General features: G+C 45.7%; 3 protein-coding genes across 8 annotated transcripts; 1 reads left to right on the forward strand and 2 right to left on the reverse strand.

The window, feature by feature from the left end:
- Positions 1-66890: 66890 nt before the first annotated feature.
- Positions 66891-69528, reverse strand: LOC142576551 (uncharacterized). Its single transcript, XM_075686717.1, has one exon. The coding sequence runs from the start codon at positions 69526-69528 to the stop codon at positions 68059-68061; it is 1470 nt and encodes a 489-aa protein (XP_075542832.1). The 3' UTR covers positions 66891-68058.
- A 117-nt stretch (positions 69529-69645) lies between these two features.
- On the reverse strand, positions 69646-109783 carry LOC142576552 (uncharacterized). The gene is made up of 7 exons (XM_075686718.1): positions 109661-109783; positions 73294-73454; positions 70889-70975; positions 70727-70804; positions 70563-70640; positions 70302-70445; positions 69646-70179 (listed from the first exon to the last, which is right to left on the reverse strand). Exons 3-7 carry the CDS (start codon positions 70947-70949, stop codon positions 69656-69658), a joined length of 885 nt encoding a protein of 294 aa, XP_075542833.1. The 5' UTR covers positions 70950-70975; positions 73294-73454; positions 109661-109783; the 3' UTR covers positions 69646-69655.
- LOC142576553 (uncharacterized) lies at positions 108526-193687 on the forward strand. 6 transcript variants are annotated; one of them, XM_075686724.1, is made up of 8 exons: positions 108586-108665; positions 116337-116427; positions 153209-153306; positions 163807-163929; positions 181495-181632; positions 186891-186988; positions 192577-192657; positions 193532-193687. In XM_075686724.1, exons 1-4 carry the CDS (start codon positions 108607-108609, stop codon positions 163847-163849), a joined length of 291 nt encoding a protein of 96 aa, XP_075542839.1. In that variant the 5' UTR covers positions 108586-108606; the 3' UTR covers positions 163850-163929; positions 181495-181632; positions 186891-186988; positions 192577-192657; positions 193532-193687. The 6 variants fall into 6 exon arrangements, with proteins under 6 accessions (XP_075542835.1, XP_075542839.1, XP_075542834.1 ...); XM_075686720.1 differs by lacking the exon at positions 116337-116427 and having other exon boundaries at positions 108526-108665; XM_075686719.1 differs by lacking the exons at positions 108586-108665; positions 116337-116427 and adding an exon at positions 136457-136558.
- Positions 193688-252946: the final 59259 nt, after the last annotated feature.

Raw genomic sequence — 252946 nt, forward strand, 5'->3', positions numbered from 1 at the left:
TCTTGCAGTGGCTGCGTTCGCACTTAGAAAAAGTTCGGTGTTTCTTGACCCGATTTTTCAGAAAGCTTTCCATATATAAGCTCAGTTCGGAATGAAAATAAAAAAAGAATTTACCCATAGAAACCATCCGTGTACTTATACGGCTGCTAACACGTTCTTTTAAAAAAATTTTCTTTTCGGTATTTTTTAATCGCAGCCCGTCGCGGCAGCTTCACGTGCATGCTCGCGCGAGCAAACGCCGCTGGCACGTAGCGAAGCATAGACGGAAACGCGCGCAGTAATAAATTTTGGTGACCGGACTTCGAGCGTAGCTTCCACAGCGATGCACCTGAGGTATCAAATGGAGTGTAGGCTTGCCTAGTGACATTCGACGTACGGTTCAGTTATCGTGTTTACCACACGGCGGTGCTAAAACTGCCTAATATCTTTATGTCAACACTAGCATGGAGCACGCATACCGATTCTTGATCGAGCCACACTCGCAAAGTCGTCGAACCATAGTATGAATATTGCACATATAATACCTCTGGTCATCTCTGCATGTGTATGATAAGCAACTTCCATGACTGTACCTCACAGCACTGCATGTGCGCGCTTTGAAACGCGGCACTTATGTTCGCGATCGTGTATCAACGCTGAAAAAACCACGGGACTTTAGACAAGCAGCGGCAAGGTGCTTGACATCGCGGAATTGCACCCGTGTAAATCTAATGAGAAGTTAGTGCTTCGGCATTCTTCCAGCAGCATGTTCCCAGTTACACTTTAGCGCATTTTTTTCCCGTCATTGCAACGTGCAGCTACATGAAAAAAAAAGAAACATACGTACGAGCTAAGATTTCCAGCGCGCGAGAAGGTGCACACATCGCTCTCGCTGTTGGCACACTCAATATCGTCGTTGACTCTGTTGCCGCCATCGTTTTCCGTATCGGCTGTGGGTTCAAACATGTACGGGGACAATACAAGCTGTCGGAGACAGCGAGAACGTTCCATCTTGCAACTCAGCTATGAAGCCAGAACAGCAGAACCGCGTGCTACCAGAGAGAAAGGAATGGTGCCACGCATTGAAACGGAGACATGCGGCGGCGCCGACCGGCGACTACCGCCAACGACGTCACAGCGGCCCCGACCAATCACGGGCAACAGCGGCGTTCGCGCGATGCCCTGAGGCGCTGGTGCGCGTTTTCTTGGAAAAACAGCCGCTTGCGTTTGTTTTCGCCCTTTTTGAACCAGATATTCGTGTTCAGGGGACTCAAAACTGTAGAATGCAGCAGAGAACTCATTTTTTTCGAAAAGTGTTTCAGCTTCCCTTTAAGAGGAAGCTTTAGCTCGGGCCCAACTCCGACGCGGCCTATTCAAATACATGTAAAACTCAAAAACGTTTTTATGAGATAACCCCTGGACCGATTTTGATGAAATTTGTCGCATTTGAAAGAGAAAGTTAAATTCTAGTGACTGTTGGAAGCGCAATTTCGATTTAGGGCTCGAATTTTCTTAAAACGATTTTCAAATATTTGACCGTTTGAAAAAAATAGAAGCACGAAGTTTATAAATTCATAGCTCTGCATCAAGAACAGATATCGCGGTTCTGTAAGCGGCATCCATTAGATCATTCAAAGCGGACAAATTCAGTATGTCATTTTACATCTTACGTGAATTTGTTACGTTGGTTAGGGCGGTTTTGCAAAAGTTGTATTTGTCTATGATTAAATTTTTTTATATTCATGTGTAACATATAAATTTTGTCCGCTTTAGATATACTATTAGATGCAATTCACAGAATCGTATTATAATTTTTATTGGTTAAGTTACAGAGTTGTAAACTTGATAGTTTCGTTTTTTGAAAATTTTCGATTTTTGCCAATTTTTAATAAAATATGCACAATCTAACTCAAAAATTCAAAACCAACAGTCACTAGATATTACGTTTGCCTTTTAAATGCAACAAACCTCGTCAAATTTGGCGCAGTGGTTGCCGAGAAAAACGAATTCTCCTTTTACATGTATTTAGATAGGAGCACTTGAGCTAAAGCTTCCTCTTAAGGTCCTCGCGAATTTTATCCCCCATCATATTCTCCACGTAGGAAGATAGCACGTCTGGCCTTATCTCAGAAGATTCATTACCGCAGTGCTTAACTTAAGGAACAGTTACTTTCCCATCCTTTACTCATATCGTCACGTACAGACCATCGCTAGAAATAGTCTCTTACTCGTTATAGTACGATTCAGCGATTTCGTTCTTTCGTTCTTCAAACGCGCACTGATTGAAACCGCTTGCCCAATTCTATTGGACCTATTACTAATGCGATAGAAGTTACATAAACAAGGATGAAATGCCTCTGAAAGGGTGGCCAACTTTCGATAAGTGGGCCCTGCAGCTTCGTCACAGGCGGCCTCACCATTCTCGGCCTTTGCGCTTTCGAATGCGCTCGGAGAGAATCTTGTGACCCGAGATGCGTACTTGGGTTTGTGATCTGTGATGTCTCCATTCTCTTATGTAACGCCCTGCTGCCGCCGAAGGTAGTGAAATAAGTAAATAAATAAATAAATAAATGGACGTGCGCACGCCAAGTTTCATCCTAGACGCCAGCGCTCGTTTCTCCCCTGGCGGCACGATTTAATCTCCAACGGGTCTAGGTTTCCGCCGCCGCTTCCGTTCACGATCGCGACCGCGTTCAGTTAGCGCTGCGCGCGACACGTCTCTTGTTTGCGACGGCGCTTCTTCGGACAACCGGAAATTATTATTGCGTTGTTAACTCTCACGACAGCAATGTAAACACAAAATGGTTGATGCCACAAGTGAAATTCTGCCGATACACAAGAAAATGGTACGAAAAAAGCAGACGACAGACATGGATTAGTGCGGTGTGCCGAGCGAAGTAAACAACTGGCAAACGAAGCGAGCTCGTTCATTGATCACTCCTGAGTGTATGATGGTTTTTTATGTATACCAAATGAATTTAATAATTACTCGGTATGTAATTCTTTTATTCACATAAACCTTTCAGTTGTTCGACCAGCGCTTTCGTGTCTTCTTTCTCCTTTCTTTTGTGGGTGCTCTGCCCAAGAATGGAAACCACTTCTGTTGTTGAATAGAAATAGAAATCGAATATGGGAACGATGCATTGAACATGACCGGAGTTCATTCCTGCATTACCACTGCACTCATCGATCGAGTTACACTACGATACACGCCCGCGTCTTGGTCGCGCCGGCATTGCTGAAGCAGACATGATTACTAATACTTTCAACTTCCACCTCTTGAGCACTGTTAAAAGATGGCCAAGCTATTTACATTGCTGCCTCTATTCTATAATGTAGGGGACGCACTAGTTAAAAGTATGTGCGCATGTCGTACCTATGGTGCTATGCAGCGATATATTTTGTTTATTTCTGCACAATGTCGATGGAAGTCCATTGTCCCATCAGAGACAACACAGATTTGTAGCAAACATTTTGTGAGAAACTGCAAAAATGACTTTAGCTCGTATGTGCCGTATGTATGTGCCGCATCGTACGTGCCGACGATTTTTCTGGCGGCACATACGATGTTGTTTCCAATTACCTGCTCAGCGTCACTTACATGGCTAAGCAGACGCTGCCCTTTCGCCGCATTGCAGCCACAAAAATAAACGTCAAGCGCACCGATCTTCTGGAAGGCAAATAGAAGCGTGTACAGTCTGTTTCAGACTTTGGGGAGAAATCGGAACGTATTTTATCGCGATGCGGCAGGCAATGGAGTCGTGCGGCGGCAGCAGCTTGAGCAGGTGCAGACGCTCGAAGGGCGGAGTCGTGATCTGCGTCGTCTTCTAAGGCGGCGCGCGCTGTCCGCATTGTCAGGAAGCGTGCTACTGTCAGGGGCAGTGCACCGATTTCATCGGTACTACGGGAACTGAGCTGATATTCTTTACTAAACGTTGTGCGTCGCCAAACTCTGGGCCATCATTGGCGCTAATGGAATTCCACAAACTTCTTTTGACAGCATGCTTCATTTGTTCGTTTGAAAGGCCGGGGCACTGGGCACGTGCACGTATATTTCTTCACTGTGTGTGCTACCGTAATAAGCAGCGACAAGACGCACCAAGATGTGTGCGCAGCGTGCTCACTCTTTATTTCACTCGAAAGGAAAACAAAGCACACAACAATGATAACTATGGGGGTCGAACACGATGGAATGAACGGATACGATTAAAGGAATGCTTTAGGTTACGACAATGAGCTGGAAGTGATTTTTCTCGACAATCATTCACTGCACCAGACAGACCCTGCCCGCCGGCGGGGAATCGGACATGTCACGCTCTGAACTTCAGTTAGTATCTCGTCATGTCCCCAGCGGCAGCGATGACAGCGCTTATGCTGGAAGGCAGTCAAGTGTAGAGTGACTTGATCAGGGATGTGTTCATTCGGAGCACGTCTCAGCCGCTGACGAGGGTGGATCGAAGTCTATCCTCGGGCGACTGATAGAGGGCATGGTGCGCCAGCGATACTTTCAACGAACCCCTGACATTTTAAATGGTGCTGGCGCCCGGGGATTGAGGCGGCCACTCCAAGAGTCTGACGGCGCGCTCTTCCAGCAGTTCTTGCACAACAGAAGCAGTGAGGATCGGTGGCCTATCGTGTTAGAAAGTATTGTCGCCTTCCGGGAACAGGCCGTCATGAATGTATGGAATCAGTACGCCGTCTATGACTTCCCTGCACCTTTCAGCGATGAACTTAGCTTCGAGGCGTATCAGTGGGCGTCGCACAACGCTTAATAAAGAAGACCGGCTCATTTCATGCAGTATCGATGAGATCCGCGCACTGCAACTGACAGTAGAACTTGCCAAGGTTGACGACTGGGCGTGTTGGTATAGCATATTAGTGGGTGGATTGCGCAACATTTTCGCGAACACAGAGCGCTACTTGCAACCGCAGTTGCAATAGCGCTGTGTGTTTCTCTTCTGTGTCTCTCGTCAAAATGTTGCGCAAACCAACCTCTAAAACTGACAGTAGAACGCTTCCCGACAATGCGGCCAGCGCGCGCCGCCGTAGCAGACGACGTCGTTCAGGACCCCGCCCCTCGAGCACCTGCGCAAGCTGCTGCCGCCGCCTGAGTAAAGCGCTCGCCGCATCGCGATGCAATGTGCTCCGAGTTTTCCCCTAAGTGTGAAACAGACTTTACATCGTCCTTCGAACAGAACGTCCACGCACACATACGTAGGCACACACCGCGCGCGGTACGAAACGGGCCCTAGCACGCGCAGTGCAAGAGGTAATCAAGGCGGTGCGAACGTGAGATGGTAGAGACGTACTACCCGCTAGTTGAATTTCGCCCCGCATGCGGCGCTCTCAACGCCGGCGCAGCAGCGCTGCTCGCGGTGCTGTTCTTGTCTATAAATAAATAAATAAATAAATAAATAAGTAAATAAATAAATAAATAAATGGTACGTGCCATTGCTAGGGTGCCCCAATAGACAAATTCAACCAGTGTCCATAAGTGAACAGTTCGGGGAGCAGTGCAGCTTGCAGTTGAGAAAAAGCGAAGAAAATAAAATTAAACGAGAGGGTGCATTGAGTGAGAAGCGTTGACCTGCATGGAACGTAAGAACCAGAAGTGAAGACAATTAGAGATACGTGAGAAATTCGCTTATCATGAATTCCCGCATACGCGTGGGATACCCTCATTTTTTTTCTAATCAACACCTGTAGGCATTGTGCAGAACCCACGGCATGAGGGTCAGCTAGCCAACGAAAGTCAAGAAAGGGCGCAAGACACCTCCATTCCGCAGTGGCCGCTCGGCTGGGTTCGTCGTGTCTTCAACACGGCTCAGCTCGACGTATCAACTCTCCGATGCCCCACACCACGCCAATCACGTCTTGTTGCCAGACGCTCTACGAAGATCGATCAAGTTTAACCCCAGCAATTTCTTTTATGCATTCACACGGTTTAGCAACCTGAAATATAATAATTGGTTTGTCCAAGCAATAAAGCCGTACAAGCAACACTTTTGGGGATATAATTGTTCTCGTGCTACTACTTTATCTCAATATAAGAAAATTGTTTATTATACTTACAAGTTGCCTCTTACTTTCCAACAGGCGGGGTTTTATCTCGGCTGCAGTGATGCTAGCGGCAAACCTTACGCAACCGGTAAGGGTTGTGTGCTTTACGTCTATGGTGTAAGTTTCAATTCTATCTTGTTTGGCCTAAAAACCGGATTCATATATCATTTTGTGTCTTTCCTCGCATAACCTTGGAACACCCAAGCAGAAATGGGACATACCCCCCACACACAACTGTACACACACACAAGCACACACATACACACACACACGCACGCACACACACACATTCACACACACACACACACACACACATTCACACACACGCACACACACACACACACACACTTTCACACACACACACACACGCAAGCACGCACACACACACATTCACACACACACATACACACACACACGCGCGCGCGCACCAAGCACGCAGGCTCGTGCAGTGTTGCGGCCAAAGTATACTGCACGGTAGTAGCTCGAAAGTACAAGTACAGCGAATATACCCAACGTTCTGAAATCGCGAACAATTAGTCCCGCGGAATTATAGAGTTTTGCAGTAGTTTTGACTAAAGTGCTGTACCTAGAACTGGTACGGGAAACAGCCATGCATGTCAGGTCACGTCATCATCATCATCATCATCAGCCTGGTTACGCCCGCTGCAGGGCAAAGGCCTCTCCCATACTTCTCCAACAACCCCGGTCATGTACTAATTGTGGCCATGTCATGCCTGCAGACTTCTTAATCTCATCCGCCCACCTAACTTTCTGCCGCCCCCTGCTACGCTTCCCTTCCCTTGGGATCCAGTCCGTAACCCTTAATGACCATCGGTTATCTTCCCTCCTCATTACATGTCCTGCCCATGCCCATTTCTTTTTCTTGATTTCAACTAAGATGTCATTAACTCGCGTCAGGTCACGTATTTAAAACAAATTTCTCGAAACTGCTTTTAAGCCATAATATTTAGCCAACGCTGTGCTATCAGCACCGGCTCAGCTTCCTTTTGCAATTGAGACAATACACCCAAAGACTATAAGAAAAAGTTAATGAGAAAAACATTATTGTTAACACTATTAGAGCAGCACATCATTTGAATTCCTCAGCCTTGCTTTCTTTTAGACAAATGAGTAAGCACTTGTCTCAGCAGGATGGCGAGTATAAATCTATACTTCTTATGTAGATGATACCTCTACCATCGGAATGAGTCATTATACGAAAGTGGAACCCGTATTCGAAGCAGTGGCCGCTCAGCTTCAGATTCCTAAAGAAGAGTTCGTATGTATGTGCAGTCTTTTACTAATTACATTTTCGCTCGAACGGCAAACCAATGACAGCGTAGCGAGCACGCGAGACGAGTGCCGCTACTTTCATCCATTCGCCAGCGAGATTGAGCCGCGATCTTCAGTTCCCTTGGCGCCCTGTTGGGTAATGCGCAGTTGCTGCCGGAGAACAACTCCACCCCCCCCCTCCCTCCCGTCCTTCTACGGGTTTCGCGCAACGGAACACGGAGGACGCCAGATTGAGCCGCCATTGTCGGCTCACCTCGTGTGCTTTCAGTCGCACGTACAGCATACGCCGCGCAGCGACAGTTCTATCGCCCATGGACCTCATACAAAACATCAAGGCGGCGCCGACGCCATAAATACATGTAGATTGTCTTCGTAGTTCCTATCGCATTACAAAAGTTGGAAGTCAGTGCTTTTTGTCGTCTTTATCCCAGTGTGCATTGTAATTCCACGTAATTTGGATACTAGAATGTGCAGCATATTTAGTATTCATCGTGGAAAGGCCTTCTTTCTCTGTACGCTCCAGGCGATGTTATTTAGAGCCGGTTTGAACTTATTGAACAACACATACATATACTGAATATTTCAAATTTTGCTTTACAGGCCCGTAGCGATAAGCATACATCGCTGCTTCGTAGCTGCGTAGTTGGAAAGTGCATGAACGGAAGATGCATACATGATGGTGGCGCCCGTTGCGGCATATACTAAGATTCCCTGCCGAACGGCTGAAAATAAAATATCGTTTATAACCTAATTGAAAACATGACATGTGATGCGAATATTGTTCATTTACCGTTAACATATAATATATTGCCTTTGTCAACGACGTGGGAAGCCTGGTTAGTTGGTATTCCCTGACCCAACTTTTTTGGATAGCAGAAATCATGGCTATTAAAAAGATAACACTGGTACAGAAGCGTGTGCTTGTCCGATTCCTTTTCTGTGTATATCTTCTACCACTAAAAAGTTTTCCATACCAACTACTCGTGGTTGCGATGCTGTAAGCACACACCCATATTCTAAGCAACCAATTTATTACCTCGATTTCTTCGCCTATCCTCAGAGCACTTACCTCAAGACTGGACACTCCTATACGGCTACAAGTGATGTGGAACGCTACTAATGCTCTTATAGCTGTGTTGTGTCAATGATGTGCATATGCGCAGCTGTAGTGATCTGGCATTCGTCGAAACCGTGTTTATGGGTTACCGTTGAGGCCTCTTATGGGTTACCCTTGAGGTCCCTGTTTCCAGGGCTGCCTCATGCGTGTACTTTGCAAAAGCGCCTTCATGCACTTCACTTGGGCCGAAGAGCTCATCGTAATGACACTTTTTAGGAAAAAGAATTTATTTCTTTTACGTCTATTCGTATTGCCTTAACCGTGTTATTTACGGTTAACGATAAATCGCGGTGCTATGCGCACAATCACAACACAGCCCCGCATCACTCCGATACCAACCATACAAGAACATGCCCAGCTCAACACAATTGCTGAGCTAATTTTGCAACGTGAAAAAGCAAGTGAAATAAAAAAAAGCAACTTATTCCGGCTGTCGCTGCGTTGCATGCTCATATTCAACGCGGTTTTCGGATTGATAATCAGCCCTATCTAATGCCTCCCTGGGTATTCACCAGCATCGCAACTAATAAGCCAACGAAGTTACGACGCATCGATACAACAGGTACTATTGACGAACACATTATCGTCGATGCATCATGCGCTAACATCTGCAAAGTCTATACGGATGCTGCCATTCTCTCAGACGGCGGAAGGACATCATTCCTGAGTACTACGCATAATTTCATCAGCGGCCACCAATGCTACTAATCTACGGAAGTCAGAGCTCTAGTAATAGAACTTCAAGCCATCCACGACGCTGTCCAAGATGCGACATCTAAGCTGCCTACCATCAAGCAACTAGATATCTTCACTGATTCTTTAGCGGCTATTCAGGAACTCAAGAAGGTTGATAAGGCGACGGAAATCTGCGAGACAATACCCACTATGAATAGTAAAACAGCTACTTGCGTCAAGGTACACTGGATTCAAGGCCATTCATTGAACCCTCACAACATTGCTGCTTGACCAGCAGGCACACTGCCCTCTTAATCCTGATCTTCCACCTATTCCCCTCCCACCTCAACCCCTTTACTCGCTCCGAGCCCGTAAAAATTTTTTTTCCAGCAGGACACACGCGCTCTTATCCCACCGTGTGTCTGCTCCCTCCCCCTTCACTTTACTAGGGCGGAGGAAGTTGTGCTTAGGAGGCTTGGGGCCGGGTTGGCCCTTACACCGGCTGTTATCTCAAGGTGGAACTGGTCGCATTTACCACTGAGTGCTACGTGTCCATACTGCTCCGTTCCTGTGATGGAAGCAGATACATACCACCTAATATGGAGATGTACTGGTTTAAAATCGGAACGCTCGCGTCTCCTACTGCAAGCCGGCCTACGCTACAGTGTGACAACCAGCTATGACAGCTGGATAGATGACAACAGATTCCACAAAACACTGCTTCAATTCATACACAACACAGGCCTCACAGCACACATAAAATACACATATACGCACCAAGAATTATGCCTAAAGGGCAAGTCTTTATCGCAATAAAAAAAAGTATGAAGGAACCAACATTTGCTTTTTTCCCACCATAAATGTGGTGTAAAGAAATGTGTTTACTATACAGCGTCGTGCGAGTGCCAGAAGTGTCACACAAGTTGTATCTTTCATTATTATTTAAGTGATTTCTCCAACTATAGCAACAGTGCCTTTTTTGTTCCTCGCTAGAAGAAAGCAGACACGATGGCCTGGTTGTTGAGCATCGCCTTTTGTATGCGGGGCACGTACTGAATTCGAAACCCTTTGCTGCCAGGAATCGGAGAGCTGTCTGATGAGTACAGATCTGCCCTCGCCTGCTGCTTCTTTGGGGGGGGGGGGGGTTCGGATCTGGAAAAAAGGCCGATGGAAACGTCTAGGTGTGGCTTCTGGACGCTGCTGGTCCAACCACTGATATTCACGGTGCAGAGAATCACCCGCACCTATTGGATGTTGACTAGATCTTGCTACCGGTACTTCGCTGGTAAGTAGGTACAAGCTTGCTGCAGGCTTGGTGATCGGTTATCACGGGACCCCAAAGCATGAAAAGGGGTGTTTCTCACTAACCAGAGGGCATCAACTTCCTCCTTTTTTTCTTCGGAAAGGAAACATATCGGCCTCCATCTCACGGTTTCTTCTTTCTGCTGTTCAACATTTTATTTCTTGCTTCATGACAATGTGCCCAGCTTTTAGAAATTTAGGCATGACAGATACCGCTTAACTACTACTAGTACGATTATTGTTACACTGACGACAACGTAGCGTCCCGAATGTAGCGCAGCTCGACTCACTAACACATGTACCCTCGCACATCGTCTCTGGCGATACTCGCACGTATCACTTCACGCGTACATGCACAAAAAGTTTATACTGCCCAAAATATGTGCAACAAAATGTCGGAATTGTGTTGATGGAATACACAAGACTTCAGTACTAAAAACTGTAGCATCACTCCTTAACTAGCAGTTTCGGGGGGACGACGTTCCTATGAAACACGTGCACAGGACAGTGATTGTTATTGGATGTTGTAGGGGCTAATAGGGGTATATTTGAGTATATTTGGACTTTTTAATTTGCAGTACTCATGAGATAATGCATCAAAAAGTAGCCTAAAATAGCCAACTAGCCTACCCGACAGTTTTTCCGCGAGGGCCTTCCCCACCAAACTGGTACAAAGTAGCGAAACCTTGAAACCCAGTGACCGCGATGGTGATCACCGTGGGCAAAGGCCAAGGCGTCCGCTTTGAGACGGGGCAGTGACAAACAGACACCTAGCCTGCTTAAGTTAAGCAGGTGCGCTACACATACTTTTTATTTTATTTTATATGCATCTCCGCAATTTCTCTTTCTTTTCGTCAGAACTTCCTCAAAACTGTTCCTCAGTCCCTTTGTGGACCGTGGAATAGGGAACTCTTTCGCGGCGGGAATTTTCTCTGGGACCAGTGGGATGCCAGTTGCAATGACGACATGTCAAAGAAGGGTTCTCTAACGATGGCCGAAGTTACATTTCTTGGAGTTGACCTGTAGACCGGCCTTGCGAAAAACGGCAAGTATAGCTGAAAGGTGCTCAATGTGCGTGGTGAATCAGGGTGAGAACACAATAACATCATCTAGGCAGCAGAGACAAGTCGACCACTTGAATCCTTGGAGGTATGAGTCCATCATACGCTCAAAGGTAGCCGGAGCGTTGCATGGCCCAAAAGGCATCACCTTGAAGTGGTATAGACCATCCGGCGTTATAAAAGCGGTTTTTTCACGATCTAGATCATCGACAGCGATTTGCCACTATCCGGACCGTAGGTCGATGGACGAAAATACTGTGCACCGTATAGGCAATCGAGGGCGTCATCGATACGAGGTAGTGGGCAGACTTCCTTCTTCGTGATGCGCTTTAGGTGGCGCACTATGGTACCTGCGACGCACTATGCACAATGCTACTCCGGGTGTAAAGTGCCTCGCTTACAAAACTCTAGTCAGACCGATAATCGAATTTGCTAAACCTATATGGGATCCTCATACAGCAACTACTTGTCACAAGCTAGATAGAATTCAGCGACTCGCAGTGAGGTTTATGTTTAATAAATACCGCCGAAACCATTCTTCAACAGATCTCTGCCAACATGCCCAACCACGTATGCTAGAAACCAGAACCAGATATGAATGACTAAAACTCTTTACCTCATTATCAATATTTATCTTAAAATAAATAATCAGATTACTTTGAGATCAAAACTAATGAAACATCGAGGCATCGTCACAATAAGCTTATCCCATTACCGACTATAAAACATAATGGTTTCAAGTTTAGGCATTTTCCCATAGTCAGCGCATAATCTCCATGAGGCATCCTTCTTTTGACCAGCAATATTCACACTATGGTTCGACGACTTTGCGATTGTGACTCGATCAAGAATCGGTATCCGTGCTGCATGCTATTGTTGACATAAAGATATCAGGCAGTTTTAGCACCGCCGTACCCTACCATGGATGCGTACTACTTCCCGTTATCGTATCTTCGCCATAAATCGCCAGGACGGCTCCTTTTCTCTTCCAGGGCCATCTCAATGAATAACAGCTTGACAATCTCTCCTGCGGTTATCCACCGAGGAGTGAGAGGGCGCACGAAATGGCGCTGCAGATGGCGCTTGCGTTCACCTGGGTCTGCTCAGCTGCTCTGCGCTGGACCCTACGTGGCTGTGCCTACGGCTTCCTAGTAACCGTAAAAAAAACCAGCAGCGTTACCAATATTATCGCAAAACAGGAACAATTAGCAGATGAATCCTTAAAAAGTGAATAAAAAAGGAAATCACAGAAAATACGACACTGTAACAAGAAAATAGAGGCAAATCCAACAAAGGTTTGCGAAACTGCGGAACTGCTAGATGTTGTGCAGCAGGAGAAAGACAGACACGGCAAAAAATTGCTGTATTAGAAAGAGGGAACCAGGCTAGTGGTAGGACAATGAAACAAAGCACGCTATAGAAGAGCGTAAACCGGTGTCTATGCATCATTGCGAAGCCAAGAAGTTGAAATTACACAAAGCAAAGGTGCTCCTTAGATGGAACAAGCACCGAGAAAAGAAAACAGTGGTGACTTAGCTCATGCCAGAAAAAGAAAAACGCACAAGTAAAATATGGGTGCATAACATTCGCAAAAGCGACAGAGGCGCACCAAAATCATTCTGCAACCATGTAATAACACGTGGAGCTCCAACCAGAAATTCGTCAACGCTTACAAGGGATGCAGTCGGTAACATCTTCGAAAGTGGCTGTGCTCAGTGGCACAGTCGCACGTCAACGATGTCAATACCGATAACGTCGGCAAGAGACAACGCGCAAACCCTGATCAATCAGATCCAGGAATGACGGAGAACTCTCATAGATAAAAGCTTATCCTAGGAAACCTTAACTGGAACGAAGCAAATGAAAATGTCCCTAACAATACGGCTCCAGGGCACGTTGAAGTGCCAATACTTCTAATTAAGCAGCTGCGCTGAAAGAGCGAGACACTGCTTAACAGCGCCATAGAGGAAGAAAGTAAAACAAAAAAATCAGTTAGATAGGCGATGCCTATGCAGTGCTGACTAACGCCCAGGACCTCTGCTATAGAGGAATCCCAGATAAGAAGCAGTAGGATTCCAAATCCATTAGGGCATAGCGGGCATGACTGGCGAATACTACAGCATCATAGAGAGGGTAGCAGCAGCGGTAACCAAACCATAAGAGGTACTGAATAAAGGTAGTACAAGCTTGCCCTCCAACATCTAGTCATGATAATAATGAATTACATAGGTTTTATGATGATGTTGTATAAGCGATGAGAAAAGTGCAAACTTCATTATTTCTTCCCTTTCCTTTCCCCTGTTTTCTCTTTTTTTTCAGCCCGCGTGTCAGTGGCGGTTGACACGTGGTTGACAGACGGGGGTGGGGGGGTTGCCTTGGCCTTGTGCACAGCATTCCTTAACACTCAATTCGACACGCTAACACACCTTCCCTCGTTGCCGCACCCTCCCGCCTTACACCGTCTCCCCTTTAGAAGAACCCCACCTATTTATACTGTGGCGAGGAGAGCATATGTCGCCTTGAAGAAGACAAGTCCACTTGTCGAAACGTTGGCTCCTGCTTTCACCTTGTTCTCGTTTTGCTCATCGTCTTGAATTTCCATCTCCCGCATTCCCCGTGTTTTCCCTGGATTTCTACCCACGGAAGATGAAGGAACAAGGTGAGCGCGCTCTACTTTCCTTGTCACACGTAGCACTAATTGGAGACAGTCAATACAAGTACATGCACGAACACTTCCCACTAGGCGGACACTCACCACACATTAGCTTTAAGAACGACGCCAGAACACACACCATCCGAGATCTCATTGCTGAAGCACCACAGCACATCACACACTTCGTCATTCACTGCGGGACTAATGACCTTAACCACGACACCGGTGACAACACAGTTGAGGCCATGAAAACGCTCATAAACGATTTGAACACCAACAAACCAAACGCAGAAATCACCCTGACAACAGTACTTCCAAGGATCGCAGACAAACACAGGCCACTTATTCAACAATAAGTGACACTCCTAGCTCACGCACTACGGACACGTAAGCTCAATGATTTTCTTCTTGACATTGGAAACCACACGAAAACGTCGATGTCATCCACCATGCTAAAATACACCAGGACTCCGACATTCTGATCACCCGGCGCGGACTGCGCCCCAATCTTGTTGGCGTCAAGGTAATGGCTACCAACATCAAGTACAGGCTCAGGAACTCTTTTAAATCGACACAACATGCAACGCCAATAAATCAAGCGTCCCTGTTAGCTTCCACACAGAAACACACGCCGCAAATTTTTAACACCAGCTCTCACGCACGTTCCACCAAAGCTAGAACCCAAGAAGCATCTACACAGACGGTGGACGCGGAACCAACACCAACCTTACAACACCCGCGAAGCCTTCACGCAAACAGCTACATACACTAAGAAGCAAACAGATACGCAGACAGATACACATACAGGCATCGGTGCAGGCCTCGACAAGAAAATTAAGCGTAAAAAGACACCACCTGCCGATTTTTGGCACCAGTGGTCTGCCCGAACCAAGCAGAAATGACTACCACGCACTAGGGATACCACAGGCAACAACAAATTTTGCCCTTTCCTCCAATCCGGCAAACTCGTCGCCAAAGAAACAAATTACATATTTCACCTAAAAACTTACACTAGCTGCATTAAACAAGAAAATCCCAAAAGGTCTCAGAATTAAGGTTAGATGCGCCCTCGGTTCTTTACCCTCCAGGCTATTATTAAAGTGAAATAGTGTTCTAGAAAATGCATCGCTCTCCCTTATTGACATTCTCGAAGAGCACTGCAAGCAACAACTTATGATAATTGCTGATCAACTCGACAGCATAAAGTTATCTGAACCGGAAAGAAGAGAACTTAAACAATTCGTCCAAACTAAGGAGGAAAAATTACTGGATAAATACCAGCGCAAATGCATTAGAGCTGCAGATCCACGAAAAGAAAATAATGTAACCCCTGCAGCAGGTAGCTCCACCAACAGTCCTACAGGCCAGCATCCGAGCACTGCAGTAATGTAGTAGACGTATCCCAGAGTCTAAGCCCCGAAGAAGTTGATCTCCTGAAACGTGGTCTAACGTTCTGTCCGACGAACAACACCGTAAACGAATGCGAACCCCACAAAGATATAACAGAGTTTTCACGACGCATGCGCATCAAGGAGTTCTTTTTCGATAGACCAGATGTAGGAAAAGAAGAAAGAGACTCTCTTAGACCACCTAGCACGTGGACAACGGAAACCGAACAGAGTCCAGACCTGGATTTACACATAAAACTGATATAAAAGGAAATTCTAGAGTCAGCGCAGCATTGCCGGAAACGCAAGAATTTGACCCCCGTTCAACACCAAATCTTTAAAGAACTTGCGAAAAGGAACGATATTCTAATAAAACCAGCAGACAAAGGCGGCACTATCGTAATCTGGCCTGTAGAAAAGTACAAGAATGAGGCCTCTAAACAACTGAGCTACCACACGCAATACAGAAAACTCGACTCTAACCCAACTTCAGATTACAGCGATATTGTGATAAACACAATAGCGGAGCTCCTGTCCAGGGAACTAATCACGCAATCTGACTATTGCTTCATGATGCACAAGAACAAAAAAGCAAGCCGCTTTTATCTTCTTCCTAAAATACATAAAATTTCGGTCGAAGAAATATTTACAACAGAAATCCTAGCTCGGCCTATTGTGTCTAATAACAACACACCTGCTGAGTCACTATCTAAATGCTTAAATCACCGCCTGTCAAACATACCCACCACCCTCCCATCTTTCGTTCAAGACACGCCGCACTTCCTTCGAATTATCGATGGCAATGTTATTCACTGCGTGCTTGGAAGATGTATGCAATCTATTAAAGTGGGAAGGCTCAGGAGAGAGGATCAACGGCGAATGTATCAGCAACCTTCTGTTTCCATATGACATTGCCCTCTTCTGTAACACTGTAGACGAGTTAGGACAAATGATGGAGGACTTTGACAGAGATATTGTAAGAGTGGGGTTGAAGTTTAATATGTAGAAGACAAAGATAATGAGTAATAGCCGGCCAAGGGAACAATAGTTCAGGATCACCGGTAAATTTCGAGAGTCAGTGAAGGAGTATGTTTTCCTAGCTGAAGGACGCACAGGGATCGCTGATGAATAAAAGTAAATTTACAGAATAAAAATGGATTAGATCGCATACGGCCGACATTGTCAGCTCCCGGCTGGATAAATTCCATTATCATTGAAAAGGAAGGCGTTCAATCAGTGTATTTTTCCGGTGCTGACTTGTGGGGTAGAAACTTAGAGCCTGACAAAGAAGCATGAAAACAGGTTAAGGGAACGGGCAAAAAGCGACGAAACGAAGAATTGTAGGCATAACGTTAACAGACACAAACGGAGCAGTTTAGATCAGAGAGAAACGGGCATAGGAGATATTCTTATTGGCATTACCGGAAAAATTACAACCATTCTACTCTATGAAGATGGAATGGCAACAAAAGCTGACGACAGTCGAAGCTCTCATACGACAAGCAAAGTGATTTCGCTTCCACTAGATCTTGGCAGTGGAATGGGTGTCATTTTTTGCGTTGCGAGTCTGAAGTCGTTGCTCGTTCGCACGTGCCCGGGCTCGTGACTTTGATTTTTACTCAGCATTGCGGAAACCTTCTTCATCGGTGGTCGTTTCGCGCCGCGCCGTTTATATTCTCGTTGCTGATCCCTCCAGGCCTCCTCGCACGCATATTGTTCTCCGGGTGTGCGAACTATACGTGCCCACTCTATCGATGACGCAGCTGTTTTTCACGCCGATACCACTCCTGCTTACATACTGAGATAACCTTGACCTCACGGCGAGCGTTCTAATCTGTTCCGTATTTTGACATTTGCGCCGCCACACTACACCCGTATGGGGTTGTTAGAAATCGCTAAGTCCATTTCTCTTTGCCGGCCGTCGATAGAAATCTACAGAGGGGTATTCATGTACAGCTCTTGCTGTACAGAATGGAGCTGGGCAAGTCATGCAATGCGTAAGTTAAATAACAGGTGGACCGTGAGAGTTACAGAACGGGACGGCAGAAGACTATGTGGGGCGATGAAATTTGTAAATTCGCGGTCGCTAGTTGGAATCGGTTGGCGCAGGATAGGAGTAATTGGAGATCACAGGGAGAGTGCTTTGTCCTGCAGTGGGCATAAAATAGGCTGACGATGATCATGATGAGCATGACAGCAACATGAAGCTCATCTACAGAGGGAAAAGAGATAAGGTGAAGCCGCATGTGCCACTGACAGAGACGTCAGTGATATACAAGACGTTCGTACTATTATGCACCAAGATTTTAAAATATGCAAATGTCCCGTAGCTGGAGAGAACCAAGGTAAAATACTTAGATAACTTTTTGCATTCTGCCTAACTATATAATTAGTCCTAATTTGTTATTCAGCTTCTCAAATATCATAATTGGATTAATAATTTAAAAGAGAAAATTATACAGCAGCATGAAAAACTCCCGAGATAGCTTTCTGTGGCTCATTACGTCCTTCATAAAACTGTTTTTGCGTGCTCTACAGAAGCTGGCGAATAAACGCAGAATTGCCGCGCGACTACCCATACCAGGCACTTTGCGCGTCTTTCACGTTCGTAAAAACACATTTATGTACCGCGTACTGATCGACATAATGGAAAAATATAATCCGAGTATCTCCAAGCGATGGCAAACAGCATTACTTGGTTCTTTCGAGCTACGTGGCACATGCATATATTTAAGTATTCGTGCATCATAGTTGGGACGCCCTGTATGCAATGGCAACGCAAGCCGTAAAAGTAGAAATGTCGAAGTGGGTAGAAAAAATCATGTGGAGGGAGTACTACCGAATGCATTCAGACCTGGTATACGCTTAGAGTATAATATCGTTGTACAAAATCAGTGCATAGACATTTCAATAGCGAATAATAGACCTTTATCGGTAGCATTTCTAGATATTAACGGAGCTTACAACATCGTACGCAGGGAATTGTTATAAGACATCCGCAAGCGCGAATGCATAGGTGGCGATTTCGTGGAGCTACTTAGGGAAATGTATAGGGGTACCAGGCTACAAATTTCACCGGAAGGCTGGAAATGCATTGAGGATGTGGAAGCTCACCGAGGACCGGAGCAAGGATGTCCTCTGCCTCAATTGTTAGCCGCGTTTTATTTGAGGGGTATAGTAAGATGACTGACAAACAGTAAATTAGGCTTTTATTTGTATACAACGACTCGCGGATATGATTGGCAATGCAGTGACAAACTCAGGCCACAAGTTTAGCACAAACGTATTGAGAATTATAAGCTTTATTGAAGAGGCGAGTAATTAGGAAGTATCAATTAATCAGTAAGACATAGCCATAGCCAGGGAATATAAATGTCTGGGCTTTTTGTATAGGTGTAAGAAAGACTTACTCAAGCACGTATCAAGCAATTTAATATCAAAGGCAAGTGGAATGGAGCAAAAGGAGACAGCCAGATGTGGAGCCGCGGGTGTAATCTGGAAAGGAATAATGGAACCAGCACGAACGTTAACGAATTAGATTCTGTGCTTAAAGAGGGATACCTTGTCATGGTTCGAAGTTAATCAAAGATCGGTAGGCCGGTTGGCTTTGGGAGCCCGTGGTCAAACCATAAATGAGGCAGCGCAAGTGACATGCGTTGGGCCTCATTTGAAGTAGCAGAACTGCAGAGCAAAGATATTAATGAAGAAAGACACAGGAACGTGGATGAATATATATGGGCATCTAAAGTGCACAAAGATATGTACCTCAAAAGCGTGGACAAATAATGGAGTGAGAGGTGACCAACTTTGGTAACCAAGTTCAGGGTAATTGAGAGTGTAAATACACGAAGAGTCATCAAAATAACGGGAGGGAAACAGAGATAATAATGTTGATACAAGAAATGGAAATAAAAACATAAGATAGATTTACAAGAACCTCAAGAAATAAATAGTAGGGGAAAATCTGTTCATAACAAACAGGGAAGGGCCTGCCTATTTAGGTCTCGAGGTCGCAGCTTAAAGACGAAAACATACCCGAACAAACATTCGCAACAATATGAGTCATGCGTCTGCTGCAGAGAAATTTCGGAGGCCATTCAGCACATCATAATGTAACGCGAAAGTATTCACTAAGTGAGACCTGGAGCTACCGTAGGCCTCCCAGAAGCGCATGCATTCAAAGTGGAAGGAAGCATCAGCCCGCAAGCAGTCAAGGCAAGCAAGAGCCGCTTGGAGCATTGTGGAAACAATGCGAGAGAAAAGATTGATAAAACCGGGTTCTTTACAGGCATAGGTAGCGGTACAGGATAGATATTGTTACTGTGGGAAAAGCGGACAAGGTGGTCGATGGTGAAGGCGACGAAGTGGCAACAGCCTCTCGGGGTTCTCGGCTGCTGAGTATATAGGCTTTGTAAATACACCGTGTAAATAGTTTTATACCCGTGAAATTTTGATGGAGGTGCGGGGTACGTGTCTTCACCATGGAGGTCCGCATCGGACGTCTCACCCAGCCTGGGACGATGCTTCCAGTGGAAGGCACCGCATCTGCAGCTGCAATGCCGACTACGCATACTCAGTACGTGGCTCTACCTCTACCACAAGACTCCGGCCAGTTCATTGGTCTCGATCGTGTTGACGTTAAAGAATGGTTGAAGATGTAAGAGCGCGTCAGCAACGTGAACAGGTGGGGTCCGACCCTAATGCTGGCCAATATCATGTTCTACCTCGATGCAACACCGCGAACGCAATTTTACACACACGAGGAAGAGCTAACCATCTGGTACTTGTTCAAAGAAAATCTTCCTGACGTTTTTGGCGATCCGACCGGTCGACAACTTGCCGCCAAGCAACAACTCGCCACGCGTGCCCAAACTGCTACTGAGACGTATGTCTCCTGCATTTAGGATGTGCTGGCCCTGTGTCATAATATCGACACGACCATACCAGAGGCGGACAAGGTTGGACACATAATCAAAGGCATCGCGGATGACGCATTCAACCTTCTGGTCTTTAGAAACTTTTCGACTGTCGACGCCATCATGAAGGAATGCCACCGCTTCGATCAGGCGAAGAGTCGCCATATATACAATCAGTTTACACGGCTTCCAAATACTGCAGCGACGTCTTCCTGCACCGACCCCACCGACCAATCTAGCTCTCCACCACCAAGCGACAACGTGACCCGTATTGTACGCCGCAAACTCGAAACAGCATTTTCTGCCTCGCCTCAACAGACGTCGTGCAACAACACCGCCCAGACGATATCGCTCATCCAGTCCGTAGTTCACCAGGAAATCGCTGATATTGGTCTTGCCAGCTTCTGCTCCTTGAGTCGCCCGGTCACCCGCCCTGCTCCTATGTCTCGGTCGTATCGCAGTGCACCTCACAGTGTCCATTATTCCTACACTACCAGGAATCAATCGGACTGGCGTACACCTGACGACAGGCCGATCTGTATCTGCTGCGACCGAATCAGTCACGTTTCCCATCACTGCCGGAGCTGTTGGCCGTCCCCTCCTCTAACCACGTTCCCGAATTCAAGTTCGCCTGAAGTTCCTTACTCCGTCGCTTCTACGACGCCTCTGACGCCACTACCTCGACTCCCCGCTATGCTCGCTCACCCTCGCCTCAACGTCACCAGCCACGTCCGCCCCAGCTTCACTCCTCGCCGTTGCCGACCTACCCGGGACCGTCCCAGCAGGAAAACTAGGCAATGCAGCACGTCGAAGTGGTGCTGCAATGTTGTACTCGCCGCAAAATCCTCCTTTGACGCTGTTTACGAGAAATACCCTTCTTGATGTCCAAGTTGATGGCGCACCCGTCACAGCCCTCATAGATAACGGAGCACACATATCGATTATTAGCAGCCGCCTACTCTGCCATTTAAAGAAAATTGTTACGCCTGCCGTTACTCGGGTCGTACGAATCGCCGACGCTAGCACGGTGACCGTGATCGGAATGTGTACTGCACGTGTTGGCATTTCCGGCTCCCATACTGTCGTATTTTTCACTGTGCTTGACCAATGCCGTTATGACTCCATCCTAAGCCTAGACTTCCTCTCCGCTCATTCGGCGCTGATCGATTGTTCCTCAAGTACTATGCGTCTTGACTTGCCTCTACTGGACGTTCCTCCAACACCGCGCGAAATTCACCTAAGACCGACTGATTTTGTCCACGTCCCACCACAGGCCTTCACATACATCGAAATGTCACCGTCTACGCTAGTTCCCGATGGTGATTACAACTTCACTCCCATAACTGCCATCCTTCTCACGCACAGCGTTACTGTCCCGCATACAATACTGAGGGTCACGGACAATCCCTGTGGTGAATTTTGGGCTCGCTAAGCAAATTCTGCCGAAATATATCACCCTGGCTAAAATCCCTGCTTTCGAAGTTAGTTGCGTTGACACTTGTGCCGTCGACGCTTCCTGTGAGTCTTTCCGGTCTGCTGGATGTACCGACAAGAGCATTAGGAAAATGATCGCCCCGAATGTCACTCCTGCAGAGACTGAACAACTCTGCAGTCTGTTGCTTTCCTACAAGGAAATCTTCTACCTTAACAACCGACCCTTAGGCCAGACGTCACTTGTCAAACATCGTATACATACAGGCGATAATCTACCCATCCATTGGCGACCCTACCGAGTGTCAGCTTCGGAGCGTCACGTCATTAAAACGGGAGTAGACGAGATGCTAGCGAAGGACATCGTTGAACCATCGTGAAGTCCCTGGGCGTTCCCTGTCGTGCTGGTCAAAAAGAACGACGGATCATGGAGACTCTGCGTCGATTACCGCCACCTCCACTGCATAACGACGAAGGACATCTACCCACTACCTCGTATCGATGGCGCCCTCGATTGCCTATACAGGGCACAGTATTCTTCGTCCATCGACCTGCGGTCCGGATTTTAGCAAATCGCTGTCAATGATCTAGATCGGGAAAATACCGCCTTTATAACGCCTGATGGATTTTACCAATTAAATCTTTTGACTTTTGGGCTACCGTCTTTCGACCTATCGACCTTTCGACCTATCGTCTATCGACCTTTTATCGTCTAGGTGCAGGTCTTTTTAGCACTTTTAGAGTTTTATCTTCAGTAAACTGCTGTTAATTATGATCGCCAATCCTACATCCACCGCACTGGCATCTGTATAGGATCAGCCATCGCCCCCATTTTATGCGAGATTTTTTTGTCCTCGGTTGACAATGTAATTTCTGCTAAGTTGGTGGACACGCCTGTAACGCGAGTGTTTAGATATGTTGACGACAACTTAATTGTTATGAAGAAAGATACTTGTATGCATCTTCATGACGCGGTGGAAGAAATTTTATACTTGTTCATGAACTCATCGGGAGGACTTAAGTTCACGTATGAATTGCCAAATAACAACCACATTCAGTTTCTAAATATTAACCTCTGTTTTTTCTTTGGACGAGCACATATGCTGGGGTTATCATCCCAGATCTAAGAAAACTTTGTTGCGTTACGACAGAGCACACTGTAAATTGATTAAGAGAGGAAGCAACAACGTGCATTAAGGCAGCACTTAGTAAGTCACGTGAGCGTGAGTGCAATCAAAGTTTTTTTAAAATCAGATATCGCACTTGGTGCCGTACCTTGTGGGATTCTCCTCCCGCACTCTTTGGACAAAGGAACGACAACGCAGTAGTGCAAACAAGCAGAAGGGCATTTATTGCACCTTTCATAGATCAATGCCTGCTAGCCGAGTAGCTATCCACAAAACGTGCAGATGGGCGCGCGACAAATCTAGAAGTCCGACTCACCGCGACCGGATTACGAGCGAATATGTTCGCCCCATGGTGGATCCCAACGCCTGGTCGTTCGCGTGTACGGTCACGCGAACGGTGGCGCTTTCGAAGGCGGCCACGCGAGACAGTCTCGCAGAAGCTTGGACCAGCGCACGCGCGGCCCATCCGAGCTGCTTGCCATCCCGCCGCCCAAGAGGGAGCCCTTGTCTTGTCCGCACCCAAGTAACCCCGCAGCAGGGCAACACTCGCGCGATCTCTCGCACTGCGCTTGTACCACTCCGACCGCCGCGGGCACCAGGCCACGCACCGAAGCCGCACTGCAGGAGCTATGCGGGAAAACGAGATATCAGGAGACGCGTGAGAGTCGCGTATCCCCACATCCCCCGAACCTTAAATCACTCCTCATTCCGGCGAAACATGTGACACGGTCTAACATCAACCCGTGCTTCGCGAACAAGATATTACATGCAACAGTGGCCGCGTTGAGGAAATGTCCACACGCTGTCCATAACATGCCAGCCGACATAGTCCTTGGGCACACCGCTGGCGTCTGCCGGTCACAGCAGCAGCTTTGCAGACTCGACGGCACGATTCCAGACCCCGACTCTGGAAACGGCGACGCAGTAGTCGGAACGAGCAAGGTCGCGCCGACGCCCTCTGCTGACGAGAGCCGCAGTAGCTGTCGGAGACCGCCGGCTCTTTTCTCCGCCGCCGAAGGTTGCGAGCTGGATACAGGCGGCCGCCGAAATCGCTGCCACGAACTCGCAACAGCATCAACATTGCCCGGTGACTCGATCGTAGTCCGGGGCAGCAGCGCAGACGATGTGCAGGTGACGGCAAACCAGGGGTGACTCCAATCACGCTGCGCACACTCAACGCACTCGCCTAACACTAAAGCAGTACAAGGGAGAGGAATTCTACATACGAATCGCCCACGTGGTATGATGTTCGACTGGGCTAGTAAAAGATCGGGCGGCTACTCAGTTGCTAAGTTCACGTGAACGAAGCTCGCTTCCTTAAGTCGACAGAGTAATTTCAATTCGTGTGCGGCTAACTAGAATGAAGGAAGCAAAGTGCAACACCTCAACGCCACGCTCCACCGTTTTGTGTCCCAAAGGGGACGCCTTGGCTGTTGCCCCCGGTGATCACCATCGCGGTCACGGGCGCTGGGGTTGTATGGTTTGGCTAATTTGTACCAGTTTGGCAGCGTATGAAGGTTCCTGGCGGAAGAACTTTCATGTAGGCTAGTTGGATATTTTAGGATACTTTTTTACACCATCATCTCATGAGTACTACAAATAAACAAGTCCGAATATACAGAAATATACTCCAAGTGGCTCCTACCACGTCCGATCACCATCATTGTCTTGTGTACTTGTTTGAAAAGAACGTCGTCCGTTCGGAACTCCTAGTTTAGGAGTGATGCTGCAGCTTTTAGTACTGACGTCTTGTGTATTCTTTCAACAGAATTCTGAAATCTTGCTGCACATATTTTCGGCAGTACAACCTTTCTTGTTTATGTACGCCTGAAGTGGTAGGTGCGAGTATCGTCAGAGACGATCTGCGAGAGCATATGTGTTAGTGAGTCGAGTTGTGCTACATTCGGGACGCTACGTTGTCGTCGGTATAAGGATAATCGCAGTTCTAGCTATGAAGAAGTATTTGTCACGCCTATATTTTTAAAAGGTGAGCACATTCTCATGAGGCAAGGAATAAAAAGCTGAATAACAGAAAGACGAAACCGTGAGAGGGAGGCCGATATATTTCCTTCCCGAAGAAAAAGAGAGAGATAAATGGATGGCCTTTGGTTGGTGAGAAACACCCCTTTTCGAGATTTGAGGAGTCGTAATAGCCGATCACCAGGCCTGCAGCACGCTTGTACCTACTTACCAGGTAAGTAGCGGTTGCCAGCTCTAGCCTGCATCCCGAAGGTGCGGGCGATTATCTGCACCGAAACCATCAGTGGTTCGACCCGCAGCACCCAGAAGCCGCACTTAGAAGAGTCCATTGGCCTTATTTCCAGATCCGAATCCTCCACCCACCGCTGCATAAGCACCAGGCGGGGGGACATCTGTACCCCTCTGACTGATGTTCGGCTCCTGGCAACCACGGGATTCGAATTCAGTACGTACCCGACATACAAAAGGCAATTCTGTACAATCAGGCCATCGTACCTGCTTTCGTCGAGCGAGGAAAGAAAGACACTGTGGCTACAGTTACAAAAAGCACTTAAATATTACTTAAAGATAGAACTTGTGTGACACTTCATGCGGTCGCACGACTGTATAGTAAACAGTTTTCTTTATACCACATTTATCACGGGAATAAAGCAAATGCACGTTTCTCCATGCTTGTTAACCGTATTTAACATGGTTAAGACATTACAAATCGAAGTAAAAAAAATGCTTATTACTAAAATGTTTGCCATAGCGAAAGTTGCCACTACGATGAGCTTCTCAGCGCAAACGAACTGCCCCAAGGCGTTTCTCCAAAGTACACCCATCAGGCAGCCCCGGAAACAGAAACCGCAAGGGTGCTGACAAGAAGCCAGTTAACACGGCTTTCAAGAATGCCACATCCCTACTGCTGCCCATGTGCACATCGTTCACAACAAACAGCAGTGGCAAGAAGAGCATTAGTAGTGTTCAACGCCGCTTGTAGCTATATGGGAGTGTCCACTCTTCAGGTAAGTGTTCTGAGGACGGGAGAAAAAATGGAGGTAACAAATCGACTGCTCAAAATGTTGGTGTGTGCTGCGAGTCGTTAGTATAGAAAACTTTTTTAGCGCACGGAAGATGTACAAAGGAGAGGAATAAGGCAAGCACAACTCCTATGCTTGTATCAGCTTTTTAGTATCCATGGTTTCTGCTGTTCATTAAAGTTGGGTCACGGAATACCAACTAGTCAGACCTCCCATAACGTTGACAAAGGCAATGATGATAACGTTAATTCAATACTATTCCCGTCACATGTAATTTTGTCACTTATGGTCTCAAAAATATTTATTATAAGCAGCTTGTCAGGGTATTTTAGGATACACCGCAAAGGGCGGGACCATTACGTACGCATCTTCCCTTCCGGCACCTTCCAACTACGCAGCTACGAAGGGTTGTATGCCCATCGGCACGGGCCTGTAAAATGAAATTTAACATATTGAGTATACGTCTCTTTTCTTCTGTCAGTCCGAACCGACTCCAAATAACATCACCTAGAGCGTACAGCAAAATAAGGCCTTTCCATGATGAATAGTAAATATGCTACAAATTCTAATATCCATGTGAGTGTGAATTACAGCCCACACTGGGACAAGGACAGGACAGACGACAAGAAGCACTGACTTGCAACTTTCTTTTTGCGACAGCAATTACATGGAGACACTGGTATATTTTTGCCGTCGTTTTCGCCGTAATTTTTGTGTTCAGTCCGAGGGCGATAAAATTGTCGTTGCGCGAGGTGTGCTGTATGCGCGAGTGAAAGCACGCGCGGGGAGCCCACGATGACGGCTCAATCTGGCGCCTTCTCTGTTCCGTTGCACGAAAAGCATAGGGAGATGTGAGCGAGGGAGGGAGGAGGGAAGGGGGGTGAAGTTGTTCTCCGGCAGAAACTACGTATTTCACGACAGGCGCAAAGGGAACTGAAGATCGCGGCTCAATCTCGCGCGCGAATGGAGGAAAGCACCAGCACTCGCCTCATGTGCCTGCTACCGCTGTGCTTGATTCGCCCTTCCAGCGAAAATGTAATTAGTAAAAGACTGCACATACGTACGGACTCTTACTTGAGAATCTCAAACTAAGCTGCCACTGATTCGAATACGAGTTTCACTTTGGTGTTATGACTCATTCCGCTGGAAGAGGTATCAGCTACATTTTAAGTACACCTTAATACTCACCATCGTGCTGAGACAAGCGCTAACTCATTTATATTAAAATTGCTCGTCTGAGAAAGTCAAAGGAAGAGCCGCTTTAGTACTGTTAACAATAATGTTTTACTAATTACCTTTTTATTATAGTCATTAAGTGTATTGTCCCAATTGCAAAACTGAAGATGAGCCGTTGCTGAGAGCACAGCGTAGGCTAAACATTTCGGCCCAAACGCAGTTTCGAGAAATTCGTTGTGTTTACGTGACCTGAAATGCATTTCTGTTTCCAATACCAGCTTTAAATACAGCCATTTCAGCCATAACTGTTGCAAAGCTGTATAATTTCGCGGGAGTAATTGTTAGTGATTTGACAACGTTGGGCATATTCGCTAGTACTAAAACTTGTACTTTCATGCTTGTACCGTAGGTTCTACTTAGGCCGCAACACTGCACAGCGTGCACAATTGCGAATATCAGGTCACAAGATTCTCTCCAAGCGCATTCGAAGGCGTAAAGGCGGCCTTTACGAGAATGGTGAGGCCGGCTTTGACGAAGCGGAGTCCACCTTTCGAATGTTGGCCAGGCTTTCAGAGGTACCTTATTCTTGTTTATCCAACTTCTATCAGATAAGTAATAGACACAATGCAGGTGGGTAAGCGGTTGCAGTCAGTACACGTCTGAAGAGCGAAAGAACGAAATTCCTAGATAGTACCATAACGACGAAGAAATGATCGGTACGATATGATATGAATTAAGGATGGCAAAGTAACTGTCCGTAAGTTTCAGCATTGTGTTAATAAATCTTCTAATATAAGGCCAGACGTGCTGCCTTCCTACGTGGAGAAAGTGATGTTGTAAAAACTTCAGCAGAGCGTTACACTTCTCTAAAGGCCAAAATACATGGAGCGAACTTTCACGACGAAGTTCGGGCGGCAGAAAATCTGCCGCGGCGCGACGCCGTATGTTCGTCGGGCTGCGCTACATGGAGCGAAGACACGGCGGCCGCCGCCGGCGAGTCGCTGCGTTGTTATCAGTGTGGCTAGACGAGGCAAATGCGCTGTAGTGAAACACATGACACAAAAAAAAACTTTAACGACAACTATTATCGCTTTTGAATTACGGAACACTCTAAAAACGCGTAAAATTTTGTTTAATAATAATTGCTAGTCTTTTTTATGTGTTTGAGACATTCATGTGCCGATGTAGTTTAAAGAAAGCGGCGATGCTATGCTGGCTATGCGTTGTGGCCACACTGGACGGGTAAACAACTTTCTGCTCCTCCAACTCCGCGGCCCTGTTCTGTGGCTCAACGCGCGCGCGGCCGAAGCAAGCAGACCCGAAAGTAGCGCACGTGAGCTTGACTAACCATGGCTGTTATTAACTTGTCGTTAAATTCCAGCCGCGCCGCTTTGGATGCCATGAATACGAAAAGCGGGAGACCGGCGTGAACGATAGAGCGGGATCGGGATACACGGACAAGCGGGGAAGCCTAGCCGGAAGTCGGGGCGGATAGTAAGACCTGATTGGCTCGCTTTGGGGCGCCGCTCGTTTGCCGCTTCCGGTATCGTCGCCGCCCGACGAACTTTTCTGCGCCAGCTGGATCGGCGGCGAACGACGGTTTCTCCGCCGCCGCGCGTCGCGCGTACGCCGCCGGGCGTCGAACGCCGACTATTCGTCGCATATTCGCTCCATGTATTCTGGCCTTAACAGGTGAAGGCACAAGCCTGCGGAACCGTCGGTAATGCGCCGTATCGCATTCTCTTATCACGGGATTCTAACGTCGGCTGTTGTGTGTTGTATAGATGATTTCAACGCAATGAAGCCAAACCAACTAGCCTGCCTTTCAGTCTTCTTGCAGTCTCAGTTGAATATCTATTAAGCGCAACATAAACACGAACTTTAATACGCATGCGCAACAGAAACGGAGATACCACAAAGACAGAAAACACGAAACGCAACAAAACGTGCATACCGTTCCTGCGTGTTTTTGTATAATTCGATATCCTTATCGCTTAGAGAGACGGAAGGCTGGCAGATGCTTTTCGTACTGATTTTGCTAATGTGCGCGCGTGTCTGTTGTTTCTGTCGCGCATGCGTATTCGCGTCCGGGTTTCCGCCCTGTTCAATAAATACTCAGCTGTAAATCAGTGCTGTCCGTGTGCGCTTCTCATCCGTGTTGTTTCTTGCGCTGGACCAGTCAATTCAAGTATGCACGTGCGCATAAGATCGGAAAGTGCATTAGACGTGCTCAACACACTGCGAGCACAGAAAAAAATATCATTGTCCTTCCTCTCTGTGAAGAAGAATGACCGGCGAAGCTGTATATGTGGCCCCTTTAATGGCGAACTGCCCCTCCGCCTTGGGTCGGCCCGGCATTACACTATCTTCGGGATTGGCTCAAGTATTGGAGTGCTTAACGCCTGCTTCACCTCCGCCGCGGGTCGGGCCCGTGTTGCGCTATCTTCTGTTTCGGCCCACGCATGCGGAGTGCTTAACCTCTGCTTCACCTCCACCGCGGGTCGGCCCGGCATTGCACCATCTTCGGGATCGACTCACGTATGGGAAGTGCTTAACGCCTGCGTCACCGCCGCCGTGGGTAGGTCCGGCATTGCACTATCTTCGGGATCGGCCCGCGTATGGGGAGTGCTTAACGCATGCTTCACCTCCGCCGCGGGTAGGCCCGGCATTGCACAACTTCGGTATCGGCGCACGAATGGGGAGTGCTTAACGCTTGCTTCACCACCGTAGCGTGTCGGGCCGGCATTGCACTATCTGCGGGATCAGACCGCGCATGGGGAGTGCTTAACGCCTGCTTCACCTCCGCCGCGGGTAGGCCCGGCATTGCGGTATCTTCGGTATCGGCCCACGTATAGGGAGTGCTTAACGCCTGCTTCACCTCCGCAGCGTGTCGGGCCGGCATTGCATTATCTTGGGGATCGGCCCACGTATTGGGAATTAATTGCTTGCCACAATGACACGAAAATTTCCTTGCACGATAGAGGTATACAGTTTCGCTGTAAAACGGAGCCTTACCTATACGCCACCACTTCAAGTAGATGGTAGATGTACTAATCGAGTACCTAAACTTCATGCCTAGTAGTAACACGTGCACCAACCCTGAATGGTATGTCACATACGCTATTGGTGGAGGTAACGTACATATAGCACGTGTTCTTCAATAACTGTGGATTGGGTAGGATTGAAAACGATTCTCTGGAATTTTTTGCAAACTCCAGCAGCGCCTTGCGGCAGGTGCAGGTTCATTCAGTAACATTTACGAGAACGTTGAATTGCGCTTGTTCGCATTCGTTCGCAATAACTGTGGGGCAAACAACGAAGGCAAAGAAACGACGTTGCGTTTCTTCCCTTCATCGTCGTTGTTTTTGATGAAGTAACTATGAACTTCATTGCCACTAACACCATTTGATTTGTATTTTTCGGGTGCTCAAGCTCTTGCGTCTTTAACCTTAGTAGCCGAATAGTTTACCATTGTTAGGCAACACTTATCCAGCACTTATTTCCGCAACATATACGAACGAGCGATGGATTTGGTAGGCATACTGCATATTTAAGGTGAAGGACAGAAGCTCAGGTTTGTTTTTTCCTGCTCTGGCCGATCAATTGAACGGCTTGTCAGAAAGCTCATGAAAAATGACATCCATGGCCCCTCTTGATAGTCACCTTGCTGACAAGAATGCTTAGCTATTTGAATGCGCACAACAGCAAATAATTCCATGATAAGCCCATCATCAAAGCTGTTTTGAAATGACTGCATCTTTCGTTTGACTGCTGTTAGTCAGTCAATTATTCTATTTCATTCATTATTTATATTGCTGTATTTCTCCTTAACGGAATGCTTTGTGGTGTAACCACAGCGTGATTTTTGCCTACTTGTGCAGTTAGCGTTATCAGCAAACACAGAATGTCACTGCTCGATGTGATAGAATTAGGCATAGGTAACGCGGTTTGTATTCGACGTCACGCTCCAACACCTGCAGTTTAACCACGTGAACACATTTACAGGCAACGCAAAAAAAGCCCATTTGTGAATGATTGAAACCGCAAACTGACCTCTCTTGTACGTTTGCAGTACAGAGAAGGCTGCCGACCAACCTCCATCAGAACAAGTACAAACACATGGCACATCCGTATTGTAGCCGCTCTTCCATGCCTACTATAGTGAAACATGCTTACAATAGGAAATTTAAAGGCTGCATGAAGCTCTATATTGCAGCTGATGGGTGCGATGAAACAAGTGCCGAAGAATATAGAGGCTGATAACCGAATGATGGCACCGCACCGTGATTCCACGTGGTGGAAAGTTTTGCACCAGAGGTACCACTCTGCGCGTTTGCAAGCAAGAAAAAGATGTCTAATCCGGCACTCGCACACCGTCGGCGAGGAATGGCGCTGTCAGGCGAGGGTTATGTGAAGCCGGTGAAGCAGCTATGTAAGATAGGCCACGCGAGAACCGACTACGCGCATTGCCTCTCTCTTCTCTTTTTAAAGCATATTTTTACGCGATATATCCTAGGCAATTTTTCAGACCTACGTCCTGCTACGCGCTACTGCAATGCTCTTTCGGATAACATTGCCTCCCAGTGCAACGAGGACACACTTCGCAGTTTAGTCATTTCAACCGCCTAGCACTTTTCTATCGTTTTTTCCTGCATCTTCCAATACCCTTATAGGTTCATTTTGTACAATCCAAAGTCCACATTTAGGTTTTCCTTAATGGCTTAATTTTTGCACAATACATGTGTGGTACCACACACAATTCGCTATCTGTGAATTTTTTGTGTCTCCTCATACTGGGGGTTGTGAAGTCGCTTTAGACGGTTGACGTGGAGTGTAGCGACCAGGACGGCGCTTTCCGAGACGACGCTTTTCCGAGGACAGATGCACGGGGTCAATTACATAAGTGACGGGACACCGGCACTCGATGACACGGTAGGGCCCGTGATACATAGCAGAAGTCTTGTGAAGCCAGGAAAGCGCAATTGTAGTAGGAGCCAGGCGATGAATTCGCGTGCAAAACTGTGTAGATGCTTTTTGTTCTCGCGGCGATCTTTCTGGAGGGCTTGGCTGTCGGATGTGAAAGAGCGGGCCAGCTGACGACATTCTTATGCGTGCTGCGCGACGTAGAAAACTGGAATGAATTCAGAGGCGTCTGGGTGGTGCGGTAAAATGGTGTCAAGCGTGGAGGGTGGTCCACAACTATACAAACGAAAAATTTGCTAAAAGCCAGTCGTATACTACATCATGGTGTAATGTACATAAGTGCCGCAGAAAAGAACGCCTTCCCAATTGGAATAGTCAGTATGGATGTACTTCGCCAGCATGTCCCATCTCGTGCGGTTGAAACGTGCAGTGATGCCATTGGTTTGAGCGTGCTGGCAGAAGACGTGCGGTGGTGAAAACATCGCGAACGGAGGAGCTCTTCTATGGCGCTCGACAAAACACGTGGCCTTTGTCTCTCAGCAGTTCCCGTGGTGCGCCATGACGGAGAGTAAGATGGCGCAATATCAATGAAGCGACAACAAGAGCACCTGCCACAAAGAGTAGAGCTATTTCTGCGGATCTTGGGAGACGGCCCACGACGACAGTCATTCAGCGACTGCCAACAACAGAGCACAGAAGAGTTCCATAAAGGTCGATTCCAGTATGTTTAAAAGGGCAGGCAGGAAATCATAAATGCTGCAGGTGATCTGGTTTATGGTGAAGCGTCTTCCGTTGTTAAAATGTGGGACAGGTTCGAGTAAATTTACGGTGAACTGTGTACATCACACAGCAGTCGTATAGTTGGCGGTGACAATGATACGTTTTCAGCCCGCTAGCGTGGGCATGTTTCGGGTAAGCATGAATGTTTACACCCATATTAAATCTCAAGTGATCTGGTACGACTAGCAGCCATTTACGCCCCTTGTTCGGGTAGCTGCCGACGATATAGAACTCCATCGCGCATTGCAGACTGCATTGCTTGGCAGTGAAGGGCCCAGTGTTGACCGGTGGGTGAAGATGCGCAGTGACCTTCTAAGAGGGGTGCTACCTAAAGGTCATTGCGCTGTTCTGAAGGCATGTAAGCAGTGGTGGGAGTATCCAGGGAAACGTCAACCACTCAAAGTGATTCTTCGTCGAATATCACGGGCCATTGAAAGAGCACATCCGTGTCAGAATATTTGCGCCTGATCGGTAAACGGCGCGATTGTCGAATTGTTATGTACTGTGCGCACTTCTGTAGGGGCTGAAGCAGCGAAGTGTCCTGGAATCGGTGGGGTGGTGAGAATGGCGGTGAGGCGAGAAAAGGCGGTGGCCTCAGAGGATCCCCATGAAAAAAGCACACTTTTCTTGAGGAGATCTGTGAGAAGGCATGCTAATGTGGCAAAATCTTTAACAAAGCGGCGGAAATAGGAGCAATGGCCCACGAAACTTCGGATATCTTTTGCGGACCGTGGAACAGGGAACTCTTTCACGGCGCGAATTTTCTCTGGGTCCGGTCGGATGCCAGTCGCATTGACGACATGTCCAAGCACAGTAATCTCACACTGGCGGAAATTACATGTCTTGGAATTCAGCTGTAGACCGGCCTTGCCCAAAACGGCAAGTTCTGCTGAAAGGCGCTCAATGTGTGCTGAATGAGGGCGAGAACACAGTAACATCATCTAGGTAGCAGAGACATGTCGACCACTTGAATCGTTGGAGTAATGAGTCCATGATACGTGCAAAGGTAGCCGGGGCGTTGCATAGCCCAAAAGGCAAAATTTTAATTGGTAAAAACCATCAGGCGTTATAAAAGCGGTATTTTTACGATCTAGATCATTGACAGCGATTTGCTCAAATCCGGACCGCAGGTCGATGGACGAAAAATACTGTGCCCCGTATAGGCAATCGAGGGCGCCATCGATACGAGGTAGTGGGTAGACGTACTTCGTCGTTATGCAGCAGAGGTGGCGGTAATCGACGCAGAGTCTCCATGATCCGTCGTTCTTCTTGACCAGCACGACAGGGAACGCACAGGGACTTGACGATGGTTCAATGATGTCTTTCGCTAGCATCTTGTCTACTCCCGTTTTAACGACGTGACGCTCCGAAGCTGTATGTATACGATGTCTGACAAGTGACGTCTGGCCTAAACGTCGGTTGTTCAGGTCGAAGATATCCTTATAGGAAAGCAACCGACTGCAGAGTTGTTCAGTCTCTGCAAGAGTGACATTCGGGGCGATCATTTTCCTAATGCTGTTAGTACATTAAGCAGACCGCAAAGGCTCACAGGAAGCGTCGAAGGCACAAGTCTCCACGCAACTAACTTCGAAAGCGGGGATTGTAGCCAGGGTGATATCTTTCGGCAGCATTTGCTTAGCGAGCCCAAACTTCACCACAGGGAGATACGTGCGATTGTTTGTGACCCTCACTATTGTATGCGGAAAAGTAACGTTGTGGGTGAAAACGATGGCAGTTATGGGAGCGGAGATGTAATCACTATCGGGAACTGGCGTAGAAGGCGACATTTCCATGTATTTCAAGACCTGCGGTGGAACGAGAACAAAATCAGTCGGTTTTAGGAGAATCTCGTGTGGTCTCGGAGGAACGTCCAGTAGAGGCAGGTCAAGACGCACAGTACTTGAGGAAGAATCGATGAGCGCTGAATGGCGGAGAGGAAGACCAGGCCTAGTATAAGGTCATGGTGGCATTGGTCAATCACCGTGACAAGGACGACAGTACGGCGGCCGGAAATGCTCACGCATGCAGTACACATTCCGACCACGGTCACTGTGCTACTGTCGGCGATTCCTACGACCCAGTAACGGCAGGCGGAACAGTTTTCTTTAAATGGCGGCGTAGGCAGCTGGTCATAATCGATATGTGTGCTACGGTATCTATGAGTGCTGTGACGGGTGTGCCATCAACCTGGACATCAAGAAGGTTATTTCTCGTAAACAGCGTCAAAGAAGGATTTTGCGGCGAATGCGACATCGCAGCACCACCTCGAAGTGCCGCATTGCCCAGTTTTCCTCCTGGGATCGTCCTGGGTAGGTCGCCGACCGCGAGCGGTGACGCTGGGGCGCACGTTGAGGCGAGGGCGAGCGAGCATAGCGGCGAGTCGACTTAGTAGCGTCGGAAGCGTTGTAGCAGCGACGGGGTGAGGAGCTTCGGGGAGAACTTGCATTCCGGAAGGTGTTTCGAGGAGGGGACGGCCAACGGCTCCGGCAGTGATGGGAAAGGCGAGCAATTTGGCCGCATCAGAAACAGATCGGTCTGTCGTCAGGTTTACGTCAGTCGGATGGATTCCTGGTAGTGTCGCGATACCGAACACTGTGAGGTGGATTGCGAGAGGATCGAGGCATAGGAGCAGGGCGGGTGTCAGCATGACTCAAGGAGCAGGCGCTGGGGAGACCTATATTAGCGATTTCCTGGTGAAGCACGGACTGGATCAGCGATATCGTCTCAGCAGTGTTGTTCCAAGACATCTGTTGAGGGGAGGCAGGAAACGATGCTTCAAGTTCGCGGCGTATAATGCGGGTCACGTTTTCACTTGGTGGTGGCGAGCTAGATTGGGCGATGGGGTCGGTACAGGAAGAGGTCGCTGCTGTATTTGGAAGCCGTGTAAACTGCTTGTATATACGGCGGTTCTTCGAAGGCTCGAAACGGTGGCATTCTTTCACGATGGCGTCGACACTCGATAAGTTTTCAAAGACCAGAAAGTTGAATGCGTCGTCCGCTATGCCTTTGATAATGTGTCCAACCTTGTCCGCCTCTGGCATGGACGTGTCGATTTTATGACAGAAGGCTAGGACGTCCTGAATACAAAAGACGTGCGACTCGGTAGCAGTTTGGGCACGCGTGGAGAGTTGTTGCTTGGCGGCTAGTTGTCGACCGGTCGGATTGCGAAAAACGTCGGACAGCTTCTCTGAACAATTCCCAGCTGGTTAGCTCTTCTTCGTGTCTGTAAAGCCACGTTCGCGGCGTTCCGTCGAGATGGAACACGACATTGGCCAGCATTATGGTCGGATCCCACCTGCTCCCCTTGCTAACGCGCTCATACATCTGCAACCATTCTTCTACGTCAACACCTTCGAGGTCGGTGAACTTGCCGGGGGGTTTTGGCTGAGGTAGAGCAACGTACTGGGTATGCGTAGTCGGCATTGCAGCTGCAGACGCGGTGCCTTCCACGGGAAGCACAGTCCCAGGCTGGGTGTGACGTCCGCTGTGGAGCTCCGTGGCGAAGACGCTTACGTACCCCACACGTCCACCAAAATGTCACGGGTATATTACTATTTACACGATATATTTACACGATGCGTATATATACAGCCGCCCCGAATCCCAAGAGGCTGTTGCCACCTCGTCATCTTCACCGTCAACAACCTTGCGCTCTTTTTCCACCGTAACAAAACGAAGAGCCCAACTACGGCGTATATACATATTTTTTTTTTGCTGGCGAGCGCGCAGAGTGGTACATCTGGTGAAAAACATTCCCCCACGTGGAATCACGGTGCGGTGCCATCATTCGGTTATCAGCCTCTATATTCTTCGGCACTTGTTTCATCGCACCCATCAGCTGCAATATAGAGCTTCATGCAGCCTTTAAGTTTCCTATTGTAAGCATGTTTCACTATAGTAGGCATGGAAGAGCGGCTACAATACGGATGTGCCATGTGTTTGTACTTGTTCTGATGGAGGTTGGTCTGCAGCCTTCTCGGTACTGCAAACGTACAAGAGAGGTCAGTTAGCGGTTTCAATCATTCACAAATGGCATTTTTTTGCGTTGCCTGTAAATGTGTTCATGTGGTTAAACTGCAGGTGTTGAAGCGTGACTTCGAATACAAGCCGCGTTACCTAGGCCTAATTCTATCACATCGAGAAGTGACATACTGTGTTTGCTGATAACGCTAACTGCAGAAGTAGGCAAAAATCACGCTGTGGTTACACCAGAAAGCATTCTGTTAAGGAGAAATACAGCAACATAAATAATGAATGAAATAGAATTATTGACTGACTAACAGCAGTCAAGCGAAAGATGCAGTCATTTCAAAACAGCATTGAGGATGGGCCTATCATGGAATTATTTGCTGTTGTGCGCATTCAAATAGCTAAGCTTTCTTGTCAGCAAGGTGACTATCAAGAGGGGTCACGGATGTCATTTTTCATGAGCTTTCTGACAAGCCGTTCCATTGATCGGCCGGAGCAGGAAAAAACGAACCTGAGCTTCCGTCCTTCACCTTAAATATGCAGTATGCCTAGCAAATCCATCGCTCGTTCATATATGTTGCGGAAATAAGTGCCGGATAAGTCTTGCCTAACAACGGTAAAATATTCAGCTCCTAAGGTTAAAGACGGCAGAGCTTGAGCAGCCAAAAAATACAAATCAATTGGTGTTAGTGGTAAAGAAGTTCATAGTTACTTCAGCAAAAACGACGAAGACGAAGGGAAGAAACGGAACGTCGTTTCTTTGCCTTCGTTGTTTGCCCCACAGTTATTACGAACGAATACGAACAAGTGCAATTCAAAGTTCTCGTAAATGTTACTGAATTAACCTGCACCTGCCGCAAGGCGCTGCTGGAGTTGGCAAAAAATTCCAGAGAATCGTTTTCAATCCCACCCAATCCACGGTTTTTGAAGAAGACGTGCTATATGTACGTTACCTCCACCAATAGCGTATGTGACATACCATTCAGGGTTGGTGCACATGTTACTAATAGGCATGAAGTTTAGGTACCAAGTTGAAATAACACTCGATTAGTACATCTACCATCTACTTCGTGTGGTGGCGTATAGGTAAGGCTCCGTGTTACAGCGAAGGTGTATACCTCTATCGTGCAAGGAAATTTTCATGTCGTTGTGGCAAGCAATTAATTCCCAATACGTGGGCCGATCTTCAAGATAATACAATACCGGCCCGACACGCTGCGGAGGTGGAGCAGGCGTTAAGCTTTGCCCATACTTGAGCCAATACCGAAGACAGTGCAATGATGGACCTAACCTCGGCGGAGGTGAAGCAGGGGGTTAAGCACTCCCATAAGTGGGCCAATCCCGAAGCTAGTGCAATGCCGGGCCGACACGCTACAGTGGTGAAGCAGGCGTTAAGCACTCCCCATACGTGTGCCCATCCCGAAGTTGTGCAATGCCGGGCCTTCCCGCGGCGGAGGTGAAGCAGGCGTTAAGTACTCCCCATATGTTGGCCGATCCCAAAGATAGTTCATTGCCGGGCCTAGCCACGGCGCAGGTGAAGCAGGCGTTAAGCACTTCCCATACGTGGGTCGATCCCGAAGATGGTGCAATGCCGGGCCTACCAGCGGTGGAGGTGAAGCAGGGGTTAAGCACTCCGCATGCGTGGGCCGAAACAGAAGATAGCGCAATACGGGCCCGACCGGCGGCGGAGGCGAAGCAGGCGTTAAGAACTCCGATACCTGAGCCAATCCCGAAGATAGTGTAATGCCGGGCCGACCCACGGCGGAGGGGCAGTTCGCCATTAAAGGGCCGACATATACAGCTTCGCTGGTCATCTTTCTTCACAGAGAGGAAGGACAATGATATTTTTTTCTGTGCTCGCAGTGTGTTGAGCACATCTAATGCACTTTCTGATCTCATGCGCACGTGCATATTTGAATTGACTGGTCCAGCGCAAGAAACAACACGGATGAGAAGCGCACACGGAAAGCACTGATTTACAGCTGAGTATTTATTGAACAGGGCGGAAACCCGGACGCGAATACGCATGCGCGACAGAAACAACAGACACGCGCGCAAATTAGCAAAATCAGTACGAAGTGCATCTGTTAGCCTTCCGTCTGTCTAAGCGATAAGGATATCGAATTATACAAAAACACGCACAAACGGTATACACGTTTTGTTGCATTTCGTGTTTTCTGTTTTTGTGGTATCTCCGTTTCTGTTGCGCATCCGTATTCAAGTTCGCGTTTATGTTGCTCTTAATAGATATTCAGCTGAGACTGCAAGAAGACTGAAAGGCAGGCTATTTGGTTTGGCTTCATTGCGTTGAAATCATCCATACAACACAGAACAGCCGACGTTACAATCCCGTGATGAGAGAATGCGAGACGGCGCATTACCGAGGGTTCCGCAGGCTTGAGGCTTCACGTGTTAGAGAAGTTTAACTCTCTGCTGAACTTTTTCCAACATCACTTTCTCCACGTAGGAAGACAGCACGTCTGGCCTTATATCAGAAGATTTATTAACACAATGCTGAATCTTAGGGACAGTTACTTTGCCATCCTTAATTCATATCATATCGTACCGATCATCTCTTCGTCGTTATGGTACCATCCAGCAATTTCGTTATTTCGTTCGTCAAACGTGTACTGACTGCAACCGCTTACCCACCTGCATTGTGTCTATTACTAATCTGATAGAAGACGCATAAACAAGGATAAGGTACCTCTGAAAGCCTTGCCAACATTCGATAGGTGGACCCAGCTTCGTCAAAGCCGGCCTCACCATTCTCGGAAAGGCCGCCTTTGCGCCTTCGAATGCGCTTGGGGAGAATCTTGTGATCTGATATTCGCAATTGTGTTTGTGATCTCTAATGACTTCATTCGCCTATTTAACTATCTATTGGCCCCGAAGGTAGGGATATAAATAAATAGATAAATAAATAAATAAATAAATAAATAAATAAATAACCAAATAAATAAATAAATAAATAAATACGTACATCCTATTGCAAAAGTGCCCGAATATACAAGGTCAACAAGTGTCCGTAGGTGAAGAATTCGGAAAGAAAAGCAGCTAACTGTTGAAAAAAAAGTTAAGAAAAAAAGTTTTACGAGAGGCTGCATTGAGAGAGAAGCGTTGATCTGCATAGAACCTAAGAACCTAAGAACATTGCTGCCTTTCCATTGTTGTTCAGTGTTGTGATGTTATTCGCTCTTTATTGTTGCTGGCGGGTGACATCGAAACTAACCCTGAACCTGATAGTCAAGCCATACTAAAGGAACTTAAGAGCCTATCCGCAGGTCAATCGCAACTGATCACCGACATTCAAGGCCTCAAGTCTCAGTTACTAACAACTGACAAAGCAATATCCGATCTGAGCGTGCGCATGACGAACCTGGAGACCCACTACCAAAACCTAATCCCCTTGCGTTCTGATATAGAAAGCGTGAAGAGTGATGCTGCCCGTGCAGCACACACAATTCAGAGGCTGGAAGCGCGTCTTGATGATGCCGAGAATCATTCTCGGCGCAACAATCTCATTTTCTATGGTATTGATGAATCTTCAGGGTCAGAGTCGTTCGCGCAATCGGAGCACATAATCATTGACCACTGTCGCAAACATATGAGCATCACTCTTGACCCAAAAGAAATGGAGCGCGCGCACCGCTTGGGCAATCGTGCAGCTAATCGTAACCGCCCCATAATAGTGAAGTTCACCTTTCATAAAACAAAAGATCTTGTTCTCTCTAACGGCCCTAAATTTAAAGGAACAAACTTCAGCGTTGGCGAGGATTTTACGCGTCCTGTTCAATTGGCCCGCAGACACCTTCTATCATTCGCAAAAAACAAATCAGCACCTTACTCCCTGCGCTTTAAAACTCTGTTTATGGGTAATAAGCGCTATGTTTTCGATGAACGCACACAAAGTGTGAAAGAATTGCAATAGCAGCGAACTCGACGCGGGAAACGCCCTACGGTATCGACACGAGCTAACCTCTACCTTTCCGTAATCTTTGCCAACGCACGCAGCTTCCTTCCTAAACGCGATATTCTGTCTAACCTCGTGTTGTCGTCTAACAGTAATTTGCTGATAATAACTGAAACCTGGCTCACTGACGATATTACTGATACTGAGGTTCTTGCTGACTTGCCGAATTTCTGCCTTTTCCGGAAAGACCGCGAAATCTCACTAGGTGGTGGTGTGCTAATCGCCGCGCATCACCATTTATCGTGCACGCTTGCAACCATTGAGACTGACTTGGAAATAATATGGCTAATCTGCCGCGCTTCACCACAGACTGTTCTCTTGGGCGTTTGTTAAAGACCGCCACATAACACTCCTGATTTTTCGCATAAACTTAATAACATCTTGAGCAAACTTAGGGAAAAACACCCTAACGCAGAAATCCTGCTTTTCGGTGACTTTAATTTTCCGCAAATCAACTGGACTAACAATAGTGCTTTAATCATAGGCAATGAAGCTGCTAAAGAATTTGTTAATGGGTGTCTTAATTTCAGTCTAACTCAACTTGTGCTAGAGCCTACGCGGGTTACAAAAGACACATCTAATGTACTCGACCTTATACTAAGCAGCCATCCTGACAGTCTATCATCCATAACTTACCTCCGTGAGGTAAGTGATCATAAAGTAATCCATGCCACCTTCAACTTTCAACCCATGCGACAACCAAAATCTAACAAAACTATATGCCTGTATGATAAAGGGAACTACGAAGCTATTAATTACGAGTTACGTGACTTCTTTTCTACTTTTGAGACATTATTCCATATGCGCTCGCCTCAAGAAAACTGGACACTATTTAAAAATAAAATTAATGAACTCGTAAACAAACATATACCAAGAATAACTATGCACACTAATCAAAATAAGCCATGGTTCACCAGAGATTTAAAGAAGCTTGAAAACCAAAAGAAACGTCGCTTCCGGCTAGCCACGCGTCTTGGAAGCACCGAGGCTTGGTCAAGATACTACACGGCAGAGAACGCCTACCTGAGTGCCCTTCGCACTGCTAAAAAATCTTTTTATAACGTCGACCTGCCCAAGCTACTTACTCAAAATCCTCGGCAGTTCTGGCGCATTTTAAATCCCAAAGAAGCTCGTACCATCAGCGTGACGAATGCAGCAGGCGACACCGCCACGGACGCCGAGTGCGCCGATATATTCAACACAGCATTTTTTTCCGTGTTTACAAAAGAAACTACCACTCCAGACTCTCCACTACCTACTAACATAACATCACATATGCCACCCATTGTATTTTCGGTAGATGGTATACTATCAATCATTGAAAAAAACAAATTATGTACTTCTTCTGGTGTAGACGAAATTCACTCAAAGATCCTAATGAATACTAAGCATATATCCGCGGCATGTTTCACTCTGTTGTTCACGCAATCATTGTCTACAGGTACTTTACCGGATGATTGGAAAGTGGGAAAGGTCGTTCCAGTATTCAAAGCAGGTAACAAAGACTCCCCCTTAAACTACCGCCCCATTTCATTAACTAGTGTTCCTTGCAAAATCATGGAACATGTCATATACTCGCATATCATGAACTTTTTAGACTCGGAAAACTTCTTTCATCCTTCACAACATGGTTTTCGTAAAGGGCTTTCATGTGAAACACAACTAGCTATCTTCCTTAATGATCTCCACGTTAATCTTGATAACAACGTTCAAACCGATGCAATCTTTCTAGACTACTCTAAAGCTTTTGACACAGTGCCTCATAACCGCTTGCTAATAAAATTATCTAGATTGAACTTGGATGCTCTTGTAGTACAATGGATAAAAGAATTCCTTACTAATCGTTCCCAGTTCGTCTTTGTCAATAACGTCTCCTCCGAACCCCTCCCGGTCACTTCAGGTGTCCCTCAAGGCTCAGTCTTAGGACCGCTACTTTTCCTAATATACATTAACGATCTTCCGCTGCATGTATCTTGTCCTATTCGTATGTTCGCTGACGACTGTGTGATTTATCGTACTGTGACTAACATCTCTGACCAAGCATCTCTCCAGAATGACCTTAATAACGTGCAGGAATGGTGCAACCGTTGGCAAATGTCCTTGAACCCTAACAAGTGCAAATTTATTTCAATTTCCCGCCGTCGTAAACCTTATCTGTCTACTTCCACAATTGCAAACGTCCCACTAGAATGAGTTCTAACCTATAAGTACTTAGGCGTAACCCTGTCCCACGACCTTTCCTGGAATGCGCATGCTACTAACGTAATCTCGTCAGCAAACAAGTCCCTTGGGTTCATGAGGCGTCATCTTCGTCATGCTCCACAGCACGTCAAACTACTCGCATACAAATCATTTGTCAGGCCACAACTGGAATATGCCGCCGCCATCTGGAACCCTCATCAAACATATATCATCAATGCACTCGAGTCGGTTCAGAATCGTGCGACTAGATTCATTCATTCTTCATATTCATATAACATCAGCGTTTCACACTTAAAGGCACAATCTAGCTTGGCATCTCTTGCTTTTCGTCGTCGCATCGCCACGCTCTCTCTTTATCACAAATTTTTTTACAGCTCACTAAGCCGCCCGCCTTACGTCACGCCATCATCTTCACGCATGTCACAGCGCACCAGCCATCAACTCCAAGTTTGTCGTCCTCGAACACGAACTGTCACTTTTCAATCATCATTTTTTCCTCGAGCTGCCAAGGACTGGAACGACCTACCCATTAATGTCGCTGCCATCACATGTCATTCACAATTTCTAGAAACTGTTGAAACTTGTATTTCAATGTAACACCTGCCTTTTCCTATGTTCACATGTTAACCACCCCTTATGTAATACCCCGAATGGGGTCTTTAAGGTAATAAAATGAAATGAAATGAAATGAACCATGGGTAAAGACATTTAGAAAAACATGAAAGCTTCGCTTATCATGAATTTCCGCATATGCAGGGGATATGCTCAATTTTTTACAACTCAACAACTGTAGGCATTGTGCAGAACCCACAGTGTGGGTGTCAGCTAGCTAAGGACACTCAAGAAATGGCGCAAAACACCCATATACCGCAGTGGACGCTCGGCTGGGTCCGTCGTGTCATCAACACGGCATAGCGCGATGCCCCACACCATGCCAATCGCGTCTTCTTGCTAGACGGTCTAGGAAGGTAGATAAAGTTTAACCCCTGCAATTGCTTCTATGCATTCTCAAGGTTTAGCAACCCCAAATATAATAATTGTCTTTTTCGAGCAAATACTGTCATAGAACTACATTATTGGGCATAAAATTGTTCTCGTGCTACTACTTTATCTAAATGTAAGACAATTTGTTACAATACTTACAAGTTGCCTCCTACTTTTTAACAGGTGGGATATAATCTCAGCTGTAGTGATGCTAAAGGCCGCCCATACGCAGACGGAATGGGCTGTATAGTTTTCGACCGTAGTGTAAGACTCAATTCTCTCTTTTTTGGCCTAAAACAACGGGATTCATATATCATTTTGTGTTTTACCTCGCATAACCTGGGAACACCTAAGCAGAAATAGGAAATTCCCCCACGCACATAGACACACGCACACATGCACGCACGCACACACACGCACACAGAGACACACACACGCATACGCACACATGCACGCACGCACGCACGCTCTGGAGTGTTGCGGCAAAAGTAGAACCTACGGTACAATCATGAAAATACAAGTTTTAGTACCAGCGAATATTACCAACGTTGTCAAATCACGAAAAATTACTCCCGCGAAATTATACAGCTTTGCAACAGTTATGGCTGAATTGGCTGTATTTAAAGCTGGTGCTATAAACAGAAATGCATTTCAGGTCACGTAAACAAAACGAATTTCTAGAAACTGCTTTTGGGCCGAAATGTTTAGCCAACGGTGTGCTCTCGGCAACGGCTCAGCTTCCCTTTTGCAATTGTGACAATACACCCAATGACTATAATAAAAAGGTAATTAGTAAAACATTATTGTTAACAGAACTAAAGCGGCTCTTCCTTTGACTTTATCAGACGAGCAATGTTAATATAAATGAGATAGCACTTCTCTCAGCACGATGCTGAGTATTAAGGTATACTTAAAATGTAGTTGATACCTCTTCCAGCGGAATGAGTCATAACAAGAAAGTGAAACCCTTATTCGAATCAGTGGCAGCTTAGTTTCAGATTCTCAAATAAGAGTCCGTATGTATGTGCAGCCTTTTACTAATTACATTTTCGCTGGAAGGGCGACTCAAGCACAGCGGTAGCAGGCACGCGAGGCGAGTGCTGCTGCTTTCCTCCATTCGCGCGCGAGATTGAGCCGCGATCTTCAGTTCCCTCTGCGCCTGTCGTGAAATGCGTAGTTTCTGCCGGAGAACAACTTCACCCCCCTTCCTTCCTCCCTCCCTCGCTCGCATCTCCCTATGCTTTTCGCGCAACGGAACAGAGAAGGCGCCAGATTGAGCCGTCATCGTGGGCTCCCCTCGCGTTTTCACTCACGCATACAGCACACCTCGCGCAACGACAGTTTTACGTTATTGACAGTGATGTTATTTAGAGTCGGTTCGGACTGAAAGAAGAAAACATACATATACTCAATATGTTAAATTTCATTCTAAAAGCCCTTGCGGATGCACATACAACCCTTCGTAGCTGCGTAGTTGGAAGGTGCCGGAACGGAAGATGCGTACGTAATGGTCCCGCCCTTTGCGGTGTATCCTAATATACCCTGACAAACTGCTTATAATAAATATTTTTGAGACCACAAGTGACAAAATTATATCTGACGCGAATATTATTGAATTAACGTTAACATTATTGCCTTTGTCAACGTTATGGGAGGTCTGGCTAGTTGGTATTCCGTGACTCAACTTTAATGAACAGCAGAAACTATGGATACTAAAAAACTGATACAAGCAGAGGAGTTGTGCTTACCTTATTCCTCTCCTTTGTACATCTTCTGTGCGCTAAAAAGTTTTCTATACTGACAAGTCGTGGATGCGATGCTGTAAGCACACACCAACATTTTGAGCAGCCGATTTATTACCTCCATTTTTTCTCCCATCCTCAGAACACTTACCTGAAGAGTGGACACTCCCATATAGCTACAAGCGGCGTTGAACACTACTAATGCTCTTCTTGCCACTGCTGTTTGTTGTGAACGATGTGCACATGGGCAGCAGAAGGGATGTGGCATTTTTGAAAGCCGTGTTAACTGGCTTCTTGTCAGCACCCTTGCGGTTTCTGTTTCCGGGGCTGCCTGATGGGTGTACTTTGGAGAAACGCCTTCGGGCAGTTCGTTTGCGCCGAGAAGCTCATCGTAGTGGCAACTTTCGCTATGGTAAACATTTTAGTAATAAGCATTTTTTTACTTCGATTTGTATTGTCTTAATCATGTTAAATACGGTTAACAAACATGGAGAAACGTGCATTTGCTTTTTTTCCGTCATAAATGTGGTATAAAGAAAACTGTTTACTATACAGTCGTGCGACCGCATGAAGTGCCACACAAGTTCTATATTTAAGTAATATTTAAGTGCTTTCTGTAACTATAGCAACAGTGTCTTTTTTTCCTCGCTAGACGAAAGCAGGTACGATGGCCTGATTTACAGAATCACCTTTTGTATGTGGGGTACGTAATGAATTCGAATCCCGTGGCTGCCAGGAACCGAACATCAGTCAGAGGGGTACAGATGTCCCCCCGCCTGGTGCTTATATAGCGGTGGGTGGGGGATTCGGCTCTGGAAATAAGGCTAATGGAATCTTCTAGGTGCGGCTTCTGGGTGCAGCGGGTCGAACCACTGATGGGCTCGGTGCAGATAATCGCCCACACCTTCGGGATGCAGGCTAGAGCTGGCAACCTGATAAGTAGGTACAAGCGTGTTGCAGGCCTGGTGATCGGCTATTACGACACCTCAAATCTCGAAAAAGGGTGTTTCTTACCAACCAAAGGCCATCCATTTATCTCTTTCTTTTTCTTCGGGAAGGAAATATATCGGCCTCCGTCTCCCGGTTTCGTTTTTCTGTTATTCAGCTTTTTATTCCTTGCCTCATGAGAATGTGCTCACCTTTTAAAATATAGGCATGAGAAATACCTCTTTATAGCTAGAAGTGCGATTATCCTTATACCGACGACAACGTAGCATCCCGAATGTAGCACGACTCGACTCACTAACACATATGCTCTCGCACATCGTCTCTGACGATACTCGCCCCTACCACTTCAGGCGTACATAAACAAGAAAGGTTGTACTGCCGAAAATATGTGCAGCAAGATTTCAGAATTCTGTTGAAAGAATACACAAGACTAAAAACTGCATCATGACTCCTAAACTAGGAGTTTCGAACGGACGACGTTCTTTTCAAACAAGTAAACAAGACAACGATGGTGATTGGAGGTGGTAGGAGCCACTTGGAGTATATTTCTGTATATTCGGACTTGTTTATTTGTAGGACTCATGAGATGATGGTGTAAAAAAGTTGCCTAAAATATCCAACTAGCCTGCCCGAAAGTTCTTCCGCCAGGAACCTTCATACGTGGCCAAACTGGTACAAATAAGCCAAACCTTGCCACCCCAGCGCCCGTGACCGCGATGGTGATCACTGTGGGCAACAGCCAAGGCGTCCCCTTTGAAGCAGGGCAATGACAGTCACCTAGCCTGCTTAAGTTAAGCAGACATGATATACATACGTTTCATTTTATCCATTTTATGTGCATCTCTGTAATTTATTTTTCTTTCGCTTCCTCAAAACTTATTTACCTACATTGTACCGCTACCCATGCCTGTAAAGAACCCAGTTGTATCAATCTCTTCTCCAGAATCTTTTGCTCAATACTCTAAGCGGTTCTTTTTTATCTTGACAGCTAACGGTAGATGCTTCCATCCACTTAATATGCAAGCGCTTCTGGGAGGCCTACGGTAGCTCTAGGTCTCCACTGACGGAATACTTTTGCATTACATTATGATGTGCTGAATGACCTCCGGAATTTCGGTGCAGCAGACTCATGACTCATATTGTTGCGATTGTTTGTTCAGGTATGTTTTTGTCTTTAGGTTGGGAGGCGGGAGCCTCAAATAGCAAGACACTTGCCTCTGTGTTATGGAACAGATTTTGTCTTCTTATTTATTTCTTGCGATTGTTCTAAATAAATCTTATATCTTTATTTCCATTTCTTGTATGCAATTTAATATCTCCGTTTCCCTCACGTTCTTTTTGTTGGCTTCTCGTTGTCTATTTACACTTTCAATTACCATGCATTTGGTTACCAAATTTTTTCACCTGTCTCTCCCTTATTTGTCCACACTTTTGAGGTACAGATTTTTGTGCACTTTGGACGCCCATTTATTTTCATCGACGAACCTGAGTTTTTCTTCATAACTAACTTTGCTTTGCAATTATTTCACCTCAAAAGCGGCCCAACACATGTCACCAGCGCTCCCTCATTTGTGGATTGAACATGGACTCCCTAAGCCAACCTGCCTACCGATCTTTGATTAACTTCAAACCATGACGAGGTATCCGTCTTCAACCACCGAATGAAATTCGTTAACGTTCGTGCTGGTGCCATTACTCCTTTACAGATTCCACCCACGGCTTCATATGTATTGTTGCCCCAAAGTATTCTCTGTTTCTTTATTGGTCCATTCCGTTTGCCGTTTATATTAATATTGCTTGATAGGTGCTTGACTAGGTCTTTGTCACATGTATATTATACGCCCAGGCATTTATATTGCCTGGCTATGGCTATGTCATGCTGTTGAATTGATACCACGTAATTACTCGCCTCTTCATTACAGCTTATAATTCTGAATATCCTTGTGCTAAACTTGTGGCCTAAGTTTGTCGCTGCGTCGCCAATCATATCCGCGAGTCTATGTAGACACATAAAACCCTAACTTACTGTTTGTCAGTCATCTTACCAAAGCTCTAGTGGAGGCAGAGGACATCCTTGCATGGGTCCTCGGTGAATTTTCGCATCTTGAATGCATTTTCAGCCTTCCCGTAAAATTTGTAGTCTGGTGCCCCTATATATGTCCCTAAGCAGCTCCGCGAAATTGTCGTCTATGCCTTCGCGCTTGCGAATTTCTTAATAACAATTCCATCTCTGCGTTGTTGTATGCTCCATTAACCGCTAGAAATGCTACCCATAAAGGTCTATTCGCGGCTAATGAAATGCCTATGCACTGACTTTGTACAAAGATATTAAACTCTAAGTGCCTGTCTGGTCTAAACACATTGGGTAGTTCTCACTCTAAATGGTTTTTCTCTACCCACTTATAGAGTTCTAATATTATGGCATGCGTTGCCATTATATACTGGGTGTCCCAACTATCATGCACGAAGGCTTAAATGTATGTACGTGCCACGTAGCTGGACAGAACCAAGTAATGTTGCTTGCCGTCGCACGAAGATACTCAGTTTATATGCTTGCATTATGTCGATCAATACGTGGTACATAAATGTGTTTTTGCGAGGGTGAAAGACACCCGCGAATCCGCAGAATCTGGCTCGAATAGGTAGTCGAGCGGCAATTCTGCCTACATTCGCCAGCTTCTTTCAAACACGCAAAACCACTTTTATGTAGCACGCATTGAACAACGGAAAGCTGTATCGGGAGTTTTTTCATGTTCCTGTGTAAATTTCCCATTAACAATATTAATCGAGTTATGATATTTCAGATGTTGAATAACAAATTAAGGCTAATTATATAAATAGGCAGGATGCAAAATATAATCTCAGTATCTCCAAGCGACGGCACACAATATTACCTTGGTTCTGTAAAGCCGCGTAACTTTGCATATCTTAAAATTTTGGTGCATGATAGTTTGAAAACCTTGTTTATCACTCACGTCACTGTCAGTGGCATGTGCGAGTTCATGTTATCTCCTTGTCCTATGAAGATAAGCTTCATGTTGCATTCGTGCTCATCATCGTCAGCACTTATCATCATCATCTTATTTATGTCCACGGCAGGACGAAGGACTCTCATTGTGATCTCCAGTTACCCCTGTCCTGCGCCAACCAATTGCAATTAGCGTCCACGAATTTCACAATTTTATCGCCCACCTAGCTTTCTGCCGTCCTCGACTGCGTTTGCCTTCTTTTCGCACCAATCCTGTAACCCTAATGGTCCACCGGTTATCTAACCCACGCATTAACCCACATGACTTGCCCAGCTCCATCTTATATAGCGAAAGCTGTATGTGAATAACATTCTGTAGTTTTTAGGCGTCCAGCAAACAGACATGGACTTAGCGATTTCGAATAAACTCATACGGTTGTAGTGCGGTGGTGTAGGTGTCGAAATGCGGAACAGATTAGAACGCTCGCCATGACCCATAGCGTGGCGTCATGGTTATCGCAGTATATAAGCAGGACAGTTATCGGCTCTAAAAAAAGCTGAGTTATCAATGGCGTGGACACGTATAGTTCGCGCACCCGAAGAACCGCATGCGTACAAGGAGTGCTGGAAGGATCAGCAACGAAAATGTAAACGCCACAGGCGCGAAACGACCACCCATGAAAAACGTTCCTGCAATGCTGACCGAAAATGACAATCGCGAGCCCGGGCACCTACGAATGAGCAGCAATGCCAGACCCGTAGCGCTAAAATAAAACCCGTTCCACTCTGAAAATCGAGTGGTAACGAATGCACTTTGCTTTTCCTTTGAGAGCTTTGACTGTCGTCAGCTTTCGTTGCCATTCCATCTTCATAGAGTGAAATGGTTGTCATTTTTCTCTTAATGTCAATTAGAATATAGGCTGTACCCGTTTCCTCTCTGATTCTAAATGCTCTCTTTCTGTCTCTTAACGTTATGCCCAGCATTCTTTGTTCCATCGCTCTTTGCCTGGTCCTTTACCTGTTTTTTTTCATGCTTCTTTGTCAATCTCCAAGTTTCTGCCCCACAAATCGGCATCGGTAAAATGCACTGATTGAATACCTTTCTTTTTAATGATAATGGTAACTATCCAGTCAAGAACTGACAATGTCGGCCGTATGCGATCGAAACTGTTTATATTTTCTGTAAGTAAGAGACCTCCGTGAGTTCTTGACCTGGGTAACCGTACTCCTTCACAGACTCTAGAGGTTTACTGGCGATCCTGAACTATTTTTCCCTTGCCCGGCTATTCATCATTATCTTTGTCTTCTACATATTAATCTTCAACCTCACTCTTACACTTTCTATGTTAAGGTTCTCAAACATTTCTTCTAACTCGTCTAGAGTGTTGCTGAGCAGGACAACGTCCTCTGCAAACCAAAGGTTGCTGAGATATTCGCCGTTGATCCGTACTCCTGAGCCTTCCCAGTTTAATAGATTGAATACTTCTTCCAAGCAGCAGTGAATAGCACTAGAGAGATTTTTTACTCCTTCCCTGTCCCCATCCTTTATAGTAACCTTTTACTTTTCTTGTGCAGTTGAGGCAGACGTGGAATCTCTGTAGATATTTTCCAAGATATTTACATAGGCCTCCTGAACTTCTTCATTACATGCCTTTGTGACTGCTGGTATCTCTAGTGAATCAAATACATTTTCGTAATCTGTGAAAGTCATAGAGAGAGGCTGATTGTAGTGTGCGGATTTTGCGATTACGTAATTAATGACATGGATGTGATCCATTGTAGATTATCGCTTCCTGAGCCAGCCTGTTCCCTCTGTTGACTGAAGTGCAGTGTTGCCCTTATTCTATAGCAAATTATCTTTGTGAATATTTTATATAATTGTGGGAGTACGCTAACGCGCCTATCGTTCCTTAATTCTTTAATGTCTGCCTTTTTGTAGATTAGTATAATGTTAGCATTCTTCCCGTTCTCTGGGACCCTTGAAGTCGTTAGACACTTCGTATAAACAGCCGCTAGTTTTTCAAGCATTAGGTCGCATCCATCTTTGATTAAATTGTCTGTTATTCCATCTTCTCGTGTCGCTCTTCCCCGTTTCGTGTAACCTCTTAATTATTGCTTCCAATGAAGCTACCGTGGCTCCTCAGGGTACTGTACAGGTCAGTATAAAATTATTGAGCTGCTTTTGCTATGTCTTCGCGATCGCTGTGATATTACCCTGTTTATGTTCCAGTGCATAAATTTTGGTTTGTCCATGGACGGACAATTAAGCACCGACAAATCCTCGCACATGCTCAGGATCCTGCTTGACCATGACAATAACAAGGAAAATCACATGCAAGCCATTAATAAGTTAATACACGCATATGAGGGCACAGAAGAGGATTCTCAATGAATTAAAGCAGAAATAGTTAAAACAGGCACGACCATGCATCTATCCTAGCTACAACGGGAATACAAACGTATAATTAGACGAGGAAGTCACGGAGGTAGAAATCCGCGCGGCCCTACAAAAGTGAAACACCAAATCCGCCCCAGGCCCGGACGGTATAACCAACAAGACTCTCAGGAACCTCGATGATGAATCGATAGCCAAACTAACAGAATACATAAACGAGTGTTGGGTAAAGGGAGAAGTGCCAGCTCAATGGAAGAAAGCGACGATAACGCTCATTCCAAAACTTGGTAAGAAGCTTGAGATCGACAACCTCAGACCAATCTCCCTAACATCCTGCGTCGTAAGATTAATGGAACATGTAATTTTAAACAAAGTAGACAACTTCTTAGAGGATAATAACATATACCCAGATACACTGATAGGATTTCGCAAAAATCTTTCGACACAAGATGCGATGCTCCAACTTAAGCATCAGATAATCGATTATAAAACGCTCTCGACAAGGGCCATCTTGGGCCTTGATCTTAAAAAAGCTTTCGATAATGCCAACCACGCAACCATATGGGAAAACATCGAACGAATAGGACTAAGGCAACGGACGTATAACTACATGAAGAGCTTCCTATCAGATAGGAATGCAGTCATCTCCGTCGGAGGGCTCCAGTCGCCCGAGATCGACATAGGGGTAGCCGGCACGCCGCAAGGCGCTGTCATCTCGCCGATGCTGTTTAATCTCGTCTTGATGGGAGTTCCCGAAAAATTAAATCACATAGAGTCCCTGAATCACACAATCTACGCGGACGATATTACTATTTGGACCTGTGACGGCAGTGATGGATCAATAGACCAACGACTCCAGACTGCAATCAACACAGTAGAGGAACACGTCATAGGAACAGGCCTCACGTGCTCTGCAGAGAAATCTGAACTCCTATTGTACCACCCCACAATTATAGGCAGGCCTCCGAAAGGATACGACAGAAACAAGGCTCATGAGGAAATCAAGCTACACACCAAGAACGGGCGGAATATCCCAATAATCAACGAGCTCAAGGCGCTGGGTCTGATAATCGAGAACAAAGGCACAAATAGGGAAACCATAAAGAAGTTAGACACAAAGGTAACAAACACCATGAGATTAACAAAACGAATTACTAACGAGCACCAAGGAATGAAGGAAGAAAGTATCATGCGGCTGATACAATCATTCGTAATCAGTCAGATCACATACATAGCAGCCTTCCACAATTGGTTTGCAACTGAATAGCATAAAATTAACAACATGATAAAAAAGCATACAAACTAGCACTAAGGATTCCGATCAGTACGAGCACGGATCTCTTGCTAAAGTTAGGACTCCACAACATACTGGACGAACTCATAGGAGCACAACAAACATCTCAAGCAGAGCGACTAACAGAAACCGGACGGCATATACTAAGCAAACTAGGAATGAATTACCACAATCTATACGGGGAAAAGAGGACGATAACGAGAGAAATTCGTGACAAACTCCTAGTACCAAATATACGCAAGAACATGCAACCAGGTTACAACGACGGCAGACGCAAGAGTAGAGCAGAGAAAATTATCCGAAGCTTTGGGTCAGAAGACAGAGCAACCTTCGTAGACGCGGCTGAATACCCAGACAGCAATAGCTATGTCGCAGTAACCGTAGATCACACCCCAAAACCCCTTACAAGCGTATGAGTTCATACCAAACATTCCGAGACAGCAGAAGAGGTAGCCATTGCACTAGCATTGGTCTCCGCGAATGTTCAGTGCATCATTAGCGATTCTCAAGCGGCCATTAGAAATTATGCAAAAAGTAGGATCTCTACTGAGGCTTGGCACATCATCAGAGTCAATGAAGCGAAATTCTCCAATGCAGAGAAGAACGGCAGGCAATTGCTCTGGTTCCGAGCGCATACGACTCCAGACATTCCCGCAGTCAACCTCAATTTATACCGCGAAGCACACCGCGAAGCTCGAGGTCTTACTCGCCGAGCTGAGCAAAGAGTGACCTCCATCGGTCAGGAGAACGCGGAGGAGGAAATCTGGAGAGAAAAAGCTATATTAACAAGATTTAGCGATATTAGCAAATTCTATCAAAATCGGAGGCGAGTATTACCACCGCCTCACACTAAAGTGAACAGAGCTGAGTCTGTTACTTGAAGGCGACTATAAACAGAAACTTATACGAGTCCCGTGCAACAAAAACTTTCTACCCCGATATATACGAGAGCGATATGTGCAAGCTATGCAAGTCTGTTAGAGCCACCCTTCAACACATGTTGTGGGGATGTGAAATATAGCAACATAAAATGGCAGTCTCCCAAGGAAATCTACGGGCACGGTGGTCAGCCGTGCTGCTCAGCTCAGAACTCCAAGACCAATTTTGGGCCGTCCAGCAAGCCAAGGAAGCCGCACGGGAGCAGCAGCTCCCAGTGGCCATCTAGGCGGCCCCAGCCCGGCCTCTCAATCACCGGATTCGAAATAAAGTTATCAAATCACATCCTTTGCCAAGTTTCCTTTTCGCTGATTTCATGCTGCGTGTATTTCTTACGGCTTCCTCAGTATTTCTCACATATAATTTCTAATATCTCTTATTTTTTTCTTGTTAATAAGTTTTCACGATTCCGCGAATTCTAGCTTATCTGTTGAATTGGACACTTTAATTCTTTCTTGTTTCTTTACTGGGTCCTTTCCTACATGGGAGAGCTTGCCTACTCTTTGCTTTGGTGCCCTACTCCCCATTCAATTCCAGTCACTGAAGCCATCTTAGCTACGGTTTTCTTTATTACTTCAATGTCATCTTCATCTCTCTCTTATAAGGCTGCATATTTGTTTTTTATGTAGCAGCCTGAATCGGTCTGCTTTTACCCTCACAGCGTCTACGGTGGGCAGTTTCTTCCTGAAAAATTTTATTTTCTCTTTCTTTCTTTCTTCCTTTCTTTCTTTCTTGCTTTAAATTTAGGTAAATGCTAGACCTAACGAACCTATGGTCACTGTACTTTACTCAACTAAAAATTCAACAACCTTCATTATGCTGGGATCGGCAAGAGGATGGAATCTATTTCATTGGTTCTGTCACCATTGGGCTTTTCCAGGTCAACTTTCTGTTGCTACGTTTCCCGAAGAGTGTTCATTATTTATACCTTATTCCCTTCCGCGAATTGCACCAGCATTTCTCCTCTAGCGTTCCTAAAATCGATGCCATAGTTGTTAACTACTTGTTTACCAGCCTGTTTCTTCCCTAATTTTGCATTGAAATCACCCATTACTACAGTATACTGAGTTCGCACTTTTCTCATCGCTAACTCAATATCTTCATAAAACTGATCTAATTCATCATGATGACTGGATGTTAGAGGGTACGTTTGTATTAGTAAGATCTTGATGAGGGCTAGTTGGTTCATACTTAGATCTGAGGTGAAACAGCCTGAAAAAGACGAGGACACAAGGAAACAAATATCACAGACGAGTGCTGACTGCCAACTGGAAGTTTATTTGAAATTCACCGCACATTTATACCTTTTTCAGCATAGGCATGCGCACATCAGTCGTAAAAGAATCTGCAAATCAACAATATTTTAATCTTTCTTCCAAAAATGTGATTTCCTTTTCCGACAAGGCAAGAGAGGGAGTGCTTACACATTTATCTCCTTACTTTCTAATATGAAAGGTCTCTACTATTTCCCTTTCCTTCTTACCCTATGAATTTCGCCTTTTCAAATATGGGGGTACATTGACACTTGTTACAGTGTCCAGCTAAATGACTCCCATAGCCGTTCTTTAGGTTGGTGCTGTGCTGAAGAGCACTTTCGCTGAAGCACTGTCCCGTTGGAGCTATATAAAATTTTCCACAGCTGAGCGGTATTTGATAGATGACGTTGTGCCTGCACTCAGTGAAACGAGTTTTATGATTCGTGGTGCACAGGTGCCTTTCGCGCTTGTTCATGCAATTACATATCGAGGACAACTTACACGGGCCACTGAAAACCAAATTAATATTATGTCTGTTGGAAACTTTCTTCAGATTGTGTGACAACTTGTGTAGGTTGTGGGGGTGCGCGACTCTCACGCGTCCCCTGATATCTTGTTTTCCCGCATAGCTCCAGGAGTGCGGCTTCGCCGCGTGGCCTGGCGCCCGTGGCAGTCGGAGTGGTACAAGCGCAGTGCGAGAGATGGCGCGAGTGTTGCGCTGCTCCGGGGTTACTTGGGTGCTGGAAAGACAAGGGCACCCTCTTGGGCGGCGGGACGGCAAGCAGCTCGGACTTGCCGCGCGTGCGCCGATCGAAGCTTCTGCGAGACTGTCTCGCGTGGCCACCTTCGAACGCGCCACCGTTCGCGTGACCGTACACGCGAACGACCAGGCGTTGGGATCCAGCATGGGCGAACATATTCGCTCGCTATCCGGTCGCGGTAAGCCGGACTTCTAGATTTTTCGCGCGCCCATCGGCATGTTTTGTGGATAGCAATTTGGCTAGCACGCATCGATCTATGACAGGTGAAATAAATGCCCTTGTGCTTGTTTGAACTACTATGTTGTCGTCCCTTTTTCCCAAGAGTACGGCAGGAGAATCCCACATCTGGCTGCCCAACGTGGACCTCTTTGGGCATCGGATGATAGATTTAACAGTCTTGCTTCGTTCGAGACCTTTGTTTGAACCGAAGCCACGGAGTAAGACATTTAGGAGGTGAAACTCCCGTCCGCGCGAGCGAGCGCGGGCGACCAGATAAGGTCACAATTGTATGCGCCGACGGGGCCGTATACAGTGGCGGCGCCATGCGGCGCGTCGCAGAAGCCGCAGCGAAAAAAAAAATGCAGCGCCCGGGCGGGCAGCTCCGGCATGCTCTCAACGGCGGTAATTTCTTTCCAGGCCGCCAGGCACCGCCAGCTCAATAACGGCTCCGCGGGCTTGTGACCTTTTCTGGTCGCCGCAAACAGCGGAGTTTCCACTCCTAAATGTTTCTTGCTCCGTGACCGAAGCGTAGGCCTAGCGGGGATTTTGATCCTTAGCGTCGGCGGCGTGCTTTCTTCAACGAGGCGACGGTGGCTGTAGTGTGTTTGAACTTGTCAACATGCTAAGCCTTTTCGCAAGTGTTTTTTAATGACATTCGTCAGTACGAGAGCCACGTGGTCTGCATCCTGGAAGACGCTTAGCGCTCCGCGACGCTTAGCGCCCGCGTAGCATTGGCAAGCCTGAAGCAAGTGAGTACGGAAGCCTCGTGGGTGGTCCGAATTTCATATGTAAATAGCTTCTTCTATCTCTTTGACTCTGATGAAGTCGCGGCTCTGGGAGCCGGGTGGCCGCGGCCACGGGTGCCACTACGGGCTGACTGGTATTGCGGCCTGGCACCGGGCGCTCCGACACCGTCTGGGACGGTGGGCGCCGTCAACTCAGATGCTGTGTGCACCGAGCGGAGTAGGACCACCTCACAGACCTGACGTCTCCTCGCGGCTGCCTGTTTTGCGCTCATTTTGGGTGTTGTTTTTGGATGCCGGTTGTTGTCAGGGTAGCGACGCTTTAGGCCTAAGGCTTTACGAAGCTGCCTGTTGCACGTGGAGGAACACAACCTGGTGGACCGTGGCGTTGTGGTGTTACACTTTGCTTCCTTCATTCTGGTTAGCCTCGCACAAATTGAAATTACTCGTTCGACTTAAGGAAGCGAGCTTCGTTCACGTGAACTTAGCACCTGAGTAGCCGCCCGATCTTTTGCTAGCCGAGTTGAACATCGTACCACGTGGGCGATCCGTCTGTAGAATTCCTCTCCCTTGTGCTACTTTAGTGTTTGCCGAGTGCGTTGAGTGTGCACAGCGTGATTGGAGTCACCCCTGGTTTGCCGTCACCTGCACATTGTCTGCGCTGCTGCCCCGGACTACGATCGAGCCACCGGGCAATGTTGATGCTGTGGGGAGTTCGTGGCAGCGATTTCGACGGCCGCTTGTATCCAGCTCGCAACCTACGGCGGCGGAGAAAAGAGCCGGCGGTCTCCGACAGCTACTGCGGCTCTCGCCAGCAGGGCGCGTGAGCGTGAGCGACGCTTGCTCGTTCCGACTACTGCGTCGCCGTTTCCGGAGTCGTGGCCTGGAATCGTGCCGCCGAGTCTGCAAAGCTGCTGCTGTGACCGGCGGACGCCAGCGGTGTGCCCAAGGACAATGTCGGCTCGCATGTTATGGACAGCCTGTGGACATTTCCTCAGCGCGGCCACTGTTGCATGTACTATCTTGTTCGCGAAGCACGGGTTGGTGTTAGACCGTGTCACATGTTTCGCGGGAATAAGAAGTGATTTAAGGTTGGGGGGATGTGGGGATGCGCGACTCTCACGCGTCCCCTCATATCTCGTTTTCCCGAATAGCTTCTGCAGTGCGGCTTCGGCGTGTGGCCTGGTGCCCGCGGCGGTCGGATTGTTACAAGCGCAGTGCGAGAGATGGCGCGAGTGTTGCTCTGCTGCGGGTTTACTTGGGTGCGGGCAAGGCAAGGGCTCCCTCTTGGGCGGCGGGATGGCAAGCAGCTCGGATGTGCCGCGCGTGCGCCGGTCCAAGCTTCTCCGAGATTGTATCGCGTGGCCGCCTTCGAACGCGCCACCGTTCGCGTGACCGTACACGCGAACGACCAGGCGTTGGGATCCAGCATGGGGCGAACATATTCGCTCGCTATCCGGTCGCGGTTAGTCGGACTTCTAGATTTGTCGCGCGCCCATCAGCATGTTTTGTGGATAGCAACTCGGCTAGCAGGCATTGATCTATGAAAGGTGCAATAAATGCCCTTGTGCTTGTTTGCACTACTGTGTTGTCGTTCCTTTGTCCAAAGAGTGTGGGAGGAGAATCCCACAAGGTATGGCACCACGTGCGATATCTGATTTAAAAAAACTTTGATTGCACTCATGCTCACATGACACACTAAGTGCTGCCTTAATGCACGTTGTTGCTATGCCTCTCTTAATCAATTTAGAGTGTTCTCTGTCGTAACGCAACAAAGTTTTCTTAGATTTGGGATGATAACCCCAGCATACGTGCTCGTCCAAAGAAAAAGCAGACGTTAATATCTAGAAACTGAATATGGTTTTTAATTGGCAATTCATACGTGAACTTAAGTCCTCCCGATGAGTTGATGAACAAGTTTAAAATTTCATCGACCGCGTCATGAAGATGCATACAAGTATCTTTCTGCACAACAATTATGTTGTCGTCAACATATCTAAACACTCGCGTTACAGGCATGTCCACCAACTTAGCAGAAATCACATTGTCAACCGAGGATAAAAAAATGTCACATAAAATGGGGTCGCTGGCTGATCCTATGCAGATGCCAGTGCGTTGGATGTAGAATTGGCCATCATAATTACCAGCAGTTTACTGAAGATAAAACTCTAAAAGCGCTAAAAAGACTTCCACCTAGACTCTTTACGGCACCTTGTGAACAAAGCAGAGACGGAGTTCCTTGATGTTTTCTTCACTTGCAAGACAGACAAGCCTGAATAGCCTTTCAGGGGTATTGTGTCCGAGAAGACGTCAGGGCAGTGTCATGTAGGGAAAGTTCTGCAAGGCCATCTCAAGATGTTGCAGATAAATGACCCTTTCCTGGTAAGAAGCTCGGAAGTAGCTATCGCGGCCATAAATGTAGACAAGGGAACCGCACTAACCGCATTTTCAGTAGATGTAGAGGACTTATATTATTCTGTGCCGCGAGATGGTTTGATGTGCGCTGTGCGCGATAGGATAGAAGATTTCGGAGAAGTTAATTTTCAGAATTCCGTATGTGTCAACAGCGACAATTTTTTAGCGCTTTTAAATTTTTATCTTCACTCAACTGCTGTTAATTATGATGGCCAATTCTACATCCAACGCACTGGCATCTGTATAGGATCAGCCATCGCCCCCATTTTATGTGACATTTCTTTTATCCTCGGTTGACAATGTAATTTCTGCTAATTTGGTGGGCATGCCTCAAGTAAAACTCTTGCTTCGGCTAGTTGGTTCATGCTTGAAGTAGCAAAGGCAAGGTGCAAAAGACTAGGACTCAGGAAGAAAAACACAAACGACAGGACAGGCGCCACTCACAACTAAGTTTATTTTCGCAACAAGCCTGCCTTATGTAGGTTATTCACGCCGAGTCACGCATAAAACTTCAGAATTAAAAAACAGCAATCTATCGACCATTCAGGAATCTTATCTGGAACATATTATCGAATGAGCAAACAAGAACCACACATGGATTAGCACAGGAGGCAATTGATCTAGTATAGTCTTTTTCCAAGCCAACGGGGACAGAAACCCGGCATAAAAAGTACCGTCTACACTTCACTACTAACCAATCTATCCACAACATAACACACTTCAAACGCCTAAGGCCAAGTCAGTGATAAAGCCAGTGATAAAAGTGTAGACGGTACTTTTTATGTCCGGTTTTTGTCCCCGTTGGCTTGGAAAAGACTATACTAGATCAATTGCCTCCTGTGCTGATCCACGTGTGGTTCTTGTTCGCTCATTCGATAATATGTGCCAGATAAGATTCCTGAATGGTCGATAGCTTGCTATTTTTTACTTCTGAAGTTTTCTGCGTGACTCGGCGTGAATAACCTACATAGGCAGGCTTGTTGCGAAAATAAACTTACTTGTGAGTGGCGCCGGTCCTGTCGTTGGTGTTTTTCCTGAGTCCTGGTCTTCTGCGCCTTGCCTTTACTACTTCAAGGACATGCCTGTAACGCGAGTGTTTAGATATGCTGACGACTACTTAATTGTTATGACTAAAGATACGTGTGTGCATTTTCATGACGCGGTCGAAGAAATTTTAAACTTGTTCATCAACTCATCGGGAGGACTTAAGTTCACGTATGAATTGCCAATTAACAACCGTATTCAGTTTCTAGATATTAACCTCTGTTTTTCTTTGGAAGAGCAAGTATGCTGGGGATATCATCCCAGATGTAAGAAAACCTTGTTGCGTTACGACAGCGCACACTCTAAATTGATTAAGAGAGGCATAGCAACAACGTGCATTAAGGCAGCACTTACTAAGTCATGTGAGCATGAGTGCGATAAAAGTTTTTTAAATCAGATATCGCGACTACAGAACGCAGGCTTTTCCAGTTTTGTGATCACTTCAGTATGCGAAGCCATTTTACAGAAAGAGAAAAGAAGTTCCGATGCTTCCCAAAAAGACAACAAAGACATAAGAGAAGCGCGCGTGATGCCTTACCTACACAAGTTGTCACACAATCTGAAGAAAGTTTCCAATAGGCATAATATTATTTTGGTTTTCAGTGCCCCGTGTAAGTTGTCCTCGATATGTAATCGCATGAACAAGCGCGAAAGGCACCTGTGCACCACAAATAATAAAACTGGTTTCACTGAGTGCAGGCGCAACGTCATCTATCAAATACCGCTCATCTGTGGAAAATCTTATATAGGTCAAACGGGACATGCTTCAATGAAAGAGCTCGTCAGCACAGCACTAACCTAACGAATGGCTATGGCAGTCATTTAGCTGGACACTGTAACAAGTGTCTATGTTCCCCCATATTTGAAAAGACAAAATTCATAGGGTAAGGAGGAAAGGGAAATAGTAGAGACCTTTCATATAAGAAAGTAAGGAGATAAATGTGTAAGCACTCTCTCTCTCTCTTGCCTTGTCGGAAAAAGAAATCACATTTTTGGAAGAAAGATTAAAATGTTGTTGATTTGCAGATTTTTTACGATTACTGATATGCGGATGCCTATGCTGAAAAAGGTATAAATGTCCGGTGAACTTCAAATAATCTTCCAATTGGCAGTCAGCGCTTGTCTGTGGTATTTCTTTCCTTGTGTCCTCGTCTTTTTCGCGCTGTTTCACCTTAGTTCTAAGTAGGTTTGTACTACCTTTAATTTATACCTCTTATTAAGTTTGATTATGACTGCTACTACCCTCTCTACGATGCTGCAGAATTCGTCAATCTTGCCGTCTATGTGCTTATCGATTTGGAATCCTACGCCGTATTTCTTGTTATCTGGGAGACCTCCATAGCAAAGGACATGAACGTTAGTCAGCACTGTATATGCCCCGCCTCTCTACCGCATTTTTTGTTTTAATCTCTTGCTCTATGGCACTATTAAGCAGTGCCTTGCTCTTTAAGCCCAGATGCTTAATTAGACGTACTGGAACTTCAACGGGCCCTCGAGCCGTATTATTAGGAATATTTTCTTTTGCCTCGTTCCAGCAAAAGTTTCTTACACTAAGTTGATCTCTTAGACATATATCTTGTTGCTGGATCTGTGAGTCGGGTCGGCACGTTTTTTACCTTCTGCGTTCTTGGCTAGTTCTGAAATGAGTCACCACTCGGAGGCGTGGGGATGTTATGGTAGTACATTGCCCAACGCGCACGATGGTTCTCTTCCATATAATAGAAAAAGAAATGCTGAGAAGCTAGTAGTCGTTTGTATTGCGGGATTATAATAGCACGTTGAAAAAAGGAAAACTATGTCCCAGTTATAATGGTCGGACGCGACGTACGCAGTGAGTGTTCCACCAAGAGTCCGATTGAAGCGCTCAGTTAACGCGTTACTTTGGGGCTGGGATGCCGGTTAACGTGCGATGAATTACGTGACACTCGATAACAAGGGCTTCGACGTCTTTGGGCAGACACACAATCCCTCTGTCACTGAGAAGTTCCCGAGGCACACCATGTTGGAGCCCTAAATTGCGTAGAACTACGAAAACAACAGCAGGTGTTCTAGCGAGAGGAGGGGGTGCTGTCTCAGACAGCGGGTGACGTAGTCGACGCCAAAGATGATCTATCTGTTTCCCGAGGAGATGGGCGGGAGTGGACCGTAAGGGCAATGCCGAGTGGTGGAAAGCAAGTTCTGGGCAAAGCAGAGGTTGCAGTGTGCCGCCCGAAAGCTTAGGAGGCTCCTTGCCTCGCTTGGAAGGGGCGCAACCAGGATTGTACTTGTGGAGCAAAGTGTACAGTTCACGCCTGTAAAACCACTGGCGCAACCTCGTATATGTCTTCAGCACGCCGGCATGAGCACTTTGTGGGTCGCCTTGAAAGGCAGCACACGTACATGTCAGAACACATGTGACGCGGTACGACGAGGAGCCACTTTGGACGCCAGACACATAATTCCAACAATAGAAAAGGTTTTCGACCATAGGAGAATTAGGGTTTGGACCGCAGAATGCGCGGGAAGGCGAGGCGGCAGATGGTATACACAGGATGCTAATGACGCTAATTAATCAATCCTTGTGCTGCTCCGACAGCAGTAGTAGCGGGCACCAAGAAAGGGCTTCCGCGTCAGTGTGCTTCCGGCCAGATCTGTACAGTAGTTGTATGTCGTACCATTGCAGCCAAAGTGCAAAACGGCGAAGGCGGTCAGAGGGATCTTTTAGGAACGACAACTGGCACAGAGGGCGATGGTCCGCGATGAGGTAGAAAGGACAGCCACAGAGTCGTTGTGGTCGGAACTTCATTTTTCACGCTCTCTTTCAATGACAGAATACTTGATCTCGCCCTTTCTGAGTGGGCGACTCGCGTACGCAACAACATAATCTGCATAGCAGGGTTGGCGTTGTGCGAGTACTGCACAAAGGCCGACACCACTGGCATGTGTATGTACTTTCGCAGGGGCCTAGGGATGATTGTGAGGGTGGATCGGAGAAGACATTCACATGTGGTGGAGAGACTGGAAGGGGACAACGCATCCAGGGAACCAACTGGCGGTGTCGGTGCCAGCGCTTAGAAGCTTCGTGAAAGCTGCAATGATGGTGGGAAATATGCACAGAAAGCGACGCATGTAGGAATAGAGCCCCATAAAAGTGACGTTGGTTTCAGGAAGTCGGCGACAGCGCGGAGTTTCGCGGTGTCTGAAAAACACCGTCTCTGGATACAAAGTGGCCCAAGACAGTCAATTTGCGGGCAGCAGAGAGACACTTCTTGATGAGCTGACGGCCAGAAGTTTTGACTCACATAAGAAACTCGTGTAGACGGGTGAGAGGAGTCGGAAGATTCAGAGAAAATACGGCGATGTTATTGTGATAGCATGGGCAGACGTTCCGCTTTAAGTCTCGAAGGTTCCTGTTCATCATGTGCTCAGTATTGGCATGCGCATTGAAGGGACCGAAAAGCATGATGGTAAATTCATAGAACCCGTCAGGCATCACGAATGCAATCTTAGGACGATCAAATCCGGCTACAGGAACTTGCCAGTAGCCAGACCGCAGGTCTATGGGCGAAAAGTATTCAGAACGTTGGAAGCAATCGAGGGTCACGTCAATACGTTAAAGGGATAGACGTCCTTTAATGAAATTTTGTTGAAGGGACGGTAATAAAACTCATAATCGAATAGAGCCACCTTTCTTTCGCTCGAGCACGACTAGGGACGATCACGGACTATGGGAGGATTGAATGACACCATGCTCAAGCACGTCCTCCACCGGGTCAATGATAAGCCGCTGTTCTGCTGCTGAGGCAGCATACGGACGATGGCGTAGCGGACGTAGTGTTCCATTGTCGATATTGTCCAACACAACCCATGGTCTGCGAGGTACAATCGAAGGAAGTACGGAACTGTTCAAGTCGACAAAGAAGGTGCTCGTGGTGTTCTGTGGGAAGGTGGCCGTGAATAGAAGAAATAAATACTCCAGCACCAACTGATGGGCAGTGGAAGGTGACGTAATGTATTTATTTCTGAATACTGTCAATCCCTCTCCGTATTTTTACAGGAGTGGGCATAAAAACATGTGGTACACTCAACATTAGTTTTATTTGATTCGGTTCTAATGCTCTATAACAGCATGATAATGCAAAAAATACATCTGTTATAGACAAAAGAGGCAAAATAAAACAACAATAAAGGCACTTCCAGCTACTAGGCGCAATGGGAAGGAAACGCTGCAGCAGTTGAACACAGAAATGACCTTGAGCGGGAAGGCCGATGACGAACCAGGAAGTTCCAGTGACTGCAGGAGGTCAATGACATAGATACAACACATAGACTCTCCACGAAGAAGATAGCGGATGGTAGATTGGCATAGTTGTGGCACCAGAGCTAACGTTGAGAATGGGACAAAACGGCAAGAGCGTGGGGGGGCACTACTAACAGCGATGGTTGCGTGAACAGCACAAATCGACGAGCACCGCACCTTCTGGATGGACGTGGACATTAGTGGCGACAACAATCCTTTCTGTTTTGAGCGGCAACAATATACGGCATAGTGTTGGAGAGGCCACACAACGCGACTTCGGCATGGGCGCAGTCAGTGACAGCGCTATGACGCGACAGAAGTTCCACCCTACGTTACATCGTGAGATCAGGAAGGCAGCACAACAAACTCGATGTTATAGAAAAAACATCGTGTATAATCAGTCTTCCAATGCAAGCAGCAGACGATTGGGCGGGCTGAGTGCTGGCGGTGTGCAAGTACGTGCCAGTAAGAGCCGTGGTGATCTCACGCAGTTGTCGGCAAAGCGTCTCACGTATAACAAAAACTGCTGCGCCATCAGTGCAAACGTAGCAGTGCAAACGCAGCGACTCCTCCGACTTATATAACGTTTTGCGGCAGCAGCGGAGGCCTTCGACACTCCAAAAAGCTTGCACCTTTCGCCTCCAGAACTGCAACCCTCAGTTTCCCTCGTTTGAAGGAGGGCGACGACGCATCGGAAATATCGCGCCGTAACGCGGTAATAGAGAACGGTGGGTGCTGAAGTTCTGACGAGCGTTCCGAAAGTTCGGCGGTGGGTTCGGATCGGTTCGCAGTGGGCTGCAGTTATGTGCGGTCCAGTGATGACGTCCAAACGTGGCAGGCGGCGGCGACAAAGAAATTGGAGGACGCTTAAGCTTCACTCTTTCAGTGTGGAACGCGATAGCATTCAAAGATCCTAGACTGCTGCTCACGCTTCCCGGCAACTGTAGCGTATGTAACCGTAATGTTTACCGGGAAATGCTCGCGACGATCGCTACGCACGAAGGCGGGCTTTTTGGTAGAGACGTGGTCTCTTGCATTGGCGGCGATGCAGCGGAGGCGAGCGCCACCTGGAAGCGTTTCAAGGAAGCGGGCGCGTCGCTCGGTGAGATATGGACGCCCGGCGGACGCGTTCTCCAGTGTATGCAATAATCGCTGGGAAAGCAGTTTGTTTGAGTTTTCGCGTAACATAATTATGTTTTCTCGCATATTCAAATTACAATCCGAGACCCACTGTGTCTGTAAGTTGTTTGTAAGTCGCAGTTAACGATTTTTCCATGTATATTAGCTTGAGAAATTAAATTAGTTCAGTCAATTTCTTGCGCCACGTGGACGGCCTAGATGTTAGTAGTTCGAAAATCTTTTTTTCGTCGGAACGACGTCCAAGGTAGATGTACTGGTAGCGAAGGCTCCATAGACGCCCATTGGTCCGAAAAATGGCGGCTCGTGGGCACTCCAGCACCCCCTGGATTTTGCGGGGCAAACTACGCAAACGTGACGAAGAATGACGTCACGCATACGTATGCTTTTGGCGCGAATTATAAAGCGGTCTTTCTGTAGAATCCGCGTTTTCGAGCCCGTACCTCTCGAAGGTTGCTGCCTTTCAGCGCGCCCCAACCTTTGCCAGTCAAATGTGCTCGAGTTCCTGCTAGTTATGGCCTTGTTAATGTGCAATTGGGAACGCAATGAAAGTGACTGGTAAAGGAGGGGCAGCATGGAAAGGCAGCAACACTTCCAGACACTGGCGAAGCATGCATGATTCGTAGTGCAAATACCGGTGCTAGTACTTTTGAGAGCTTTTGAGTACAGCAAGGTATGATGCACAAAGCACTGGCTCAAGTGCACAGTTCGCAATAAAGTGTTCGGCAAGTATGGTTTTCATAGTTTCATATTCATTGTTTATTGCAGCAACCAAACAAATAGTCACAAAGCACACCCTTGGCACACAAACAAAAAATACATGTCACAGGCAGCACAAGCAGTATTGTTTAAGTTGGCTAATCATCTCAATAGTCACAGTGCAGATAGGAAAAAGCCCTGAAGTGCCACGAACGTTGTCAGTTAGGAAATTGAAAAGTATAGAAAACAATGCTACGACAGCTTCAATTGAAGCAAACATAACATGGCATAAGTAGGCGCATCAACACAGACCATAGAGCACACTGGGATTATTAGTCACATTTAATTTCTTCAGCTGAAAGAATATAGCAGGTGCGTTTACATCTGCAAGGCAATGTTAAAGCCAGCTTTAGCACCCTCAAACGTGCTCAACGGAGGAGCAAATACCATACATTGAGCCGGCGTACCATCTCCAGAGTACTTCTAGTCGTTAGCCGGATCAATTTGAAGTAATTTTACGTCAACAAAAGTACACATGAAGTACAGCGTACAGTGAAGTGCAAGGACATTCTCGGGGCAGTAAAGCATGTAATCAGTGTACTGTACGCTACAATATAGCCAGATAAAAGTCCAGCGTTGTTCTGTTCGTTGCGCTGACAAAGATCCTACTAAAAACTCTGAGATGCAACTAGCCTGCTAAAAGGTGGCCTGGTAGCCAGTGGTGCCGGGTGGTAGTTATGATGACAATGGTTGATTTCATTATACCTGCCAGCACGGAACTGCAGGGGGGGCGAGCAGGTGGAAAAATTAATCCCAGCGCCACGGAAACTAGGTTAATCCATTGCCTAGAAAGTCTCCTTTCAGAGGCATTCGCTTTATCGGTATGGCGTTTTATCTGACAATATTGCACAAGTACATAGGTGACACTTGAACAGGCTGTACATGGCATAAAAGTACCCTAAAAGAGTGACATAGTGGAATGAACGATGAAAGATGCTACATTGTTAAACCATTGCCCCTGTGAGCAACCACGTCACATCCTAGCAAATAAAAATACACAAGTAAAAAATAAAAGAATAAAACCAGGCTGTGAACCAGAAAAAAACCCTTTGCAACCGTTAAACCAGACTAAGCTGATTTGTTGCACAGGCTGCGTAATAGCCTGCAACTTCACAAAATATTCAGCCAACAGCTCGGGAATTGCATCCTTTTCATTTGCTTAGCCTCAGTGCTTGCTTCGTGGCTTTCCGTTTAGTAGTTTGACTGTGCAGTTCAAGAATTTTTCTGCGTGCAAGCCAATGCAGCCTCACCCTGACGAACAGGGCAAACAAACCATCATAAACGTCATCACCACACACAGTCAGCGATTTTTCTACCTTGGCATGAAGCAACATGCACAGATCATGCCCTACTTGTTCTTTTCCCACAATATTGGAACTAGATGCGACAAAAACCTGCTCGCAAGCATTGATGAAAGCTACAAACGAGAGTGTAGGAACTGACAGGCTCCCAAAGTCACCTTCTTCAGGATTTTTGACACTTAAGTACAAGAGAACTTTGCTCTGATCGGCAAAGGCGGCATTTTCTAGCCTCACCTCGCACGTATGTGGCCCTGTAACACACCTGTGATCATTCATAAACTTGTAGGCAAGCCAGCCAGCAAAATAGACAATGTTGTTCTCTAGTATTGGAGACTGATAATCATATGGCAAAACTTCTACTGCAACTGGCAAAGATGTGGCAGCTGTACAGAGAGAAGGAGCAGACTTAGATAAACAAACTGGGAGAGTGGCTAGAAGGCTAGACATGTCTTCAGCACAGTTGCTGCTTTCCGACAGTTTGAAAAGGTTGCTAACTAAAAGATGCCTAAATGCTGCTTGAAACTGCCGGCAAGACGAGTTGCTGTTCGATCCAGATTTCGACCTAACAATAGCAAAGGTGTTTTCAAGTGCATCCTGGTTCAGGTGCCTGGTAAGGAGGCATGTCAAACCATAGCGAGAGGCCAGGTGGTTCCATAACAGCAGCACAGCCCTCATAGTTTGGCAGAAGCCACGGATGTAAAGAGGCTGCCGCGCACAGCCTAGAACTTCGATGTTTTCGAAAACTGCAATACACTCTTCCAAAAACTCTTCATGCACAGATCCTGCACAAATTGCAGATGCATACGGAGACTTTCCCCGCTTCTGTGAAGTATTTAGAATGTCAAAGAGTCTATCGATCCTCTCAACAAATCTGGCTGTGTGGATAGCCTCTGATGGCAACTGTTGGAATGTTACCAATGTGCACAATGTAGCAGCGCAATGATTGCTGAATACCTGTGCTGAGAGTTTCACAGACATCTTCGAAGCAAAAGTTAAATTAAAGTGCCGGGCACTCAACTTTGGGATGGACCGAATTTGCATTTCTCGATCCTTCTCATAAGCCTGTCGTATGTACGAGCTTTTAATTGTGTCACTGCCTACCCTGAAGTCATACTTGAAGAGCATATTGCGCAAGCACTTGAGCAAATGCGGTGGATCAAAAATAAGGAAAAGCGGTTCACCATTAACACTTAAGTACGGCTTTTCAGGGGTCACAAGTTTCGAAAACAGAAACATTTTGGTTCCCCTGATCACAAACCACAGCCACAGGCTGCAATCCAGCTCCAACCAACATTTTGTGTCATTTGAAGAGAAGGTCATGCAGAACAGTTGCAGGCGCTGCCTTATCTGCAAAGAAGTAGCCAAGAGGCTGCTTCCACGGCGTACATATTCCTTTGGCCATGAACACAAGCGCCTTGTTTGGAAGATTTGGACCTTGTGCTGCACTCTACTCTTCAAAGCTTTCAAATCTGTCCGACACTGGATTGTACGACAGCTCCTTTGAAACATGCATTTCATCAAAAATTATGGTGCAAGCCCTGTCTTGCCGTGGAAAAGACGCTGCCCGTTTCTCGATCAAATCAAAAACTTCAGGATAAAATCCAACCCTCAATGGTACGCGTGCAAGCCACAGCTGCAGTGACCTAACAGATGGAAGTTTCAGGAGTTTCCTGCAATATCTGTAACCTTTTGGGCTGTGGAAGTATAAACCTAAAGCAAAGGTTTTGTTTTGGCTGCACCATCGACGGGCAAACCTGCTGACATTGTGCATCTTTAACTGAGCTTCAACAAAAGCAGCAACAGCTGGTGTTAAATGCTCACGCAGACTATCTACCAATTCGGCAGTGGTCTTCATGCGACGGCGCTGAAGCAGCAGTCCTTGCAGCCTCTTGTTGCGGTTACGCAGCTGCCCGAGCTTGGCTCGAAGTTTCTGCAGTGGCCGCCTTTCATTGATGGGGCTGGTGAAAGATCCTGCAACGTACAGAGTCGACGGAAGAGCAATAAGTTGCTACGTCGGGTTTAGTCATAGCTGCATGTAGTCCTGTAGCACCAAAAAGTGCGCAATATTGCGAAAGCGTTGTAAAATTGCTAACCTTCATAAGAAAGAGGCGAACTGCTGAACGGAGCTCCTGGTGACAGATCAGCACTCGCCGACAGTGTTGCGGCCACCCCTGCCGTGCCAGGTTCCAGAGATGAAGCGCTTGCTTCAGTGCTTGGTCCTGCATATGTCTGGTCAGCTGCGCCCACAGAATATAAAGAACAAAATATAGTGACAGCACAGTTCTGACAGGGAAGCCAGCAACCCAACAATGCACAAATAATAACTAAGCACCACAGGCGGAATTAACACTTACACTGAACCATTATGAAGCCACTGGCGTGGGAACAAGCTTGGTTCAGCGTAGAACCAGTAGGGCTGGCACCATCTGCATCTGCACAGCGCACAGACAAGGAATTGTAGCATATTTCTGAGCCATACCTCCTCAGGCTGTTCGAGCAGATACGAAATAACAATCACCTTCTTGGAAGAGTAGCAGCGACTGGGACGGCCGACTCTGGACGTACCCCTTGGAAACAGGTTCACTGGAGACAGCAGCTATCATAGGAAGTAGTCCAATGAGCTTTCAGTCGTCACCATTTTCAAAAGATTTATGTCAGTTATGCATACAACCCTGCTCACCTGGTTCTCCAGCCCGGCGCACTGATGCCGAAGTTTCGCTCAGAGATTGTGAACAGTCCATGTCGCTGCTGCATTCGCTTGAGGTGTCTGAAATGGCAACATTATTGCGGAGAGAAAAGAGAATTCAGAACTTTTATAGTAAATAATTTCCAAAGAACTATAGCTTCCACAGCATGCGGTTCACATTGTCATCCCTCTGGAAAGAAAAATGCTTATCCAATGAAATAAAATTCTGTTTACCACCCTTAATCGTTAGGCACATTAGTTTGATGTCATCAGCAGCTGTGGAGCACCAGTAAATCATTTGCAATTTTCATATGCTATGTTTTACTTTGAAGAGTGCGAAATTCGCCTATCACACAAACAACGATAGCTCGCAAATCAAGTAATGTGCCCCATATTGTTTACAGATTTATGCAGGTCAGCCTATGGCCTACGCAATGAGATGCAACAAGAATGAATTCGTAAGCAATTATCGCAAAAAATAAAAACCTGTACAAACATTGGCTTTCGCTAGCATGAATATTGAGGTAAAAGGCAACAACACAAACAATTATTAGTGTATTTCTATAATCGTTCAGTGCGTGCTTTGATACATAACACATGAGCACACAATATCTCGAGAAGCTTTTCACCAAGCGTACCTTGCCTAAGTCGGCATAAGATTGCATCCTGATAAGACTGAAGGTGAAAAAAGAAGCGCTGCATACAAGAAAGCAAAGTTCTGGAGTACTAAAATTCATCAAACATTTAGGAAGGCTCACCCCTTTTTTCCCCCCTCACTTCTTTTGAGCCATCAAAGGAAGGACGAGAATGCCCTCTGGACACGACAGGGACCGTCCATGAGACAAGGTTTCACGGTGAATATGAAAGATTCAACTCCCACTTGCTGCAAAACATGTAGAGTCGCCTGGTTTCCGTTGCTGAAGTGGCTAGCGGCATCAAACAGCCTGAACCGGAAGACTGACAGACTCACGTTAAGATCCTTTGGAGCCCTTTGCCATACCAGACTACCAAATATCCCACTCCCATTATCCTTTTTTCACCGGAAATATCAGGCGAGAGTATTCACACCGTCAGTGTACTTTTTCCGCACCCGTGCCTAGAAATTCGCTTGAGCACCCTTCGCCTACTAAGCTTGTGCCATTAGCGTACCACAAGCACAAACCTAATTCTATGCTATGTTGGACATTTGTCACGAACCTCACATACAGTGTACAGTGCATACCGGGAGAAAAGAAGTTTCGATCCCAACAGCGGAAAAATACGCCTTGTACAATGTCGCGCGGCATACAGAAAGTACACAAATAAAAGGGCTGGAGCACCCCCTTGTGTGAGCGTCCACACACACACACACACACACACACACACACACACACACACACACACACACACACACACACACACACACACACACACACACACACACACACACACACACACACACACACACACACACACACACACACACACACACACACACACACACACACACACACACACACACACACACACACACACACACACACACACACACACACACACACACACACACACACACACACACACACACACACACACACACACACACACACACACACACACACACACACACACACACACACACACACACACACACACACACACACACACACACACACACACACACACACACACACACACACACACACACACACACACACACACACACACACACACACACACACACACACACACACACACACACACACACACACACACACACACACACACACACACACACACACACACACACACACACACACACACACACACACACACACACACACACACACACACACACACACACACACACACACACACACACACACACACACACACACACACACACACACACACACACACACACACACACACACACACACACACACACACACACACACACACACACACACACACACACACACACACACACACACACACACACACACACACACACACACACACACACACACACACACACACACACACACACACACACACACACACACACACACACACACACACACACACACACACACACACACACACACACACACACACACACACACACACACACACACACACACACACACACACACACACACACACACACACACACACACACTTGAAAGCGATACTTCCATTTTCGTTTTCGCTTAGAAAATTTACTGAAATTTTTAAAGCCACAAGACAGATACATAATTCGCTTTGCAAAAGACGCTAGACTGTTTACGGTTACTACAAAAAGGAAAAATTTACAAAAAAATTACAAAAAGGAAAAAGGAAAAAGGAAAAAAGGAAAAAGGAAAAACCTGACATTTCAAGAGCGGCGAATGCCTTAAAAGTTTGATAACAAAAATTACTGGCAATGCTTGCTCTAGTAGGCAAAGCATCGTGTCGCAGCCTTCCTGACGGCAGATACACAGATGGTTCGAAGTGCCTCGAGCAAATCCTGAGTTCTCGTAGCTGCGACGGCGCCTTCTCCAGGCTGACGTTGCGGCAGAACTGCGCCCACGCTCGGCACCTGGACGTGATGCAACATGCACGTTAGATACAACTGCGCCAAAAGGAATACGCATACTCGAAACGCCAATGCGTCATTATTCCTGTCACTGCTAACTGCCGTAAATTATACTTGCATTACATCTGAACTATGGTAGTAAATGCTCGCGCCAAGCTCTCTGCGCCCCAGAGTGCGGTAACGCTCATCCTCATGCCACGCGGCTAGCTGCTTTTCTAAGCTCAACGAGTGACGAGAGTGAAGTGCGTTTAAAATTACCCTGACAGTCATGTATATGTAGGACAGCAATACCAAGGCAGGCAATAACTCCTGCTGAGCGAATCCAGTTAAAGCCTCCTAAAAGCCGCGCACATACACGAGGCTGAGTTTCGATACTCCCAGTTGCGAGGGGATCCTCAAATTGGCTTCACGGTTTTGCAAAACTAAACAATGTCGTACTCATAGCTGTCAGGTAGCAAACTTTGTCCTAAATGGGCCTCCCGGTCAGTAGCGTGCACGTGGTTGCTCCTGAGAGCCCGGTGTGAAGTTCACGTTGGTGATAGTCAGCTGCATGAAACTCACTATAAATTAGAAAAATTTGGGCCTCTTTCGCACACCTCAGCACTGAAAGTGTGTGCCCTGCAGTGTAGTACATAAATATCCCCGAAAACATGAAGCCAAGTACGCACGAACGGGTTACAGCTATGAAACACGAGCGAACAGCCCGGCGAAACCATATCGAAGCTATCGCGCATACCTAGAGCAGACGACACTGTCAAGAGCTCACCTGTGAAAGTCCAGCGGGAATCGGTGTAGCGTGACACCAATGGTACTATCCACGCTGTCGCAGTGTACCACGGAGCATCGTTTCTTCACATGCCGCAAGCTCATCTTGAAATGAAGCGCTAAGAACTTCAAAAGAAGAGCGCGAAGCGTGCAAAGACGGAAAAAGACTTCCGCACGCCGAAGGAAACGACAAAACCGAGAAAACTGCCGCAGCGGTGCAGCGGGCTGCAAATCTTACCGAACGGTGACAAAGAAGCGACGTGCAAGGACGACGAAAATTCGCAAAAGGGGCATTTTGAGACCGGCGAGCTAAATTTATACGCTTTTTCCAGGAGCGCCATCGCAGACAGCTGGCGATAAGAAATCGCTTCGTAAGCTCCCGCCACTGTGGCCGGGTTAGCCGGGTATCGAAACAAGGCCTGCAAAGACGCGCTGTAATGCACCGCACACTCATGAATAGGGGGCAGGTCAAGAGTGTTGCAAAAATACAAAATTTGCCAGGTTTTAATAAAATGACTTACCTCTTTCATAAAACAAGGTGCTAATATATTTTTTTCTTTTCTAATGGCAGATTACATTCCAATTTTGTAGCTTTGTCATTTCTTTATATGAGTGTTTTGCCCCCCATCCTCTGGTTGTGCTGCAGTCGCGCTAAACCACTTTCCGGCCCAGCCTTCGCCACCACTTTAAATCCGCCTTGCGACGTCTGGAACTGGCACCGAATTTGGTGCGGTGGAAGTTTTGTCCAGTGATAAGCGAGTGCGCGATAAGCGTCCCTTTCGAGCGATGTAACAACGCGAAGGTGGCCCAGTAGCCAGGATTGCTTCTAACAGTACAACTCAACGAAGATGGCTTTCCGTGAACCCCCGCATACGGAGCGCTTACGGACAGCAGCGCTGGAGAAATCATCGACGCCATCGAAGAAACCGTAGGGACAGGAGGCTTTCAGACCCTCCAACATCATGGAGGAGTGCAGTTCGCCGAAACTGTCGCGTTCGAAACAGCCGCTGTCATACTATCGTCCCGGGGCTCCTTCGTTCGGAATGGTGCCTCGGTCCCAGTCGCCCAAGTCATACCACGAGTCCTCTACATTTTCGCCTTCCGTGTCCCTTCGTGCGTGGTAGCCGCCACACTTTCGACAGTCCTATCTCCGTTATAAAAGTTCTTGCAATTCAATAATCACAGTTAAAGTGACAAGACTATGCCGATATGAGACAACACGAAGTCGCTGTGAACCACCTGAAGCGACAAGAAGAGGCAGCCACTCGGGAGGAACGACGTCGTACCGACTATGCAACGGAGAACAATCGCTTCTAGCAATGGTTCCTGGATAACCTGTTCGATAGTGTGTGCAGTGATGTGACAGGTTGTGGTTTGCCAAAGACGTCAGCAACGTTAGAGCATTGTTGCATGTCCTGCACAATGAACACTTCCTGGACTGGGACACAACGCCGTTTCGAGTTTATCCGATGTGTGCAGCATCGCTTCGGGAAAACAAGATTCCCAACTACTCTACTACGAACCTGTGTATCTACCGTCCAAAGCCTCCTCATTCGCCGCCTTTGAATTTGGTCAGTGAATAATTCGTATCGCCTGGTGTAGCGATCACGCAGATCCGCCGTCTACTTCACTACAATACTTGACATCTATGCATTGCGAGACTAGTAGTTCAACGTGCAAATGTACTTTGCAGAAACTGAAAATCTTCGCCAATCGTCTCAAGAATAGCCAAGCTATCCACGTCTACTCCAAACGATGCATGATTTGCAATATGTACGTTAATGAGGTGGTGAAAAAGCAAGATCTCTTCTTGTGGCTACAGCTCTTCATGCAGTCCGAGTTGCACCGATTCTACGACGTCAAAGTGGATCTGGCATTCATCGAGGATATGTGAAAACGCAGTTACTGCAACAGATAATAATAATAATATTTGGCGTTTTACGTGCCAAAACCACTTTCTGATTATGAGGCACGCCGTAGTGGAGGACTCCGGAAATTTTGACCACCTGGGGTTCTTTAACGTGCACCTAAATCTAAGCACACGGGTGTTTTCGCATTTCGCCCCCATCGAAATGCGGCCGCCGTGGCCGGGATTCGATCCCGCGACCTCGTGCTCAGCAACTGCAACAGAGGACAACGTGGAGTTCGTGGAAGACTTTGACTTTTGACTGGAAGATGATCCAGTCGAAGTCGTAATGACAATCCCATTAGGACAACAGACTAGGGTCATAGACGACAACCCGATTCTCGAGATAGCACCTGGCGAAACAAAGACGCCATTGAATGTGTTCGTAGACGAACATGCCGACACCCTGGCCTTCTCACAAGTATATCTTTACCAAGGGCGTAAGATTAATTCAGTGGTCAAAGCAACGCCGATGTCGATGGCGTCGACTGAATGTCGGCGCTGCGATGGTAGAGGTGCTACTCTACGTCACAACCTCTACATAGCTATGAAAGTGGTGCGGTATTGAGTAGCGTCGTCGATGACAACGATGTTTCGTAACACTCAAATGACACATGGTCACAAGGACCCAGCTGCAAAATAAGCAGTTTGTCGAGAAAGCAGTCTACCATGACAATGTGCAAAAGGACGGCGTACCAAACACCCCAATGTATTGGATAGACGAAACAAGAAGTACTTGCAATGATTGGTCAGTTAGCTAAGCCGTTTGCGTTTCTTACACTCTCCACGTCAGAAGTCAGGTGGATAGGGCTCTGAGACGTCTACAACACGTGAAAATGAACCGCTATGTAGCGATATCGCCAGTGGAAAATGTAACTACCATAGCAACACCTGAATAGGTCAGTGATGTCACTGGCATTGTCATGGTTGCATTGTATTTTTATCACAATGCCAGATTGATCATGTCGACACTGACGAACAAGCAGATCTAGTATTTCGGGAGGTACTACATAGGCGAGTACTTCGAATGCATCGAGTTTCAGCACGGTTGAAATGGATATGCCTAGATCCTACTATGGTTAAACGATGCACATGAAGCACTGAACCAATTTTTTCGTCGTGTGCACTGTCATGTTCAATCTACCAGAAACCATCAACATTGCAGAACGGCTTATATAAGTGGACTCGGGATTCGTTCTAAGACCATTTTGTCAGGCACGCGCATTCGCATTCTTGCATCAAGAACGGCAGAACCAAGTGTCAGTTTAACGCGTCATTCTGGCCCATGGAGGAGGCCACTGTCGTCACTCCAATACCGCGACGAGTCTTAGCAGAGGATATCATACACGATGTAAACTTTCAGACTCGGCAGAACCTTCACAAAACGTTGTATACAGTACTCTATATTGACATGCATTAGATGCGGAAACATCACGAAATCCAAGACGGCGACGAGCACATGAACATCGTACGTTGTCGGAATCACGAGATCTTTTATCATGCAGAAGACAGACACTAGCAGAAAAACGTGGACTACATCAATTCGTGCATTGCTTCTGTACTCGATTCTAACATGGACATCAAAGCTGCACTCGATGTCTATTCGTCTGCTGTGTAGGTTGCTGAGCACGTTAACAAGACCAGTCGAAGGATATCAAATCTTCCCAAGGTGATACAGAAGGTCACTGAAGAATCGTCCGAAGCTGCCATGACACAGACTCCGTCATTGAGGAGGATCAATCTGAGGTTGCTCAATGCTGTGGAAATGTCATCTCAAGAGGTCGCTTGGTTCCTTCTCCAGCTCGGTATGTTTACTAAGAGCCGAGACGTTTTCACTACCTTAGGGCCTAGCCAGAGAACAGAAACCGAGTGAGGTAGACGAATAACGAGATGAATGAGGAAGGGCAGAGATACCAAGTTTGAATAAATGTCGTGTTTAAGAAGTTTACAGGGTAGACTATTGGCCTGTAATATATTGGCCTGTACTTTAGGCGAGAGCGGGTGTTACTTAATTTGTTCAGTGGACTCACCTTACCCACCTTGCAATCATATAGAAATGTAGAAGTCTGTAAAGGCTGCGAATTGAGTTCGACAAGCATAATGGGGCAGTAAACTTTTCTTTTTTTTCAAAAATATGAATTGTTGTTATCATTACCTTTAGAGCTAGACAACCTTCAATTTTCTATCAGACGGCATACCCCAGCTGAACCTAACCTACAGGGATGAAATGCATAGGAGAAAAGAACAGAGAGCATTTACTTGCAAAGAATATGCTGTTACGCCATAAAAACACGAAGCAAGAACATAATTTTGCACATTGCAATAATCAACATTGGGGGTGTGCTTATTGGAATTTCTAAAGATTTCTTTGCTATACCTATCTTTGTTAACTCATTTCTTGAAAGCGTATTTGTGTCCCTGAAGCTTGGTTCCACTGACCTCATTGTTGTTTTTTATCGCCCCCCGGACATGAATGCGACCTTCGAAGGTGAATTTCATCGCGTTGTTGAAATATGCGGGAGGTTTCCAAATGCGGTTCTTATAATCTTCGGAGACTTCAACTATCCCAATATACAATGGTCTACACTATCTGTTTCAGCCAACGATACTCAGGCACGGGAATTTCTTGATTCTTGCCTTGATTTTTCGTTGTGCCAGCTTATCGAAAAACCTACACGTTGCTCGAGCACATGCGCAAACATTCTTGACCTAATTTTAACTTCTCGACCTGACCTGTTGACTGACATAGCCCATCTCGATGGTCTTTCCGATCATGACATAATTAATGGAAGCTTAACTTGTTCACTTAACAAAAGAGAGTTGCTGGAAAGTGTATAAGGTGCTATAAGCGAGCCAATTTGATGCAATATGTATTGAATTATCCCATTTCACGGGGCATTTTTAGACGCCCACTTGTCACGTTCCATTGAAGATAACTGGAACCTTTTTAAACATACTCTCTCAAACTTAATTGACAAATACATTCCAGTTATGACCAGCAAAACAAGCAACATTTCTCTATGGTTCAATCAGCAATTACGTCGACTTAATAATAAAAAGAAACGAATTTTCAGAATGGCAGACAAAAACAGATTATCGGCTTCGTGGTGTCGCTATAAAAAGTGTGACAAGGAATATCAACAGCTTTTAAAAACTACTCGTCGTCGCTTTTTCAGTCGTGATTTGCCATCTTTGATAATAAATAACCCTCGGCGCTTTTGGCGCGCAATAAATCCCAGCAACCACCCCGATGTAACTCTTGCTAATACCAATGGTTCTCCTGTTACTGAATCCGAATGTGCTAAGTTATTAAATGATTCATTCTCAACAGTTTTTACTCTTGAGGATAATACTACATGCCCTAGCATTGATGTTGTTTCCGGTATGATTATGACTGAAATAATAATTGACGAAAATGGTATTTTATCTCTACTTGGAAAACTAAAAACGTCATCTGCATCTGATCATAATGGCTTCAACAACAAAATACTTAAACATTTCTTGTGGTATCTATCGTTGCTTGGCAGCCATCTTCTCTCTATCAATATCGTCAGGCACAATTCCTCAGGACTGGCTAATAGCAAAATTACTGCCCATATTTAAATCAGTGGATCGCTCGTCCCCACTTAACTACCGACCTATACCTTTAACTAGTACCATCTGTAAACTCTTGGAACACATTATACACTCACAAGTATTTACATATTTAGAGGAACACAATAACATCTTCAAATACCAGCACGGTTTTCGCAAGGGCTTCTCATGCGAAACACAACTTGCAGGATTTACTCAGGATTTGCACTTATCATTGGACGCCGGCATGCAAATTGACGCCACATTCCTTGACTTCTCAAACGCGTTCGATCGAGTTCCTCACCACCGGCTCTTACTAAAACTTAGACAACTTAATATTCACCCACTTGTTCTGGCATGGGTGCAAGCCTTCCTCTCTAATAGACAACAGTTCACGTCGGTCAATAACATTGACTCTCCTTTCGTCTAAGTCTCATCCGGTGTTCCTCAAGGAAGTGTTCTCGGTCCATTGCTTTTCCTAATTTATAGAAATGACTTACCCTCGTCCCTCAAATCTAGAGTTAGGCTATTCGCTGATGATTGTGTTGTTTACCGCAACATCTCTTCTGAAGCTGACCGACAATCTCTACAATCTGACCTTGACTCCTTAACTTCGTGGTGCACAACTTGGCCAATGACCCTAAATTCTTCAAAAACTAAACTGATGTCTTTCACTAAAAAAGCTTCTCGAATTCCAACGTCTTACTTGCTAAATAATATTTCAGGGGAACTTACGACCGCGTACAAATATCTTGGAGTTAACTTTCAGTCTGACCTGTCCTGGAATTACCATATTAACGTCACCCTTGCTTCAGCAAACCGCTCACTTGGGTTCCTTAAACGTAACTTGAAACACACCCCATCGCACTTACGTAAACAGGCTTCTATCACTCTAATCCGTCCTAAAATAGAATATGCCTCAGCCATTTGGGATCTCGATCAAGACTACAATATTAAAAACATCGAAGCCCTGCAGAACCGTGCGGTGCGTTTTATTTTTTCGGATTACTCGCGTCACATCAGCGTCACTTCATTGAAGAATCTTGAACTGCATGTGCTATTGCTATCATGTCGCCGCAAAATCGCTCGCTTATCACTTCTTCATAAGCTCCACCATCATGCATCACTTCGCCAGGACTTCTTTAGGCCACCCCCTGCCATCTTTCCCCGCCGTGATCACCCTTTTAAAATCGAACGCTTCACGTGTCGCACACTAACTTATGCCAGATCATTCGTACCACGCACCATAACCGAGTGGAATAGCTTGCCTTCGCCTATCGCAACTGTCACCGACATAAATGAATTCCAGAAACCTCTAATTCTTAATGAAAGTGCGTAAACCTTTCTTGTGTCATGTTCCTCCCCCCATTTTTTTCCACTACGAATGATGTTCAGAGATCTTCTGGTCCTCTATGTAATATGCATATGTTTATGGTTATTGTTCCTATTTTTATTGCTGTGTTTTGCCTTTTTCTTTTAAGTTTAGGTGTTGTATCGTTTACTGATTTGTTATACAATAATGGTCTGAGTGCTTTCTATGACCCACATTACCCTCCATTTGTCGTGTGTTTGTGATACGTATTCTCTTTTTACACTTCTGATTATTATTACTACCACAATAATCTTATTGGTCTTGTATTATTATCTTTTGTGATTACTGTTTATCAGTTCCCAATTTTCGTTTTCAACTTATTACTCACTTATTACAACTGTATGCTTTACTGCACCCCCCCCCCTATGTTATACCCTCCTGCGAGAGGGCCTTTCGGGGTATTCTGAATAAACAATGAATAAACAGCATCGCCACAGCTATCGAGCAAATTAATCGTCTTAGATTTGTTGCCACGAACTGCATTCCAAAACTTTCGAGGGCTATCGTTAATTTGGTACAATTCTGGAACGAAACTTTTGCCTGCGCAATGGCGTTTTTGTACTCGTGGTGAGCGCAGTTGTATGCGTGCCATCGCCACTTTCACTCAGCGGTGTATTCTTTATGTTTAACAGGTGCTTAAGATTGGCGTTAGACCGAGTTTTGGAAGAAGAAAGAATTCATTTTGTTAGAAATGTAGTGATCGATCAAGTACTCAACCTTTCATTAAAGTGAGACAATTTTCTTGAACAGTGCGACTGTAAACCTTCGGCTTAAAGTCAGCGATGAAATCTCCAAGTTCGCTATTTATGGTAGAAAACTCGCGCTTTTATGTTGTAATAAATTCGACGTGCTTCTTGTGAGGCGTACATGTCTGAATGCTGCAGCCAATAAAGCAATGATCACTTAAGCCAGGCAACAAAATATGCGCAAAATGAGTACTGGAGTTGTCGACAGCAGCAAATCTATTATATTAGCAGATTTAGGGGAGCAACGGATAGGCTAAAGGACAAGTTGCCTAAGGTTGAGATCTAAACAAATTTTTAAATATCAGAAAGACTCCTACGCGTTTGACGCATGGCTCGACGGATACTTAGTCCAATTAAGAGGCGGTAAATGAAGGTATCTGTTTTCATTCCACATCACTTAAATGAAAGTAACGTGGAGAATGGTGAGAATTGCGACCGTGTATTGCCAGTTTTTCCGTACTGGAAATAGTGACATTTGTCGTTGCTCTTACGGAAACGCTCTTGTGATCACGCTTGCCAGAAATGTTTGAAAGGGCAAATTGCACTTTCTTCGTGGTGCATTGATGCTCTTTGTCGCAAATTAAAATTCGTTTGCGACAAACTACGAGGACTGGTGCTACCGAGATAGCAGTGCCTCCATGTTTACGTTGAATAATCCGCGATCAGGCTGTCCATTGCACGCAGAAGACTTCTTTTCGCAAGGTACAATGAAGTACTTAGCGCTTCCGTCAGTAGTAAATATCTATATTGCAGCATATGTGCTGCTAGTCACAACGGATTCAAAGAAACTAGAGCCAGATATTATTTTTCTTGTCGGATAGAGAGTAGACAACAGCAAGCACCCTAAACCTTGCTCAGCACAATGCCTGCATATACTGTGGATTTAGTCTCAGGAGCATTAAATAGACGGCGCTACCGACTCCGACGCCCCACGATGTCATACGACCTCTTCTAAGTGCAGCCGAATGCCTGAATAGCAGCAAAACGGGGAATGGACTCGCGATAACTCGGTTCACTTCATAGGCCAACATATTGCACTTATTAAGCTATGCGGTGTGGTACACTTCGAAAAGTACTTTTTGATGCTATGCAATACCAACGGACCCCAACATACCAATAAGGGGAAACGAAAGTTCGCGTTGTGGGGATTGTGCGTTGGTCCCGCTTAACACGTCGGCGACTCACGGAGAACCGCGACAACCTGGCAAGCACCTCGCAAAGGACTCCCGGCAAACGAGCCATTGCCTTCGTCAGAGTCACCTCTAATTGCGGTAATTTATGGCCGCCAGTTGGACACAATGAAAGATGTTATGGCATTTTGCGAATTGACATTGTACTGAAAGATCTCGTCGTGCCCATCGCTTCGACAGTGGGGATTTAGTATCCGTGGCGTGTGACCTTAACGTTCGTGCGCCGTGCCGTGGGTACATTTAGGGCTAAGCTCACACAGGACGTAGAGGGTCTGAGACATCGTTATTGGCCGAAGATGATCTCATCCATCTCTTGACACAAGGGATTGGCAGCCCCGCAGGGGCATCTTCGTAAGGAGGCGTTTGTTGTGTTGCGACACCACGCACCCGAGCACACGAGGGTTGGACCCTCCCGTGTGTAACCGTGCGCGGCTTTGCCGTGTACGGGGAAAAGGCAATCCTGGGGGTTGAGCAAATGCCGGGTTTTCAGAACTTTAAGGCCCCTCCGCGGCGGCAACACACCCCTTTGGCCTCGGCTTCATGTAGACGGCACCCCCGGACTGACCCACCAGGGGAAAGTTGGTAGTTGCCTTTCCCTGTCTCTTTCCCCCTCCAACCTTCGTCTTTCTCTGACTTTCAGTCTTTCCTGACCTCTCTTTATTTTCGTGTTACTTCCCGCTTCGTAGGCAGCAAGGGTTAACCTTATGCATTATATCCAGTCTTGGGTATATGTATTCGGTTATAGCGGGGTTGTACCGCTGGCTTGCGCAGAACTGAATACTTTCCGTCCTATGTCGTCCCCTGGTTGGGCTCCATGGTGGGCGGCGGCCCTCCCTGCCGAAAACACCATACTACTAATGGCCACTTCTTTTCCCCGACTACCTGATCACCCTCAGAAACGAGGGCGCACCGAAGATATTTTCCAATTTCTTGAAAACAAACCGCCAAACTTCCCCCGATTTCATGTAATTCATTCAATGAATGAATGAATAGAATTTATTGATAGGAAAGACAGAGAGGTCGACCTGAGCTAGTGCGCTCTAGTCTGCTACTCTGCACTGGGGAAGAGGGAAGGGGAGTGAAAGTATTGGAATGGATGATGATGATAAGAGAAGTGGTGAGTGCTTATGTACATGAGACAGTTGCCTCGCTAGAGCCGCTCGTCGAGCTTGGTGTCCTGCAGAAACTTCAACAGTACTTTTGTTGCCCGCATTGAAATTGCAGTGTGAGGCCATGGGCCGAGGATAGCTTCCTCCGACAGCATTTGCCTGCCAACGCTGGCTAAGAAACTGTCTAACGTCCTTCGCTCCAGCATATATGCTGGGCAGTCGCACAGTACGTGTTGCAGTGTTTCGGGCATCTGGCAGTGTACACAATCATGGCTGTTCGATTGGCCGATGAGGTGTGCGTAGCGACGGGTGAAAGCAACGCCGAGCCGAATCCTGTCTAGCAATGATGTTTTGCTCCGTGTAAGCTTCGGGGACAAACAGAATTTACCGTCTGGGTCAATCATATGTAGACGTCTGTGAATGTTATCACAGTGGGCTCTGTAAGCCTTTGTAAGGTTCTGCATGAGTGCCTTGAACATGGAGTTGGTGTCAGGTCACGAGTAGGCAATCCGTACTTCATCAGAGGAAGAGGAGGCCGGTCTTGCCTCACGGTCAGCGAGTTCATTACCAAAAACACCACAATGGCTAGGCACCCATTGAAAGGTGTTCACGTGGCCACTTAACTCGGCACTGTGATAAAGTTCGACGATTTCCAGCACGAGCAGATAGAATGGTCCTTTGTTTAAAAAGTATTTTAACGCCTGTTGCGCTGATTTGGCATCGCACAATATTGTCCATTTATGGGGTGTCTGCGTTCTCATAAAACGGACAGCCTCCCGTATTCCCGCAAGTTCCGCAGCCGTAGATGTTGATTTGTGGTCTAATCGAAATCTTTGAGTAATTCCAAGTTGTGGGATGACAAATGCGGCCGTTGTGGCAGATGGCGTGACCGAACCATCGGTATATACTTGTACAGTCCCACTATATAAAGTAAATATATGGGACAGGGTGTGCTGCTTCAAGCCAATGGAGGAAACGTGAGATTTCTTCCTAATTCCGGGTATCTGAAGCCTCACTAGTGGTCTTGGCAATGTCCAAGGAGGTGTCGCGGGGATGTCGGTTGCCTGGAATCTTGCAGGTACAATGCTTCCGTGACATGCAATAGCTTTAGAAAAAGCACAGTCAAGGTTGATGCTTGGAAGCGTTAACAGTGGATGGTGTGAGTGTCTGGTTAGCAGGCGAAGATAGGTTCGCACAGGTTCACAAGACCTGTATACGTCGATAGGACAAGCCCGTGCTTCCGCTATTGTGCCCTTAGTTGACGTGCAGCGTGGCAAGCCAAGACATATCCGTAGTGCTTGAGCCTGAAGGCTCTCCAGCGTGAGTATACAAGATGACCCCATGTTAGATAACACAGGCATGCTGTAGCGTATGTAGCCCACAAAAAGTGCCTGGTACACTTGGAGCAAATTTCGCTCAGAGGGGCCCCATCTCAGTCCTGATATTACACGAAGAACGTGTATGAAGTTGGTCAGTTTAGCCCTACGCGCAGTAACATGTTTGGTCCAAGAAAGACTGCGGTCTATTATCACGCCAAGAAATCTGTGGTGGGTGACTAAAGGGAGCGCCGTTCCGTCGACAAAGATTGGATAATTTGACATCGATTTGCGCGTAAATGCCATGACTGCACACTTAGTTGCTGAGAGTTGCAGGCCTCTACGACGCAAGTACTTCGCCGTTATCGTAACCGCACGTTGAAGCCTTGCACGCACTTGTGGACGTGTGACGCCGGATGACCAAATACAGATATCATCCGCTTACGTACTGATACGCGCTGTTTCAGGTAGCTCGTCTGCAAGGCCCACCAGTATCATATGGAACAATACTGGGCTAAGGACACCACCCTGCGGAACACCCCTGCGGACTTCATGTCTATCAAACAAACCTGAAAAGACCATGAGAATGATTTCTCCTTTCCTCGTGTCGAAGTATCTCACTGAAACTCTTGGTGCAGGCTATAAAGCATCGAAAATGGATAGCGGCAAGCTCCTTTTGGAATTCCGCGATCCGAAACAGCTTGACAATCTTCCTAAAGTTGAGTCATTTGGGGAAATCCCAGTAACAATAACCCCATACCGAACTATGAACACCAGCCGTGGTGTTGTTTTTGGCGACGATTTGTTGGAGCTAACAGAAGCCGAACTGTTGGAAGGCTGGAGTGAGCAAAAGGTGATCAATGTTAAAAGAATCATGCTAAGGCACGACGGGAAGGAGATAAAAACCGAGCATCTTGTACTGACTTTCTCCTCAAGCATTTTTTCTTGAGACACTCGAGGCCGGCTACGTAATGCTATGGGTCAGGCCGTATGTTCTAAATCCTCCCCGCTGCTTCAAATGCCAGCGTTTCGACCACAGTTCCCAGAACTGCCGAGGCCGGCAGACGTGCAAAATGTAGTTCCCGCGACCATGCCTCTGAAACATGCGAAAACGCTCCACACTGCGTGAACTGTGATGGCGAGTATGCCGCGTACTCGCGGTCATGCCCGTCTTGGAAGAAACAAAAATATTCACAATCCAAGCAATAGAAAACATGTCATTCAAACAGGCACGCAGGTGGGTAGCATACCTTCCAAAGATTAGCTTTTCCGAAGTGGCGTGTCAGGGGGCAGCGTCACAACGGCCTCCGGCGCCTGTCCGACCCACAAGCAGTGAGTCGGCAATTACGCGATCTGCCCCCGTGGCGGTTGCAGCTAGCGCTGCTCCGCCAACCGAGCAGAAGGGACGATCGACCCCGAGGGTGGGCGCAGCCGAGGCTGCCCCAACCTCCCCGGCCCTTTCCAGCGCTGGCAACAGCCGGCGTAGCAAAATTCCTCAGTGAGCCCCAGCGACCTCCGGGTTTGTGGGCGCAGGGGTCTTGCTCTCCAAGGCGGGACCCTCTCTGGTAACTTCTCGCTCGCAAGAGCACGTGTCCGGCGCCTCACTAGAGGCAATCGACACTACGCCTGTCCTCAAGGAGCACCAAACGCCTAAGGAGTCGTGAGGCTCCCTCGACCGCTTCAGAAAGGGCAAAACCCCGGTTACAGGGCCTCGAAACAGCTCCGTAATCTAAGGCATTACTGTCGTTCCCGTACACACACGCGTATTTACTTCCGATATGGATACACAAATTATTCAATGGAACGTCAGAGGTCTCCTTAGAAACCTTGATGATGTGCAAGAACTCATCCACAAACACAATCCAAAAGTGCTGGGTTTACAGGAAACACACTTAAAACCAAAATACAGAAACTTTCTTCGACAGCGTGTTACTTTTCGCAAAGATCGCGATGATGCAGTCGCATCATCGGGTGGCGTTGTCATCGTTATTCAGAAAAGCATGGCGTGTCAGCGCTTACAGCTACGAACGCCCCATGAAGCAGTGGTGGTTCGTGTTGTTCTTCTAAACACACTTGTCGCTATTTGCTTGCTGTATATACTCCCACATTACAAATTAAAGAAACATGAATTTCAGTCCTTTATAGATGAATTGCCAGAACCCTACGTTGTTCTTGGCGACGTCAATGCGCACAGCTGCCTCTGGGGCGACTCTCGTATAGATGCGCGAGGTTATCTTGTTGAACAGTTCCTATTCTCTTCTGGTGCGTGCCTTCTGAATAAGAAGGAACCCATATTACTGTCTTGCAAACAAAACATTTTCTTCAATTGATCTCAGCATAGTTTCTCCTTCTATTCTGCCTGAACTCGAATGGGAATTTACAAAGAATCCTTACGAAAGCAACCACTTCCTCACGCTACTACGAACACCTAAAGAAAACGAATATCTGCCACAGGCTCCTAGGTGGAAAATCGATACAGCCGACTGGGAGAAATTCCGGACTCTCACTAGTATCTCAGACATGCCTTCGTTAAAAATTGATGCTGCTGTGGAGTATTTTATAGTCTTCATAATAGATGCCGCTTATAAATGCATATCACAAGTAAATGGCTTGGCATGCAAACAGCCTGTCCAGTGGTGGAACGACGACTGTAGGATCTCTCGTAAGAAACAGAACAAAGCGTGGGGGTTGCTACGCGCCTCTCCCACTGCGGAGAATCTTTTTAACTTTCAGAGAGTAAAGTCCCAAGGCAGGAGAACCCACCGACAGGCCAGAAGAGAAAGTTGGCAGAAGTTTTTATTGAATATAAACTCGTTTACAGATGAGGCCAAAGTCTGGAACAGCGTTAATAGGATAAAAAGGCGGCAAACATATTCACTCCCTTTGGTAAATACACAGGGCGCTACACTACAAGACCAGGCAGACTCACTTGGGGAGCATTTTGAGAGCGTGTCAAGTTAAACAAATTATTCACAATCCTTTCTCAAATACAAACAAATAGTAGAATGTAAGTCATTCATCGGAAAATCCAGACAGAATGAACCCTATAACCGGCCTTTCAGTATTGCCGAGTTGAGACCTGCTTTGAACACATGCCAAAGCACTGCACCGGGACCCGACAGAGTCATGTATGACATGATCAGAAACCTACATACTGACACACAAGTTAGACCACGCACACTTTTCAACACTATTTGGGCTGCGGGATACCTCACATCTACATGGAAAGAAGCGATTGTGGTTCCTGTCCTGAAGCAGGGAAAAGACCCCTCGTTGGCAGCAAGTATTCGTCCGATAGCTCTTACAAATTGTCTGTGTAAGGTTTTTGAAAAAATGATAAATCACAGACTCATACACTTCCTTGAACTCAACAATATACTCGATCCCTATCAGTGTGGCTTCAGACAAGGGCGGTCGACAACCGACCACCTTGTGCGCATTGTAGGATATATCCGCGATGCCTTTGTACACAAAAAGTATTTCTTCTCGATAATCCTCGATATCGAGAAGGCATATGATACAACATGCCGTTACGGAATTTGCGAGACTTGTCGGGAATGGGCATCTGTGGAAATATGTTGAAAATAATTGATAGCTATTTGTCCAACCGTACCTTCAGTGTAAAAGTCGGCAATGCACTGTCACGTCCTTTTACCCAGGCAACTGGTGTACCACAGGGAGGCGTGCTCAGCTGCACTCTTTTTATCGTTAAGATGAACACACTACGTGCTTCACTACCACTGGTCATTTTTAATTCCGTATACACAGGCGATATACAAATAGGCTTCAAATCCTGCAGCCTCACAGTATGCGAGAGACAGGTACAGCAGGGCTTAAACAAGGTGTGCAAGTGGGCAGATCAAAACGGATTTAAAATCAACCCCCACAAAAGTAATTGTGTTCTCTTCACAAGAAAGAGAGGCCTGCTCCCAGATCCTTGTGTAGACCTGTGTGGACAAGAAATAGCTGTCAAGAAAGAACACAAATTTCTAGGTATAATACTTGACTCTAAGCTCACTTTTATTCTACACATAAAATATCTCAAAGTTAAATGTCTAAAAACACGGAACTTACTCAAAATACTATCACACACAACATAGGGTAGCAACAGGAAGTGTATAATGCATATTTACAAAAGCCTCATTCAATCACGGTTAGACAATGGCGCCATAGTACATAACTCTGCCGCCCCCAGTGCACTTAAGATGCTGCATCCCGTCCACCACTTGTGTATCCGTTTGGCAACAGGTGTATTCAGAACTAGCCCCATTCAAAGCTTACATGTAGAATCGCATGAGTGGCCACTCAATCTGCAGTGATCCTACACCAGCTTCACATATTTCCTTAAAGTGCACTCTAATCCTGAACATCCGTGTTATGAAACTACTAACGATTCGACATGTACTGCACTCTTCCACAATCGACCCTCTGTGAGACAGCCTTTCTTACTGCGTGTGAGGAAGCTTAGCGTGGAAATGGATGTTCCACTCTTCGAACCCCGCTTGATGCCTCCAGCGAAGCAGCTACCACCTTGGGACCGGCAAGTGATAGAATGTGATACATCTTTTGTAAGATTTACAAAATACGCACCAGAACTCGAAATACGAATGCATTTCCATGAACTCCAATTGAAGTACTGGTGTCCGGAATTCTACACCGATGCGTCAAAATCGCATGTTTGTGTAACTTAAGCGGCTGTTGGACCCCCATAGAAGCATCTTACTGCAGAAGCCTACGCAGTTCTTTCTGTGGTGAAACACATAAATAAATTAAAGCTAGAAAAAAGAGATAATATTCACGGACCCGTTAAGTGCTGTAAAAGCACTAATGTCCTTAAGGAGACAAAAAAAAATTGTTTTGATCGAGCTTTACTGTCCCTTGTGCAATATTTATTCGTCTCGTAGACATGTGACAATATGCTGGGTTTCTGGTCATAGATGCATCGAAGGTAATGTGCTGGCCGACCAAATGGCCACATTAGTTACACCTCAAGCTGGTAATACCACCACTGCTATTCCTGCCACAGACCTCAAGCCTTTTTTGCGAACGAACCTGCGAAGCTACTGGCAACGCATGTGGGACAGTGAAACAAATAATAAGCTCCATTTGACTAAGCCAAGGATAGGTTTATGGCCCCCCGTTACAAAAACAAGACGGACTGATGTCCTATTCTGTAGACTCTGAATAGGACACACATATGGTACTCACAATTTTCTGCTTACTGGCAACGAACCTCTTACCTGTGGTAGATGTGGTGAAAGGCTCACCGTCCTCCACGTCCTCGTGGAGTGTCGGGAAGCCGAAAGAGAAAGAAGGAAACATTTTCCTCTAGCATACCGGTATTGTATCCCTCTCCATCTCGGTATGTTTCTTGGTAAGGAACCACTTTTTACCACCAAAGCTGTTCTAGGTTTCTTGAATGATGTGGTTCTGCATATTAATAGCCCAATAGTATCGTAGCACATCCTCTTTCTAAAGGATGCTGCTGTGATAGTAGTTCTAGACAGCACACACCTTCAGGTCCTTGTGGTTCAAGGACTCTGTTAGGGTAGTAGTGCTTCTTCAAAATTTTTTATCGAAATGACCACTTTTAACACATTGTCATTCTTCTACATTGCTTCTACCGCGTCCTTGGCACGCTTCATAGTCATTGTCATAGTTTTATTAGATGTAGTTCTTACACATTTTACAGTGACCGTCTTTTAGGCCCCTTTACAGCGCTATTACAACCATTGTTCGTAATTTACTGCTTCACTTTCACTTCATTACCATTGGCTTGGCGCTCTTTGGCCATGCCTGGTCCTTGCGCCATAAAGCACCATACATCATCATCACGGGATTGGCGGAAGGTGAGTGACATGACTACGAGGACAGAAGGGTAAACAGATGAGGCGATTTTGTCCGATGTTCGGCACCTTGAAGTGAATATTTCGGCTACAATATTTCTGTATGTTCTTGTGAAAATGTAAATATATAAAGCTGACTCACATGCCGTTCTGGACGTCAGGCGGAGACCCACGATCCTTACTCCAGCACGGAACATGAACTTCCCACATCTTCGGAACCGGGTCCCACGTTTGCAGAAAGTGTTCTTTAGCAAATTAATAGTGGTCTGTTAGATGAATAAGTCATGCGTACATGTTTACATATTGGGCTACGTAGCTGTAAAAAAGGCACTCACAGCTTCGATATGAATATGATACTAACAGTTACGAGTATGAGTAAGCTACTGTAGTGCTGGCATCCATTTTAACAGGAAATGGACCTCGCACCTCGACATACTTCTACGAGTACGGAGAAAATGTTTATTTAGGCCTTGAAATCAGCTACGAATATCAGGAATGGCCGCTGCACAGTGTCGTTCTCCTCTTCCTATCTTCCCGACCCCCATGTCTTTTTTATACCTGGAAACAACAATATTTTCCTATGCTGTGGGAATTAAAGAAGGTGTCATAACGAAATATCCTTAGCCCACTGTACTTTCCTTCAAGTGCAACACACCACCGCACTCATCGGGCGTAAAAATCGAGCGACTTTTAAGTTTGTTCCTAATTACAATGAATAATTGGGTGACCAGTGTTAGTATAATATTACCGGTGCTAAGGGGGCAGACCAGAATCATTCATATATAAATCTGATTGTTCTTTCTACTTATGCGTTTTCAGATTGAAATCACCGCAACGGCTGGCAGTGGGCTACTGTTGTCAGCGCCTTCGCAGAGGGTGGGGCATTATGAGAACGGTGGCATGATGAGCGGCATAGGGGCCAGCTGTGGAATAAGACGATGACGAATGCGCGAGCAGTGACACGAGTCCGCTGGCTCAGTGAAGCTAGGGGACGCCGCCGCTCAACCCAGGAACTGGTGTCTAAAAAGATGCTTTTTTAAAAGAAGCATTCACGTGATGCACGAAAGAAATGGAATAAACGTGAAAAAAGGGGGTTAACCGAGGGGCCCCATTTTTATTAGTCACATTATTAGAAGCCAATAGGCATTGACACCAAAGACAGCATATGGGAAAATGCTTGTGCTTAATAAATAAATAAAGAAACGATAAATTATTGCAAATGAAAGTTGCGCAGTTGGAAGTTGAAATGAAAGTTCCGCAGTTGGGGAACGATCCCCCAACATATTAGGCTCAATTGGTAGAGCATCGCACGCGGAATGCGAAGGTTGTGAGGAAAATTTTGCGAAACGTAGTGAAGCGGCGGTAAGAAATAAATAAATGGTAAATAGTTTCTGGTTCATTACATAACGAGCAGAGGTTAATTATGAATAGACCACATATGTGAAGGTCAAAATTCTGGCGGGGAACACGACACCTTAAACTGGTTAACGTCACCTCGCATTGGCGCAAAAGGCCTTTTTTCGTGTTCTACTGAAATTTTAGGTGTTGGCTATTAACTACGTTAAGTATGGACGATTCATTAAAAGTCAACAATAAAAGGCGTTTCAATCTGGCTGCTGTCCTAAAAGGGAAATCAGGACAAACGCTAAAGACCGGACTATTTAGCCATGACGATGCGAGCTTGTCAGCTGATTCACTTAAAAAGACTCCAGTATGTCCGGGGACACAGACAAAGCGGACTTGCGGCAAATTGTGTGGGACAAGAGTCGAAAATATGCTCAACAGGTGTGACCGATTCGTGGAAGGCAAATGTTTACAGACCAAAGGCGCGTCTGTAACCACTATTACCTTAGATATCAGCGTACCGAATATTTGGATGGCCAGAATTATCGCCAGGAATTGAGCAGAGAATATTGGAGTGTAATAGGCTAGATGAAGAGCAAAATACTAGTTAAGCTGAATTGGAAATATGCCAACACCGACCTTCTGTAAATTTTCTGACGTGTCCTTCGAAATTATCAACTGAGGCGGAAATTGATTAACATTATCTTGAAGGAGACCTTCATGTATGAGCGCAGGAGGAAGTTTTGCGTGTTTTGGAAAACTATCATCAAAGGTCAGGTTTACCTTGAACGAATTACATTTTGCAGAAATCAGGTTTGGCAGACGAATTTGAACTTTGGATAACAGGGGCCCTATAACGTAAAGCTATTGCAATATGTTATTATTCCAATCTCCTGACGTCAAATTAGCGTAACCGCCGACGCAAGGACCGGGCGGTCACCCGCAGAATTGACTGACAGACCAATCAAGGGCTCTCCTCGTTCATAGGGAGTCACTTCTGTATGCTTGAAACACGAATAACATTGCCCACACTGAGCGACTTGCCTTATCTTATTGGTTCACAAGAGGCGAGGAGCACGCTCAAGTGAAGAGGGATTCTATGGGGCCGAGCCACTGCACTGAAAATCGATAACCAGAAGAAGAGGGTGGTGCCGGCGTCTGCGGTTCGTCCGCTTTCTCTTACTTAGCTTGCATTGGCTCATCGACAATCGCGGCGGCATGCAACGGACGCTTAAGAATGACGCTGAAACGGATCCTGAGCAAAGAAGATTTGGCAGAACGAGGTCGTAAACGTGCCGAAAGGGCTCGAAAACGTTACACAGCCACGCAAAATGTTTTATAATACGCAATTAAACCCATGCTATCCGGTAGGTGCGAATTGGCAGTGCGTGAGTGATCGGTTGAAGCCATCTTTTATTCCTTTCGGAACGGGGCAGCCTGCGGCTATTCAGCAGAAAATTCAGTTTTGTTCGGCATATTAATGCATCTTTATAGCGTACACGTAACTTGGGCGCGTGAGTTTTTGCGGTTTTGTGACGTCGCGTGACAGACAGGTGAAGTGGGTGCAGCGCGAAAGCTTTTGAACAATAGCCGAGGCCTAATGGCGAAAAGGGGTCGAATCAGAAATGGCTATCTTTCTTTTGTTTGGTCAAATCATGTATAATCAGTGTGTACACGTCATACCAGATGGGGCGCTATCAAGGTTTTCGTGACGTCGCGTGACAGACAGGTGAAGCGGGGGTGGTCCAAAAAAGCTTTTGGCCAATCGTGGAGGGCTGATTGCAGAATTGGAATAGAAATGTTTGGAATAGTTTAACGTTATAGCGCCCCAGCCCCTGATAAAAAAACATCTTGTGGCTGTTGGTAACGCCGCCAACCTGTTATGAAAAATAATTCGGGAGAATTGATGAAAACGGGTTGCAAATCGAAGAGGGATACATCATAAAGCTTCGGAATGTTCAGGAGAGTAAGTTGCTTGAATGTGGATTCAAGCGGGATAATTCCAGACTCCAAACAATGGAACTTGTTAGCCACGAAACTTGGCAGTTGAAGGCAGAGGCGTAGCATTTGCCTTTCTAGTAATATTAAAGATCATACTCTGTATGCTGCACATTCTGAAAAGAGAACATAGCGTAATTCAAGAATGGGGCGGACGTAAAGTTTATAAATCATAAGCAACGCACCTCTACGTATCCTTGTATATTGATTACTGAACGAGCGCAACAATAGCGTTGCACGTTCCCGTTTTCTAGCACTTGATTAGATTTGTTACTGCCAGTTTAGTTTACGTTGCCATCATAAGTTATCCCTAAGTACTTCATAACAGCAACTTGCCGTATCGGTTCACTTCGGTCATGAAGAGAAATAAAAACGGGATTTGGCAATGGAAACAAAAGTAACGAGCATTTCTTGACGCTGAGCGAAAAATGCAGTCCGTCCAGCCAGGACTCTAGGTCAGACAAGTATGATTGCAAAATTTGGTATAACGTATTGATATCCCCTGATGAGGAGAAAATTGCAATCTGAACAGCAGAGATATAAAGTTGTACATCCATATGAACTGGGAGAGAAGATAAAATATTAAACAAAAGTGGCGAAAGAACCAATCCCTGTGGTGCGCCTCTCGTCTGTGTATAGATACCCGATGGCACCCAATTCTTGACACAAAAGAAATCTCTACGCGAAAGGAACTCTTGTATCCAGGCCACTAAATAGTTTCGAACAGCACGTGTTCTTAATGTAGAAATTAAAATTCCATTTTCGACACTCTCAGATGCTTTTGCAATATCTAAAGTTACCAATGCTAATCCCCATAGTCCTGCGAGGCGAAAGCGGCTTTCTAAATCAACGTGAGCTGACCACATGGACCATTGAGGTCTAAATCGCATTTGTTGCGAGTACAGAATACCCTCAGAAGTGAAGTCATTGAGCCAGACATGGATTATTTTTTCTACAATTTCGACTACGTTTGTAGTAAGGGCAGTTGGGCTAATTTTGCCCCTGATAAATCCGACGTTTAGATTTTTAAGTAAAAGGACGAATTTAGCAATTTTACAAGAGGTCGGGTTCCATGCATATTGCAGTGAACAGTTGACTATATTCAATAGTTCATTTGAGAAAGAGGTAAACAATAATTTAATCATAGCAGTTGTGATACGGCCTGGTCCAGGAGCCGATTGCTGTGTACTTAAGATGACATCGGATTATTCCTGATATGGTTGGCCCCTCCCGCGTGTAGCCGTGCGCGGCTTAGCCGTCTCTGGGGAAAGGGGGATCCTGGGGGTTGAGCCGATGCTTGGTGTTTGGACTGTTAAGGCCTCCCGGCGGAGGCTACACACCTCTTCGGCCTCGGCTTCACATAGACGGCACCTCCAGACTGACCCGCCTGGAGGACATCGGCAGTCGCCTTTTCCTGTCTCTCTCTCCTCAAATCTTCATCTTTGTCTCTCACTTTTTGACCTTTCCTGTCTCCTTCTTTCTTCTATTTACTTCCTTTCTCCTGGCGGCAAGGGTTAACCCTGTGTGGCCATCCAACCTTGGGCACACCATATTCGGTTATAGTGACGGCGTACGACTGGCGCCGTGCAGATTTGTGTGCAAGCTCTGCCGCGTCCCATCGTTGGGCTCCGTGGTGGGTGGTCGGCGCTGTTGCTGAGTTGCTTATGCCTATTCATGGAAAATTCTTTTCCCCCCTCTTCCTGATCGCCCTTCTAAACGAGGGCGCACCGAGGTCTTTCAATTTTCGGGCAACCGAACATGAAACTTTCCCCGCTTTCACGTCGTCCATTCTAATCAATCTGGAAAGACGGTGAGAATGATCTCACCTTTTCTGGTAGCGAAATCTCTGACTGAAGTCTTTGGACCTGGTTACAAAGCGTCGAAAATGTCAAGCGGCGATCTGCTTCTGGAGCTTCGTGACGAGAAACAGCATGAAAAACTACCTAATCTAGTGTCCTTTGGCGATGTTCCGGTTACGGTTACCCCACACCGTACCATGAATACCACCCGCGGCGTGGTTTTCCATGCTGATTTGCTAGAGCTATCTGAAACTGAACTCCTAGAGGGGTGGAGTGATCAGAACGTAATCAGTGTCAAACGAATTAAGATGAGGCTGGAAGGAAAAGAAATTCAGAAAAAACGCCTAATACTTACTTTCGGCTCTAGTGTTCTGCCCTACACCATCGAGGCCGGGTACCTCAAGATTCGTGTGAGGCCATATGTGCATAATCCCCTCAGATGCTTCAAGTGTCAAAGGTTCGGCCACAGCTCACAGAACTGTCGAGGCCGGATGACTTGTACCAAGTGTAGTGAAAACGATCACTCCTCTGAAACCTGCCAGAATACCCCACACTGTGTCAACTGTGATGGCGAGCATGCCGCGTACTCGCGGTCCTGCCCGTCTTGGAAAAAAGAAAAAGAAATTGCGACCATAAAGGTAAAGGAAACTATCACTTTCAAGGAGGCAAGCAGGCGGGTTTAATACTTGCCCAAGAAAAGCTTTGCCGATGTGACGCTTCAAGGGGCAGCTACACAAAGGCTTCCAGCGACCTGCCCGATTCACAAACAGTGAGTCGGCAGTTACGCCAACTGCCCCCGCGGCGGTTGCAGCTAGCGCTGCTCCGTCAACGAAGAAGGCGCCATCGACCCCACAGGTGGGCGCAGCCGAGGCTGCCTCAACCTCGCAGGTCCCTTCCAGCGCTGGCAAGAACCAGCCTAGCCCAATCCCACAGGCAGCCCCATTGAAATCCGGGCTGGTGGGCGTAGGGGCCCTTGCCCTCTGAGACGGGGCTCTCTCAGGAAATTTCTCGCTCGCAGGAGCGCGTGTCCGGCGCCTCACAAGAGGCAATGGACACTACACCTATCGTCACGGCGCTCCAAGCGCCTATGGGGCGGCGAGGTTCCCTCGAACGCTTCAAAAAGGGCAAAATCTCTGTTACAGGGCCTGGAAAGGGCTCTCTAACATAAGGCATCACTTCTTTTTCTGCATGCACAGCACCTATTTACTTTAGAAATGGATACACAAATAATTCAGTGGAACGTCAGAGGTCTTCTTAGAAACCTCTATGATGTGCAAGAACTCATCCACAAACATAATCCAAAAGTGCTGTGTTTACAGGAAAAACACATAAAATCCAGACACAGAAACTTTCTCCGAACGTATGTTACGTTTCGCAAAGATCGCGATGATGCCGTCGCATCATCGGGTGGTGTTGCGTTTGTCACTCATAAAAGTATAGCCTGTCAACCTTTACAGCTACAAACGCCCCTCGAAGCAGTGGCGGTGCGAGTTGTTCTGCTAAACAAACTTATCACTATTTGTTCGCTTTATATACCCCCACATTACAAACTAAGAAAACATGAATTTCAGCCTTTTATAGATGAATTGCCAGAACCTTATGTTGTTCTTGGCGACTTCAAAGCACACAACTACCTGTGGGGCGACCCTCGTATATATGCGCGAGGACGTCTTGTTGAACAGTTCCTTTTTTCTTCTGATGCGTGCCTGTTGAATAAGAAGGAACCCACATATTACTCTCTCGCAAACAGAACCTTTTCTTGAATAGATCTTAGCGTAGTTTCCCTGTCACTACTGTCTGAACTTAAATGGGAAGTTAACAACAATCCTTACGGGAGCGACCACTTCCCCATACAACTAAGAACATATAAAGAAAACGAATATCTACCACAGGCTCCTAGGTGGAAAATCGATACAGCCGACTGGGAGAAATTCCGGACTCTCACTTGTATCTCATGGAATGACATGTCTTCTTTAGGACTTGATGCTGCTGTGCAGTATTTTACAGCCTTCATTATGGATGCCGCATCTAAACGCATATCTGAAGTAAGTGGCTTTGCATGCAAACGGCGCGTCCCGTGCTGGAACGACGAATGTAGGACCACCCGTAAGAAACAAAATAGAGCGTGTGGGTTGCTACGCGCCTCTCCCACTGCGGAGAATCTTATTAATTTTAAAAAAGCAAAATCCAAAGGCAGGAGAACGCGCCGACAGGCCGGAAGAGAGAGGTGGCAGAAGTTCTTAACGGGTATCAACTCTTATACAGATGAGGCCAAAGTCTAGAACAGGGTTAATAGCATAAGAGGGCGACAGACGAACTCCCTCCCTCTGGTAAACACACAAGGCGGTAGCCTGCAAGACCACGCTGATGCTCTGGGTGAACACTTCGAGCGCGTGTCTAGCTCAACTCACTATTCGGAGAACTCTCTTAAATAAAAAGCAATAGACGAACTCAAGCCTCTGAATCGGAAATGCATGCCAAACGATCCTTATAATCGCCCTTTTACCATTGCTGAACTTAAAGCCTCCTTGTCAGTATGTCGGAGCTCTGCGCCGGGCCCCGATAGAATCATGTATGATATGCTTAAGCACCTGCACTACGACACACAAACCACGCTCCTCACACTTCTAAATACTATCTGGGCTGCTGGTTATCTCTCATCAAAATGGAAGGAGCCTATTGTGATCCCTGTTTTGAAGCATGGTAAAGACACTTCATTGCTTCCTAGCTACCGTCCTATAGCTATTACGATCTGCCTCTGTAAGCTTTTTGAAAAAATTATCAATCGCCGTCTCGTACATCTCCTAGAGTCCAGTAACACGCTTGACCCATTTCAATGTGGTTTTAGGGAAGGGCGATCTACAACCGACCATGTTGTGCGCATCAAAGCGAGCATTCGCGATGCCTAAGTGCACAAACAATATTTATCTGTATTTCTGGATATGGAAAAAGCATACGGCACAACCTGGCGGTACGGAATCCTGCGCGATCTTTCCGCGCTAGGCATCCGCGGCAATATGTTAAATATTATAGAGAGCTACCTAGAGAACCGCACATTTCGAGTGAAAATAGGTCCTGCACTGTCGCATACACTCATACAGGAAACTGGGGTACCCCAGGGTGACGTACTCAGCTGCACGCTCTTTGACGTAAAGATGAACACGCTTCGTGCATCTTTACCACCAGCTATTTTCTATTCCGTCTACGTAGACGATTTACAAATAGGTTTCAAATCCTGCAACCTCACAGTCTGCGAGAGACAGGTACAGCAGGCCCTAAACAAAGTGTGCATGTGTGCAGACCAAAATGGATTTAAAATCAACCCCCACAAAGGTTCTTGTGTTCTCTTTACAAGAAAGAGAGGCCTGGTCCCAGATCCTTTTCTAGAAATGGGCGCACAACAAATTCCTTTTAACAAAGAGTACAAATTTCTAAGTGTTATACTTGACTCCAAGCCCCCTCTTAGTTTCATTCCACACATAAAATATCTAAAAAAAATGTCTAAAAACAATTAACTTACTTAAAATCCTATCCCACACAACATGGGGTAGTGACATGAAGTGTTTACTGAATCTTTACAGGAGCCTAGTTCGATCAAGATTAGATTATGGTGCCGTAGTTTCTCACTTTGCCGCCCCGAGTGCGCTAAAAATATTAGACCCTGTTAACCATCTGGGAATCCGCCTGGCCACTGGCGCATTTAGAACAAGCCCTGTTTAAAGCCTGTATGTCGAGTCAGATGAATTGTTACTCCATTTTCTGAGAACATACATCAGCTTTACCTATTTTCTGAAAGTGCGCTCTAATAAGGAACATCCGTGTTTCACAACCATTAACGAACTGACGTGTGAAACACTTTTTCGTAATAGACCCTCTTTGAGATTACCTTTCTCAATACGTGTAAGAGAACTTAGCGAAGAAATGGACGTCCCACTTCTTGAACATCGCTTAATGCCTGCAGCTAAGCTATTACCGCCCTGGCAGTGGCAGGTGATAGAATGTGACGTATCCTTTGTAGAGATCACAAAGCACGCTCCTGAGCTTGAAATTGCCATGCAGTTCCGTGAGCTTCAATTGAAGTACTCCTGCTCCGAATTTTACACAGACGCGTCAAAATCACATGCTGGCGTATTCTACGCTGCTGTTGGTCCCTCTTTTACTAAATCTGACGTGTTGAACCCCATAACAAGTATCTTCACTGCAGAAGTCTACGCAGTACTGAGTGCAGTCAAACATATTAAGAAACTGAAACTTGAGAAAGCCCTCATATTCACAGACTCGCTAAGTCTTGTAAAAGCACTCATTTCTTTTCAAAAGCAAAGTAATCCTGTCTTCAATGAACTCTACTCACTCTTATGTAACATCTACTTATCACATAGGCATGTAGTAATATGCTGAGTTCCTGGCCATAGAGGAATCGAGAGAAATGTGCTTGCCGACGAGATCGCCAAATCAATAGCATCGCAAGCTATTCGTTCTGCTGCTGTCCCGGGCATAGACATGATACCTTTCCTAAGAAACAAACTGCGAAGCCACTGGCAACGCTTGTGGGACGCTGAAACGAGTAATAAGCTTCACCTAATTAAGCCGAAGTTAGGTTTCTGGCACCACACTACGAAAACACGAAGAACAGATGTCCTATTCACTAGACTTAGAATAGGACACACATTTGGCACTCATAACTTTCTCTTGACCGGTAACGAGCCTCCAACCTGTGGTAGATGTGGCGACCGGCTGACCGTTCTCCATGTCTTCCTGGAGTGCCGGGAAGCCGAATGAGAGAGGAGGAAACATTTCCCTTTTGCATACCACCATTGTGTTCCCCTGCATCCGGGTATGTTTCTTGGTGACGAACCGCTTTTTAAGACCGAAGCAGTCCTCGCCTTTTTGAAAGATGTTGTGCTTCATGTCACAAACCCATTAATTTCGTAGCGCATCCTCTTTCCAGAGGCTGACGCTGTGATAGTTTTTGTATATAGCACATGCCTCCAGGTCCTTGTGCCTCAAGGGCTCTAACCAGGCCATGTTGCTCTAGTGAATTTTAGAAGCTTATGCATTTTTTTATATCGTATCATAATTTTGCCATGCACCTTAATGCTCAGAGTACACGTCATTTGTCATCGCCATAATTTTATTACACGTACATTTTACGCACTTTACAGCGGCTATAATTTAGGCCCTTTCACAGCCACGCCACATCAACTTCATAGAACCAATCACTCTTTTGCGAAATCACTAACACTTGCATGGCGCTCTTTGGCCACACCTGGCCCTTGCGCCAATAAAAACTGCACATTCATTCATTCATTCATTCATTCCTGACATGGAAACTTTTACAAACTCAGATGCGCAACATTTAAACCTCCTAGGTCTGGGGCACTGTCAAGCAAAGCGTACTACAAGACAAATGTCGATCTCATTTAGTGAATCTGCCGCTTCTTTGGGGGATCAAGAAGCAGAATGGGACCATACTGACTGTTGAACATATGCCCATATGTTGAAAAGTGCCGGTCTTCTTTCTGGTTTCGACAAAGTTGAATGTAGCACCTTTAGCTCTCACCACAGCTCTTTTAAACGTAGCTGCATAGAGCTTATAGTCCATCCTACTTTTCGGTAAACGAGTATGCTGGTGTCTGACTTTTCCGCGCTGATTTTCTTCGCCTGTAATCCCATGTAGACGCTTCATTCCAGCAAGATGAGATTGACGGTGAGGTGCCAGACATAACTGCGAACTCATCGGACCGGATAGTAGATTTTAAAGTGATACCCCAGAGTCAGCTCTCCGTTGCTCATCACAAGTGGTCAGCGCTGATAAACGTGCATTTATAGGATATTTATAGCTTTTATAATAATGAGACGTATTCGCCTTACAACAGGAGCCTGACGTGAAAGCAAAATTTTAAAAGCACTTGGTAAGTGAGCGCTACTTGTTGCATTGTCAAAGGTGTCCCACGATGGGGGGGGGGGGTGATATAGGCATATGAGGAGAACAGGAAGTCAGGTCTAACGAAGAGGAGAATAAACCACGTAGAAAAGTAATTCGGTCGGAATTATAAAATTGAATATTGTTGTGCATCAAATGCCACAGCGTGTTTCCACAACCATACGTTTTAAGTCCCCAAGAAGTATGATGAGAATTAAAGACTCCTGCCAGGGGCATTGGATTAGAACCGTTTCACCATAGTGAGTCCAGATGATCAGTGGACTTTGACTCCGTTCTAGAAATACGCATTAGCCGCTGTAAACACAGCATAACCACGCAGTAAAATAACTAATCCTAAAATTTCGCAGGTGGACGTACATGTTCAAAATTGACAGTTACTGCACATTACATTCTTGATGAGAATAATGCTCGCAGCGCACCGCCTCTACCTGGTCAATCTAAACGAAATGGTCGAAAATTATTAATAGTAAATCTTTGTTGTGAAGAAAGCCATGATTCTTGAAGTCAAATAACATCTGAAATTACTTTGTGGATTAGATACAGAAGGTCAACGTAACTGGAGGATATAGAGGGGCAATTCCATTGTAGAAAGTTTAATGAAGCTATGGCCATTCTGAAATGGAGGGCTCCACAGCAGAACGCAACGCGTCCTGCTCGTGGTGATCACTGTTTTCCCCTTTTTTAGGCCTAGAGTTGTCAGAATCAGTGGGAGAAGGGGGGGGGGGCTTTTACATCTGTTGCTCAGCGGTACGAAGCCTCATGTTCCCAAATGAATGGCTAAGTCCCGCAGATAGCGATAGTGTAGAACTTACGGAGGTATTAGACGCTACTTCAGCCGGACTATCAGAGTTTGTCTCTTTTGAATTTTCGCAGTAATACTAGCTGTAGGGGGGGGGGAGCTGCAGCAGTAAAGTGCTATTGGAGGAGGCAGTTAAATTTGGCAGTCATGATCTCGGTTATACCTTAGGCATAGGTGTTAAAAAGTTGCTCCATAACTATTGGGATTGCCTTGTCAATAGATGCAGCTGCATCGGCCGAAACTGTGGCTTTTAGAGATGCTGACTGACAGGATTCAGCGGCTGCGTAACCGGCTTCCCACTCTTTAATCGCTGTTATCGCTTCGGCGCGGGAACGATGACCTTTCTCCGCGATCTCGCGCGGGGCAGGTAGCATCCGTAGCACCATGAGAGCCATCGCGTAAGCAACACCTCGGAGCGTCTACATTACAGGCTGATGTGGAGAATTACAATTACAGCATCTCACTGAAGATCTGCATGCATTAGCACTGTGCTCAAATCTCCAAGAGTTTCGGCACTGCAGTGGTTTAGGAGTCGAGGCCTCCGCGCGGAACAAGTACGGCCAAGCCTTTACTTCAGATGGGCGCGTTAAATCGGTGAACGAGACGATAACGCTCTCAGTTGGAACTCGGTTATCACACACTGACCTATTGCATCTAAAAACTGCAACCACACCAGAGGGAGAGAGCATATTGAAGAAGGCCTCAAGAGTGGTATCGGTGGGTACCCCCCGAACAATGCCCTTCACGCACACGAGATGTGGAGGCACGAAAGCACGAATCGCACTGCTAGCGAATCGCGCGCAGTTAGGCAAATCATTGAGGCACTGAACATAAGATGAATACCATTCTTGCCAAAACACCTCATCTCCGAGATGTCGATAAAGTCTTCGGCGATACCGCGCAACCCCTCCTGGAAAATGTTTGATGCGGCCTAGCGATTGCGCCCATCTGTGGGAATGATCACCACAGGCAAGGTGTTGACTCCGTTGCGAAGAACACAATCCAGAGGCACTGACTCAGTAGAATGACTAGCTGACCAGGGCGAGCCTGTCCAGCATCGGAGACCGGCATTCACGGTCCCTGAAAAAAAACACCTATATAAGAAACCAAGCACAAAAACAGTTATAGTGTGACCAACCCCCTTTCGGACACGAGCGAAGAGGATCACTTGGTAGCCTGGCCGTGAATTTTGAACCGTCAGAGCTCTGGCGAGGCCGGAGTGAGAAGCGTTAGAACAACGGTGCCGCATTCAGCCCAATTGCGATTACACGCATTGACATTTCGTACTTGTCATCTTTACGCCGCCGTTCGCTTTGTGCGACGTGTTCACTCGCAGTAGTTGTCGAACATCTTTTTCATTCACCACAATAGTCTTCGTTACTCAGCGGACACTCGGCCGAAGCTGGCATTCATAATGACAAGAATATGGAGCAGCAAAAACAACTTGGCTGTAGCATTCGCACGACGCAACACCAATTATGGCTCTAGGACTGGGCCAACTAATTAGAATGATATTCACTCTGGCAAAATGGCAGTGTTGAACCAGTGTTCGTGCCAGTGTCTGCCAGAACTGGACCCTATGAAGTGCAATGCTGGCGCTTTGCCTTGGATTCCTATTTGTCCGCGCTAGTAGTCACCTTTGACAATATCTATCTATCTATCCATCTATAGATGGATAGATGGATATCCATCTATAGATAGATAGATAGATAGATAGATAGATAGATAGATAGATAGATAGATAGATAGATAGATAGATAGATAGATAGATAGATAGATAGATAGATAGATAGATAGATAGATAGATAGATAGATAGATAGATAGATAGATAGATAGATAGATAGATAGATAGATAGATAGATAGATAGATAGATAGATCTCGAAGTGCCTATTGTGTATAAGAAATACTGATCGCATTAAAACCAAATTCTAGGCAGCTCATTTTTCCTGAGCTCGCCGAGCCGGATGTTGAAGCCCATGTCTTTCAGACAAATTTCCCCTGAAGTAACTTCTTCTGCCACATGGGGCCAGCATTTAATTTTATAACTCACTTATAGTATGGGTATGAAATATTTCACCTACTAAAGATGTGTTGGCAGCTACCAAAAAAATATTCTGGATTTCTCTTGCATAATCGATGATATCCAGGGCTAGTTTGCTGTGCGGCTAATTATGCGCTCCATGCATTGACGCGAAGTGCAGCTTTACGTAGTCTCGGTTTCATAGTACCATTGTTGGTATGTCCGTATCTAACGCACGTCATTGACGCACACATAAACGCTCGGAATATACAAGCGGGTATATGCCTCTGTAGACAACTTGGAGATAGGCAACCTGAGGCATTCGATATATCCGACTGGGACTGTACTACTGCGTGTGTGCCTGAAAAGGCAACTTGGGACATTGGGTGTATGTAACTGGGCAATTGATGCTAAGTATGTGAGCAGTCGCGGCCAACCTTCCAGAGTGGGTACAAGCCACTCATAGGTTCGAGGGTAGAGAAGCAGAGCAAGGGACAATAAATGACGAATTCTCAGCAACACTAAATTGAACAATTCAGCTACAGAAAGTGAGAAAGTGGGCATCACAAGCAACGGAGTGTTGATTCGAAAGTGAACTTCCGAATCGAAGGAGACGAGCTTAGCCTCCCACGGTTCGATGAGGCTTTGGCTTTGTTGTCGGCGTTACACTCTTTCCATTAAGGCGATGCGTCTGTGCCTAGATGCCATGGACACTCGAGAGTCAGGTGCGCCAGTGTCCGGTACACCGCACATTGGGCAGTAGTATCTTTGTAGGGTTGGGCAGAGTCTGTGCATGACCATTCCGTGGGTGTATGTGTTATCCTGTAGTTTTCTGAGTATGATACTTTCTTCTTCGTTGAGCTATGCCTGAAGTGGTGGGTACACCCTGCATTTTTGCCTGTGATGAAGGATCGCTTAGTAAGTAATGGGTACGGTCTCTGCCCATACTGACAAAGACCATAACTGAAAATTCAAGTTATTTGGACAGAACAGAAGAATTTCGCAATGCAATTTGTACTTTCTTTGCTTCCGTACTTATCCTATTAACGTCGACCTTGATGGTGAGGCGCGCTCTGGCCAATTTGTTTAATGTGGAACTGATGCGACCAAAAGTGCTATTCTGGTGTACATCTATATTTATAGGGTAGGAATGTGATTTTTGACAATCCTAACCTCACCACCAGAGATTTACATGGATGCTGTTTACGGACAACAATGTAGCCTTGTCAGAAGAGACAAATATTTGTGAATAGAGGCATAGATCTACATGTGTATTCTGCTTTTGTGTTCTGTATTATCCGGGCAATTCTTAATACGCGATCACTTTTGACTCATTTGCCTATGAAAGTCATTGTTTAATTGACTAATGGGAGAATGTATATGCCCAATTTGTTGTACATTTTTCGCTTGTTGCAATGTGTTCATAGGAAAAGCCATCCTCTTTAGCTGTTATACCACTTATGCTGTATTGGATCCCTCTCTGGGAAATATCCACCAAAAATGCAGAGTGAAAGTGAACCTTTAAATATTTCTGTGCGAGGTAAAATACATTTAAGCATGTAAATGTCAATAATTTAGGGTCGCCTTGAAAAATAACTCTAGAATGCTTGATTTAGGAATATCTGTCCTTGTTCCTTATTCCAACCCAGCACGACGCAATAAGCGCAGATAAAAGATATTAGAATAACAAATCCTTCAACGCATGATTTAGCATGTAGGGCTGAATCGCATCCGACTGCTACCAGGTTTTGTGGAAGGGGTGTGACGTTAAAGTGTAGCTGCATGCAACGCTCTGAGGTGATCCAACATCGCGCGGCGACTGACACTCTCTCTACACTATAACCAACAGTATTCTTGACTGGTGGAAAATGCAGAGTACCACAATGTCTGCGTTTGTGTACTCATCGGAAGGCTAACGCAACCTGGAGACCATTCACAGGCAGTGAATCCAATAGAGCACGATCACTGTCTGCGCAGGACTCGCCATAGAAGTTGCTCAAATAAGTAAATTCGTCTTCTTATTATTGCCGTGCTTCAGTGTACTTGATTTGCTGCGGAGCCTGCTGTCTACATTATGGACAAACTAAATAGGGCAGTTTCTTCAACGTTCAGTGCCCTAACTATGCTATCGCGTGTGGTGGCAAGCAAGCATCCGCAATAAAAGACGACCCATGTGCATGACCAGTCCTCCAAGCAGACCAAAAGCGGCAGAATTTATTCACGGCCATTTCTAGAACCCCCTGACATCATTAGCATGTGCGCCCCGTGGACACAAATAAAGAAGATAACGTAACGCTTTGCAATATATGCGCGACACGAGGAGCGCAGCAACGGTCGTAACTCTTCAAACGCTATATCCCTGTGATATTTTCTGTTGTGTGAATATGTGACGATTACATGTTATATTTATCCCTGACATGAATTACACTAGAGTCGTTGGATGGAAACTAAAGGCAAATAGTTAGTCAAGATAAAAACATACAATGGTATCCAAATCCTTGTAAAGTGTCACAATATTACCAATAATACAGCTTTAGTAGGTGAAAACTGATGTACAGCGGGACAAAATGAGACTCATTTGGGGCATTTTAGGTACTTGTCCAATTAAGAATTCCTAATTATATTTCTGTAACTATTATTCTACCAGCTATAATCAAAATCTGCAGCATGTGACACTCCTGAACATCCATCACAGCCATCCTGTAACACGTGAAGGCGAAAGCCTGCCGCGCACTTGGTAATACATTAAGTTAGGCTGTCGGAGGCGCCAGATTTCATGGAAGACATAACGAGCGTTAGTTTGAAGCAAAGGTATGGTGGTGTAGGTCGAACTCCTCAACGACACATGCGAGCAGCGAATGAACTTTCTGAACATTCTTGCGTTCTTACTTTCTTTTTCTTTCTTTTTCTCTTTCTTTCTGTCTTTCTTTCTTTGTTCTTCTGTTCATGCTTTTTTCGTTCCTTCTTTCGTTCTTTCTTACTTTCTTTTCATCTTGCATATTCAGCCATTGAATCTTTACTTGCTTAGGGCGGTATGAGCAATTCCTGATGTTACATTTTTTCGGGTATTAGCCATTTGGAACGTGCCACTTAAGGCTTTCTCGTTAAAACATAACTACAATTCAATATTAGATGTAACAAAATGCTACTTCAGTTCTATTAGATCCGTAGAGGAAGAGGATGAAATATTTGTTCCACGAAATAAAGAAGAAACACTTGTGTCGAGACCTTCTGCTTCTCCTTGCTTCCGCGTTGCGCCAGCGAGGGGGACTCATCAGTCAAGCAGTCACATGACAAGCTCCGCCTGTCGGGCCTACCACACCAGGTGTTGCTTGTGACGCGGGTTCGAAGTGGAAAGCTTAGCGTCTCACTGTTCAGTGGTTGGGTTTGAGATTAGCAGAAGGGTGGGAGTGTTGGGGCAAGCCCATGTGGTGTCATACAGCGAGGCATACTCTCCACAGTCTGGACGCTTGTGGCAGTGCAAGGTGGGTTGTATGTTTTAATAGAGGCTTAGGTGAAGTGTTTGGTACCCGCCGTGGTTGCTCAGTGGCCATGGTGTTGGGATGCAGAGCACGAGGCCGCGGGATTGAATCCCGGCCACGGCGGCCGCATTTCGATGGGGGCGAAATACGGAAACACCTGTGTACTTAGATTTAGGTCTACGTTAAAGAACCCCAGGTGGCCGAAATTTTCGGAGTCCTCCACTACGGCGTGCCTCATAATCAAAAGTGGTTTTGGCACGTAAAACCCCATAATTTATTTCATTTTGAAGTGTTTGGTTGCCGTTTCCGCCAAACGCATTTTTCATCTCCGGTTAGGGTATTATGGGCAGGGGGTCTTAAGTAAGATGTATGGGTTCCATGTGGTCGCCAGTTTCCTCTCGGCTGCACGGGGCCGGGACGGTATAAACACGCGCAACAGCGTGGGTCCATTGGCTCCCGCTCAGAGATTAGTAGCCAGTAGTTCATAATAGGGTTATGTGCTGTGGGAGGCAGGGGCGCTATAACGTAAAACTATTCCAAACTTTTCTTTTCCATTTCTGCTATCAGCCCTCCACGATTGGTCAAAAACTTTTTTCGACCACGCCCACTTCACGTGTCTGTCACGCGACGTCACGAAAACCGCGATACCTCCCCATCTGATTTGATGTGTACTCACTGATTATGCATGATTTGACAGAAAAAAAGAAAAACAGTTATTTTTGATTCGACCCCTTTTCGCCATTAGCCCTCGGCTATTGGTAAAAAGTTTTCGGGCTGCACCCACTTCACCTGCCTGTCTCGCGACGTCACAAAACCGCACAATCTCACCGCGTCAAAGTGACGTGTATGCGATAAAGATGCATTAATATGCCGAACAAAACTGAATTTTCTTCGGAATAGCCGCAGGCGGCCCCGTTCTGAAAGGAATAAAAGATGGCTGCCGCCGATCGCTGAGACGCTGGCTACTCGCACCTACCGGAGAGCATGCGTGCACTTACGTGTAATAAAGCTTCTTGCGTAGCCGTGTAACGTTTTCGAGCCTTTTCGGCACGTTTACCGCCTCATTCTGCCAACTCTTCTTCGCTGAGGGTAAGTTTTAGCGTCATTCTTAAGCTTCCGTTGCATGCCGGCGTGATTTTCGACCAGCCACTACAAGCTAAGTAAAGGAAAGCCGACCAATCGCAGACGCCGGCACCACCCTCTTCATCCGGTTATCGATTTTCAGTGCACTGGCTCTGCCCCAGTAAATCCCTCTCCACTTGAGCGTTCTCCTCGCTTCTTGTCAGCCAATTAGATACGACAAGCCGCTCAGTGTAGGCAATGTTATTCGTTTTTCAAGCAAACTAAAGTGACCTCCTACGAACGAGGAGAGCGTTTGATTGGTCTGTTCAGACAACGCTGCGGGTGACCGCCCTGTGCTTGCGTCGGTGGTTACGCAAGTTTGACGTCAGGAGATTGGAATAGAAACATAGTGGAATAGTTTTACGTTATAGGGCCCCAGGGTACGTTGGCGAGGGCACACTGGTCGCAGATGACTGCGTCGTATATCGTTCCATTAGAAACAGCGCAAATATTATTACTCTTTAAATCCACTTCAACCTTATTGAGTCCTGGTGTAGCACATGGTAATGTCCTTAAATATAAAGAAACTTTTATTATTATCTTTCCACCGCAGGCCGCATTACCATGCGGCACAATATATCATTTCCAGCTCCACAGTACCATCCATTGAATCTTATAAATATCTTGACGCAATATTTTCAAGCAATCTCTCCTGGTCAACCCACGTTACAAACATAGCTAACGGCGAGAGTCGCGCTTTGGGCTTTCTTCGTAGGCACTTGACAGTCGCTCCCCCATAATAGCTTCTCTTGCATTTGTTCGGCCAAAGTTAGGATACGCATGCATTTTCTGGGATCCTCTTTAATCTCACGTGTCTAATATTCTTGAATCAGTCCAAAATCGCGCAGCTCGTTTTACTTACTCTATGTATTCTTACCATTCCAGCGTTTCCGAGCTGAAGGCTCGTGGTCGGCTTACCAACCTTGAATTGCGACGTCGCATATCTAAACCATGCCTTTACCACAAATTTTTTAATGCTTTCTTCGAACTTCCAGCTATCTTGCCAGTTCCTCACTTGCCCAGCCGTTCTTGCCTATCTTGCCAGTTCTTGCCAGTTCCTCACTTGCCCAGCCGCACAAACTATCCCAGAGCGGTTTAGCCTCCCCGAGCGCAAACCACCACTCATCTTCACACATCTTTTGTGACAATAGCACGGGACTGGAACCATTCACCTGCAATTGCCTTGCAGCACTCCAATCCACATCAATTCAAGGCCGAACTGGAGTAACTTTCACTGTAGTTAAAACACATCCCTCATGTAATGCCCCAACTGGGGCCGTTGAGGCTTAATATATGAAATGATATGCGGAAGCGGAGAGCTGACCTAAGAGGTCAATTCTAGGAAACAAAAACTCATTGACGTTATTGTTGATAACAGTGGGGCGGATGGCAAAAAGTTTTTTTTTTCACTCGGTCACGCGCCCCTCGCGTTCTCCTATTGACTCTCCCTGACGCTCGGCACGCGGACGCGACATCTGGGAACAAATAGCGGCAAGCATTCATTGTTCTCTGAATAAATACAATCCCGTGAAAATAATCTCGAATCTGCATGAGGCAAGATTTTACCAGAGGATACTAGATCGACTTTTATTATGCTGTCATCGGCAATATAATTGCATTCCGTAACGCCAGCGGTAAATGCTGTGGTGCCATGAGATAGCTAGAAATGAACACGCTTCCGTGACTCGATGTTATCACAAATTGAGCGCGCACGATGTCGGATACCTTGTACTCCGTGTGAGATAAGAAAAAGCGTAGGCTGACTCTTTCAAGCATTCCCTGCTGTCAAAGAGGAAAGCCGGCAGCAAGAGCGAGTTTGGATTGATGTGTGTACACTCGTTGCAGCCATCTTGCTGGTTGCTCTGCCGTGCGGTCTCCGCAGCGAGAAGGGAAATTTCTGCAAGCAGCTGAAAAGCTATGACTTCAGATGCTGTCAGCTGCGCCTTTGCTAAGCTTCTGGTCAAGCTGTCGTGTTTTACGCGAGAAGCCGCAGTACCGGCTGTTGGGCGATGTCTTACTCACCGACGTTACTAATGGCGGTACAGGGTGGTGACGGCGTATGCAACGTCCGACCTGTTTGCTGGTGCCCGGTAAATAGAGCTGTGCTAGAGCGCTAGGGACACTTCGGATTACATTTTCCCTTAATTAAGCGTTTTACTGCGGTGTTCGCACTGCGGAGTTTAACAGTCCACGTTGACATAACATTTGTGCTTAGCGTCCTTAAGTAAAGGAAGTAAATGAAATTAGAAATACAGTTATTATATCTTAAGCCGAGCACTGCAGCAGTACCTCCAGTGCAAGAACTAAACGAGCCTATTCACATAAGCAGGGGCACCTCTGGACGTTTCACTCCGTATTCTGATGTTTTGCATCAATAGCATATCTCGAATTCTGAGAACACATAGCAGACAAATGACATTAGACAAAACTAATTGGCAAAGCAGATTGGGAGAGTTACAAATATGCCTCATTATTGCAGACATTTTGAAACAGGTCCTAAGTTTCGCAACGATATACTTACGTCTCAAATGGCACAAGAATTAATGAGTATGTGAGATCTTGTGCTAATAAAATATTATAACTGCGTTCGACATATTACGCCTGGGAGCACCTTCAATATTTTGCAGTAATTATTGAAATAAGGAGGCCCTTCATACATAAAATGCATTCCCATTGCCACTTCGTTTTTTTCTTTATTCTTTATTCAATAATTACCCCTCTTGGGGCCCTAAGGCGCTATAGCAGGGCGTTACAATTTAGAGAAAGAAAGACACATCTTCCTTGACACAGCACACTTGTGGACTTCATAGGCGATTCCATTCACTAATGGAAGGACCAGAAAATGAAATATTATACATATTAGGTCCAGCGTGGTATTCTAGAATCTTGAAACGATGATCAGTACGTGCAGATACATAATGAGGCCTGTGTATGTATATTTCCTTTCGAATGACGGTTTGACCTTGAAATACTTTATAAAGGAGTTTGAGTCGCATTATTTTAAGACGACAGGAAAGAATTTCTCATCCAATTTAATTTTTCTAATTGGTACAGCTACCGGTTTTCCAGTACCGGCATAAGACAACCCTTGATGCTCTGTTCTGGAATTTTTCCAGTTTATCACTTAGTGGTTTTTGCCAAGGGTCCCGCACATCACAGGCATATTCGAGCATTGGTTGAACGTATGTTAGGTAAGCATTTGATTTCAAACAAGGCGGCGCGTGTCTCAAATATCACTGTATAACATTTAGGATCCTGGCGGCCTTAGTAACGACTGTATCAACGTGAGCATTCCATGAACAATCGCACCTAAGTATTTATACCATAATATTTGCCTCACTGTGTTATTGTTGATGACGTACTTAGGGGTTAGCCTGTGTTTTTTACGTGTAAAAACATCATTAACGGATTTTTTAGTATTTAAGCTCATTCTGCACCTTGAACACCATACTAGAACACATGACAAGTCACTTTGTAAAAAGGCAACGTCATCTTCTTTTCTAATTTTGCTATATAAGACACAGTCACTGGCAAACAACCGTATACCTGAATTAATTTCCTGAACAAATGCTATTTATATATGTTAAAATAAAACTGGGCCGAGAACTCAGTGCTGTGGGACACCCTATGTGATATCTACGAAAGTGCATTTGCTGCCATTTAATACTACCGACCGTCGCCGGAACGATAGATAGTGCACGATCGAAGCTAGAACTGTATGGTCAATATTTAATTATTGTAGTTTTACTGAAGGCAAAGGGTGTGAAACAGTATGAAATGCCTTTGGAAAGTCCAGGTAAAGGCAATCAATTTGTCCGCGGCTGTCGATATGAGATAAAGGTCATGATAAAATTCAATCAGTTGTGTTGTGCAAGATGGACCATTAAGGAAGTCATGTTGTGAAGCCAGTACATTGTTTGTGAATAAATGTGTGATTATCTCTTGATATAAAATGTGTTCTAATATTTACATGGTACGAACGTAAGAAAAATGGGTCTACAGTTATTTACGTCTTTTGTAGAGCCAACTTTATGAATTTTCGACCCGCCACGGGGTATTTAAAGTGAAATTAAGAGTTTAGATATGGTGCCAACACTTTCCGAATTTAGAAAATAAATCGTATGAAATCGCCTGCAGAACCACGCTGAAATGCTTTTGTATGCGTTTTACGAAGGCATCAGTGAAATATTGGTCACATGATAAGGATAGACATTCCATATGTGCTACTTGGTTTCCCCTACAGAAATTATATTACACTGCTGAAAAGTGGAGAAATGTTTCTTGCTTACTTACAGAAATAAAAGGAAATCCGAGCACAGCTAAGCGCTCCTTATGAAGTGGAAATGCGAAAGAAGCATTCTCGAATGAAATGCCGCGGAGCGTTTCATCGAGTCATTACTTCTCGCAGGCAAGCGAGTACGTTGAGACGGTTGACCAACGCCTCCTAGATAGCACACAGCCAGTGCACTTTGGTCCGTGACGTTATGCTACCTCGCCCGACATTCATAGAGTCAAATGGGGACGCTCCCGAGTAAGCCGCGGTGATGTTGACATCACAGCTTTTGTCCCGGTGCGCATGGCATTGGCAATTTCGGTCCAAATAGCATGACATCATAAAGCAGAGCGCACAGACCTGCTATCTTTGAGGCGTTAACTTGACGCTACTTGATTTGGCCTTACCCATGCGCACTTTAGAATGCAGGCCAGAGCTTGGGCGGAAAGGGAACGCGGATAATGCAGGCTACCGAGAGCGAGGATTACATGGTGTCACGGCGATTTTCTCTCCCCTCAAGCAACACGTCCATGGCACTCTATCGCAGCAGCTGGTGTTCCCATTCGCCCGTTTGGCTCCACGAGGGGCGCTTGTGATATGGCGTCACATCCAATGGGAATTCAGGTGCCCCATTTCGCTTGTCCATCCGACAGTCGGCGTCTCCTTCGCTCAACGGGTCATTTGAAGTTTTTGTATTGAAACAATAAATGGAAAGAGTCAATTGGCTTAGTGCTCATACTTATAAGCTCACACCTTCAACATATGGTCTGAACATATATTTCTTTTTCTTGTTATTTCTTGAAGTTTTTATAATGTCAATAAATTTTCAACCTACATCTTTGCCCTCCCGTCTCCCTTATTTATTGATTGTCATGAAGTCTGCCCCTACACTATGTAATACCCTCCCCCCCCCCAAGTTTTCAGACAATAAAATTATTACAAATAATTGCTAAGTTTATTTCTTTCTTATCTGGCGTCAAGCCACGTTGGCGAAAGCAAAGCTACGACCTGCTCGCGAGTGCGAGTAAACGAAGAGAAGAAGAATGCGTCATTAGCTTGGATCAGCTCTTCGAGTACGACTGCAGTTTTCGCTCCGGTATTAGGGGAATGAACCGCGGATCAGTTGGATGTGCTGAGTATTGCACTATCGCCTCATAATTGGAACCCCCGCGAGCAGACCTGCATCCAGCCAGGCACGATATCCCCACTTCGAGACGCCTGTGCATAGGTCTAGTTGCCGCCTGTAATGCCTGAACCCAGAAATCAGTCTTGTGCAAGAAACATTCCCAAAGGATGCTCAAGAAAGGGCACTTGAGAGTCGAAAGCACAAAACAATTGTCGAACAAGCATCCAACAAGTGTTCGCGAGCTTTCACGGTAACGCGTATGAAGATGCGAAATACCCGCTGGATGAGTAGGAACGCGTAGCCATGTGCGATCGCTCGCGTCTGGAACCGGAACTGACCAACGAATGCCGAATGTTACTGAAAAACATCGTTTAAGAACTGCGAGGGACATTTATAAAGGTGGGATAACCTTTGCCGTTGGTTGTTTGAGACCTTCGAGAACACGAGTCGACACGCTAATGTATAACGGCTCCTTGAGACACAAATATAAAAGTGAAATAAGGCTGTCGCAATGTTAGCCGCAGACATGGGACGTTAGATTCGGCGCATGAATCCCAGCATGGGCAAGCCGAAGAAGAATAGCATTGAGGGAAAGAGAGAAACGAAGGCGGAAGTGCACTTGCCAGGAAAAGTTCCAGCTGGTCTTGTATGAACGAGGATGCGCCATACACAAGCCCTGTCGCACAGTATTATCGCGATTCGGAAGGCAATGCGATTGGCTAGTGCCGCATTCATGTAACCACAGCAACTGATCGTATCCCCGACAGTCCCAAATGCAGCAGATGTGCTGTCGAAGAAACGACCAAACATATCCTGTGTGACTCCCCTACATACCAAGACGAGAAGTGTGCCCTTCGTACAGCTTTCGAGCGCTTAGACGACCGCCCTTTCACAGAGGAGATCTTGGGCCCATGGCCTCGTTCTTCTGCTATGTGCAAAGCCAGTAAGGCACTGCTGCGACTCTTGAAATGCACCAGCCTGTATAACTGCATGTGGCTGACTCAGCGGTGCACTCTTGTGTGTGTATAAGTGGAGACTTTGGCCTTCTTTCTTTCTCCTCCTCTTTCGATCCCAGCACGGTAGTCTACCGGGCTCAGCCTGATTAACATCACTGCCTTTCCCTTATGGCTTATCTCTCTCTCGTGTCCGACAGCGACAGCTTCTACTCGGCGGGTCCGACGACGACGATCCCATGTCGTCTTCTCCCTTGTCGACGACGATCCCTTGTCGAAGCGCCTTGTCCTGTATGTATTCCTTCTTGTGTCCCATCAATATGGCGCTTCACCTATAGAAAGCTATGCACCAACTAGCCCCCAAAATGGGTTTTACTGCAATCCCCCAAATCTTGGGGAGGCAACGCTTCCTATACAGCGCACGGCCAGTGCACTTCGATCCATGACGCCACGCTAACATGGCCGAGTGCCATAGAATATAACGTGAATGTAATCTAACCTAATCTCCTGAATACGCCGTGCTCACTTCGACGTCTCTGCTTTCATCAGGCCAACTATGGCCATGAAACTTTCGGTGCATGTAGCATGGCGTCATTAGGTAGAGTGGACGAGCCTTCTATCAAGGGGCCATGCGGTGGAGGTAGCCAACAAAAGTTTTGCTGTAAAGGTTCGCAGTTTAGGCGAAGTATTGACAGCGGCAACAACATTGAGAATATTACAGAAATGTTCTATTTCTATGGGTAATATTATTAATGTAAACATCGATTAGCTAATCGCTTGTGGCATCACGTGCCGAAAAACACATCTGGGAAGAGTTTATGCGATGACCGCGTCCACCGCCTTTTGAAGTGTCTTCGAGACGCATTTCGCAAACCATCGTTTCGTGATACAGCTCGCTTTTACACTTCACTGTGCTGTGTCTACAAAATTACGACCATAACTGTGACTTTGACAATCGAGGCGCTAGAAGACAGCTAACAGTGGATGAAAAAACACCTTGCCGCCGGTGGGGAACGATCCCACAACCTTTTATTTCCTATAATTTATTTTTCTTTATTTCATTTATTAGGCACAAGTTCTTTGCCCTATGTTGTCCTTGGCGTCAGTGCTTGGCTTCTTATAATATGACTAACAAAAATCGGGCCCCTCGGTTGACACCCTTTCTTCTCGTTTATTACATAACGAGGGTCTGGAATCCGGCAACATTGATGCCATCCGGTAGCATGTGTTGGTTTATTGACCAGTTGCCTTCACCCAAACGATCACGCTGTCGTGACGCCTGCGGCAGAATGGACGCTACACGTCCGTCGCCAAGGTCTATCGGTGGTGGCGCCGGCTAAGACTCCCAGGGTTCTACTAGGAAACATAAATACCCAAGAAAGTGGATCAGGAAACGGAGCCACGGTAGCTCAATCGATCAAGCATCGCACGCGAAATGCGAAGGTTGTGGGATCGTTCGCCACCTGCGCCGAGTTTTTTCATCCACTTTAATTTCCAATAATTTATGGTTCCTTTATTTCATTTATTAAGCAAAAGGTATTTCCCATATGTTGTCCTTGGAGTCAGGGCTTGTTGGCTTTTTATAATAGGACTATTATATATATATATATATATATATATATATATATATATATATATATATATATATATATATATATGAATAAGAGCACAATTGATGGGCCCTCACAACATTATCACAGCAGATTTCTCACTAAACAACGACTTGTAAGCAAGAAACTCCCCGAATTCGGAAAAACACTGCAAGAACCATTCAAGCTTTCTTATAACAAAGTAATAATTGGAAATACAACCTACATTTTGGATCGAATTGAACGGAAAGTAATCGTACAGCCACGACAGCTTTCGCATGATGCTAGATCTTCTAGCATACCCTACGCATACTAATTTACCACTAATTTATGCCAGCATCACAACTATCTTCCCGAAGCGCGACTCTATTTTACGCGTAGCCGAAATAACTGATTCTAATCTTATAATTTTAAACGACATTTGGCTGAATTCCTCAGTCACAGATACTGATTTGGCTTCTTGTTTACCTTAGTTCCATATCTTCCGTCGTGACCAACTAAACAAACGTGGCGGTGGTGTGCTGATAGCCGCTCACAGCAGCCTTACGTGTAGACCGTCAGCGTTCTCTTCCCCTTAGAAATGTGATACGCATGCTGCCACACTTCTAATCCACCCATTATGATCAGCGCGTGGTACCGCCCACTGGACCCAGATGCCACTTTTGTCAGTCATTTTCACGACGCTGTTCACTCCGTAACGACAGCATATCATAACGCTCCGTAAATCTTACTCGGTGACTTTAGGTTTCCCAGCATAACATGGTCAATCAGCATAAAATCATAATAACAGTGATAGTCGATTCCTCAAATCATGCTTAACGGTTGGATTATGATAGCCAATCTCTGAGCCGACCCGACAAACGTATCATTTTTCTAAAATCCTGGACCTTTTACTGACAACTCATCTGGATAAGTTCTCTTATATTGCACATTTCTCTGCTATAAGCGATCACGACGTTCTTCACGCGACAATCAAATGCTACCTACTTAACCCCCCCCCCCAAAGATAAAGAAAACAATAACATTATATGATAAAGGTAACTACGCTGCCATAAATAATGTAGCGTCAATTTTTCAAGAATCATTTGTCATCAATCTTGTCCTGCGCTCTATCGAAACTAACTGGCACCCCCTTAAAGCTAAGCTGTACCAACTAATCCGAAGTCATGTCCCCACTATCATAATCAGGGTACGATCAGACTTACCTTGGTTCAACGCTTCACTGAAGCGACCTAAAACAAAATGTAGCGTCAATTCCAACGCGCAAAGATAATAAATACTAAATGCATTTGGGATACATTCCAAACCACATAAACGTTATTCAATTCTCTTGCAGCTCAAGCCAAGCGCTCATTCTACTCATTAGCTTTACCCGGCATGTTACGCAACAACCTCCCAAAATTCTGGAAAACTATCAACCCATCATGCACTACGCCTTCATAGAACATCCTGGTGAGAGACGGACCTACTAATTGGGTCCCAGAACACTGGGTCGCGCAAGTACAAAATGCGCCTTTTTGTTCAGTGTAACAGTTGGACCTGATAATCAACGATTTCACGCCTTTCATGTGAATCATCCAAATATGCTTGAAATCACGTTACATGCCAATGGCATTTCCAAACTGATCGATTCATTAAAGCAGACATGTTTCACTGGTACGGTAGCATCAATGGTAAAATACTGAAGAATACTAGAACCGTAACAAGCGTTACCTTATCGCATATATTGCAGCAGTATCTTTATCTGTAGCGGTGCCACAACAATGGTAGGTGGATAAACTAATTCCAATCCCGAAGAAAACTACGACATATTTGTTTAAAAATAATCGCGCCATATCCTTCACATGCGTCTGCTCGAAAGTAATGGAACTGGTGATCTCTTCTCACGTAGTCAAATTTCTAACATGAATACCAACACGTTTTCCAGAACGGTGTTTCCTGCGACACTCAACTTTAGCTGTTTATCAATGACATTACCTCTAACATTGACGTAAACATATCGGTCGGCGCACTTCTTCTTGGATTTCGAGACAGCATTTGATAACATTGCCCATAAACGCCGGTCTCTAAAATTTTCGGGCCTGAACTTTCATTGTTTTTGAATGAATTCTGTGACTTCCTAACTTAGAGCCAGCAATTCGTGCACGCCAATAATCAGTCTTCTGCCTACCGTCCTGTCATCACAGGCGTGCCTCAACGCCTGGTCCCAGGCCCATTATTATTCCTAGTATTTACCGAGTAACATTTCTTCTAACATCAGACTCTTCGCAGACTCCATCGTATATGGTCAAATTATCTACCTGTGTGACATTCAATCAGTTCAGTCTGATCTTCATCGAATCAAAATCTGGTGCAACAAGTGGCTCACGTCATTAAAAATGAATAAAACTTCAGTACGTATCATCGCCAGCGATATTTCCCACCACCAAAGATTCTGATACCTTCGAAATTTCATGTGTAAGTGTATACAAATACCTAGTAGTTAATTTGTCGTCAGATTTAACAAGATCCCTTCACATAATGCACGTTACTAATGAAGCTAAACGCGTTCTTTGTTGTCTGCGTCGTAACCTTTATCTAGCATCTCCTTCTCTCCGACTTCTCGCCTAACAGACACGAATCAGACCAAAACTTGAATGCGCATGCGCACTTGGGGACCCTCACCGATGTAACCTCAATAAAATGCCAGAGTATGTACAGACCCGCGCAGCCCGACTCATTGTATCAGAATACACATGTCACTCAAGTGTCACCGAACCCAAATGTCGTGCTCACCTTGGATGTCTTTCATGATTCCGCTAAATAACATGTCTCTACCTTCAAGTTTTATCACACGTCATAGAGTACTCCTGCCATCAAGCTAGCTCATCTCAATTCAGATCTCATCAATCACGGAAAAGCTGCATACCCGCCATCTGCTCCAACCACTGCGCGCCTTTATTCATTTCTTGCTAAAACATTACAAGATTGTAATCGGCTTGCCGCTGGCGTTGCGCTCCTCTCCAGGAGCGCCGACTTCAAGATGGCGATAGAAAAATTTTATAACATTTAACACATCTTCAATAGCCTGCCCCTCATGTAAAACCTTTCACTGGGGCCTTTGAGGTATTCTAAATAAATAAAAGAGAAAATAAATAAACAAATAATAAGGAAACAAATAAATAAATATTGTGGTCACGAGATAAATGTACATACAAATAAACTTAACTGACATATTTGTGTTATATTGCTTAGTTGTTTTAGTTTAAGTTATTTTTATTTATATACCGCTCTGCTGGTCATTCACATTCATTGTGGAATGGCTCTGAATTATAAATAGTCAGTTCAGAAGTGAAATACGATCTGAATAGCAAATACCCTTTCAAATAAACTATATGTTTCTACATCCTTTCGCCTGTTCACACCCTGAAGGAGATCGCCAGACAAGCCACGGAGATTACATTGGTTAAGAATTCCCGGTCTCCCTGATTCAGTCTGAGTATACACAGACACTATTATATTGACACGTGTACTTGTATTTCACGGGCGACCACGTTTCGCCGCCTAACAAATGTTATCGCACAGCGCGGGACGCGTCTGCATGTATCCGAAGCTTCTGGAAAGTTATGGATGCTTCTATCCACTGTCTGTTGTCGCCGAACCTTGTGTTATCTGATTTCATCGCGCGACTCGAATGTTGTAGAACTTTGTGGAAGGCATGCGGGTCCCAACGATTAGTCTGGAACATTCGATGACTGCTGTATAAAGGCCGACGCACTTGACCCGCTGATCAGATTTTCGACGATCGCCGACCGTGTTCGCCGCTATCGTTGTGCTATAGGTGTAGCCTGTTTTTGTGGGCACAGGTTCACCCAATAAAAGTTAGTTTTGTCTTTCACAGTATTTGCTACTGTCTTCTTCAACGTCACCACCACGTGACGTTTGGTGGAGGTGCTTTTCGTTCATGTACCGGAGGTCCCCCACAAGTCGTGATCCAAGCCCGGACCGCAAAGAGAACACCAACGTAGCCCTAGAGCATCGAGCAAGCCGCCGTCTTCAACAGCTGCCCCCGGAGCACGGACTTCCACCTGAGAAGAACAAGAAGATTGTGGACAGGCAACCCCAATGGCAGCCCCAACGTCCCCTATCGTGCTGCAGCAGCCCAGGGAACCTCGGACGTTCCGCGGATCGTCATTCGAGGACCTGGAAACCTGGCTCGAGACGTATGAGAGGGTCGCTACATTTAACAGTTGCGACAGCGACTACAAGCTGCGGCATGTCTATTTCGTATTGGAAGACGCCGCCAGGACCTGGTTCGAGAATTGAGAAGCCACATTAACGACGTGGGACCTGTTCCGAAGCGGCTCCTTGCAAACGTTTACAAGCGTCGTGCGAAAAGAGCGAGCCCAAGCACTACTAGAAACCAGAGTGCAGCTGCCAAACGAGACGATCGCGATCTTCACGGAGGAGATGGCCCGTCTGTTCCGGCACGCCGGGCCGGAAATGTCAGAGGAGAAAAAAGTCCGCTTCCTGATGCGGGGCCTCAATGAAGAACTTTTTGCAGGACTTATTCGTAACCCACCGACGACCGTAGCTGAGTTTTCTGCAGAGGCACCGACGATCAAGAAAACTCTGGAGATGCGTACCCGGCAATATAACCGCCAGGGGCTCATGCCGCAGTACGCCATCCAAGGACTGGGTTCCGGCGACCTTCAGGAGACCATCAGGGCCATTGTGCGCGAAGAACTGCGCAAGGTCCTGCCTTCGTCGCAGCTCCAAGTGGCTTCGATCGCCGACATCGTGAAAGAAGAGGTGCACCCATCGCTTGGAGTTCCAGAGCTGCAACCACAATTACCGCAGCCCCAGCCAGAAGCGATGACATACGCTGCCGTCGCACGCTGTCAAGGTCCCCCTCCGCGACCACGCCAAGGCCCTGCAACGACGCAATTCCGTCGTCCGCCGCTGCCGCCGCCAGCACGCGCACCCGTCGCCCAGCGCACCTACGCTAGGAAGACGGACATTTGGCGAGCCCCCAACCACCGCCCGCTCTGCTATCACTGCCGGTCATGTGTATCGCTGATGCCCATACCGGGAGATGGGACTGCTAGGTTTCGCCGTCAACGCTCCGCGCCCGCAGCAAGGTGAGCGCCCTCGCGATATCGCCGACTACCTTGCCGCTACTCAGTGGAGCTCTCGACGACCGTCGCGTTCGCCATCACCAGGCCGATACCTCTCGCCGCAGCGCCGACCATACACTGGCCAGCCCGGGGCCGGTCAGCGAGCCCATATCCGGAAAACTAAAAGCAGCAACCGATGGAGGTGCGGTTGCGCTTCGCCGAACTGACGAAGTTCCTCCGCCGCCGACGAAGACGACAAAGAAACAATCTCGACGACCTAATCACGACAGGCCGCCGTCCCGACGAAGTCAGGAAGCCAAGAGTACACCGACGAAAGACGGCTCGACGACGCGACGTTCCAGCTTTAGTTCAACACGACGCAGCCGTGATCCGACGCCAAGACCCAACTGCAATGCCAGACAAAGAACCACCTACCTCGGCGTACTTCTCGACGACCACGCAGTCACTGCCTTAGTCGACACAGGGGCAGATTACTCCGTAATGAGTGGACACATTGCCACCCAGTTGAAGAAGATTAAGACTGCATGGGAGGGCCCCCAAATTCGGACCGCTGGAGGACACCTCATTACGCAGACTAGAATCTGCACGGTAAGAATAACCGTTCATGACCGGACTTACCCTGCTACCTTCGTTATCCTCCAACAGTGTTCACGAGACGTCATTCTCGGCATGGACTTCCTGAACCATCACGGCGCAATCATACACCTGAAGTCAAAATCGATAACGCTGTCGGAAGGTCAAGCGATACCGACGAAGAGCTTTCGCAGTCACCACGCCTTGAGTGTTCTCGAAGATCAAGTGAGCATCCCGCCTCGCTCGAGCATTGTTATTTCGGTCGGCACCGAAACACCCGCTGACGTAGAAGGCGTCATCGAAGGCGACCAACGTCTACTGCTAGACCGTCAAATTGGCGTCGCAAGAGGGATCGCTCGACTGCATGGAGGGAAAACTGAAGTGTTGCTGACAAACTTCAGCCAAGAGTTCAAGCACGTCAACAAGGGCACGACGATCGCGTACATCGAGGAAATTCTGGAAACCAGTAATGTGTTTGTCCTCTCGGATTCCGCCGCATCTACTCGGACGACGATGGTTCCCGAACCAGACTACGACATTAATCCAAGTCTCCCCGTGATTAAGCAACAGCAGCTCAGAAGTCTGCTCCGACGATACATAGGCTGCTTTTCGACGTCATCGAGGATTCGACAAACACCAGTCACCAAGCATCGCATAATCACCGAGGAGTACGCTCGACCACTCCGCCAGAGCCCTTACTGAGTTTCGCCGCGAGAACGTGCATCTATAAGAGAAGAAGTCGACGAAATGCTACGGAACGACATCATCCAGCCGTCGAAAAGCCCGTGGGCATCCCCTGTTGTCCTGGTAAAGATAAAGGACGGAACCCTACGTTTCTGCGTCGATTATCGTCGTCTGAACAAGATCACGAAGAAGGACGTAAACCGCTTCCCACGAATAAACGACGCATTGGATCGGCTCTGCAACGCTAAATACTTCTCGTCGATGGACCTGAAGTCTGTCTATTGGGAAATAGAAGTCGACGAAAGAGAACGCGAAAAGACGGCCTTCATCACCCCAGACGGCCTCTACGAGTTCAAGGTGATGCCATTCGGACTCTGCTCGGTGCGTCATGGACACGGTGTTAGCAGGATTGAAGTGGCAGACCTGTCTCGTTTATTTGGATGACGTCGTCGTCTTCGCTGGAAATTTCGACGATCACCTCAGGCGGCTTGCGACAGTACTGGAAGCCATCAAGTCGTCAGGGCTTACTCTGAAGCCGGAAAAATGCCGCTTCGCTTACGATGAGCTTCTGTTCCTAGGCCAAGTAATCAGCAAATCTGATGTCCATCCAGACCCGCAAAAGACAGCTGCCATCGCACAGTTCCCGCAACCCATCAACAAGAAGGCTGTGCGTAGATTCCTTGGCATGTGTGCCTACTACAGGCGCTTTGTCAAGAACTTTTCACGCATCGCCGAGCCTTTGACCCGTCTAACTAAATGTGATGTTGAGTTCAAGTGGGAAACGCCGCAGGCCGACGCATTTGAAGAACTCAAACGACGCATGCAGTCGCCGCCGGTACTTGCGCACTTCGACGAGTACGCAGATACAGAAATCCATACTGACGCCAGTAGCCTAGGCCTCGGTGCCGTTCTAGTCCAGAGAAAAAACGGAGTCGAACAGGTGATAGCTTACGCTAGCCGCGAAAACACTCCGATGCCGATTGCCTATCACGCGCACCCACTGACCCGCCACCGCAAGATTACGAAATTGACGACGCCTTCCTTGGAATTATAAGCGCGGAAGATTGCGCTGAACAGCAACGGGCAGACCCGTAGCTAAAAGGCCTCGTCGAATATTTGGAAGGGCACAGCAACCTTGTCCCCAGGGCATTTAAGCGCGGATTATCTTCCTTCACGCTTCAAAACAATCTACTCGTGAAGAACTTCTCACCAGTCTGCGCCAATTACCTTCTTGTTGTCCCGTCAAGGCTTCGTCCAGAAATATTGCACGCCCTACATGACGATCCGACCGCTGGACACCTCGGATTTTCCCGGACACTATCGAGGATACAAGAAAAGTATTATTGGCCGCGCCTGACCGCCGACGTCGCCCGTTATGTCAGAACATGCCGAGACTGTCAGCGACGCAAGACACCGCCGACAAGGCCAGCCGGATTACTACAGCCAATCGAGCCTCCTTGCCGACCATTCCAGCAGATTCGGATGGACTTGCTGGGACCCTTTCCGACGTCAATAACCGGAAATAAGTGGATCGTCGTGGCGTCGGACTACCTCACCCGCTTCGCTGAAACAAAAGCACTGCCGAAAGGTAGCGCAGCCGAAGTGGCGAAATTCTTTGTCGAAAACATCCTGCTACGACACGGCGCCCCAGAAGTCCTCATCACCGAGAGAGGAACGGCCTTTACAGCGCAGCTCACCCAAGCCATTCTGAAGTACAGTCAGACAAGGCGCAGGAGGACAACGGCCTACCACCCGCAGACGAATGGTCTTACGGAGCGGCTGAATAAGACCCTCGCCGACATGCTAGCGATGTACGTCGACGTCGAACACAAGACCTGGGATGCCGTCCTGTCGTACGTAACATTCGCTTACAACACGGCGGTGCAAGAAACAACACAGATTACGCCGTTCAAGCTGGTCTACGCCAGGAAACCGACGACGACGCTCGACGCCATGCTGCCGCACGTCACTGACGAGGAGAACCTTGACGTCGCTACCTACCTCCAGCGCGCCGAAGAAGCCCGACAGCTCGCGCGCTTGCGGATCAAGAACCAGCAGAGGACCGACAGCCGACAGTACAACCGCCGACGACGCTTCGTGGAGTACCAGCCCGGCGACCGTGTTTGGGTGTGGACCCCTATACGCCGACGAGGACTCAGTGAAAAACTACTTCGACGATATTTCGGACGCTACAAGGTCATCCGACGTATTGGCGCACTGGACTATGAGGTCATGCCAGACGGCATTTCGCATTCACAGCGACGCCGCGCACGATCTGAAGTGGTCCGCGTGGTGCGTCTTAAACCCTTTTACGGACGCTGACGAACTTCAATATTTTTTTTGTTTTCTTTGATAGGAGTGCTTTTCTTTTGTTACTTTCGTTTGTTTGCAGCATCGAGTTGATGCATTTTAAGAGGGGGGTATTGACACGTGTACTTATATTTAACGGGCGACCACGTTTCGCCGGCTAACAAATGTTATCGCACAGCGCGGGACGCGTCTGCATGTATCCGAAGTTTCTGGAAAGTTATCGATGCTTCTATCCGCTGTCTGTTGTCGCCGAACCTTGTGTTATCTGATTTCATCGTGCGACTCGAATGTTGTAGAACTTTGTGGAAGGCATGCGGGTCCCAACGATCAGTCTAGAACATTCGACGACTGCTGTATAAAGGCCGACGCACTTGACCCGCTGATCAGATTTTCGACGATCGCCGACAGTGTTCGCCGCTATCGTTGTGCTATAAGTGTAGCCTGTTTTTGTGGGCACAGGTTCGCCCAGTAAAAGTTAGTTTTGTCTTTCACAGTATTTGCTACTGTCTTCTTAAACGTCACCACCACGTGACAATATTTTCCCTAATGCTGTTGTTCATATTAACTTGCAATAATGGCCTTCATTCATTTTCTCAGAAACTCGATTGGTTCACCTGGTGCTGGTGCAGCTTTTAAAGGAAACAGGCTCATTCAAGTCGGGAGTTTTCACTTTTGCAATCAGCGTATTTTGAACATGTGATAATTTTTCTCTTACATGTATAAAGTCGAAATATATGTCTATAAACCATCAGATCTACCAATATGCACATTGGTCATCTGCATCTCTTCCCGTCAAAAAGTTAAGAAACCTGGTGTAATTCGCTATAATATTCTTTCCTTTGCTCATTGTCAGTGATCAGTATTCCACCAAGAAACGCGCGTAAAATGGGATGATGTCAATGAAATTTTCTTACGTACCTTCATGCTGCATATAAGAGGTTTCAGTGACAAAAAAACTTGTTACATTTAGAAATCAGTGTTAAAAATAGGAATTCTCATGACTGTTGCTACCGGCTGACAAGAGTCGTAGGCGCACGAAACAAGTAAAATTTAAAAAAAAATTGCTGCACAGACTTCCTGCGAGTAAAACTGAGTAAATTTTCTATATTAGCGAAATTTTTGAAGAAGCAGAACTGACAATGGAAATCTAGGATCTTCGTTATGACCGGGCACCGGTGGCCTTCCCGAAGCTGACCAAGCCTGTGACACCGCTTATTTGACGGACATTGCATCATCAGTATCTCTGAAAATAGCTGCGAAACATTAGGTATAAATGTTTATGGACTTTCGCCGGTCGGTTCATCAAAACCGTGGAGAATTATAATGTTTCAACGGGACCTGCTTTCTAATTCACCATTCTTGGAAAGTAGCCATGTCGCAGTTGTCGAAAGCGAAGCTACCTCTGCCTGTAGTTTCGCCACAGCTCAGTGACCGCAGGGGTGTTATCTGCTGCTGTCCTGCATTTGTCTATGTCTTCAAGAAGTGAAGAAACAGACTCGAAGTTGTGTTGACAGAGACAAGCTTCCAGTTCACCATTCTGCGTGACAAGCTCGTTCAGTGTCGCTGTGAATTCCTGAATTTTATCTTGCAGCTGATCAGACAGAGTTAGAGACCGGGAACCACGATTCGAGAGTAGCTAGGCGGCTTTCAGAAGCCTCGAAATGGGAGTCAACGGACGTCTTATGATCCACAATATCTTGCGCAATTGGGTTCTGGCGCGCAAGTACCTGCGAAATCATATCACAAACGCTGCGATGGGATTGTTCTAAATTGTGAGGGCCAGTAACCGCTGCTGGCGAGCTATCGACGGTAGGGGCGGATTCGGACCATGTGTTCAGTCCAGTGTTAGCTTCAGGGTTCTTGTTAGGAGGGCCCGGGTTCGTCTCAACATCACCAGTCAACGAAATGCTACTAAGAGGATGCACAAGCTCCACTGAAGTGTACGCAAAAAAGGAGCTGCAGCATTGTGGGTGCGGCACCAGCAAGAAGAAAGGGTCGTCAGATCAAATGCAGTAAGCATTATGAAAGTGGCATACCTACACAAAGCCGAATTCCTCTCAGCATGGTTACGGCATTGCTGTACCCTTGCCCACTGAATAAATTGGCCTGCGGTGAGGCCCTTTTAGTCCCAGACACGGACGTCACTGCGTTGGGTACCAGCAGGATGGGACAGTCCGTGATCACGTAATCGAGCGAAGAGAAGTTGAAATCGGCGACGGCAGGGACAAGGCTATCTTCAGTAGAGAAGATAAGGCACTTCAGGCACGGGCAAGATGAATCTTGTAACCGTTGCTCCAGAATCGACGATGCATCCTGGACTGCCGGAGGGGGGCCCACAGAAGCAGGGAACGCTATGAAAAATTGCATTAAGAGCAGAAATCGTCTTCGCATGGTTACAGCGTTGCTGTCATATTGTCCACATACGAAATCAAGCACGTATTGAAGCGAAATGTCCACTTCAGCCTTTTGACGTGCCGTTCACGTCTTAATGTGCGAGGGGGAATAGGAAGTTTCAAGAGAATTTTATTACTCTCAAAAGTGCTTTACTCCACACAATCGCTTCCACATGATTTAATATTAGATGAGTATACCTATTTGTAGCGAAGTCTCTATAAGGTGTCTCTCCATACCTTGAGATTTTAATGAGTGTAACCTGGAAAACGTCCAGAATTGTGAGCGCGTATTGAAATATGTTCCCCTAAATATAGTGATATTTGTCTTTACCCTTGCAGAAAAGCTAATTTATCATGCTTGCCAAAAATGCTTGAAAATGCAACTTGTATTTTGTTCGTGGTACATTGATACAGCGTGTCGGTAATTTAAATTGTTTTCCCACTAACAACGAGAGCTGTTGCTGCTCGTAGTAGCAGTGCCTCCGTAGTCACACTGTGTTATCCGTGTTTGCACTGCCCATAGCATGCAAAAGGCGGCTTTTCGCGAGGTACTTCGAACTAGTCAGCGCTTCCGCAGGTAGAAAATGTCTTTTCCGGCATATTTACTGCTAGTCACAATGAATTCGAAGCAATTAGAGGAGATATTCATTTGACTTGTCGGGTAGAGAGAAGTCTCCTGTAAAAACCATGGACCTTGCTCATTATATTGCACGTATAGACTTTTAACAGTAGGTTTATATTGAAGAGCTTCATCCAAGGAAAACTTCCCAATTGAAAAACCAGTAGCCTAATGGGTTGACAGCTATTGGTCTATTGATTCCGCATTTGCATATGGGAAACATATAGGTCTACTTGGTTCTGCATTTGCCTGTTGGAACTATAGTTGCCTATTGGTTCAGCATTTTCCTGTTGAAACTAGATTTGCTTAGTGGTAATGCATTGCTTCCATGTTTGCCTAATGGATCATTGACACCTATTGGTAATGTATTTGCCTATTAGAACTGTTCTGTGTTCCCGCAGATGGTCCACAATGTGGCCAATGAGCAATAAGCAGGTTGGATGATATTGCCGAAATCTAAACAACTACAAATGCTCCCTCTTGCCCTTCATGATGTCGGCTATATTGAAGGCGACTATTTGGCCAAAGCAACCACGTCCTTTAGCAATTTAATTTATATAGGGAAATCCTTAAATTGAACAGGGCGATGAAATTAGAAAATTGAAACACTCTCTTCAATCCATTTTTTAACGGACAACATATCAAGACTGGTCTATTTTGAAAGCACCATAAAGAAGTTTAACTATAAATATTATGCAGGCTTCATAGCTCTACTTTGGAATGTCCGAAGGCCACAAACGTGCAATACGTTGTTTGGTGGATCCGTACTCCTCATATTTGTTGGAAATAAATCTAACAGCCTGAGGTTGAGCAGTTGCTAGTTTTTCAGTGTTCATATTCAAGGACACAAAGTACACTACGTTAGTAAGGATGTTGAACCAAAACAAATAGTGGTAGGGTTGTGGTTCAGCATGCTTGAATTTTGTTTGGTTGCAGGTTCATTACGATAAGTTAAACTTTAAAGGGACATTAAAGCGAAACGATAAATCAGTTTAGAGTAATGAAGCATTGTTTGAGAACCCTGCAGGCAGTCATTAAGAAAATAGTTTGATTATTGGATGAGAACATGAAGGTCCAAGTATCAGTATTTGAATTTCGTGCCTAAACCCAAGTGCCGGTACGTCAGCGTGACGTCAGGGATTCCAAAGTCTGTTTTCGCATTTGGGCCGCGTTGGCTGAATAAGGATTCCCGAAACTTGCCATGTTTAATATTTGGTTCCTTTAGATTCACAACCGATATTTAAGAAAAAATGCGGCCCCTATTCAACCATATACACTACTGGCGTATAATGCACAGTGGTTCCCCGATGATCTTGTATGAACTGAAATAGCGTAGATTTTTCGGAGAATAAGCTAAAAGAAACACCTCGAAATTGTTGCGTAGCACGCCACGGCCATACATTGAAGTAGCGTCGCTCGGGCTCGTGCAGTGCAGAGGAGGAAGGGGTCCTAGCACACGCTTTACTTCTAGCCCGATGAAAAGTTCTATACCCAATGCCTCACAAATTTAAGTGTAGCAGAATGCTGGAAGAATGCCAACAGTGTACTATTCTATAAGAAGAGAAACGTTAATGAATTGAAAAAAAAAACAATAGGCCCATTACCGTGCTTTGATCATTGTATTAATTACTCACCAAGATCATTTCAAGTAGAATCAAGACAACATTTGACTACAGTCAACCAAGAGAACAGGCTGGCTTGAAGAGGAGATATTCCACAATCTGTTACGTTAATGTCATCGATCAGCTGATTGAGAAATATGCGGAGTACATTCAACCCCTGTATATGGCTGAACGACATTTCGTTAATGAATGCCGTGCAGCGAGCTTCTTCATGCTGACTATGGTGAACAAGTCGCTAAGAACGAAGGAGCGTCATGAAGTGGGTAACGCTCTGCTAAAACATGCCCGACTCTATGACTTTTCACACCAAGAGGGGGCCACCATTGTATCCTCCTCATACATCCTATCGTACACGTACGGGATTTGCCTAACCTTTTGGACAGAAGCAGTACAGAATCGCAGCGTTTCGAACGCAAGGTGATCAACGACAAAGTCCGCAAAAAGCTGAATACGCATGCAACGCACGAATCATGCAGTCCCTAATCATCTGCAGCGATTCTGGCTAAAAATAAAAATCGTACATGACTATTTATTGTTGAGTACTGGCGGGTGTCAACACCATCTCTAAAGAGAACGTGTATCCTCTTCCAGGTATTAATGGTGCTATCGAGTGCCTTTCATCAGCATCGTTGTTCTCGTATGTCGACTTCAGCTCGGGGAACTGGCGATTACCTATTCGTAAGGCAGACAGAGAGAAAATGGCATTTGTAGTATCAGTAGGACTTTTTCAATTTACCATGATGCCGTCCAGGCTCTGTAAATGCACCTGCAACTTTAGAGCCCTTCATGGACAGCATAAGGCGTAGTTTGAAGGGAAAATTGTGTATGTGCTATTTAATCGATGTAGTGATTTTATGACGCACGTCAAGTGAGAACAGCGCACGTCACTATCTTGTGCTAGACGGCTCAACTGGACTAAATGCCATTTTCTGTGTCCAGAAGGAAATGCGACGGAAGAAATGGCATTTTTTGGAGAGCTCCAAACCCTGTTTCTGGGCCATCTAGAGGGTAAGGCATACGATCCGATCCTGCGGAGACTGATGCTGTTGAAGCATTCGAGCAACCGCACTTAGCAGAACAGCTACGCAGTTTCCTGGGCCTTAGCTCGCACTTCCGCCGGTTTATTCGTGGATTTTCCAAAGTCGCGTATCCGCTGACATGCCTCCTTCAGAAGGGTGTGCCCTTTGAATTGACTCGTGAATGCGAGGCCAGTTTCTTGAGCTGAAGTTTCTTCTGACGTTTCATCCCATTCTCTGACGCCTAAACCGTGCAGCTCCCACAGAAGTTCACACGGACGCTAACGGTGTTGGAGTCGCCGCTGCCCTTATTGAGTGCGTTGCTACCAGAGAACACGTCATTGCCTCTGCGGGTCGCTCCTAGAGCAAGTGATAGAGCATCTACATCATTACAGAGCAAGCAGCAATGCCTTGCAGTGATTTTGAAGTATAGAGCTTCTGGTCATGCCTGTGCGGGAGCCCCGTCACCGTGTTGACGAACATTGTTCTCTCTGCTGGCTGGTTAATCTCCGTGATCCGTGAAGTTATACTGCAAGTTGCAAGGTAGCACGCAAGGTTCGTCATGCAAAGTAGCGTTACGTCATCCATCGAAATGAGCTTCCATGGATAAAGTCGGGCTACCTTGCCCGATTGCCATAGAATGTAAAGGGCAGGCTCCCGAGTAAAGGCTGCTTCAGATGACGCGATTTTCAGTCACCGACACAGCGAATTCTCACTCTCAGCGACCGCCGCAACGTCGCGTGCTCTCCGCGACTGGATTCTAAGTTGGTCGCGCCGTCGCTGAGTCGCAGCGATCAGCGCTATGTTGGAGGGGCAATGTATGTCGAAACAAAGCGCCGTCAAAATAGGCGCTTTCTTGTTTTACTGCACGTTGGTAGCTCTGTGGAGCAATGTCGCGTGCCAACTTTAGTTATGTTTCAATAGGGCGTACGCACCAGCACCTGCGGCTTAGGAACTTCACAACCTTTTTTTTCTTCTCCTTACACAATTCGTTTAAAAAGAGAAGCTGCACGCTATCCAGGTCGGTAGACGCCGCTTCCACATAAGGGACGTACTCACTTGACCACCACCGTCGGCAACCTCTTCATCGCTACAAGTTGTGTCAGCTGCTTATACAGGCAACCTCAATAGTAGCTAGTAGTTCTGCAAAAGCAAATACTCATCCAGGAAAGAAGTTGTGGCTTTCATAGTAGCAACGAAACTAGAAAAGGAATCACTCCACCGACGCCGCCCAAGCCGTACCCTCACACTTGCTGTGTTGTGCAGCGTCTCACTCACTGCATCTGCAAGTGGTCGCAACAGAACAGAATAGAATTTATTGATAGGAAAGACAGAGAGGTCGACCTGATCTAGTGCGCTATAGTCTGCGCAAAGTCTCAACGCTTTTAAAGGGTAGAAAATGCTGTACTTATTCTATTACCGAATCCTAATAGGAAAATTCTAATATTTGACTAGTTGCAATGTTATGTTTGTTTAACGATGCAGGCATGGATACTTCGTGAGCCGGGGGCAACCTTGCGCATCGCTGCGATGGAAACCACGCTGCCTTAAACCCATGTGGAATCTGTCAGCGAAAATCGCTCTGCGACTTGCGCGGCAGAACAATTTTTTTTCGCTCCAGGCGCGCCATTTGAAACAAACTTAAGCCGCGGTGATGTTTATGTCACCGCTTTCACCCCGCCGGGCTTGGTAGCAGAAATTTCGCTCGATGTAGCATGATGTCATCAAGCAGAGTGCACAGGCCTGCTATCTAGGATGCGCTGGTTTGAACCGAGTGGCTAAGTCACTCCAGTTCTGAGCGTGGGGTCGTAGGTTCAAAACTCATCACGGCAAACGTTTTTTCTTCCGAATTTATTCTGTTCTTTATAGATTCATTTCTTTATTGCGATTACCGCGGCGAAGTTAAAACGCAGGCTAAAGCTTGCGCGGAAGAAGACAACGAGGATAATACCCCTGTCACACGGCACGTGTCAGGTCATTCACAATAAATGACATTCATACCAAATGTCATTGCAGTCTTGCGTTTCTTGTTTACATGCTTATAGAAAATTACGTTCGCAATTGATGGCGACGTTTATCGGCACCATCCGCTCGCACTTACTCGGTATGCAATCGACATGTATACATTCAAGTTGCGCTTCGCCCTGCCAAATTGTGGAGGTGGTCTTCCCATACTTCAGCAGCGCCCGCGCCTTCTCGTGGGTTCAGTGCGCTTTTCCTTCCTATTCTCAGCTGACGAAGCTGCAGATTGGGCTTGCGTCATTGGCAGATAGGCGTCAGCGTGGCACTACTTTGAAACCAATATAGAGAAATGAAATAAAAACTGACAAACGTTCATAAACATGGCCGACAAGAGGTGCTAGCATCCAGTCGGAGACAGGGAACAAGAATATAGCCGCACAAACAACTTCAACTATCGTGCTACACGTCATAAAATTATAAAACATTTCATAACAGCAATTCTGAAAACCTTTACTCTGATTGCATTTCGTTCTTACTTATCGATTTGGTAATTTTTTGCCAAGCCCATGACGTCGAGATTACACAAGTCGCGCTTGCAAGACTTCGAAAAACACAATTAAAGCGCGAATGCCATTAGCCGTGAATGTCGTAAGCCGCGTTTACATGAATGCGACAGTGGAGCATCGCATCACATTTCTAGCGCATCGCAGTCATGTAAACAGCGGTAATGCGGTAGGAAGGGGTATCGCATTAATGCGTCAGGCGAGGTAGATTTGCGGGCGAGAATCGACTCACGCGTGTGGCGCGGCGTTATCGGGAGCATTCGTGCGCTACGTGTAAATGGCGTCGCATCGCTTTTCTGAAATGCGCTTCGAAATTTGATGCGCCAGTGTCCCATTCATGCAAACGCGGCTATTGGCTACGAATGACATCACACGTGCCGTGTTACAGGGCTATAACAACAGGCTTCCGAGAGCGATTGTGACTTGGCCTCACGGTGATACCATCTCCCCTCACGCACCACCTGGTGCGACAGCATTGCAGCAGGCGTTCCCTTTCGCCCGCTCTGCCTGATCGAGACACGCAGGTGGTGTGGCGCCACAGCCAATCACAATTTAAGTGCCGTTTCGCTGCTACAGACGCCGGCCTTATAGACCAATGGGCCATTTGATGCTTTGACATCCATAGAATTCGACGATGGAGATCGCGGGAAGCACAAGAAGAAAATTCATCGCATGTGCCGAAGGTACTGTGTATCGGATGCCGCTATCGTGTGGCAGAACGAACGTAGGCCTGACGAATGGAGCGATGCCGAAACGAGTGGTTAACTGAGCACAGCAGGAACGTGATGAAGGGTGGACAGGGACACTGCCGTGACTCTGGCTCTGCTGCGTATGTTTACAACATTGCAGTCTTGTTGAGACACAAAGATTGCTGCACCCCCGACATTTTGGAAGCTGCTGTAATGAATGGTGATGATTGTGAGTGGATCAGCTTACCGTCTCTTTCGTTTTCTGGCAAAGAAATAAGTTTTCTGGAGGGAAGCTGGTAACAAGTGCTTAGTAACGCGAACGCGTTGGAACAATTAGGTGGTTAGTCATGATCCTTCTTTTCCTTTATCTGTTTTGCTGTTTATGTTCAGAACATCTGACACTGAAGGTTATTCGGACGTTAGCGCCTGTTTCGTTCGTGCCTGCGTGTTTTATTTCTGTATATTCTGTGCTAAAGCACTAATAACATTAAACATTTTTTTCTGGAACCTTCACTAAATTTATGTTTTTTATGCGAGAACCGCCACTAGTTCGCATTTCCGCTATCTTCAATTAGAAACTGCTGGCAGGTTTCGTTGCCTATTGCTCTACGTAAATGCGAAATAGATGAATATGTTATTTATTTAGTGCAAATGTCACAAGGTGCTGGAACATTCTCTATCGTGAACTCCGATTCATGGTTACATAAAATATTTAATTGCTGTTTCGAAGAACCACACTTACTCATGCTGAAATTCCTCTTTGAAAGCTATTTAATGTCTACTAGGCACAGCCGTCCAATTTATGTCACCGAAATTGCCTTCACGGTATACCTTTTACGTGTTTTTCCATCAATGAGATCGTTTAAAGAAGAGAAGCCACACTTTGTATTGTCTAAAATACCACAGAGTTGAAATTATAAAATATATTAAAACAATTCACTTGGATGATAGAAATGACCACCTTTCGAAGCTATACAGCATATTGAGGAAATGCGCCATACGCTTCTTTTTGAAAAACAATTACAATCGCATTACATTTTGCTGAATTAGCATTAGGCATGCGTAGCCCAACTCATATGTCACGCTGGACTGTCAGCTTCCTGATCAAAGTAAGCGGATGATGGGCCCCGCATGATGAAATGACACGTGCATAAGGAAATGTGCGTAAAACGAACAAGCCTGGATATTGTTAGCAGTAAAGCAGCAGCAACATCAATCAGTAGAACTGCCGGAGTCCTATATAATCGTAACCTTTAATCCGAAGTTGAAGCCCACTGCGACAACGGTAAGTACCGAGGCACTGAGCTTTCCAATGAAGACGCCGTTAAAGTAATGCCGCAAAGTGAACTAACTTAATGGTAGCTGAGTAAAGATAAGGAGCTAGCTTCAGCTTAATGCACCCGTTCTCCTATTTTAACACGAATCGCCTTCGCCGGGCTCCACCAAAAATGTCTCTCATATAGGCGTATCGCGCTGTGATCACGCATATCAGCAAGGTGGCAATACTTGGCCAGCGTGTGCCTAGCAGATGATTAGGAAAGTAGGCATAGAAATGATAGGAAGGTCTATTTTAATAACAGACTTGTGCTCTTAATGACATGTATTTCTTGCAGTTAGGTTGTATCTTTGATTCGGTGTATAGCGAACAGGCCCAGCTGCCTGCGCAGATATAAGGTTAGTAAACAGGACAAGGTTTGGAAGTGTCTTGAGGTACAACTCAGTCGGCTCAACGGGTGACCGCTTCACAAGCGCTTTTATTGCGATAGCAATCGGACACAGGGGGAATTTTCGGCGGCGTCGTCACCGTGACGTACCTTATATTTTGATGTATAAGTATGCTATATTTTATTATGTGTCGTATATGCGAAGTAGATGCTATATCATGCAGCCACAAAGTTACTGCGACCAGGTCTATCTTATAATTGAATTATTGCTTACAAATGTTTCGAATTGCCGTACGCAAACCAAAGTTGCGACAGCATTCATTCATACCGTATGCCTTTTATTCTAAATCTCACTATGTAAAAGCGAAAAAGAAATCAATTGTACTGGTACTCTGAAAATTATTTTATTTCATTGGCACTGCCCTTTATGGACAGCGCAGTGGCAACTGTGCGATGAGATTGCAGGCCATACACGGCGTGCTGAAGTATTTAATGATTTGAAGCTAGATTTCAAATTACAAATAAAAGATTCCAAGCGCAACGACAGACGTTGCAGTGGCTGTTGGTGTTCCGCCCTTCGGGAGAATCTGGCAATTATTCCTGCTCCGGTGATCCGTGATATAATAATAATAATAATAATAATAATAATAATAATAATAATAATAATAATAATAATAATAATAATAATAATAATAATAATAATAATAAACTTGCTTCCATCACGCGTGTACATGATGATGGAGGCCTGCAGAAAAAGCTGTCGTATAGCCAGCTTGACAAGGCCGCAGGCCCCCGCACTGGCAACTTCACGTAGCGGCCAGCAAATCATGCAAAATTTAACATATAAATTCACAAGCGTTGAAATTTCTGCATACAAAAAAATGTTAATTTGAACATTTATGGCATATGGTTTCAACGCCCAGAAGTAAAAACCGCATAAATTCAAATTTCATGACACCGCACATCTAGCAAAGTTTTGAAATTCACAATCAACAAAGAGAAGTTACTGCATACACCTAACAAACTTTAAAATTAAAATAAAAAAACAGAAGTTACTACATAAACCAAGATAAATCCACACAGACGCTTGGCTAAAAACAGAGAGCGTAACTCAGATAATAGATTACAGCGGGAATTATGTACCAAAACTTTGTAAAGAATGTAGAGCAAATAGAACAATAGCGAAGTGATTTCGTGCTTTCTTTTTTCTTGTTTTCAACGTAGTTGCGAAGTTTCTAGCAAGTAATGTTCTTATCTGTCACCGCTCGGAGAGGCCGCGGCAGCCTACGCGGTGGGGTGAATGCGGAGCCACACGATACGCAGCCACACGAACGTGCTCAAGAGAGCGCTTCATTGCGCGTAGCACAATGTTCCAGATCACTTTCGGGAGAGACGTTGGTGATTAGGATTGAGGAACGATTATTCTCAACTTGCGTAAAAGAGTCAATCAGCGATCGAAAAATCTGATCCCGATCAGGTTCCATCGCCATTAAGCGACAGCCATATAAAACTTTGATCACGTCCGTGTTATGGCAGCGTTGGGTATCAAATTTTTCGCCACATCAACCATCAAGCACCTCGTCCCGAGTTTATTCTTATGGTGCTTGAGGTTTGCTGATCAAAGTGCAGGCCGAGGGTCAGGCAGGCCACCAGGGTTGCATTATTGATAGGCTTTATCGCTTCTTTGCGACACGGAACCGGAAGGGACTCTCAGCGTCATTATCGCTGCGGCGTGCCTCATAATGAAATTGTGGTTTTGGCACATAAAACCTCAGAATTCCATTCAACTCGCGCCATCTCAGCGCCATTCCGAGATTGACTCGCACCGGAGGTTTACAGCTGGCCACGTGACGATGGCACAGAGGCTGCCACTTCGGTTGCGCACGCTCAAAGTGACGCTCAATATCAACCACGGCCCGACAGGGGCACTGCCTGCGCTTCTCCCCTGTCTAGATAGACGCGTACAACAAGTGCGCACGCCCTCGTAGACGTGTGACGCGTAGCCAACAGCATACGATTAGCCACGTGTGGTTTGACCTTTAGCATCCGCCTTGCCACAGGTGTCTCAAGGACAAGTCTCGTAAGAAGTATCTGCGTAGAAACAAACGCATTGTGACTCTATCTGCAGAGGTGTTACTTCAGCATCGCATACCTTCTTAAAGCAAATGCCCAACTCTGAAGATGTTGGCTATTTAACATTAAACGATATGACCAGTGCCACATTATTTTATAATCGACCTCACTATGTGTTTGGGAAGAAACTCGGCGAGGAAATACGTGTCTTACTTTTTGAAGATCGTCTAACGGCTCTAGAGAACTCTCGCCGCCATGGGCAATGTCAGCTCGTTGAAAGTGAGTCATCATTTGTGGAAATAATTAAATACGCTGCAGAGTTAGGTGTCTGAATGTGCTTCCTAGAAATGGAGTTAAATTATTCTTGCCGCGAATTTTATATCTATGCATCAAAGCCACATGCCGGCGTATACTATGCAGCGGTCAGTCCAATGTTTCGGAAATCAGTCGTGGTGTATCCGGAAATAAGTATAGTCACTCAGTGTGTGGAATATAACCAACCCTTATACATAGATTTCATTTACTACGAGAAAACGTTTGATTCTTTCGAAACCTCAGCAGTTGGGGAGCCATTACGGAACCAGTGTGTACACGAGCGGTATGTAAAAATACTGAGAGATATATATAGCGGCTCCACAGCCACCGTAGCCCTCCATAAAGAAAGCAACAAAATCCAAATAAAGAAAGGCGTCCGGCAGGGAGATACGATCTCTCCCATTCCATTCACAGCGTGTTTACAGGAGGTATTCAGAGACCTTAATTGGGAAGAATTGTGGATAAAAGTTAATGGAGAATACCTTAGTAACTTGTGATTCGCTGATGATATTGCCTTGCTTAGTAACTCAGGAGACCAATTGCAATGCATGCTCACTGACCTGGAGAGGCAAAGCAGAAGAGTGGGTCTAAAAATTAATCTGCAGAATACTAAAGTAATGTTCAACAGTCTCGGAAGAGAACAGCAGTTTACGATAGGTAGCGAGGCACTGGAAATGGTAAGGGAATACATCTACTTAGGACAGGTAGTGACTGCGGATCCAGATCATGAGACTGAAATAATCAGAAGAATAAGAATGGGCTGGGGTGCGTTTCGCAGCTATTCTCAGATCATGAACAGCAGGCTTCCATTAACCCTCAAGAGAAAAGTGTATAATAGCGGTGTCTTACCAGTACTCACCTACGGGGCAGAAACCTGGAGGCTTACGGAAAGGGTTCTACTTAGATTGAGGACGACGCAACGAGCTTTGGAAAGAGGAACGATGGGTGTAACGTTAAGGGATAAGAAAAGAGCAGATCGGGTGAGGGAACAAACGCGAGTTAATGACATCTTAGTTGAAATCAAGAAAAAGAAATGGGGGGGGGGGCATGGGCAGGACATGTAATGAGGAGGGAACATACCCGATGGTCTGTAAGGGTTACGGACTGGATTCCAAGGGAAGGGAAGCGTAGCAGGGGGCGGCAGAAAGTTAGGTGGGCGGATGATATTAAGACGTTTGCAGGGGACAACATGGCCACAATTAGTACATGACGGGGGTAGTTGGAGAAGTATGAGAGAGGCCTTTGCCGTGCAGTGGGCGTAACCAGGCTGATGGTGATGATGATGATGATCATGATGATGATGATGAAGAAGTGTCCTTTAAGGAGACGGCGCGTGTCCACCGTAGTTAGAGGATACACGCGTTCCCCAAACGTGTTCTCAGTGTTTACGAGCTAGCTAATTCTCACTAATCTGCATCCACGTCCTTTCAGGAAATGAGGTGTGTTTACGGCGTCGGCAAGCTATATTTTTTAACAGATCCTATGGCATCCCATTGTGTTTAAATAGTAATTTTTCGCACTAAGTTTACTCTTGTCTAGGCTTTCTAAAACAAGGCCACTTTTGCTGCCCGCAATTTTGATGCTTTAGGTTTTCAATAAATTGAACATAATTTAACGGGTAATGCTCAATTATGTTTTGTTTTCGCCTATGAGAGAGCGATGCCTATTTGAACTGCAGTGAGTCCTGTAGAAGAAGGAAGGCACAGGACTAATTTGTCATTTCGAGCCATTGCTCGCTTCGGCCCTACTGCCGCTTTCCCCTCCGAAAGGTATGCGAGAACTCCCCTGGAGTTGTCTAAGTATGCACAAACCCACCCCCAAATTTCATATGGCCCAACCCCAAAGTGCAAGTTGATGTACCCAAAATTTAAAGTTTGCGCACCCCCAAACTTTATTTGTCGCAGACACATTTAATGTTGGCTTATCCTCAGTGTTCAAGTTCAAATTGGCGCACCCCCAAATTTAGATTGGCCCACCCTGGAATTTCATTTTTTTTTCAATTGTTCCTTATCCCTTATAAAGCTACCAATCATGCGTGTTTACAATATTATAACGATTAAATGTCCTAACTTCCCAAATTACGAAGTTTTGAGCAGATAAAGTAGATTTTGCTGGGGTACTCGCCATAGAATGCTTGCTCATTAAAAACGTAGGTTTGTTATTTCCTTTCTCTGCCACAGTTCTAGAGGCCTCTATAATTTAAGGGACCTGTTTGTATTTTAGGTGCATTACATGCTAAAAGGCACGACAGTTCTTTTTTTTACGTAACAAAGGCGTACCCATGCCTGTAGTTATGTTGTCAAAGGAATAAACTGTGATTATAATAGCCCTGACTTAACAACTAAGAAACAGATTGCTTGGTTCTAGGAAGTAAAAGATGAAAATATAATATCTGAACAGCACTTTTTCAAAAACGAAAGCCAAATCTTGAGTTTTGTGTTTCGGCCATCTGTGAAACTGTGGAACTAAGTCCTCCATGGCGCAAAAAAACATGATGCCACAGAACAAACTACCGAACCACTACCAGCATGACGCGAAACGACAGGCGGAAGCGAATAAACTGATGTCATTATTAGGCAGAGTAAGCTGAGTATCGCAGGAAGCACCCTTTTGGAGACCGTGTTGATTTTTATTAAAAAATTTCAAACATACTAGAAATTTACTTACGTGAGAATATTGAACGTGTTTCATTATTTTAGTGCAGACACATGGGATACATGTAGTTCGGTAATTTTTGGACGAGGTTGTCGTACGCTTCGTTGGGATTGGAATGGGACAGGGTCAAAGTTCTTACGGTTTTAGTACCTTTCAATACTTTGGCATTTATACCAGCATTGATAGCAGTTCTGGCAACGGTGCCGAGCTTGATTTTACGCATTGTTGGGTGATTCACATGAAACGCTTGAGGTAGTTCCTTATCTGGTTCTACAGTAAAAACTGAACAAAAAAGTCTAGTTTAGTCTTTGCTCGACACAACATGGCGGGATTAAAACATAGTCTTCGTCTAGCAGCACAATGTTCGATGAAGGTGTATAGGATTAGGGGTTGATAGTTTTCCAGAATTGTTTGGGGTTATTGCATAACATGCCGGGTAAAGTAATTTGAGTAGACAGAGCGCTTGGCTACTGCAGCAATGAAACAGAATAAACGTTGAGTGTTCCGGTCTGCATCCCAAGCGCATTTAGTATGAATGGACGGAATTCACTCTTCTTTATGTTTTTAAGTCGTTTCAGCGCGGCGTTCAACCATGGGGAGGCTGATTGAATGCTGATTGCGATGGTGGGGACAAAGCTTCGAATTTGTTGCTGCAGCTTAGTTTTGTAGCGGTGACTGTTTCTAAAGGGCAGAGGGCAAAATAGGTGAGAAACCATTCATGACAAACTGATGGCTATATACTTGCGGCAGCGCGATTACCCCTATCATATAGTGTTGCTGTTTTCTTTAGATATTTAGGTGCTAGGTAATAATAATAATATTTGGGGTTTTACGTGCCAAAACCACTTTCTGATGATGAGGCACGCCGTAGTGGAGGACTCCGGAAATTTTGACCACCTGGGGTTCTTTAACGTGCACCTAAATCTAAGCGCACGGGAGTTTTCGCATTTCGCCTCCATCGAAATGCGGTCGCCGTGGCCGGGATTCGATCCCGCGACCTCGTGCTCAGCAGCCCAACACCATAGCCACTGAGCAACCACGGCGGGTAAAGTGCTAGGCAGGTAGCTCTTGAATGCAACGTGAAGAGCGTTTTGATCGCTTATATCAGATAAACTTATAATATCAGAGAAGCTATCCCGATGAGTTGGCAGTAAAAAGTTGAGGATGTTAGAAGAACGATCTGTTTGTTGCGTCGGCTCAGAAATTAGCTGCAACAATCCAAATGTTACGTAAGGATTGTGGATGTCACTGAGTATCATGTTTTGATGTTGTTTGTGCTAGATCAGACCATTTGTGGTTGGAAAATTAAAGTGACCAGGTTAGAGTGCCGGAGTGTTTTGACATGCTGTCGTAACGGAATGAAGGGCGTCGTGGAAATGGCTAATAAAATTCGCATCGGCGTCAGGCGGGCGGTCCCCCATGCCAAATAAAACTGGTGGCGTAGACGCGTGACAGCATACGAATAACATTTCTAAGCGGGAGGCAACCTTGGCAGTAGAGCACGGATGGCGGTTGTGAGCGGCTTTCACCACGCGACCGCCACGTTCGTTTTGCTGGTCACGACCGAGAACATTAAAATCAGGAAACCAAGTCAAACAAGTATCGCGTATTGACGAATTCCGTCAAGTTTCGGTGTAAACGTTAAGGCTACAATCGCTTATTTTGGCTATACGTGAAAGTGTGTTGTACTTTGGAAAGATACATCTGATGTTTGTACACATCAGCGATAATGCAGTATAAGTAACGTTTCTTTGAGTAAAAGCGTCAGGCGACAGATACCGTGGCTTTACAAGAATTTTCTGTTCAATTGGATCCAAAAAGTAAGTTATATTTCTAATTGTTTCTTTCTTATAACGAAGCTTGAACGGTTCTTGCTGTTATTTCCTGAATTGGACGTGTTTTTCGCGTTCAAGTCTGCTCTTTGGCGAGAAATGTGCGGTGATACTTTGGTCAGAGCCCTTCAGTTGCACATTTATGAGTAGATGTTCGCTTTTTGTTTAAAATGGTCAGACCGCACGTTGATTAGCCCATTTTTCTTTCTTTGGAAGCGGGGAGTGCTGTGGGCTCGCTCCATGTCGCTTGACTCCAACGAAGTGCTAAGCTTTTGGACTGCAAACAACGAGGAGTAGTTTTTTCACATTGTTGCCATGTTTCACGTGCACTGATCCTCAAATAAAAAAATGCAAGATTTGGGCACCTAGGTCTATTTTCGAAGCCGTCCATTCTCGTGGCCAAATCTGTGATTTGCTTAGTGCTCTGCTGAGGTGCAGATTCTACTTCGCCTACTTGGTTCCATTTGGAATGTACTGCACCAGTCAGGGTGCCCGTGCCAGTCAATATATTGCGAAATGAAAATACGTATTGAGTTGCCCTGAACTATCGCTTTAGGGAGTATCGTAATTGTGGGTAAATTTTTTTTTACCTTCACCAAATGTTGCGAAATTGCCTTTGGGTAGGTAGGTAGGTAGGTAGAACTTTACACGGCAAACCTTGAGACAAATTACTCAATTAGGCGGCGATTACGTCTGCGACAAATCAAGATGCTCCATTCAATAAACACCATAAGCAATCTAATTATTTTCTAAATAAATATTTTGCAGCATATATTCCAATTCCGAAGTTGTAGCGGTGAGAAGAAGTTTAATGATTGGAAAATGTAGAGAGGTCGGCCGTAAAATGGAGCATCTGGCCTGCTACTCACGGTAAGGGAAGGGGAAGAGGGGAAGAAAGAGGGTCACAATAGGGGAGGATAATGGGAGGAACGAGGTGAAGGACGCATTGTATAAATGTTATCACAAGGGTGAGTCTAGGCCCGTGTCGCCTAAGAAACGTGAAATAGCACGCATTGTCTCTATCGTCTGCCAACTACGTGGCCTTGCGCCTGGAAAGAGGTCCTCCGACAATGGTCGCAAGGCATACCCACTTGAATCATATGGCCAGGATTGGGCTATTTCGAGATACTAATTTTCAAAGTGTCTGACGAAACCCATTGGCGTTCCAGTTAATTTACTGCTTCAATGGATGAAAGAGCGTCTTTTTTAAAATCTGGAACCATAGTTAATTATGCTGCAAGGTTGAAGGCGCATAGATAGAAACCAGTGCCATCCTCAAAATTAATTTCCAAGTCAAAATGCCTTGCGAAGTCACAAGCTATGAATTCGTAAGTTGAGCATATGTCGTAAAGAATTTATTTAAGAAGACAATTATTGCAATTAAATTACTTATTTATTTAAATATGTTGATTTTTCGTAAAAGAAATGTCTCTTTCATTCAGTGATATACCTCAAGGGATAGAATTGTCGCATTTGCCACAGCTATTTCAAATAAAATTTGGTGCAACAAAAAAAAAGAAGCCTTTATTTGGGAGAGGCTCGGCATATGCTGTCAGGGCGACAGCGTCATCGGAAGTAATACGATTGGGCATTACACTGTGGTAACAAGTATAACAGCACTCGAGGCGCGTTCACGCTGTTCACGCCGCCGCCACCATCGCCGTCATGCCTCTGTATCGCAAGCACGTGCCTGCCGTAACCGGTGGTCACACATTCTCTGCTTTCTTACGTGTTCTTCTGAACAATATTTTTTTCGGTGCATAAATTGTAGAAAGGCCCAACTAAATATTTCGGCCAATGTTATACGAGCATAAAATCGTTAATATTTTTTTTGTGGCAATGAGTGTGTTTTTCATACGATGATATGTGTTTGGTAATATGCACCCGTAGTCCTGCAGGCAAAGTGCTGTCCATCAACAACGCAAGTAGTTCAGGCAAACTCTATTATCAGGCCATTACAACCATTCAAGTATATTTTCTACGCTACGCACAATCGATCAGCAAATCAGTGCAAGCAGCCGGGACGAGTAACACAAGTTTCATCGTGTTTACGACGGCTGAGGCCGGTCTATTTAGCAGCACTTCTGATAGAACGGGCGCGTATGTCTGTGTTTAGTTTAATAAGTGATACTTGCGCATTTTGTTACTGCTTCTCTAACTGCAGAATACTGCTAAGAATTAACTGCGCACGACTCTTCCTTGGCAGCAGACTTTTCAATGATAACATTGTTTCTTCAGATATTGTAACATGAACACCACTGACACCACTTTCTTGTCCTTTGACATTTAATTTGCCACAAATTCTCCAGTGCCACGTCTCGTGCATTGTTACCTTCCGCTAAATGTTTATAAAATGCACTAGGAGCCTCAGCGTTCTTTCAAGAAATCAATAAATGTAGAAAATGAACTATAGGGTCTTATGTGCCATAAGCACCATTAGATTATGAGGCACGCCCCAGTTGGGAATGCCAGAATAATTTTGACAGCTTGGGATTGTTTAACGTTGACAGATTGCACGATACACTGGTGTTACTGCATTCCGCCTCCAACACAACATCAAAGCCACTGCGCAACCATGGCGGGTGAAGTAAATGTAGAAAACAATAATTTATTACCTCAATTTCGGTCTAGCTCATTCTTTAGCCTTTATTATAGGTTATTGCAGCCAGCTTTTGTCTTGTTTTGCAATAGATAAAGACAGCTAAGGGTTGCTTTCCTTAGCATTTCACTGCAGCCCCCAAGCAGGCAACCATTTATTTTACAATAGTTATAAATTACAACCGCGTCGCTTGGACAAGAAATTAGAAAGGTTTCTTTTGCGTATTTGTTTTCCTGTACTCCCAAATTGCAGTGTTTAGACCTTAGGCTGACCTTCTCTGAGCCCTACGCCAAGATAAGGAGCATCTGCCGTTTCTGTCCGCCTACTCTAAAGTTGCAAAGATAGCTTGAGTCGTCAAAAGAGATCTTACCACCGTCAAAATGCTGTATTCACAACATTGTCGTCTTCCCGTGACTGCTGTCGTCATTACAACGTCGCTGCTCACAACTTGCTCTCGTAAACATGTACGCTCGCTTCAGACCCAATTAGACATCTAAGCAATTTTTAACACGGAGCTTTTGTTTGATTGTGATAAACCTTTATGGGCGAGGTATCGAAATATCCCTGTGGCATTACTGTTCCTTAGGTTAAGCGGTCTGTTTTTTAAGAGTACCGAAAGGCCAACTCGGTGGTCAAGAACCCAACACCGAGTTCGAGCACGACCGGAAATATTGTATCTAACGTTGGATTGGTTGTGCTTCGCCAGCGTTCGTCGTATTTGCTGCGATTACCCTCGGGAACGAAAAGAAGGTTATGCTACTGACCTAACAGCTTGCGATAATGAGTGGTTCGTTATATGTCTTGCGGCCCTAGGTATTGACAATGTTTCCCTAGACGGCGCAGCGGGATCGATGGCGAAGCTTACGGGAGACGCTCGCAGTAAAGCGGGGTAGGGTCCTTGATACATGGGGAGTAGTTTCGAACAGAAGCTAGGAGCATTGGATAGGAGTGACAGCCACACAAGCGCGCCAGGAAGGAAAGGGCCACTCAGGTGTTAACACTGATGCACCTCTGGCGCTCACGGTTAGTGGGACCACAAACTACCTTACGTGTAACAACGAGAATAAGCGACCTCGCTAGACCATACGAAGCGGTAATCTCAAGACGGAGAAGCATGCCGTTGATTTGCTCTTTGATATTAAGACGCTCTGTCGCAGATATGTGATTCGGTTGTTGTAAGAGTAGCAGGTGTTAGGCAATGTTTACGTTAAGAGTGACCGTTGATGAGCGGCCCAGAGAAAGTTGTCGGACATAGAAAAATCTCAATTCTTCTGAGATGCATAGAAGCTGGGAACGATTTACCGGTGTAACATATTCGGTGATGGAGGGAGCGAACTCAACTGTGGACAACGTGTCAGCTGCAGATGGAACACTCAGCGCAGGGTAGCTGACGCAAGAATTTCCATTCGGCTAGTACATGATTTGCATGTGGTTTCGGGAGTTCACATCACCAGGGCAACACATTCGAAGCAGCGTAACAATTACGTAATGAGGTTAGAAAGACTGTGGTGTTGGATGGAGACAGTGGTGGGGCGCAAAAGTTAGCGGAATAGCCTTCAGAATGAGGAACAGGTCGAGATGGTGAGAACAGTGCATTTGCGTTGGAGAAACTGCTCAAGCACAAGGGCACCAACGATAGGGCGTTGGGAGGAATGTCGATATCTTATTTACCGAGAATTTTGCAGAAAAGGCGGGTGACGATGGCGAATATCACGCCAGACATTGGCAAATTTTGCATCAGTGCGTGCATAGTAGATGACGGAATTATTGTACCAGAAGAAACCCCAATCCTGTAGAATGTCATCACAGCCATGAAGAAATCACACAGGCACGATGGTCTACAGGGTGTCCTCAATGACAATGCGCACCGGATACACCACTAAAGGGCGAGATGCTGCGCGTTGGCTGTATGGAAGAACAACAATGAAATTTGCCTCCTGTCTTTCCCCGCAGGCGAGAGTTTCGCTTCAATTACAACGTTGGCCCCTCCAATATGCGCTTGAGCGAAGGCGTGCAGCCCTTCAACAAGAGCTTCAATGACATAGAATGGGCGACAATGCTGACTTTTATCTTAGCAGCGCCGCAGCCCTTGCCTCGTGGATAGCGAAAAACACTGTTCAATTTGTGGAACTACAGCACGAAGTCACATAGCTAATGATGAGCGGCAACGTCGGTAACGTGAACGCCGGTTAACGGACGTTGGGTGAACAACTGCTCATGGAACCGAAGGCGTGTCTTAAGAGAGGTGAAGCGGACGTAGCGCAACTGCAAGGCTTGTCGCGGGTGATGCTGCGACAGAAGGTTGAGGTTGTCGATAATAGCTGGCGGTAAGGAAGACGTAGTCACCCGCAAAGCATATAGGCACGTTGTCGGACGCATCTGCTTAAACAATGGGACAGCGTCTTGTGGTCGGTACCGTCTTAAGAGTTGGCGATAACTGAGAACTAGTGCTGGATGGAACGGTCCGAGCCTGTGACAGCATCGACGTACCTGAGTGACGCTGCTGCGGGAGCTGCTCGTGATGTTCAGGCATTACCACGGCTCTTTATTACTCAATTTGATGACAGAGTACGAAATACAGTGCACGCAGCTGGGTATGCTGCGGCTGAGCAAATGGCACTTAGGAGAGCTGGCGGGCACCTTCGTCGCACACATACGCCTCCATATATGCGAGCAGCGTTGACTGATTGGAAGGGGCTGCCAATCCACCTAATTGTTTATCGTGTAGAAGGGCCACATGTCAAGGGTGACTGCTAGTTCCATTGTTTGTAGTTTTCTCGTGATGTAGTGTTTTTCACAACATTGTGCGGGATCTTCACAAGCAGCCTATAAAAACGTTGTCTTGTATTCACTTTAGAAAAGTCTTGCTTTTGTACAGTTCGACATAGGCATGCTGACTGTCTTGCACTGGTCGAGAATGTACTAGATGTGGTTCGTGAATCATTCACCCGGTGGCTGTACTTGTTTCCACAAATACTGATCTGCGCGCTGCTTGCGAAGAGCCAGTCGGCGAAATGCTACTAGAACCAGGTTTTGAATGGTGGCAACGTCGTAATACAAGTCCCTTAATTCTTCAGTGTTCTGGATCCTCCGACCGTTTGTGCGCGATTATCCTCTCGTTCGTCACAAAAACTAGTCCTCCACGCTATTTTAATCCATGCCGCTGAAGCCGGCATCGTCGATTTGGATAAGGATATGGCAGCAGACGAAGAATGGGGAAGGAAGAATTTGCCGGGATGCGTTCTCGGCATGATTGATGGCAGTAGAGCTAAGAGTGTTTTCAAGGTACCTTGCACCTACCCTAATTCTTCAGCTATTTATTAATGGAAGTGTCAAACGGCTTAAAAGGAACAACACAACAAGCCCAATCATTTGTGGTAATGTCCTGCATCGCGCTGGATAATGATCCTTCGTCAGCGTTTACTCTCTTCGCTACACTTGTAACTCCACGGTTAGTTGTAAAGCACCGGCCCCTAATAAATTGCAGCTCGAAGATTCGGAAGCTTCGGTAAAGTGTTTTGATGAATTTGCTTTATAGAGACAGAAGTGTTACGACAGTGCGCAATAGAAAGGGGAGGGGGTTAACCGAGGGGTCCGATTTTATTAGTGTTATCATAAGAAGCCAACAAACATTGACACCAAAGAGAACATAGGGGAAATTGCTTGTGGTCAATAAATGAAATAAAGAGACGATAAATTAATGTAAATGAAAGGGGATGATAAAACAACTTGCCGCAGGTGCGGAACTGTCTCACAACGTTCCCATTACGTGTGCGTTGCTCTACCAATTGAGTTACGCGGTGCCGTTTCCACATCGACTTTCTTGGGTATTTGCTTCCTAGTGGAACCTTCTGAGTGTTAGCCAGCGCCACCATTCACAAACCTTGGCGGTGGATGTGGAACATCGTTTCTGCGGCACGCGTCACGGGAACGTGATCGTTTTGGGTGAAGGTAACCAGGCCAATAAACCCACACATGCTACCTGAAGGCATCAATGGTGCCGGATCCTAGACCCTCGTTACTTTATAAACGAGAAGAACGGGGGTTAACCGAGGGGCCCAATTTTACACCCTTAAAGAATTGGTGCGAATTTTGTTGCCAGGACGCGGTATTTTCAAGCCTAGGAGACGTCTATTTTCTAGAGAAGTCAATACGCGACCATAAAAAAGACAGAAAAAACGCAGGCAACCACTCACGTGGACGCATCCTCTTCATGGGAAGAGCCACGTATCTATGCGTCGCAGCATCTCGGGGTATGTGTACCAATAAACTCGTCTGTCGTTGGGGTGCCTTCTCAACATTTGATAGGTTTTGCACTTTTCTCTTTAGTGCGCGGTTTTCAAGAATAAAACGCAGGAACAATATTGAGTCTAGCCCTACGAAGCCAGAGCCATCTCAAGCAACTGCGCTAATGTTTCTTCCTAAGAAGGACTTCGTTGTTTCACCCACTTTCTCCTTCGCTTTTAAGAACGCACATGTTCACCTGACAAGTTCGATCCGAGACTTTTTCCGCCATGCCCTTTTGGCAACGTCGACGCCATCACCGCCACTCAATACTGACGACTTCACCTAGGCAAGCCTTTTCTGACGATGTTTGCGACAAGGCGCACAGGGCTGTCTGCTTGCTTGCACATTTCTCTTTTCACTAAAACCCCTTACTATGTTTAACTTGTCTGGAGACACGCTATCGCAGCAGTGCCGCATTGTTCCAATATTGTGTCTGTCACTTTCCAAAGCTACTATGTCTAAGCAGAAGGAATACTAAATCTTTGTGTCAGCGCATCTCGGCCGTAGAAGATTACCCTGAGGTAATCATAAAGGATTTCCGTCGTTTCCTCGACCTTTGAACATGTAGGTTCACATGTAAGTAATCTGGCTCGAAAAGTGCAGAGTGACATACTGTATGTAGATCGCGTTATTTGATCAGTGCACATGCATTGCTTTTCACTTCTACAACGGAGCAATATTGCTCATCTGCCGAACAAAACCATACACTCGGATCGAGCAGGTATGCTCCTAAGTCATCGTTTTAAGTTGCTTAGTGGTTATGGTGTTGTGCTGACAAGCACAATGTCGAAGGATGTAATCCCGGCCAGAGCGGCCGCATTTCGATGGGGCCGAAATAAGGTAACACATTTCGAAATAGTTTTAGGTGCACGTTCAGTAAACTCTGCTGGTCCAAATTATTCTGGAGTCCCTCACCTAGGCATGCCTCATAACTAGATCATGGTTCTGGCCCGCAGAACTACATCCAATTATATTATTTTAGATTATGTACTGTCATATACATGTAGACCGCATAATATGATCCCTCAATGTTCGTCGGTCGATTTTTACAATGTTGATTGGGAGTAATGCGCATAGGGGAAGAGGACACATATGAAGAGAAATAATGACAGGGATGCAGCATTAGTCCTTATGGTTTCATTCCAACTTGCCCAACTTGCAATAATTCTACAGTACAACCGATTGTGCTTTCTACCATACCTTCACTTGAGGTTTCACTGGTCAATTCCCCGCGTAGGGCGGAGGAAGCCGTTGTGCTTCATATTTGACGCTAATGCGTACTTGGGATGTGTCAAGCGCTAAGCGATTTGACATTGTTTATTGGACGCTCTACAGGAGCTCTAGGCCCTAAGTGGGATCGAAGTTGGTATCGAAAATGGTCTGAACTCCGCAGGAAAAAACCGGTCTGAATTCGTGAAAATGCTTTCCGCTAAAAAAACCTGATGATACGCTAGGGCTAAACGCACTTCACAGAGCAAACAAACTATCCAACATGAGTTCTGGCCACTGCCACCGATTGCTTACGGCCAGCTGAGGCTTATGAAAAGCGTTGACGTGGCATTTAATGGCGTGAGCGTCTTTTAAAATTTGCTGTGTGCGGCTACTAGATTTTAAAAACGGCGTTAAATCATGTCATGTCGCTTTTATGCCCCGCTGGTTACGAGCGGAGTAGAATGGTATGTTGATTTATTGGTGCCCAACAGCGAAGCAACTATTAAGGACTGAAGAACTTCATATGCCTTATCACCTTTTACAAACCAGCATATAATCTAAATGTTTCTTACACTGCATAGTATTGCACTTGGCTCACTCACTGAACACAGCACACTACTACATGCACGCTTAGTCCGTTGTTTTGGTACTGTCCGTGTCCTGGGGAAGCAGATAGGACCATATTTCAGCTGTATCTCATTTACAACACGTATAGAGAGACAGTGCATCGAGAGAATCTCTGCGTCAGCCATAGCGACGCAGCATGGCGGCTACGGCTCCAAGAGCGTGAATGCAACCGGAGCGTCCACATAACTGACATCGCATTAATAAATGTTTTGCCGTCACTTACACTTTGCAAACACTGTACCGTAAACAGTATATTATCGAAAGTGACATACTGTTTTGCATGTGATCCAGTTTACCTGCGACATAACTGTGCGCCTATGAAACATATAGCTTAGAAGTTTCATAACTGTGCGCTTATGAGCATTTGGGCAATTCTTTCGTGGTATTTGCACCATGAAAATTCATCTTTCACATGTTACGATGCTCAAATCAACTTTGTTTTCTCCCCAAGCCTATGAAAGGCCTGCGCCATTCCCGAAAAGCAGGCTACCCGAAATTCCACGGATTGTGCAGAATTTCAGGCATCGCGGTAGTCTAACATAGATATCGGCAATAGGTGAAAGCTCTGTACCTTTTGCTTTTGAAGGAATTCATGTTTTGTATATATATATATATGAATGCGCTTTCTGTTTTGGCATTAGTCTTGCGATTTTCCTCTATCTCTTTTCTAGAAATTTACACACCCGGTTCTGACACTACAGAATGAAGCTCCCGCTTTACAGAGTATTTCTTTTTATCGCATGGGTGCACTTCGCCTCTTGCACAACACGTAAGTGGCCATCTTTGAGACATCTCGCCCCGCTCATCAAACGACCATTTCGTGACATATATACTTTTACAGCAAAAGCTGTATATGACTAACCTTCCGTAGGTTTTTCGGCGTCCGTCAACAGAAAAAAATTATCATTGGGCCAATGTTGGTGATAGTGCAGAACGGCTCCAAGCTCAATGGCACAGACCCCTGTGGGCTGGGTAACACGCCCTGCGAAACATTTGGCATCGGTCACGTTTGAGGAGTGTTTAATGCCTGCTTCACCTTTGCCGAGTGTCGGCCCGGCATTGCACCACCTTCGGAATCGGCCCACGTACGCAGTGTGCTTAACGCCTGCTTTACCTCCGCCGCGGGTCGACCTGATATTGCACTATCTTCGGGCCGAAACACGACGGAGGGGAGGCACACTTGTTTTCATTCGAGAGCTTTGAATGCCGTCCGCCTTCGCTGCCATTTTATCTTCACAGAGTACAATGGTTGTCAGTTTTTCTATGTGGTGTATAATTCTGTTCATGCTTTGTCTTGAGCACGCTTCCTGCAATACAGTAGATTTGAACGGAAGCCTAACTAATGAAACTTAGTTCGCAGTTTACCAATGTTCCCGAATACCGTCACTGGAAGAAGAGGAGCACGTTAAACATTATATTTTATGTAGGTTATCTTGTAAACTCTTTCAAACAGTATGCGCACCGATGACATCTAAGCACCGGATAAATCTGATTAAATAATTTGACGATAACACGAGCAGAAGAACAGCCGTCGAATAAGCTCAAGCCAGAAACCACAGGAGCTTTCATCTTCCGACACACTACTACTCTGTAAGCAATTTTCTGACGAAGTTCAAGTTTTAAGTGACATAGTTCGGATGAAGCGCGCTTTACCGTGGATATTTCGACCGCATTATTATTGCTACTTTGACCCAAGAGTAATTTTGTTCACCGTTCCATGTTAGTAGCTGATTGGTGTGATTTTATATCAACTCGTTTCCGGTGCTGCCGTTAAACTAAGGCACATGATAGTTTTTCTTTGTATGCTTTAGTGAATTATCCCACTGAAAATCCTACTGGCACGGGAGCTCCTGTTTTTAGGGGCTGTGTTGACGCCCATTATGGCCAATGCTTTGTTTAGATACTGGGAAGTTCAAAAGGTCAATTCAGTTTCCTTGTACCACCCCACTTCCGCCCATGCGTGAAGAAACGCCGCAAAAGTTGTTTACCGCGCTAAGTATTGCAGCCATCTCATCACTAAGTACTTATCGCGTAATCGTGATAGCTGTCCGTCCTTAACGTTCAAAAGCTTCAGGTGCCTTGGTTGAATTGGCAATGTGTTTGCACATAACATGAGATCATTACTGACGCGCGACAACTTAATGGCAGACACGGGAGAGGGTGTTGAGACGTTGGGTGGCACGCTGGGTGTTGGTGTTAGACTGGCCGATGAACGACAACTGGTTTTGACGGAATGGTGGAAACTTACCCTCGCTCTGTGAGAAGATTTAGTATAGAAATTTGTGGTAATTATAGCTGGTGCGGCACTGTTCATCGAGGGTGTAGGGAAAGTCCTCAACCGCTTCGTCAATTACAAGAAGCGTTCTGTAGTGATCAGACTAGTCATCTGGGCCTAGTTAATTGTTGCGTTCATGAACCTATAACGGCGGAAAGTGTGATTCCTGGGCAGCGCGTATTCTGCAGAAGAACCTCAAGGGGCTCAAATTGCCCCAAGCGTTGCATGATGGAGGAGTCACATCGAGAAGAGCCCCAAGAGAGCATCTGGTACTGAATGAGACAACAGGGTGGCGTCTAGGGCAGAGGTTTTGCAGTCCTAGAGGGCTTTGCTAAAGCTGCTGTCCAGGTAATGTCTTGGTTATCTGGTAGATCAGTCGAGGCGTGTTATCAAAGAACGTGACGCGCCAGAGCTTTGAGAAAGGTGCAATCTTAGATGTTCAGAGGTAGAGGAAACGACGGAGGCCTATCGTTGTGATTAACTGAGGTTAATCTTCGAGGGCCAAGATGGGGTCATACAAAATTTGAATCCCTTCTGCTGAGTCATGGTAGCCTACCAATGTTACGTATGGTGCCCCAGGTATGTTAAGTACATTCAAGAATGATGTTTGGGCATCAAGGGGATCGAACAACAGGCGATGAAGCTGCTTCCGGACTTGAGCTTTCTAAGAGGAAACCAGTATTTAGGCGAGATAGATGAAGCACAAGTCCAGGATGCGGACGACTTAATCACTAAAGCATTGGAAGGTTTTTGCACCCCTTGCCTACTCGCACGAACCAAAGGACATGATTGCGTTATCTGAGACGTTGTCCAGGTTGGCAGGAATTTCCAATTGCACCTTGACCAGGTGAAGCATAAAGAACGAATGTCAGCCGCGTAATGGAGGGCGAAGTCCTGCACGTGACAGACGGAGAAGCTTTCTGAAATGGTGCAGGAGTTGATAGCACGCAAAGCCCTGCATTGTGGCCAGCTATCGGTCTTCTTCGATAATAGATGAAGCGGTGATGCCCGTGGTCCCTCTGAGCGGCGTGCAATTGCTACGTGCACACAGGATAGAATATTAGCTTGGTTCATGTAAAGATGATCCGGACGTAGGCGGACGGGCGCGGAAGAAAATCGTAGGGCTCGTGCTGGGTTATTTCTTGTGGACAAACTTATCACGCAGTTCCCATGGAAACTCGCTGAGCTAAGTAGGGTCAGGAAATTCGGTGAGGTTGGCTTAGCACGGCAATCAATTTTTCACGGTGAGCATCTTACCGCTGGGTTGATTGGTGATCTTATTGACACGTGTACTTGTTTGTCTTTATTGGACGAGACGTTTCACTGCCTAACAAATGTTATCGCTCAACACAGGACGCGCCTACATGTATTGGAATTTTCTAGAATGTTATGGATGATTGTATCCGCTGTCTGTTGTCGCCGAACCTTGTGTAATATGATTGCATGTGTGCGCGATTCGAATGATGTAGAACTTTGTGAAACGCACGCGGGTCCCAGCGGTTACTGTGGAAAATTTCACGACTGATGTACAAAAGCCGACGTGCTTGACCCACTGATCAGATTTTCGACGATCGCCGACTGTATTCTCTGCTATTGTTGCGTTGTGTAGCCTGTTTTGGGGGGCACAGATTCCCCCAATAAATATTAGTTTTGTCTTTCACAGTATTGCTACTGTGTTGTTCAAGGTCACCACCACGTGACATCCGGTGGAGGTGCTTTGCGTTCACGTACCGGACGCCCGTACGCGGAAGATGCGGGCTTCCGCCCGTACGCGGAAGCCCGCACGCGGAAGACAACACCAACGTCGCCAATAACCAGCGAGGTAGCCGCAGGCTGCAAGGGCGGTCCCCGGAGCGCGGACTTTCGCGTGAGACGACCAGGAAGATCGTCGCCGAGTCAACCCCAATGGCAGCCCCAGCGTCCCCCATTTTGCTGCAGCAGCCCAGCGAGCCTCCGACGTTCCGCGGTTCAACATTCGAGGACCCGGGAACCTTGCTTGAGACATACGAGAGGGTCGCTGCTTTTATCAGCTGGAACAGTGACGACAAACTTCGACATGTCTTTTTTGCCTTGGAAGACGCCGCCAGAACATGGATCCAGAACAGAGAAGCCACCTTAACGACATGGGGCCTGTTCCGAAGCGGCTTCCTGCAGACATTCGCAAGCGTCGTACGCCAAGAACGAGCCCAAGCACTACTAGCCACCCGAGTGCAGCTGCCTAATGAGACCACCGCGATCTTTACAGAAGAGATGAGCCGTCTTCCGCCACGCCGACCCGGAAATGTCCGAGGAGAAAAAAAACCGCTTTCTGATGTGGGGCGTCAAGCAAGAACTTTTCGCCGAACTTATTCGTGACCCGCGGACGACTGTAGCTGAGTTTTCTGCAGAGGCATCGACGATCGAGAAAACTCCAGAAATACACACCCGGCAATATAACCGCTAGGGGCTCACGCCGCAGTACGCCATCCAAGGACTGGGTTCCGACGACTTTCAAGAGACAATCATTGCCATTGTACGCAAAGAACTGCGCAAGGTCCTGCCTTCGTCGCAGCCTCAAGTAGCCTCGATCGCCGACATCGTAAAAGATGAGGTTCAGCGATCGCTTGGAGTTCCTGAGGTGCAACCTCAATTACCGCAGCCCCAGCCAGAAGCGATCACCTACGAAGCCCTGGCACACCGTCAAGGCCCCCCTCCGCGACCGCGCCAGGGCCCTGTAACGCCGCAAATCCGTCGTCCGCCGTCGCCGCCGCCGCCGCCGCCGCCAGCACGTCCACCCGTCGCCCAGCGCACCTACGCGAGGAAGACGGGCATTTGGCGAGCCCCCGACCACCGCCCCCTCTGCTATCACTGCGGAGAAGCCGTTCATGTGTACCGCCGATGCCCATACCCCGACTTGGGACTAAGAGGGTTAGCCGTCAACGCGTGGCGTCCACGTCTTGGGGAGCGCCCACGTGACATCGCCGTTTATCTAGCCGCCACTCAGTGGAATTCTCGACGACCGTCCCGTTCGCCGTCACCAGGCCGCTACCTGTCGCCGCAGCGCCGTCCATACACTGACCCAGCCCTTGCCCGGTCCATGAGCCCATATCCGGAAAACTAAAAGAAGCAACCGATGGGGATGCGGTTACTGTTCGTCGAACTGACGAAGATCCTCCGCCGCCGACGAAGACGCCGAAAAGACTATCTCGACGACATAGCGACGACACACCGCCGTCCCGACGAAGTCTGGCAGAAAAGAACACGCTGATGAAAGACGACCTGACGTCGCGACGTTCCAGCCACAGGTCAACGCGACGCAGCCGTGATCCAACGCCAAGACCTAATTGAAACACAAGAGAAAGAACCACCGTCCTCGACGTGCCTCTCGACGGCCACGCAGTCACCGTCATAGTCGACACAGGGGCCGAGAACTCCGTGCGGTCCGATAAGGTAGAAGAAACCGAGCTACGTGGAAGGCCTGCTGTTGCTGCATCTAACCCCGGCACTTCAAGCTAGGAAATTGCGAGGGGTGATGGGCACTTAAGCTGTTCTCGTGTAACTGTCCTTTTTACTAATGCAAGAAACCTACTAAACAAATATAACTCCTTATCATCCGCAATAGACACACTTTCTGCTCATATCATTGCACTGACCGAGACCTGGCTGCATGATAACGTTCAAGATGTGGAAATCTTCCAAGATGCATACCGTTTCTGTATTTATCGCTGTGACAGAGATGCGCGCCGTGGTGGCGGTGTGCTCGTCGCTGTCTCTAAAGATTTTTTATCATCGCGCATTGACGTCAACACTAACCTGGAAATCATCTGGGTGTCTTTAATAATTGACCATCAAAATATAGTGATTGGCATTTGTTACCGTCCTCCCACATACACTGATTCTTTTGTCCCGGAACTCCATGACAGTATTAATGACATTTTCTCACGTTTTCCTTTATCTCCCATATTTTTATTCGGCGACTTTAACTTTCCTAACATAATCTGGAACACAGAACCAGCTGCTGTGTCACCGTTTTCCTCTCAAGCTCACGATTTTTTAGAACCATGCTGTACGTTTTCATTATCGCAGTTAACCACTCAAGCTACTAGAATCACGCCTGTCTCAGCCAACACCCTTGATCTAATCCTTACAACTAGACCTGACCTTGTTTCTAGTATTTCTTATTTCCCAGGCATAAGCGACCACTCGTTACTTTCCTTTTCTATTGATGCACACGTTCCAAAAAACAGCAAAATACGCAAGACAGTTCGTGACTATGCTAGAGCTAATTTTGAGGCAATCAACAAAGAATTAGCAGGTTTCACCAACACATTTCTGACTAACTTTGATGAACGTTCCATTCAACATAACTGGGACATGTTTTCAACAAAAGTAAACAAATTAATTGAAAAATACATCCCTGTTCGTATTATCACGTGTAATCCTCGAACACCATGGTATAACTCTCATATCAAACGGCTTTCTAATCGAAAGAAACGTCTCTATCGCTTGGCCAAATTATCATCCTCAAACTCACGCTGGACGGCCTATAAAACAGCATCTGATACTTACATTGCAGCATTAAAGGAAGCTAAAGATAATTTCATGTCGAATACCTTACCCCAACTTCTGAATTCTAATGTTCGAAAGTTTTGGCGTATGATTAACCCCTGTCTTGATAACTCCATTGCCTTGGTAAACGCAGCTAGCAACCCCGTCCCACCTAACCAATGTGCTACTATCCTTAATGACACCTTCTCAAGAAATTTCTCCGTAGCTACAAATACTAATCTTCCAGACACTTTTCGTTACAGTTACCCATTCATGCCTCCCATTATTGTTGACACGGCTGGAATTACGAAACTCATCAATAACTTAGAGCACCATTCCTCCCCTGGTTATGATTCTATTGATTGCAAATTTCTTAAAAATACTTGTGTTTACAGCTCAATCATACTAACAAAAATATTTCAGCAATCACTTGACACATCAACTCTTCCAACCCAATGGAAAATTGGGAAGGTGGATTCCAATATTCAAATCGGGCAACAAAAGTTCACCATGTAATTATCGACTCATTTCCATTACTAGCACATGCTGCAAACTCTTAGAACATATTATATACTCGAACCTTGTCGCCTTTCTCGAATCTAACTCCTTTTTCTTACCAGCTCAACATGGCTTCCGGAAATCATTTTCGTGTGAAACGCAGCTCATATCATTTACTCATAAACTGCACCGCATTCTTAATCGTTCTTCGTTAGCTGACTGTATTTATTTAGATTTTTCTAAAGCATTCGACAGGGTCTCCCACATAATTCTTTTTCATAAACTTAGTCGACTTAATATCGATAATAGTCTTTATTTGTGGATCAAAGATTTCCTTTAAATTCGTTCCCAATTTGTTGTAGCCAACGAACTTTCTTTTAACCAATGTCCTGTTCAATCTGGAGTCCCACAAGGATACGTATTAGGCCCCCATCTTTTTCTGATTTTCATTAATGACCTTCCTTCTTTAGTTTCTTCTCATATTCATCTTTTCGCTGACGACTGCGTTATTTTCCGTCAAATAGTTACTGATAACGATGCTAACATTCTCCAGTCAGATTTAAATTCTATATCTCACTGGTGCAATACTTGGCTAATGGAATTAAATATTAACAAATGTAAAGTGATGCGTAACTCTCGCGCATCCAGCAGTCCTGGTCCATATTACCTGAACAACTCTCCTTTAGGCGCGGTTTCCTCCTATAAGTATTTAGGCGTTCATATCACTTCTAATCTAAGTTGGTCTCTGCATATTGAGAAGATCAATAACAACGCTAACCGCATGTTAGGTTACTTACGCCATAACTTTTCTGCAGCCCCTTCGCCTTCAAAGCTCTTATTATATAAAACACTCATTCGATCTAAATTAGAATACGCCACTCCAGTCTGGGATCCAAGCATGAACAATTTGGTTGCCTTACTAGAAATGGTGCAGAACCGCTCTATTCGCTTCATCTGTTCCTGTTATAACACCACTGCTAGTATAACTTCTATGAAATCTGATATATTTCTTCGATCCCCAGCATCCCGCCGAAAACATTTTCGCTTGAACTTTCTCCATCGGCTTTACTATCACCCTACCATCCGTGACGAATTCATTCTTCAGCCACATTATATATCTAACCGTGTTGACCATCGCTTTAAGGTTGGTATCGAGCCATGTCATACTAAAACCTTTCTTTACTCTTTTTCACCTCGAACCTCACAGGATTGGAATCCCCTTTCTTCCGACATTGTTTCTATCAATGATAATACCCGATTTAAACATGCCTTAGCTAACATTGTATATTTAGGATTTACCGTACCTTAGCATGCTTTGTGATATTATGTTTATTACGTTCATTATTCTTTTGGTATTATTATGTTACTATGCACTGTGCTTATCGTCTACCCACTCCCCTCTGTAATGCTTCGGCCCTGAGGGTAAAATAAATAAATAAAATAAATAAATAACATTAGTGGACACATCGCCGCCCAGTTGAAGACGGTTAAGACTGCATGGGAGGGCCCTCAAATTCGGACCGCTGAAGGACCCCTCATTACGCCGACTGGAATCTGCACGGCAAGAATTACCGTTCTTGACCGGACTTACCCTGCCACCTTCAATATCCTCCAACAGTGTTGACGAGACGTCATTCTCGGCATGGACTTCCTGAACCAACATGACGCAATCATCGACCTGAAGTCGAAATCGAAAACGCTGTGGGAAGATCAAGCGATACCGCCTGAGAGCTCTCGTAGTCACCACACCTTGAGTGCGCTCGAGGATCAAGTGAGCATCCCGCCGCGCTCCAGCATTATTAATTCGTCGGCACCGAATCACGCGCTAACGTAGAGAGAATCATCGAGGGCGACCAACATCTACTGCTCGACAGTGAAATTTGCGTCGCTAGAGGGATCGCTCGGCTCCACGGGGGGAAAGCGGAAGTGATGCTAACCAACTTCAGCCAAGCGTTCAAGCACATCAGCAAGGGCATTTGTCCTCTAAGGTTCTGCCGCCTCTACCCCGCAGACCATAGTCCCCGAACCAGACTTCGACGTAAATCCAAGTCTCCCCATGAGGAAGCAGCAACAGCTCAAAATCTCCGACGATACAAGGACTCCTTTTCGACGTCATCGAGGATTCGACAAACACCAGTTGCAAAGCATCGCATAAAAACTGAAGAGTGCACTCAACCACTCCACCAGAGCCCTTACCGAGTTTCGACGCGAGTACGTGCAGCTATTAGGCAACAACTCGACGAAATGCTCCGCGACGACATCAACCAGCCTTCGAAAAGCCCGTGGGCATCTCCTGTTGTCCTGGTGAACTCAGGCCCACCAAACCTTCTCCACGAAAGCATTGTCCTAGCCTTTTGTTAGCCTATTTGATAAGAAAAACCACTCAATATACACAATGCTTTTCGCTTTCTAACAGAGGTCCCTCCTGAAAATGAGAGGAGCGTTTCATTGGCCTCTTCAAAAATGATGCGGGTTAACGCCTGGTGCTTCCGTCTCTGGTTAAGTAATTTATCGTCAGCAGATTGGAATAATAACAGTTTGTATTAGTTTTACGTTACAAGCATCATATAAGCGTGTTCTCTGTCACTATCCTAACCTTTCTGTATATTACCAAAAATATATTCGTTCATTAACCAACCGACCAAACAGCAACCACGGAGTTATGAAAAACCCGGTACTCTAGGCTCGCCTTGAAATCGTCGTTATTGCAGACCAGTAGGAAAAGTATGCATGGCTTTAGCTGCTCTGGCGAACTTGCCCACATTCCAGTGAATGCACTATCTATCAATGAACCGCGATATATCAGTTAAGCTGCTGCCTGTGTGATGAATTGTCACACGGTATACCAGTATATTTCTAAAGCAGGATTTCAACATTACTTCTACAGCAAAGCTATGTGGGCTAGTTCATGGAGGATTGTGTCCATGTGTACACACAAAACTATCATCCTCAGGATTGTCTCCAGCGTGCTGGTCTTCTTCCATAGCTACGTCGTAGGCACCCCGTGGCGCTACCGCGTGAACGCGCCCCTGCCACTGCTGCCGCGTTCGTCATCGTCATTCAGAAATAAATTATTTATTAAGTATGTAATTAAGAAACACAAAGACGTAACCAATTTTACAGCGACACAGTCAAGGGCCAGTTTCCCCGGTATCACGTCTGTGAGCAGACACAAAACATGGGCCGATAAAGAAGATCGCACAATGCCGGGCCGACCCATGGCGCAGGTGAAGCAGGCGTTAAGTGCTCCCCAAACATGGGCCGATCCCGAAGATAGTGCAATTTCGGGCCGACCCACGGCGGATATGATGCAGGCGTTAAGCACTCCCCATACGATGGCCCATACGCAATATAGTGCAATACCGGGCCGACCTGCGGAAGAAGTGAAGCAGGCGTTAAGCACTCCCCACATATGCGCGAATCGCGAAGACGGTGTAATGCCGGGCTAACCTGCGGCGGTTCAGTAGTTAGCCATTAAGGAGCCAACATAGGCAGTTTAGCTGGTCATCCTTCGTCACAAAGTGGAAAGGCGCTGAGCTTTTTTTATCCCTACGTGCCTATATCACTTAACAAGCTTCTTGGAGCTAGGCAGGACTACGTTTGGGAAAGCCAAATAATATGGAAGGATCAAAGTTTTAGGAGGGCATTTGCATACCCATAAAATAGGTCATAACCCTCGTTGGAGGAGCTCCCAAATAATGAAAAACCATGCAGTGCATAGTTTTATTAATCTGTAGTCTCTTAAAGCACGCCATTGGTGACAGGGAATGCGAAATGCAGTCATGGGCGACTCGTGTGAGAGGTCCTGGGAATTCACAGCTAAATGAATGAGTCATCTAAACCCAGACAGACAATTATTGCTTGGAAGAAGCCTGCATCTTACAACGGTCTTCATAACAGTTACCATACAATTAAGAGAGAGGCTAGGCAAAGAAGACGCAGCAATTGATTTGTTGTTGTTTCTTGCAGCTTGCAAGGATTCCTGCCTACGGGAATGGTGCACAGCACTTAAGGATCCAGCAACCAACAAAGCAATTAGTGCTGCCGCTGTTGATCCAGAGATTCTGGCGGTTTTGGAGGAGAGAGAGAAAAGCAAGTAATACCTATGTACATATTAACGACATGCATTACGACGCTCGGTAGCAGAAGTCTGACAGAAATCTTTCGTTTATGAGTAAAATGTGGAAACAGTTATGCTCGATGGCTGTGGACGCCTGTCCGGCGTCTAACTGTTGCATAGGACTTCAACTACTCGAGGCCGCCGCCTGTCAGTCTAAAAGTGAGGTACAGGCTTAGCAGTTCCAAGCAGATCATTGCAATGTGCCCCTTCGCATGACGTGCCAGTCACATAACCAAAGTAATATTTACATAAACAAAGCTCAAGATTGGCCTTTACTTGAATGCCGCCGTGCACTGTCATAACTGTTGTGCCTCTGGAAAAGAAGTTCATTAAAACACTTTGTCATGGTGTCCGAATCCTTGAGCGGAACTTTAATACGAGCGGGTGCTTTACAACTAACCGTGAAGTTACAAGTTTAGCGAGGACAGCAAACGCTGACCAAGGATGATTGTCCAACGCTAGGCTGGAGATTGGCGCTAGTACTTGGACTTGGTGTCCTGCGGGTCGCTTTAGCATTTTGGAACTTGTATTTAATAAACCGCTTAGAAATTGCTTGAGGTGCAGGGTGGCTTGAAAACACCCTCACCTGTACTACCGTCAACTGTAGACAACGACGTATCCCAGCAGTTGCTCTCTTCCCCATCATTCGTCTGCTCTGGTATGCTCATTCAGATGACCAATCTGGCTTCAGCGGTGCGGATGAAAATGACACCAAGTACTGGCTTGCGGCTAACCAGAGTGTAGGCCTATACTGACGGTGCGATGATGTAACGACACTGCAGAACCTTAGCATCTATCTCGCAGGTATAGTGAAAGAATGAAAAGATTTGCATGCCGGTGTTGTCAGCATGCAAGACGTGCTTCGTAGGAGTATTTCGCCGAATTGCTTTTCGCAAGCTGCACGCAGATCAGCATTCGGTGGAGCAAGCACCGCCACTGGGTGAATGATTCGCGAGCTTCATCAAAGACATTGACAACCAGTTCAAAACAGTCCACATGTGCATGTGGCAGTGCACCAAATAAAGAATGTTGTGAAAACAATACTAGACAGCGTGTTTTACATGCTGCTTACAAAGAGCCCCCACATTGTGGTGGAAAATACTACTCTGTGTCAAAGCCACAAATAATGGTACAAGCAGCCACCCTTGATACGTGGCCCTCCTTCACACGCTTTGTCCACTTCCGATCAGTCAACGCTGCTCGTATAGATCAAAGGGTTTTTGTGTGACGAAGATGCCCGCCAGATCTCGTTACTGTCATTCGCTCAGCCGCAGCAGACACACCAACCTGCTCTGCATCTCGTACTCACTCACCATCAGCCAAATGAGAATAAAGAGGCATGGGTTTTCCTGAACATTGCGAGTAGCTCCCCGTAGTGGCGCCTCTCAGTTCTGTCGATGCAATCACAGGCTGGGACCGTTCTATGCAGCGCTATCTCTCAGTTACCGCGAAATTGTAAGTCTGTACCGTCACAAGACGTTTCCCATTGTTTTACCAGATGCCTTCGACGACAGGCCTCTATGCTTCGCGGTTCATTACATCGGTCATACCACCAGTTATTACAGTTAATCTGTATACCTCTACCGCCCAAGCAAATTTTCTGGTCGTTGGCATGGTTAGCAATAAACTCCCCATATGTGTGCCGATCCCGGAGATAGTGCAATGTCGGGCCGACACGCGGCGGAGCTGAAGCAGACGTTAAGCGCTCTCCATACGTTGACCGATCTCGAAGATAGTCGAGTGCCTTGCCGACCCGCGACGGAGGTGAAGCAGGCATTAGCCCTCCTCATACGTGGGTCAATGCCGAAGATAGTGCAACACCGGCACGACCCGCGGCGGATGTGCAATTCGCCAATAAGGGGTTCCCATACGCAGCTTCGCTGGTCGTCGTTCTGCATATAGTGGAACGGCACCGAGTTTTATCGGCACAGTCAATCTCCCGGCGCAGCATCACTCGCCACAAGACTTGATACATTTGCTCTACGTCCATTTTATCGCTTTTGACACCCGCCCTCCGTGACCTGAGCGGCAGCTATTCGCTGAACGTCCATTAACCGGTGTACACGTTTCTAACGTCACCCCTCACCACCACCGATGTGACATCGTTTTGTAGCTAAAAGGAGTAAGGAAAAGTGGATGTCTCATTTCACGAGGAAAGTGCTGCGGAGCGTTGAACTGCATTTCACTATCGTCGCCCCACTCCAAACTCATCGCCACCCGGTATTTAAAATCAAAGTAAAAGAAAGTTGGAGGGGAGGGGGCCAAGCGCGCTCTTGCTTGAAGCAATAACGGTCATAAAAGCAAAAAAAATGAAAAGGGGTGTGAAACGACCCAGAGCAGTAATTTAGGAGAGCAAGCCAATTGGAAAAAGAACAGTTTGGCACGGTAACCACTGGCGTGCTAAAGGTCTGGTGAGGGAGCACAGAAAGCACTCGAGCAGATCGTTTATTTTTGACATTAGTTGATAAAAGAATAAGAGGGTGAGTGACAAATGACCGGCACTGGAAATGCCCGATCCTTGTGAGAAGGCCTCTAGGTGAAGGTTGACAGGAGCAGGTTGAGGTGACAGGTATGAAGGCAAGCTGGAGTCAGTAAACGGGGATGTGAAATGAAGTAAAAATAATTACAGAGGGAAAGCGATGACCGCCAGGTGCGGAAACAAAGGCCAATCGGGAAGTCATCGCAGAAGAAGTACCCGAGCCCATACGTACGCCCAACCGGCCGGCGGAACCAATAAGGCTCAACATGAAACAGGATTATCAAAGAAGAAAAACAATTGTAGGGTATATCAGAAATCAAAGTAGGCACTTCCCATTCCAGGCATGTAGTAAATGGTGAGAGAAGAGTAGAGGTGATGTGAAAGAAAAGTATGCAAAAAGACAAGAAAAGTGAAAAGGAAATAACAGGGATGAAGAGAAAAAGGAAAAGGAAAGGGAGAAACAAGAGTAAGAAAGAAAGAAAGAGAGTGAGGAAAAGGAACAGAAAACGAAAAAAGACAATTATCTAAATGTAAATATGTCAACCTCGGGTAACCGGTCACCCGTGGCAAGCAGGACTAAAAGCACTTGATCGGGTATATACAAGTCCGTGCAGGGTCTATGGAAAGGAATGGAGAAGGTGAAAGCAACGGCTAAAATTTATGTGGCAAGCGCCACGACATCGGCCTTGCAGTGACTATCCCAATCCAGGAGGAATGGGCTATGCGCCGTTGAAATACATTTGACCATCGTCGCCCATCCAATATCATTAAAACTCTCGCTGAAGGTGCTCGCGAATTCGTTCTCGTGCATATTTCAGGGACCACGCTTGTAATGGAAGCAAACCATTGTGTCTTGTCTGGGAAAGACTAGACGCAACCTTTCATTGTTCTTTCGCACAGTAAGCGTTCAGCATGGCGACCCTTCAGTTGTGTTTACGGCACGCGTTATCATTGACGATGCACTATACATCATCCTGCTTATTGTGATTTTTTCATGACTCTGATGACATTTTAGACGATTGGGTTTTTCTGCCGCGCCTCAATACCAACATCCCCTGTGCAGGTAATGATGCGAGATTTGACAATCTCAGAAGTCGACGTTACCCACATTTTCTGTAAAATTCTCGCTAGAAAGATAGCAACATTTGTGCCAACACCTGAGCGCTTCTGCGTTTGTGCTGGAGCAGCTTCTACAACGCAAATGCACTGTTTTCACCATCTCGACCTCCTCCTCACTGTGATGGCTGTTCTGCTAGCATTCGCGTCCGAGCACTGTTTCCATCATACAGCACAGTGTGGAGGAGCTAACTGTGCTAACAGAGCTAACCGGCTTCCGTGCTTCTTACACTCCTTCGAGTCAAGTGCCCTATTGATGTGGAAGCCACTAACGACATGGAAAGCATAGACTAGCCGAATGAAAATCTGCCCGCCAGCAACTCTAAGCTGAGTGTTATATCTACAAATAATACGGTGTCTACAGATGAGTTTGGTCCCTCTATCACTGAAACTTTCAATCAATCAATCAATCAATCAATCAATCAATCAATCAATCAATCAATCAATCAATCAATTCATCTTTATTTCTCGACACAAATGCAATATAGTAGGTATGTCCGCGAGGCGTGGGAAAAGGAAACACGTATGTTTCCTGACAGGGCCTTCGCCTCGGGAGTACACATCAGACAGCATATGCACTAAATGAAATACAGTGCAATCATATGATACCATATAAGTAGCACAATACATGTTATAATACATAGGGAGCACGAGCAAATATACACTTGAGATAAGTTATAATGAACGGAATAACACACAAATAGTAACAAGTCATACGAAGTAGTGCAATACGATGGTGCCACTATATAAATATGTATATAAAGGGATGAACGCACTGCATACATGCACTACATACAACGCTGAACTTCATTACCTATTACACACAGGTCAAGCACCAAATAAAATCAGATAGGATCGGGTATTTTGAACAACAGTAGTTTTATTTTCTTTTATTAATGCCAAATAGTTTTACTGTTGAGAGCGTGATCAATTATAGAAGGATGTCTGTTACAAAGGGATATTATTTGATTATGAATTCTTTGGGTACCATAGTTGGTCCGGGGTCTATGTCCAACTAAAATATTCGTACGTAAATTATGGAAGAAACTGTAAAGCTCGGCGTAAGCTAATATTTTTAGAATCTGGAATATCCAGCTGTCTGGTACAGATATTGAAAAACATACTAAATGCAAAGCACTCTTTTGGAGTGCGAAGAGCCGGTCCGAGTCATTCTTGTTGCCTAATCCTCAAACTAAATGACAGTTTCCGAAGGTGTGAATGAATTAGTGAAAAATACAATTGTTTCTTCAAAAGCATCGGTATAAGATGTTTCAGCCGGTACATCAAGCCTATGGACCAAGATACCTTCAAACGTACATAGTTGACATGGTCGGGCCAACTTAAATCTGATTTGAAGCAAACCCCACGGAATCGACAGCCATTTGTTAACAGGATTTCCGGATTGTTGATGCGCAATTTGAGATTGTGGTGTATAGGTTTATTTTACGGAGTGAAAATCATATATTTTGTTTTGTTTACATTAGGTGCTATTTCATTATTATTAAGCCACACATACAACTCGCTAAGCCAGGCATTAGCTTGTGAGTCCAGCAAGGCAAGATCAGGTCCGGAAAAGAACGCATTTGTATCGTCTGCATAAATAACGATATCTGGGGTTAAAAGCATACTTACAATATCATTTATGTAGATAATAAAGAGCAAAGGACCAAGAATTGATTCCTGAGGAACACCATATATTATATTGCTGGTCTCAGACCGAGTTTCGCGAAGTTGTGTGTACTGTTTTCTTCCAACCAAGTTATTTTCTACAAGTTTGCCGGACAGTCCCCGAATACCGTATATTTCTAGATTTTTTTAGTAGTATGTCATGTTTAATGGAATCAAACGCTTGTTGAATATCAATAAAAATACTAAGAGTATACAGCTTCTTTTAAAAGTTCTTAATATCTAATAGAGCTGTTTTAATTGATTTTCCCATTTGATATCCGTACTGCTGTTTACAAATTACGTTTTTATCCTTTAAAAAGCAGTCGATTCTATTGTAAATTACTCTCTCAGCAATTTTAGAAAAAGAAGTGGCAATAGAAAGATTGGTGTATAATTGTTAAAATCGTTTTTGTTACCACCTTTAAAAACCCCTATAACACGTGCAAGTGACAATCTGTCGGGGAATATGCCAGTAAGAAGCATTCTGTTACTTTATATGTAAGTGGACTGACAATAAAATCAATAGCCGCTTTGATCGGAATGGGACTCATGCCGTCGTCGTCAGGCGAACAATCGTTTTTAACGCTTTTATTAGGTCTGTAATATCTTCTTCAGATGTAGGCGCTAGAAACAACGAATCACTGTAAGTTGGAAAAATATACCAGTGTATAGACTTCGATGACTGTACACATTCAGAGTTATTGATAGCGCCGGCATCCAAGAAGTGCTTGTTAAACTGGTTGGCAAGAAATTGGCCAGAGCAAACAGTTCGATTTATGAATAACTCAGAAGGCAAAGATGCTTTTCTTCTGGATACAAGTTTATTAAATTCTTGCCAAACCAATTTGGGGTTGTGCATTACTAATGAAAACTTGTTTTCGTAATAATCGTACCTTGCTTTCTTGAGGTAGATATTGAGCCTGTTGCGAATTTTTTTTAATTCTACGCGATGATAAAGCTTTTTGTTTTTAGGAACCGAGATAATAATCGATTTTTTTTATTAATACGCTTATACAAATCTTTCGTAATCCTTGCCTTTTTCGCTTTTCTGTGCTTTTTGACAAAAACGTGTGGAAATGCCTGGTCATAATTATGGAGGATTTTTTCTAAGAACACATCATACGCCTTGGACGGATTCGTTTCTCTGTACACCTCAGCCCAGTTAGTCTCAGCTATCAAAGAACAAAATCTGGCCACGTTGAACTCATTCACGATTAGTCGCTTATAATTGCTTTCACTCAAATGTTCTTTAGTGGAAATTGTGCAAAAATGTAAAATAATTACCCCGGATGAGATGATGTCTGAGGGAAAACTTGTAGAACACAAGTCGATTAACGTTTCAGAATGCACTGTAACTCGCGTGGGACAATCAATGACATTTTCACAACCGTATAAGAGTGTTAATTCAAGAAACTTCACCTGGTTAGAGTTATTTTTCTTGAGATTAATATTTAGATCGCCAAAGATAATTGTTTACCATTTCTTAATGCTTGGGCGTTCAAGAAAAGACTGTATGAATGCAAAAACTATGTCTATTATGCTACTAAGGGGACGGTATATTAGAAGTATCGTGACATTGTGGTGTAATATGGCGACAGCCTCACGATCTTCCTGCAAGACAGTGTAATCAAACAAAACATCATAGGACAGACTTTCCTTAACATATAAAGTAACTCCTCCTCCACGTTTATCTTCTCTGAACACAGAAATGTTCTCGTAGCCCGGAAACCGCGTAACATCGGCATCAGAGGAGTACCAAGTTTCGGAAAAACCAATAATGTCAAATGTGCAACTTATTTGCTGAAGATCGGCTTCAATTTCATGTACTTTGTTTCGCAGACTTTGTGCGTTGAGGTGATATAGAAGTGCTTGTTCAGAAGAATAATTATTGCTGCTTATCAAGTTATGAACTGAATTCGGTGTAAAATAGGATCCCATGATAGTGACAGGTTGCAAACAAGTGTGCAAGCGGTGCGTCTGCACTGGCCCAACCATTTTTTCAAGATCACTTTCACAAACAATCCGTATCGCTCGAGTGCCTTGCTGTTTCTTTGCGAAAACCTTTCCCTGAGAACACAACACAAAAGTGTAGTTCAGTTCGTGTGCCTTAGCCTTAGCAAGAAGGCTCTTATTCATGGCAGTAAGGTTATCGAAAAAATGTAAAGCGCTTGCGCACTCCTTCAGTTTATCCCGTTTTGCCAGCCACGCTGCTTTCACCGTTCGCCTGGAAAATCGAATTGGCTTGATCGGTAGCTCGTTCTGGCGCGGCGGGAGGTGATGCACACTGACAACGTCACTATCTGACAAGGGCGGGAGATCTAGCTTCTGCGCAAGGTTGTTAATTTGGTCCAATAGGTTTTTTTCTGTGTGAATGGTAAGCCATGAATTTCCATGTCCTCGCGCCTAGTGTACTGTTGAAGATCGTTCAGTTCGTTAGTTAGTTTTTCAACAGTTTTTTGGTCTTGGCTGTTTTGAAGAGTTTGACTCTCCCGCGAAGCTTTTCGATTTCGCTGTCATGTTTGGATGACGTCTGCAGTAGTCCGTCAAACTTGTCCGACATGTGGTGAACAGAGTTCTCTACGGCAGTTACTGTCTCTCTTAAGATTCCCAATTCTCAGACTTTGGTGGTAAGGATAACCAAACTCTTACTTATTTGTGCTAGTTGCTTATCTATGTCAATGGGTAAAGTAGAGGGCATTTGGTGCGACCCTTGAGCATTACGAGAAAGCCGACATGTCGGGCATCTTATATTGTTTTAGCTTCCTCATCTTTGGTTTTGAAAACGCAATCGCTCATGCCAGCACATTTGCCCAGGTGGTAGCATTGAGCGCACTCAGACCATGTCAGAACTTGTTCACCTTTGACGAAATCTGCGTAATACGAGAGGCAGGTATCGGTTACCTCGGAGGCCATTTCTAACACTCAGCGTGAGAGAACAAACAACCGAACAACAAACATATATATATATGGACGTAAGCCAGTATCACCGCCGCCGGAGGGACACGCTTCCACTGCTGCCCGCGCTGTGCCTTCGGAGCTGTTAGACCTATTCAGATTTCCCTTCTTCTATGCATCTCAGAATAATTGAGTTCTTTTGATGTCACGCAACTTTCTCTGCACCACATATCAGCTGTTGCGCACAACGAAAACAGTGCTTAATACCTGCCACTGTGGCAAGGCCAGTATCGCATATCTGCCACCGCGCGCCACAACGAGCAAGTCAGTGGCACATTTCTCCGTTATGTTAGTTCACCTTAGTGTAGTCCATGGATGTCTCTTCTTGTCCTCGTTACACGCAAGCTTGTTTCAGCTCCAACTAACTATGAGCGAAAAAGGAGCATCAGCGTCGACTGCACCTGAGTGGCCCTTTCCTTCTGGCGCGCTTATGTGGCTGTCAGTCGTTGCTAACGCGATTGATCTCTTTTCCAAAGTACTCCCCATGTATGAATGAGTTTACTGCTTCGTACTGCGATCGCCTCCCGCAAAGTTTGCCTGCGTACAACGAACCACTCATTCTCGTTTTTATTCCCCAAGGTAATCGTAGCGAAGGCGACGAGCCCTGGCGAAGCACAAAAAGTTCAATGTTTGGCACATCATTTCTGGTCGCGCTCGAACTCGGTGTTCGGTTCGTGTCCACCGAGTTCGCCTTTCGGTAATCCCATAAGATAGACCACTTAACACAAGGAACAGTCATGCTACAGGGAGATTGCGATACCTAGCCCATAAATGCTTATCGCCGTCAAGCGATAAATCCGTGGTCAAAACTGGTTAGATGTCTAATTGGGTCTGATGCAAGCGTACATGTTTACGTCAAGAAGAAGTGAGCTGGTACGCTGGAATGACGAAAGCGGTCACGCAAAGAAGATGATGGTGTGAATACAGCGTTTTGAAGACGGTAAGACCTCATTCGACTACATAAGCTCCTTTTACATCATCAGAGTGGGTGAGTCAAACGGCACATGCTCCTTGCGTTTACGTGCGTAATGCGACCGATCAAGTGTACGTGCAGCTCACTGTAACTGCGCACTCTCACACTGTAATTGGTCACTATAAGGAAACAAATACTTAAAATAAATATTTCTATGATGTTGCGTAAACAACCTTAAAATTTCACCCACTGTGTTTGTGTGGGCCACATAAGGGCTTGTTTTGAAGATGTAGCAATCCCACGCGCCCCTGCATTGCCCAGGGCCACAACCATCTCTTGGCCAAGAGCAGCGAAAATATCTTACATGGAACTAGCGTGACACGCGAACCACTGCTGATGACTTTACGTCGAATGCAAATTTGATGATTGTAATAAAGCAATGCCGAGGATACCTAATACTGTGACAACGTTATGAAAATGTGAACAAAATACATGAAACCCTCACAACAAGCATGAACATCATTTAGTTCACTGCAGCTCCTAACACTTGTATTTTGTTTTGCATGACCCCAAGACAGCCTAAAAAATCTTCTGACAGGCAGAACACCTGTCATATTCTAACCAGTTAACGGATCGTTCCACTCAAGCACATTGTAATATGTTATGAAATCGACTAAATTATAATTCTAGCAAAGCTCATTTCCTCTATGTTCCTACAAGGAATATGTGGTGTATGCGTCTTAACAATGGAAAGCACCGACAGAGCGCCATTCTCCTAGTCACTGACGGGTTTCGATAATTTCGCATGAAGCCTTTTACACAGAGATATGGCCTTGGGGCTTTGCCTGGTTGACGTTTACTTTGGCTAGTAGGAAGTTCTTAGCTAATGCTCGCGTTGCTTCGTCACTAAACGCGTGGAAGGACATCACAATAATTTTTGTCGTTAGAAATGTGCAAGCATTTCTTGAATCAAATCCTGAGGGTGAAGATGTGTACGCTGAATATTCCTCAAAAGGCTTCATAAAACAGGCAGCTTTCGTAGATCTCATTATTCTGCCGTTGATCGCGCCCACCATGAGGGCCGGTATTTCATGCGCCAGACTACTTGGTAGAACAAAAGCTATGCAGTAGTTAGGTACGTGATTGTCAATGTAAGCCAATATCCCGAAGAAGGAGCAAACGAAAGAAGGAGAAGAACAACCCAATTAACGTTTCCCGTGCTGACTCCGGCACCGCGACCAGCGACCGACCACGAAAACGGCCACAAAAGCTGAAATTCGCTATTCGCTTTAGGGTACCTTGCGCCTTTGTTGAGCGCGGCATAAATGTGTTCATATTGGGCAACATCGTCCGGCTCAGGAAACTTGGAAGCAGCTGTGTAGTCGGGGTTCGGTTTGGGCGGGCACAGCAGGTCCGTCTCACTCGCTGTCGGATTTTCGTGTACGAAGATACTTCACATGAAACGACGCGCCACAACAACCGCAGGCCAACATACCCTCCTCCGCTTAAATGTGAAAGCTGCCTTGCCCGATCTCGTTTCCCGTTGATATAAAAGGCTCGTCTGCATTCAAAAGACCCCAACCAAATATATCACCCCACCGGTCACCCAATTGGAGCTTCCAGCCTGCGCTCGTAAACTACTACTTTTATCATGTTTTAGTCCCTTCTGTCCCAGTTTCGAACGAACTTCCTTAGGTTACAATTATCATCATCAGTCTATTATTGTTTATTTGAAATATTGTGAGCACTACCCATGACTAGCTCTTCTTCATGTCTACACAACATCATCACTTGTACAAAATCTCTACATGTAGTTATCATTTTCAGCCTCACAGCTTCTTCTTCTCCATCGTAGCTCGAGCTGTGCTGGATTAAAACGGTCCCTTATAAGTGGTGGAGGTGCTTATCGTTCCCCGCGAACTCTCGCCCTTCTCACTGGAGCTCCGCTCGGGTCGCCTCATACCACCTATTGCCATGCTTGCTCAAGAAAATTCGACCACGTCTGTTACTACCTCCCCAGCACAGCCTTCGCCAACCCTTGAATATAGCTTTCATTGATTACGAGAAAGGGTTTGATTCACTCGAAACCTCAGCAGTCATGCAGGCGTTACAGAATCAGGGTGTTGACTAGCCGTATGCAAAAATACTGAAAGATATTGACAGCGGCCTCAATAGAAAAGTGTGTAACAGCTGTGTCTTACGAGCACTCACATAAGGGGCAGAAACCTGGAGGCTCACGAAAAGGGTTCTACTAAAATTGAGTACGACGCAACGAGCTATGGAAAGAGGAACGATGGGTGTAACGTTATGGGATAAGAAAAGAGCAGATTGGGTGAGGGAAGAAACGCGAGTTAATGACATCTTAATTGAAATCAAAAAAAGAAATGGGCATGGGCAGGTCATGTAATGAGGAGGGAACATACCCGATGGTCAGTAAGGGTTACGGACTGGATTCCAAGGGAAGGGAAGCGTAACAGGGGGCAGCATAATGTTAGGTGGGCGGATGAGATTAAGAAGTTTGCAGGAAGAACGTGGCCACAATTAGTACATGACTGGGTTAGTTGGATGAGCATGGGAGAGGCCTTTTCCCTTCAGTGGGCGTATCCAGGATGATGATGATAATTATGATGATGATGATGTGAACCAGTGCTGATCTGCCTCGCAAACGCGGGCCTACAGCTCAACGCAAAAAAAATATTAGTTTCGCAGGATAGACTCTCACAGTTCTGGGTCATTATTCAGCAAAAATGGCACTCGAACAGCCCCTCAGAAGCTTTCCGCCGTCCTTGTGTTTCCTCGTCCTCTGCGCCTAAAAGGCGTGCGCAGGTTTCTCGGACTGGCTTGGTACTTCAGGCGCTTCATATGCAACTTCGCTGCGCATGCGTCTGCACTCGATCACCTCCTCTCACATAACGCGCCCTTCGTTTGGTCTGCCGATTGTGAAAGCGCATTTTGGTCGCTCAAGCAGGCCCTGACGTCCGACCCGGTGCTGTGCCACTTTGACCAAAGTGCAACTGCTATAATTCACGCTGACGCCAGCAGTCATTGTCTCGTTGCTGTTCTCCTGCAACGTGACACCACCTTGCGTGAATGAGTCGTTGCTTAGGCCAGTCGGACGGTGGTGCTGCTGAGAAAAATTGCACTGTCACCGAACAAGAGTGTCATGCTGTTGTTTGCGCAGTACAAAAGTTTCGACCATACCTCCATGGCCATCACATTACAGTCGTCACCGACCATAACGCACTGTGCTGGCTATGGTCGCTAAAGAAGCTATCGGGTCGGCTTGGTCGCTGGGTGATCCGTTTTTAGGAGTATAATTTCGATATTACCTACACGTCTGGCAAGAGTGACCAAGACGCAGATGCTCTATCTCATTGCCCTTTGCAGAGCAATAATGACTCAGCGTCGCCTAGTCATACAGCTGCAAAGCTCGACCCCACTTCATCATCCCTGTCCGTCTCAACGCTTGACTGGTTGAAACCTAATCACCAATCTGTCCTTGTTTCCCACAAACGTGCCCACCCATAATGCCGAAGCATTCTCGACCGCATGCAAGGCTGTGCTTCAGCTCCTAACATCCCGACTCTATCGACAATTTAACCAATTCAAGCTTGACGATGGCGCTTTGCATCGCTACATTTATCACGGCGATGGCAACATGTGGGTAGCCATCATGCCCCGTTCTCTGCAACGTGAGGTGCTTGAATCCTTTCATGATGATCCGACGGCAGGTCCGCTCGGATACCACAAGACATACGACAGAATACGAAGTCGGTGCTTTTGGCCTGGCCTCTCTTCTGCCGTAGCCAGGCACGTCGCATCATGCGCTCTTTATCAACGCCGAAAACGACCTACGACTCCTCCTTCTAGTCTTTTGCAACCTCTTGCTTTTCCCGCTTGCCGTTTCAAGGTCGTTGGAATAGACTTGTACAGTCCCCCTCTCAAGACCTCCTATGGCAGTCACTGGATTCTTAGGCCAGTTGAACATCTGACACGCTACGCCGAAACAGCCTGTATAGAATGTCCGAGCGCCGCTGAAGGCGCCGATTTCTTTCTACGCAACATCCTCTTACGCCAAGGAGCTCTGCGTGTTCTCTTCGGCGACCGCGGCAAAGCCTTCCTCTCGTCTCTTCTTACCGAAGTTGTGCGCGCCTCAAACACCGTTCGCAAGACCAGTTCGAGTTACCACCCGCAGACCAACGGCTTGACATAGCGTTTTCATCGTACACTGTCCGATATTATTGCACTGTGCATCAGCCCCGACCACACCAACTGGGATGCAATTGTGCTGTTTTTGACATTTGCTTACAATACGGCTCTACAACACACCCCCGGCTTTTCTCCATTTTTCCTCGTCTATGGCGGCTCACCTACTGTCGTCCTTGACGTCTCGTTTCTTATGGCTCCCGTGTCCTCAGCAAAGCCCTTCTCATAAATATTTCTGTCTCGCCTCGAAGACTGCCGTCATCGAGGCCGAATTAACGCCGGTATAGCTGAGGATGCGCTGAAGCATCGCTAGGACTCAACTCACCGTGTTGACATTTTTTGAAGCGAAAAGTCAACACCGAGCTTGGCGCGAGCCGGCGTATGTCGAAATTGGCTCGGTAAGCGTGTTCGGAGTCGGAATTGGCTCCGTAAGCGTGTTCGGAGTCGGCGCAGCTGGCCATGGCCACGCGCTATGGGGAACCAGCGCTGGATAGGCGGCGAGTCAAAAAGAATGCGTTGCACGCCGCCCTGGCGACGAAACGCGGCATATTCAAGCCTCTCGACCAGACGACACGTCCGCGGCCGTTTCATAGTTCGCACATATGGTTTGCATGTTTCCGTTTTCGCGCCGCTTCAAGTGGACAGTTTTCATAAAGAAGCTAGCGCCATCAAATGAAGAAATGACGAAAGAAGCTTTTTAAGCTTTATATATTTTTCACAGTGTGTCGCGGCGAGCACATGCGTTTGTTTAACGGTTGTGCTCTGTGCCGTTCCCATGCTTGTGTGGCAGCCTGCCTCGCAAATCTAGTAGCTACGGCGCCGGTCTTGCTGCGCTATGGCTTCGGAAGTATTAGTTGGCCTGAAGACATTCCATACTTCTATGGCTAGACATAAGAAATTCTGATGTTACTTGGCCACAGCAGTCAATGGAGAAGAAAGCTTTATCGCATCAACTGACTCGGGCAAACAAAGGTTTGAGTTCTCCGCTGCTTGATCCGTAACAACCCTGGCTACATATAGCACTAATTACATAAATTTACCGGATGCATCTCAGCGCTGAGTCCTCATCCGCATGCGCATTTTTAAAAACGCATAGGCGGCTTAGTCGCGCGTGCGCCGGCAGTATGCGCACACAACTTGTATTACAAGGCAGCTTCCCTGCCATATAATTCTTGGCAATGAATGGAAACTATTTACCTTTCGTCTCGTTCGCTTGCTGTGGTGGCATTGGAAGGGGCTTGGCGGTTGTATTGCGAAGGAAACATGGTTGGTACACATGCAGGATGGTGCACGCTATTGCTAATTTTGTTTCCGACGAAATGCCGACTGCAGATTCTGCTGTTTGGCACTGGCTGCCACGGCTGACCAGCTTCACTATCGAATAAACCAAGCACACACGCGAAATTCGATTTAGGAATCCCGCCCGACACCGCTTCACAGGGCGACAAGACGGGAACTTACTCCGCTCGCCTGACAGCTTGGATGCGCCTCCGTTCCTGTTCGCAGGGTTTAGATGGAAAAACGCAGAAGGATACATCCTCCCTCATTCCGACGTAGTTGTGACACTTGTACACGCAGCAGTACCGTCGGCGTCCTTTTGTTTTCCTTCGACTTTCAGCGCACGCAACGCCGCTACCAGAGCAATTTTCGTCCGCGGGAGCGGCTGCGTTGTGCACGTTCTGAGCGCCAGGGTGGCGCTGCAGGCGTCGTGAAAACTCCAGCGCCAGTTCCCCATACGCCATCGCTTGAAGTTCGCCGCAAAGGCGTGTTTATCGCGGAGGCCGACTATATAACCGCTTGTCAGAGAATAGGCATGCGCATTCAACAAGGAAGGAGAAGAGAGTGATACTGCCGATACAGAGAGCTGTGTTTATACCTGTACAGAATTCGCAAGACAATTTGCCCAACAATGATGAATAAAGAAGTTTAATAATCGTGAATAACTTATGGTACATATCATTGATAAGAAATTTAGAATTCGAATCAGGAACACCTTATACTTCTGTAAACCAAAGGATCAGGCAGGATTCCGTAAAGGCTACTCAAGAATAGACCATATTCATACTCAGGGGATAGGGGATCAATCAGGGGATAGAGAATTGTGCGGAATATACCCAACCCTTATATATAGCTTTCATTGATTACGACAAAGCGTTTGACTCAGTCGAAACCTCAGCAGTCATGGATGCATTGCGGAATCAGGGTGTACATGAGCCATATGTAAAAATACTGAAAGCTATTTATAGCGGCTCCACAGCCACCGTAGTCCTCCATAAAGAAAGCAACAAAATCCCAATAAAGAAAGGCGTCAGACAGGGAAATACGATCTCTCTAATGCTATTCACAGCGTGTTTACAGGAGGTATTCAAAGACTTGGAGTGGGAAGAATTCGGGATACAAGTTGCCGGAGAATACCTTAGCAACTTGATATTCGCTGATGATATTGCCTTGCTTAGTAACTCAGGAGACCAATTGCAATGCACGCTCCCTGACCTGGAGAGGCAAAGCAGAAGGGTGGGTCTGAAAATTAATCTGAAGAAAACTAAAGTAATCTTTAACAGTCTCGGAAGAGAACAGCAGTTTGCGACAGGTAGCGAGGCACTGGAAGTGGAAAGGGAATGCATCTTCTAAGGGCAGGTAGTGACCACGGGTCCGGATCATGATTCTGAAATAACCAGAAGAATAAGAATGGGCTGGGGTGCGTTTGGCAGGCATTCTGAAATCATGAACAGCAGGTTGCCACTGTCCCTCAAGAGAAAAGTGTATAACAGCTGTGTCTTACCAGTACTCACGTATGGGGCAGAGTCGTGGAGGCTGACGAAAAGGGTTATGCTTAAATTGAGGACGACGCAACGAGCTATTGAAAGAAGAATAATGGGTGTAACGTTGAGGGATGAGAAAAGGGCGGATTGGGTGAGGGAACGAACGCGGGGGTAATGACATCTTAGTTGAAATCAAGAAAAAGAAATGGGCATGGGCAGGACATGTAATGAGGAGGGAAAATAACTGACGATCATTAAGGGTTAAGGACTGCATTCCAAGGGAAGGGAAGCGTAGCAGAGGGCGGTGGAAAGTTAGGTGGGCAGATGACATTAGGAAGTTTGCAGGGACAACATGGCCACAATTAGTACATGACCGGGGTAGTTGGAGAAGTATGGGAGATGCTCTGCAGTGGGCGTAACCAGGCTGATGATGATGATGACAACTACGCAAGGTATACGTATAGCATAACCCTAAGCTAAGCAAAGCATATCCATAAGTGAAACCATAAGCATAACCATAGGCTAAATCATAAAGCATAACCATAAACTAAACCATAAGGATATCCATAGCTTAAACCATAAGCATCTCCATAAGTTAATCTGTAAGCATATCCATAGGCTAAATCATAAAGCATAACCATATGCTACGCTGTAAGCATAACCATAGGCTAAATCATAAAGCATAACCATAAGCTAAACCATAAGTATCACCCAACCTTTTCGCTTCAAGATATCCAGGCTTAACCTTAGCTAAGCCCCAGCCTATTTCTTAACCCTGGCAACAAAGTTCTATGGACTCCTATGCGCCTTCCCGGTTTATGCTAAAAACTCCTCAGTCGTTCTATTAGAGCCAACACGGTCATTGACCAAACATCTCCGGTTATTACCGCGTCTCACCCCTTGGATTTTCTTCCAACCACCGTTGGCATGGTACAGAAATTATGCCTGTGTCGCGCTTGAAACCGTACACTCGCCGCGTTTCGTCATAATGCCACGCGACCAGGAGGCTGCTTCCACCGCGGGAGGCAATTGGTGTGAGCACGACTCATGACTGATTCTTCTTCATCACTACACATCATCACTTGTACAAATTCTTCATCTGTAATTACGATCACCAGCCGCACAACTGCTTCTTCGTCGTCGTAGCACGAGCTCGACTGGATTAAAATAGTTCCTTATAATTTATCTAGGGACCTTTCCAAGTGACAGTACGTGGTAATAAGCTTGGATTGTTTGTACGTTTCCACCCCTTCTAAACAAACCCATGTGGCGTCTATAAGGAAGTTAAAATAGAATGAGTCGTGTTCACGCCACACAATGCGAATCTTCCCTGATCTTTTTTCTTGGTATTTGTGCCGAGAACATGCACCAGATCTTGTACCATCAGTGATGATTAAGAATGAACAGTGGAAGAGGAATTTCTATTTTTATTGCGCAGCTTTCCAGGAAACGTGTGCACACGCTTGGTGCCCTGCGTTGCATATTCCTTGCTCGAACAGGTGGCTTCAAAAAGCGGTTCAGGATCCAGAACTGCTAACCACTGAGGCGACCAGTGAGGCTACAACGACACCCCAAGGTAAGCAAGCTTCGACTTCAATATCCAGTACGATTGTGGTGTAGATTGTTGGGAAATATTAAATAAATAAAGAAGTCACCTTGAACGTGCCTATGAGAGTTGATCTGAGAACGACTATTGCGACTGCGAGTAACGAGGTGTTTTCAACGCACTAGAAGCAGTTCACCTTTCATATTGCACTTGCTTCCCGCGTCAGGCGGATTCAGTGCAACGCGTTAGGGGGATATATGTGTTTTGTCCGTATTAAACTGTAACATTAAAAATTCATGTAAGCCCTTGTGATAGCTTTAATACACTAAGATAAAATCAAGAAATATTTTACTTACGAAAGGTTAGTTAAAAAGATGAGACATAACGTATAAAATAAAGCTACGCAATATATACCATTTTTTGAACACAACTTATTGCTAAAATTATTAGCATAAAGGCAGGTGACCTCAAACGCAATGGTTTCATTACTTGACAAAGCATGCCTAATGCCATTGGTTTAATATATTTCCCGGTGGCGGAATAAAGGATTATAGAAAAAGCAATTATCAGGCGCACAAATAAACCACAGTATTATCAAACGCATCAATAAACAAATAAGACACAGCGATATGAACAGTAATGAGCGCACCGAAGGCGATTTCTTTGGCGATGGGCTTCTATTTTTTTCAATTGGCTATCATGTTGGGGGTGCGGCACTTACAGATTTGCTCGGTAATAATTTATGCAGTTTGCCCTAAACTTAGCATCGCCTTATACTTAAACACCTACTTCGCCTTTCCTGCGATACAGGACCTTCTCTTTCTTCATTTTTTCTACTGTGAGTCCGAATACAAGTGCTGCTGCGCATGACTGCTAATGCTGACATGACTGAGTAATATGGAAGAAAATAAATGGGCTGAAAGAGTGTTGAGGCATTTTGTACAGGAAGAATATTCACAGTGGAGTAACAGAACTAGGAAGCTCAACAGCAAGTACGCGGCCTGTAGGGTGGGCAACACAGCACCAAGGAACTTCAGGCGGAAAGTCAGAGATGCTGAAATAATCTCGTGGCTGGCGGTAATGGAAAAGAAACCTGCCATGAGTAACTGCTTAAGAGGAAAAAAATGAAATCAGGAAAAAAACGATTGATGATAACTCAAAGGGAAGCTCATTACTTCTCGAAGCGAGATCGGGATGCCTCAGTGGTGGTTGGCCACTCGTCTCACGCGAGCACAGTCCGCACTGATAGTCCTGAGGTCGCCGAGCAGGCGTCCGTCAGGCTTGCACTCCTAGAAGATGACAAAAGCTTGATATACTGCGACTCAAAGAGGGCAATTCTGTCCTTCGGAACAGGGAGAATATCCCCGGCCATCAGCAGAATACTTCATACTCATCACCTCACCCCACACGGCATCAATTGCTTCCCGGCACACATGGGACCATTGTAGGGACCGCTCCCTAATCTCAAGGAGAAGGCACACGAAGCCGCAAGAGACCTAACTCACCGTGCGAGCCCGGACTCCTTCTGGGCTGGATGGGAGAGGCAGCGCGACCCGCTCGTCACTTACAATGACCTCACCCAGCATTATAAATTACTCAAGAGAACCGCGCCCCTACCGTAAGAAGCACTCAATAAAGCCCAAGAATTCACGTACAGGCGGCTTCAGACGGGCACCCATCCATGCCCGGCCTATACAGTGCTAAAAACGGGGCACCTCCTGTGCTACCGGGGCTTAGCGGATAGAAGAGAACTAAGAGTCGGATTCCTGATTAATAAGAATATAGCTGGTAACATACAGGAACTCTATAGCATTAACGAAATGGTGGCAGGTCTTGTTGTGAAACTTAATAAGAGGTTCAAAATGAAGGTCGTGCAGGTCTACGCCCCTACATCCAGTCATGGTGACCAGGAAGCCGAAAGCTCCTATGAAGACATGGAATCGGCGATGAGTAGAGTGAAAACAAAATACACTATACTGATGGGCGACTTCAAAGCCAAGGTAGGCAAGAAGCAGGCTGGAGACAAGGCAGTGGGGGAATATGGCATAGGCACTAGGAATAGCAGGGGAGAGTTATTAGTTATTACTATTTACTAAGGTAATCGCAAATAGAATCAGGAACACCTTATACTTCTGTCAAGCAAATGACCAGGCAGGATTCCGTAAAGGCTACTCAACAATAAACCATATTAACACTATCAATCAGGGGATAGAGAAATGTGCACAATATAACCAACCCTTATATATAGCTTTCATTGATTACGAGAAAGCGTTTGATTCTGTCGAAACCTCAGCAATCCTGGATGCATTACCGAATCAGGGTGCAGACGAGGAGTATGTAAAATACTGAAAGATATCTATAGCAGTTCCACAGTCACCGTAGTCCTCCATAAAGAAAGTAACAAAATCCCAATAAAGAAAGGCGTCAGGCAGGGAGATGCGATCTCTCCAATGCTATTCACAGCGTGTTTACAGGAGGTATTCACAGACCTGGATTGGGAAGAATTGGGGATAAAAGTTAATGGAGAATACCTTAGTAACTTGCGATTCGCTGATGATATTGCCTTGCTTAGTAACTCAGGGGACCAACTGCAATGCATGCTCACTGACCTGGAGAGGCAAAGCAGAAGAGTGGGCCTAAAAATTAATCTGCAGAATACTAAAGTGATGTTTAACAGTCTCGGAAGAGAACAGCAATTTGCAATAGGTAGCGAGGCATTGGAAGTGGTAAGGGAATACATCTACTTAGGGCAGGTCGTGACGGCGCATCCGGATCATGAGGCGGAAATAATCAGAAAAATAAGTGGGCTGGGGTGCGTTTGGCAGGCATTCTGAAATCATGAACAGCAGGTTGCCACTGTCCCTCAAGAGAAAAGTGTATAACAGCTGTGTCTTACCAGTACTCACGTATGGGGCAGAGTCGTGGAGGCTGACGAAAAGGGTTCTGCTTAAATTGAGGACGACGCAACGAGCTATGGAAAGAAGAATAATGGGTGTAACGTTAAGGGATGAGAAAAGGGCGGATTGGGTGAGGGAACAACCGCGAGTTAATGACAGCTCAGTTGAAATCAAGAAAAAGAAATGGGCATGGGCAGGACATGTAATGAGGACGGAAGATAACCAATAGTCTTTAAGGGCTACGGACTGGATTCCAAGGGAAGGGAAGCGTAGCAGGGGGCGGCGAAAGTTAGGTGGGCGCATGAGATTAAGAAGTTTGCATGGACGACATGGCCACAATTAGTACATGACCGCGGTTGTTGGAGAAGTGTGAGAGAGGCCTTTGCCCTGCAGTGGGCGTAACCAGGCTGATGATGATGATGAGCCTCACGATGCGTGTCGCTACTTTTCAGGATATAACTAGCCTTGCTGGATGGATGGATGTTATGAGCGTCCACTTTGGAACGGGGCGTTGGGTTGCGCCAGCAAGCTCTTGCTATTATACCGCCCAGTGTCCTACCTAGGTTAAACAATGAAAAAAAAAAACACTATCAACTGCCACGCCCGAATTTTCTGATCCCCTATTGCGATCTGTGCTATTGTACGTCTCCGTCTTTTGTCGTTTCCCTACTTTTCTTCCACCAATCCTCCGATCGCCTGTTAATAATACCTATTACGGACATGTTTGCGTTACCACTGCTCCCGCTGCACCCAAGGGCTTCAAGGAGGCCTGTGGTGCCGAAATCGATCGCTGGGTAGACGTCTTCACATTCTAATAAAACATGCTCCGTCGTTTCCCTAGCTTTACCGCAGCAAGTACATGCTTCTTCTTCCTTCTTATATCTCGCTTTATAGGTGCGTGTTCTAAGGCATCCCAATCTCGCTTCGAAAAGTAATGAGCTTCCCTTTGAGTTATCATAAATGGTTTCTTTCTTGATTTCGTTTTTTCCTCTTAAATAGTTACTCATGGCAGTTACACGTGGCGTTCATTGGACCATCAATGGACATACTGGAGGCAAAATTCTAAAAAAAGAACCAATGAAAACGACAGGCTTTGGTGATTCTTTGGAGTGTGAGCTCATTTCCTGCCAGTGTTCTACCACTGTGAATGCAACTACCTCGTTATTGCATTTCTACTGCTTCATAAGATAATGGGGCTCACACACTACGGGCAACTAGACAGCAACCCAGCAATATAGGACTGGTAGTTAGGGGCGAGGGCAGCGTTGTATAAAACTGTATTAGAAAACAAGAATGAAACCATGACATCAGTAAGAAATAATATAACTCTATCACAGTTCACGAAGTCTACTATGAATTAGAAAACAGTTCTTCGCTTTTTTTTTTTGTGATACACGAAACTTCCTTTCCTTATGAAATAGTAGTGCGCCTTGTGGAATCACATTTTAGCACTGTCAAAATCCCCATGTTTAACTACGGTAGATTTAGTTGTTTATATTTACAGCTTTTTTGTTCACAGCTGTCTGGCCAAAATCCTATGGTGATCCTCTTTTTGTCGCTCGAGACGTTTCAACTATGTACTATTTAATCATATTTTATTCAGATGATCTTCGTGCATCATGTTGACGTACAGATTGCCTTTTATACATACAAGTGTATATATGAACGAGAGAAAGGTGCATTGAGGACACGTTGAAGATGCTCTGGCGGTCAAAACTATTGCGACGTCTCCCTCTACGGCATGCCGCATATTCAAATGGTCGTTTCGGCATGCAAAACTACATAATTCGAGAATTCAAGGGAAGAAAGGACACCGTGTGGTGCAATTTTTATTTGTCATATCGTTAGAAGCCGACAAACAGCTGAAGCCACGGCCTGGAGGCAACTCCATGCCACCACATGTCGGCCCCTCACGCTCCTCAACGCGACGTTCCCCAACCATTTAAAACAATTTTTTTTCTTTTGTATACGGAGTAAGCTACCCTATACCATACCGCATTGACCTGCCGAAGTATCCATAATAGCCCTCCCCCCCCTCCCTCCAAACCGAAACTCAACGCACGAGAAGTGGGAGATGGCGCTTACCAGCTCGGCATTGGAGCATCAGCGAAAGCTCATCGCCGGAGCCGAAAGTGCACCCACTGCCATGCGGCTCTTAACTTAGCGCACGTGATGTGTTACTAGAATAACAATATGTGGCACATTGCTTTTAAGTATACCATGCTGTCTGACTTTAAAACCCATGTTTTGTAATATCCCACAGCTGGAGCGTTTAAGCTATTATTATTAGTAAAAACATTGTGTTCGAAACAGCTCATAAATGTACGTTAAAATAAGCATGCATCTTTTTATCTTTCTCATCGCTATTTTTAATGGCGTCACTATAAACAGAAACGGAAAGCTCAAAGAAACAAGAACCACCGAAAAAAGAACCAGGAAAAGAAGAAGGTGAAGGACACGACGTTTCGCACGCATCCCACTATGGAAACGTGAGTGCATTTATATTAGTTTTTTGTCTAACTCATTTGCGTTAATCGATTCAAGAATGAGTGCCGTTAATATGCATTGCGTTTGGGCAAACTAACGGAATAGGGGCTCATAACATAATTTCTGGCGAAAACTGGCTAAGTCGTGATCAATCAGATCGCGTAATATTTTTCCCAAGTACAAATTGGAATTCGGTGCTAGAGCAAAAAGCTGATTTAAACAGCTTGACGTGGCGCTAGTGACCCTGATGCTGCAGTAGTTTCAAGATATCGTCATTATCGCAAATATAGAAACGAACGTAAAAGCATATTATATAGGATAACAAAAACTTTAATATCTTAATAACATAGTATGGTGAACATACCATAGGGAACTTATTATGACTGTAAAGGAGACATTGATGACAAAGGTATCATTAACTACGAATGAATGCAGAAAACGATAAGAACGGATATAGTTTTGACAAGGCACTGTGACAACACAATACTGATTGTACACAACAAGATAAGTAAAGCCAAGAAGCATCACAAACCACATTTCAGTTATATTAAGAATACTTTGGAACATAATAAAGGCACAAGAACTTATCCCCCGCAACTTCCGAAGCGCAATGCCGAAATGTGTTTTCTTAGGTGATGTAAAAATGGTTGCGCAAGAAGAGAGAAAAGTGATGAGGACGTTGTGCAGCATCACGCAAAGAATGAGCAAGAATAACGTAGGGACAGGAGTTGTGAGCTCCACATACAGATTTTCATCCGGTCAAAAACGGTCGTACTTTGCGTCTGTTTCTTCTTCTGCGTTTGCACTTACATTCGTTCTCGCGTGCTCCCGTGAATCATGAGTGTATATTCGAAACTGCTGTATTGTAAGTATTGCAAGTGCGGCGGTTAAAGGGACGTCGATGGGTTCCTCGCGCGAAGTACATAAACAATGTCTAACTGATCACAGACGCGTTTCCAGTAGCTTAATGTAGGCATCGTATAAGCGCTGTCCAAGCATTGAGAAAGGCCGTTTTCAAGGCCACCTGTATTACGCGCGGCACAGAACCACTTTGTACTGGTCTCGACACTCGAAGGATTTTCCCGTGAGGGAAAGTTTTGGTACATACTTCGGTATATATTTCGGTATACGCATATGCCAGCTCACCTTTGTCACACCCGATGACTCGGCCTTCAGAAGCGCAAAAGACGGGGTATACCAGTTACGTTTATTTCTGAAAGGACTTCCCCAATGTCAGAGGCAGGCAGACGCGACAGTGCGTATTCGATTATGCCTCCTCAGGTGCCGACAGAAAAAAAAAGAGCGCGTCATAGCAAGTCGCGCTGTGGCCGTTCTCAAAGAGAAATAGCTGAGAGCCTTTAAATAACTCAAGTGTTGTAACTCAAGGATAGTTGAGGCTTTTCGTGAGGAACACCACATTGGTGACGCCCCTCGGAATTCGAATAGCAAAACAAGCGAAACCGAGGACTGACTTCTTGCTGCCGCGGCCTGCAGTGATGATGACCGCGGGTCAACTGAGAAAGGTTGTAGGTGTACAGTGTGAGCCATGACAAGGTGCGCAGACGGCATCGAGGAGGTGGTGTGGGAAATCGAGCTGCTGCCCAGAAGACGAAAATGTCTACGGCTTCTACTTTGAAAAGGCTGCAGTTGACCCGCGATCATCTCCGGTGGACCAATGGTGATTGACACGATGTAGTTTTCAAGACGACTCGTCGATTTGCACAAAATGGAGCCATAAGCTAAGAGGGTACTGGCCAGGGCTTACAAGCTACTTAGAAATTGGTATTGTTAGCTTGACAGCATTGTGATGTTTAAAACAAAAATATTAACGAAAGAAGTGCAATGTGACAACCTGATCGTCGGTAACATACGTAAATATTTGACGTGTAAATGGCATCACGCAATTTTAGCTACAAGTGCATGTCTGTGTACTTACAAGGCGTAAAAATTATTTCTGGCAGTGTTGCGCGTGTGAGAAATCCCATGCTGCTGTTAGCGAATGAGAAGGATGTAGCTCCTTAGCAGTTCTGAGCAAACTACTCAAAACGATACTATTCCGGCGCACGTAAAGTCGTTAAACGCATACCGGCCTGACATCCCTCCTTAACCTATCCCAGCCAAGCTCCTTTTATTCCTCTATCGCTGATAATTGCCTTTCTTTTCTCTTCTCCCCATAACTATGTTCCCCGGATTTTATCACGGTAGTAGAATGATACGATATGACTGGCACAATAAAGTAATATGATATGATTGTGGGCGCATGTCGCCGCGTGGAGACACGTGGAGTTCGGCAAACCTTTGAATGTGCGTTGATGAATCCATGAAATAAAGCAAACCTATTGCATTTTTATTATTTAAACAATTACACTTTTTTTCGTAACAAAAAAGCAAGTGTTTTTGATCAACTGACTAGGGCCGTGAAAAATGCATTTTAATCTGATAGGTTTGCTCCTCAGTAAACTCTCGAGGTCGAGTAGCTGAAATAGTATTAGCATCTAGGAAGTCGCAACTAAAGACGGCCTCCGCCCCTCTGTCGGATAAAGCGCAGCTTCTGTGCTGAAGCCTACATCGAAATCATTGATAAGGAACTTTTGCCTCCCCTCCTGGACGGGCCCTTAAGGATGGAGTACATATGGCAAGTGTAACAGCACGCGGTGCAGAAGAACACCTGCAAGAACTTCGTTGTTGCAGGTGTTCCGCGGCCCTGGCCAACCCAGGTAGCAGATGTGAACATATTTGCAAATCTTTGTGCAATCCTAAAATCTAATCTTTCAAAAATAAGCCACGACAGTGCATCACCCGACGAATTCAGGAAAGTGGCGGAAGACAAACAAGAAATTCTCACGGGTGACGTGGACCCGATAAGCGCAGTGTATGCGCCCTTGCCTTTGCCCGTCGCAGGCGTTGATCGATCGGCGCGGCATTTCAAACGTATTGACGTCATGCTCGCCTTTTGCGAAACCTTTTTTTTTTGGCAGATAGACACAGGAGGTGCCAGAAAAGCTTACAAAGTCGTAAACGAAGCAAGTAGTAGCTTCACTCTCCAAGACTGTACACGGTAGTTTTGTGATGAACAATTTTTATTTCTACCGCATGGTCTCTGTTGGTTGGTTCCACCTAAATTAGGTGCCAACATTGACAGCAGTGCATGCTGTTGAGCGCAAAGCGGAAATAAAAAAAAAAGATGTAAAACGTTCGTGACGTTTCTATCTGCCGTTGTGCGCATTTCAGGCACCTTTAACAAAAAAGGATGTGTTTCGTCCTCAAAGGAACAACGTGGCAGACGACGCTTACGCAAAGGGTGCTTTGTGCGCCTGCGCGCACTATTGCCGGTCTCCCACACTTTCCCCGTTGTAAGGCGCTGATACTACGTGCGGTAGACGCTCGCGCGATATCGTTAAAAATGCGGGAGACGGCATTCGCTCATCTTTTAACAGAAATGGGCGATCATTGTACTGCCACCATTTCAATTAAATCAGGTATGAAATGGCCTTTATGTGAACCTAAGTCTATAAGAGGCTATAATGCGGAAGCTTCAGTTTTATTGGTGACCATGCAACATTTGTGGAGGTGTACATTACCAGCTGATATAAGCTCACGGTTGCGAAAACTAGTTAGTGTAAGAAATGGACTCTTTAGTGAGCACTCATTTACCCTTGTGGGTCATCCAAAGCAAGCGAAGGCTATCTTGGTTAAATTGGTCTTTCCAAATTTTTCAATAGAAATATAACAGATACTTTCCGGAAAATAAAACTCGGAAGTAGTGAATGTGATTTGACTGTTTGTCGGAGGATCAGCCGCAAATTATAATTGTGGTATTAATGCTAACCGCGTGCTACGGTACCTGCGTCGTCACTTTCAGTCGCTCCTTATTCTCCTAAACTGCTTCTTTATAAAGCTTTTGATCGTTCAGAACTGAAATACCGATCTGTATGGAGTCCGTTCATCAAAAATTTCGCGTCACATTCAAAATTCATAATATACTAGCCCATGTTCCACATTCACTTAGTGTACCCATCTTTACAGCGTCTCATTATAGCGAACAGCGTTATTAAGTCGAAGGCCCTAAGTGACTCCTATGCCCGATGACCTTGAAAAAAGAACGTATCGCCCGGTCCAATGGTCCAAAAAGTGTCATCATCAGGAATGTGTCACACCCCCCTTAGCAAGTAGAAAGTGCAAGAGCTCATTCATCTCGTAATTCCGAGGCGAGAAACACTCAGCAAAGGGAAGCCTACAGTGCCTACATTCATTTAAATCACGCGTACAACATACAGAAACGCGGCGTCTAGTCGAGTGGTAAAAAAGAAAGAAAAAAAAAACACGCGACCTTCTCAACTTACCCCCCTAAGCAATGACCCATGCCCCGTAAGGTTGAGGCTACATGCGTTATGCTAAGTCAAGCTAAAAATGCATAATTTCATTGTAATCATCCGTGCAAGACAGAACTGCCGCCGTTTCAATCCCCTCGTGAGAGGATGCGAGACGGCGCATTACCGAATGTTCAGCGGGCTTTTGCCTTCACGTGTTACGGAAGTGTAACGTTCTGGCGAATTTTATCCCCCATTACGTTCTCCACGCAGCAAGATAGCACGTCTGACCTTATCTCAGAAGATTCGGTACCGCAGTGCTTAACTTAAGGAGCAATTACTTTCCCCTCCTTTACTCATATCACCGACCATCGCCGGAAATAATCTGTTCCTCGTTATCGTACTATGCAGCAATTTGGTTCTTTCGTTCTTCAAACGTGTAGTCACTGCAACCGTTTACCCACTTCCTTTGTGCTTGTTACTAATGCGGTAGGAGTCACACAAACAAGGATAACGTGCCTCTTGAAGGCTGGCCAACTTTCGATAGGTGGACCCAGCATCGTCAAAGGCGGCCTCACCCTTCTCGGCAAGGCTGCATTTGCGCTTTCGAATCGCTTGGAGAGAATCTTGTGACCTGATATTTGTACTTGTGTTTGTGATCTCTGCTGTCTCCATTCCCCTATGTAACGACCTACCGGCTCCGAAGGTAGTGAAATAAATAAACAAGTAAACTAAAAATACATAAAAAAGTAATAAATAAATAAATAAATAAATAAGTAGGTACGTGCCATTGCTAGGGAGCCCGAATAGACAAGTTCAACAAGTGTCAATAATTGAACAGTTCGGGAAGAAATGCGGCTAACAGTTGAGACAAAGTGAAGAAAATAAAATTAAACGAGAGGGTGCATTGAGTGAGAAGCGTTGACCTGCATAGAATGTAACAACCAGAAGTTAAGACATTTAGAAAAACATGAAAACTTCGCTTATGAATTCCCGCATTTCCCGGGGGTACCTTCATTTTTTTCCACTCGACAACTCGACAACCTATAGCTTGAGAATCAGCTAGCTGACGACAGTCAAAAAATGGCAAGTTTAACCCCAGCTTTTGCTTTTATGCATTCACACGGTTTAGCAACCTGAAATAGAATAATTGGCTTGTCCAAGCAAGAAAGTCGCAGGAAAAACATTATTGGAGCTAAAATTATTCTCGTGCTGCTACTTTATCTGAATTTACGAAACTTATTGGTAATACTTACAAGTTGCCTCTTGCTTTTCAACAGGCGGGGTTTTATCTCGGCTGCAAAGATGCTAAAGGCAGACGTTACGCAGACGGAAAGGGTTGTGTGCTTTACTACTATGGTGTAAGTCTCAATTCTATCTTTTTTGGCCTAAAACAGCCGGATTTATAAATCATTGTGTGTCTTTCCTCGCATAACCTGGGAACACCCAAGGAGAAATCGCAAATACCCCCCCCCCCCACACACACACACACGCGCGCGCGCACACACACACACACAAACCAAGTACGCACGCTGTGCAGTGTTGCGGAAAAAGTATACCGTACGGTACAAGCTCGAAAGTACAAGTGCATATACAAGTCTCCATGTGTGTGCATTGTTTGACTAATTACACTATCGCGCGATGGGCGAATCACGGACAGTGGTAGCAGGCTCGCGAGGTAAATGCTGCTGCTTCCCTCCATTCGAGAGCGAGATTGAGCCTCGATTTTCAGTTCCCCTTGCGCCCTGTCACGAAATGCGCAGTTGCTGCCGGAAAACAACTGCGCCTCCCTCCCTTCCATCACCCTACGCCTTTTCGCGCGATGGAAGACGCTTTCCTCCCTCGCGAGAGCCAGATTGAGCCGTCATCGTCGGCTCCCGTCGGCTGCTTTCACTCGCACGTACAGCATACGGAGCGCGGCGATAGTTTTATCGGCCTTCGACTTCATACGAAATATTACGGCGACGCCGATGGCAAAAATACACCTACAGTGTTCATGTAATTACTATCGCAATAAGGAAGCTGGAAGTCACTGCCTCTTGTCGTCTGTACTGCCCTTGTCGCAGTGTGCGTTGTATTTCACAGTAGCATGGATATTAGAATGTGTAGCATACTTAGTACTCATCGTGGAAAGCCCTTCTTTCGCTGCACGCTCCAGGCAATGTTATTTAGAGTCGGTTTGAACTGAATAAACAACGCATACATATACTCAATATTTCAAATTTCACTTTACAGGACACTAGCGATCAGCATACAACGCGGCTTCGTAGCTGCATAGTTGGAAAGTGCAAGGACGGAAGATGCATACATGATGGTGGCGCCAATTGCGGTATATACTAGAATACCCTGCCGAACGACTGACAATAAAATATTTTTATAACCTAATTGATAACATTACATGCGATGCGAATATTATTGAATTACTGTCAACATCATTGCCTTTGCCAATGATGCGGGAAGTCTGGTTAGTGGTTATTCCATGGCACAACTTTTTTGGATAGCAGAAATCATGGATACTAAAAAGCAAACACAGGCACAGAAGCTTGTGCCTGTCTGATTTCTTTTCTGTGTATATCTTCTGCGCGCTAAAAAAGTTTCCCACACCAACTACTCGTGGATGCGATGCTGTAAGCACACACCATGATTTTAAGCAACCAATTTATTACCTGCATTTCTTCGCCCATCCTCAGAACACTTACCTCAAGGGTGGACACTCTCAAATACCTATGAGCGACGTGTAACGCTACTACTGCCCTTCTAGTCACTGCTGTTTGGTGTGAACGATGTGCACATGCGCAGTAGTAGTGATCTGGCATTCGTAGAAACCGTGTTAACTGCCTCTTCTGGGTTACCCTTGATGTTCCTAATTCCGGGGCTGCCTGATGCGTGTACTTTGGAGAAGCGCCTTCATGCACTTCATTTGGACCGAAGAGCTCATCGTAGTGTCAATTTTTGGAAAAACAATTTATTTCTTTTACGTCTATTCGTATTAGCTTAACCATGTTATTTACGGTTAGCAAGTGTGGAGCAACCTGCATTTGCCTTTTTTCCCGCCATAAATGTGGTATAAAGAAATGTGTTTACTATACAGCGTCGTGCGAGCGCTAGAAGTGTCACAGAAGTTGTATTTTTAATTAATATTGAAGTGCTTTCTCTAACTCTTGCAACAGTGCCTTTTTATTTCTCACCAGAGGAAAGCAGATACGATGGCCTGGTTGTTGAGCATCGCCTTTTGTACGCGGGGCACGTACTGAACTCGAAACCCATTGCTGCAAAGAACCGAACAGCTGTCTGATGGGTACAGATGTCCACCCGCCTTGTGCTTCTTTAGGGGTGGGGGGGGGGGCGGGGTTCGGATCTTGAAAGAAGGCCGATGTTAACGTCTAGGTGCGGCTTCTAGGCACAGCTGGTCCAACCAGCGATATTCTCGGTGCAGAGAATCACCGGCACCTTTTGGATGCTGGCTAGAGCTGGCAACCAGCACTTAGCTGGTAAGTAGGTACAATCTTGCTGTAGGGCTTGTGATCAGCTATCACGAGGCCTCAAAGCATGAAAAAGGGTGTTTCTCACCAACCAGACGGCACCAACTTCCTCCTTTTTTTCTTCGCAAAGGAAACGCATCGGCCTCCGTCTCACGATGTCTACTTTCTGCTCATCAACATTTTATTTTTTGCCCCATGACAATGTGCCTAGCTTTTAGAAATTTAGTCATGACCGATGCCGCTTCACTACTACGAGTGCGATTATTGTTACACCGACAACCACGTAGCGCCCCGAATGCAGCACGTCTCCAGTCACTAACACATGTATCCTCGCACATCGTCTCTGACGACACTCGCACTTACCACTTCACGCGCACATCCACAAAGTTTATACTGCCCCAAAATATGTGCAACAAAATTTTCGAATTTTGTTGACAGCTTACACAAGACTTCAGTATTTCAAACTTTAGCATCACTTCTAAACTAGCAGTTTCGTAGGGACGACGTTCTTATCAAACAAGTACACAGGACAATGATTGTTATTAGGTGTTGTAAGAGCTAATAGTGGTATATTTGAGGATATTGAGTCTGTTAATTTTTAGTACTCATGAGATAATGCTTCAAAAAGTAGCCTAAAATAGCCAACTAGCCCATCTGAAAGTTTTTCCGCGAGGAGCCTTCAGACGCGGCCAAACTCGTACAAAGTAGCCAAACCTTGTAACCAATTGACCGCGATGGTGATCACCGGGGGCAATAGCCAAGGCGTGCACTTTAAACGGGGAGTGACAACGACACGCAGACTGCTTAAGTTAAGTTGAAACTGAAACTTTTCAGTTAAACTGAAAAGTATGCTACACATACTTTTCAGTTTATGATTTTATATGCATCTTCGTAATTTCTCTTTCTTTTCCTCAAAACTTCCTCAAAACTGTTGCCCAGTCCTTTTGTAGACCGTGGAATAGGGAACTCTCACGGCGCGAATTTTCGGTGTGTCCGGTCGGATGCAAGATGCACTGAAGACATGTCCAAGAACAGTAATCTAACGATGAGCAAAGTCATATTTCTTGGAGTTGAGCTGCAGACCGGCCTATGGTATAGCTGAAAGGCGCTGAATGGGCGTGCTGAATGAGGGCGAGAACATAATAACGTCATCTAGGTAGCAGAGACAAGTCGAACACTTGACTCCATGGAGTAATGAGTCCATCATACGCTCCAACGTAGCCGGAGCGTTACATGGCCGAAAAGGGATAACCTTGAAGTGGTAAAGACCACCAGGCGTTATAACAGCGGTTTTTTGCACGATCTGGATCATCGACATCGATTTGCCACTATCGATGGACGAAAGTACTGTGCACCTTATAGGCAATCGAGGGCGCCATCGATACCAGGCAGTGGGTAGATGTCCTTCTTCGTGATGCGGTTGAGGTGGCGGTAGTCAACGCGTAATCTCCATAAGGCGTCCTTGTTTTTGACCAGCACGACAGGCGACGCCTAGGGACTTGAAGATGGCTCTATGATATCGTTCGCTAGCATCTTGTCTACTTCCGTTTTGATGGTCTCACGCTACGAAGCTTAAACTCGGTAGGGTCTCCAATGGATAGGTGGATAATCGCCTGTATGTGTACGATGTGTGACAAGTGACGTCTGGCCTAAGTGTCGGTTGTCCAGGTCGAATATATCCTTGTAGGAAAGTAATAGACTGCACAGCTGTTCAGTCTCTGCAGGAGTGAGATTCGGGGCGATCATTTTCCGAATGTTGTTGTCATTACACTTGGCCGACTAGAAAGGCTCACACGAAACTTTGACGGCAAAAGTCTCAACGCAACTAACTTCTAAAGCAGGGATTGTAGCCAGGGTGATATTTTTAGGCAGAATTTGCTTAGCGAGCCCGAAATTCAGCACCGGGAGGTACATGCGATTGCCCGTGACCCTCGGTATGGTATGCGGGACAGTAACGCTGTGGCTGAGAACGATGGTAGTTATGGGAGCGGCGATGTAATCACCATCGTGAACTGGTGCATAAGGCGACACTTCGATGTATGTCGAGACCTGTGATGGTACATGGACAAAATGTGTGTGTTTCAGGCGAATTTCGTGTGGCGTTGCAGGAACGTCCAGTAGAGGCAGGTCAAGACGCACAGTACATGAGGAACAATCGATGAACGCTGAATGGGCGGAGAGAAAGTCTAGGCCTAGGATGAAGTCATGGGCTCATTGGTCGAGCATAGTCAAAAGGCCGGCAATATGGCGGCCCCGAATGCCCACGCGTGCAGTAAACATTCCGACCATGGTCACCGTGCTACCATCGGTGATTCGTACGAACCGAGTAACGGCAGGCGTAACAATATTCTTTAAATGGCGGCGTAGGCGGCTGATCATATTCGATATGTGCGCTCCGGTAACTATGAGGGCTGTGACAGTTCTGGTATCAACTTGGAGGTCAAGAAAGTTATCTCATAAACAGCGTCAAAGGAGGATTTTGCAGCGAATCCGACAGTGCAGCCCCACCTCGAAGGGCCGCATCGCCGAGTTTTCCTGCTGGGACGGTCCTGGGTAGGTCGGCAACAGCGAGCGGTGAAGCTGGGCTGGACGTGACTGGCTACGTTGAGGTGAGGGCGCGCGAGCATAGCGACGAGTCGAGGTAGTGGCATCGCAAGCGTCGTAGAAGCGACGGGGTAAGGAACTTCAGGGCCAATTTGAATTCCGGAACGTGTTTATAGCAGGGGACGGCCAACAGCTCCGGCATTGATGGGAAACGTGACCGATTCGGCCGCAGCAGAAATAGAGTGGCCTGTCACCAGGTGTACGCCAGTCCGATGGATTCCTGGTAGTGTAAGAATAATGGACACTGTGATGTGGACTGCGATAGGACCGAGGTATAGGAGCAGGGCGGGTGTGATGGCGACTCAAGGACGAGGGGCTGGGAATACCAATATTAGCGATTTCCTGGCGAACCACGGACTGGATGAGCGATATCGTCTCAGCGGTGTTGTTCCACGACGTCTGTTGAGGCGAGGCAGGAAACGCTGCTTCGAGTTCCCGGCGTACGATTCGGGTCGCGTTTCCGCTTGATGGTGGAGAGCTAGATTGGTCGGTGGGGTCGGTACAGAAAGAGGTCGCCGCAATATTTGGAAGCCGTGTAAACTGATTGTATATACGGCGACTCTTCGCCTGCTCGAAGCGGCGGCATTCCTTCATGATGGCGCCGACAGTCGAAAAGTTTCTAAAGGCCAGAAGGTTGAAGGCGCCGTCCGTGATGACTTTCTTAATGTGTCCAACCTTTTCCACCTTTTGCATGGACGTGTTGATATTATGACAGAGGGCTAGGACATCCTGAATGTAGGAGACATGCGTCTCTGTAGCAGTTTGGGCACGCGTGGCGAGTTGTTGCTTGGCGGCTAGTTGTCGACCGGTCGGATTGCCAAAAACGTCAGAAAGATTTTCTTTGAACAAGAACCAGATGGTTAGCTCTTCCTCGTTTGTGTAAAATTACGTTCGCGGTGTTGCGTCGAGGTAGAACATGATATTGGCCAGCATTAGGGTCGGATCCCACCTGTTAACCTTGCTGACGCGCTCTTACGTCTTCAACCATTGCTTAACGTCAACACCATCGAGACCAGTGAACTGGCCGGAGTCTTGTGGTAGAGGTAGAGCCCCGTACTGGGTATGCGTGGTCGGCATTGCAGGTGCAGATGCGGTGCCTTCCACTGGAAGCATGGTCCCAGGATGGGTGAGATGTGCGCTGCGGAGCTCCGTGGTGAAGACGCGTACCCCGCACCTTCAACGAAATATCGCGGGTATAGAACTATTTACAAGATGTATTTACAAGGCAGATATAAACAGCAGCCGAGAATCCCTAGAGGTTGTTGCCACTTCTTCGTCTTCACCGTCGACGACGTTTTCCTCTTTTGCCACCGTAACTATATATATACCTTGTACTGCTACCTGTGCCTGTTAAGAACACGGTTTTATCAATCTCTTCTCTCGGATTTCTTCCACAATACTCCAAGTGGCTCTTGTTTATCTTGACTGCTAGCGGGCTGATGCTCCCACCCACTTTGAATGCAAGCGCTTCTGGGAGGCCTACGGTAGCTCTAAGTCTGACTGAGAATACTTTCGCGTTACATTATGATGTGCTGAATGGCCTTCGGTATTTCTCTGCAGCAGATGCATGACTCATATTTTTGCGAATGTTTGTTCGGGTATGTTTTCGTCTTTAAGGTGCGACCTCGAGCCTCAAATAACAAGGCCCTTCCCTGTTTGTTATCAACAGATTTTGCCTTTTTTTTATTCCTTGAGGTTTTTGTAAATCTATCTTTTGTTTTTATTTCCATTTCTTGTATCAACTTTAATACCTCTGCTTCCCTCCCGTTATTTTTATGACTCTTTGGGTATTTACAGTTTCAGTTACCGTGAACTTGGTTACCAAAGTTCTTCACCTCTCCCTCCATTATTTGTCCTCGCTTTTGAGGCACATATCTTTGTGCGCTTTAGATGCCCATATATTTTCACCCACGCTCCTGTGTCTTTCTCCATAAATAACATTCCTCTGCTGTTCTGTCACTTCAAATGAGGCCCAACGCATGTCACCAGGGCTCCCTCATTTATGGATTGGCCAAGGACTCCCAAAACCAACCGGCCTATCGATATTTTGATTGACATGCGACCATAACAAGGTATCCGTCTTTAACCAAATAATAGAATTCGTTAACGCCCGTACTGGTGCCATTATTCCTTTGCAGATTCCACCCGCGGCCTAACATCTGTCTGTTTGTGCTGTCTGTCTCCTTTTGCTACATTCCTCTTGCCGTTGATATTATTATTGCTTGATAGGTGCTTGAGTAAGTCTTTCTCACCTTTATATATATGCGCAGACATTTATACTGCCTGGCTATGGCTATGTCATACTGATGAATTGATATTTCCTAATTACTCGCATTTTTATTAAAGCTTATAATTCTCAATACCTTTGCGCTAAACTTGTGGCCTAAATTTGTCGTTCCGTTGCCCATCATATCCGCGAGTCGTTGTCGACAAATGAAAGCCTAATTTACTCTTTGTCAGTCATCTTACTATACACCTAAAATAATACGCGGCTAACAACGGAGGCAGATGACATCCTTGCTTCGGTCCTCGGTGCGTGTCCACATCCTAAATGCATGTCCAGCCTTCCCATGAAATTTATAGTCTGGTTCCCCTATATATGTTCCTAAGCAGCTCTAGCAAATCGTCATCTTTGCCTTCGCACTTGCATATATCTTATAACAATTCCCTGCGTACGATGTTGTATGCTACTTTAATATCTAGAAATGCTACCCATAAAGGTCTATTCTTCGCTATTTAAATGTCTATGCACTGATTTTGTGCAATGATATTAAACTCTAAGCGTCTGCCAGGTCTGAATGCATTCGATGGTTCTCCCTCTCATTTTTTTCTGCCCACTTTGAGACCTCTACTTTTATGGCTTGCGTTGACATTGCATACAGGGCGTCCCAACTATAATGCACGAAGACCTAAATATATGCATGTGCCACGTAGCCCGAAAGAACCAAATAACGCTGTTTTCCGTCGCTTGGAGATACTCAGATTATACTTTTCCATTATGTCGATCAATACGTGGTACATAAATGTGTTTTTGCGAGCGTGAAAGACATCCGCGAATACGCGCAATGTGACTCGTATGGGTAGTCGCGAGGCAAATCTGCGCGCATGCGCCGGCTTCTATCAGGCACGCAAAACACTTTTATGTAGGACGTATTGAGCGGCAAAAAGCTGTCTCAGGAGTTTTTCATGCTGCTGTATAATTTACTCTTTTGCAATATTTATCCAATTGTGATATTTGGGAAGCTGAATAACAAATTATGACTAATTATATAGTTAGGCAGATTGCAAAAAGTTATCTAAGTATTTTACCTTGGTTCTCTCCAGCTACGGGACATTTGCATATTTTAAAATCTAGGGTCATGACAGTTCGGACACCTTGTATATCACCGACTTTACTGTCAGTGGCCCGTGCGACTTCAGCTTATCTCCTTTCCCTCTGTACATGAGCTTCATGTTGCTTTCATGCTCATCATGCTCGTCATCAGTCTATTTTATGCCCACTACAGGACAAATAACTCTCCCCGTGATCTCCAATTACCCCTGTCCTGCGCCAACCGATTCCAACTAGCTTCCGCGAATTTACTAATTCCATCGCCCCACATAGTCTTCTGCCGTCCATTCTCTAACTCTGTTGGCCCAGCTGTTATAAAACTTACGCGTTGCATGACTTGCCCAGTTCCATTTTGTACAGCAAAAGCTGTATATGAATACCCTTCTGTAGATTTCTTTCGACCCCTCGCAAACAGAAATGGACAGCGATTTCTAACAAACCCATGCGCGCGTAGTGTGGCGGCGGAGATGTCAAAATACAGAACAGATTAGAACGCTCGCCGTGATGTTAAGGTAATGGCAGTATATGAGCAAGAGTGGTATCGGCGCTAAAAACAGCTGCGTGATTGATGGAGTGGACACGTACAGTTCGCACACCCGAAGAACAACATGCGCACGAGGAGCGCTGGAGGGATCAGTAACGAGAATGTAAAGGGCGCGGCACGAAACGACCACCGATGAAGAACGTTTCCGCAATGCTGAGTAAAAACGACAGTCACGAGCCCGGGCACCTCCGAACGGGCAATGACGTCAGACTCACGACGTAAAAAATGACACCCATTCCATTGCCAAGATCTTGCGGCAGCGAAAGAACTTTGCTTGTCGTTTGATAGCTTCGACTGTCGTCAGTTTTCGTTGCCATTCCATCTTCATAGAGTAGAATGGTTGTAATTTTTCTCTTAATGCCAATTAGTATATCGGCTATACCCGTTTCTCTCTGATCTAAACTGCTTTTTTTCTGTCTGCTAACGTTATGCCTACCATTCTTCGTTCCATCGCTTTTTGCCCGGTCCTTAACTTGTTTTTATGCTTCTTTGTCAGGCTCTAAGTTTCTGCCCTACAAGTCAGCACCGGAAAAATGCAGTTATTGAACGCCTTCCTTTTCAATCATAATAGTAAGTATCCAGCGAAGAGCTGAAAATGTCTGCCGTATGCGATCCAACCCATTTTTATTCTTCTGTAAATCTATTTTTCTTCATCAGGGATCCCTGTGAGTTCATAACCTAGGAAAACGTACTCCTTCACAGACTCTAGAGATTTACTGGTGATCCTGAACTATTGTTCTCTTGGCAGGCTATTCCTCATTATTTTTGTCTTCTACATATTATCCTTCAACCCCACTCTTACAATTTCCCTGTTAAGGTGCCTAATCATTTGTTATAACTCGTATGCAGTGTTGCTGAACAGGTCAATGTGATCGGCAAATAGAAGGTTGCTGAGATATTCGCCGTTGATCCTTGTTCCTGAGCCTTCCCACTTTAATAGATTGCATACATCTTCCAAGCACGCAGTGAATAATATTGGATAGATGTTTGTCTCCTGTGAAACCTTTATTTACAGTTCTCTTTCTACTTTTCTTGTGCAGAATTGAGGCAAGTGTGAAATACCTGTAGATATTTTCCAAGATACTTACGCAGGCGTTCTGCACTCCTTGATTACGTAATGCCTCTATGACTGCTCGTATCTGAACTGAATCATATGCCTTTTCGTAATCTGTGACAGCCATATAAAAGGCTGATTGTACTCTTCGGATTTCTCGATTACCTGTTTGATGACATGGCTGTGATTCATTGTAGAGTATCCCTTTCTGAAACCTGCCCCTACCCTTGTTTGACTAAAGCCCTGTGTTTCCCTTACTTTAATGGCGATTACCTTGGTGAATATTTTATATAATATTGGAAGTAAGCTAATGACCTAATATTTTTCAATTCTTTAACGTCTCCCTTTTTGTGCACTAGTATAATGCTGGCATTCTTCCACTTCTCTGGGACCCTTGGAGTCGATAGACAGTTCGTATAAAGGGCCGCTGGTTTTTCAAGCATTATGTCGCCTCCATCTTTGATTAAATCGACTGGTAGTCCACGTTCTCCGGCCGCTTTTCTCTGCTTCATGTCTTGCAAAGTCCGTCTAACCAATTCGCTAGATTAGAAGGAATATCCATAACATGTTCATTACTGCTTTGAATGGAGGTACCTTGCTCCTCTGGGTCCTGTGCAGATTAGTATGGAATTCTTCCGCTGCTTTCACAATATCTTCGAGATTGCTGTGATATTATCCTGCTTATGTTTCAATGCACATATGTTTGTCATTTGCCAAGTTTGCTTTTCGCTGATTTCATGCTGCGTCTATGTCTTACGGCTTTCTCAGTCTTTCTCAAGAAATAATTTTGAATGTGCCTTATTTTCTTTTTGTTGATAGGTTTTGACAGTTACGAAAAATATATCTTATCTGTTCAGTTGGAGACTCATTTTTGTTGTTTCTTGATTAGGTCCGTTTCATGGGAGAACTTGCCTACTGATCGCCTTGGTGCCTTACGTCCCCCTTTAGTTGCTGTCTCTTCAGTCAGCCTAGGTTCGGTTTCATTAATTACCTCAATGTCATCTTCATCTCTCTGTTCTAGGGCTGCATATTTGGTTTTCAAGTAGCAGGCTGAATTGGTCTGCTTTTACCCCCACAGCGTCTAGGTTGACCTGTTTCTTCCTGACAAATTTTACTCTTTCTTTCGACAAATTGAGGTGAATCCCATACTTCACCGACCTATCATCACCGCATTTTACTCAACTGACCATCGAACACCCTTCATCGTACTGGGATGAGCGGAAGGTATGAAATCTATTTCATTTCTTGTTTCACCATTAAGGCTTTTCCAGCTCCACTTTTTGTTGCTACGGTTCCTCAAGATGGTTTTTATTATTCGTAGCTTATTCCTTTTCGCAAATTGTACCAGCATCTCTCCTTTAGTTATCCTAAAATCGACGCCGTAGTTGCCAACTAGTTGTTCACCAGTCAGATTTTCCCCCACATTTGCATTGAAGTCTCCCAATAGTACAGTATACTGAGTTTGCACTTTTTTCATCGCTTATACAACATCGTCTTAAAACTTTCTAATTCATTATTATCATGACTACATGTTGGAGGGTAGGCTTGTACTACCTTTATCACTACCTCTTATTGCTTGGTTACAGACTGCTGCTACCCTCTCTATGATGCTGCAGAATTCGCCAATCTTGCCCGCTATGCCCTAATGGGTTTGGAATCCTACTGCTTCTTATCTGGGATTGCTCTATGGCAGAGGACCTGGGAGTTAGTCAGCACTGTATAAACATCGCCTATGTAACCGAATTTTTTGTAAATTTCTTGCTCTATGGCACTATTAAGCAGGGTCTCGCTCTTTGAGCGCAGCTTCTTAGATGTATTGGCACTTCAACGGGCCCTGGAGCCATATTGTTAGGGACATTTTTGTTTGCTTCGTTCCAGTAAAGGTTTCTTACGATAAGCGTTCATCTATGAGAGTTCTCGGTTATTCTTGGATCTGTTTGATCAGGGTTTGCACGTTGTTTCTTGCCGACGATATCGGTATTGACATCGCTGATGTGCCGCAGCACACAACCACTTTCGAAGACGTTACCGACTTCATCCCTTGTAACCATTGACGAATTTCTGGTTAGAGCGCCGCGTGTTATTACATGGTTGCAGAATCATTTTGGTACGTCTCTGTCACTTTAGCGAATGTTATGCACCCATATTTCACTTGTATGTTTGTTTTTTTCTGGCATGAGCTAAGTCACCACTGTTTTGTTTCCTCGGTGCTTGTTCCATCTAAGAAGCACTTGCTCTTTGTATGTAATTCCGACTTTTTGGCTTCACAATGATGCCTAGACACCTGCTTACGCTCCTCTATAGCGTGCTTTGTTTCAGTGTCCTACTACTAGCTTGGTTCCCTCCTTCTAATACAGCAATTTCTGCCGTGTCTGTCTTTCTCCTGCTGCACAACATCTAGCAGTTCCGTTGTTTCACAAACGTTTGTTGGATTTGCCTCTATTTTCTTGTTACAGTGTGGTATTGTCTGCGATTTGCTTTTTTACTCACTTTTTAAGCATTCATCTACTAATTTTTCCTGTTTTGCGATAATATTGGTAACGCTGCTGGTTTTATTGACGGTTACTAGGAAGCTGTAGGCACAGCCACGCAGGGTCCAGCGCAGAGCAGCTGAGCAGACCCAGGTGAACGCAAGCGCCAGCTGCAGCGCCATTGCATGCGCCCCTGCACTCTTCGGTGGATAAGCCGCAGGAGAGATTGTCAAGGTGTTATTCATTGAAATGGCCCTGGAAGAGAAAAGGAGCCGTCCTGGCGATTTATGGCGAAAGTATGATAACGGGATAGTAGTACGCATCCGTGGTAGAGTGTATAAGCGCGACAGAACGAGGACGTAGAAAGAAACAGATACAGAGAAACTGTGAATCTGTTTCTTTCTACGTCCTCGTTCTGACGCACTTATACACTCTACCATGGATTCTAACCAACTAGCCCGCCAACGTGTTTTAACCATAGTAGTACGGTTTGAGATAGCTCGCGTGAACGCTGTTCCGGCCACGATGGCGCATGTCTTCAAATGGCTTGAGAGGCCCGATCGTATAGTTCACTGGAGATGTACGGTCGATGATGCGGTAGGGTCCATGACACTGGGCCAAAGGTTTCCACGAAACGCCCTGAACGTTCGATGGAATCTATTGCCTAGCAACAGAGCCGGTGCGGAATGTTGTAGTGCTTAAGCAATTGTCGTGCGAGCTTGATATTGTGTGCTTGATATTCCGTTGTCAAAATGCGGGCAAGTTCCCTACACCATTCTGCGTACTGCCATTCAGAGGCATGTGGATGGTATAGTAGTACATTGTACAACGTGCACGATGATACTCTTCCATATAATAGAAAAAAATGGTGAGAAGCCAGTAGCCACTTGCGTTGCGTGGTTATAAGCGCACGCTGAAAAAGGGTGAACCATGTCGCAATTAAAATGATTGGACGCGACGTACGTAGTGAGTATTTCGCCAACACTGCGATTGAAGAACTCAGTTAACCCGTTAGTTTGTGGGTGGTCGGCCGTCAACGTGCGGTGAGTTACGTACGCTCGATAACGAGGGCTTCGATAACTTAGGCAAACGCACAAGGCCTGGGAAGTTCACGACGAGTACAGCGTCGAAGCACGAAAGAACGATGAAACCAACCTCACATGCTGTAGCGACAGGAGGGGCTGCTGTCTCAGAGAGCGGGTGACGTAGTCGGCACCAACAATGATTCATCTGTTCCCCGAGGTAATGGGCGGAAGTGGACCATAATCTCAATGTCGAGCAGTGGAAAGCAAGTTCTGGGCAATATAGAGGTTGTAGTGTGCCGCCCGAAAGCTTAGGAGGCGCCTTGCATCACTTGGAAGCGGCGCAACTACGAACGTACTTGCAAACCAAGGTGTACAGTTCACGCCAGTAAACGTACCGGCGCAACCTCGCATATGTCTTCAACGCTCTGGCATGAGTACTCTGTGGGTTGGCTACTCTGTGGGTCGGCAGCACACGTACATGTAACGCAGTACTACCAAGAGCCACTTTGGACGGCAGGCGCATAATTCCGGCAATAGAACAAGTTTTCGAGCCCAGGAAAATTAGCGGCTTTGCGGCAGAGCGCTAGGGAAGACGAAGAGGCAGTTGGGGTGGACAGGATGTTAATGACGCTAACAATTCATGAATCCTTGAGCTGCTTCGACGACATAGAATCGAAGTCGAGCGCCAAGACCGACGAAGCATCATATAGTAGCGCAAATCGAGAAAGGGCATCCGTGTCAGTGTGCTTCCGGCCAGTTCTGTACAGTACTTGTATGTCTTATACTTGCAGCCAAAGTGCAGAGCGGAGAAGACGGCCAGAGGGATCCTTTAGGAACGACAACCGGCACAGAGCGTGGTGGTCTGTGATTAGGTAGCGAGAACGGCCATAGAGGTAAGGTCGCAACATCATTAGAGCCCACACGATGGCCGGACACTCTTCTTCAGTGACAGAATACTTGATCTCGTCCTTTGCGAGTGCGCCACTCGCGTTGGCGAGAACATAGTCTGCGTAGTACTGCACAAAGGCCGACACCACTGGCATGTGTAGGTACTTTCTCAGGGGCCTAGGGATCGTAGTGACGGCGGATGGGAGGAGATGTTAACATGTGTCGGAGAGTCTGGAAGGCGACATAACATTCAAACGACCAAGTGGAGATGTCGGTGCCAGCGCTTAGAAGCTTCGTCAAAGGTGCAATGATGGTGGCGAAATTGCGCAGAAAACGACGGATCGTCACAGTCTCGTGGAGACGGGTAAGAAGACTCGGAAGATTTAGAGAAAATACAAATTTGTTATTGTTATAGCATGGGCAGACGTTTCGCTTTAAGCCTCGAAGGGTGTTGTCCAGCATGTGCTCAATAGTGGCAGGCTCATTGCAGACACCAAACAACAAGACGGCAAATTCATAGAACCCGTCAGGCGTTACGAATGCAGTCTTAGGATGGTTAGATGCGCCTACAGGAACTTGTCAGTAGCCAGACCACACGTTCAACGGCAAAAATTATTCAAATGATGGAAAAAAATCAAGGGCATCGTCAATACGTGGAAGGGATGGACTTCCTACAATGTAATTTTACTGAGGCGACGGTAATCAATGCAGGATTGAATAAAGGCACTTTTCTTCGCACGAGCACTACTAGGGACGACCACAGACTACGTGACGGCTGAATGACGGCAGGTTCAAGCATGCTTACCACCTAGTCAATGGTTAGCCGCCGTTCTGCTGCCGAGACAGCATACGGGCGTTGCCCTAGCGGACGGGGTGATCCAGTGTCAATATTGCCCAGGACGACCGAAGGTCTGCGAGGTACAATCGCAGGAAGTGGGGAACTGGTCACGTAGAAAAAGAAGCTGCTCGCGGTGTTCTGTGGAAAGGTCGGCATCAACAGAAGAATTAAAGACTGCGGCGCCAACAGATGTACAGTGGAAGTAACGTTATGTATTTATTTCACAATACAGTCAATGTCATTCGGTCTTTCACAGGAGTTGGCATAAAGCAGGTGGTACACTCAACATTAGTTTCATTTGTTTCAGTTTTGAAACTAACAAGCGCACAGCAATACAAGAAAATTTGTCTGTTATGGACGAAAAAGGCAAAATGAAGCAACAATAAAGGCACTTCCAGCTAATAGACACAATGGGATAAAAATGGTGCTCTAGTAGAACACAATTTACAATGCCAATGCAAAAGAAGTGACCTTGAGCTGTATGGCAGAAGAGGAACCAGGAAGTTCCAGTGGCTGAAGAACATCAATGACATAGATACAACAGACAGACTAGCCATGAAGGAGCATAATGGCGGCACCAGAGCTAACGTTTAGAATGGGAAATGGAAGCGGCAAAAGTGTGAGCAGTACTAACAAGGATAGCGGCGTGAACAGGACAGGAGCATCAGCACAGGTGAACACGACAAATCGACGAGCACCGCACCTTCTGTAGGGACCCGCATTGGTGGTGCCAACAATCCCTTCTTTTAGCGGCCACAATATCCGGTGCAGTTTGTAAGAGGACACACAACGCGACTTCAGCATGGGCGCAGTCAATTACAGCACTATGATGCGACAGAAGTCCCACCCTACGTTACATCGTGAGAGAAGGGAGGCAGCAGAACGAACTCGATAATACAGAGAATATTCTATATAATCAGTCTTGCAGTGGAAGCAGCAGACGATTGGTTGGGCTGAGTGCTAGTCGTGTGAAATACAATGCCAGTAAGAGCCGTCATGACCTCACAAAGTCGTCGGCATAGTGTCTCACATGTAACAACAACTGCTGTGCTCGTATCGACTAAGGCAAACATAGCGACTCCTTCGACTCATATAACATTTTGCGGCAGTTGTGCAGGCCTTCGGCATTTCGAAAAGCATTCAGCTTGCGCCTCCGGAACTGCAACCCTCAGTTTCTCTCGTTTGAAGGTGGGCGACGAAGCAGCGGCGATACCGAGCGTTGACGCGGTAATGGAGAAGCACGGCTGCTGAAGTTTTCGCGAGCGTTCCGAAACTTCGGCGGTTGGTTCTAATCGGCATCGCAGTGGGCTGCAGTTACATGCGGTCCAGTGATGACGTCCGAATGCGGATAGCAGCGGCGACAAAACATTTGGAGGACGCCTAAGCTCCGCCTTCAAGTGCGGAACGCCATAGCATTCCAAGATCCTTGACTGCTTCTGACGCTTCCCGGCAACTGTAGCCTATGTAACCGCAATGTTTACCGGGAAACGCTCGCGGCGAAGGCCATGTAGCAAGGCGGGCTTTCTGGTAGAGAGGCGGCCTCTTGCATCGGCCGCGACGCGGCGGAGGCGAGCGCCATCTGGAAGTGCATAAAGCAAGCGGGCGCCCCGCTCCGTGGACTCAGAGATATTAACGCGCCGGCGGACGCGATTGGCAGTCGCCGCCTCCTGTCTATGCATGGTAGAAACGCTGGAAAAGGGGTTGTTTGAGTGTTTTCGTAACAAAATTATGTTTTCTCATATATTCAAATTACAATCCGAGAGCCACCGTGTGTGTAAGTTGTGTGTAATTTGTAGTTTACGATCATTCCACGCATATTATCTTCAGAATGTGTATTAGTTCAGTCCATTTCTCGCGGCATATGGAAGGCCTCGGTATGGGTGGTTCAAAAATCGTTTTGCCGAAACAACGTTCGACACCGATACCGGATTTTCTGCGACGAAATTTTGTCCAGTGATAAGCTCGCGCACGATGAGGGTGGCTTTCGCGTGATCTAGCAACGTGAACAACGCCCAGGCGCCGCGCGTAACGCCGTTTTAGCCAGCGCTACACTTAGCCATCTAACTCAACCAGGATGTCGTTTCGTAAAGGCCACCTAAGGCGCACTGCTTCGCCTTCAGCCCGCAGCATTGATGAAATAATCGGTGCCATCTAAGAAACCGTAGGATCAGGACTTTAAGACCCTGCAACACATGGGAGAAGTGAAGTTCAGCGCAGCTTTCGCTTTCGCAGAAGCCACTGCAAAACTATCGCCCCGGGTCTCCTTCGTTTTGAATGGCGCCTCGGTCCCAGTCGCCCAATTCGGACCACGAGTCCTCTACATTTCCTGCTTCCGTGTCCCGCCGTGCATGGGAGGCGCCACACATGCGACAGTTCTCTCACCGAATGGAACAGTTTTTAGAATTCAAGAATCACAGTTCAAAGCAAGACCTAAGATCACTACCGACGCAAGGGTCATTCGCATGGAAATAGCGAAGCCAGTGGCAAGTTTTATGTCAGTACAAGGCCATCACATGATGCTCGACTACCGAGGAATTTGGAAAGTGTGCTCATGGTGTCAGACTGAAGGACACTTAGGAAAGGCATGCAGGCACCACGTTGCGAAAGGTGCGAAGTCTTTGGTCACGAGACAGTCAAGTGCATGTCCCCTTGTCGCCGCTGCGCCGGTAACAACGTCACCGCGTACTGCTTCTTGCCCAGATGCTATGCCGCGGTTGCCTGAAACACTAACACCGCTGTCAGCAGCGAAGGAGAAGACGGCGACCAACAAGAGCATGATAAGCTCCCAAAAGAACAACTCAAGGCGACCGGTACCCCGATCTACAGGCTTCGCCTGAAGAACAATGCCGCAACGAACGTTCCGAATCCTTGTCTTCCTAGGAGTCTTCAGACTGCAAGGAAGATGACCAGTTTCCATCACTCCCCTCTTCTGAGAAGAGCACTACCGAAGTCAGCGCAACCGAGGCAAGCTCAAGCTACACAGCCTCTTGCCCAGAACTCCTTATCGACGAGTCAGCGGATTTGGCAGCGCACGAAGACGGCATGCCAGGCGGAGAGCTCACCGCATGGCTATGTTATCCGGAAGACCGTGGCCACCGCGCCCAGCTCCGGCAGACGCCGACACCGGGCACCACACGAGAGACTACTTGCTCAAGCCAGCGGATTCTGTATACCGCGAAGAACGGACTCGTCGTTAAAGGATCCAGTGAGTCAAGCTGCCGACCTACTGCTCATGGCAGAAGCATAGCACCCTAATAAGCAGGAGATAAGGAGAGCGCACGAGACAAAAACGGACGGGAGCAGCTGGCATAAAGAGTTGTGCGCAGGAGGTTCCAGCGTGCGCGGAACCCTTTAATTAGGCCTGTAAATATGGCGACATTTTGCGCTTGCACCATGGAGACGCTGCATTTCCTCTCGTAGAATGTTCAAGAATTCCAGTCCGTCGTCAAACCGAACGAGGTGCTGCAGTTCGCACGAGCACGGGGCATCGACCTGCTTTTGTTGCTAGAATGTAATTTCTGGTCATGCCTTCACATTTCATATTTTAAGGCTAGTTTTGCTGTTGATGACTTCTTTTCCCTGACAAACGCTGTGTCTTGTGGCATGGGAGAGGTGTTTTTAAACCCTCGTTTGAGGAACGGAGCGCACTGTACGTGCGGCTTAGACGGCCGCACGTTATCAGTCGATTTTCCGATGAGCGCGAGACGGGTTAGGGCACTAGTGATATATGCACTCGCATGCCAGTCCAATTCAACAGAATTTTTCGAATCACTTGACACATGTACTTTCGAGCCTTGCCCGATATTCACAGTTGGTAATTTCAACTCTTGCCTAAACGACGGCCGCGACATTCTGGGAGCCGGTCGGTTCCGTCACTATCGAGCAATACGAGTGTTACGCCATCTTCAACAACAGTTTCATCTCTAATATGCGTGGGTGCAGTTGCACGGTGACGTATTCGTACCAACTTAGGAAAAAGACCAGTCAGCAAGCAGGCTAGATAAATTTTATTTTCCCCCTGAACTTAACTGCTATCTCGAAAGCAGCAAAATTGTTGTCTTTCCCACGGGTACACTCCGCATTTCCGATCATCACCCTTTGTCCGTACGTCTGGATCTCGGCGAAACCGCTATGAAATAAGATTTTTGGTGAATGGACGTCAGTGTGCTTACAGATACTGAGAGCATCGCTGCTATAGGCGTTGCATTAGTAGCTTTGTGCGAGCGCGAGAGAGAGTTTACCGCTCTTGGGACGACTTGAAGATGGCGTCGCGCCCGCTACTCACCCGAGGAGAACGCGATCAAAAAACGCGAATCATTCGCGAATTAAATGAAGTACTGAGGCTGATGCGAATCGTACGCACTGCAGACATGATTACGCTTGCAATGCAAGGCTATCTCGGCTTGCTGAAAGCCAAGTACAGAACTTTACTCAGACTATCGTCTAGAGCTGCCAGTCAGGCTGCCACGCAGGGTAATCCTCCGTCCTACCCAGCTATTCTCCGGTACATGCGAGCATGTTCGACAGAGCAAAAAGGCTCTACCCGAATGCCTCATGTCACGCTTCCGGATGGCACTCGCAGTGACCGCTCGTCAGATATTTGCGCAGTCATTAAACAGCATGTCAGCGAGGTGTTTACTGCCGATGAAGGTAGTTGGTGCAGGAATGATTATCGTGAGATAATTCGGGAATTCTGTCGACCCTGCCCGAAGTATCAGACGACGTCGTACAGCACCTGTGCGAGCCAGCGACACTCGAAAAGCTTCGAGCATTATTAACACAAATGATTGCCTCCTCTGCGGCCGGCCCAGACGGCACCCCAATCCAGTCTTAGGCGCGGTCTTCTGATGCCGTCAAAGAATCGCTTTTATCCATGTTGAATATGTTCATATCAGATGGCATTCGGCCAGATTATTTCCGCGATAGCCGATCGTCTTCCTCCCTAGGTTAGGCGGCCAGGCCTGCGACCCACTGTCGTGGCGACCGATTACGCGTTTAAACGCGGACTGCAAGATAGTCTCGTCAATGCGAGAGAAGATAATGAGTAGTGCTCTTGCAGACATGATCAGCCAGACGCAGATGTGTAGCGTACCAGCCCGATCAACTTTTTTCATCTCTAGCATTCACAAGGGATACGTTTACCTTCGCTTCTTCGGCACAAATTCCAGGATGCTTCGTTTCGCTGGACGACGCGAAAGCTTTCAATCGCGTTGAGCATCGGTATCTATATGGCGTGCTGGATACGTTCGGATTCCCTGCCGAATTCTTCATAAGATCGGCCTCTTGTACTCGGGCTTATCGGCCAAGCTGCTCACCAACGGTTGTCTAAGCAATTCTTTCCCGCTCAAACGCGGCCTTAGGCACTTCCCTCCGAGTTCACTGAGTCCTCATCTGCTAGTTCTCTCTTGACCCTTTGCTGCGCCGTATTTACTTTGCCCAGCGATGCGTGGCTTTCCCTTGCCAAGCCAAGGAGAGATAAAGGTATATGCATGTGCAGACGCTATGTCCCTCTGTTAAGAAACGATGACAGCTACTATACCTGCTTACGTTTGTTTAACGATTACTCTCAATTATCCGGAGCCCTTCTGAATAAAAACGAAAGTAAGACGATAACTTTTGGCAACTTTACATCTGTCATTGATGCAGAAGTTGAGTGGGTAGCAGCGATTAAAGTCACGGCAGTAGCTTTCCTCATGTCTGATGCAGTGGCTCAGCAGATGGGGTCAGACCTAAGTAACAAGGCAGAAATAAAGCTGTCAGTTGCATGAAAGATCTCGTTGCCGCTTTGCGACCGCAGCTACACTATAAAATCCAGCATTTAATTACCTTTTACAATGTCGCACTCATAGCGCGCCCACCACGCAAGGCTTCACAGAGGCTTGCTACAAATGGCACGTCCACTCCTTCAGCTTCCAATGAGCATGGGTGGACTTAGCATCCCGTTTATCAGAGCAATAAGCTCCATGCACGCATGGCGTAGATTATACTACCTCATAAACAACCCTGCATATCCAAGCAGGAAACTTGCCGACTATTGCCTAGGCACGTCCAGGAACGGCTCTTTATCAGGAATATGAACAATTTCTACGGCGGAACACGCCCCGCAATGTTATAGATATGTATGCAGCAGCCTTCAATCAATTAGATCAACATTACCAGATGTAGATGTAGTTGACAACGACAACGGAGGTGTGCGAATTACTAGCAATAGTGCACTTGACACAGGAAGCAGCGTTGGCAGCGTTGGCAGCGTTGTAAGAGCGTCAACTGGCGCAGGCTAGCCACATCGGCCGTGCCTGCCGAGGTGCGCGACTTCAGGTGGAGACGAGGTTGATGCGTTTTGCCTACGCGGAAGCGCACCGCAGCGTAGGGAATATCTTCCATTAACCATTGCCCTCAGTGCGGACAGAAATAAACGTTACGGCATGCCCTCTTCGATTGCACTGCTGCGAAAACATTTTTGTTCTTACTGCGGCGCATGTTCTGTGTACGCATGGATCCGGGAACGCAAACGCGAAGACTCTTCGACGTGGTCTTGTGGTTCGTGGCAGCATTCGTGTTTTGGCGACAAAGAGGTGCTGCAGCAATACAGGGAAGACCAAAGGGAACGATGTACCCGTTACTACGCTGCATAGGCAAACGTATGTATGAACAGGCTTGCGTGGACCTGATCTACCTAAATGAAGACGAGTTCCTGCTCAAATGGTCGGCACAGTTCATAAAACTCCGCAACGGGTGCATTACTGCGCAGTTGTTGCCTTACTGACAACTTAACTCCCGGCATTTAATAACACCTGTCAGACTTTTATGTAACCTGAACGTTTGTTGTTTCATCGTAATGTGTCCTAGCTGCTGATATAATGTGACATTGTTTTTGATGTTTTCTTTGTACACGACGTGCACATGTATTTTGCTCATTAGGCTTGTCGAAATAAACATTTCTTCAATCGGCTCCTCAAACCTGTTGCATTAAAAGCCTGCCGAATGGCCCGAGAAACCACAGGCGAAACATACTGACCGGTTGTCCAGCGTGCGTCACAGATATTGCGGCCAGAAGTAATCACGGGGCATTCGAAACGCTAAGAGCAGAGCCTAAAGCAGTGACGTCGAGCAGCGTAGCTGTGGCATCGAGTAGGGAAACGTTGTCAGTCTAGGACGTGACGCGATTACCTCGTAAGTGAACGATGCGGTAATATGAGCTTGGTGGTGGAACGGTGGGAGAACCTCTGCAACCTGCTCGCGGTAGGCCTGCTACTGCGCCGAAGACAATGGTTGACCAGGCTCCTGGGTGAGTGGCAGCAGGGAGACCTGGCACGCCACCTCTTCACGAATGAAGGCTTTCACGTCAGGCAAACGAGAGCCCGACGTGCAGGGTGCAGCGGCGGCGTAGAGGTAGAGCATCCGCCTCGCGTTCAAGAAGACCGTGGTTCGAATCCCGGTGGCGCGCAATTTTCGACCGGCTAAAAAAATCCGCGTGTTGATAAAATTGCACAAACAGGCCTGGAGGGCGGTCTGATCCCGGTGACCAGAACCAGCAATGCACTCCGTCACCAGAGCAGGATTGGCCACCCTGTTGCAGCACTTGGCCACAACCTCCCATATGAACACAACAATCCAACCCCGGCCCCCAGTCCGTAGCAGCTGCGAAGCAACTGACCGTGGCGGTGGTCAGACCTGCGACGCAGCAGAGGGTGCTAAGATTCCCTGGATCCGAACAGCCCGCCACTGGAATCTGAACCTGGCAACGTTTAACGCTGGAACGTTATCTAGTGAGGCGACTGTAGCTGTGCTATTGGAGGAATTAGAGGGCAGTAAATGGGATATAGTAGGGCTCAGTGAAGTTAGGAGGGCAGATGAAGCACATACAGTGCTAAAAATTGGGCACGTCTTGTGCTACCGGGGCTTAGCGGAGAGGCGAAAACTAGGAGTCGGATTGCTCATTAATAAGAACATAGCTGGTAATGTACAGGAATTCTAGAACATTAACGAGAGAGTGGTATGTCTTGTTGTGAACGTTAATAAGAGGCACAAATTGAAGGTCGTCCAGGTGTACGCCCCTACATCCAGTCATGATGACCAGGAAGTAGAAAGCTTCTATGAGGACGTGGAATCGGCGATGGGTGGAGTGAAAACAAAATACACTATACTGATAGGCGACCTCACTGCCAAGGTAGGCAAGAAGCAGGCTGGAGACAACACAGTGCGGGAATATTACATAGGCTCTAGGAATAGCAGAGGAGAGTTATTAGTAGAGTTTGCAGAACAGAATATTATGCGGATAATGAATACCTTTTTCCGCAAGCGGGATAGCCGAAAGTGGACGTAGAGGAGTCCGAATGATAATACTAGAAATAAATAGACCTTATACTCTGCGCTAACCCTGGCATCATTCAAGATGTGGACGTGCTTGGCAAGGTGCGCTGCAGTGACCATAGGATGGTAAGAACTCGAAATAACCTAGACTTAAAGAGGGAACGGAAGAAACTGGTACGTAATTAGCCGATCAATGAGCTAGCGGTAAGAGGGAAAATAGAGGAATTCTGGATCAAGCTACAGAACCGGTGTTCGGCTTTAACACAGGAAGAGGACTTTAGTGTTGAAGGTATGAACGATAATCTTATGGGCATCATAAAAAAATCTGCAATAGAAGTCGGTGGCAACTCCGTTAGACAGGATACCAGTAAGCTATCGCAGGAGACTAAAGATCTGATCAAGAATCGTCAATGTATGAAAGCCTCTAACCATACAGCTAGAATAGAACTGGCAGAACATTCCAAGTTAATCAACAAGCGTAAGACAGCTGACATAAGGAAGTATAATATAGATAGAATTGAACATGCCCTAAGGAACGGAGGAAGCCTAAAAGCAGTCAAGAAGAAGCTAGGAATAGGCAAGAACCAAATGTATGCGTTAAGAGACAAAGCCGGCAATATGATTACTAATATGGAGGAAATCGTTCAAGAGGCTGATGAGTTCTATAGAGATTTATGCAGTACCAGTGGCAACCACGAAGATAAAGGAAGAGAGAATAGTCTAGAGGAATTTGAAATCCCACAAGTAACGGCGGAACAAGTAATGAAATCCTTGGGAGATATGCAAAGGGGGAAGGCAGCTGGGGAGGATCAGGTAACAGCAGCTTTGTTGAAGGATGGTGGACAGATTGTTCTAGAGAAACTGGCCACCCTGTATACGCAATGCCTCATGACCTCGAGCGTACCGGAATCTTGGAAGAACGCTAACATAATCCTAATCCATAAGAAAGGGGATGCCAAAGACTTGCAAAATTATACACCGATCAGCTTACTGTCCGTTGCCTACAAACTACTTACTAAGGTAATAGCAAATAGAATCAGGAACACCTTAGACTTCCGTCAACCAAAGGACCAGGCAGGATTCCGTAAAGGCTATTCAACAATAGACCATATTCACGCTATCAATCAGGTGATAGAGAACTGTGCGAATATAACCAACCCTTATATATAGCTTTCATGGATTACGAGAAAGCATTTGATTAAGTCGAAACCTCAGCAGTCATGGAGGCATTGCGGTATCAGGGTGTAGACGAGCCGTATGTAAAAATACTGAAAGATATGTATAGCGGCTCCACAGCTACCGTAGTCCTCCATAAATAAAGCAACAAAATGCCAATAATGAAAGGCGTCAGGCAGGGAGATACGATCTCTCCAATGCTATCCACAGCGTGTTTACAGGAGGTATTCAGAGACATGGATTCAGAAGAATTGGGGATAAGAGTTAATGGAGAATACCTTAGTAACTTAGATTCGCCGATGATATTGCCTTGCTTAGTAACCTAGGGGACCAGCCGCAATGAATGCTCACTGACCTGGCGAGGAAAAGCGAAGTGTGGGTCTAAAAATTAATCTGCAGAAAACTAAAGCAATGTTTAACAGTCTCGTAAGAGAACAGCAGTTTACGATAGGTAGCGAGGCACTGGAAGTGGCAAGGGAATACATCTACTTAAAAAAAATAAATTATAGCGGTTTTACGTGCCAAAACCACTTTCTGATTATGAGGCACGCCGTTGTGGAGGACTCCGGAAATTTCGACCACCTGGGGTTCTTTAACGCGCACCTAAATCTAAGTACACGGGTGTTTTAGCATTTCGCCCCCTCCGCAGGAATACATCTACTTAGGATAGGTAGTGACTGCGGATCCGGATCATGAGACTGAAATAATCAGAAGAATAAGAATGGGCTGGGGTGCGTTTGGGAGGCATTCTCAGATCATGAACAGCAGGTTGCCATTATCCCTCAAGAGAAAAGTATATAACAGCGGCGTCTTACTAGTGGTCACTTACGGCGCAGATATCTGGAGGCTTACGAAAAGGGTTCTACTTAAATTGAGGACGACGCAAAGAGCTATAGAAAGAAGAATGATAGGTGTAACGTTAAAGGATAAGAAAAGAGCAGATTGGGGGAGGCAACAAACGCGATTTAATGATATCTTAGCTGGAATCAAGAAAAATAAATGGGCATGGGCCGGACAGGTAATGAGGAGGGATGATAACCGATGGTCATTAAGGGTTACGGACTGGATTCCAAAGGAAGGGAAGTGTAGCAGGGGGCGGCAGAAGGTTAGGTGGGCGGATGAGATTAAGAAGTTTGCAGGGACAACATGGCCACAATTAGTACATGACCGGGGTAGTTGGAGAAGTATGGGAGAGGCCTTTGCCCTGCAGTGTGCGTAACCGGGCTGATGATTATGATGATGATGATGATGATGATGATCATGAAGAACCGAGAGCCATTATCAGTATGTCTCGGAGCATCCGCCAAGCTCGCTAGGGATGCAACTGGAGGAGCAGTGCTAGAGTCCCTGAAAAAAATTTCAGAGTACCGCATTCGTTTTCCCCGCGCCGCCGACGCGTTCATTGGCCCAACCGCACTACGTGACTTTGGGGTGCCATATACCTTCCAAGTGCCGAGCGGGCCAGCTGAGTTTGAGCGCAGGCATCGCAGATTCGCTACGTTTTTTTGTGTGTTCCGATTGTCGCGCTCGCGTTTGACTGGAAGGAAATCAAGCCTGGCTGCTGTGTCTTTGGATGCAGCAACCGAAACGAGTCTGGAAAGACTTTTTAAGCGATTCCGACCGGGAAAAATGACCGAGAGCGTCGTTCTGCGTGGTTACACAGAATCGGCCGGGACAACTTCAAGCCTACAAAAAACACCCGCGTGTGCGAGGTATAAGTACACCTTGCTTGTGCTTTTCGACACTGTTTTAGAAGATATTTAAGCGAAGTGCACGTCGTGTCAGCGATGCTACGAAAATAGGAGTTCATTGCAGGGACCGTTCGCGTCTTGCACGCTTGACGCGGTGTACGCGTTTGTTGCTCAACACATGCGATTATTCCGTGGTCGTGGCACGCGAAGGTACACTTGTCGCGCGGGAATTCCGCGTCCTTACGTGCACCAGCTGGTACTCGCATTATTTCTCCGCGCACGTGAGCGCGCTGTCGCCTCGAGTCACTCGACCCATATGGCACTTGTTTTTCGCAGACCGTGACGATCGCATTCAATAAAAACATGGTCAGTGCATTTCGTGCGTCCACATAACGGCCGCTTTCTGTACAGTTTTGTTGGCACTGGTAGAAAAATAGAAATGGGTTAAATGTTAGCAACCCTTGAAGCTGCATGTTTGCGGCCACATGCACGTTTACATCTCAATTGCGCTATTTAAATTGTATCACTGCGTAAAATTCTAAACCTTTATAAATTATTCGTCGTCTCTTTAGTTGGGTCTTTTCAACTTATTATTACAGCTACCTTTCATGTCTTTCTTGTTTCACATGTCTGAAACAGGGCTTCATTAAAAAAAACCCTGGAAGCCTCCTTGGGCAGCCCAGCGTTAGGGTGACAGCATCACACTTCTAACCATGCAACAAACATTTGCCGGACCACTTTTGTGCTGAAGACATTGAGAAGCCTAGAGTGGATGGGCATTCCACTTATCCTTTGCGCTTATATACATACGCATGTTGAGGTTGAAACCAACGGCCAGCTGATATTCACAACACATGCTTCAAATTTTGAGCTTGTAAGCCGAGCACATGCAATGAACTGAAGTCAGCACACATATTATGTTTTATGTTGAAATGCTACAGTGAATACCCAAATAATGTTGTGCTTGATGCATAATACAAAACAACAGAGCATCCATTAGCTTTTGTTTCACTCTATCACTATGCATGTTACATAAACCGCTCTAAAAGCACACGAATTTTATACATCGCCCATGTACCTTAGAATAAAAAGTGCTGCGTCACCAGCGGGCGTTCCTCCTTTTTTTACACAGGCAGCAAATCTTGGCAGTCTAACAATACAGTCATAAATAAGTTGGGAAGAGTAGCCGCTCATGGGGGGGGGGGACGCACTAGACAGCCGCGTTCATAAATCGCAATGTAGCAAACTCTCGCTCATTATCAGTGTACAGAAGTACATATATGTTGCTGCAATCAGGGAAATGGCTCATGTTGGCATTCCACAAGATTTAGCGCACAAAATGCTTATCGAAGTTGGTTTTTACACCTGCTGTGCACAGATCGTCTTACGATCACGGCCAAACACCGGTGTGCACACGGCAGTCGCAGTGTGTCGCGCGTATACGGTGGACGAAATCGCCCGGCAGAGTCGAGAACGCGCGGTATCCGATTACAAACTAAATAAATGTATCCGATTTAGCTTGTGAAATTATACAATGAACGTACGTACACGTGACACTGTCAGGTGTTAGTTTCATCCTGCTTGGAAACATTCAATAGAAGCCGGTGGGGGTCCGCGATGTTCATGCCCAAAAGCACAAGCTTGCCTCATTGCGGCTCGAAGGGACGAAATGTTTCATTCGTTGCTCGCTCCGCGGAAGGCGAAAGAACGCGTGCATAAGCTCCCGATAGCAACGCTAAGCTGCTGCCCTCAATCGTAACACAGTTCCAGCAGTAAACAGGATCCGCGTGCAAAACTACCACCGGCTGCATTACTTTGCACAAACTAACATTTTCTTTTCGTTCTTAGCAGCCATTATCTCCGGGCACAAAGTATTTGTACGGTAAACACTCAACCCGATGTGTCACCGAATATCAAGCTCTTCCAACACGGTGGCCTTACCGCGACGCAGTCGGTTTGGAAGGTATATGGCGGTGGCCGCTCAGTGTGGCCAGTCAAATCCCGACCTTTACGGTATTCTGAAATTTTTTCCAGTGACTTTAAGCAGTGCGGCGGGAGAGCGCTTGTTGCCTGCGTAATTCGCCAAAGCTTTGGCCGTAGCTGACGACAGTTGCGAGCTTGCTACCATTCTTGGCCAGGAGCATCTGGAAAGCGTCATATTCAATGCCTTGGAGAATTTCCCTAGTCTGATCTCCCTCATTCATATTTGGGCTTCCATGGCTGCAGATTTCGACACGTGTACTAGTTCATCTCTTTCGTGTGACCGCTTTTCACCGTCTAACAAATATCTCTCAGCGCGGGATGAGTGCGAATGTATCGGAAGTTTCTCCAATGATATCGATGGTTGTTTTTTCACTTGTCACCGAAGCTTGCATAATCTGACTGCATGTGCGGCGCGAATTCTGTAAAACTTTCTAGAATACACGCGGCCACCAACCATTACCCTGGGACCTTCAGTGGCTCATGTATAAAACCCGATGCGCTTGACGGGCAGATCAGATTTTGGACGATTGCTGGCTCTGTTCGCCGCTGTCATTGTTCTTTGATACGAAGCCCACCGGAGACTGTCGACGAGTTCCTTCGCGAGGCCACCAGGATCGAGAAGACAGTGGAAATGTGGGACCGGCAATTCAACCATCGCGCGAGCTATACAAACTACGCCAGGGTTCAATCACTGGCAACCGACGACCTACTCGAGACTATCAGAGCGGTCATACGGGAATAGCTTTAGAAGATGTTCCCCTCATCGGAGCCTCAAGTGGCTTCGCTTGCCGACGTCGTACGCGAGGAGCTCCAATAATCGCTCGGAGTGCGTCAATCGCCGCAGCCTCAGGCGGTAGCGTTGACGCACGCCGCCGTAGCCCAAATACACTTTCCCCCGCTGCGCCCGCGCCAGGGCCCGGTAATGCGACAGTTCCGTCTTCCATCACCGCCGCCGCCAGCACGCCAACCCACGGCCCTGCGTAGCATTCCAAGTAAAACTGACGTTTACCAAGCCCCCGACCACCATCCGTTCTGGTCTCCTTGCGGAGAAGCCCGCCACATCTACTGCCGATCTACTTACCTCGAGGTAGGACAGCGAGATGGTTATGTTCGTCGAAATGACGATTCTCCGCCGCCGATGAAGGCACCTCGACGGCATCACAACGACAGGCCGCCATCCGGACGAAGTCTGAAAGCAAAGAATGCACCGACCAAAGACCTTACGAAACTAGGCACGAGCCACATCTCAGTGCGATGCAGCCAAGATCCGAAGCCAAGATCTAACTGCAACGCAAGGCAAAGAACGAACAACCTCGACGTGCTTCTCGACGGCCTTGCAGTCACCGCCTTAGTGGACACAGGAGCCGACTACCACGTCATCAGTGGTTTCTTCGCCGCAAAGTTTAAGAAAGTCAAGACTATATTGCATGGCCCTAAAATTTAAACATCAGGATCACACCTAATAACGCCGACAGGAATCTGCATGGCATGAATTACAGTTCACGAGCGGACCAACCCTGCAATGCTCGGTCCGCAGACAGTGCTTGCGAGATTTAATTCTCGGCATAGACTTTATGGACCAACACGGCACCATCATCGACCTGAGGTCGAAGTCGATAATGCTGTCCACAGACCAAGCGATACCGACGGAGAGGCCTTCCAGTCAGCGTGCCTTGAGTGTACTTGAGGACCAAGTCACCGTCCCGCCTCCCTCAAGAATTCCCATTTCCCTTGGCAGCGAAACACCCGCAGACGCAGAAGGCGTCATCGAGGGCGACCAACGTCTACTACTCGATTGTGAAGTTTGCGTTGCATGAGGCATCACTAGACTGCACGGAGGTAAAGCGAAAGTGATGCTGACAAACTTCTAGCAAGAGTTAAAGCACATAAACAAGGGCACGACGAGCGCATATATCGAGGAATCTGAAGAAACCATGAATGCGCTTGTCCGCTCGAATTCTGCCACATCTACCCCTACGATCATAGTTCACGAACCAGACTTCGACATAAATTCTTGTCTGCCCGTGACTAAGCAGGAACAGCTCAGAAGTCTTCTCCGCCATTACTATGAATGCGTTTCGATGTCATCAAGGATTCGAGAAACAGCAGTTGTAAAGTATCGCATAATAACGGAAGAATGCGCTCGACCACTCCGCCAGAGCGCTTACCCAGTTTCGACGCTAGAACGTGAAGCTATAAGGCAATACGTCGACAAAATGCTGTGCGACGACACTATCCAGCCGTCGCAAAACCCACGGGCATCTCCCTTAGCCTTGGTGAAGAAAAAGGACGGAACCCTACGTTTCTACGTTGATTATCGTTGCCTAAACAAAATCACGAAGAAGGACGTATACCCCCGTCCACAGATACAAGGCTCATTGGATTGGCTCTGCAAGGCTAAATACTTCACGTCGATGAATCTCAAATCTGACTACTGGCAAATCCCTGGCTCACCGGTGTCGTCTGGCATAGTGGTGGCGGTATATGCGATAAGAGTGTGGTTCCGGAATTTCAGGGCGAGGCGGTCTAGACATCAACACCTCCACCAAATGATATGGATTTTATTGACGGTTGGCGGTGAGCCATAGGCACGTAGCGTTGTGTAGAGCACAAAGCAGCCGAGCAGGCCCAGGCAAACGCAACCTTGAGCTGCAGCGCCAAGGCGTCCGTCCTCGAAGGAGTGTTTGTGGTTTTTAAATATCTGAGTGGATTTCAACCATAGGCAACTTGACCTTCAGGCTACCAGTTGATCAACTCATTCTGCGAATGTAATAAATTTGCTCCTTGTGACAACTCCCGTATTCGTTTCACACCTGGTATTTTTGCCTGGCCTAAGCAATCATTGCTTTATTGACTGCAGTATTCAGGCCTCTACATCTCACAAGAAGCAGGCCAAATATATTGAAGATTACAAAAGCGCGAATTTCCCTGCATAAATAACGAACTTGCAGATTTAATCATTGACACTGTGCCAAGCTTTCACAGTCGCACTATTTAAGAAAATTGGTATCTCTTTAAAAAAAAGTTGCCTACTTGATCGATCCTAAAATATTCCTAAAAATTCTTTGTTTCTTCTTCCGAAGCTCCTTGTTTTAACACCACTCTGAAGCGCTTCTTAAACAAAAAGGATATTCCGCTGAGTAAAAGTCGCAATGGCATGCGTGCAACTGCGCTCATCACGAATACAACAATGCTAATGTACAGGCAAGAGGCTTGTCCCACAATTGTTCCGAATTGAAGATAACCCTCGGCAGTCTTGGAATGCAGTTTCTGGTATCAACTCTAACACGATTCACCTGCTCGATAGCAATGGCTATACTGTTCCTAATGTTGACTGCTGCAATGTGCTTAATTATATTTTCGTTTAGTGTTTTTCTGACTAAGAGCCTTATCTGTGCCAACAATCTTATACTTATACCCGTAATCGTCATCTGATACCCGTAATAACTCCGTTTAATCTACTTTACTAGCCACCGCTATCTTTGCACGCATGTAACTCGCTCTCATGGAACACTGACGTTGAAAATGTAGTTAACGACACTAATCGCATGCTTCGATTTCAACGTCAAAATTTTTGATCCATTCCCTTCGATTAACGAGTCCATATTGTAGAATTCTAGTTAGATGAAAATTAGAATATGCTTGCTCTATTTCGGACTTCCCTAGCCCAGCATTAACTACCGCCCCTGAATCCGCTGAGAACCGCCCTCCCCGATATGTGATATCTAGTTACTCACCCTACACTAGCGTTTCTTAATAAATAAATAAATAAAAAAATAAATAAATAAATATAACTGCAAGCCTTACGATCTGTAAGAGCATAAAATGGCCGGCCCACCAAGTGCCAAAAGTGCTTGTTGGAAGAGTATATAGCGAGCAGCTCTTTGCAAAAAAAGAAAACACTGTAGCGAGTCTCGGCATGTTGGAGCTTCCGAAAGAAAAAGCCCAGTGAGTGCCACTCGGAGGCGATTCGCTGCTTCAGAACAGCGCCAATAGCGACACTGGAAGCATCCACCATAATGTGAGTAGGGACGTTTGTTCTCGGGTGGATGAGGAGCACTGAATCGGCGGCCGCTTCTATAGCAACCCTGAAAGCAGCTTCACCTTCGGGAGACCAGGAAATCGCGGATGAGGAGCCCTTGGTCGTGCGAAGAAGGTCGATCAATGGGTGAACAAGCTGTGCGCAGTGCGGGATAAAGCGTCGGGAGAAATTCACTACGTCCAGGAACTCACGCAGCTGGCTTAGGATAGTGAATGCTGGGAAGTCTTGCATGGCCTGGACGCGGGAGGACAACGGACGAATTCCCAGCGCCGAGTTGTGGTGACACAGGGACTCGAGCTCTGAAGACGCAAAGACGTATTTCTCGTGGTTGACAACCAGGCCAAGTTGTTGAAGGCTTTGAAACAGTTTTCGGAGGTTACGCTGATCATATTGTGGATTGAGACTCGCGACGTGGCGGTCGCTTATGTACGCAAATGCAGCCGGAAGTCTGCGCCGTACTTCAGCAATGTATATTTGGAACGTTTGAGCCGTGTTACGTAGCCCACAGGGCATGCGCCCATACTCAAACGGGCCGAAGGGTGTGGTAATGGCCGTCTTCCGGATATTGGCAGGCTCAGCGGAAGTTTAGTGATAGGCCTTGACACCCACTTTTCTAAAGATTTTGCATCCTTCCAAGTGGATGCAAAAAATGGGAAAGCTACCGTGGCAACCAATCGCTATGCAACCAGGTCTCAGTGACGCCGATAACATTGGGGGATGCGATAGCACCAAAGAGGAGGAAAAGCTTGAATATTTGTTAGATAGGCTTTTTGGCTTAAGATTTAATATGCAAAGTTTATCATGCATGTCATTGTTAAGTCAAGGATTGTTTCCCTAGGAGAGCGGTAAATAATGGTGAGTGGTATCATCATCAGCTTTCACAAGAGAGATTATCAACAAACGCAACAGCCAAATTTTGTGGGACTACCGTCGAAAATATACTCAATAGATGTGACCGATTAGTGCAAGTTGAATGTGTACAGACTGAAAGCGGGTCTGTAACCATTATTACCTTAGATATCTTTGGACCCAATTTTCGGATAGCCAGAATTATCGATAGGAATTCAGCAAGGAATATTGCGGTGTAATCGCCTAGAAGAAGAGAACAAGACCAGTTAAGCTGAATTGAAAAGATGCCAACACCGGCCTTTTATAGATTGTGTCATGCGCCCGGTGAAACCACCAAGTAAGACGGAAATTGATTAGGATGATCTTGAAGGAGGCCTTCAAGGATGCGCGCAGGAAGAAGTTTTGTATGTTTTGAGAAAATGTCATCTAACGTCAGTATTACCTTGAACGAATTATATTTTGCAGTAATCAGGTTCTGTAGACGAATTTGAAGTTTCGATAACAGCCCCTTTACGAAAACAACTTGTGGCTGTTGGTAACGCCGCCAACCTGTTATGAAAAATAATTCAGCGGAATTGTTGAAAACGGGTTGCAAATGGAAGTGGATACATCAAAAAGCTTCAGGAAAGTCAGGACAGTAAGTTGCCCAAATCTGGATTCAAGCGGGATAATTCCAGACTCCAAATAATGTTAATTGTTAGCCACGAAACATGTCAGCCCAAGGCAAAAGCATAGCACTTGCCTTTCTAGTAATATTAAAGGTCGTAGTTTGTGTGCTGCAGATCCTGAAAAAAAAAGAACACAGCCAAATTTGAGAATGGGGCGGACGTAAAGCTTATAAATCATAGCAACATAGCTCTACGCATCCCTGTGTTTTTATTACTGAACCGGCGCAACAATGCCGTTGCACGTTCCCCTTCCCTAGGATTTTATTTCATTTGTTGCTGCCAGTTTAGCTTACCATCATAAGTTATCCCTCAATACGTTAAAGCAGCAACTTGCAGTATCGGTTCACTTGAGTAATGTAGAGACATAAAAACGGGATTGGGCAATGGAAACACAAGTAACGACCATTTCTTGACATTAGGCGAAAAAGACAGTCCGTCCAGCCAGAACTCTAGTTCAGACAAATATGATTGCAAAATTTGGTATAACGTATTCATATCCCGTGATGATGAGAGAAATCCAATGTCATGAGTACCGAGATAAAGTTGCACATCTTGATGAACTTGGACAGAAGATAACAAAACGTTAAGCAAAAGTGGTGAAAGACCCAATCCCTGGGGTACGCCTCTCGTCTGTTTATAGATACCCGATGTCACCCCATTCTTGACACAAAATAATGCTCTACGCCAAAAGCACTCTTGCATCTAGGCCACTAATTAGTGTGGGATAGCCCACCTTACTAATTTGTAAATTAAAAGTCTGCGTTTCACAGCCTCATAAGATTTTGCAATTCCTAAAGTTACTAATGCTGATAAATCTCCTGTGAGGCGACTGCGGCTTCCTAAATCAATGTGAGCTGACCACATGGAACATTAAGGTCTAAATCCTATTTGTCTCGAGCGCAGAATACCCGGAGAAGTGAAGCCATTGAGCCGTACATAGGTTACTTTTTCTGCAAGTTCGACTACATTCGTATTAAGGCCAATTGGCCCAATATTGACCAAGATAAACCCGATGTTTTCATTTTTAAGTAAAATGATAATGTTTGCAATTTTGCAAGAGGTCGGGTTCCATGTATATTGTAGTAAACAGTTAACTGTACTCCACAGTTCCTTTAGGAAAGAGTTAACAATAGTTTAATCATAGCAGTTGTGATACGTCCTGGTCCAGGAGCCTATTGCTGTGTAGTTAAGAGGACATCGGTTAATTCTTACATGGAAACTTTTACAAACTCAAATGCCGAACATTTAAACCTCGAAGTTCTGGGACACTGAAGGAAAGCGTGCTTCAAGACCTCTTGAGACCTCACTTAGTGAATCTGCCGTTTCTTTCGGAGATAGAGCAGCATAATTAGAACATACTGACTGTTGAACAATTTTTTTGCCTCGTAGAAACCGAAGAAAGTGCTTAGGTTTTTTCTGGTTTCGACAAAGTTGAATGTAGCGCATTTTTTTCTTCGTCTTTAGCTATCGTCACAGCTCTTTTGAACACAGCTGCATAGAATTAGGGTCCATCCAACTTTTCGGTAAATGGTTATGCTGGAGGCTGACTTTTCCACGTTGATTTTCTTCGCCTATAATCCCATTTGCAAACTTCATTCAACCAAGATGAGATTGACTGTGAAGTGTCAAAATTAACCGCAAACTCAGCGGACTGAATAGCAGATTTTAAAAGGAATACCGCAGAGTGAGCTCTCCGTTGCTCATCAAAAGTAGTCAGCGCTGATAAACCGGCATATATAGCAGATTTATAACTTTTAAATAATGAAACGTCATTGCCATGCAATTGGAGCCTGATGTGAAAGCAAAATTTCATATGTAATGGGTAAGTGATCTCTACTTGTTCTATTGTCAAAGGTGTCCCAAGATGGGGGCGAAACTGACATATGAGCAGAAGAGAAAGTCTGGCCTAATGAGGAAAAAAGTCGCCCACGTAGAAAAGTAATTAGACCTGAATTATGACATTGAAAATGGTTGTCATGCATCCAATTCCACAGCCTGTTTCCTAAATGATCTGTTTTAAGTCCCCGAGAAGTATGATAAGAATTAAGTTTCCTGCCAGGGGCGTTGGATTAGAACGGTTCCGCCATAATGAGTCCAGATGATCAGTGCACTTGACTCCCTTCGGACAATACGCATAATCATATGTAAACGCCGCACAACCAGGCAGTAAAAAAAGGTAATCCTAAAATTTCGCAGCCTGGACGCACATGTTCAAAAGTTACAGTTACTGTTCGGTCCATTTTTGATAAGAGTAATGCTAGCAGCCGACCGCCTATAGTTGGGCGATCTGAACAAAATGTTCGAAAATTATTATCAGTACATCTTTGATATAACGAAAGCCATGATTCTTGAAGCAAAATAACATCTGAAACTAGTTTGTGCACTAGATAAAGAAGGTCAACGTAACTGGAGGACATAGAGCCGCAGTTAAACTCAGTAAATTTTAATGAAGCTATGGTGATCCTAAAATGGATGGCTCCACAGAAGAAGTCAATGCATCCTGCAAGTAGTGATCACTCTATTTCCCTTTTTTCAGCTTAGATTTATGAGAATTATGGGATAAATTTGCGAACCCTTACGTCTCTTGCTTATGGTGTCAAACCTCATGTGCCAAAAGCAATGGCTAGTTCCCGTAGATACTGATAGTGGAGAACACACGGAAGTATCAGGCGGAACTTCTGCCTGACCATCAAAGTTTGTTTCGTTTGAATTTTGCGCAGTAATACTAGTTGTACGGGGGGGGGGGGGAGCTGCAGCAGTGAAGTGTTACAGGTGGAGGCCGTTGAATTTGGCGGTCACGATCTCGGTTATAACTTCGGCAAAGGTGTTCAGGAGTCGCTACACAGCTACTCGGGTTGCCTTGTCAATAGGTGCAGCTGCTTCGGCTGAAACTGTGGCTTCTACACTCTAAGAAAAAAGAAAGTAAAAAGTGAGTCACGGCAACTTGACTATATTTTTTCTTCCGACGACCCATTTTTCCTCGAGTAGAGTCACAAAACAAGAGTGAACATTTGTGTATCGGTCATTTGAATCTCAATAGCATGCGAAGAGTCGTCGTGGAAGATCGCGACTCCTCTGATATTCGAGATGAGTCTGCCGAGAGAAAGATTATAATGCAGGAGAAGAAAGACCAAATAATGTCTTCTGTTTTAGGTAGGCCCCCGGGTTCCTGTCCTGGTTGTAATGCGGCGTATCATTCTTTCGTCCTTGTCGTGTTCTGCAATTACATCGAACTCTAAGTATCCATTTGCCTTGAGCATGTTTTTTAATATCTCACACGCTTAAACGATAGCAGGTTTCCTATGCTAAGGAAGACGCGGATTTGTCACCACTGGTTTCTGACGATGAGTAAATCTAAAAAAAAAGTATTGGCTACTAAAGAGAGCGCACCAACTACATATTAAGTTCAGTAGTCGCACTCAACAGTGTCGATTGTAAATGTGATTCCGCTGCGTAAAATTACATTTTGAGGACACAACTTCCAAAATCAAGATCTTGTTATAAGGCGCACGGTAATGGAAAACTGCAGGTTTATTTTCAGCAGGTCGGGTTATTTAACATGCACGGAATGCATAATATACGCGCGTTTTCGCATTCTGCCCCCATTGTAATGCGACTCCTGCGGTTGTGATTGGACCCGTGACCCCCAGCTCAGCAGCGCAACACCAAAGCCACTGGGCTACCGCAGTGCGTTGCGCTCCGCGACGAGAAACAAACATTAGCGTGTGCAGCACTGATTATGAAGCGCCTAGAAATATAAAAACAAAAATGCAGCAGTTTCCCCCCAATGCTGCATGAACCACCGCACGAACAACTGCATGAACCAAGGTTCGTAGTTTCATCGGCTGAACAAACTGCACTAAACATTCGCTTACTCTTTAAATTAGCAAGCACTGGATCACGCGCGCACGTTAAAACATGAACAGATCTCACTCAATGACAGCGAAAACTCACTGTCAAAGTGTCGGTGTGATGAAGGGCGCTAACAGAGCGGACAGAACACTTCTGCGGCCTCTTCCTTCAATGCGTCTCCGAAACATTAAATGGCAGCGCCCCTCAGCTTTACACCCATCGGAAATTATCTCCAAGACAGATCGAGAGTAGCGCCAGACTAGGCTAGAGCAACGGCTAGAGGAGAAGCGTGCTAAACCAGCGCCTCCCTTCCCCGGCTTTCGCGCGTTTTATCACGTGACCACCTATCTCGTCTTCCACCAGAAGTCGACAGGGACGCCACACATTGACGGGACTCCCAGCTTGGACCAGGTGGCGCTTCGGTGCTACTTAAAGCGGGACTGGACCGGCACGCACTTCACTGGGCACGGCAGCAACAGCACGATGCGGATTCTTAATCCTTTCGTCTATCTTGTGCAGGTAAGGCGTTATGGCAAATGTATTCGCTCAAATGATTTGTTCCTTGTTATGCTGCCGTGCCCAAGGCTGCTGTGTCCTATACTGTGTGATTTGGCAATGCACGCGGCGGAATTACTGCTACTGGCTGGAGACGTCGAAACAAACCCCGGCCCAGACCTTGAACAGATCTCCAGACAGCTCCAGGCGATTGCCGGAGACATAAAAAGCATTAAAGAGGATCGACTAACATCAATTGAAACGAAACTGGAAAACATGGCTGCCCTTGACCAAAAAATGTTGGACTGCATAAACCAGGTCACCAACCTGCAGAAGGTTGTTTCCTCGCTTGAACTAAAACTGGATGATTTGGAAAATCGCTCGAGACGGTGTAATCTTTTAGTTTATGGAATTCCAGAAGTTGAAGAAGAAGACAACGAATCCCTTGAACAAACTTTTAATGAAAGCATTGCAAGAACATTCTTCAAATTCAACCTGTCGCCATTGAACGCATTCATAGGATAGGAAAACCTTCACGCGAGAAAACCAGGTCTGTAATACTTAAACTTCTTGACTTCCGTGAAAAGACTCTTGTTCTAAAAAACTGTCGCAAACTTAAAAATACTGAATACGCGATCAGTGAAGATTTCTCTGCCCGAGTACGCGACATAAGGAAAAAACTGTAGGTTAGTGTAAAATCAATGAAAGATTCCGGTGCAAAGGTGGCGCTCGTTTACGATAAAGTCCGAATCAACGGAGAATTGTTCCAGTGGGATGAAGAAAAGAACTGCCGGGTACCTGTAAAGGCACAGACAAATGCGAGTAAAGGCCAAAAAAACCAGGAAGGAAATGGACCACACCTACGCCCCCGACCGCCCCAAAAACGAAACAAATAACCTTTGCAAACGTAAATGCACGTAGTATCTTGAATAAGCTTAACGCACTAGAGTCTCTTCTTATCAGCCTAGAGCCCGACTTTATGGCGATTACAGAAACGTGGCTTACAGATGACATACAGGACAAAGAAATAGCCCCACCCGACTATGTGATTGTGCGCAAAGACAGATTAACGCGAGGAGGAGGAGTTGCTTTACTAATAAATAAAAAAATTCCTTTCACTATCTTACCAGAAGTCGAAAATGCTGAAGCACTTTTTTGCAAACTTAGTTTTGGTGCAACGACTATCAGTGTCGGTTGTATATACTGTAGCCCTTCGACTGATGAACGCGTAGTGACATCATTATATCAGTATATGGAACTTCATGTACCAAAATCCCGGCTGATCCTTCTCGGGGATTTCAACCTTCCTGATCTCGACTGGCCAACCATGAGTTATCGCTCTCCTTGTTCAGAAATTGTTTTTGATATTATGCTTAGTTTTGACTTGTCACAAGTTGTCAACGAGCCCACACGTGTTCAAGGCAATGCATCCAACATTCTTGACCTCATCTTTCTGAGCAACCACTTTTCGATCAATAAAACTAACTTAGCAGTGCTAGATGGAATATCAGATCACAAATTAACATTATGCACTACTCCCATTCAGGCCGCAACAAATCTTTCTATTTCCCAAACTAGTTATCCAGACTTTATAAAAGCTGACGACTCAAGCATAGTTAATTACTTAGTTTTGGAGTATCAGTCATTTGAAGAACTCTCTAATTCTTCAGACACTGATATAGACGCAATATGGGAAAGATTTAAAGCCATTGTATCCCACTGCATCAATAACTACATTCCAATAAGAACCAAACAAACTAATAAAAATAACCCATGGATAACACGTGATGTCATTCATGCAAAGCGCAAAGTGAAGCGACTAAGACAATTGCTCAAAACAAAAAAAGGCCCTCAACATAAACGTAAACTCACGTGTGCTGTCAATGAAATGAAAGCAAAGATTAGTACAGCGAAAGCACATTTCTTTTCAGTTACGCTTCCTAACTTTTTAAAGCATTCCCCTGGAAAGTTTTGGAAGTATCTTAGCCCCCAAAAACAACGCAACACTCTCAATTCTCAGGAACAAAATTTAAGTTTTGCAAATTCATTAAATACATACTTCCAGTCTGTGTTCACTGCTGACGATGGTCGCATTCCGGAGGTGAATCACTACAACCAGAGACCACTAGGCATGCCAACGATAACTGAGTCAGGAGTCCTGAACTTATTACTATCAATAGACACAAAAAAAGGAAACGGCCCGGACAATATTCCCAACACTTTTCTTCAAAGATATGCCGAAGTCAACGCGAAATATCTACATCTAATATTTAACAAATCCTTATCAACATGTAGCCTTGCAAAGGAATGGAAAATAGCGAAAGTAATCCCCGTTCATAAAGCAGGAAGCAAAAGTGATGTTGGTAATTACAGACCAATATCGCTAACGTCCACTGTAGGGAAATTATTAGAGCATATCATATTAAAGCATATCACGAACTATCTAGAGCAAGCAAAAATATTATCGCCTATCCAGCATGGCTTCCGGCGGGGACTTTCAACAATAACCCAATTACTTGAAGTAACGCATGACTTATCCCAAAGCATTGATAATCAAAAACAAGTTGACTTAACAGCATTAGATTTTTCAAAGGCGTTTGATAGAGTAACCCATCGAAAACTAATCAGCAAACTGAAAACAACTTTAGGCGATGGTTCTATTGTCAATTGGATTGAAGATTACCTAACCAACCGGTTTCAGTATGTTGTTGTTAACAATGAAATTTCTTCCATTGTACCAGTTACATCGGGGGTGCCTCAAGGGTGTGTCCTTGCTCCCACTTTATTCCTTATATTTATTAATGATTTACCCTCTAACATCCGCGTTAAAATGAAGCTTTTTGCCGACGACTGCATTCTTTATAATGAAATTAACTCTATGAATGACCACGTTGATTTAAACAGCACCCTTCACGAGGTAGTGAAGTGGTGTAAAAAGTGGCAGATGGAGCTGAACATTAAAAAAACTGCCTTTTTATCTATAACCCGCAAAAAACATAGGTCAGACTTCGAATACACAATCAATAATATACCGCTCACCCGAGTTCATGAGCTAAAATATCTTGGCTTGATCATTTCACATGACCTAAGATGGGAATCTCATATTAACAGTATCATACCATCTGCTTTAAAACGGCTGTTCTTCCTCAGAAGAAGACTTCGAGCTGCGCCACCGGAATACAACGCATTTATTCGCCCAGTTCTCGAATATGGTAACACAATTTGGTTTCCTTATACACAACAGCTTATTAACAAACTAGAAGGAGTGCAGCGAGAGGCAATTAGATTCATCTTTAACAAATACAAGAATAGCGATTCACCTACCCAACTGCTAAAACAAGCCGGTATTCCTACTCTGCGAAACTGCGCCAAGCTAGCAAGACTAAAATTATTGTTCCAATTGATGCACAATGCATTACGAATAAATACTTCGTTGTATATATCCCTAGCTGACACCAGACCTTCCCGCCATAAGCATTCATTAACACTTAAAGAATATGCATTTCGCACTGACTGTTTTAGATATTCGTTCTTTCCTCTTGCAATAAGAGAATGGAATAGCCTGGACCCCTTCATAACGACTAACACATCGTTGCCGAAATTTATAACCCTTGTAGAAGAGCTGTTGTGCAATAATTAGATTACACCACTCAAGTCATTGTATAAAATGAAATCTGTATGAGCATTGTATTTGCCTATGTAATTTCACCCCCTTTTGCCAAATGAAATGTACCCTTGTTTTATTTCCTACCATATGTGTAAATCTGCTTTGTGTCGATTGCAAATATTGTTGAAATCATGTAAACCTGTTTTTATCGCTATTTGTGAGTGTATAATATATGCCCAACCTGTAAAAATCCCGCTGGGATTGACAGTATCTGAAATAAATAAATAAATAAATAAATAAATAAATAAATAAATAAATAAATAAATAAATACTTGGGGCACCCATCCGGGCAATATACATCTCGGCTCACCGTCGAACACTTTTTTAACGCACACAGCCAACGGAGCAGGATTGGGTCTTATCGCACTTGACTTTATACGTAAGCTCACAGCAACACCGACAGATTTATTTCGGCGGTTGTGTATCGCAAACTTCGCAATAAATATAAAATATTACTAAGGACCAACCACGCTGTTTCTCTATGTCGTGATAGAGCGGCGAACGATATTTCTCGAAAATGTGTTGCGAAATCTCAGCCAAAGGACTACGCTCGCATTTGGGGACAGCGGCACACAGTCGCAAGAACTTGTAGAGTAAATACCGGAGTACTGGCAGCTTCAAATTCACTAGAGTATTCAGTAACATGGGATGCTTTGTAGTTCTACCTTACATCAGAGCAAACTGCACTCGACAGAAATCAAGGGCAGCCGCACCGTTATAGCTAACAAAATTAAGGACAATTACGCCACGTCTTGTCACTTCGAGCAAGCTCCGACAGCCCAACGATAGATATTTCAAACGCAACAACACTCGGACGAGCAAATTTTGCGTCTGCGAAGTGAACGTAGAGGGTATTTCAAGACGCCTGTTAAATGCATGGCTGTTTCATTCGTGAACCTTACTTACGTGACGCAAAATTATCAGTGAGCAACACAGTTTTTATTTCAACGCAAGGAAAGAAAACTGGAACTAGGGTTTTGCGCAGTTCTGCGCGTACAAAATTATCCATAGCGGAAGCAGTCAATAGCATGACGCCATTTTGCAGTTGCGTTTCATCATGCGCGAGTACGTTGTTGTTGAGTGGTTCTGAACTCGCTGTGTTAGGCGCGACTGCAACCAGGCGTTGCGGCAAATTACGGTTGCAACTTCTTTCCGTCCTGTGTGATTGAGACGAGGGGGACCGCCGACGGCAGCAGCTTGTCGTCGATTTCGTCTTTGCCGACATCGAGCAAGTGCAGCTCCCAGGACCGTCACAAGCGCCCGAAGTGTTGCGGTTTGCACTGCGTCTTTCATTGTGATATGGGAGATCGCAACGCACGGAGACGACTAGATGCATACGAAAGACTACCAGCGGGGAGTGACCTGTGCCATATTTCTCTTAACGTCTCAGGTAAGCATATCAGCTTTTGTTCCTAGTTTAGAAACCGCGCGTACTCGGCCCTTCCGGTATGGCTACATTTTGCGCCACGTTTCTCTTGGCAGTTCACAGACGTTTCTTAGGCATGCGTGCGCGTACTTATGCGAAAATACTACTGGCAGACGGAAGCCTCAGGCGAGCATCTGAAATTATAGCAAAGCTGTGCTGCCATAGATAAACACCGTTCTTAACGGCTCTAGTGACGAGTAGCCTGTCGCATCGAAAAATCCGTAGAATATCAAGTACTGCGTAAATTGAAGTGTAGATACAATACTAGCACCAGTGTGACTTTCGCTGGCGAAGACAGGTCGTCGAAAAGACAGTTTGTGTATTCTGAAGGTTTACTAGCGCTTTAGGTATATTACCGCGAATAATAAAAGCGCTACAACGCTGTACGGCAGTGTCAGGCGATGTTGCAGCACAGATATTTTCGTAGCGATAAAGCGGCTGCACGCACAAGCGAACAGACAGAGCGCTTTAAAAGCACTGAAACGGAACAAATTTTATGTGCACTTGGCTATAAGTAGAAAACACATTAGCTCACAACCTAAGCCTATATATATATTGTATTATTTTCTATGTAATCCTTATATTCACGGTTGTAAATATTTAAAAGCATGAATTTGCTGCAACATTTATATAGTAAATCCTACTACGCTTACAAAACCTGCGTGTGTTATGTGGGGAATTTGTAATATTGCTACTGGGTTTTCTATATTGAGTCCGGTGTTTTATGAAAAAAAGGGTCCTTTTCTTTGTAGTTTTATGTTAGTGCGTATATTAGCCAAGCAGAAGTGAGTTGATTGCAAAGTTTTACCTTCCAGTGAGCTGCATCTTAACCCATGTTTATCCTCTCTTGGCTATTGTATGTGCATACAATTTTAAGTATATAAAGATGTAGTTGGCTTAGTCGCTGCAGCATGTTTTGTATAGTAGAAGGCTATTTATTATTTTACTGCTTCCATGCAGACATAACTTTTTTTGTAGCAAGAAACGCTGACAGCATTGAATGAAATGAAGTGTGGTGTATTTTTCTACTAACTTAATCAAAGAAATTTCGTCTGCCGTATAACAGAGGTTAGTTTACCTTGTACTAAACAATGCGTTATGTCCTCGGCTACTGCTGCTGTCCTGCGTATTTTATAATTTTGAAATGCATTTTACTTTAGGTATTCAAGAAATGGCAACAGCCAGAAGTCGCCATCTTATCCAGCACGTCATGGGTTAGACAAATCGTAGCAGGCAGTTTCACATATCTCGTTAGCATATGATGCTATCTGTTGTAATTTTTGTGTCCACTTTCCTGTCTTTATGCATTTTAGTATTATTGTGCAATGGGTAATAGTTTTACATTGAGACAGAGTAATCGCTCAAAGGGGAGACATGGCTGGAGGAGACAACACACACGAGCCTCCTTTGTCCGTATCTCAATGTTGCGCAGTTACTTTGTCGTTATCTACCAACAAGCCCAAGTTCCTCGTCAGCTACATTTACTAATTATCCTTTATTACAATTTCATTGACACAACATTGAAAGCACAGAGTTACACAGGAAGACAGAGATTTGAAATGATGAAGAGCCGTAGAACAAGGAGCATCGCTGGAGGCAATGTTTCTACAAAGAGAAGGAGATTATTCTTCTCAAATCGTTGGCTCCAGTCAATTTTGGTGTTCTATTACTATTTACGGTTAAAATAAAGCATTATTGCTCTTGCTGATGTATTATGCATTATGGAATAAAAGTATTCAGGGTGAAATACCAGGACTGTCAAAATTCTTGTATATTTCAATTCTAGAGCGAAAGCCAGAAAAACAAGATGTAGGGAACCACATTGTTATTTTTCACTACCCACTTTGGCCAGCTTCGCTCCGAGCTTGCACTTTGTTGCATTAACGAGCACTGGAATTCGTTAATTGAACTAGCTTGGTGATTTACTTTTGTTAAGAGATTTTGAACTTGTAATAATGCTGCTTAAAATAATGCATGTAAAATATACAATGATATTTTAAGGTGGCAGGCTTGCAGTTGACTAGCAGATCACTTGATGGTATGAAGTCAGGTTTCAAGCGAGCTTCCATGCACAAATCAGTTGCACATTCTTTTTTCATTGCTTGGAATTTCATAAACGTAAGTACCGTTTTTTTGTCGGGGTTCTAGTTGGGTTGTAGGACCTAACTGTTTACCATTATTGCTATTGGTAGTCATATTACACAGACAGCTGAATTTTTCTTGTAAATTGTGACGTGGTAGGACTAACAATATTTGTGCAACATTGTTGCAAGTACACTCTGACGGCTCCGGCCCCTGCGTCCTGCCGCCACCATGTCCCGACTACGTCCACAAGGGGGTTGGCAGCCTTAGTGATGATGCCAGCAGGCTGACAGCCAACAGAACGATTCAGGTAATTACCTGTAATTAAGCGGCGTCTGTTTGAGTGAAGTGGCTTGCAGCCACTCAGCAATGAAAGAATTACCTTCGAAACAGTTTAGACTCCCTGCTATATGTGCAGGGATGCTCAAGTCCATGCATTCTGTCTTAGCCACCAGGAGGCTATTGTATTAGACGAAACGCGATGCACATTTTGAGACTGCAAGAGAGCACTTGTACAATTTTTTTTCTTGCTTAACACAAAAAATATTTTGATAAAGCTTTACCAATTTAAAAACAATACAATGTACTCTCATACATGCTATTTGGCATAAATTTACTAGGGCTGCCTGAATGGTAAGTAGGCCGATAAGCGTACACCAAAAGTGACTTTTTTTCCAAGTTCATCCAAATCTCTGTGCACTGCTGCATAATGTATCGTTCTGAAACCAGTTCTTGCACACAGCACCAATCGTAAACGCGTGGATTACATAAATTTGCAGCTTTGGCTCTAAGCCAGTTCTGTGAAAATAAAGTTAATAAGCCATTTTGTCCATTTTTAATCAGCCATAATAAACTCAGCAGTGGCTAATAAGCAGTTCAATTTTTGGTGTAAGCCCTCTCTTCATTGTCCTTGAAAATTTGGCCCTCTTAATGAAGGCACCAATTTTTGGCTAATCCATTTAGAATGCATAGTTTGGTGCTTTACAAAAAATTTGACAGTGTTAACGCCAGTCAATTTTTTTGCTGCAAGTATTACGTGAAATTGAGATTTGTTCGATATTGAAGGGCCTCCAGTTTTTAAAAAGAAATTCCAAGTAGTCGTGTGCCAGGTTGGGACAGCTGGCATGGAATAGCCTACTTACACAAATAGGGAGGGCCTTGTACACTGGACTTTACATTATTATACTATTATTGATCCACAAAAGACAAAATGAAGGATTCCTTCCTATAAGCAGATCTTCACATTCATTTACACTTTTGCACACTTATATACCATGACTCTGGTGACTTGTGTGTATTTTCATTATCTGCTATGTGCAGATGGTAAACTTCAGATTTGCGGCATGGTGCAGAATATTTTGGTGCTTATATATATGGATCTGTGTTTTTCAGGTTGCCTCGAAATTTCACCCAAGCCATGCCACACACTCGGGCCAGGCCTCTTGCGAACGACGTATAACCAGGCTCAACACATGCGTGTCGAGTGAGTCCGGAGATCAAGGCAACCTGCTGTGCAACCAGTGTGCAACCTTTGGTGACCCCCTCTACATGTTCCACCTATTTTACAGCTGTACCTCAGCGCCCATCTATCCAAACAGCATCACCAGCTGTGGTCACATATCGTACTATCGATGAATGTTGGGGTGGAGTGATTTGAACAGACATTCTATTTGTCTCTTTAAATTCTTTGCAAACACTTCTGTTACTATAATTCATATTTGTCTTTAGTACCTAGTTTTTAATAGTTCCTTTCTCTTAGAATTTTCGCCATCAACCCTGCTATTATAATGTATACCTGTCTTTATGCCCCGTTTCTTGTAGTTCTTTTGTGCTTGTGGATGTAATTGATAGGTTCTTAATTCTTGTTGTACAGAAACTAAAATGCAAACTTACAGCATTTTTTCTTCCTTTGATAATCTACAACGCTGCAATGTGTTCAAGAAATGTAACATAATATGGGCACTGGTAAAGGATAAATTTAAGAGCAATATAGAGTACTTATTTCAAGCACCCGTTATCTTTGAAGAACTCAAGGATATAGGAGCACAAGAAAGAAAACAGTAAACTAGAGAAACATGGTTTCCCCTCATAAGTCTGGTAATAATGTGACTTTCTTTCACTACAAGGATACCAGTGGTACTCACATACAAGGTATGAGACATGAAAGCTATGATGCCCTTGGCATTTCTCAGTGCTTATTTGTCACGTTGACGAATGTCAAAGGCGGCATAGGTTTCATGCACACATTGGTTGTATTACACTTTTCGAGTATTGCATTTCTCAAACACATAGGTATACAACAGTGGTTTAAATAGCGGATGTATTTCCTAATTTTCAGAATTTGTTAGTGCAAGAGTAATGGTACAGATCATGTAAAAATAATTTCACAGACTATATGTCCATGGATGTATGCTTCTTCTGATGACTTAGCAGTGCCATGTGGTCGGGGGATGAATGTCTTTATTTCAGATTCAAATATTGGCTTCCAGGTCTGGGTTAGTCGCCTTCACTTAGTATTCTAGGTCAGAGCCCATTTACTAGAGGAACGTCAATTAAACCAGGAATTATAAACATCAAAAGACCTTGTTCGGGACACTAATGTTACAATCAGCAATGTTCTTTGTGCATTGATTTCCAAATTTGTGAGGATATATTTTGAGTGGTTTCGTTAATGCGAGAACAAATATTTGTTTATTCACACACTAGAGTTGACTGCCCTCATTGATATACGAGCCCTTTGCAGGCTAAAAATTTAATGTATTATTATGCTTTTTTTCGTTTCGCGCTCAGTGTTAAGGGCTACAAACGGTGACATACAACAGAATGCAAAAAAATTACTAAGGAATGACAAGCAGGGCGTGGGGCTTTTTAGGCAGATTAGTGCGTGTGCTCTTTATAAAACTCCCTTTGGAATGCCTCAAGGGATTTTCTAACCCTCTGGTAGAAACACTGACACCCGCTTATTAAGGGGAAATGCTCCTCGACACTTTTTTTAATTATTTTTACTAGAGATTTGAATATACTGCCATTCATAGCGAATTTTACGTAGATTTGAATTGTCATTGGTTTTTGTGTAGCTGATCTTCTTTAGTTATGTGCTATGTAGTGGCAAAATATTTTTATGGGCACTTTCTTGTGTATCAAATTTGCACAAGTAATTTCGTGCTGTATCTTATTTAGCTAGTTGTATACCGCAAAGTGGCGATACCTATCCAAACAGCTTGTACAATTACTGGAAGTATGCAAAAATGTTAGGCCACTTTAAATAATTGTGACAGATTGCAATTTCAATTAGACATCAGTATTCTGCATATCTTGACGAGTATTTATGCCGAATTTCATTTGTATAGGACAAGTGCACAAGGTTATTCTGATGCTATTGTGAAAAAAAAATGAAGTATTTTCAATAATGTTTTTTCACAATACACGAGAAGCATACAATATTAGTAGGAAGGCCTGCCTGCCTGCCTACCAATCTTGCATAATTTTAGTAACGTTACTTGCTGTTTGAATAGATATCGGCACCTTACAGTCTACAAAGAGCTGAGTTAGGTGTAGCACACTGCTTTTTATGAACATTTGATACACAAGAAAGTACCGGCAAATATCACTATGTATTTTGCCGTTGTGGAGGACATAACTCAAGAAGCACCTAAACAAAAAATAATGGAATATATGAAATCTGCATGAGGAACCCTACAATTCGCTATCTTTTCAAACCTCTAGTGCAAATAATAAAAATATTTCTAGTAATATTCAATCAGCAAAACGTTCCACTTGCTACAGTGACCTACAATATAGCGACGCAAATTTTAAGGCAAGTCCTCTTCTCGAAGCGACTCTAGGCTGTCTTCCCAAGGGCTTCTGTTAAACACTGTGATTTTTCCTGCATTAGCCAGAAGTGCAATACTAAAATGTTTTGGAATGTGCAATTGGTATTCGCACACTAACGGAAAAAAGACAGTTCTGTGAAATGTAGAATCGACTATAACTTTATTCGACATTTACATTTTGACTCCATAAAATATTTTGTGTTTTGTAATGAGTGTTTCAACGCTGACTACGGCTAATTATTGAACATAACTGCTGACAGTGCGACAATTTTCACTAACAGAAATTTATAGCAGTGGCAGACATTAGAATTATAGTACTCAATAACGTGGCACCCGCCGTGGTTGCTCAGTGACTATGGTGTTAGGCTGCTGAGCACAAGGTCGCGGGATCGGATCCCGGCCACGGCGGGATCCGATGGGATCCCGCTGTCCATTTCGATGGGGGTGAAATGCGAAAACACCCGTGTACTTAGAATTAGCTGCACCTTACAGAACCCCAGGTGGTCGAAATTTCCGGAGTCCTCCACTACGGCGTGCCTCATAATCAGAAAGTGGTTTTGTCACGTAAAACCTCATAATTTAAATTTTTTAATTTAACTCCTGCGGGGACGGTAGAGTATCCGTCTCCCGTGCAAGAGGACCATGGTTCAAATCCCGGTGCCGCGCAATTCTCCACCGGAAAATACAAAATACAAAAAAAGAAAACCGCGTGTTGAGAAAATTGCACGAACAGGCCTGAAGTGCGGCCTGACCCCGGTGACCAGAACCGGTAACGCACTCTCTCACCAGAGCAGGATTGGCCACCCTGGTGCAGTACTTGGCCCCAACCTCCTATATGAATACAACAATCGAACCCCGGCCCTCAGTCCCCAGCAGCTGCGAGGCAGCTGACCACGGTGGTGGTCAGATCTGTGACGCTGCAGAGGGTGCTAAGAATACCTGGCTCCGGACAGGCCGCCATTGGAATCTGAACCTGGCCACGTTTAACGTTAGAACGTTATCTAGTGAGGCGAGTCTAGCAGTGTTATTGGAGCAATTAGAGGGTAGTAAATGGAATATAATAGGGCTCAGTGAGGTTAGGAGGACAAAAGAAGCATATACAGTGCTAAAAAGCGGGCACGTATTGTGCTACCGGGGCTTAGCGGAGAGACGAGAACTAGGAGTCGGATTCCTGATTAATAAGGAAATAGCTGGTAACATACAGGAATTCTATAGCATTAACGAGAGGGTGGCAGGTCTTGTTGTGAAACTTAATACGAGGTACAAATTGAAGGTGGTACAAGTCTATGTCCCTACATGCAGTCATGATGACCAGGAAGTCGAAAGCTTTTATGAAGACGTGGAATCGGCGATGGGTAAAGTCAAAACAAAATACACTATACTGATGGGCGACTTCAATGCCAGGGTAGGCAAGAAGCAGGCTGGAGACAAGTCAGTGGGGCAATATGGCATAGGCTCTAGGAATAGCAGAGGAGAGTTATTAGTAGAGTTTGCAGAACAGAATAATATGCGGATAATGAATACCTTTTTCCGCAAGCGGGTTAGTCGAAAGTGGACGTGGAGGAGCCCGAATCGTGAGACTAGAAATGAATTAGACTTCATACTCTGTGCGAACCCTGGCCAAGATGTAGACGTGCTCGGCAAGGTACGCTGCAGTGACCATAGGATGGTAAGAACTCGAATTAGCCTAGACTTGAGGAGGGAACGGAAGAAACTGGTACACAAGAAGCGAATCAATGAGTTAGCGGTAAGAGGAAAACTAGAGGAATTCCGGATCAAGCTACAGAACAGGTATTCGGCTTTAACTCAGGAAGAGGAACTTAGTGTTGAAGCAATGAACGACAATCTCATGGGCATCATTAAGGAGTGCGCAATAGAAGTCGGTGGTAACGCCGTTAGACAGGAAACCAGTAAGCTATCGCGGGAGACGAAAGATCTGATCAAGAAACGCCAATGTATGAAAGCCTCTAACCCTACAGCTAGAATAGAACTGGCAGAAATTTCGAAGTTAATCAACAAGCGTAAGACAGCGGACATCAGGAACTATAATATGGATAGAATTGAACAGGCTTTAAGGAACGGAGGAAGCCTAAAAACAGTGAAGAACAAACTAGGAATAGGGAAGAATCAGATGTGTGCGTTAAGAGACAAAGCCGGCAATATCGTTACTAATGTGGATGAGATAGTTCAAGTGGCTGAGGAGTTCTATAGAGATTTATACAGTACCAGAAGCACCCACGACGATAGTGCAAGAGAGAATAGCCTAGAGGAATTCGAAATCCCACAGGTAACGCCAGAAGAAGTAAAGAAAGCCTTAGGAGCTATGCAAAGGGGGAAGGCAGCTGGGGAGGATCAGGTAACAGCAGATCTGGTGAAGGATGGTGGTCAGATTGTTCTAGAGAAACTGGCCACCCTGTATACGCAATGCCTCATAACCTCGAGCGTACCGGAGTCTTGGAAGAACGCTAACATAATCCTAATCCATAAGAAAGGGGACGCCAAAGACTTGAAAATTATAGACCGATCAGCTTACTGTCCGTTGCCTGCAAAGTATTTACTAAGGTAATCGGAAATAGGATAAGGAACGCCTTAGACTTCTGTCAGCCAAAGGACCAGGCAGGATTCCGTAAAGGCTACTCAACAATAGACCATATTCACGCTATCAATCCAGGGATAGAGAAATGTGCAGAATATAACCAACCCTTATATATAGCCTGCATTGATTACGAGAAAGCGTTTGATTCAGTCGAAACCTCAGCAGTCATGGAGGCATTACGGAATCAGGGTGTAGATGAGCCATATGTAAAAATACTGGAAGATATCTATAGCGGCTCCACAGCCACCGTAGTCCTCCACAAAGAAAGCAACAAAATCCCAATAAAGAAAGGCGTCGGACCGGGAGATACGAGCTCTCCAATGCTATTCACAGCATGTTTACAGGAGGTATTCCGAGACCTGGATTGGGAAGAATTGGGGATAAAAGTTGGTGGAGAATACCTTAGCAACTTGCGATTCGCTGATGATATTGCCTTGCTTAGTAACTCAGGAGACCAATTGCAATGTATGCTCACTGACCTGGAGAGGCAAAGCAGAAGGGTGGGTCTGAAAATTAATCTGCAGAAAGCTAAAGTAATGTTTAACAGTCTCGGAAGAGAACAGCAGTTTACGATAGGTAGCGAGGCACTGGAAGTGGAAAGGGAATACATCTACTTAGGGCAGGTAGTGATCACGGATCCGGATCATGAGACTGAAATAACCAGAAGAATAAGAATGGGCTGGGGTGCGTTTGGCAGGCATTCTCAAATCATGAACAGCAGGTTGCCACTATCCCTCCAAAGGAAAGTGTATAACAGCTGCGTGTTACCAGTACTATCATATGGGACAGAAACCTGGAGGCTTACGCAAAGGGTTCTACTTAAATTGAGGACGACGCAACGAGCTATGGAAAGAAGAATGATAGGTGTAACGTTAAGGGATAAGAGCAGATTGGGTGAGGGAACAAACGCGAGTTAATGACATCTTAGTTGAAATCAAGAAAAAGAAATGGGCATGGGCAGGACATGTAATGAGGAGGGAAGATAACCGATAGTCATTAAGGGTTACGGACTGGATTCCAAGGGAAGGGAAGCGTAACAGGGGGCGGCAGAAAGTTAGGTGGGCGGATCAGATTAAGAAGTTTGCGGGGACGGCATGGCCACAATTAGTACATGACCGTGGTTGGTGGAGAAATATGGGAGAGGCCTTTGCCCTGCAGTGGGCTTAACTAGGCTGATGATGATGATGATGATGATGATGATGATGATGATGATGATGATGATGATGACTCAATAACGTCTAGTTTGTAAAAACTCAGACTAGCGCAAGTTCTGAGGTACATATACCCCAAAAATAAAGATGAAATGGATTTCTCTTCCACACAGAATTATACCACAAGGCTTACAGAAGGTTTTTTGACAAAGTAATATCTGAAAGAGCAAAACATGTTCCACCAAGTATAGTGCCAAATATTTCAGCGCTACCAGTCTGAGGACTCCTACAGACTAACAATACGTTCTGCACTGACTAGCTTTAATAATGGTATGTCAGCATTTTGCTGAAATTAGTGAAACTTTAATTATTGTGATCTTGTTTAAGAAGATATTTGGAATTATGCAGTTCTAATCTCTGTCACTTTTGTAAATATTTTCCAATTATTTTTAAGGCTACAATTTTTGGTAATAATAGTATTCATTGCAGAAAGAGCTAGTACATGACATTTAATAATAAAGGTACTGGTCATTGTAGATTTTCTGTCTTCAGTATTTGTTCTGTTCCACAGCTGTTTCTTGAAATCTGAAATGATGTATTCATCCCTTTGTTAGTGATAAACAGGGAAATCTGTCGGTATGTTTTGTTTAAAATACAGCTGATCAACCCAATAGTTAGACTATTTGCTAATTATAAATTACAACGATAATAGTGGAGGAATATAAAAACAGATTGATGCTGACTAACAGCTGTACCCAGGTACATCCACGCAGCTGTGCCATACAATGTGCATGTGTTCAGAAGAGCCAAATGCCCAAGAGCGAAAGCAAGAGTAACTCATTGTTCGTGATCTTGTACAAGCAGAATATGTTCCAGATGTAATTTATGCTCAGTAAATACATAAATCAGCCATGTGAGGTGTCCCACTTTAGGTTGAAAGTTCGTAGTTCTTGTATACTTGCTTGTCTTTATTTTGTTTCCTTTGTGAGCACGAGTGATTTGGTTGCCTTGGCACATATTGTCAAAACTTTTTCTTCACCACTGGAAATCACGAAAGTTCATTTACACATAAAATTCCCAGTTACTGATAGGGTCGGCTTCAAGCTTAATTCTCTTATCTTTCATATATTTATCTACCAAGTAGTTTTATCGTTCGTTGAAACATATCCACGCAATGCACAATGGGAACCCAAAATATAAATATCTCTTCTTGCTTTGTACACTGGTCTGGTGTTTTCGTAACCTAGCATTGGTGCAATGGCCTGTCTACACCTACAGAAAAGTAGTGAAGTGGCTAAAGTTAAAGGTCAACAACATAATGAAGATAAAAAGCAAAACTATGTTTGCAATTGTCTCCCATTACCAGAGTTTCGCTTAGAATTTCAAAAGAAATTGACACCCTGCTATGGTGTGAGAGTTGCTTGAGCACCAAGTGAACTGCGTAGCACCTGTAGCAGAAAATCATGCCAGATTGGAGTGGCAGTTGTAAGTTAAGCACAGATGTTTTATCTCACGCACCATTAATGTGGCTTAGCATCTGCTCTTGTTTTGTTTTGTGGGAACGCATACATTGAGAAGACAATTTTTTGCGCCAATGTTACCGTAGCGGGGCACCAGAGAAAGGTAGAAATCAAGAACACGTATTTACACTTCGTTGCGAACAGTGTAATTTCTGGATTTTTTTCACTCTACAAAAGACTACTGTGGTAGATAACCGTAAAGGCAAAAGAATTAAAAGAGGTATGTGTCAATCATCCTTCCATGACCTCCAGTTTTTATCGAAACACTTCTTTCTGTATATGTGCCAAGCCGTAGGGAAGCTTTACGTAACTCAGTCAATCTTTCCAAGGTAAAACAAATCGGAATAAGGACAATCACAAGAACAATGTATGACTGATTTGTAAATGTGGCACCTAATGTAACTTATTCATGTATGTGCTGAGGGTAGATTAGAGCCAGTGCATAATCTGCTCTTACAGGATGACTTGTGATGAGTGAAAGAAGCATTCCTCACATCTTCCTCTTTGTTTCTTTTGGATCTTGGTGCACCATGCGTATTGTTACAGCTGTGTACATGCAGCTGGGTGTAGTTTGTTTACGTGTTCGACTTTCTCCCTTGTGCTCATCATTCATGTGCTCTCTTTGCCGTAAAAAAATACAGCTACCTGTGCTACATAATTTATCAGCGTGTTTGCATTATGGCAAGTTTTGTATTAGTGGTTATTGCAATCTTTGAAATTTTCTGTGTCAGCTATTATGCTTCGTCTTGGAAAAGTATGTCTGTCAACATAAATAAACGATAAGTATAAATGTATAATTAAAATGTATAATGATTATATTATATTAATAATGATAAGATTATAGATAGAATATAAATGTTGCTGTATTTATTTTTGTAATAGTGTCAGTTATGAAGTGTTTATACACAGTTGCATGTTGTATCACATGATAAAATTGATGCACAACTTTTTAATGTGGTATTATAGAGATCTATTTTCAAATGAGGCTAACACACACAAGCTGTGTGGGAAAAGTGCCAACAAGAGTACCATAAGGTAAGACAGCTGTTTTTACTATTAAATTGGATTATCAGTTGCCAACGAGTTATTTTCAGCAAGCATAGTATAACGCATAGATTATGTAATCTAAGTTGGAACATTGTTTTTATTGCACTTTATTATCTGGGTCTCCTGTGTACATAAGTGCAGCCTTTTTTATTTGTTATGTGTAGCTTACTGGCTTAGGATGTTAAATCGTAAAATCTAAATAATAACACGTCTCGGAGAACACTGAAAAAGGTTTAACTTATAAATCTTTTGCCATATCATAAGAGACTTGTGCAATGGTGAAATGAACTTCTACATGAGTTACGTAATATTTTGGGGTCTCGTTGTGATTCTGATTGGCATTGCAGTGTCATGCAAATGCACCTGCAGGCTACATATTGGATCTTTAAGACTGTTTTGATTGGTTGGCTATTCATTCAAGTTTAATAGTAATGAGTACTGTCTTGCTTTAATGGTGATTCTGTGCTGACTGATACATTTGAATTTTCCAGAAGACAATAAGAAAGGGTGATGAAATATTAACTTTTTGTTGCTAACCGGCCATGTTCATTTTGGCAAGTTTGCTGCGGATTATTTCTTATCATATGTTGTCTTTTCACAGTAGTCATGTTGAGAACTAGCCGTAGTCTCGTGTGCAATTACAGCAAAAGTTGGTGACACATTTTGAAAGACGGCTCAACACTGCAATCCGAGAGTCAAACGACTTACATGGATGAGTTATTTTACTCTGTTTGCAAGAGTCCTGCACCACGCACTAAGGGTAACTTGACACACACTGCTGGAGTCATCAGACTCATCCAGAATAGTTACCCGAAACCTTCAGCAGTAATCATGTGACTATTTATCTTGAGTCGTCTGACTAATGTAGAATAGTTAACGGACTCCCTCAGCACTAGTCTGGTAATCCTTTTGAGAGGGTTAGGTGACTACTGCAACAGAGTGTGCATGACTATTGTGTGTGGAGTCACGTAACCACCTTGTATCGAGCACAAATAGTCTCGAGACTCTGTGCCGAATGAGAGTTCGGGTGTCTCCCACAAAGTGAGTCCTACATGCGGCGAGTCCAGACTCGCTGAAAAGAGTAAGAGATACCCTTTTTTTTCTCAGTGTGTAGAGATGTAGACTCACATGGTGCAGGGGCTGCGTAACCGGCTTCACACTCTTTAATCGCTGTTGTCGCTTCCACGCGGGAACAATGAAGTTCTTCCGCGATGTCAAGCATCTCAATTTCATGGCCTCATGCGGGGCAGGTATCATCCTCAGCACCGTCAGAGCCATCGCATAAGCAACACCTCGGAGCATGAACATCTCAGGCTGTTGTGGATGTGAGAGCCGCCACAATCACAGAATCTCACTGAACATCTGCAGGCATTAGCACTGGGCCCAAATATCCAACAGTATCGGTACTGCAGTAGTTTAGGTGTCAAATCCTCCACGCGGAACAAGTACGGCCAAACCTTTTACTTCAGACGGGTGCATTAAACCGGCGAACGCGACGATAACGGTCTCAGTTGGAACTCGGTTATCACCCACTGACTTATTTCATCTGCAACCAAAACCACCCCAGCGGGATAGAGCATGTTCAAGAAGGCCTCAAGTGTGATATCGGCGGGTACCCCCCGAACAACGCCCATCATGCATGCGGGATGTGAAGGCACGGAAGCGCGAATCGCAACGCCATTGAATCTCGGGCAGTTAGTCAAAATGTTGAAGCACTGAACATTAGATCAATGCCGTTCTTGCCAAAACTCCTCACCTCCGAAATGTCAATGAAGTGCTCGGTTATACCGCGCAGCCGCTCTTGGAAAATTTCTGATGCGGTCAACCGAATGAATCCACCATCTGTGGGAACGATCACCACAGGCGAGGTGTTGACTCCGTTGCGCAGAAAACACTCCACAGGCACTGACTCAGTGGGACGACTAGCCGACCAGATCGAGCCCTCTCCAGAACGGCAGACCAGCATTCTCTGTCCCTGGCAAAAAAACCACCTATACAAGAAACCAAGCACAGCAACCGTTAATGTGTGACTAATCCCCTCTCGCCTACGAGACAAGATGATCACTTGGAAGCCTGGTCGTGGATTGCGAACCATCAGAACCCTGGCGCGGTCGCAGTCGAGCAGCGTTCGAACAACGGTGCCGAAGTTAGTCCTGTTGCGATTGCACGCTTTGACGCTTCGTTCTTGTCGTCCTTACGTCGATGTTCGCTTTGTCCGACTTATCCACTCGCTGTTGTTTTCGCTCTTTTTCATTCACCACAACTGTATTCGTAATAGAGCGGACATTGGGCCAAAGCTACATGGACAGCAATATGGAGCAGCAGAAACAAATTGGCTGTAGCAGTGGCACGAGCTTAAGACTAATATGACTCTAGGACTGGGCAAACATTAGAATGGGATTCAGTCTGCCCAAATGCGAGTGTTGAACCGGTGTTGGTGCCAGTGTCTGCCGGAATCGGGCCGTGTTAAGTGCAATGCTGGCGCGTTGCCTTGCATTCCTGTTGGTTCGAGCTACTGGTCACATTCGACGCTGTTATGCACAATGGACAAATCGAGCTAAGCACAATGCGCGATCGGGCGGACGAGGCGCAGGAAGGCACATCGATCCGTGCAGTGGATAGATAGATAGATAGATAGATAGATAGATAGATAGATAGATAGATAGATAGATAGATAGATAGATAGATAGATAGATAGATAGATAGATAGATAGATAGATAGATAGATAGATAGATAGATAGATAGATAGATAGATAGATAGATAGATAGATAGATAGATCTCGAAGTGCCCAAAGTGCATAAGAAATGATGATCGCATTAAAACCAAATTCTAGGCAGGTCAGTTTTTCTGAGCTGGTCAAGCCCGAGGTTGAAGGCCGTGTGTTTCAATGGCAAATTTCCCCTGAAGTAATTTCGTCTGCCACGTGGCGCAGGCATTGAATTTCATCACCCAATTATACTATTGCCATGCAATACTGACCTACTAAAAATGTGTTGGCAGCTGCCGAAAAAATATTCTTGATTTCTCTTTGCATAAACAATGACGTCCAGGGCTAGTTCACCGTGTCGCTGATTATGCTCTCCACGCAGAGACGCGAAGTGCAGCTTCACGTAACCAAGCTTTACCTTACAATTGTTAGTATGTCCATAACTCACGTACGTCTTTGACGCCAACTCAAGCAGTGGGTATTTACAAGCAGGTTTATGCCCCTGTAGACAACTTGGAGATAGAAAACCTCGGGCATTTGATATGTACAAGTGGGAATGTACCACGGGGTATGTGCGTGAAAAGGCAACTTGGGACATTTGGTATGTGTAACGGGGCATGTGGTGCTAAGTATGTGAGCACTCGCGACCAATTTTCCAGAATGGATATAAGCCACTGTATAGGTTCTAGGGTAGGGAAGCAGAACAAGGGACAATAAAGGACTAATTCTCAGCAACAGTAAACTGAAAAATTTAGCTACAGAAAGAGAAAAATTCGGCTGCACAAGCAGCGGAGTGTTGATTCAAAAGCAAACTGAGCAGAATCGGACTACCGCGCACATTGAGCTACAGAGAAGTGTAGAAGATGGGGGGGAGGAGGAGGAATAAACGTTTATTTTTGAAACAGTATGCTGGCTTACGGCCCGGTTCGATTCTAGGTGGGAGGTGTCCTCATTCCAGGAACCCTCTGGCCTTCGCTGCCTCTTTGGCCATAGCGACGAGGCGTCGTTGTTCTTCCCGCTCTTCGCAGACGAGCTTGGCCTCCTACGTTTCGATGAGCCCTTCGCTTTCTTCTCTGGCGTTACAGTCGTTCAGTGAAGGAGATGCGTCTGTGCCTAGATGCCACGGACCCTCGAGAATCAAGGGCACGAAAGTGTCCGGTACAGCGCACATTGGGCAGTGGTATCATTGTAGCGTTGGGTAGAGTCTGTGCACGAGTGGCTGAGAAGTTCTATAGAGAATTATACAGTACCAGTGGCACCCACGACGATATTGTGACAGGGAATAGTCCTGAGGAATTTGAAATTCGGCAAGTAACGGCGGAAGAAGTAAAGAAAGCTTTGGGAGCTATGCAAAGGGGGAAGGCAGCTGGGGAGGATCAGGTAGCAGCAGATTTGTTGAAGGATGGTGGGCAGACTGTTCTACAAAAACTGGCCACCCTGTATACGCAATGCCTCATAACTTCGAGCATACTGGAATCTTGGAAGAACGCTAACATGATGCTAATCTATAAGAAAGGGCACGCCAAAGACTTGAAAAATTATAGACCGATCAGCTTACTGGTCCTTGCCTATAAAGTACTTACTAAGATAATCGCAAATAGAATCAGGAACACCTTAGACTTCTGTCAACGAAAGGACCAGGCAGGATTCCGTAAAGGCTACTCAAGAATAGACCATATCCACATTATCAATCAGGTGATAGAGAAATGTGCGGAATATAATCAACCCTTATATATAGCTTTCATTGAATACGAGAAAGCGTTACCACGTGCGCAGCCTGCTGCACACGTGGTAATCCATTAAGCTATACAATAGGAGGCGCCATATTTCTTGCAAGACATAACGAGCCGCAGTGTGAAGCAAACGTATAACGGTGTAGGTCGAACTCCTCAACGACACATGCGAGGAGCTAATGCATTATCTGAATATTCCTGTGTTCTTTCTTTTTTCTTTCTTTTCTCTTTCTTTTTTCTTTCTTTTTTCTTTCTTTTTGTCATTCCTTCTTTGTTCTCGATTTCTTTCTTCTTTTGTCCGTGCTATCTTTCGCTCGTTCTTTCTTACTTCCCTTTCTTCTAACGTGTTCAGCTATTGAATCTTTACTTGCTTACGGCGGTATAAGCAATCACTGATGTTCTATATTTTCTGGTATGAGCCACTGGAACGAGCCACTTAACGCTTTCCCGTAAAGACATAATTACAATTCATTATAAAACGTAACAAAATCCGTAGAGGAAGAGGATAAAATATTTATTACACGAAATGAAAAAACTAGTGTCGAGAGCTTCTGCTTCTCTTTACTTCCGTGTTGCGCCA

Source organism: Dermacentor variabilis, chromosome 3 (assembly GCF_050947875.1).
Source record: "Dermacentor variabilis isolate Ectoservices chromosome 3, ASM5094787v1, whole genome shotgun sequence".
Taxonomy (NCBI): domain Eukaryota; kingdom Metazoa; phylum Arthropoda; class Arachnida; order Ixodida; family Ixodidae; genus Dermacentor; species Dermacentor variabilis.

Coding starts and splice junctions, on each gene's coding strand:
- LOC142576551 (XM_075686717.1), bottom strand. CDS start 69,528: ATGACCTTCTCTTCAAATGACACAAAATGTTGGTTGGAGCTGGATTGC.
- LOC142576552 (XM_075686718.1), bottom strand. CDS start 70,949: ATGGACTGTTCACAATCTCTGAGCGAAACTTCGGCATCAGTGCGCCGG. Junction 70,805..70,888: donor GCGCCGGGCTGGAGAACCAG/GTGAGCAGGGTT, acceptor TTCCTATGATAG/CTGCTGTCTCCAGTGAACCT. Junction 70,180..70,301: donor TTCGCCTCTTTCTTATGAAG/GTTAGCAATTTT, acceptor TGTACGTTGCAG/GATCTTTCACCAGCCCCATC.
- LOC142576553 (XM_075686720.1), top strand. CDS start 153,240: ATGAAGCTCCCGCTTTACAGAGTATTTCTTTTTATCGCATGGGTGCAC. Junction 153,307..163,806: donor CTTCGCCTCTTGCACAACAC/GTAAGTGGCCAT, acceptor TGTTTCTTGCAG/CTTGCAAGGATTCCTGCCTA. Junction 163,930..181,494: donor TTTGGAGGAGAGAGAGAAAA/GCAAGTAATACC, acceptor TTTATTGCGCAG/CTTTCCAGGAAACGTGTGCA.